Raw genomic sequence first — 243,793 nt, 5'->3', positions numbered from 1 at the left:
GTGCACATACCCTTACAAAGAATTATTGCCTGTCAGTGTAAAGCTGACAGGCAATCTATTAGGCCATGCCGCCTAACAGGCATTTTCTAAAGGCAGACCTGGGGGCCTTTGTTAGGCCCCCGGCTGCCATGGAAACCCAACGGCGCCCCGCAATTTCTTTCTGCCATCGAAACCCGACGGCGCTCCCTCTCTCTGCCAAACACATTAGATGTCGCTGTCGCTATTGACAGCGGCATTTAATGGGTTAAACTGCCGGAATCGGAGCGCGCTTAGATTCCGGCAGGAGCCAGGCTGTGTATAACAGCCATGCACCTGCCGCTGATCGCGTGGGTATACTGGCAGTACCCACGCGATCAGAGGATGGATATATCCGTCCTTTTGCGGGAACTAACTCCTGCTCAGGACGGATATATCCGTCCTTCGTCGTATAGGGGTTAAGGCCCCCTTCACATCGTGTTGTTGCCCTAAGTTTATCGTATTCGTCAGGAAATCTCCTAACGTACACTATAAACAACGTGGACGGTAATTCACAGGGCTCCATTATGTTCTTTTGGCCTACATCAGGCCGGTAGCCGTCGGTATACCTTATTTTTGAAGGATGGAATAGCGTGACGTCAGGGATTCTCCAAGGCCGGAATCCCCGGTCAGAGTGTTGCCGACGCTCCGGTCGTGTGCTCCGGCCGTGTACTCAGGCTTTGCAAAGCTTTGGATGTCACTTTACGTATATGGAAATCAGGAACAGCGCCATAGTCCCTGGGCAGAGCGCTAGTAGAAGGCTCCAGCCCTGTTCATGGACTGTGACTTCAGTAGTTTCCCCTGGGCCATTCCCCAGGCGACGTATTTCACTGTATGCCATACTGTCAGATACGTTTTGGATAAATAGTTCGAAATCTAGAGCATTAACCGGTCACTGCCGGCTCCATGGTTTTCTTTACTATAATTGACATCAGCACCAAAATCAGTTAATGTGTATAATGTACATACATGAGTGACACATTTTCTGTCGCCCACCGCCGGTAATGGAGGTTGGGGGGGGGAAGAAATTCATGATTCTCCATAGCAATAAGTGAAAAACTCAGAAACAGCAGTGTCTGTTTGCAGAACCCCCATCAATTTCTCTAGAAAGTTGCTGCTATCAGTACTATGTCATGCAATGGTTTTAAAATACTGACGCTACTTCAGGCGGCCACATTTGTGCATCTGTATTGCGGTCAGAATACCCGGATCTCCGCAGGTATGGAATTCCCACTCGCTAACTCATGACAGGAATGCCGACACCCCGTGCCCACTCACGAAAATTATAATTAGGAAGTGGAGTAATGATTGTGATCCCAAATACTTTCCTAAACATTCTATATGGTAGTGGCCTTCAACCTATGGCTCTGCCCCTGTTGCAAACCTACAATTACCAGCATGCTGTGACAACCACAGGTTAAACACCTGTTATATGGTATTTATAAGTATTATCCCTTTGCTATGGGCACATTTATGTCTGAAGGTTTTACATAGTGAACATATATTACATCATGCTTATAGAAAACGCACATAGCGCTACTTTTTAACGGAGAAAGATAAAAATTATAAGAGAAATACAACATCTGATATCCTTCCACATAAGGGACTATTTTAACTTCGTCCCTTGCGCGCATAGCACGCAAGATAGCAGGGCACGTAGACGCCACGAGGATCACGTGGGCGGACGGCGTGCGCTCATTGGTCATTTGGTGATGCGCTTGGAGATCGGTATAGAAGAAGCACGGTTGGCGGCAGCGTGGAGGCTGTACTGAGCGGTAATGCCATAGTTCCTTATCTTATAGTGTGTGCACGTCCAGTACTTATAGGACAAGTGCTGTATACATGATGGTAACCAGCATGGAACACTGTTAGAGGGGTTTTCCCATTTTCGACATTATGGCATATCCACAGGATGTGCGGTGAATGTGTAATAGCTGCGGGACCCGCATCGGTATCGAGAACGGGGTCTCCCGACGCTGCTGTAACTTCCTCCCTCCACTAGTCTGGCGAAACAGGGTCGGGAGACCATGTTCTAGATATAGGTGCTGGGACCCGCATCTATCAGACGTTTGTGGCGTATCCTATGGATGTGCCATTAAAGAGGCTGTCACCACATTATAAGTGCCCTATATTGTACATCATGTGATCGGCGCTGTAATGTAGATTACAGCAGTGTTTTTTTATTTAGAAAAACGATCATTTTTGAGTGTTTTACTATATGGCCAAGCGGGAATTGTGGAGAGGAGTTTATGACGCTGACCAATCAGTGACCAATCAGCGACATACACTTCTCTCCATTCATTTACACAGCACATAGCGATATAGCTATATCGCTATGTGCAGCCACAAACACACTAGAACGTTACTGCAGCGTCCTGACAATGAATATACAGTACAGTACCTCCAGCCAGGACGTGATGTGTATTCAGAATCCTGACACTTTTGTAGCGTCTGTGTGAGACTAGAGCACAGCGAGATCTCGCTGTAAATGACAGTTTACAGCGTAATCTCGCGAGACTACGTCTGCTATGCTGTAAATCACACAGACGCTACAGAAATGTCAGGATTCTGAATACACATCACGTCCTGGCTGGAGGTACTGTACTGTATATTCATTGTCAGGACGCTGCAGTAACGTTCTAGTGTGTTTGTGGCTGCACATAGCGATATAGCTATATCGCTATGTGCTGTGTAAATGAATGGAGAGAAGTGTATGATGTTGATTGGTCAGTGTCATACACTCCTCTGTACAACGCCCACTTGGTCATATAGTAAAACATGTCCAGTTGTCCATTGAGAAACTCATTAGCATAAAGCTAATATAGGTCATAACTGTCAAAAATGATAGTTTTTCTAAATAAAAAACACTGCTGTAATCTACATTACAGCGCCGATCACATCATGTACAAGATAGGCCACTTATAATGTGGTGACAGAGCTTCTTTAACGTCTATGGTGGGAAAACACACTAAATAAACTTCTTTTTGTCCTGCTTCACTTTTAGTATTGTTATAGCAGGATGGTCTGTATAGAACTGTATGATTATTATTTTTTGTGGAGCGCCGACCTATTCCATGGAGTTTATAATCTTTATAGGAAACCAATTAACCCAAGCATGAGTTTAGAAAGTAGGAGAAAAAGAGTGGTTGGATCCAGCGCTGAGATGATTAAAAAGAAACTTTTTCTAAGTTTTATTGGTTCTTCATTAAAAGATGATTTCAATGGCATATGAATATTAGCAATGCTGGGATAGTGGAATAGGGTGAATAGCCTACGCGTTTCGGACACTGTCTCCGTCCTTATTCATGGCTTAAGCGTAGGCTATTCACCCTATTCCACTATCCCAGCATTGCAGGACTAATATTCATATGCCATTGAAATCATCTTTTAATGAAGAACCAATAAAACTTGGAAAAAGTTTCTTTTTAATCATCTCAGCGCTGGATCCAACCACTCTTTTTCTACTACATAGCAAGTTTCCGTGTGCCGCCACGACGACCCGAGCGCCTGGACTATTATTCAAAAATACAAGTCCTTATCACAAGGTGAGCTGGAGAAATCCTCCCAATCTTTGCTTGTTTAGAAAGTAGGAGCTACACCATTAAAACGTCCTTGTATTAATTACCTAGTTGGACCCTGTGGCAAAAGCTGAAGCCACTGTTGAGGTAAGACGTCAGGACGGAGGAGATGGTTAGTGATTTCTGGGACAACCCTTTTCGTCATTTGCATGTTATGGGAAAGGCAGCGTTCGCTTGGTGCCTCCCTCTATTTGCCGAAGCGCAAAGTTGCTAAAAAAAAAAAAAATGTAGTTCCAGCTCTGGAAAACTTTCTGTGACCATCTTATATATCTTCGAAAGTTTGTTTGAAGCCCGATTTTTCATTGGTTTAAAATCTGGGAATAGCTATTTTTGATTGGATACGCGTTCCCCAGGTAACGGGTTGCACTGACAGGCTCCGCCCCTATTAATGAAGTGGCAGCCCATAATTGGCTGCAACGTATATCATTCGATGACTTCTGGGACCGTCAGTAAGGACTAATCCCTATCACTGTATAACATGTTCTTATATAAAACACAGCTGCCGCAGAACCTCTTATTCAGATGTACAGAGCTGTAGCTGTCCCATTCATATGTCGCAAAATCGCGGCAAAACGCCACGACTGCTAAATCTGAATAATCCCGTCAGAGATGAGTCGATACATAACTGGAATATAAAACCTATAAAACATCGATGCCAAATGGGCATGAATCAGAAGTCCCCGTCCCTCATCCACCACTTCGTAGTTTAGTCTAGGAGCACTGGCTTAGGACTTTTATTTCCTAAAGGGAATACATTTTTTGATCATGTGATCATAGTGTTAAGGATATTTAACACCTTCCCGACATTTGCCGTACATGTACGTCATGGAAAGCATTGACTTCCCGCAAAATGCCGTACATGTACGTCAAATGTTTGGCACCGGCTCAGAAGCTGAGTCTGTGCCATCATCACCGGATCTCAGCTGTATCTTACAGCTGACATCCGACTGTAACGGCGGGGACCGAAATTAGCTTCGATCCCCGCCATTAACCCCTTAAGTGCAGCGCTCAAACGCGATCGCTGCACTTAAGGTGTTTGCAGCTCATCGGAGCCCCAGCAATGAAATTGCCGGGGTTCCGGTGGCTGCAATGGCAACCGGAGGCCTAATACTGGCCTCCCGGTCTGCCTAGCACCGAAGCCGGTCAAGATCCGCCCAGCGGCGGAGCCTGATCGGCTTCCGTAGCTGCCGGCAAGATGGCGCCGGGTCAGGAGCTGATCCGGCGTCATCAGCGGTGGAAGTCAGCTGTATGTTAGAGCTGACATCCACCTGTAACGGCAGGAACCGGAGCTAGCTCCGATCCCTGCCATTAACCCCTTCGATGCAGCAATCGAAAGCGATTGCTGCATCGTAGTGGTTACTAGCAGATCGCCAGCCCTGACAGGCAATCAGGACTGGCGACTGCTGTTATGGCAACAGGAGACACAATGGTCTCCTGCTCTGCCATTACGGAAGCCGATTTAGGCCCCGTCGGGAGGCGAAGCCTAATCGGCTTGCTGTCAGTGAATGACTGACAGATCTAATACATTGCACTACATAGGTAGTGCAATGTATTAGAAAAAAAAAATCTGACCGTTGGACCTTCAAGTCCCCTAGTGGGACTTGAAGAAAAGTGAAAAAAATAAAAGTTTGAAAACAATAAAAGTTTCAAGTAATCAAATAAAACACAATCCCCCTTTTACACTTATCAAGTCCTTTATTATTGAAAAATAATAATAAACCATATGTATTTGGTATCGCCACGACTGTAACGACCTGAGGTATCAAAATATTGTATTATTTATTGCACGCGGTGAATAGCGTAAAAAAAACCGTAAAAAACGTTACCAGAGTTTCTGTTTTTTGGTCACTTTGCCCTACAAATATTAGAATAAAAAGTGCTCAAAAAGTCGCACGTATCCAAAAATGGTACCTATAAAAACTATAGCTCGTCCCGCAAAAAACAAGCCCTCATACACGTCCGTCGACAAAAAAATTAAAACGTTATGGTTCTCACAACTTGGCGACAGAAAAAAATACATTCTTTTTACAAAAGTAATTTTATTGTGAAAAAAGTTGTAAAACATAAAAAAGTGCTATAAATTAGGTATCGCCAGAATCGTACTGACCCACAGAATAAAGTTAACATGTAATTTATAACGCATGGTGAACGCTGTATAAAAAAAACGAAAAAAGCTGTGCCAGAATTGCGTTTTTTTGTTTACCTGGCATCCCAAAAAATAGGATAAAAGGTGATCAAAAAGTCACATGTACCCCAAAATGGTACCAATAATAACTACAGCTCGTCCCACAACAAACCAGCCCTCATACCGCTACGTCTATGAAAAATAAAATTAGTTGTGGCTCGAATAAGTCAGGAAATAAAAAAATATGCAGTTGTGCCCGAGGGGAACATTTCTTCAGTTTGAAGAGGTGATTTATCAAGGACCTAAAATTAGGGAACCAGGAAAGGGAGGGCCCAAACATATCCGCTGGAAGAGATGGTGCCCGTATTATACCAGGACAACACTTTCCCAGCAAAATTCCTCAAACTACAAAGGTGCGGAGTGTGGACCAAAAGGGGGATAAGAAATGACACCATTTATCAGTGCGACACTGGCCTGTGCGGAAAGGATTGCTTCACAGCGTAACACACATCTATGGATTATTTTTTTTTTTTCATACCACCTGACTATGCCCCTTATATATAGCCATGATTAAGAACGCAGCTAGCGTTTGAAACGCGTAGGCTTCCTCAATCCTCTCATTTCTCTCCCAGCACTCAAGGACATCACCCCGATTGACCTCTTTTAAACATCTTCATTAAACTTGGAACAAGTTCCTTTTTATTTGCAGCTACGCTGGATCCAAACCACCTGTTTCTCCTGTATGCCCCTTATATACTCCGCCCCGCTTACATGTACCCCCACATTATAAAACACCAGCAATACTCAAACAAATTTAGTACCAAGCAAAATCCGCTCTCCAAAAGCCAAATGGTGCTCCCTCGGCTCTGAACCCTACAGCGTGCCCAAACAGCAGTTTCCTTCAACATATATGGCATCGTCATACCCGGGAGAACCCTTTTAACAATTTTTGGGGTGTGTGTCTCCAGTGTCATAAGCTTGGCATGACATATTTGCCACTGAATGGCATATCTAGGGAAAAATATAAATTTTTAATTTGCACCATCCGCAGTGCATTCATTTATGGAAAAGACCTGTGGGGTGAAAATGCTCACTACACCCCTTAATAAATGCCTTGAGGTGTGCAGTTTCCATAATGGGGGTCACTTCTCAGGGGTTTCTTTTTATTATTTCACATCTGAGCCTCTGTAGTTGTGAACCAATACTTTGTAAATCGCCAAATTAGGCCTCCACTCCGCAGGGTACTCTTCACTCCTGAGCCCTGTCATATGTCCAGGCAAAAGATTAGAGCCCCATGTAGGGTGTTTCTAAAATCGGGAAACACAGCATAATAATTAGAGGGCTGTCTTGTTATGGTGGCACAAGCCGGGCACCACATATTGGCATATCTATGGAAGAAAATCCCATTTTCACTCTGCAACATCGAGTGAACACTAATTTCTACAAAACACCTGCAGGGTTAAAATGCTTACTACACCCCTTGGTAAATGCATTGAGGGGTGTCGTTTCCAAAATGGGGTCACTTCTGGGGGGTTTCCACTGTTTTGGGCCCACAGGCGCCCAGAAACCAATCCAGCAACATCTGCACTCCAAATGGCGGTCCTTTCCTTTTGAGCCCTGCCGTTTGCCCAAACAGCAGCTTATGACCATATATGGGGTATTGCCGTACTCGGGAGAAATTGCTTTACAAATTTTGAGTTCTTTTTTTCCTTTATTTGTTGAGAAAATGAAAAAATTTGCGCTAAAGCTTATTGAAGAAAAAGGACTGTTTTTATTTTCACTGCCTAATTCTAATAAATTCTATGAAACAACATCTGTGGGGTCAAAATGCTTACTACACCCCTAGATGAATTCCTCAAGAGGTGTAGTTTCCTAAATGGAGTCCCTTTTTGGGCGTTTTCATTGTTTTGTCCCCTCAGGGGCTTTGCAAATGTGACCTGGCCTCCGCAAACCATTCCTGCTAAATGTGATCTCAAAAAGCCAAATAGTGCTCTTTCCCTTCTAAGCCCTGCCGTGTGTCCAAACAGCCGTTTATTACCACATGTGGGGTATTGTTTTACTCGGGAGAAATTGCTTTACAAATGTTGCGGTGCTTTTTCTCCTTCAGTCCTTCTGGAAATGAGAAAAAATTAGCTAAACCTACATTTTCTTTGAAAAAATTTAGATTATCATTTTCACAGCCTACTTCCAATAATTTATGCAAAAAACCTGTGGGGTCAAAACGCTCACTATACCCCTAGATAATTTCCTCAATGGGTGTAGTTTCCGAAATGGGGTCACTTGTGGGGGGTTTCCACTGTTTTGTCCCCTCAGGGGCTTTGTAAATGTGACATGGCCTCTCAAACCATTCCTGCTAAATTTGAGCTTCAAAAGCCAAATGGCGCTCTTTCCCTACTAAGCCCTGCCGTGTGTCCAAATATCCATTTATTACCACATGTGGGGTAGTGTTTTACTCGGGAGAAATTGCTTTACAAATTTTGCGGTGCTTTTTCTCCTTTAGTCCTTGTGGAAATGAGAAAAAAAATCCATAAACCTACATTTTCTTTGAAGAAATGTTGATTTTAATTTTCACGGCCTACTTCCAATAATTTCTGTAAAAAACCTGTGCGGTCAAAATGCTCACTACACCCCTAGATAATTTCCTTGAGGTGTCTAGTTTCCCAGATGGGGTCACTTTTGGGGGATTTTCACTGTTTTGGCACCGCAAGAGCCCTTCAAACCTGACATGGTGCCTAAAATATATTCTAACAAAAATAAGGCCACAAAATCCACTAGGTGCTCCTTTGCTTCTGAGGCCGGTGCTTCAGTCCAGTAGCACGCTACGGCCACATGTGGGATATTTCCTAAAACTGCAGAAACTGGGCAACAAATATTGAGTTGCGTTTCTCTGGTAAAACCTTCTGTGTTATAAAAAAAATTGTATTAAAAATTTTATTTCTGCCAAAAAATATGAAATTTGTAAGTTTCACCTCTACTTTGCTTTAATTCCTGTGAAATCTGTAAAGGGTTAAGACATTTTCTAAATGCTGTTTTGAATACTTTGAGGGGTGAAGTTTTTAAAATGGGGTGACTTTTTGGTGGTTTCTAATATATAAGGCCCTCAAAACCACTTCACAACTGAACTGGCCCCTGTAAAAATAGCCTTTTGAAATTTTCTTGAAAATGTGAGAAATTGCTGCTAAAGTTCTAAGCCTTGTGAGGTCATAGAAAAATAAAAGGATGTTCAAAAAACGATACCAATCTAAAGTAGACATATGGGGGATGTTAATTAGCAACAATTTTGTGTGTTAGAACTTCCTGTCTTACAAGCGGATACATTTAAATTGAGAAAAATGCTAATTTTTGAAATTTTTCGCTAATTTTTGGTGTTTTTCACACTTAAATACTGAACATATCGAGCAAATTTTACCACTATCTTAAAGTCCAATGTGTCACGAGAAAACAATCTCAGAATCGCCCGGATAGGTGAAAGCATTTCGACGTTATTACCACATAAAGTGAAACATGTCAGATTTGAAAAATGAGGCTCTGTCAGGAAGGTCAAAAGTAGCTAAAGAGGGAAGGGGTTAATGGTGCTTCCAATAACATTGGGTCCGGTGTCACCAGTATTCTACCCGTACTTACGGACCCGTTTTCTCTGCACTAATCGGCAGCCACTTCTCTCTATCAGTGCTGGAAAGAGAGTAGGGGCAGCCCTTTCGGGCAGAGTTTCCGCAGCGATTTAAAGTAAAAGAAGTTCATACGTACCGTTGTCTTGGTGACGCGTCCCTCTTGATATCCAGTCCGACCTCCCTGGATGACGCGGCAGTCTGTGATTGGCTGCAGCGGTCACATGGAATGAAACGTCATCCCGGGAGGCCGGACTGGAGGAGGAATCAGGTAAGTTAACTTTTAATACTCTCTAATTATTATGCGGGTCGTGCTCCCATATAAAGTATGGGAGCACGGTCCGTAAAAAGCAAAAATAGGACATGTCCTATCTTTTGCGGAGCCTTTCTACGGCACGGATACCTTCCTGTAAATATACAGGAAGGTGTCCATGGGCAATAGAAGTGAATGGGTCCGTAATTACGTACAAATTCTATGGTTGTTTGCATGGGACCTTACAACACATAATTGGGTATTTAATCCGTTGCGTACCTGCTCCGCAATAGTACGGCACACGCCGCTCATTGAAGCGGACCTGCGCCGTACTATTGTGGAGCAGGAATAAACTGTCACTATGTGAAATCACATAGTGATAAAACAGCGACAGCAACTGTCATTGACAGCTAACTGTCTCTGTTACTGCCTGGGGACCAATCTGCAGGCCCCCATGCCGGATATTGAAGACTGACCAATCACAGCAGAGACTGACCAATCACAGCCATCTGTGACGTCGTCTACAGGAGAAAGCTCCTGTCACTTTCTCTGATCTCCTCATTTCTGTGAGATTCTGAGGAGATCAGAGAAAGACATGTAAAAAAAAACAACACAATTTTTATTAACCCCTTCCCGCAAATGGGCGTATAGTAACGCCCTGAGGATGAAGCGGGCACAGGAGCTGTGCGCGCTCCATCTTCATCGGATGGGTTGGCTGTAATATACAGCCGACATCTCACTACATCTCACTGTTATCTCCGATCACCGTCGTTTAACCCCTTAAATGCCGCTGTCGACAGCGGCATTTAAGTGATTGATACAGAGGGAGGGGGCTCCCTCTGCACCCCGTTGGCTCCCCCCGCAAAAAATGATTGTTGCAATGGCAACCAGGAAGCCTAGCAACGGCTTTCTGGTTGCCAGGTACGGGAGCCTATTAGGTCCTGCCCAAGGCAGGATGTAATAGGCTCAACTGTCAGTTGTAAAGTGACAGTTACAATACACTGCACTACACAAGTACATACATAAGTAGTGCAGTGTATTGTACAGGGGATCAGAAGATCAGATCTTCCAGTCTCCTAGTATGTGTTAAAAAAAAAAAAAAAGTGAAAAAAAAAAGGTTTTAGATAAATAAGTAAAAGTTTTACGTAATAAAAACAATAATCGCCCTGTTTCCCTGATCAAGCCCTTTATAATTAGAAAAAAAAACCCAAAAAACTAGACCTAATAGGTATTGCCGCGTTCGTATCGGCCTGACCTAAAAGAATATCCTATTATTTATCCCGCATGGTGAACACCGTAAAAAAAAATACAATAAAAAACAATGGCAGAATTTCCTTTTTTGGTCACCTTGTTTCCAAAAAAATGGAATAAAAAGTCGCACGTACCCAAACATGGTACCAATAAAAACTACAGTGTGTCACTCAAAAAACAAGCCCTCACACGGCTCCGTTGATAAAAAAATAAAAAAGTTATGGCTCTCAGGATATGGTGACACTAAGGCGGGATTCACACGACCGGGTCGCGTCCGAGCCCGAGTGCCGGCCGGTAAAATCGGCCATTCTGCCCGGCCGGTTTGCATAAAGGCATGCATCCGTGCCGGGCCGGGCAGATCCGGACAGTGACATCAGCGGCAACTCCTGAAGGGGAATCCCCATGTGTTCGGGGATTCCGCTTCAGGAGTTTCCCCTGATGTCACTGCCCAGATATGGACAGAGACATCAAGCTCTCTGTCCAGGAGCGGAATCCCCGAACACACGGGGATTCCGCTCCTTCAAGGAGCTAAAGTGCGGCTAGCACATAGCAGAGCGGGGAGATACCTCCCCGCTCTGCTATAGTGGCGTCGCTACAGTAGTAGCAGCCGCAGCAGCAGCTTCTGCAGCTGCTAGCGGCGCCATCAAAGGTATCGCCGGGCCAGGGCGCTTTTAAAACAAGCAGGAGAAGGGAGCCAGCGCAGCGCTCCCTTCCACCTGCTGTACACCCCGGCCCTGCCACACCGTGTACAGCGATGCCATTCGTCAGAATGGCATCAACTCCTCCTCCTCACATGCACTCTGCGCTGTGAGGAGGAGGAGATAGAGCGCAAGAGCCGGAAAACCCGGCCGTCACTCGGGACACATCCCGGTGATGGCCGGGTATTACCCGGCCCCATAGAATTCTATGGGAGCCGGGCGGCCGGGTACCCGGGCGAAAATAGAGCATGTCCTATTTTTTGACGGGCGGTTTTCCCGGCCGTCAAAAAATCGGTCGTGTGAATAGCCCCATTAGGGGTCTATTATTCCTAATGCAGCCGGGTGCCGGCCGATTTATGAACGGCCGGCACCCGGCCGGGAAACCCTGCCGTGTGAATGAGGCCTAAGGCCTCATGCACACGAACTTATTTATTCCTCCTGTAAATACTGGCGTAAATACGGGTCCTTGGTCACACGTATTCGACCCGTATTGCACCAGTATTTACGGACCAGTGCCCCGAAATACGGGTCCGGTGTCACCCGTATTCCACCCGTATTTAAGGGCACGTTTTTGCTGCAAAATTGCACTGCAGTAATCGGCAGCCTTTCTCCCTATCAGTGCAGGATAGAGAGAAGGGGCAGCCCTTTCCGTAGTAAAAGTAAAATAAATTCATACTTACCCGGCCGTTGTCTTGGTGACGCGTCCCTCTTTCGACATCCAGCCCGACCTCCCTGGATGACGCGGCAGTCCATGTGACTTTTTTTACAGATTGATCTATATTGTGATCGGTAGTTTCTGTCCAGGGTGCTGAAAGAGTTACTGCCGATCATTTAACTCTTTCAGCACCCTGGACAGTGACTATCCCCTGACGTCGCCTAGCAACGCTCCCGTAATTACGGGTGCACACACGTAGCCACCCGTAATTACGGGAGCCCCTTAGACTTCTATGGGCCTGCCCGTGCCGTAATTACGGCCAGAAATAGGACATGTTCTATATTTTTCAATGGCACGGGCACCTTCCCGTAAGCAAACGGGGAGGTACCCGTGTCCAATAGAAGTCTATGGGCCCATAATTATGGGCGTTTTTACGTTCGTTAGCATGGGGCCTAAGATGTAGCTTTAGCACTCAGGAAATTTGAGGTAGATTTTGAACTGCCTGCGCCTTTTTGTCTGCGGATTTCGGTGTGGTTTTTGCCTGCGGCCATTTAACCCCTTAGTGACCAGCCCATTTTAGGCCCTAATGACCAAGCTATTTTATTCGTTTTTCTGTAGTCGCATTCAAAGAGCTATAACTTTTTTATTTTTTCATCTACATAGCTTTATGAGGACTTGTTTTTGGCGGGATTAGTTGTACTTTTTAATAGCACCATTTTTGGGTACATATAAAAAATGTTTTATTAACTTAACTTTTTTTGGGGGGATTATAAAAAAAACTGAAATTCCGCCATTGTTCTATGCGTTTTTAAATTGACGCCGTTCATTATGCGAAGTAAATAGCATGTTACCATTATTCTATGGGTCGGTACGATTACGGCGATACCACATATGTAGAGGTTTTTTATGTTTTACGACTTTTGCACAATAAAAGCCTCCCTGTACCATTGCAGATAGTTTCCCAGTTTACATATTTAGGGATAAAGATCTCCTTTAGTATAGCAAGACATGGGGAACTGAATCTTGACCCTTTGGTGGTAGCCACTGAGAGACGGTTGAGCGCCTGGAGGAACCTTCTGCTGTCACTGTATGGACGGATTCATTTATTTAAGATGATATACTTACCTAGATATCTTTTTGTGCCTCTCCTGTTGTGTTGCGGAAGAAATTCTTTCAACAGCTTGATAGTATACTGCGAGCTTTTTATTGGCGGGGTGGTGCTCCACGGTTCAGCCTTAGGCCTGGTTTACACGAGCGTGTGCGTTTTGCGCACGCAAAAAACGCAGCGTTTTGCGTGCGCAAAATGCACTTAACAGCTCCGTGTGTCATCAGCATATGATGCGCGGCTGCGTGATTTTCGTGCAGCCACAATCATTATGACACTCCGTTTGGATGTTTGTAAACAGAAAAGAAGGTGGTGCTTTTCTGTTTACATTCAGCGTTTGACAGCTGTTGCGCGAATCACGCTGTTCGCACGGAAGTGCTTCCGTGTGACCGTGATTTTCACGCACCCATTGACTTCAATGGGTGCGTGATGTGCGAACAGCGCACAAATATAGGACATGTCGTGAGTTTTTTTTCAGCGGACTCACGCTGAGCAAAACTCACAGACTGTCTGCATGCCCCCATAGACTTACATAGGTCCGTACGACACGCGTGAAAAGCACGCGCGTCGCACGGACTTATATCACGCTCGTCTAAACGAGGCCTTAGTCTGTTGCAGGCCCCTAAACAACGGGGGGGGGGGGGGGGGGAATGGCGACATCAAATCTTAAATTCTACTGTTTAGCTTCTCAACTCGTGATTGCAGGTTGGTGGATAGATATAGATCTGAGTAATGCAGCCACTGAACTGGCAGGTGCACTTATGACTTGATTTTGGAGCACAAGTATGACTATGAGTGAATGTTAGTTTTGATTCAGTCAGGCGTTCGGGGATGGTAAATATGCACATTTTGTTACTGTCATAAAATGCATATGCTCCGAGTTGACATTTCTATATGGTGCTAATGCCTTTTTGAATGTCTTTAATTTTGTATTGTTTGTATATTGGTATGTGTTTTGTACAACAAAAGTTTTGAAAATTAAAGCCTTTAAAAAAAAAAAAAAAAATGAAGTCAAGTTAGCAAAGTTATCTACAGAAAAACAAATCACTAATGATGATAAAATCCCCAAAAATTTTATAAATATATTAATGCCAAAAAATGAACCTGCTCCAAACGATTCGGACACGGCTCTAGGTTACAGTCGACACTTCACAAAAACGAGCGGGATCGCGCTCGAGGTTGTTTAACCAGTTAAAATGCAGCGGTCAATAGCGACCGCTGCATTTTAAGTCGTTAGAAAGAAGGGGGGGACCCCCCTCTAGCAGTTAATCGCGCCCCCCGCAATTCATTCGCAGGGTGGCGATGGTTGCTATGGCTGCCTCGGGGTCCCCAGGTCCGCCATCTTTGTGCTCCTATTAAAGAGGCTCTGTCACCAGATTTTGCAACCCCTATCTCCTATTGCAGCAGATCGGCGCTTCAATGTAGATAAGAGTAACGTTTTTTTTTTTTTTTTTTAAAACGAGCATTTTTGGCCAAGTTATGACCATTTTTATATTTATGTAAATGAGGCTTTCTAAAGTACAACTGGGCGTGTTTACAGTAAAAGTACAACTGGGCGTGTATTGTGTTCATTACATCGGGGCGTTTTTACTTCTTTTACTAGCTGGGCGTTGTGTATAGAAGTATCATCCACTTCTCTTCACAACGCCCAGCTTCTGGCAGTGCAGACACAGCGTGTTCTCGAGAGATCACGCTGTGACGTCACTCACTTCCTGCCCCAGGTCCTGCATCGTGTCGGACCAGCGAGGACACATTGGCACCAGAGGCTACATTTGATTCTGCAGCAGCATCGGCGTTTGCAGGTAAGTCGATGTAGCTACTTACCTGCAAACGCTGATGCTGCTGCAGAATCAAATGTAGCCTCTGGTGCCGATGTGTCCTCGCTCGTCCGACACGATGCAGGACCTGGGGCAGGAAGTGAGTGACGTCTCAGCGTGATCTCTCGAGAACACGCTGTGTCTGCACTGCCAGAAGCTGGGCGTTGTTTAGAGAAGTGGATGATACTTCTATACACAACGCCCAGCTAGTAAAAGAAGTAAAAACGCCCCGATGTAACGAACACAATACACGCCCAGTTGTACTTTTACTTTAAACACGCCCAGTTGTACTTTAGAAAGCCTCATTTACATAAATATAAAAATGGTCATAACTTGCCCAAAAATTCTCGTTTAAAAAAAACGTTACTCTTCTCTCCATTGCAGCGCCGATCTGCTGCAATAGGAGATAGGGGTTGCAAAATCTGGTGACAGAGCCTCTTTAAGCCCTGCCTCCGGCAGGGCTTAACCCCTTCCCACTATGTGAAGTAATAGTCTGTCACAGGAGTTGTCCTGTTAACGCAAACTGACGGACTATTACGTCACAGCATTAACAGGGCACTGTGTCGGCAGACACGTCTGCAGACACCGTTTTAAAGCAGTGATAGCTTAACGCTATCACTGCTTCAAGGCCAGGACCGGAGCTAGCCTCCGATCCGGCCGATTTAACACCTTAGATGCAGCCCTCAAAACAGAGAGCTGCGTCTATGGTGTTTACAAGCCGATCGGAACCCTGCAATGAAATCGCGGGGTTCCGATGACTGCTCCGGCAGACAGGGCGCCTAACAATGGCCTCCCGTCTGCCTAGAACGGAAGCTTGCTAGGTCCCGCCCAGAGGCGGGGCCTAAAAGGCGCCCGGCCGCAGTTTCAAGAAGGAGCAGGCTCAGGAGCCGAGCCTGCGACATCAGCCGTTGATGTCCGCTGTATATGGTTGTGTTCAGACAGCACCAGTATCTTCGGGTGCTCGAAATAGGGTCCCAACCCAGATGTAGGTCAAGAAATGTATTCTGCACACCTTGATTGTGTTCAAAAAAATGTTTTTATTTATTTCTCCGGGTAAATGGCAGAGGCTATACGTGCTCCGTCAAAGTTTCGGTCGTAAGACCTTCGTCGGGCACTGAGCCGTACTGGGGACTCGATCAGCGTCAGTATCGCGTTTGTAGTAGCGCTGCTATAAATTGTGTCTGGCGGCTTACCGCTTTTTAGGTAAGCCGCCAGACACAATTTATAGCAGCGCTACTAAAAACGCGATACTGACGCTGATCGAGTCCCCAGTGCGGCTCAGTGCCCGACGAAGGTCTAACGACCGAAACGTTGACGTAGCACGTATAGCCTCTGGCATTTACCCTGAGAAATAAATAAAAATATATTTTTTGAACACAATCAAGGTGTGCAGAATACATTTCTTGATGTCAGCTGTGTGTTACAGCTTACACCGTGCTGTAACGGCAGGGAACGGAGCTAGCTCCGATCCCTGCCATTAACCCCTCAGATGCCACGATCGTGGCATCTTAGTCGTTTGTAGTGATCGGCTTCGACACAATGTTATCATGATGAATCCAATCGCTGCTATGGCAACCGGAGGCCTAATAATGGCCTCCTGGTCTGCCACGTACGATAGCCTATTAGGCCTCGCCCACAGACGGGACCTAATAGGCTTGCTATTAGTGAATGACTGACTGCCCTAATGCATTGCACTACGTGGCTAGTGCAATGCATTAGAGTAAAGATCAGAGGTGCAGGACCTCAAGTCCCCTAGTGGGGCAAAAAAAAAAGTTGAATAAAAGTGTAAAAATAAAAGTTTCAAGTTAATAAAAACAAACACTGCCTTTTTTCCTATAATAAGCCTTTTATTATTGGGAAAAAATGAAAATGTTAAAGTACACATATTTGGTATCGCCGCGTCCGTAACGACCCAAACTATAAAAGTATAATATTATTTTTCCTGCACGGTTAACACTGCAAAAAAAAACATAAAATAAACACCAGAATCACAGTTTTTTTTTTTTTTTTATCACCACCCCTCACAAAACATGGAATAAAGAGTGATCATAAAGTCGCATGTACCCCAAAATAGTACCAATAAAAACTACAACCCGTCCCGCAAAAAACAAGCTCTTACACAGCTTTTTTTGACTGAAAAATAAAAAAAGTTCTGGCTCTCAGAATATAGCCACACAGTATGTGCAGAGTGTCCAAAAGTGGATAACATCTGGCACCATTTATCAGTGAAATATTATTTATTTACCGCATTATTATACCCTCTTATAATGCCCATCATGATGTTCTTCGCACAGATTACATATGCCCCCGCATTATAAACGGAAATACCAGCAAAACCCCAAACAGAAAAACTAGCAAGCAAAATCTGTGCTCCAAAAGCCAAATGGCGCTCCCTCCCTTCTGAGCCCTACAGCAGTTTACGTCTACATATATGGCATCGCCATACCCGGGGGAACCAGCTTAACGGTTTACGAGGTGTGTATTTTCGGTGGCACAAACGGGGTGCAACATATTGCGCACTAAAATGGCATATCAGCAGAAAGTTGCTATTTTCACTTTGCACCATCCGTTGCGCATTAATTACTAATGGAAAAACACCTGTGGGGGCAAAATGCTCACTACACCCCTTAAAATTCCTTAAGGGGTGTCGTTTCCAAAATAGGGGTCACTACTTGTGGGTTTGTTTTGCTATTTGACCTCAGAGCCCTGCAATTGTGGGGCAATTCTGTGAAAATCACTAAAATGGACCTCAAATGCGCATGGTACTCTTCACTTCTGAGCCCTGTGATATGTCCAGGCAAATGATAATGCCTTATGGGGTGTAGTTTCCAAAATAGGGTCACTTCTTGGGGGCTTCCACTGTACTCTGGTACCTCAGGGTTTTGCAAATGCGACATGGCACCCAAAAACCAATCCAGCAAAATCTGCATGCCAAATAGCGCTCCTTCCTTTCTGAGCCCTGCCGTGTGTCCAAACAGCAGTTTACGACCACATGTGGGGTATTTCCGTACTCTGGAGAAATTGCTTTATAAATGTTGTGCGGCTTTTTCCTCTTTATCCCTTGTGAAAATGAAAAAATGCAACTTTTTAGTGGAAAAAATGCTGATATGCAATTTTTACGGCCTAATTCCAATAAATTTAGCAAAGGACCAGTGAGGTCTAAATGCTTACTATACCCCTAGATGGATTCCTTAAGGGGTGTCGTTTCCAAAATGGGGTCACTTTTGGGGAGTTCCTACTGATTTGTTCCCGCAGGCACTTTGCAAATGTGACATGGCACCCGAAAACCATTCCAGCTAAATTTGAGCTCCCAATGTTGACCCTTCCCTTTTGACCCCTGCCGTATGTCCAAGTAGTAGTTTTTGACCACTTATGGGGTATTCCCGTAATCGGGAGAAATTGCTTTTCAAATGTTGGGGTGCTTTTTCTCCTTTATGCCTTGTACAAATTTCAACATTTTATTCGGAAAAATGTCGATTTTCACGGCCTAATTCCACTAAAGTCCGCATAAAAACTGTGGGGTCAAAATGCTCACTATACCCCTCAATAAATTTCTTCCCTTCTGAGCCCTGCCGTGTGTCAAAACAGCAGTTTATCACCACATATGGGGTATTGCCGTAATCGGGAAAAATTGCTTTTCAAATCTCGGGGGGCTTTTTCTCATTTATGCCTTGTAAAAATAGAAAATTTCTTCGTTTTATTGAAAAAAATGTCGATTTTCATTTTCACGGCTTCATTCCACTAAATTCAGCATAAACAACCGTGGCGTCAAAATGGCCACTATACCCCTTGATAAATTCCTTGAGGGGTGTAGTTTGCCAAATGGTGTCTTTTTGGGGGTGTTTCCACTGTTTTGGAATCTGCAATAAATCTATGGGGTCAAAATGCTCACTACTCCCCTAGATAATTTCCTTGAGGTGTTTAGTTTCCCAAAAGGGGTCACTTTTCTGGGATTTCCACTGTTTTGGCACCACAAGAGCCCTTCAAACCTGACATGGTGTCTAAAATATATTCTAATAAAAAGGAGGCCCCAAAATCCTCTGAGTGCTCGTTTGCGTTGGAGGTCTGTGTTTCAGTGAATTGGCACACTAGGGCTACATGTGGGATATTTCTAAAAACTGCAGAATCCGGGCAATAAATATTGAGTTGTGTTTCTCCGGTAAAACCTTCTGTGTTACAGGAAAAAAAAAGGCTTAAAAATGAATTTCTGCCCAAAAAAATTAAATTTGTAAATTTCATCCCTAATTTGCTGTAATTCTTGTGAAATGCCTAAAGGGTTAATAAACTTTCTAAATGCTGTTTTGAATACTTTGAGGCGTTCAGTTTTTAAAATGGGGTGCTTTATGGGGGTTTGCATTGTATGGGCCCCTCAAAACCACTTCACAACTGAACTCGTCCCTGTAAAAATAACCTTTTGAAATTTTCTTAAAAATGTGAGAAATTTCTGAGCCTTGTAACGTGCTAGAAAAATAAAAGGATGTACAAAAAATGATGACAATCTAAAGTAGACATATGGGAAATGTTAATTAGCATTTATTTTGTGTGGTATTACGATCTGTCTTACAAGCAGGTACATTTAAATTTAGAAAAATGCTAATTTCTGCAGTTTTTCCTCAAAATTTTGTTGTTTTTCACAATAAAATACTGAATGCATCGACAATTTTATATCTAACTTAAAGGGGTTGTCCGAGATACCAACATTTTTTCAAAAACTCTGTCATACATTACCCCTTATACAGACAACCTAAATAAAGCATTATTTTTAAAAAAAAATCTACTTAGCACATTTCTTCTTTGAATTTAGCACAGTTTGTTTACATGCAGTTCAGCTCTGGTTTGTTGATCTTTCCTTGTTATGAAACTTTTTTCCCGTGCACGCTCATTGCAGGCTGCAATGAGCGTGCACGTACCTTCCAAGAGTTCATGTGAGCTGTCCTTGCTCCTCCCGCTGACCTCCTTCACTGGATTGTCTCCTTGCTGACATTCTTGAAGGATGGTGAGCAAATGTTCTCCCCCCATTATGTTTTATTTCTCTTTTCAGGTCTATAAACCTCTTCGTGTCTCCCCTCACCCTCGTCCACCCTCACCCTAACCCTCACCCTCACCCTAACCCTCGCCCACCCTCCTCTATCTCACGTCTCTCTCCACTAAGGCTATGTTCACACAGAGTTTTTTTGCCGGAGGAATATCTGCCTCAAAATTCCGTCTTGAAGTTTGCGGCAGATTTACCTCTCCCTGCACGTTGATTTTTGCGTCATTTTTCCCGGAGTTTTTTGTGCGCTGTTTGCGGTTTTGTTTGCCGCTTTGTTCGGGCCGTTTTTCGCTTCGTTTATCTTGGCATTTTTTGCTTGTTTGTTTGCGTCTTTTTTTGCTGTGTTTTCCGTTGCGTTTATCGTAGCCTTTTTCGTATCGTTTCTTTTTTTGCATCGTTGTTTGCGGCTATTTTTGCTGCGTTTTTCGTTGCGTCTTTCGTGGCGTTTTCCCAGTAGTTTTTCACGGCGTTCTTTGCCTCTTTGTTTGCGGCTTTTTCCGCGATGTTTTTCGCAACGTTTTCCGTGGCGTTTATCGTAGCCTTTTTTGCGTCGTTTTTCGCCTCTTTTTTTTGCGTCGCTGTTTGCGGTTTTTTTTCTGCGTTTCGTTGCGTCTTTCATGGCGTTTTTCCTGTCGTTTTTCGTGGCGTTTTTTGCCTCTTTTTTCGCGGCTTTATTTGCGATGTTTATCGCGGCGTTTATCGTAGCCTTTTTGGCGTTGTTTTTGCTGCGTTTTTCGCGTCGTTTTCCGTCATGTTTTTCGCCCACGGCAATTGAGCGCCGCGGGCATAAAACAACGGAAATACGCTTTCTCTGCCTCCCATTGAAGTCAATGGGAGGTCAGAGGTGTAAACGCCCGAAGATGGAGCATGTCGCTTCTTTTTCCCACGAGGCAGTTTTACTGCTCGCGGGAAAAAGACGCCGACGCCTCCCATTGAAATCAATGGTACGCATTTTCGGGCCGTTTTTTACAAGTTTTGCTACGCTGTTTCCGCTTAAAAAAAAAACAGGCGGAAACATCCCCGTAATTTCAGCCGTTATGGACGCCCTCGTGTGAACATACCCTAACAATGTAGGCTTAGATACAGGACCCCAGAAGATCTTATCCAGTTCAGGACCGGGCTATTTTGCGCCTTCAGGACCAGACACCGTTTAGCCATTTTTAGCACGTGTTAGTTAAATGGCTATAACTTTTTTATTTGTTGGGCTATCGACGTGATTTTTGCGACGTTTTTTCCGTAGACAATGCAGGTTTCTTTTTTTTATCATTTTTATACACACCTTTTTTGGCATTTTAGAATTTTCTTTCATAAAGTTTGAAAATATTAGTAAAAAAAAAGCTTTTTTACGTTTCAGCTATTTTTTTTGGTAATAACATAGTTTTACCCTAAAATAGACCTTTTATTTGTGATCGTCATTGTCTACCGTAAATTTTAATATATTACATGTCTATATTAGGGTAATTGGGTCAGCGCTAGCGTTACAACAATGATTGGCGGGGGGAACGGTATTTTATTGGGGTGGGTATTTTATGTGTATTTATTATTGTATTTTTTTTTGCACTTTACTTTATTATTTTTTTATTACTATGGTCTGTCCCCCAAAAGGTCAGAAAAGACCTTTGGGGAACGTTATATGTTTTTTTTCTTTCTTTTACACCATGTTTTTCCACTGTAACTGGGGCTGCACAGCAGCCCCAGTTACAGGGGAAATCAGCCCTCTCATAGTGACGATTGTCACTAATAGGGCTGTGCTGGGTCTAGTAAGACCCAGCAGCAGTCTGCCACTAACGGCACCCGGTGATCATGTGACCAGTCACATGATACCGGGAGGAATAGAGACAGCGCCGCGGGGCCGCTGTCTCTATTCCTATACACAGCGTTCATTGAGCGCTGTGTAAAAAGACATCGGAGAAGACAGAAGCAGCTAAAGCTGCTTCTATCTTCTCCTCAGGGTCCCCGGCAGTCACTGACAGCCGGAGACCCGACATACAGCTGCCCGATCGCGCGGGCAGCAAGTTAAAACCCGAGCCGTAGAAAGTCTATAGCTCGGGTTTTAAGGACCCGTCCCTGACCGCTGGCCGTAAAAATACAGCCAGCGGTCGGGAACCAGTTGTTAAACAGTGCACGGTGTCCCGCGGGCCGCAGATAACAGCCTCAAGGGCTGCATGCGACCCGTGTGCTGCATAGTGTTGTATAATTCCCTATCAAAGCCTACTATGTGTAGGCTTTGATAGGGGAAGAACTAAAAGTACAGAGGTCACTGTACCTTTCTAGTCCGCGGGTGCCGTCCCTCTTCACTTTTTTCACTGTGAACATGCATAGGCGCGTTCACAGTGAAAAGATGCATAGGCTGGGCGGGCGGGCACGCGCAGAAACGTCACGTCTCCAGTGACGTGTCGTGTCCCATCCGAGGTCTCGCTGGGGCGAGACCATGTGATCGGGACACGACACGACAGTGGAGGAGGAAGAAAACGTGACGTCAGAAGACATGTGATCGGCAGAAAAGAGCTGCCAGAACGGAGAACAGAAGCAAGATTGCACAGGTAAGTATATTAGGGAATACTTAATGTGTGCATTGTGTGTTTAACTTTAAAATAAAAATATATCTCGGACAACCCCTTTAAAGTATAATGTGTCACGAGAAAACATTCTCAGAATCGCTTGGATAGGTAAAAGCATTCCGAAGTTATTACCACATAAAGTGACACGTCAGATTTGAAAAATAGGGCTGCGTCCTGAACATGCCAACTAGTCCATGTCCTTACAGGGTTAATAGAAACCTGTCAGAAAGATGATATACTGCAATACATTAGTATTGCAGTCTATCGTGCAAGCGATCGCTGGTTGAAGTCCCCTTGGGGGACTAATAAAAAAAAGTAGAAATTTGTAAAATAACGTGTTTTTTTTTTTTTTTTTGTATTTTGTTTTTTTTTAATGTAAAAAAAATATAAAAAAATTAAAAGTTAAAAAAAACAAACATGCATGCGGCCCTTGGGGCTGTTATCTGCGGCCTGCGGGACACAGCCGCTAGTACAGGCTCTGCTCCGGGGCTCTAGAATCTTCTGACGTCGCTGTCCACATATGGACATCGATGTCTGATGCTTCCCCAGAGCCAGAGTTCCGTGCAGAGCACTAGTATAGGCTCTGCTCCGGGACTCTGTGGAATTCCCTGACGTCGCTGTCCATATATGGACAGTGTTGTCAGGGTCTTCCCCAGAGCTGAGTCCCGGGCAGAGCACTAGTATAGGCTCTTCTTCGGGACTCTGTGGAATTCCCTGACATCGCTGTCCATATATGCTCTGGGGAAGCCTCTCTGGGGCTGCCGAACTGGCAAGGGGATATGTCACTGCTACCGACCGTGTAGGAGCTGGGGAGCGCTTACACTGTCCGTAGCAGAGACACGCCCCCTTGCCATTTCGGCAGAAGACTAATCTTAAAATCTCTCTCCCTCTCCCCCTCTCCCCGTCTCCCCCCCTCTCCTGAAAATACGGAGCTGTTTTCAAGGGAAAACAGGGCCTGATTTTCGGATGTTTTTTAAACCACTCGCTATTTTCGTAGCGTTTTTTACGGCCGTTTTTGGAGCTGGTTTTCTATAGAGTAAATGAAAAACGTCCCAAGAAGTGACATGCACTTCTTTTTCGTGGGCATCATTTTACGTGTAGTTTTTGTAAAATGAGGCGTAAAAAAAACGCCCCGTCGGAACAGAACGCCGTATTTCCCAATGAAATCAATGGGCAGATGTTTGTAGGCATTCTGCTTTTGTTTTTTCAGCCTTTTTTCGAGGCGTAAATGCGCCGAAATACGCCTGAAAACACTCTGTGTGAACATACCCTTAGGCTACATGCACACGCTGCAGAATTTGATGCAGAAACATCCGCACCAAAACCACAGGTGTACGCATGTAATACCACAGCTGAAACCGCGCTAATGTTGCATTTTTTTATGCGTTTTAAGTGCTGTATTTACGTTTTGATTTGGAAATAGGTACAGTTTTATGCAGCGTATTTTGGTGTGTTTTTCTTTAGAACGAGTCCGATACAATTCACAAGCTGAAACGCCGGATAAATTGACATGCTGCAGATTTTAAAATACGCACCGCAGGTCAATTTCCGTGCAGAAAAAATCTGCACCATGTAGATGAGATTTCTTGAAATCCCATTTACTTTGCTGGTACTGTATTACTCTGCGGATTTGCTGCATAAAAGAAACGCACGGCAAATCTGCACGTAATACGCAACGTGTGCATTAAGCCTTTGGGCTTGTCCACACACAACGGAATTGCACAAAATTTCTGCAGCAATTCCGTTGCAAACAGCAGACATTCCGCTGCGGCAAAAACGCACCATTTCCTGCGATTAATTGGTTTTTTTTACGGCAGAAAATAGTGTGGATTTTGCTGCGTTTTTCACCATGCAAGAAGATGGTGACATCTCCTCTGAAAAACGCAACAAATCTGTTCACTTCCGTAGCAGGAATGGACATGCTGCGGTCTGAAAAATACGCACCGCAGGTCAATCTCTGCACGGAATTTTTGAAGAAAATGGGGATGAGATTTGTTAAATCTCATTCACTATGCTGCTACTATATTCTGCTGTGTTTTTTCCGTCCGCAATTTTGGACGGAAATAACGCAGCAATTCTGCAGCGTGTGGACGAGCCCTTTTGCTACATGCACACGTTGCTTAATTTTATGCGGAAAATCTGCAGCAAAACCGCAGGTAATTTCGCAGGTAAAATCCGCACCTAAAGGCTTGTTCACACACAACGGAATTGACTCCGAAAATTTCTGCAGCAAATCCTTTGAAAGTAGCAGACTTTCAGCTGCGGAAAAAACAAACTGTTTGCTGCGGTTTTTATTGCAGAAAATGGTGCGTATTTTGCTGCATTTTCCACAATGCAAGGAGATGGTGACATCTCTGAAAAACACAGCAATTCAGTCCACTTTCCGCAGCATGTAATTGACATGCTGCGGTCCGAAAATTTAAGCACCGCAGGTCATTTTCGGCTTGGAATTTTTTATGCAGCGTGTGGATGAGATTTGTTAAATCTCATCCACTATGCTGCTACTGTATGCTGTGTCTTTTCCGTCCGCAATTCCTAATGGGAAAAATGCATTAATTCCGCAAAGTGTGGGCGAGCCCTAATGGCGCGTTTTTCTATGCAGTTTTTACATTTTGATGCGGAAATAGGTGCGTTTTATGCTGCATATTTTGGTGCGTTTTTTTAATAACTAGTCCAATATGATTCTGCAAGCGGAAACGCAAGATAAATTGACATAGGTCAATTTACGCTCAGAAAAATTCTGCAACGCTTTAATGAAATATCTTGCATTTTCATTTACTTTGCTGGTACTGTATTACGCTGCAGATTTGCCACATAAAAATATGCGGAAATTATCTAGGGGTATAGTGAGCATTTTGACCCCACAGGTTTTTTGCAGAAATTATTGGAATTAGGCCATGAAAATGAAAATCGACATTTTCTTCAAAGAAAATGTAGGTTTAGCAAATTTTTTCTCACTTCCACAAAGACTAAAGGAGAAAAAGCACCGCAAAATTTGTAAAGCAATGTCTTCCGAGAAAAAACATACCCCACGTGTGGTCAAAAACGGCTGTTTGGACAAACGGCAGGGCTTAGAAGGGAAAGAGCGCTATTTGGCTTTTGGAGCTCAAATTTAGCAGGAATGGTTTGCGGAGACCATGTCACATTTACAAAGCCCCTGAGGTGATAAAACAGTGGAAACCCCCCACAAGTGACCCCATTTTGGAAACTGCACCCCTTGAGGAATTAATCTAGGAGTGTAGTGAGCATTATGACCCCACAGGCGTTTCATACATTTTATTAGAATTGGGCAGTGAAAATAAAAACAATCCTTTTTTTCTTCAATATGACGTACCTTTAGCTCAAAATTTTTCAATTTCTCAACAAATAAAGGAAACAAAGAACCCAACATTTGTAAAGCAACTTCTCCAGAGTATGGCAATACCCCATATGTGGTTATAAACTGCTGTTTGAGCGCACAGTAGGGCTCATAAGGGAAGGAGCGGCATTTGGCTTTTGGAGTACAGATTTTGCTGGATTGGTTTCTGGGCGCATGTGGGACCAAAACAGTGGAAACCCCCCAGAAGTGACCCCATTTTGGAAACTACACCCCTCAATGCATTCACCTAGGGGGTGTAGTGAGCATGTTAACCCCGCAGGTGTTCTGTAGAAATTAGTGTGCACTCGATGTTGCAGAGTGAAAATGGGATGTTTTCCATAGATATACCAATATGTGGTGCCCAGCTTGTGCCACCATAACAAGACAGCTCTCTAATTATTAAGCGGTGTTTCCCGGTTTTAGAAACACCCTACATGTAGTCCTAATCTTTTGCCTGGACGTTTGACAGGGCTCAGGAGTGAAAGAGTACCATGTAAAATTGAGGCAATTTACAAAGTATTGGTTCTCAATTGCAGGGCTCAGATATGAAATAATAAAAAGAAAGTGACCACATTTTGGAAACTACACCCCTCAAGGCATTTATTAAGGGGTGTAGTGCGCATTTACACCCCACAGGTCTTTTCTATAAATGATTGCGCTGCGGATGGTGCAAATTAAAAATGTTAATATTTTTCCATATATATGCCATTTCAGTGGCAAATATGTTGTGCCACCTGAGAGACACACCACAGAAATTGTTAAAAGGGTTCTCCCGGGTATGGCGATGCCATATATGTGGAAGTAATGCGACTTTTTGATCACTTTTTATGCTATTTTTTTGGGAGGACATGGTAACCAAAAAAAAACAACGCAATTTCTGGCATAGGTTTTTTTTTTTGTTTTTTTTTTTTTTAATTCAGCGTTCACCATGCGTTATAAATTACATGCTAACTTTATTCTGCGGGTCATTACGATTTCGGCGATACCTAATTTATAGCACTTTTTTATGTTTTACCATATCTTTTTAACTTTTTTGTTGACTGAGCTGTATTAGGGCATGTTTGTTTGCGAGACGAGCTATATTTTTAGAGGTACCATTTTTGGTTACGTGCGATTTTTTTTAATCACTTTTTATTCCAATATTTGTAGGGCAAATTGACCAAAAAACAAATTCTGGTATAGTTTTTTAAATTAGTTTTTTTTATGCTGTTCACCGCGTGCAATAAGTAATATAATATTTTTATAGCTCTGGCCGTAACGGTCGCGGCGATACCAAATTCGTATGGTTTTATTATTTTTTTTTATTTTTTCAATCCAAAATTTTTGTTTACACTTTTTTTGAAGGTTCAACTGTCAGATTTTTATGTTTTTTCTAATACATTGCACTACCTACGTAGTGCAATGGATTAGATCTGTCAGTTATTTACTGACCGCAAGCCGATTAGGCTTGGCCTCCCGGGGGGACCTAATTGGCTTCCGTACTGGCAGAGCAGGAGGCCATTGTGTCTCCTGTTGCCATAGCAGCATCGGTAGCCTTGATTGCATGGCAGGGCTGGCGATACCTAGCAACCGCGAAGATGCAGCGATCGCTTTCAATCACTGCATCAAAGGGGTTAATGGCAGGGATCGGAACTATCGCCAGTTCCTGCCCTTACAGGTGGATGTCAGCTGTAACATACAGATGACATCCACCGCTGATGACGCCGGCTCAGCTCCTGAGCCGGCGCCATCTTGCTGTCGGCTATGGAAGCCGCCGGGCGGGTCCCGAACGTCTTCTGTGCTAGGCAGACCGGGAGGCCAGTATTAGGCCTCCGATTGCCATTGCAGCCACCGGAATTTCATTGCCGGGGTTCCAATGAGCTGCAAACGCCTTAAATGCAGTGATCGCATTTGAGCGCTGCATTTAAGGGGTTATTGGTGGGGATTGAAGGTAATTTCGGTCCCCGCCATTACAGCCGGATGTCCGCTGTAAGATACCGCTCAGATCCAGCGATGATGGCACCGACTCCGCTTCTGAGCCAGTGCCACGCATTTGGCGTATGGATACGGCAAAATGCGGGAAGCACTAGCTTTCCATGGCGTACCCATACGTCCAATGTCGGGAAGGGGTTAAAAGCTATTGTCGCTGCAGAAATTTACATTGTCCGTTAACGTTGGACATTATCTGCATTTGTCTGAGTTCCAAATTAATGAATGTTCTTTCACTGATGGATCTGAGAGAGGCCGGCCGGCTGGAGAAAGACCGTGACACGCAGCGTCAGTGTTCAAACAGTCTCTGCCCTAGGGGGCGGATCCATCTTTATTTATAGGAAAATGAGAGTAGGTGGTACCCTCATACTTGCAAACATAAACATTCTAAATATGATAATATCCCAAAACTCCCAATCTCCTCTTTAGTACATACATCTTTAGCCATAAGAAATACAATGTCAGCACGTTTTCTCACGTTGCCTTTGTAACAGCTGAATGCAAAGCCATAAACCAAATGACTTAGAATAGAATATCCATCCCCCCTGTGGGCTGTTGTCAGCAGATCTTTGAGCTCCAGTGACAACTGTCCATCCATGTGACGCAATTTAGGTTTACACATATAAAGATATTAAAATATTTTTGACACTCTGTACACCTTTTTTAAAGGGATTTTTAAAAAAAAAATAATTCCATGTTTTAGGTGTTAACTCCATCCCTCCACAGCCGGTTTTTGGATTTTCACTTTAGTTTTTTCCTTCGCACCATGCAAAAGCCATAACTTTCTTTTTTTTCTTTCCGTCACTATAGCCGTATGAGGGTTTGTTTTTGTTTTTTGCAGGGTGCGTTGTAGATTTTCACGGCACCGTATATTGTACCATATAATGTAGTGGGAAATTGATTAAAAATACTTTGTGGGGTGGAATAAGAAAAAAAAACAAGATTCCTCAACTTCTTAGGGGGGGGGGGTTGTTAGTTTCTACGGCGTTCACCGTGTGTTAAAAACGGCATGTTAACTTTATTCCGCGGGTCACCACAATTACGTTGATACCAAATTTATATATATATATATATATATATATATATATATATATATATATATATATAATTAAAAAAAATATTATTTTGATTTTACTACTTTTATAATGAAAAAAATGGTTAAAAATAAATTGAGTTTTGTCGCCATATTCTGGGAGCCATAACTTTTTTTTTTCCATAGATTCTGATGTATTTATTTTTTACGCCATTCACTGTTGACAGTTTGTATGTTTATGGATACACGATACCAGTTATGTTAATTTTTTTATTTTTTATATTGCACTTGGGGAAAAATGGGAGAAGTTGTTTTTGTTTTTATTTTTACTTTTTTATTAAATATATTATGCTGGAAGCTTCAATCGCGTTGTGGGGGGGGGGGGGGCCGTTGCAACGTTACAGGTGTCAGCCCCTTGCTTCTAACTACTTAGGAGTCGTGGTCACTACTGACCGTGGCATCTAAGGGGTTTAATGAATGGGGTCCCGCTCGTTAGGGTATGTGCAAACGCAAACTCAAAAACGTCTGAAAATACGGAGCTGTTTTCAGAGAAAACAGCCTCTGATTTTCAGGCGTTTTTGAAGCTGAAAATTATGCTTTTTTTTTTAATTTGGAGCTTCTTTTGAGGCGTTTTTCATAGTGTTCAATGGAAAATTTGCTTCAAAAAGTGACACGCTACTACTTTTTACGGAGCGTCTTTATACGCTCCGTTTTTTAAAACAGGCAGAAAAAGACGCCCTGTATGAACTAAATGCTGTTTTTCCCATTGATATCAATGGGCAGATGTTTGTAGGCGTTCAGCTTCCGTTTTTTTCAGTCGTTTTTCGAGGCGTAAATTCCCCGAAATACGCCTTAAAACACTGTGTGAACATACCCTTACACTGAAGTGTCGGCTGTAAGAAACAGCTGACAAGCTCGTTCTGTGGAACGGGCTCAGCCCATGAGCCCGCTCGATAAAAGCCCCCACCCCAACACCTGATGTGCGCCGTATATACTAGTCCTTCTCAATGAATTAGAATATCATCAAAAAGTTAATTTATTTCCGTAATTCAATTAAAAAAGTAAAACTCCTATATTATATAGATTCATTACATGAACGTGATCTGTTTCCAGCATTTTTTTTCTTTTAATGTTGATGATTAAGGCTTAGGCCCCATGCACAAGAACGTGCTTTTGAGGCCGCAATTCTCCCGAAAATCCACTGGAGAATTGCGGCCCCATTCATTCCTATGGGGCCATGCACACGTCCGTGGTTTCCAGGGTTCGTGCATGGCCCCGAAACCCGGACCGCAGAAAGAACGGGCAAGCCTTATTACGGCCGTGTTCTGCGGTCCGGGCTCATTGAAAATAATGGCCACGTCCATGTGCACAGCCTGCGATTTGCGGGCGGCTCGCGGCTGACACTCCATGGCCGGTCGACCCGAAAATCACAGCCGTGCACATGGCTACTGTCGTGTGCATGAGGCCTAACCGTTAATGAAAACCCAAAATTTAGTGTCAGAAAATTAGAATATTATATAAGCCCAATTTCAAAAATGATTTTTAATACAGAAATGTTGGCTTAGTGAAAAGTATGTACAGTATATACACTGAATACTTCGTCGGGGCTCCTTTTGCATGAATTACAGCATCAATGCGGCGTGGCATGGAGGCGATCAGCCTGTGGCACTGCTGAGGTGTTATGGACGCCCAGGTTGCTTTGATAGCGGCCTTCAGCTCGTCTGCATTGTTGGGTCTGCTGTCTCATCTTCCTCTTGACAATACACCATAGATTCTCTATGGGGTTTACGTCAGGCGAGTTTGCTGGCCAATCAAGCACAGTGATACTGTGGTTATTAAACCAGGTATTGGTGTGGGCAGGTGCCAAGTCCTGCTGGAAAATGAAATCAGCATCTCCATAAAGCTTGTCAGCAGAGGGAAGCATGAAGTGCTCTAGAATTTCCTGGTAGACGTCTGCGCTGACTCTGGACTTGATGGAACACAGTGGACCAACGCTGTTGCTCAGTGGTCCAAAGTCCTGTTTTCAGATTAAAGTAAACTTTGCATTTAATTTGCAAATCCAGGTCCCAGAGTCTGGAGGAAGAGTGGGGAGGCATCAATCCAAGTTGCTTGCGGTCCAGTGTAAAGTTTCCACAGTCAGTGATGGTTTGGGGAGCCATGTCATCTGCTGGTGTTGGTCCACTGTGTTGAAATCCAGAGTCAGCCCAGCCGTCTACCAGGAAATTTCCAGCACTTCATGCTTCCCTCTGCTGACAAGCTTTATGGAGATGCTGATTTCGTTTTCCAGCAGGACTTGGCACCTGCCCACACTGCCAATAGTACCAATACCTGGTTTAATAACTACAGTATCACTGTGCTTGATTGGCCAGCAAACTCGCCTGACCTAAACCCCATAGAAAATCTATGGGGCATTATCAAGAAGAAGATGAGACACCAGACCCAACAATGCAGACGAGCTGAAGGCCGCTATCAAAGCAACCTGGGCTTCCATAAGGGTATGTTCACACGTAGTTAACAAAAACGTCTGAAAATCCAGAGCTGTTTTCAAGGGAAAACAGACCCTGCTTTTCAGACGTTTTTTGACCAACTCGCATTTTTCGCGCCGTTTTCGCGGCGTTTTTTACGTCCGTTTTTGGAGCTGTTTTCATTGGAGTCTATGAGAAAACAGCTCCAAAAACGTCCAAAGAAGTGTCCTGCACTTCTTTTGACGAGGCTGTATTTTTACGCGTCGTCGTTTGACAGCTGTCAAACGACGACGCGTAAATAACAGGTCGTCTGCACAGTACGTCGGCAAACCCATTCAAATGAATGGGCAGAGGTTTGCCGACGTATTGGAGCCGTATTTTCAGACGTAAAACGAGGCATAATACGCCTCGTATACGTCTGAAATTTGGCCGTGTGAACATACCCTAACACCTCAGCAGTGCCACAGGCTGATCACCTCCATGCCACGCCACATTAATAACACCTCAGCAGTGCCACAGGCTGATCGCCTCCATGCCACGCCGCATTGATGCTGTAATTCATGTAGAGTCGGAGCCCCGACTAAGTATTGAGTGCATATACTGTACATGCTTTTGAGTAGGCCAACATTTCGGTATTAAAAATATTTTTTGAAATTAGGCTTATAAAATATTCTAATTTTCTGAGACACAAAATTTTGGGTTTTCATTAATTGTTAGCCATAATCAACATTAGAAGAAAAAAATGCTGGAAATAGATCACTGTGTGTAAGGAATCTATAGAATGAGTTTCACTTTTTTTATTGAATTACTGAAATAAATGTTAATTTTTGATGATATTCTAATGCGTTGAGAAGGACTAGTATACGGTGGATGACGCTAAGGGAGTTAAACAACTTTCAAATTGACTTATATTAAAGATTTTCTTTACTTTTTACAATACAGCTTCTATTTATTTTGTTTACATAGAATCTTTATAGTTTTCGATCCGTCTGTTCCATCAGTTCAGCTGTACTGATAACCTGGCTGAATGCTGGTCCTGCGTGTCTTTGACACACAGGATCCAGCTAATATTAATCATTAGATGTGATCATCATTATCTGGATCCTGCCTGACAGACCTGTACGTCCAGCTTTCAGCCGAGCTGTCAATCCTGCTGACCTGACAGATCGGCCTTAGGGTATGTGCACACGTAGTGTTTACGGCCCGAAAAACGGCTGAAAAATCGGAAGCAGAACGCCTCCAAACCTCTGCCCATTGATTTCAATGAGAAAAACGGCATTCTGTTCCGACGTGGCGGTTTTTATGCGGCCGTTATTCAAAATGGCCACGTAAAAAAAAAAAACTGCCGCGAGAAAGAAGTATATGTCACTTCTTGAGCGGTTTTTGGAGCAGTTTTTCATTGACTCATAGAAAAACAGCTCCAAAACCGGCCGTAAACAACGCTGCGAAAAACGCGAGTGGTTTAAAAAAACTTCTCAAAATCAGGAGCTGTTTTCCCTTGATAACAACTCATGTATTTTCAGACGTTTTTGAGATTGTGTGTGCACATACCCTTAACGGCAAGATACGACTTCTGGATCGGCCTGCTCTCGAGTACTCTTCAAGAGGAATTAGTCAATCTATCTCAACTGAACTCCAAAACGTCCAAATGTATCTGCAAAGCTGCTCTTGACAAGGCCCACCTGGTGGTGAGGGTTTCTGCTTCCTCTGTTGCCATTCGCTTGACCACCTGGCTTAAGGCTTGGTCTGCTGTTTCAGCCTCCAAGCTCTCCCTGACTTCTTTACCCTTTTCTGGGCCTTGTCTCTTTGGGCCTAGGTTGGACGAGGTTATCTCGGAAGCCACGGGTGGTAAAAGCGCCCATCTTCCTCGGAATTGACTACCCCTGCCAAAAAGGCCGGTCAGCGTTTTTTCTCCTTTTGTGGTTTCTCACCACCACTTCCTTCAGGCCACAGACCAAGCCCTCCCGACGCCCCCGACCTCCACCTGCACAGATTGGAACGGGCAAGGCCACTTCAGCCTGACGGTGCGCCCCCACTCGACTTGCCTCGGGTGAGGTACAGATTTCTGCACTTTAAGGACTTCTGCTCTCTCACATTTCGGATACCTGGGTTCAGGAGGGGGTTTCTTCGGGATACAAAATTTAATTTGCCAGCCTCCCTCCAGAGTGCGCCTTTCAATCCGCTGCTCCACAGTACCCAACCAGGGCCGCAATTTGTTTTTTCGAGCAACCGACTCTGCTTTATCAGGGGGTCATCATTCCGGTCCCCTTAAACCAAAGGTTCTGGGGTTTTCATTCCAACTTTCTGGTCCTCCCCAAAAAGGACGGTTCGGCCCATACTGGATCTCAAGCGCCTCAATGTGCACGTTTGGGTTCGTCCTTTTCGGGTTGGAATCTCTCAGATATGTAATTTCGTCTATGGAACGGGGAATTTCTTTCTACTCTTAACATGGACGCAAATCTACACGTCCCTATCTGCACTTACCACCAACGCTTCCTGCGTTTCTTGGTACTGTCTTGTCATTACCAATTTGTGGTCTTTTATCTTTGCCCTGGCTACAGCCCAGCGAGTGTTCACAAAAGTTCTGTGTCGTGATGACACTCCTTAGCACCAGCGGGGTGTCGGTCACTCCGTACCTGAACGACATCCTTATAAAAATCTCCCTCCAAGGGGGAAAACGAGAGGGCCCTCCAGCTTACTCTGAGCAATCTCAGTCAGTTTGGTTGGATCATCAACCGGTCCAAGTCTTTCCTATCTCTTTCACAGCAGATCAGGATTTTTGGGGGTCGCCTTCGACACTCGCTCGGCGAAGGTTTCCCTTTGTCTGGAATGTATTGTTTCTTCTTCAGTGTGGGATTCATTCCCTACAGATGGCTGTGCCGACCTCACTCCGCTTCTGTGTGCTGTTGCTCAAGACCATGGTGGCCTCTTTTGAGACTATATTCCATTTGCGCATTTCCACACGTGTCCCCTACAGCGTGCGGACCTCTCCCGGTGGGACAGATCCTTGCAATCTCTGGATCTAACAACTTAACGAAAGGGGAAGGAGAGTGGGAAAAGGATGTGACTGTTGAGGATTAATAAAAGAATGAAAAAAATTAATTTTTATTAATAAATGGATTAAAAAAGTCCAATGTAGTATGACCTTAAAAGTGCAGATGTCCCCTATTTCTCACTAAGGATTACACATCCGAGTATAACATGAGCATGTGCCTATTGGCCACAATTTGAATGTACCCTTGTCCCAAAGTGGCTGTGCAATGATCTGAAGGCTGTCTAATAGAACTGTGATCTGTGAATTAGACTGCACTGATAATTCAGTAATGTATACACTGTGACTAGAAATCGCTATTCCATTGATAATAATATGTCTGTAATAAATGTACATTAAGTGCCTGACATGCAGCCACAGTCTCTTCACCGGGCTGTATCAAAGCCCAGCAGTGGAGAGGCCCCACCGGGTAGTGGTGGGATGCATACCACACAGCAGCGTCGTCCACACAGCTGATGCTCTGCTCGGGAACTCCAGCGATACCAAACCCCTGAATTGACCAAATATGGACGTCGGGAGCAGTGCTGGAGTCCCGAGCAAAGCGCTTGCTGATGCTCTGCTCGGGACTCAAACAATAGGCAATGTGATAGCCCCTTGCGGTCATTTTCACGAACAGCACATGAAGCAAGTGCTCAGTCACGTGAGGCCGTGTCGGAGCGTCATCACTTTTAGAAAGGCTCCAGCATTTCCTGAATCATTCATGAGGTTTGAATTGCACCATTTAGCACTGAATTTTTAATTAAAGTTACTTTGTTTCACATAAATCTAATATTGCATTGCATAATGGATAACCCCGTTTAAGACCAGAACGTCCTCTTTAGCACGCATCTATCATCGTACATGGAAGGCTTACCTTGGTTGGTGTTAGGATCGCAAGCTTCCCCTACATGTGTTTTGCGGTTTGGATCTCTGTTTAGCTCTCCGCTCCCTGAAGGGGCAGTTATCTGCCCTTTCCATTTTGTTTGGTCGCCCGTTGGCATCTAAAGCTGACCTTAAAACTTTTTTTGCAGGGGTTGGCTCATGCGGTCCCTCCTTATCGCCCTCCAATTTCCTTGAATCTTGATTTGGTCTTGGATGTCTTGCAATCAACTTCATTTGAAACTTTAGGAGAGGTCTCTCTTTGTTCTGAAAAGTGATTTTTCTGGTTGCGGTGACCTCCATCCGTAGGGTCTCGGAGTTGGTGGCGCTCTCTTGTCATTCTCTGTTTCTAACTCTTCTCCACGACAATGTGGTGCCTAAAGTGGTTTTGGCCTTCCGCATGTGACTCATGCAACACGTTGTATTCCTATTGACCTCCGCTATCACGCAAATAAAAGACTTGGTTGCTGGTTTTTCCGGAAACCGCCAAGCTTGTTTTGCTAGGCTGTTTCCAGAACTCCCATGGAAGTTACAGAAGTTGCGGTTACAGAGTTACAGTTTTTGGAGCTCTACGCAAACATTGTCGTTTGTTGTGCTACGTTGTTTCCGGAACTCCCATCCACTTCTTCTATGGGAGTTTCAGTGTGGTAAAACGCATTTAGCTGTTTCCGAAGAAACCCAGTCAGATAGTGGCCAAAGCCCAGCGGCAGAAGGAAGGATGGGGGTTAGTGGACCCCGTCTTAAAGATAGGTGCTGGACACAGAGGTGCCTAATTTATTAAGAGGCGCACAACTCTTAAATTAGGCGCCTCTCTGGCTTTCCCTGCTACAAGCTGAAGTAGATTTACGCTATAATTTAAATTATGGTATTCAGCAAAGCTCCACCCACTTTTTTGTATAGCGCTACGAGCGGCGCAAATGCCTAAAATGTCCCAAAAATTTTTGGAGGCAAATTTCGACTTTTGAGGCACTTGTGACTTTTCTACACCAGAGAACCAACGTTGAAACAATAATAAATTCCCCCTTAGCACCTATAAATGGTTAACCCACTTTACTGCCCTCTGAACTGTTCAGGGATGCTGTCTGCTGCTCCTGCAGTCCTTTTGAAAATGCTGTGGTACAGGAATCCTGTCAGTCACTAGGTCTCTTTCAATCCGTGTTGCCGCAATAACGTTCGACCATGTATTTATTTTGCAGTTTTACATAATTATATTGATCTTTTCATTTATAATTACCAGTCGATTTAAAGGAAATATAATAAATGTTGGCAGATAATATTTTTAGTTTTTCTTGTTGCAGATAAAATGGCGGGCGCTAATTACTGGAATCAAACATCTACGTTTCCCAGCTTTGCTCAGATGTTAAAGAAAAATTTGCAGATTCAGGCATCGACTTCTGTGAGCCAGTCTACAGCATCAGCACCTTCAACTTACTGTGAAACGCGTGATGGAGTTGCCAAAGTTACTCCAATCACAGGTTGCATTTCAGTCCCAAATTTTAGTGTGTCTGGTTTTTTTTTTTGTATTTTTTTATTGGGTTAAAGTAATATGTGGAAAGGAAGCTGGTATAAACTTAAAATACATCTTTCTACCCTTGGGTCAAATTCAGAATTAGATTTAAAGTCTATCTCTAATCTCGCAGCAATGTGGAGGACATTCTACAGCATTAATGAGCAGTGTAGCTGAGAATTCAGCACTGACTGGGGTGAGAAATAACACTTGCCAGGAATCTGTAGCATGTCTGTGAGTCTTTTTCATTCTGCTCCTACTCCCATCCACTCACCATAGACTTGTGTGGGAAGCATGTCTGTGTCTGACTCACTCTACTACCTCTTCTTTCTCCCCCTCTCCATAGACTTCATTCCCTGCCTGCTAGTAGAAGAGGCAAAACCCCACTTCCTGTAGTCTGTCTCCTCTGCTCTCTAAATAGGGAAGGAGTTTGTTTGACAACAAGCTAATTATAAGAAGGGAGACACCTAGTGGCAGTAACTTCACATAGAATTTTGCATGGACAAAACAACTAAATTTTAACAGTAATTTCCATAATTGACATATCCGGTATACTATTAGATTAGCATAACTTGTTTGAAAAGTTAGTATCCATTTAAAGGGGAGGGTGTTTCCCTTTTTGTAATTATTCATTATCATGTAGATCCCAATGTAAGAGGGAAAGTCATAAAAAACAAAGTGATCAATACTTTATATTGTTTTTTTTTTAATGCTAATCATTGTTTCTGGCCAGCACAAAATAAATTGTTGGTTGAAAGGCGTTGACCCACATCAACTTTTATTTTTTAATCTTTATTAACGACCTGTTCAAGCTATTTAAAGAGAACCTTTCACCTGCCCACACATGTGCAGCTGAGTGAACTGTCAAGGGGGCGTGTCTCTGCTACAGAAAGTGCAAGAATGGAAGAGGAGAGCGCGCATGCCCTCTTCTCTCGAGCTCTTACACTGTCAGTAGCAGAGACACGCCCCCTTGTCAGTTTGGCAGACAACTACAAGATTGTGTGATCTCTCTTTTTTTTCAAAAAAATTCATTATTTGCAAAGTTATGTGCATTTTTCTAAATATGCTAATTTGGCTATACTTACCAAATTGGAGGTAACTCTTTCTCTTCACTCTGGGCGGTGTAATGTTTTCTGTATGACGCTGTCCAATCCGCATTATACAGTTCTCCTTTTCCCAGCCCAGCAACACAGCGTGATCATATAGTATACAGCTTCCATTCACGACTGTGTTTTCAACTGGTGATACCTCTGGTTGTTTCACAGCTAGACTGGACTGCGATCCTGGTGCCATATGAAAGATTAGAATCTCATCTTTCATATGCCACCAGAACCACTATTCTAGGTGGTCCACAGATGGAGATATGGCTATTTGACGTGATCCCCCTTCCCTCCAGCCTCAGTCTCTCACACTGTGTGAAGCAGCTTTTCATACTAATAGGACAGCGTCAGAGGCTGTGAGGTAGCTCCACCTCAGGAGAATCGCTGGTGTTGACGCCCATTTGTGTAGTATATCCTCATTTGCATATTTAGAAAAAAAAGCTCATAAGTTTTAAAATACTAAACTTTTGGACACCAATTTCACTAGTATTATCAGTGTGACAGCGCCTATTAGATTAGCTAGGAGATTAAGCATTGCTACACTAGTGTCAGATCCTCTATAAAGCGTAGCTAAACTTTCGCAAAAAAAAAATAAAATGTAAACTGCTATTATGTGAATACATTACTCCTAGCAATTTTTTTCACTTCAAAGTACCTTTTTTGCAGCTTTTTTTTCTTGTGAAATAGTCCACATCTATTTTCTCACGCTTCCAGCTTCTGGCCAGTTGCTAGGGGCGTGTCTTACTGTTTGTGATGTTTGCCAGTACTGTATGCAATATTCAATCTGCCCATAGTTCCCATCATGCACCTCAACAGCCAGCCAATCAGGAAAACCAAAGGTCCTTTTGCAGCACAGTTGTCTTTGCATCTAACATCTTGGATTTACCATATCAGACACATCTTCTCTACCATACCAATGCTAAGTATCTAAAGTTGGTTTTATAAAGTATCTGATAGCACTCGGATAAATAACTCCTCGCATCTTCCTGCATTTTTTTTCCTGCCTGCTCTCACTTCAGCCATACACTATGAGGTACAATATGGTCTGTACACAGTATATATACTATAAAGACAGCTCTGTATACGCTATACAGTATATACTATAAGAACAGCCGTGTACAGCACTGTATAGAGTATACATACACTATAAAAATCGGCTGCCTAATACAGTAGCATTTTAGATAATGAGATTTTTAAAGTCTCATGTACACGTTGCTGTTTTGTCCACGCGTAAATTGACGACTATTTTTGGTGCGGATGTTCCCTGTGTATTTCACCTCTTTCAATGCGAAGGGTGAAATTCTATCAAACATAAACACAAAAAACGCATATCCACGCACTGAAATCCAAACTAAAATATGCAAGAGTCCGTGCAGATTTTTTGCACAGATTTCAGTGCGTATACCTGTGGATTTTGATGTGGATTCTCCACATCTAAATACACTATGTGTGTAGGTACCCTTAGCCCTAATGCACACAACCGTGTGTGCTGCATGAGTCCCGTCCATGATCCGTGGCAAAGATAGGACATGTTCACAACTTCAAAAAGGTCCAACGTTTCAATCCCACATTGGGATCTTTCTCAAGCAATGTGGGTGGGATTGAAACGTTGCACCTTTTTGAAGTTGTCTGAATAAACCAATTTTATACTTTGAACTTTCGAGTGCTGCAAGATTTTCTTCGTGTGTGTGTGTGTATATATATGTATGTATGTATGTATGTATGTGTATATATATATATATATATATATATATATATATATATATATATTCCCTAGGACCTGGATTACTTGCTTGGCACCCAGACTTTACAAGCCTTCTTTGTAAATGCTGACATTATATATATATATATATATATATATATATATATATATATATATATATATATATATATATATATATATGTGTGTGTGTGTGTACGCACACAAATATATATTTCTCATAACCTACTGTAGTATTTATGGGAGCTGTGGCTATTTGGAAGGAGTATAGCAGTACAATTCGAAATATAGTAACCTGCTATGTGTGCAGGTTCTTTACAGTGGGTGCACGAGCTGCAAAGGCGCGCACTGCTCTTTGAGAAGAAGCGCAGGTCTGGCGCCGCCTACCTGTCCCCTCTTCCCCCTGTTCACAGTACTATAATCGGCAGCAGCAGAGCGCAGGGAGGAGAATGACAGCTCTGCTGCTGTCCGGACTATTGTATTTTATGAGAGGCGCTTCCCTAGCAGAAGTGCTTCCCTAGCAGAAGTGCAGGCAGGGGCGTACCTAAAGGCTCATGGGCCCTGGTGCAAAAGTTCAGCTTGGGCCCCCCCTTCCCCGCAACTACTTTATGGCCGATGTCTGTGGCCCACCTATAACTTACGGGAAGATGAGAAAGGATGAACCTCCTATTTAATTCTGTAGTAAATTTATTTTTAAAAGATTCTAGTGACCGTTCCCATTCTGGTGTGCACCACCTATTGGATTCATAAATGTTGTGAGTATGGGAAGAGAGGGAAATAGAGCAGGACTGATCAAAGTCGCCTTCATTTATTTTATTATTGATACCGACTGTTGTAGGGAAAGGATTTAATTGTGCAAAGTCCCCTTTTCCTTGACTGCACAATAACTACTAATTAATAATGTATTTATTTTTTTATGGTATTTTTACATTTTATTGTTTTTTGTGCTTTTATTGCTTTATGTATAGCAAGTATTATTTATATTGTTCAGATCCCTTTAACAATTTTCGTCAATGGGAAAAAGGAGGGAGTGCTGGGCTTAGTATTATAACTGTGACTTAGTTCAAGATTCACACAACATAATACTGCAACCAGTATTAAGCAATCAGCTGGTATACCAGGAGAGAGTGAGTCTCCTGGTTTATGGACGTGTAAATAACGATCTTTAATAGCTTTTAACACTGCAGAAGCAGATTCAATATCAGTATACCAGGAGAGGGAGTTGTGTGCGTCCAAACTTTTTGTGTTTAAAATCCCAGCATCGTCGCTGCAGGACCTGTCAGTCGAGCAGCAAGACTGGGATTGTAGCTGTCACTGTGCTTAGGCAGGAACAGCTACCAGTTCGCAGGCACACCCCACCGAACGGAGGGGTCGAGAGCGCAGGCTGTATTGTGCCCGCAGTGTTCCGAGCATAAATCTCAAAGTGTCAGCCTCGTGTGCCGTGACATCATCGGCACTCGACCGCGCGGCTTAAGCAGACCGTATCGCCGCTCACTCTCTCGGTCCAGATTTGAGCCCAGCAGTAAGATATTTTAATATTATATATATTATATATATTTAACAGGTGCTATTTTACGATTTGTCTGTGTCTTTCATGGGCAGTGAACTCTGAGGTGATAACTACAATACTGTGAGCGTGCACTGAGCTATGCACAGCAGAACACATTTATATTTATATTTATATATATATATATATATATATATATATATATATATATATATATACACATACACATACAGTGAAGGAAATAAGTATTTGATCCCTTGCTGATTTTGTAAGTATGCCCACTGTCAAAGTCATGAACAGTCTAGAATTTTTAATTTTACCAGTGAGAGAGATTATATAAAAAAAAAAACAGAAAATCACATAGTCAAAATTATATATATTTATTTGCATTGTGCACAGAGAAATAAGTATTTGATCCCCTACCAACCATTAAGAGTTCAGCCTCCTCCAGACCAGTTGGTGGCCATTTGCATTAGAGTCGTGCACGAGCCGGGAGAAATAATGTTAGCACAAAAATCGTGCTAACCGGCTTATAACTAATTTGAATTTGAAACAATCCCTGATGATGTGTCACATCCATTAGTGACATTGAAACGCGTAGGGTTGGAATAATTTGTTCAGCAGGTGGTCTCAGAGTTTCCTAGTAGCGGTCTGTTAACAGGACTGTTTTCAGATCCTTTCTCTTTGACCACATGCTGTGAGCCTGGTGGGCTGGAACAATCATTTTTCAGCAAGTAGCTGTCAGGGTTGTATACTATAAGAGGAGATCTTGGTCTACACTTGGGAAGTTTAATAGACCATCTCCTACCCCTGACCACTTGTCTGAGCCTGAACATATGTCTAATTCGGCTACATGAGCCATATTTTAATACTTTATCATTAAAATCTATTTTAAATCGTTCTAATCAGGCAGTAAACAGACCAGTTACACGCTCCAAATCAACTTAGTGCCTGCATTAAAGACAGCTGTCTTAAATGGTCATCTGTATAAAAGATTCCTGTCCACAGACTCAATTAATCAGTCTGACTCTAACCTCTACAACATGGGCAAGACCAAAGAGCTTTCTAAGGATGTCAGGGACAAGATCATAGACCTGCACAAGGCTGGAATGGGCTACAAAACCATAAGTAAGACGCTGGGTGAGAAGGAGACAACTGTTGGTGCAATAGTAAGAAAATGGAAGACATACAAAATGACTGTCAATCGACATCGATCTGGGGCTCTCACCTCGTGGGGTATCCTTGATCCTGAGGAAGGTGAGAGAGAGCTCAGCCGAAAACTACACGGGGGGGGGGGGGGGGGGCCTGTTAATGATCTCAAGGCAGCTGGGACCACAGTCACCAAGAAAACCATTGGTAACACATTACGCCGTAATGGATTAAAATCCTGCAGTGCCCGCAAGGTCCCCCTGCTCAAGAAGGCACATGTACAGGCCCGCCTGAAGTTTGCAAATGAACATCTGGATGATTCTGCGAGTGATTGGGAGAAGGTGCTGTGGTCAGATGAGACTAAAATTGAGCTCTTTGGCATTAACTCAACTCGCCGTGTTTGGAGGAAGAGAAATGCTGCCTATGACCCAAAGAACACCGTCCCCACTGTCAAGCATGGAGGTAGAAACATTATGTTTTGGGGGTGTTTCTCTGCTAAGGGCACAGGACTACTTCACCGCATCAATGGGAGAATGGATGGAGCCATGTACAGTCAAATCCTGAGTGACAACCTCATTCCCTCCACCAGGACATTAAAAATGGCTCGTGGCTGAGTCTTCCAGCACGACAATGACCCGAAACATACAGCCAAGGCAACAAAGGAGTGGCTCAAAAAGAAGCACATTAAGGTCATGGAGTGGCCTAGCCAGTCTCCAGACCTTAATCCCATCGAAAACTTATGGAGGGAGCTGAAGATCCGAGTTGCCAAGCGACAGGCTCGAAATCTTAATGATTTACAGATGATCTGCAAAGAGGAGTGGGCCAAAATTCCATCTAACGTGTGCAAACCTCATCATCAACTACAAAAAACGTCTGACTGCTGTGCTTGCCAACAAGGGTTTTGCCACCAAGTATTAAGTCTTGTTTGCCAAAGAGATCAAATACTTATTTCTCTGTGCACAATGCAAATAAATTATATATAATTTTGACAATGTGATCTTTTTTTTTTTTTTTAATATAATCTATCTCTCACTGGTAAAATTAACCTAGCCTAAAAATTCTAGACTGTTCATGTCTTTGACAGTGGGCAAACGTACAAAATCAGCAAGGGATCAAATACTTATTTCCTTCACTGTGTGTGTGTGTGTGTATATATATATATATCTATTTATATCTATCTCTTTTCACTTTCCCTGGCAAGTGGAGGGAAGATAAGACAGGACGGCAGGGTGCTTGCGGGGGATGGAGCAGTCCTAGTCTTATCTGATGCTAATTAGCAGCCCAGATTACAGTGTCCTGAGAGTATTTGCCGGAGGGAAGGGGGAGAATCACTCAGTGACAGAGACCAGTGCGCGCAAGAAAATTCATCCTAATGACGGGGAAGTAAGCGAACACCAGTGCATACAAGTCCATCACTGCAGTCTGACACAGCGCGGAGTGCGGCAGTGTGATTATCCTGGCTCATCCTTAGTACAGCCCAGTCAGCGTGTCTCTTAGGGGCCCGGTCGCAAGTGCGACTGCTGCGACCCCTATAGCTACGCCTGAGCGCAGGTCTGGTGCCCCCTCCCTGTCCCCTCTTCCCCCTGTCCACAGTACTGTAACCGGGAGTAGAAGGCAGGGAGGAAAATGAAAGCTTTGCTACTGTCCGGTGTATGGTATGTGAGAGGGGCTTCCATAGCAGAAGTGCAGGTCTAGCGAGGGAGCCGCCGCTAGACCTGCGCTTCTGCTACTGAAGCGTTTCTCACACATACTATATTACGGACAGCAGCAGAGCTTTCATTCCGCTCCCTGCTCTCTGCTGCTGCTGGTTACTCTATAGAGAACTGTATAGTACATAGAGGCAGAGAGACCTTCCTGACGTCACGATGGGGGTGTGCACGTCTGACGTCAGGATGGGGCCGTCCACCCGTGCACACAGGCAGCAGAGTCCGTACACCGATACATTCAAACGGTGTATGGATTTCTGCTAGCAACAGCAGAAATACAAGAAATAAAATGTAGTAACAAAGTGTCAGTGGCCATTTAAAACACATATAGCACAAAAAGGAGCCCAAATTAATTAAGTCTATTACAAAATATATTTATATTACACATGCTGCTAGAAAATAAAAAGTTGATCGAACGTTTAGTTACGCTTTAAAGGCTATGTACACCTATTTATTTATTTTTTAAAACTGTTGATCAGTGTGTTTTTTCGAACTTTCTAAGTGCTTATATTCAAAATTTTTAGTTTTTTACTGATGAAGATAGAGCTGCTTTGTATCCTGTATACATAGCAGTTGTATCTAGCAACCAAATATGCAACTCAGCTCTCTACTCACTGATATCTCAACAAGGAGATGAACAACCGGAGCATGTAAAAAAGAGGTGAAATCCTCAACACCACAAAAAATTATAGTTTTTTTTACCGCTAAGACGGTTGTAGATGTAAAGTCTGAAGTGTCCATCAAGGGTTTGACCTTCCCCTCAGCTAGCATGCAGAAAGAACGATCCAAATTTCCACTGGTGTGTATATCTCACTGGTACTTGTGGTTCTACACAGAAATGAAACTGCAGAAATGCAACTGCTTGCTGTGTATATCCTCATACTTGATGTTCTAAATCTCCAACAAGGGAGAAAAAGGAGATAGTGCACTACCTTTTGGAAACGACAAATTCCACGAGTTTATTCCATACTTACAAAAATAGATATAGATAAAAGCATATGCCCCAGAGGAAGCCAGAAGGGCGAAACCCAGGGTCGGGTTGCATTATTTGGCGTATTACAAGAGCTTATCTTATGCTTTTATCTATATCTATTTTTGTAAGTATGGAATAAGCTCGTGGAATTTGTAGTTTCCAAAAGGTAGTGCACTATCCTTTTTCTCCCTTGTTGGAGATTTAGAACATCAAGTACGAGGATATACACAGCAAGCAGTTGCATTTCTGCAGTTTCATTTCTGTATGGAACCATAAGTACCAGCGAGATATACACACCAGTGGAAATTTGGATCGTTCTTTCTGCATGCTAGCTGGGGGAAGGTCAAACCCTTGATGGACACTTCAGGCTTTACATCTACAACCGTCTGAGCGGTAAAAAAACTATAGTTGTATCTAGCGCTGAAACCCGTATCCATCAGGTCAGCGGCACTGACTGGTTCCGTGTCAGACGGAGACACGCAGGATCCACCTGTTATTGATCACATCTAAGTTATGAAATTAGATGTGATCAGTAACACCTTGTTCCTGTGTGTGTCAAAGACTTGCAGGACCCACTGACACTGAACCCGTTAGGCTGGGTTCACACAACCTATTTTCAGACGTAAACGAGGCGTATTATGCCTCGTTTTACGTCTGAAAATAGGGCTACAATACGTCGGCAAACATCTGCCCATTCATTTGAATGGGTTTGCCGACATACTGTGCCGACGACCTGTCATTTATGCGTCGTCGTTTGACAGCTGTCAAACGACGACGCGTAAAATGACTACCTCGGCAAAGAAATGCAGGACACTTCTTTGCAACGTAATTTGAGCCGTTCTTCATTGAAGTCAATGAAGCACAGCTCAAGATTTACGAGCGTTAAAGACGCCTCGCATAATGCGAGGAGGAGCTTTTACGTCCGAAACGACGCAGCTGTTTTCTCCTGAAAACAGTCTGTCTTTTCAGACGTAAAAGACAGTTCACGTGTGCACATACCCTTAGTCTCGCTGACCTGACGGATACAGGTTTCAGCTCTAGAATACAGGAAAAGTTGCTCTGTATACAGGATGCAAAGCAGCTGTATCTTCAATGTAATTTTTTTTTAATAAAATGTATTTAGAAAGTTGCACAAAACACACTGATAGTCATTTTTATTAAAAAACAAAACCTGACTTCAAAGGTGTACAAAGCTTTTAAGAGGAATAGCTAGATGCTTGCTAATTGGTTTGCGTCCGACCGCTGGGACCTTTCACTTGTAGGTGCTCCTTTCTAAATTTTTTCAAATATTGCAGCCTTCCATCCAGTTTTAAACATTAACAGTATGAGCCTTGTGTTGTATTGTTTTCCAGATTAATATCTTTTGCCACTAAATGATTAGCGTATGCCGCAGTATATATATTTTTTTACAGTACCGTAATTCATTAGGCATAAACTCCAAGACATTTTTCACCACTTTCATGCTAGGAAGCTTCATATTCCAAAGACATCTTGGCACGTTTGCAATGGAAAAGATAATTTTAGATTTCTATATGTGTAACTTGAAAGATTCAAGCTATGCTGTTGTCTGATGTCTATATTGTATGTTTCTTCTCTGACAAGCCTGTTGTAGGGATGCAAGTTCAGAGCTCAGTAAAATGTGCCCTCTCCTATATCAAAACTAGCCTTTCTCTACTCCTGTGCCCTCTCACACTGTAAGAACTCTTTCTCTAGGTATCTTTCCGGAACCATTTTTGACTAAGAGAATTCTACCTCCATCAACATCGTCATTGGTACCTAAAAAAGTGCCAAAAGAGTTTATTATGAAGTATAAACGTGGCGATTTGAATCCAGTTTCTGCTTTACACCAGTTTGTTCAAATGCAGTGTATGGAACTTGAGATGAAAGAGACCGTAACTACAGGTAAGGATACATTGCAAGTGTATATAATCTTTTTTTCATTTGTTACATTGGGGAACACAGACCGGGGGTATATGCTTTTTCCACTAGGTGGCTTGACAGTTAGAATTCAAAAAGTATAGCCCTATCTACAATAGGGTTGTCACGATACCAGAATTTGGACTTCGATACCGATACTTTGTGTAGTATTGAGATTAGATACCAAAACGATACTTTGCAAACATTAATAATAAAAAAAAGTTCTTCCATATTTTGGTGTGAGGAAGTTTGAACCTCTATGTGCCACCCTTTAATAGTTATTAACCCCATCATGTTTCTCACAGTCATAATGGGCAACTTTGTGTTAATGTGTGAGGAACACGATGGGGTTAATTACTATTAATGTGAGACACATGGAGGTTAAAAATTCATAACACCTCGTGCCCCACATTATTAAGTGAAAAAAAATGAGTGCTTTATTTTTTCTTTATAGCGTTCACATCATAAATGATGCTATAAATCTGTTGTGCAGGTTATTACGGCCGCAAAGATATGTGTATATTTTATGTAGTGAGACTTTTTATTTTAATGTTTATTGTAAAAATTGTGTTGTTTTTTTTATGTGCATGTATATGTGATATATATATATATATTATACTAGTCCTTCTCCATGAATTAAAATATCAAAAAGTTAATTTACTTCAGTAATTCAATTCAAAAAGTGAAACTCATATATTATATAGATTCATTACACACAGAGTGATCTATTTCCAGCATTTTTTTTCTTTTAATGTTGATGATTATGGCTAACAGTTAATGAAAACCCAACATTTAGTGTCTCAGAAAATTAGAATATTATATAAGCCCAATTTCAAAAATGATTTTTAATACAGAAATGTTGGCCTACTGAATAGTATGTACAGTATATGCACTCAATACTTGGTCGGGGCTCCTTTTGCATGAATTACTGCATCAATGCGGCGTGGCATGGAGGCGATCAGCCTGTGGCACTGCTGAGGTGTTATCAATGCGGCGTGGCATGGAGGCGATCAGCCTGTGGCACTGCTGAGGTGTTATGGAAGCCCAGGTTGCTTTGATAGCGACATTCAGCTCGTCTGCATTGTTGGGTCTGGTGTCTCATCTTCCTCTTGACAATACACCATAGATTCTCTATGGGGTTTAGGTCAGGTGAGTTTGCCGGGCAATCAAGCGCAGTGATACTGTGGTTATTAAACCAGGTATTGGTACTTTTGGCAGTGAGGGCAGGTGCCAAGTCCTGCTGGAAAATGAAAAAAGCATGTCCATAAAGGAAGAGGGAAGCATGAAGTGCTCTAAAATTTCCTGGTAAACGGCTGCGTTGACTCAGGACTTAATATAACACAGTTTTGTTGGGCTAACTAGCTCTGTGGGTTGGGTTTCCCCCAGAGGGTCCAATCTTGGCAAGAGTTTAAATCGCAACTTTGTTTCTCTGTTGGGATTGGTTATCAGAAAGCACATAACTGCTGACATCCAAACACAGCATGTTGGGGGCATGGCTTAATACCCCCTTACTTTGTCCTCCACAGTCGGGCAGACACACCGTGGGACGCAGGACCTCCTGCTGACTCTTCCTAATGGGACAGCACGACACTACCTGAAATTGGGTAGGGCCAGACTTTAGCCCCCTCTTGGTCCTTCCCCTACTCTATCCTCTGAAGCAGACTTCTCTAAACTGGGGGCGATTAAATTCGCAGACCTTGGTAAATTAGCAGCCATTACCGGTTTTTGCTTTTTCTTAATGAGGCTCTGTCACCAGATTATAAGTGCCCTATCTCCCACTTAATCTGATCGGTGCTGTAATGTACATAACTGCAGTGGTTTTTATTTTGAAAAATGATAATTTATGAGCAATTTTAGATTTATGCTAATGACTTTCTTAATAGACAACTGGGCCTGGTTTTATTTTTTACTAACTGGGCATTGTACAGAGGAGTGTATTACGCTGACCAGTCAGTGACCAATCAGCGTCATACACTTCTCATTCTTCCAGCCCAGCTTCTTTCACTGCACAATCACTCTGTAAAAATGGGCTGGAACAATGAGAAGTGTATGGCGCTGATTGGTCACTGATTGGTCAGCCTCATACACTTCTCTTTACAACGCCCAGTTGGTAAAAAGTAAAAACACGCCCAGTTGTCTATTAAGAAACAAATTAGCATAAATCTAAAATTGCTCATAACTTGCTAAAAAATGATTGTTTTTCAAAATAAAAACCACTGCTGTTATCTACATTACAGCGCCAATCAGATTATTTAGGAGATAGGGCACTTATAATCTGTGACAGAGCCTCTTTAACCCCATAACGCTCCAGGACATACTATTATGTCATTGTAAGTGCATCGTTCGCGCTCCATGACATAATAGTATGTCATGGAGTAAACACGGCGCCGTTCGCGCGGGGCGCGTTTGATGAGCTGTGATAGCTGCTGTTTCCGACAGCAGGCTATCACAGCTCAATGTGCAGGGACCGATCGCGGTGGTCCCCGCAGATTAACCCCTCAGAAGCCGCGTTCAATAGCGATCGCGGCTTCTTAGGGGTTAATCCGCCATCGCCGACCTGCTACACGATAGCGGCCGGCGATGGTGACTATGGCAACCGGACACCAAACAATGGCGTCCGGCTATGCCATCGACGGAAGCCTAGTGGGTCCTGACAGAGTCAGGACCCACTATGCTTGCTGTCGGTGAGTAGCTGACAGTTCTAATACACTGCACTACGCATGTAGTGCAGTGTATTAGAATAGCGATTAGGGCCTCCTGCCCTCAAGTCCCCTAGTGGGACAAAGTAAAAAAGTTAAAAGTAAAAAAAAGTTGTGTAAAAATAAGAAAATAAAAGTTTTAAAAGTAAAAATCACCCCTTTTCCCTTATCAGTCTTTAATATTAAAATAAATAAACTATACATAATTGGTATCGCCACGTCCGTAACGGCCTGAACTACAAAATTATTTAGTTATTTATCCTGCGCGGTGAACGCCGTAAGAAAAAGAAATAATAAACAGTACCAGAATCACTATTTTTTGGTCACTTCACCGCCTAAAAAATGGAATAAAAAGAGATCAAAAAGTCGCATGTCCCTAAAAATGGTACTGATTGAAACTACAGTTCGTTACGCAAAAAATAAGTCCTCGCACGGCTTTCTTGAAGGAAAAATAAAAACGTTCTGGCGCTTAGAATAAGGTAACACAAAAAGTAAATGATTTATTACAAAAAGTATTTTATTGTGCAAACGCCATAAGACATAAAAAAAAACTATAAACATCTGGTATCGCCGTAATCGTATCGCCCCGCAGAATAAAGTGAATATGCCATTTATAGCGCACGGTGCACGCTGTAAAAAAAATAGAACAAAAAAACAAATTGTAGAATTGCTTTTTTTAGTCACCACGCCACATAAAAATAGAATAAAAACTGATCAAAAAGCCGCATGCACCCCAAGAAAACTACAATGGATTCCTCAAGGGGTCTAGTTTCCAAAATTTGGTCACTTTTGGGGGGTTTCCACTGTTTTGGCACCACAAGACCTCTTCAAACCGGACATGGTGCCTAATAAAAAGGAGGGCTCATAATCCACTAGGTGCTCCTTTGCTTCGGAGGCCGGTGCTTCAGTCCATTACCGCACTAGGGCCACATGTGGGATATTTCTCAAAACTGCAGAATCTGGGCAATACGTATTAAGTTGCATTTCTCTGGTAAAACCTTTTGTGTTATAAAAAAAATGGTATAAAGAGGATTTTCTGACAAAAAAAAAAGTAAATTTCACCTCTACTTTGCTCTAAATTTCTGTGAAACACCTAAAGGGTTCATAAACTTTCTAAATGCTGTTGTGAATACTTTGAGGGGTCTAGTTTCTAAAATGGGGTGTTTCATAGGGGTTTCTAATATATGGGCCCCTCAAAGCAACTTCAGAACTGAACTGTAACCTAAAAAAATAAATAAATTAGGCAATACTTAATTTCTTACATTATACTGATAATGAGCAGTGCCCACCCCGAGATGACCCCAGTTTTAACCGTTGGTATAAACTGAGACCCCTATTAGACCGTTTCGGTGCCCGGTTTTCCCAAGCATACACCACCGAGACGTGTATTTCTATTGATGAGTCCTTGGTACATTTTAAACGGAGACTTCAATTCTGCCAGTACCTGCCGAGTAAGAGGGCAAGGTATGGCGTGAAGATGTATAAGCTGTGCGAGAGTGCATCAGGCTATACCTACAAATTTAGGATATATGAAGGGAAGGACAGCAGTATTCAGCCCCCAGCACCACCTCTACCTGGATAATTTTTATATCAGCGTCCCGCTCTTCAACTGCCTCGCTTCCAGAAGTCCTGCGGCATGCGGCACGGCTAGAAGAAATCTGAGAGGCCTCCCTAAGACTCTGCAGGGCAAACACTCAGAAGGGGTGAAACCAGGGCACAATCTAGCAGCAACATATTGTGTGTCAAGTACAAGGACAAGAGAGATGTCACACCAGTACCCATGTACCAGTACAGAGACCCCCAAACCAGACTGCATCCTGGACTACAATAGGTACATGGGAGGGGTGGACTTGTCAGATCAAGTCCTGAAGCCCTACAGCGCCATGCGGTGTGGTATAAGAAGCTGGTCGTGCACATCATACCGAAAAGTTCCCCAAACTGGCAAGAAGGGAAAAAGTCAGAGGTGCAAAGTCTTCTATAGGAGGGGGATAAGGAAGGACACAATATATCAATGTGACACGTGTCCCGAAAAACTAAGGCTCTGTATGAAAGAGTGTTTTAAAATGTATCATACATCCCTTGAGTTTTAATCTACCCCAGTTTTACTTACCCTCATGCACTCTGCACATCTTATCCCCCTCATCTTTCCCTTCTGAGCCCTGCCGTGTGCCCAGGCAGCTGATAACAGCCACATTGAAGGTGTTGCCGTACCCGGGAGAACCCACATTACAGTTTATGGGGTGTATGTCTCCGGTCAAAATGTTCACTACACCTCTAGATGAATGCCTCAAGGGTGTAGTTTTTAAAATGGGGTCACTTCTTGGGGCTTTCAACTGTACTGGTACCTCAGGGGCTTCTACATACATGACTTCGCACCATGAAATCCCCAGTAGGCAAAATGGTGGTCCTTTCCAGCCCCCCCATGGGCCCAAACGGCAGTTTATCACCACAACTGGGATATTGCCGCACTCAGGACAAATTGGGCAACAAAATGGGGTATTTTATTCCTTGTGAAAATAAGACATTTTGATCCCAAACGACATCTCCTTGGAAAAAATTACATTTTTGTCAATTCACAGCCCATTTCAAATAAATTCTGTGAAACAACTATGGGGTCTAAATGGTCACAACACTCATAAATGAATTTCTTGAAGAGTGTAGTTTCCAAAATGGGGTCTTTTCTGGTGGGTTTCCATTGCGTTCATACCTCTGGGGCTCTGCAAATACCACATGGCACCCGAAAACCAATCCAGCAAATCTGGACTCCAAAGAACACACAGCGCTCCTTTCCTTCTGAGCTCTCCCATGGGCCCAAACGGCAGTTTCTCACCACAAATGGGGTATTACTGCACTCAGGAGAAATTGGGCAACAAAATGGAGTATTTTATTCCTTGTGAAAATAAGACATTTTGAGCCCAAACTACATCTTATTGGAAAAAATTACATTTTATTTAATTCACAGCCCAATTCAAATAAATTCTGTGTAGAAACTGTGGGGTCTAAATGGTCACAACACCCATAAATTAATTCCTTGAGGGGTGTAGTTTCCAAAATGGGGTCACTTCTGGTGGGTTTCCATTGCTTTGATACCTCTGGGGTTTTGCAAATGCGACATGGCACCGAAAACCAATCCAGCAGAATCTGCACTCCAAAGAACACACAGCGCTCCTTCCTTTCTGAGGCCTCCCATGGGCCCAAACGGCAGTTTATCGCCAGAAATGGGGTATTGCTGCATTCAGGAGAAATTGGGCAACAAAATGAGGTATTTTGTTCCCTGTGAAAATAAGAAATGTTGATGAAAAATTACATTTTATTGGAAAAAAATCATTTTTTTAATTTCACAGCCCAATTCAAATACGTGCTGAGTAAAAACCGTAGGGTCAAAATCGTAACAACAACCATAAATTAATTCCTTGAGGGGTGTAGTTTCCAAAATGGGGTCACGTTTGGGGGATTCCCACTGTTTTGGCACCTCAACACCTCTTCAAACCTGGCATGCTGCCTAAAATATATTCTAATAAAAAGAGGCCCCAAAATGCACTAGGTGCTTCTTTGGTTCTGGGGCTTGTGTTTTAGTCAAGGTGAACACTAGAGCCACATGTGGGACATTTCTAAAAACTGCAAAATCTGGGCAACACATATTTAGTAGCATTTCTCTGGTAAAACCTTCTGTGATACAGAAAGAAATTGAATAAAATTGAAATTCAGCAAGAAAAATGAAATTTGAAAATTTCACATCCACTTTGATTTAATTCCTGTGAAATGCATAAAGGGTTAAAAAAAACTTCTAAATGATGTTATGAATACTTTAAGGGGTCTAGTTTTTAAAATGGGGTGTTTTATGGGGGTTTCTAATATGTAGGCCCCTTAAAGCCACTTCAGAACTGAACCGGTACCTTAAAAAAAGGCTTTTGAAATTTTCTTAAAAATATGAGAAATTGCTGTTTATGTTCTAAGCCTTGTAACGTCCAAGAAAAATAAAAGAATGTTCAAAAAACGATGCCAATCTAAAGTAGACATATGGGAAATGTGAACTAGCAACTATTTTTGGTGGTATAACCATCTGTTTTACAAACAGATGCATTTAACCCCTTCCCGCTCCTTGACGTACTATTACGTCATGGCAGCTGTATCGTTCGCGCTCCATGCCGTAATAGTACGTCTCGGGAGTAACGGCCGTTTCGGCCGTCCTCCCGACACATACAGGAGCTGTGACGCTGCTGTCTTGTTCAGCAGCTGTCACAGCTCCTACAGCGGGGACCGATCGCTGTGTCCCCGCTGATTAACCCCTTAAAAGCCGCGTTCTATAGAGATCGCGGCTTTTTAGGGGTTAAGCTGCCATCGCCGGCCTGCTACGCGATAGCGGCCGGCGATGGTGACTATGGCAACCGGACACCAAACAATGGCGTCCGGCTATGCCATAGACGGAAGCCTAGTGGGTCCTGACAACGTCAGGACCCACTATGCTTGCTGTCAGTGAGTAGCTGACAGTTCTAATACACTGCACTACGCATGTAGTGCAGTGTATTAGAATAGCGATCAGGGCCTCCTGCCCTCATGTCCCCTAGTGGGACAAAGTAATAAAGTAAAAAAAAAGTTAAAAAAAGATGTGTAAAAATAAGAAAATAAAAGTTTTAAAAGTAATAAAAGTAAAAGTCCCACTTTTTCCCTTATCAGGCCTTTATTATTAATAAAAATATATAAACAAACAAATAAACTATACATAATTGGTATCGCCGCGTCCGTAACGGCCTGAACTACAAAATTATTTTGTTATTTATCCCGCACGGTGAACGCCGTAAAAAAAAATATTAATAAACCGTACCACAATCACAATTGTTTGGTCACTTCACCTCCCAAAAAATGGAATAAAAAGAGATCAAAAAGTCGCATGTACCTAAAAATGGTACTGATGGAAAATACAGTTCGTTACGCAAAAAATAAGTCCTCGCACGGCTTTATTGATTGAAAAATAAAAACGTTCTGGCTCTTAGAATAAGGTAACACAAAAAGTGAATGATTGTTTACAAAACGTATTTTATTGTGCAAACGCCATAAGACATAAAAAAAAACTATAAACATCTGGTATCGCCGTGATCGTATCGCCCCGCAGAATAAAGTTAATATATCATTTATAGCGCACGGTGAACGCTGTAAAAAAAAAAAGTATACAAAAACAATAGTAGAATTGCTGTTTATTAGTCACCACGCCACCTAAAAATGGAATAAAAACTGATCAAAAAGCCGCATGCACCCCATGAAAACTACAATGGATTCCTCAAGGGGTCTAGTTTCCAAATTGGGGTCACTTTTGGGGGGTTTCCAATGTTTTGGCACCACAAGACCTCTTCAAACCGGACATGGTGCCTAATAAAAAAGAGGGCTCAAAATCCGCTAGGTGCTCCTTTGCTTCGGTGGCCGGTGCTTCAGTCCATTACCGCACTAGGGCCACATGTGGGATATTTCTCAAAACTGCAGAATCTGGGCAATAAGTATTGAGTTGCGTTTCTCTGATAAATCCTTTTGTGTTATAAAAAAAAATGGTATAAAAAGAGTAAATGTCACCTCTACTTTGCTCTAAATTTCTGTGAAACACCTAAAGGGTTCATAAACTTTCTAAATGCTGTTGTGAATACTTTGAGGGGTCTAGTTTCTAAAATGGGGTGTTTGATAGGGGTTTCTAATATATGGGCCCCTCAAAGCAACTTCAGAAATTAACTGGAACCTAAAAAAATAAATAAATGAGGCAATACTTCGCTTCTTACATTATACTGATAATGAGCCGTGCCCACTCCGAGATGACCCCAGTTTTGACCGTTTGTATAAACGGAGACCCCTATTAGACCGTTCCAGTGCCCGGTTTTCCCAAGCATACACCCCCGAGAAGTGTTTTTCGATTGATGAGTCCCTGGTACATTTTAAAGGGAGGGTTCAATTCCGCCAGTACCTGCCAGGTAAGAGGGCAAGGTATGGCGTGAAGATGTATAAGCTGCGAGAGTGCATCAGGGTATACCTACAGATTTAGGATATATGAAGGAAAGGCCACCCCCAAACCAGACTGCATCCTGGACTACAATAGGTACATGGGAGGGATGGACTTGTCAAATCAAGTCCTGAAGCCCTACAGCGCCATGCGGTGAGGTATAAGAAGCTGGCCGGGCACATCATACAGATGGCTTTGTACAATGCGTATGTGCTACGTCGATGTGCAGGCCAGAGGGGAACTTTCCTGGAATTTCAAGATCTAATCTTTAGGGACCAGGAAGGGGGGGCGCATCGTACCAGGGCAACACTTTCCAGGAGAAGGTCCCCAAACCGGTGGAAAGGGAAAGAGTCAAAAGAGGTGCAGAGTCTGCTATAAGAGGGGGATAAGGAAGAACACAATATACCAATGTGACACGTGTCCCGAAAAACCAGGGCTCTGTATAAAAGATTGTTTTAAAATGTATCATACATCCCTTGATTTTCAATTTACCCTGATGCACTCCGCACAGCTTACCCCCCTCATCTTTCCCTTCTGAGCCCTGCCGTATGCCCAGGCAGCTGATAACAGCCACATGTAGGGTATTGTCGTACCCAGGAGAACCCACATTACAATTTAAGGGGTGTATATCTCCGGTGGCGCATGCTGGGCACACTATATTGGACACTGAAATGGCATATACATATATAAAATTGCAAATCTCACACTGCACCATCTGCTGCGCATTATCTTTTACACAGTACCTGTGGGGTCAAAATGCTCACTACACCTCTAGATGAATGTCTTAAGGGGTGTAGTTTTTAAAATGGGGTCACTTCTCGGGGGTTTCAACTGTACTGGTACCTCAGGGGCTTCTGCACACATGACTTAGCACCAGAAAAGCTCCAGTAGGCCAAATGGTGGTCCTTTCCTTCTGAGCCCTCCCATGGGCCCAAAGGGCAGTTTATCACCACAAATGGGGTATTGCCGCACTAAGGACAAATTGGGCAACAAAATGGGGTATGTTGTTCCTTGTGAAAATAAGAAATTTTGATCAAAAATGACATCTTATTGGAAAAAATATCATTTTTTTCATTTCACAGCCCAATTCAAATAGGTGCTGTGAAAAAACTGTGCGGTCAAAATGATAACAAAAACCATAAATGAATTCCTTGAGGGGTGTAGTTTCCAAAATGGGGTCACTTCTGGTGGGTTTCCATTGCTTTGATACCTCTGGGGCTCTGCAAATGCAACATGGCACCCGAAAACCAATCCAGCAAAATCTGGACTCCAACAAACACATAGCGCTCCTTTCCGTCTGAGCCCTCCCATGGGCCCAAACGGCAGTTTATCACCACAAATGGGGTATTGCCGCACTAAGGACAAATTGGGCAACAAAATGGGGTATGTTGTTCCCTGTGAAAATAAGAAATTTTGATCAAAAATGACATCTTATTGGAAAAAATATAATTTTTTTCATTTCACAGCCCAATTCAAATAGGTGCTGTGAAAAACCTGTGCGGTCAAAATGATAACAAAAACCATAAATGAATTCCTTGAGGGGTGTAGTTTCCAAAATGGGGTCACTTCTGGTGGGTTTCCATTGCTTTGATACCTCTGGGGCTCTGCAAATGCAACATGGCACCCGAAAACCAATCCAGCAAAATCTGGACTCCAACAAACACATAGCGCTCCTTTCCGTCTGAGCCCTCCCATGGGCCCAAACGGCAGTTTATCACCACAAATGGGGTATTGCCGCACTAAGGACAAATTGGGCAACAAAATGGGGTATGTTGTTCCCTGTGAAAATAAGAAATTTTGATCAAAAATGACATCTTATTGGAAAAAATATAATTTTTTTCATTTCACAGCCCAATTCAAATAGGTGCTGTGAAAAACCTGTGCGGTCAAAATGATAACAAAAACCATAAATGAATTCCTTGAGGGGTGTAGTTTCCAAAATGGGGTCACTTCTGGTGGGTTTCCATTGCTTTGATACCTCTGGGGCTCTGCAAATGCGACATGGCACCCGAAAACCAATCCAGCAAAATCTGGACTCCAACAAACACATAGCGCTCCTTTCCTTCTGAGCCCTCCCATGGGCCCAAACGGCAGTTTATCACCACAAATGGGGTATTGCCGCACTAAGGACAAATTGGGCAACAAAATGGGGTATGTTGTTCCCTGTGAAAATAAGAAAATTTGATCAAAAATGACATTTTATTGGAAAAAATATCATTTTTTTCATTTCACAGCCCAATTCAAATAGGTGCTGTGAAAAAACTGTGCGGTCAAAATGATAACAAAAACCATAAATGAATTCCTTGAGGGGTGTAATTTCCAAAATGGGGTCACTTCTGGTGGGTTTCCATTGTTTTGATACCTCAACGCCTCTTCAAACCTGGCATGCTGCCTAAAATATATTCTAATAAAAAAGAGGCCTCAAAATGCACTAGGTGCTTCTTTGCTTCTAGGGCTTGTGTTTTAGTCCACGAGCGCAGTAGGGCCACATGTGGGACATTTCTAAAAACTGCAGAATCTGGACAATACATATTTAGTAGTGTTTCTCTGGTAAAACCTTCTCTGTTACTAAAAAAAAATTGAATAAAATTGAAATTCAGCAGAAAAAATGAAATTTGCAAATTTAATTTCCACTTTGCTTTAATTCCTGTGAAATGCCTGAAGGGTTAAAAAACTTTCTATATGCTGTTTTGAATACTTTGAGGGGTCTAGTTTTTAAAATGGGGTGTTTTATGGGGGTTTCTAACACATAGTCCCCTCAAATCCACTTCAGAACTGAACTGGCACCTTCAAAAAAAGGCTTTTGAAATTTTCTTAAGAATATGAGAAATTGCTGTTTATGTTCTAAGCCTTGTAACGTCCAAGAAAAATAAAAGAATGTTCAAAAAACGATGCCAATCAAAAGTAGACATATGGGAAATGTGAACTAGTAACTATTTTGGGTGGTATAACCGTCTGTTTTTCAAGCAGATGCATTTAAATTCTGAAAAATGCTATTTTTTGTAAATTTTCTCTAAATTTTGCAATTTTTCACAAATAAAGACTGAATATATCGACCAAATTTTACCACGAACATGAAGCCCAAAGTGTCACGAGAAAACAATCTCAGAATCGCTTGGATAGGTTTAAGCATTCCGACGTTATTACCACATAAAGTGAAATATGTCAGATTTGAAAAATGGGCTCTGAGCCTTAAGGCCCAAACTAGGCTGCGTCCTTAAGGGGTTAAATTCAGAAAAATGCTATTTTTTCTAAATTTTCTCTAAATTTTGCAATTTTTCACAAATAAACAATGAATATATCAACCAAATTTTACCACTAACATGAAGCCCAATGTGTCACGAGAAAACAATCTCAGAATCACTTGGATAGGTTTAAGCATTCCGACGTTATTACCACATAAAGTGAAATATGTCAGATTTGAAAAATGAGCTCTGAGCCTTAAGGCCCAAACTAGGCTGCGTCCTTAAGGGGTTAACCTCTTCCCTCTGCAGCCACTTTTGACTGTCCTGAGAGCCATATTTTTCAAATCTGACGTGTCCCTTTACGTGGTAATAACTTTTGAAAATAAAGGCTTTTTTGTTTAAAAGTTTCGTTGTTCAAAACACGTACGAATATACAATTAATACAAAATAAAAGACATTCAGAAAGGCATTAGTATCATATAGAAAGGTCAATCTAGAGCAGATTCATTATATAACATATACAGGATATGTAAAATTATCGTCCCTGAGAGCCTAGCTGGATCATAACTAACATTCACACACATTCATCCTTGTGCTCTACCCCCCACCCACATCCTGACACTTTCAAGTGACAAACCGCAGTTTCTAGAGCCTCCAACCACCTTGACCAAATCTTCCAGTATTTATCCGGACATTTCCTGCTAAGGTATAGCTTTTTATACATCGGTACATATTTATTTACTAGTTGCTGCCAGTGTATTAAACTCGGACGTTTTGTGGTCTACCAAGCCATAATTATGATCTTCCGGGCACAAAAAAGAACAAAGCGAAAGAATATCTTATCATAGTGGTTTTGTATAACTTCATCCATAATGCCCAAGAGGCACATCTGAGGGGTAATGAGTCGCGGAAACTCAGAATGGGTATGAAGAAATTCCACTACCTCTGACCAAAAGGGGGCAACTCTGGGACATATCCACACACAATGTATAAAGGTTCCGACTTTTGACTGGCAGTGAAAACAACTATCCGAAGTCAGTTCTCCCATCCTCTGAAGCCTAATTGCCGTGTAATAGATGCTATGCAAAAACCGAGACTGTATTAGAAAATCCCTTGCACTCACCACTGAATCAAAAGAGGAGGATTCCACCTCTCGCCAGTCCTCCTCTGTACAGTTAGGGACATTATCCCTCCATCGCAGAAATACCTTATCAAAGGGTCTAGTACCCATGGTTGTAATGAAGGTGTACAATTGAGTGAGGACCCTTGAGAGGTCCGGAGCACCAATAAGGTCCTCCAATCCAGAGAAACCCACCTGAGGTGACGTAGACCCAAATTAGGCACACCAGGCATGCTATAGCTGGAGATTATGAAAAAAACATGTCCCTGAAATGTTACATCTATCCTGACGTTCAGAAAAAGATATCAAGCCAGAATCTGCATTACATACCTGACCCAGGAATTTGACCCCTGTCATCGACCACATCACCGCTCCCGGCAGTGATTCAAGATGAGACAACCAAGGATTACTCCATAGTGGAGTCCTAGGTGAGTATGAGGGGACCGTAGTGACCTTTAGCAGAGCGTGCGCTGTCCTCCAGGCTACAGCCACCGTCCGAAGTGGCAGTGGCGCGCAGCCCGTGGATTTAAATATGTCTAGCAAATTTGCCAGACTTTCATAAGAAGTCATAAGCGCACCAGCCAGCGCAGTGTCTGCATTACTCAGATCTAGATCTATCCACCAACGAGCAATCACCAGTTGAGAAGCTAAATAATAAATATGAAGATTTGGCGCCGCCATTCCCCCCCCTGTAGTTTAGGGACCTGCAACATATTCAGGCTGAACCTAGGAACTCCACCCTGCCAATAAAATTATCGCAGTATACTATCAAGCTGTTTTAAAGATTTTTTTTTTTTTTGTAATACAATAGGACAGGCACGAAATAGGTATAGAAACTTAGGTAAATATATCATCTTAAATAAATTAATCCTTCCATACAATGACAGAGGAAGGTTCCACCAGGTGTTCAACTCTCTCTCAGTGGCTACCACCAAAGGGTCAAGGTTCAGTTCCCTATATCTTGTTAGATTAAGGGAGATCTCAATCCCTAAATATGTAAATTGGGAGACTATCTGCAATGGTATAGGGAGGTCCTGGAGGGAGCAATAACCAGGAGTAAGTGGAAACATAACGGATTTGGCCCAATTTACCGATAGACCAGAAAAATCTGCATATAAAGATATTTTTTACGTTATGCGGCCTCTCGTGATACCATGTATATCAGAGGAATTGCGGATATCCACTGCCAGGGGTTCGATGGCAAGAGAAAATAACAGCAGGGAAAGTGGGCATCCACAATAAGTGCCTCCCACATAGATGCCGGCAAACCACCCAACTCAAGAGCACTATAATAAACATCTCAAAGTCTCGGCACCAAAACATCACTTGGCCCTATTCTACTCACCCCCCCCCCCCCCCCCCAATCCATCAAGTCCTGGAGTTTTACCCGAAGGCAAGGACTGAATTGCTGCCTCTATTTCTTCAACTATAATTGAGCTATCTAACTGAATGGCCTGAGCAGCTGTTAGACACCACAACGGAAGTGAGTGCAAAAAACACTCTACAGTGCTTACTGGACCATAACATTTGGAACTATATAGTGCAGAATAAAAAACACAAAAGATCTTATTTATCTCCTTCGGGGTAGTACATATCACTCCTAAGGAGAGAACAGATGGAATGGACACACAGGGACGCTCTGAGTGCGATAGATATGCCAGGAGTTAACCGTTCCTATCCCCCAAATTCAAATACAGATGCCTCAGCAGCTAGTACTCGTTTCTTAGTCTGCTCAGTGTGTGTATAAGGCCTCATGCCGACTTCAGTGTTTTTCTTCAGGGTGCTAGCCGTTTTTCTGACGGCTAGCACCCTGACCCATTCATTTCAATAGGGCCATGCACACTTCCGTTTTTTTGACGGCCCCGTTGCTCCGTTCCGATCCAAAGTAGAGCATGTCCTACTTTGGTCCGAGATTCTGTGACCGTGAGGCCCATGCAAGTCAATGGGGCCGTCAAAAAAACTGAAGTAAGTATGAACTTATTTTTTTTTTATTACATTAAAATTGTATTTTCCGAGCGTCGAGCATGGTACTGTCCAGGGTGCTGAAAGAGTTACCGCCAATCAGTTCAGCCCATTAACTCTTTCAGCACCCTGGACAGTACCATGCTCGGAAACGGAAACACTAAATGCACACGGCCGCTAAAACGGGCACACGGATCCGTCAAAAACGGCCGTGAAAACGCTGTCGGAAGTGTGCACGAGGCCTAAGAAGCAACTTTCTTTATGCTCCCGCCCACAAACTCTTGGTGTCAGGTTGGGGGTTCGCAATATAATCTTGTTCAGCCCTTTGGACCTCACATGTCAGGAACCTCTCTTTGGCCCCGAAGGTTTTCCTATATTTAGCCACCCCTGCTACAAATGCTCCTCTCACCGTAGCTTTGTATGCATCCCATATAACTAGCGGGTCTGGGTGGGAGGAATTGTTTTCCCAATAAACTACATGAGAGGCCGAGACCTCCGACACTACCTCAGTATTACCAAGCCTCCAGACCATTGATGCAATGGGAGGACCAGCTGAAAATGTTAAGAGAAGAGCTGAATGATCAGATATACCCCTAGGAGTAATAGTATTTGAATTAACTGCAGGTAAAAAATCTCCCGAGGCCATGGCAAGGTCCATTCTAGACAAAGATTTATGAGTAGATGAGTAATCCGTGTATAATCTATTGGACAGAAATTTCCAACGCCACACATCAGTGAGATGAAGCGCCGAGGACCATGAATTAAGATAAGCAGACGCCTGGTCCACCCCACCCGTACGATCCACCAAGGCATCCGGTACTGCATAGAAGTCACCCATGCACACAACCGGAAACTCTGATTTAATTTCTTAGCCACGAAATCTAGCAATTCAGGATCTATAGGCGGGGGGAGCATATAAGTTAATAATATTGAAAAATTAACCATTAATCGAATAGTGCATAATAATATATCGACCAAAATGATCACAGGCCACCTGCAGCACCTCCAGACGTAAACTTTTGGCTATTAGGAGCGATACTCCTCGCAAATAATTAGAGTAGGAGGGATGATATCCCTTCGCTTTCCAGGCACGCTTAAGAGCTAGTATCCGCTGGTTGGTTAAATGAGTCGCCTGTAAACATATGGGGAATGCTTCTTCACAAAATTAAAGACGAGCTTAGAGTTAAGCCCCCTAATGTTCCAACTTAGTATCTTAATTGAAGCCACAATGCATCTGGAATTGAACCATGCCCACCCACATAATATAGATCAAAGCAAAAAGGCATACAAGTCTTAGAACCGAGACTCAAAAACTTAGAACATCACACATAGACTCTTGTCCATGAGAGAATTATTTAATCAGGAGAAGCCCCTCCAGGAGCACGCGGTGCCGCCTCAGCCCACTCCAGAGCCTCAGTGGAGGACAGAAAGAATTTTGATGTCGGGCCGTCAATCACTCTGTTTGGCGGATCCAACATGGCATATTTTTAGCCCTTCTTCCGGACTTCCGTAAATTGAACACGTTGCCTTCTGATATTAACCGAAAAGTCTGGGTATATGGAAATCAGTTGAGAGTTGTATAGGATAGTTTCTTTTTTCTTTGCCGTCTGTAAGACAGCATCCCTGTCTCTGAAGTGTAATGTGTGCGAGCAAAGGACGCGGAGGCCTACCCGGAAGACCCATCCGTGTAGGGACTCTGTGTGCTCGCTCAATGGTAAAAAAGGCAGAGAAGTGCTCAACAGCCAGGGTATCATTTTAGCCATTGTTCCAAAAAGTACAGTAAAAAATTGTGTAGTACCGTGTTAGCCAGAGACAATATGAAATGTTAAATACTTTTGTGTCGAAAAAGACAAAAGTATAATCGGTATGATACCTTTTATTGGCTAACCATAAAAGTTATATATGCAAGCTTTCAGAGCGCAGAGGCTCCTTCAGGCAGTTTACAAATGAATGACTTAGAAAAAAGCACAACATTTAGATGTTACACAAGGACAATAAACTGAGGTTATAGGGGTGATGACTTAGGAGTTAAGGCATCTGGAGTCAGTCTGATAGGGGACTTGAGGTGTGTCCATGTAGTGGCTCATAAATCCTGGTGTTAGATTGAGGCCTTGTGTCAATGACTGGAATTTTATCATCATCTTGAATTCCCAAATTTTTCTTTCTCTGTTGTTTTTAAAATGACCCTTCAGAATGAGTACCTTTAAATCTGCCAATCTGTGATCAGGTCCAGAGAAATGTTTTCCCACGGGTGTATCCACCTCCTGTTATATTGTATGTCTGTGAAGATTCATCCTGGTTTGTAGTTTTTGTAGTTTTGACTGACTCCAGATGCCTTAACTCCTAAGTCATCACCCCTATAACCTCAGTTTTATTGCCCTGGCTTATCTTAATGATATATCACTTCATGTACTAATTGTCTTTGTGTAACATCTAAATGTTGTGCTTTTTTCTAAGTCATTCATTTGTAAACTGCCTGAAGAAGGAGCCTCTGCGCTCTGAAAGCTTGCATATAGAACTTTTATGGTTAGCCAATAAAGGTATCATACCTATTATACTTTTGTCTTTTTTGACACAAAAGTATTTAACATTTCATACAGCCATTGTTCCAGAAATTTAACCGCATCCGCCCCCTCCGACCTCTCTGGTAAGCCCACAATTGTTGTGTCGAAGACTATTTTCAAAATCATCTGCCCGGTCTCCCGAAGCCAGTACCTGTCTACTCAAATCCGCAATTTGAGCCGGAATAGAGCACAAAGTGTCCTCCACGTCAGGGATTCAGCGCTCATTTTCAGTAGTACGTTCACGGATTTTCTGCATATCATGCTTCAGTATAACAAAATCCTGACGCAGTTCATCAACTTTGGTGACAAGCTTAGACTGACATGCATTGATAGCTGCCAGCAATTCTGCAAATTTTACATCCATATGTGAGGAGGAGACAGCCTGGTCTTGTGGAGATAGTGGTCTCGGTGGACTTAAGGATCCATTAAACAGTGATAGAGAAGGATCAGGGGATGGAGGTAACCGCAAAGGTTGGGAAAACTTCTCAAGCTTCTTTGCCGCATGAGCTTTGATTTTCAATATATTGGCATCTGAGGGACAAGCATCTAGTTCATCCAGCGAGTGAAATGGAGGATCTTCCATAAGAGTCCTCATCAGAGGCAGATTTTCCTCCTGCAAAAAACTCTGTGTGAACCCAGCCTTACTCCTCTTCCCTTTCTTACCCCTATTACCTCCCATATTATGAGCACTATATTCCAAAGTGTGCACAGGCTGAAGAAGCGGCGGTTCCCGGTGCTATGCAGCCACAGACAGCAGCGTGGGATGGGGGAAAGAAGGCCTCGCCGTTCACCTACCTCCCAACCAGAAGCTAGCACCCTTTATCGGGTAATGTCTACAGTCCTCAAGATCCTCCAGCCAGCACACTCCACAAGTGCAATGTCCAGTGCAGACGACCACACCCTTTCAGCTGCCTGTGCTTCCAAATCTCCTCAGCTGACCATCACGTGCAAACCGGAAGTGCCGGGCCTCACACCACTACTTGCAGCAATTCCGTAGATTCGGTCCCACAGCACAAATCCTCTCACCGGCGGACACCGGAGGGTAAGTAGTCTCCTCTCCTCGTTATGAGCCGATTACTGATGCAGGATGGCTGTGATATATCCAGGAGAAGGAGTCTGGGTACTCTGGAGCTCCGCGAAGCACGTCTGCTCAGCCAGACATCCGGCCACGCCCCCCTATGTGGGATGCTTTCACCTATCCAAGCGATTCTGAGATTGTTTTCACACATTGGACTTTAAGTTAGTGGTAAAATTTGGTCGGTATTAGCATTTTTTTTACATTTAAATGTATCTGCTTGTAAGACAAGTGCTAGCACACAAAATAATTCACATTTCCCGTATGTCTACTTTAGATTGGCATAGTTTTCTGAACATCCATTTATTTTTCTAGGACATTACATGGCGTAGAACTTTAACCCTTTCCTGCATTTTCACGTACATGCACGTCAGAGAATGCGGCTGGTTAGCGCATTCCCACATGCATGTAACGTGATGCAGTTAAACTGTCACAGCGCCGCGGGACGAGATGACCACTGCAAACTGCTGTCCGAGACAGCTTGGCAACAGAGCTAGCCGATGGGACCAATCACAGTGGTCCCCTGTCGGTGATTGGTCTGTCAGTGCAGATAGACCAATCACAGCGGAGTGACGTAGGAAGGACTTGTTTTTCTATAGTCTAAGACTCTGATCTGCTCTGTTGGTTTTGAGAGGAGATCAGAGACTTTCTAAATTCCTTTTGTGAAAGAAATATACCTCCACAGCCTCATCAGTCACCCCCTCCCTGTGCCCCATCAGCACATCCCTGTGCCCCATCAGCACCACAGTGTGTCCCATCACCCCATCAGTATCATCTGTTGCCTAGTGACAGACGTCACTGAATCCGTTTAGTCAGCCAGGCTGTGTGTGAAACCCCTTTTGCTTGTGAAAAAAAAAAAACCTTATAAAAAAAAAAGTTTAATGAGCGACAGGGGTAGTATCGGACTAGCTTGTTAGAGTGTACGTGGTGTAAGGTTAGATTGGGTCAGGGCTAGTTAAAAATAATTTAGCATTCGGGCATTAGGTAGGGCTAATTAGGGTAAGAGGTTCAGAGTTAAAAACTGTTATTAGTTACAATGACAAAGCGAGTGCTCACTGCTGAAGAGGCGTATGCCTTATTCTGGGCAGAGTCAGAGTCTGACTGTGGAGATGAGCCCCGTAGACGTTCTAGGGCTACTGCGCAAGTACGACCAAAATACCTGAGCACATTAACCGGTTAACACCTTCCCGCATTTTTACGTACATGCACAGCGGGGAATGCGGCTGGTTAGCACATTCCCACGTGAATGTACGTGATGCAGTTAAACTGTCACAGCGCCGTGGGACGAGGTGACAGTTCACTGCAAACTGCTGTCCGAGACAGCTTAGCAACAGAGCTAGCCGACAGGGGACCAATGAAAGTGGTCCCCTGTCGGCGATCGCTGTGATAGGTCTGTCAGTGCAGACAGACCAATCACAGTTAGTGTGACGTAGGCAGTACTTGGTTTTTCTATAGTCTCCGTCTCTGATCTCCTCTGTTGGTTTTGAGAGGAGATCAGAGACGGATTCTAATTTTACTTGTGAACAATTTATACCCCCACAGCCTGATCAGTCACCCCCACAGCTAGTCAGTCACCTCTTGTGCCCCATCAGCAAATCCTTTTGCCTCATCAGCACCCCAGTGTGCCACATCACCCAATCAGTATCGTCTGTTGCCTAGTGACAGGCAGTTTGCGGCTTGGAGAGAGTATTCTGCCCAAAAAGAGGAGGAAATTGGAGAAAACTCTTGCTCAATAGAGAAGCATTATGGATTTTAAAATTAGATACTCGTTTCCCAATAGGCATGAATTATAGGAACGATTTGATGTATATTTACTGATCAAATCTCGAGCATTACATTTAAAAAAATCCTCAAATAATTGATGAAATTAAAATTAATATTAATATAATTTTATTATTCAGGCGAAAATCATGCTTAAGTTAAATTAAATTCAACTAACAAATGTCTATTAAAAAACCTATTTGGGGAAAATCCATTTTTTCATTTTCTCACTTCTGGACATTGCTTTTGCAGTATCGTTAAAGCGGAGCTGTCCATTCAGCACCACGGAAATAACAAATAACATACATTAGGAATTCAAACACATATGTAGCACACTAGTCAGCTTTACTAAAGATAATAATTTTGTGATTTCCAATATTACAGGGTAACTACGACATAAATTTTGTTACATACAACATAGTTAAATTCTCAAGTCCAGCCCAAAATAGTCACCTGATTGAATGTTTTTGACTATATATATATATATATGTGAATCTTATTTTTATATAGTAAGCTATGATTAAGGACCCCAGCGGTCTGAAACGCGTAAGCGTGGTCCCGGGATTTTTGTTTTATCCTTGGTTTTAAAAATGACTAAATAAAATTGGAATATTCGAGTGCTGGATCTGCCTTTTCTACACACCATTTTTTGCTAGTGACAGGCATCACTAAATCTGTTCAGTCAGCTGGACTGCGTGTGTTTTTTTGTTCTTGTAAAAATACTAAAAAAAAAACTATTACATAAAGTTTGTTAGTGAGCGACAGGGATAGTAAATTAGTTAGGCCTCATGCACACGACCGTAGCCATGTGCACGGCCGTGATTTTCGGGTCGGCCGGCTGCCAGCCGCAAGCCGCCCGCAAATCGCGGGCCATGCAAATGGCCGCGGCCATTATTTTCAATTAGCCCGGACTGCAGAACACGGCCGTCATAAGGCAGGTCCGTTCTTTCTGCGGTGCGGGCTCCCGGGCCATGCACGGACCGTAAAAACTACGGTCGTGTGCATGGCCCTGTAGAAATGAATGGGGCCGCAATTCTCCCGTGGATTTTCGGGGGAATTGCGTCCGCAAAAGCACGTTCTTGTGCATGGGGCCTTAGGGATAGTATCAGACTAGCTTGTTAGAGTGTACGTGGTGTAAGGTTAGGTACTGTCAGGGCTAGTTAAAAATAATTTAGCATTAGGGTATTAGGTAGGGTTAGAGGTTCAGGGAGATAAAAACTACAAGGTATTATAAGTGGGGAAGAGGGGGGGAGGAGGACCTCCAGCTCACCATTCGTTGTGTCTGGGAACAGACATCACCCAGATTCCCGCACCGCCAGCGGCAAACAGGCGAAAAAAGTGAACCACAATCCAGCGCTGGGTGAAAGTAAAAAGGAACACCTGTTCCAATTTTATTGATATAACAGTAAAAAGAACTAAATAGAATAGTTCTGCGATGTGAAGAGTACAGGGATCAGTGATGGGTAAAGGATCAAAGTTTTCCTTGTTGAAATGTGCACATGTTGTTAGTTACAATGACAAAGCGGGTGTTCACTGCTGAAGAGGCGTCCGCCTTATTCTGTGCAGAGTCTGACAGTGGAGATGAGGTGACATTTTTGATGTCGTCATCCTCAAGTGACACATCTAGTGATGAAACCCCCCCCCCCCCCGTAGACGTTCTAGGGCTAGTACGCAAGCACAACCAAATTAAGATGCCCCTGCGTGGATTGCCCCTGATAATTATATGCCCCAGGTGCCTGAATTTACTGCCACCCCAGGCACCAACGTGGACACTACTGGATTCAGAGAGAGAGATTTTTTTTTTCATTATTTTTCTCTGATGATTTAATTTGTCTTATGGTACAGCAGACAAATATTTATGCGGCACAATTTATTGCCTGCAATCCCAACAGTTACTATGCCAGGCCCAAAAATGGACCCCTACCAATGCAAATGAAATACAGAAATTTTGGGGCCTACTACTTAACATGGGCATTACAAAAAAGCCCTCTATTCGCTCCTATTGAAGCACTGATATACTACACCATTGCCCACTTTACCGCCTCACAATGCCTAGGGCTCGTTTCGAGATCTTGCTACGTTTCCTGCATTACAACAATAATGAGGCATGCCCAACCCACAAATGACCCCAGTTTTGACAGACTGTTCAAAATTAGACCTGTAGTGAACCACTACAATTCAAAATTTAAAGAGATTTACACCCCATAAAAATGCATTGCAGTGGACGAATCCTTGTTGCATTTCAAGGGCAGGCTACACTTCCGCCAGTACCTGCCCAACAAAAGGTCTAGGTATGGCGTGAAGCTGTATAAAGTGTGTGAAAGAGTGTCCGGATACACTTTTAAATTCAGAATCTATGAGGGAAAAGATTCTGCAATAGAGCCCCCAGACTGTCCCCCTGTCCTAGGAATAATTGGGAAGATAGTCTGGGATTTGCTGCACCCCTTACTGGACCAGGGATACCATCTATTTATTGATAACTTTTATAATAGTGTCCCCCTTTTGAAGTGCCTTGCTTCTAGAGGAAACGCAGCATGCGGCACAATCAGGAGAAACCAAAAGGGTCTCCCCAAGGACTTTGTAGATCATACAGTGTGCCGAGGGGAAAACAGGCCTGTTTGCTGTGACAATTTGCTGCTGGTCAAATACAAGGACAAACGTGATGTCCTTGTATTGACCACTCTCCATGCAGACTGATCCAGCCCTGTCACAGTGCGAGGAACCGCATCGCAGACCATCAAGCCTGTGTGTATCCAGGACTACAACCAGTTCATGGGAGGGGTGGATTTTTAGGACCAGGTTCTGCAACCCTACAATGCCCTCAGAAAATAAAGAACCTGGTATAAAAAGTTGGCCGTATACCTGATACAAGTGGCACTATATAATTCCTTTGTTCTGTATAAAAGTGCAGGCCATATGGGGACTTTTCTTGATTTTCAAGAAAAAATGATTAAAACTTTGATTTTTGGAGACCAGGAATGGGAGAGCGGCAGTGGAAGCAGCAGTGCTTCTGGAATAGTGGGCTCAAGAATTGTTCATGGGCAGCATTTCCCTGGCCACTGAAAAGAAAAGGAGGCCCCAAAGAAGGTGTCGAGTATGCTTGATGAGAGACATTAGGAAAGACACCACTCACTACTGTGAGACCTGCCCCTCTAAACCGGGCCTCTGCATTGGAGAATGCTTTCGAATATACCACACCTCTGTTGATTTTAAGATTAATTAAGTCCCTTTACTACCTGCCTTCTATCGCCTGGGTATTTACTTTCTAAAATTTATTTTATTTCCCATTTTGTCCCAATTGACACTTAAAAAAACTACCAAATAAAACGAAAAATTCCCATTATACCCCTAGATGAATACCTTGAAAGTTTTAAATTTTATTCAAGGAGGCATTTTATGAATTTTCTAAACGTTCTGGCACCCATGTTGCATAAAAATCTTACAAGTAAAAAGTGGGGCCCAAAAACCTCCTGGCACTCCTTCAATTCTGAGTTCTGATGTGCAATCCTGACATTCCAGTAAAACCACTAAATAGAACAAAAAATTTCCATTATACCCCTAGATGAATATCTTGAAGCACAGGAGAAAAGGCACACTAAATATTACGGCCTCAATATTTGCAGGGTCTAAATACTCACTACAAACCTAGATAAAAAGCATAAGGGGTATAGCTTTCAAAATGTGACCCTATGTTGTCACTGAAATGGCACATCTTTTTTTTTTTCAAAATGTAAGATGCTCTGTAATGACTATGTCCTGCCGCACAAAGCTCAATTTGTTTTTACTGTATCGTGAAATGGGCATATTTTTTTTTATTTGGAGAATCTCTAATAATCGAGCTGTTCCATATCAATACACCATGGGCTTTACTACAGTTTTATTCAGGTTTTTACTGGATCTCTTACACCCGATAATACTTCTGCCAATACTGACATTATTTTGGGGACTAGTGATCCTTTACTGTTCCTATAGATAGTTTTGGACACTGTCCCTTTATATATTCTGTAGGTTATTGGTTGTTTAGTGCGCATAGCGGTTCCTACTTTGCCGGGCAGGGGTCTGTTATGGTGTACTGCGTCGCTTGGTACGTCCCTTATATAGGGATTGATGAAGCTAAAGAGACATTGTATGACCAGTCACTATAAAAAATAAGATGTCATGTTTTTATCTCGTGAACAAACTGTAGTTGGATACGTTTTCCTCCATTTTTTTTTATAAATCTATTGCCTTTCACTCCAGAACAGTTGATTTTTCCCACTATAATTTATTATATATCAGACTAGAATGCTGTTCACAACGGCATCAGAATGACAGAAATGTGGGACAATTGCTTTGTTGTTAGCAAGACATAGTCAAACAGGCAAATGCATTTTTCAGGACATGCCTCCCTTATGAGAACATAGTGGTCAGCATGCTCACTACACTCCTGAATAGCTTAACGTGTGTTGTTTTAAGAATGGGTCATTTCTTGGGGGTTTCTATCATTCTGTCAGTTCAATGCCTCTCCAAATGTGAATTGGGGCGTAAAACATTTTCAAACAAAATTGGGGCCTTGAAAGCTACCAGGTGCTCTGTTCCTTTTTGGGCCCTGCCGTGTGTCCAAGCAGCGCATTAGGGCCACAATGTGGGTATTTTTGAATACAGGAGAAACAGGTTGATAGATTTTGTGGTGTGATTCTTCATTTTCATGTTCGCTTTACAAAGAAATCGGTCTTCAAACTGAAAATGTGAAATTTTATTTATTTTCACCTGCTATGCATTAAATTTATCAAAAATCGGTGGGGTCAAAATGATTACTATACCCCTAGATTAATACCTTATGGGGTCTAGTTTTCTAAATGGGGTCATTTGTGGGGGTTTCCATCACTCTGAGACATATGAGCCTCTGAAAACCTGGCTTGGTGCAGGAAAACAAAATGTACTTCAAAATTCATAAAATTATTATTCAATTTGTAAGTCTTCTAAATTGCTGAAAATTTATTTTATTTTTTCAAAAGTGCTGCCAAAATAGAGTAAAGAGATGGAAATATATATTTAATTAAAAAAATTGTACAGTGTACATATGTGACATATTGCAGTTAAAATTAGGGAAAAATTTTAATTTTTACAAAATTTCTTCAATTTTTCTTAATTAATTTCCACAAATCGTATCAGTCTACTTTTTACCACTAAAATAAAGTACAACATGTGACGAAAAAACAATGTCAGAATTACTTGGATATTCAAAACTTTCGCAGAGTTAGGGTATGCTCACACACACACTAATTACGGACGTAATTCGGGCGTTTTTGCCCCGAATTACGTCCGAAAAATGCGTATGTCAAATGACGGCGCGTAAATAGACGCCCGCGTCAAAGAAGTGACCTGTCACTTCTTGGGGCGTAATTGGAGCCGTTATTCATTGACTCCAATGAAAAGCAGCGCCAATTACGTCCGTAATGGACGCGGCGTTCAAGCGCCTGCACATGCCGTTACGGCTGAAATTACGGGGATGTTTTCTCCTGAAAACATCCCCGTAATTTCAGCCGTTACGGACGCTGTCGTGTGAACATACCCTTATTCTCAAATCTGGCTTGGTCATTAACCCCTTCAGGACCAAGCTAATTTTGGCCTTCAGGACCAGACCCATTTTTTCAAATCTGACATATTTCACTTTATGTGGTAATAACTCCGGAATGCTTTTACCTATCAAAGCGATTCTGAGATTGTTTTCTCGTGACACATTGGACTTTATGATAGTGGAAAAATTTGGTCGATAAATTTAATATTTATCAGTGAAAAACACCAAAATTTTGTGAAAAATGTCAAAAATTAGCATTTTTCTAAATGTAAATGTATCTGCTTGTAAGACAGGCAGTTATTCCACACAAAATTGTTGCTAATTAACATCCCCCACATGTCTACTTTAGATTGGCATCGTTTTTTGAACGTCCTTTTATTTTTCTATGACGTCACAAGGCTTAGAACTTTAGCAGCAATTTCTCACATTTTCAAGAAAATTTCAAAAGGCTACTTTTTACAGGGCCCAGTTCAGTTCTGAAGCGGCTTTTAGGGCCTTATATATTAGAATCCGCCAAAAAGTCACCCCATTTTAAAATCTTCAACCCTAAAAGTATTCAAAACAGCATTTAGAAAGTTTCTTAACCCTTTAAACGTTTCACAGGAATTAAATCAACGTAGAGGTGAAATTTTCAAATTTCATTTTTTTTTGCAGAAATTCATTTTCAATCTATTTTTTCTGTAACACAAAAGTTTTTACCAGAGAAACGCAACTCAATATTTATTGTAGAGATTCTGCAGTTTTTAGAAATATCCCACATGTGGCCCTAGTTCGGTAATGGACTGAAGCACAGGCCTCAGAAGCAAAGGAGCACAGAGTGGATTTTGGGCCTCCTTTTTATTAGAAAATATTTTAGACACCATGTCAGGTTTGAAGGGCTCTTTCGGTGCCAAAACAGTGGAAATCCACCAAAAGTGACCCCATTTTGGAAACTACACCCCTTGAGGAAATTATCTAGGGGTATAGTGAGCATTTTGACCCCGCAGGTTTTTTGCAGAAATTATTGGAAGTAGGCCGTGAAAATTAAAATCTACATTCTTTCAAAGAAAATGTAGGTTTAGCTAATTTGTTCTAATTTCCAAAAGGACTAAAGGAGAAAAAGCACCACAACATTTGTAAAGCAATTTCTCCCGAGTAAAACAATACCCCACATGTGGTAATAAATGGCTGTTTGGACACACGGCAGGGCTTAGAAGGGAAAGAGCGCCATTTGGCTTTTGGAGCTCAAATTTAGCAGGAATGGTTTGCGGAGGCCATGTCGCATTTACAAAGCTCCTGAGGGACCAAACAGTGAAAACGCCAAAAAAGTAACTCCATTGAGAAAACTACACCCCTTGAAGAATCCATCTAGTAGTGTAGTGAGCATTTTGACCCCACATGTGTTTCATAGATTTTATTAGAATTGGGCAGTGAAAATAAAAAAAAATCCTTTTTCTTCAATAAGGCGTAGCTTTATCTCCAATTTTTTAATTTTCTCAACAAATAAAGGAAAAAAAGAACCCCAACATTTGTAAAGCAACTTCTCTGGAGTACGGCAATACCCCACACGTGGTCATAAACATCTGTTTGGGCACACGGCAGGGCTCAGAAGGGAAGGAGCGCCATTTGCTTTTGGTGTACAGATTTAGCTGCATTTGGTTTCTGGTCGCTATGTTGCATTTGCAAAGTCCCTGTGGGACCAAAACAGTGGATCCCCCCAGAAGTGACTCCATTTTGGAAACAACACCCTCAAGGTATTCACCTAGGGGTGTAGTGAGCATGTTAACCTCACAGGTGTTTTGCAGAAATTCGTGTGCACACGATGTGGGAGAGTGAAAATGGGAATTTTTCCTTAGATACGCCAATATGTGGTGCCCAGCTTGTGCCACCATAACAAGACAGCTCTCAATTATTATGCAGTGTTTCCCGGTTTTAAAAACACCCTACGTGTGGCCCTAATCTTTTGCCTGGACATTCGACAGGGCTCAGGAGTGAAAGAGTACCATGTAAAATTGAGGCCTAATTTGGCGACATATAAAGTATTGGTTCACAATTGCAGAGGCTTTGATGTGAAATAATAAAAGAAACCTCTGAGAAGTGACCCCATTTTGGAAACTGCACTCCTCCAGGCATTTATTAAGGGGTGTAGTGAGCATTTTCACCCCACGTGTCTTTTCCATAAATGATTGCGCTGCCGAAGGTACAAATTAAAATTTTTCCCTAGATATGCCAATTCATTGTCAAATATGTCGTGCCCAGCTTGTGGTACTGGGGACACACACCCAAAAATTGTTAAAAGGGTTCTCCCGGGTATGGCGATGCCATATATGTGGAAGTAAACAGCTGTTTGGGCATGCTGTAGGGCTCAGATGGGTGGGAGCGCCATTTGGCTTTTGGAGCGTGGAATTTGCTTGGTAATAGTTTTGTTTGGAGTATCACTGTTGTTTCCGTTTATAATGTGGGGCATATGTGAGCTCGGCAGAGTACATCAGGGGCATAGTTTAGGTGGTATAATAATAAGGTAAAAAAAATAATAAAATGATCCATAGATGTGTGTTACGCTGACACAATCCTTTCTGCAGAGGCCGGTGTCGCACTGATAAATGTCCTTCATTATCCCCCTTTTGGTCCACACTCCGCACCTTTGCAGTTTGGGGAATTTTGCCGGGAAAGTGTTGTCCTTGTATAATACGGGCACCCTCGCTTCCAGCAGATATGTTTGGGCACTCCGCTTCATGGTTCCCTAATTTTAGTGCCTTGATACATCGCCTTTTGAAACAGAAGAAATGTTCCCCTCGGGACGGCACAACTGGATATTTTTCTTTCCTGACTTATTGGAGCCTTAACTTATTTTATTTTTTTATAGACGTAGTGGTATGAGTGCTCTTTTTTTACGGGACGAGCTGTAGCTTTTATTGGTACTATATTGGGGTACATGCGACTTTTTGATCACTTGTTATCCTTTTTTTGGGAAGCAAGGTGACAAAAAAACAGCAATTCTGCCAAAGTTTTTTAGTTGTTTTTTTTTAATATACAGCGTTCACCATGCGTTATAAACTACATGTTACCTTTATTCTGCGGGTCAGTACGATTCGGCGATACCTAATTTATAGAACTTTTTTATAACTTTTTGCACAATAAAATTACTTTTGGAAAGAGAATGTATTTTTTCTGTCGCCATGTTGTGAGAGCCATAACTTTGAAATTTTTTCGTCGATGGAGCTGTGTGAGGGTTTGTTTTTTGCGAGACGAGGTATAGATTTTATAGGTACCATTTTTGGATGCATGCGACTTTTTGATGAGTTTTTATTTAAATTTTTGGAAGACCGTGACCAAAAAAACAGTCATTATGGCAGTGTTTTTGAGGGTTTTTTTTTACGGTCTTCACTGCGCTGGATAAATAACATAATACTTTTATAGTTTAGGTCGTTACGGTCGCAGCGATACCAAATATGTATGGCTTATTATTTTTTTCAATAATAAATGACTTGATAAGGGAAAAAGGGCGATTGTGTTTTATTTTATTACTTGAAACTGTTATTGTATGTTTTACCACTTTTATTTTTACGCTTTTTTTTTACACATTTAGTCCCACTAGGGGATTCGAATGTCCAACTGTTTGTTTGAGGTTCTAATACATTGCACTACCTATGTAGTGCAATGTATTGGAACTGTCAGTTGTTCACTGACAGCAAGCCGATCAGGCTCCGCCTCTGGGCGGGGCCTAATCAGCCTACGTAATGGCAGACAGGAGTCCATTGTTAGGGCTCCTGTTGCCATAGTAGCAGTCGCCAGCCTTGCCATCGCATGGCAAGGCTGCCGATTTGCTACAAACCTCTAGGATGCAGCGATCACAATGGATCGCTGCATCGAAGGGGTTAATGCCAGGAATCGGAGCTGGCTCCGGTTCCTGGCGATAGATCGGGGTGTCCGCTATAACATACAGCGGACACCCACTGCTGATGACCCCGGCTCAGCTTCTGAGCCGGAAGCTGAGTCGGCGCCATCTTGCCAATGGTACCGGAAGCCTCCTGGGCCCCGCCGACGGCGGGGCATAGGAGGATTCCGTTACTGGCGGACCGGGAGGTAAGTATTAGCCCTCCGATCGCCTTTGCAGCCACCGGCAACCCAGTGATCACGTTGCTGGGGTGCCGGTGGCTATAAACTCCTCACATGCTGCGATCTCTATTGAACGCAGCATCTGAGGGGTTAATCGGCCGGATCGGATGCTAGCTCCAGTCCTGGCCGATACCTCAGGGTGACAGCTGTAACATACAGCTGTCACCCGGCGGTGATGTCGCTGGCTCAGCTCCTGAGCCAGCTTCATCTCCATCACGTACAGTTGAGTGAAAAGGCGTTAATCCACCAGTTTCAATCACGTAACTGTACGTGATTGGGCGGGAAGGGGTTAAGGTCCAAACTAGCTTGGTCATTAAGGGGTTAAGGACTAGGCTGTTTTACAGCTAATTGACGAGAGCAAATTTCACAATTTTGCTATGCGCTTCTTTAGATGAATTTTATTCACCTGCACAGTTATAGACATCTTTGAATTTTACACTCTTTTTAAAGGACAGATAGGGCTTTGTTTTAGTGGCATTTGTCAGTATATATCATTTTTTTTTCTTTCTCTAAAGTGGGCAAAATTGGAAAAAAATGCAAGAATTTAGCAATTGCGTCAGTTTATGCTAGCATTTTTCACACACCGTATAGACCACGGACAAAATTCATCTCCTTTCACATTCTTCCACTTCTCCCGTGCATGGGGATATCAAATATGTGTGCCTTATTCACTGTGCGGGCATGTGCAAGGCTTGGCATAAAAGGAGGCTTTTTGGCCTATTCGATCCAGGAATTCTGCACTTGATTTTATAGCAGCATACTGTTTTCTGGGGGGCCTAATGCTGCTGAAACATTAGAAACACACCATAAATGCCTTCATTCACACAAGTAGACCCCACAAGGTTTCCTTCAAGGGGTTTATCATATTTTTAGAAAGTCCATTTTTCTTCTGAAAGTTTCTTGAATAAGATGGAAGAAAATAAAATTAGCATTTTTTAGCAAATGCGTCAGTTTATGCCAGCATTTATCACACATAGAATGGACCACGGACAAAATTCATCTGCTTTCACATTCTGCCACTCCTGTGCATGGGGATACCAAATATGTGTGAGATGAAGGAGGGCGGACGATAGAAGAAGCTTATTTCACAAATCGCCTTTTTTCTAAGCTGGTTTTACAAAACTCAACAGAGTTTCTATAACACTTCCAAAATGTCTGCTCTTGAAGCAGAGATCTCAAAATATTTATCTACGTGTATAATGGGAATTTTTTTTGGGGGTTTTCTAAAATAAGAAATTGCAGGTTTATGCAAATGGAGCTCTCCAGCTGATAAACTTTAGAAAATATGCAAACATGAAATCCACCCCCCACCCATTCCCTTCCTCACCCTTGTTGAAAAATCGGGAAAAGTGTAATGTAGGGCAAATATATTTTCAACTAATTAACTAAAATCTAATCCTTCAGAACAGTGTGGTATTTTTTAAAACATGGGTCAATGCACAGGCCTGGTTATGAGGGACAGAAATATCGGGCATCTTTGCAGTGCCCGTCTTTTCTGCAGACGCGGCACTTTTTCTGGGGGTTGCTTCTAGTTGGTGTTGGGGGAATCCGAGTGATGAAATGTCTTTCAGTCAGTCGCGTGACATCCTCAGACTGGGGGTATTCTCTGGTGTCCTGAATATCAAAAATGAGGCCTTCAATAATTTTCTCCTGGAAATCCAGATATGTGTCTCTGCCTATGTTTTTTTTTATAGAGTACAAATGAGTTGTGGATTGCCACTTGTAACAGATAAATGGCCACTTTTTTGTACCAGATTTTTGTTTTGCGTTTTACTAAATAGGGCTGTAAAACCTGGTCACTTAAATCCACCCCCCCCCCCATGTACTTGTTATAGTCGGACACGCTCACTGGTTTGTGCTTGTCCGATGTTGCCCCTCTTTCCCTCACTGCCACTGTTACTGTGCTATGTATTGTGCTTAGTACATAAACATCTTTGCAATCCCTGTACTTGACCGCTAGCAAATTCTCAGATGCCTAAGCACAGGAGTTCCCCTTTACCATGCGCTTCTCCACTAATTGCTGTGGAAAACCAATTCGGTTTTTGCGCATCGTACCACATGCCCCAGTCATTGCAGCATGCAAATGCCTAAACGGGCACACTGGAATAAAAATTATCGCAGTACAGGTGGTACCCCTTGTGAAGCAGAGGCTGCATTACACCGCGTTCCAAATTATTATGCAAATGTTATTTTTCGCTGATTTTCCTAAATAGTCGCTGCAAATAACAGTCAGTATAATCTTCAAGCCTTTGGAGTATAATGCAAATTTTATTGAACAAATCTCCTAATGATAACAGATATTTTTTTTAGAAGTAAAAACTCAAAATGCACTGTTTCACATTATTATGCACAACAGAGCTCAAAACATTTTAAAGGTTGTAAAGAGAACTAAAATGGTAATTTGTTGAATTTGCAGCATCAGGAGGTCATATTTACAGAAATCAAAAGCTCTTTCAATCAAAATTAATCGTAACCGGCCAAGTTACATGTTAACATAGGACCCCTTCTTTGATGTCACCTTCACAATTCTTGCATACATTGAATTTGTGAGTATTTGGACAGTTTCTGCTTGAATATCTTTGCAGGATGTCAGAATAGCCTCCCAGAACTTCTGTTTTTATGTGAACTGCCTCCCACCCTCATAGATATTTTGCTTGAGGATGCTCCAAAGGTTCTCAATAGGGTTGAGGTCAGGGGAACATGGGCGCCACACCATGAGTTTCTCTCCTTTTTATGCCCATAGCAGCCAATGACACAGAGGTAATCTTTGCAGCATGAGATGGTGCATTGTCATGCATGAAGATAATTTTGCTACGGAAGGGACGGTTCTTTTTGTACCACGGAAGAAAGTGGTTGGTCATAAACTCTACGTACTTTGCAGAGGTCATTTTCACGCTGTCGGGGACCCTAAAGGGGGCCTACCAGCTCCCCATGATTCCAGCCCAAAACATGACTCAGTCACCTCCTTGCTGACGTTGCAGCCTTGTTGGGACATGGTGGCCATTCACCAACCATCCACTACTCCATCCATCGGGACCATCCAGGGTTGCACGGCACTCATCAGTAAACACGGTTTGAAAATTAGTCTTCATGTATTTCTGAGCCCACTGCAACCTTTTCTGCTTGTGAGCATTGTTTAGGGGTGGCCGAATAATAGCTTTATGCACACTTGCAAACCTCTGGAGGATCCTACACCTTGAGGTTCGCGGGACTCCAGAGGCACCAGCGGATTCAAATACCTGTTTGCTGCTTTGCAATAGCATTTTAGCAGCTGCTCTCCTAATCCTATTAATTTGTCTGGCAGAAACCTTCCTCATTATGCCTTTATCTGAACGAACCCGTCTGTGCTCTGAATCAGCCACAAATCTTTTCACAGTACGACTATCACGCCTAAGTTTTCTTGAAATATCCAATGTTTTCATACCTTGTCCAAGGTATTGCACTATTTCATGCTTTTCGACAGCAGAGAGATCCTTTTTCTTTCCCATATTGCTCGAAACCTGTGGCCTGTTTAATAATGTGGAACGTCCTTCTTAAGTAGTTTTCCTTTGATTGGGCACACCTGGCAAACTAATTATCACAGGTGTCTGAGATTGATCCAAAGAGCCCTAAGACACAATACCATCCATGAGTTTAATTGAAAAACTAATAATTAAATGTTTATGACACTTAAATCCAATGTGCATAATAATTTGGAACACGGTGTATCTCTCACACGATCTTACTGCTGGTGGAAAGATTAGGGGGGCATCCAGAAACATTTATTGTGCGGTCCCGCCCTTAATAAATCCTGAAGGCAGTGGTATATCCTGACCCGCTTTCACACAATTTGTAAAGCTGTAGATCTTCGCTTAAGCTAAGTCTTCCATGGTGGTTGAGTAGGGATTCGTCGACGCTTACATTCTTCTCAGGGGTGCAGTGTTGCAGGAATAAATTATTGAGGGAATTTATTAGCGCTTACTTTGAACAACCGATCACGGTTTGCATCGGTACTTGGGAGGGCCTGTGCGTTGTCATTGAAGTGGAGGAACCTCATTATTGTCTCGTAACGAGACCTGGGGTGGCTTGGGCGGGTCTTGTTGGCCTGTACGATCTTATGGAGGGCTTTTTGACAATACCCATATTTAGGGTGAGCCCCAATTTTTTTTTTAATTCCTGCAAATTGGTGGGCGTCCAATCTCTGGCATGGGTAGATGAAGGTTTCTGCCTTATATACTGAGCGGCATATAAATTAGATTCGTAGACAATCATTTAGGTCATCTGTAATAAATAAATGGAAGTAATTGCCAAATTTGTATTGTCCACAGTTATGCCAGGAGTGGCAGTATATCCGTGGATGAAGCAGGTGCCCATACAAGAGCCTGAACTGGAGGGACCAGGCTGTCCCGTGCTACAGCGCTATTTGGCCCTGCGCTTTCATATTCTGCAGTTTCAACTGCATCAGGGATAACGTCCCCTGAAGATGAACCTGAAGTGACGCTATCTTCGTCACTGCCTACAACAGGTTCTATTTCCGACGCCATCTCTGATGCGGTCTCAGACTCAGACCACAGCATGGCGTATGCCTCCTCAGCGCTAAATAACTTCCTCGCCATAACGTCACTAACACTAAACAAACTTGTTTTTTTTTATAAACACACAAACTAACTGGTGTGTATGTATGATATATATATATATATATATATATATATATCTACACTACCGCTAACAAAAAAATAAACTGCTATTTCTATATATAATATATAATTCGATATTCCCTACATGCCTATTCTAATATAATAAAAGATAGAAAGGTAGATAGAAAAAAAGATAGATGGATAGATTGTATCGATAGATAGAAATCTACCTATACAAAGAGTGAATTGAAGTGTAACACTGTATTTTTTTTCACAGTATTATTCTGGCAGCAATTCTCTCAAGTCTCTTCTCACACTGAAACAATGTGTGAGGAGAAGAAAAAAGGCAGGAGATTTGCTGCTAGAAATTCCAAAATAAAAACAAATGTGAACGCTGTGAAGGTTTTCACAGCGATCACATGTTCAGGGACCATCAGATTGGTCCCTGATACTCTGCCCAGTGCCCAGAGCTGTTGGTAACAGCATGGGCACAGGGCTGTGTGGACGCGATTGCTTGCACACTGTATTTTCAATAGACATGCATGTGATCGCTGTGATAGGTTTTCACAGCGATCACATGTTCAGGGACAATCAGATTGGCCCCTGACACTCTGCCCAGTGCCCATGGCTGTTAGCAACAGCCAGGGCACAGGGCTGTGTGCACGCGATCGCGCGTGCACAGTCTCTGAAGTGCCGCCGTAATTAGTCTAAACGGCAGACTTCAGAGACCCTGACCGCTGGCCGTAAAAACATAGCCAGCGGTCGGGAACCTGTTCATGCAGGTAGAATTCAATATCAATATCAATAACCAAAAAGCAAAATTAGTTACAGTGAAGGAAATAAGTATTTGATCCCTTGCTGATTTTGTAAGTTTGCCCACTGTCAAAGACATGAACAGTCTAGAATTTTTAGGCTAGGTTAATTTTACCAGTGAGAGATAGTTTATATAAAAAATAAATAAAAAAAATCACATTGTCAAAATTATATATATTTATTTGCATTGTGCACAGAGAAATAAGTATTTGATCCCTTTGGCAAACAAGACTTAATACTTGGTGGCAAAACCCTTGTTGGCAAGCACATCAGTCAGACGTTTTTTGTAGTTGATGATGAGGTTTGCACACATGTTAGATGGAATTTTGGCCCACTCCTCTTTGCAGATCCTCTGTAAATCATTAAGATTTCGAGGCTGTCTCTTGGCAACTCGGATCTTCAGCTCCCTCCATAAGTTTTCGATGGGATTAAGGTCTGGAGACTGGCTAGGCCACTCCATGACCTTAATGTGCTTCTATTTGAGCCACTCCTTTGTTGCCTTGGCTGTATGTTTCGGGTCGTTGTTGTGCTGGAAGACCCAGCCACGAGCCATTTTTAATGTCCTGGTGGAGGGTAGGAGGTTGTCACTCAGGATTTTTACGGTACATGGCTCCATCCATTCTCCCATTGATGCAGTAAAGTAGTCCTGTGCCCTTAGCAGAGAAACACCCCCCAAACATAATGTTTCCACCTCCATGCTTGACAGTGGGGACGGTTTTCTTTGGGTCATAGGCAGCATTTCTCTTCCTCCAAACACGGCGAGTTGAGTTAATGCCAAAGAGCTCAATTTTAGTCTCATCTGACCACAGCACCTTCTCCCAATCACTCTCCGAATCATCCAGATGTTCATTTGCAAACTTCAGACGGGCCTGTACATGTGCCTTCTTGAGCAGGGGGACCTTGCGGGCACTGCAGGATTTTAATCCATTACGGCGTAATGTGTTACCAATGGTTTTCTTGGTGACTGTGGTCCCAGCTGCCTTGAGATCATTAACAAGTTCCCCCGTGTAGTTTTCGGCTGAGCTCTCACCAGGATCAAGGATACCCCACGAGGTGAGATTTTGCATAGAGCCCCAGATCTATGTCGATTGACAGTCATTTTGTATGTCTTCCATTTTCTTACTATTGCACCAACAGTTGTCTCCTTCTCAGCCAGCGTCTTACTTATGGTTTTGTAGCCCATTCCAGCCTTGTGCAGGTCTATGATCTTGTCCCTGACATCCTTAGAAAGCTCTTTGGTCTTGCCCATGTTGTAGAGGTTAGAGTCAGACTGATTAATTGAGTCTGTGGACAGGAGTCTTTTATACAGGTGACCATTTAAGACAGCTGTCTTTAATGCAGGCACCAAGTTGATTTGGAGCGTGTAACTGGTCTGGAGGAGGCTGAACTCTTAATGGTTGGTAGGGGATCAAATACTTATTTCTCTGTGCACAATGCAAATAAATATATATAATTTTGACTATGTGATTTTCTTTTTTTTTTTTTATATATATATATATATATAATCTATCTCTCACTGGTAAAATTAACCTAGCCTAAAAATTCTAGACTGCTCATGTCGTTGACAGTGGGCAAACTTTCAAAATCAGCAAGGGATCAAATACTTATTTCCTTCACTGTATAGTAGATGACAATTAGAATCATACATATAGTCCGTATACTAAGCACATACACAACATCTAAGGCACAAGTTAGCAAAAGGTAGCAAAAGGCACTACGTGGAGATAATCTTTTGAAAAAGGGTCCACGGTAACCAAAGAGCTGCATTGGAATGACCTCCAGGGAATCTGGTACAGTACAACTGCTCCATTTTACAAGAGTGAGTCACTGCATTAATCACCTCCTTTTGAGGAAGTAATAGGCAATTTCCAATGCTGGGCAGTAATCAATCTCGTGGCAGGAATTATATGACTAATGACCACCACAAGATCTCGTGGGAGAGGTTTCCCTCACAAGAAGCACAATGCCAAGGTTGGCTCCGGAGGTACTAAGTGAGTAGTGACCGTATGAATCCATGTAAGGATCGCTTCCGATAATGGTTGAATTCCCGGACAGGACCACCACATATGAATGTAGGTGCCCCTGAGCCGACATTGTCTCCAACAAGTCTCAGGATAGTTGGTATCCATGTGAGCAAATTTAACTGGAGTAAAATACCAACGAAGGAATAGTTTCTGTGTCATCTCCAAATGATTAATACCGTGTGACACCCTCTTCACCCAAGAAAGAGCATGTTTCCAATCAAGCAAAGAGAATTGAGCGTCAAAGTCCCTCTCCCAGATAAGCATATGTGAACATTTACCTAGGGAGGCAGGTTTAAATAGTTATAGATGGTGGATATTCCCCTTAGCACACCTAGGTGATAGCGAGAAAAAAACAAAGGCAACCTTAGGAAAAGTAAGAGAAGCGATATTTATAGGCCGCAAATCATGTCTGATTCTAAGAAACAACATCAACACGGAAAACTCAGGTTATGTCAAATGTAACACAAGAAATATTCAAAATCGATACTCACATGAGTTGTGAAACCGACTATGTAATATACATGATTGAATGTGAGTGTGGGTTGCAATATGTTGGAAGAACAACCCAGACATTAAGAAAAAGATTGAATGGTCACCGTTTTAATGCCAAAAACGGTTTCCTAAAACATAGTTTATCAAGGCATTTGCTGTATAACCATACATCTGATTTTTCAAAAATAAAAATCTCTCCAATTGAGCAAATAAATTCCAAAATACACAACAGAATGTCTACCTTGAATAAACGGGAGTCATTTTGGATATTTACATTTGGTACTTTGAGACTCAATGAAAAAATAGATCAAGTCTAAATTGGAATAGGAGTATTCATTTCTTTCTCAAAAAATTAAATTTTGTATGTCCAAATAAAATGGAAAATTAACAGAGTTTATATGAATTAATATGTAGCATTTTTAAATAATATCACTCCTAAAAAATAAGAAGTTTTGAACAAACAAATGGAAATAAAACTAATTTCGTTTTTGATAAGAAAATCCTTCACTGCAACTTATGAAGAACATAGGTACTCTGGGCTCCCGACAATTAAAGGACTAGCGAATGTGATTGAATAACAATAGAGCTAGAGGAATTATCCATCATAATGCAATTATATTTGAATCTAAAACAATAGGACAGAACTGAATTTAATATAACTACAAAGAGCAAATACAATGGGAACATTCTATTTTACATCAGCAATATTTGAAAAAAACAGGAGCGGCCGGCTCCCGACAATTGAAAAACGAAAGTATTTAACCGGTTAAGGACTAGGCTGTTTTACAGCTAAATGACCAGAGCAAATGTCACAATTTTCATATGCGCTGCTTTAGATGACTATAACTCTGCAGGTGAATAAAGTTCATCTTTGAATTTTACACTCTTTGTAAAGTACAGATAGGGCTTTGTTTTAGTGGCATTTGTCAGTATACATCATTTTTATTTTTTTTCTCTAAAGTGGGCAAAATTGGAAAAAAATGCAAGAATTTAGCAATTGCGTCAGTTTTTGCTAGCATTTTTCACACACGGTATGGACCACGGACAAAATTAATCTCCTTTCACATTCTTCCACTTCTCCCGTGCATGGGGATACCAAATATGTGTGCCTTATTCACTGTGCGGGCATGTGCCAGGGCTTGGCATAAAAGGAGGCTTTTTGGTCCAGGAATTCTGCATTTGATTTTATAGCCGCATACTGTTTTCTGGGGGGCCTAATGCTTCTGAAAGATTAGAATCACCCCATAAATTACTTCATTCACGCAAGTAGACCCCACAAGGTTTCCTTCAAGGGGTTTATCATATTTTTAGACAGTCCAGTTTTCTTCTGAAAGTTTCTTGAATAAGATGGATCAAAATAAAATTAGCAATTTTTTAGCAAATGCGTCAGTTTATACCAGCATTTTTCACACACAGTATAGACCACGGACAAAATTCATCTCCTTTCACATTCTGCCACTTCTCCTGTGCATGGGGATACCAAATATGTGGGCCTTATTATCACATAGAGATGTAGGACGGCTTACGATAGAAGAAGCTTATTTCACAAATCGCTTTTTTTCAAAGCTGGTTTTACAAAACTCAACAGAGTTTCTATAAGACTTCCAAAATATCTGCTCTTGAAGCAGAAATCCCAAAATATTCATATAGGGGTATAATGGGAATTTATTTTTTGGGGTTTTCTAAAATAAGAAATTGCAGGTTTATGCAAATGGAGCTCTCCAGCAGATGAACTTTGGAAAACATCAAACATGACATCCACCCCCCACCCATTCCCTTGACCGCCAGCAATTCCTCAGATGCCTAAGCACAAGAGTCCCCCTTTACCATGCGCTTCCCCACTAATTGCTGTGGAAAACCAATTCGTTTTTTTTCGCATGGTACCACATGCCCCAGTCCTTGCAGCATGCAAATGCCTAAACAGGGGCACACTGGAATAAAAATTATCGCAGTACAGGTGGTACCCCTTGTGAAGCAGAGGCTGCATTATCTCCCACACGATCTTACTGCTGGTGGAAAGATCAGGGGGGCATCCGGGAACATTTATTGTGCGGTCCCGCCCTTCATAAATCCTGAAGGCGGTGGTATATCCTGACCCGCTTTCACACAATTTGTAGAGCTTAACGCCATATCTTGCCCTTTTTGAAGGTAGATATTGGCGAAAGCTAAGTCTGCCATGAAAGTTGAGGAGGGATTCGTCCACGCTTACATTCTGCTCAGGGGTGTAGAGTTGCAGAAATAAATTATTCAGGGAATTTATCAGTGGTCTTATTTTGAACAACCGATCTTGGTTTGCATCGGTACTTGGGGGGGCCTGTGCGTTGTCATTGAAGTGGAGGAACCTCATTATTGTCTTCTAACGAGACCTGGGCATTACTGCAGAATATACTGAGGTGGCTTGGGCGGGTCTTGTTGACCAGTAAGACCTAATGGAGGGCTTTTTGACAATACCCATATTTAGGGTGAGCCCCAATTTTTTTTTTAATTCCTGCAAATTGGTGGGCGGCCAATCTCTGGCATGGGTGGATGAAGGTTTCTGCCTTATATATTGCGTGGCATATAAATTATTTTCGTGGACAAACTGATTTAGGATGTCGTCCGTTATAAATAAATGGAAGTAATCCATTTGGACAAAATTTGTATTGTCCACGGTTATGCCAGGAGTGGCAGTAAATCCGTGGATTCTAGGCCAAAAAGATGGGGCAGGTGCCCATACAAGAGCCTGGACTGGAGGGACCAGGCTGTCCCGTGCTACAGCGCTACTTGGCCCTGCGCTTTCATGTTCTGCAGTTTCAACTGCATCAGGGACAACGTCCCCTGAAGATGAACCTGAAGTGACGCTGTCATCGTCACTACCTAAAACAGGTTCCATCTCTGACGCCATCTCTGATGCGGTCTCCGACTCAGACCACAGCATGGCGTATGCCTCCTCGGCGCTAAACAACTTCCTCGCCATAACGTAACTAACACGAACACTAACTAAACACTTTTTTTTTAATCTTTTTTTTTATATAAAACGCACAAACTGGTATATATATCTACACTACCGCTAACAAAAAAATAAACCGCTATTGCTATATATATTATATATATGTGGATATATATATATAATTATATACTCCCTACCTGCCTATTCTAATAGAATAAAAGAAAGGTAGATAGATAGAAAAAAAGATAGATGGATAGATTGTATAGATAGATAGAAATCTATCTATACAGAGAATGTTTTATAGTGTAACTGTTTTTTTTTTCACTGTAATCTTCTGGCAGCAATTCTCTCGAGTCTCTTCTTCTCCTCAAACTGAAACAATGTTTGAGGAGAAGAAAAGAGGCAGGAGATTTCCTGCCAGAAAAGTCAAAATAAAACAAATGTGGTCGCTGTGATAGGTTTTCACAGCGACCACATGTTCAGGGACCATCAGATTGGTCCCTGATACTCTGCCCAGTGCCCAGAGCTGTTGGTAACAGCGTGGGCACAGGGCTGTGTGCACTCGATCGCGTGCACACTGTTTTATATGCAGAAATGCATGTGATCGCTGTGATTGGTTGTCACAGCGATCACATGTTCAGGGGCCAAAAGATTGGCCCCTGACAGTCTGCCCAGTGCCCATGGCTGTTATCAACAGCCAGGGCATAGAGCTGTGTGCACGCGATCGCGCGTGCACAGTCTCTGAAGTGCCGCCGTAAATAGTCTATACGGCGGACTTCAGAGACCCTGACCGCTGGCCGTATAAATACGGCCAGTGGTCGGGAACCTGTTAAACGAATAACAATAAAATCAGAAGTATCTTTTATAGTAATAAAAATATCCTTTTCAAAATAATAGGACCGCATCAAGCTCGAAATGACTATAAAGAACAAATATGAACCATTGAATGAATAAAGATAACTCATATTATCTGCACACGGCGAGTACGCATGAACGGCAACTCCTGAAGTATACAGTTCTATGTACATAAACATATATAAAAAATAATTTCTTCTCTCACAACAAACTCTAAAAAAATCTATTTTTTGGCAGAAAATAGATGGATTAAAATAGAAAGCAATAGAAATAAAAGAAAATCAGAGAAAAATATACACGCACCTGTGTTGAAACGCCCATAATGAACCTTCACTGTTTAACCTGGATGTGAATTACATGATGAGAATATATAAAATGATGTATTCTAGTAAAATTTATATGCCTGATGAAGACCACAGTGCGTGGTTGAAACGCGTTGCAGCACTTTATTATTTTATATTGAATAAAATCGTTGTTTTAAATTTTTTACGATTTTGTGAAAATATCAGTTTTATTTCACACCTGAGCGCCCGTCTAATGGCGCATCTTTTTCTTTCAAGTTAGCATTAAGAAACCTATAGAAATCGCAGCTGGAAGTTTGAATTTATTCTGGAGCACCGAAAAAGTAGCCAATATCTCATCCTCCTGCAAATCCCCAATTTTCCTAACTCCCAAAGTTTCCCACACAGAGAGATCTAACTGTGGAATAAGTGTGTATAGGAACGGTAAAGGAAGGCCCGAGACACCTCCCCCTGAGAATCTGATGACCAAATAGAATTGAGGTATGACCACGAGCGAACTGACGCTTTTATGCCAGCTACCTGAGGCAACGGATATATAGGAGAAGCCGTTTGGGGATGTAAAAAGGAAATTAAAGGAGCCTTTAGAAGCGCTGATTCGTTAGAAATCCACAGCTTCTGCGTGGATGATGGCCACCGAAATTTAAGTTGGTCCAGCACAGCGGCATAATGTTTTTTAACATCAGGAGAACCCATGCCCCCAAGGTCAGTTGGTTTAGATAATGTAGAAAAGTTTATTCTAGCATGCAAACCATTCCAGATATAATTATTTAATATAGATTGCATCTTATTAAGAAATAGCACCGGAACTGGGATTGATAAAGTACTAAACAATTATAAAATGCGTGGAAGGATCATCATTTTAAGCACTTCTATACGTCCAGCCCATGAAATAAAGGGTTTACGCAAACCAGATAACATTTTTGGGATGGAAGATAATAGAGGAGTATAGTTACGTGCAAACGAAGCGGAGCTAGGACTAGACAGGGATATTCCCAAATATGGGATACTTGAGTCACTCCATTGGAAAGGGAAGGAAGCTGCTATAGAGGATTTGGTAATGGGATCTAAGCCAATATTAAGTAGTAGGGACTTTGACCTGTTAACTTTAAAATAGGAGACCCGACCAAAAACATGTAGGAGATCTAATACACATGGTAAAGTGGTTACCGGGTTTGTTACTGCCAAGATCACATCATCGGCATAAAGGCCAATCCTGTGTTCCTGTTGACCTACCGTAATTCCTTTAATCCCAGATGAAGTTCGAACTAATTCCGCCAGAGGTTCCATCATAAGAGCGAAGATGAGAGGAGACAGTGTCACCCCTGCCTCGTCCCATTTGTAATACGAAAGGGTCCCAAAATACACCCAGATGTAAACACCCTAGCGGAAGGAGACTAATATAAGGCTAATATGGCAGATTTAATGGGCCCTGTAAAGCCAAATTTAATCAATGTAGCTTCCGGAAAACCCCAATGAATACGGTCAAACGCCTTCTCCGCATCCAAGGTGTCACGGTTTGTTGACCCACTAGGCCGTACCGCCGTATCGGGGAGGCAGCTGGCCAAACAGGGATCCCAAGCAATACAAAGTCCCGCACAAGGCTACCTGAATAGTCCAGATAGTGGCCGCAGCTCTGGCACTGATGGGTGCAGCAGGTAACGCCAGACGTGGCGGATGACAGCAGGTGCCGCAGGTTGCGCCAGATGTGTCGAATCCCTCGACGTGGAAGAGGACACAGGACGTGGCGGATGACACAGATGCAGTAGACACGACTCCCACTAGTAGGCACAGGAACAAGAACACAGCACGGGATACAGGAACAGGTAACCGGGCACGGCAGACTAGGAATTACTAACAACGCTCAGGCATGGATCAGAATTGCTGGGACCCTCTGATAGACCAGGAAGTCATGTGGTTGATGATGATTGTTTTACAGGTGCGTGCTGGCCCTTTGAGAGCGGGCACGAGCGTGCGCGCGCACCCTACGGGATACAGCAGACCGGAGCGGAAGTGAGCGCTAGTAAGGAGATGGGGACCAGCGCTCACGGATTCATGGCTGCGGGTGTCGGGAGGTGAGTAAACCCGACGAAAGGCCAGAAGCAGAGAAGGAGTTTGAGCCAGTTCCGCGGCTCTAATAAGGTTTAGAAATCTTCTCGTACCATTAGGAGCCTGTCTAAGAAACAAAACCCACCTTATCAGGATGAATCACGTCAGGCAAAATCGCAAACAGACGGGCAGACAAAATCTTAGCATATAACTTGACGTCTGTATTCAGCAGGGAGATCAGACGAAAATTTGCAGGGGTAATTGGCTCCTTGCTAAGTTTAGGCAGAGTAATTATGAGAGCACTTCAACATTTCAGAAGTGAAAGAGCCCTTATCCATCGCCAAGTTGAACACAGACTCCAAATGAGGAGCCAGGGTCGAGGCATATTTTTTATAATACCCATTGGAGAACTCATCTGTGCCATGTGATTTTAAAGGCCTTTAGGGATACTTTGGCACGAGTTACCTCCTCCACAGAAATGAGAACCGATAGTGAGGCCACCTGTGTGTTTGACAATTAGGGGAGAGAGACCGTCTAAAAAAAGCAGAGATGTCAGCTGCTGTCGGCATATATGTGCCCTGATCTTGCTGGAGATTATAATAATAATAATATTTATTTATATAGCGCCAACATATTACGCAGCACTTTACAATTTAGAGGGAACATGAAACAAACTATCAGACATTACATTGTGACAAAGTTAATTTACAATTCAAACCTGAGAAGTGAGGACCCTGCTTGCAAGAGCTTACAATCTCTGAGGAAACAGTGTAGCAGTGTTTGTTCTGTACAATAGTCCAGCCATTTTTATACACATGCGGTGGTACACATAAAGCTGCATAAGCCGGTCACCAGCCAGTATCCGTGTATGACTGACATGAAGAGAAGGAGTGTGAGGGAATCTAATTCTGATGACTAATCTAGAAGGAGGGCCATGGAAAGGAGTCCGATTAGGGAATGTTATAGGCCTGTCTAAATAGATGTGTTTTCAGGGCACGTTTAAAACTGTGGATATTGGGAATTAATCTGATTGTCTGGGGTAGCGCATTCCAGATGACTGGTGCAGCACGAGAAAAATCTTGGAGACGGGAGTGGGAGGTTCGGATTATGGAGGATTTTAATCGAAGGTTGTTGGCAGAACGTAGAGCCCGAGTAGGGTGGTAGACAAAGATGAGGGAGGAGATGTAAGGAGGTGCAGCACTGTGGAGAGCTTTGTGGGTGAGAGTAATTAGTTTGAATTTTATTCTGAAGGGGATGGGCAACCAGTGCAGTGACTGGCACAGATTAGAGGCATTGGTGTAGCGGTTGGTCATAAATATCAGCCTGGCTGCTGCATTGAGGATAGATTGGAGAGGTGAGAGTTTGGTGAGGGGAAGATCGATTAGTAATGAGTTACAGAAGTTCAAGACGAGAGTGAATCAGAGCAACAATGAGAGTGTTGGCGGTTTCCTCCGTAAGAAAAGAGTGGGTTCTGGAGATGTTTTTGAGGTGAAAATGACAGGAGCGTGAAAGTGATTGAATGTGAGGAGTAAAGGAAAGATCCGAGTCAAAAATAACCCCGAGACAGCTTATATAGACAGATTATAAAGGGAGTCATAAAAGGATGCAAACTGATCCACTATTTTTTGAGGATGGGAAGTTTTATGGCCTTGGGAATCTAATAAAAAGCTAATTTTTTGCTTAGACCTAGCAGTTTTTAATTGTTTAGCCAATAGAGCTCCTGAGCGGTTATCATGGGCATAAAAGTTAATTTGGCTTTCTTTAAATGCATAATCAAATTTTGACAACAAAAGGGTACGTAAATCGGAGCGAAGCTTACGCAGTTCAGAAATTAACCGAGCAGCGGGGGACATTTTATTTGGCGTTTCTAGAAGCCGAATTTTAGAAATTAGGGAGTTAAATTCTTTATCTCTTTTCCGTTTAACTAAAGCACACGATTTAAGGAACATACCTCTCACTGCTTGGTGCGCATTCCAGATCATGAAAATGTCAGAGACAGAGTGTGAATTGGTGTCAAAATATTGTACCAATTCAGTCTCCAGTTGATGTTCTGGATGCGACAAAATATTAGTTAAGCCTCCACACAAGTAGGGGAATACGAAACTTTCGTTAAGAATAAGCGTAATCGGGCCGTGGTCTGACCAGGTTATCGTGCCGATCTTGGTCCCTGCAACATCTCGCAAACCCTGATGCTCCAAGAAGAACATGTCTATCCTGGAATATGAGGAATGCACACGTGAAAAATATTTTAACGTCTACCTCGGATCCGTGATGACCCCTCCAGACATCGTACAATGACCTCTCACTCAACAGAGAAGCTATCAAACCAAATGCCTTTGCGTTTTTTTCAAGCGAATACAAATTGCAGTCCGGTACAATGCAGTAAAGGAAAATAACATTACAATAGGGAACAAAAAAGGGTTATCACCAGGCAAATACGCACTACTGGTGTGAAGTGGGGGGATAGAACAATATCCAGAGCTCAGAACAGGCTACAATGTACAAACAAATTGACCAGGACCACATCCAGGTGAGTCAGGGATCAGGAATGGCGACCATTTCTACTCACGACAGGCCCATCATCTTGGATTCGAACTGGGGATCTGGAATGCTGAGAAGAGGAAGTCGAAGCAACCGAAATGTTCAATTTCTTCTGGAGAGTTATACCCTCATCCACAGACAGAACCGTATGAGAGGCCCCATTCTTGTTGATGAAGAGCTTCGTAGGAAAACCCATTTTGTACTTAATATTGGCAGTACAATGAGAAGATGTAACCGGGTAGAATCCACGTTGCTTCTGTGCAGGGTGGCAGCCGAAAGATCCGTGACCATGGATACCTCCGAATACGGAGCTGGGGGAGCGCCCCTCTGCCTACATTCCGCCATCAGCCTCTCCTTAACCTGGTAAAAGTGTATGCGAGCTAGAATATCTCTGGGTGCAGGCTCCGGAGCAGACTTGGCCTTAGGGATTCTATGCACCCCTATCTATGGAAAAGTCCAAAGCAGAACAGGACCGTAGTAATAGCTGGATAAGTTGCGTAAGATGATGAGCCAGATCAGGCGGTAAGACATCTTCTGGGATACCACGAAACATAATATTGTTCCGCCTTGATCTATCTTCAAGGTCTATGACCTTATCCCGCAGCCGACTCACCTCCTTAAGCGCAGAATGAGCGTCCACGAGCTTATGTGCAATAGAGAAGTGTCCCATTTTCTGTTCAATATGCTCCGTATGAGAGCCAAGGCCATCAATATTGTCTTGCAATTGGTGAACGACAGTATTTGTAATGACTGGGTAGGGAGACAGACAGGTGATCCCTAATCTACCCGCCACTCAGTCCCTGCCTACTTGCACGACCCGTCCTAGGCGACGGCGTACAACTGGGCGACGGTCCCTACGCTCAATATGTGTAAGACAGACAGACAAGGGTACACAGAAGCTAAGGGAAATGGGGCAGTTGCCCACGGCAACACCGTGAGCAACAGGAGTAGTGAACGAGCCGAGTCAAACCAGGAGTGTACGAGGTACCAAACGCAGAGCAGGAGCGTAGTCAGTAAAGCCAGGGTCAAAATGAAGCAAGGTCAATAATAGCAGGTGCAGCAGAGCCAGGAAACAGGAAAGAATCACAGGCACAGACAAGCAGGAAATGAGGGTATAAATAGACCGAGGGCGGGAGCTAGAACAGTCTGGCCAGGCTGTGATAGGTTCTCCCATCTTGCACCGGCCCTGAGTTTGGACCGAAAAACTCGGTCCGCTTCCGAGGAGCCGCCGGTTTGAGCTTTTTCCTCGTCATCCTAGTAAGGTAAGTAGTATAACTCACGTATGAGTCCGAAATTGCTGGTCCAATGAAGCGATATGAGCCGCTAAAGCCCTAATACGAGCAGGGGCTCCCCAAGATGCGGCCATTCAGTACAGCGGCCAAGCTCCGCCCCCTAATTGTTTTTTTTTTTTTTTATAAAAACGTGTGGTGCATTTTTCGAATTACTTTTTATTGAAAATAATTTTTTTCTTTTTCAGCTACAGCTGCTTTGTATACTGTATACAGAGCAGCTGTATCTAGCGCTGAAACCTGTATTCATCAGTGTGTACACCATATTAAAAAAGTTGCGGTAATTTGTGATTGATTTATCAAGAGGCGCATGCGTCTTAATAAATGAAGCGCATCTCTGGCCCTTGCGCCAAAATGTGAAACCACATCAGTCATGAGCTGGTATAGATTTAGTCACAATTTACGTCACTTTCTGGAGTAAATTATGATACATTTGTCTGGTTGCGTGTGCCCTCGCCTGCTGCAATGCTCCACCCACTTTTGAATACATGTGCAAGTTTCAACCACCATGAGGCACTCTTTAACCGTTTGGTGTCGTGTTATAACTAAGCCCCAGCCGCCAAGGGGGAGTATAGAACGGGCTGAGACGTTCCGTACTTAGCGGCTGTCGGCTGTATACTGCATCGGCTTGGATGGTAGATCACTCTAATCCTGGCCGTTTAACCACTTTGATGGCTGACAGAGGGGGAAACCCACTCTTTCTATGCCCCCCCCCCAATGCGTTTGTAGGGTGCCAATGTTTGTCCACTATCTTTCTGTTCCTAATAAAAACATGTTAAAAGTACCATACACTGCAACACATAAGTATTGCAGTGTTATGGTACCAGCAATCAAACAAGCACATGTTCTAGTCCCCTAGGTTACATGGAGTATCTGGCTTTTCAGGAAAATTTTGACTTGTCATAGTGACATGTCAGAAGTTTTGATCGGTCTTGAGGCTTACAAAGCCCGTCTTCAGACTTATGAGCATTGTCAATGGCAGCCAAAGAGGCTAAGCGCTCGGTTGAGCATTTCTGCCTGTTTGGTTCAGTGATTGGTGAGGCTCTCTGCATCGGGACCGCCACAGAGCAAAACTGCTGGCATGTCACTGACATTTGAAAAATGTAGAAACCGTTACTTTAAAAAAAAAAAAGTTACGTTTATTTTTATGTACAAAGAAATAAATGTAAAAGTTAGAAAAGCTAAAGCAAATTCCTAAAGCAATGTGTAAAAAACAAACAAAACTATTCATGTTATTTAACCCGCACAGTGAACCCGTAAAAAAAATTGAAGACTTAAGAATTTTTTGGTCATCTTTGCTTCATACAAATAAAAAGTGATCAAAAAGTAGTATGTGCCCCAAAATGGTACCAATAAAAATTTCCTGCAAAAAAAGCCCTTGCACTACTCAGTCGACAGAAAAAAAAGTTATGGCTCTCAGAATATGGCGAATATATATATATATATATATATATATATAATATGTCCAAATGCAGAAAAAGTGAAGCAGCACTCAGAAAACAATGGATTTATTTATCCAACATCCACTACAACGTTTCTCTCTGAAGGCATTTTCAAGCTTTCATAGAGAAGGTGAGACGTTGTAGTGGATGTTGGATAAATAAATAAAAAATTTTCTGAGTGCTGCTTCACTTTCTCTTCATTTGGACATTCAGTATACAATGAGAGGTCACTCCTTTTGTTTTTTAAGCCAAACACCGGCCTAGTTAGGCTCATAATCACAGTGCTGCTCCAATCCTCTGTTTTTTGATGTATATATAATTTTTTTTTTAAACCGTGTTTTCTTTATACAATTTGGTAAAGCATGAAAAAATATATATATAAATTTGGTATCGCCGCAATCATGTCAATGTCCAAATCAAAGTTAGCATGTTGTTTTTACTACATAGTGAATGCTGCAAGACCCAAAAAACAATGGAGAATTACATAGAGCTACAACACATACCACATAAATCAGGTCCTCTTATGACTATGACAACAGTAAAATAAGTTAAAGCTTTTATGCATGAGGAAAAAAAAAAATAAGAAAAAAAAAAAAAATTGCCTGTGGCACCAAAACGTTAAAATGGAAGGAGTGGGCAATTTTTTTTTCTGTTTTTGCCATTAATTTCTAGGATTTGTGTTATCTCTGTACATGACTCATCTATAGAGTCTGCTGTATGGGCACGCAGGCTCGGCTCCAGGTTTATGTGGGTCCTTGGGCTACACAGACGTAGTGAGCCTCTTTTGCTGGGGAAATCACGGCGGCAGTAAAACTGCAGTCTGTGCCACCATATAGAAGTTAGGCCCCCAGTTTGTGCCCCCATTTATACAGTGCCCTGTAGATAACTTCACACACAGCCCATGTAGATAATGCCATAGTGTAATAATATATTGTGACATCGAGAGCTTCCCCAGGAGCAGCATCCCAAGCCAGAGCGTCGGCAACGCTGTGGCGATAGATTCCGCTCCAGGAGCCCCTGACTTCACTGTCCATATATGGACAGTGTCATCTCAGGGGCTTCCTCTAGGAGTGAAATCCCCGACCAGAGCGTCGGCAACGATCCGGGGGATTTAGCTCCTAGATAGGGGCTCCCTCTAGGAGTAGAATACCTGGCAAGAGCATCGGCAACGCTCTGGCTGGGGATTCTTCTTCTGGAGGAGCCATGACGGCAACGTAAAACACCTGATGCGGACGCCGGCCCTGTGGGCACGCATTGGTACCAATTTGTAAATATAATGCATTACAAAGTTAGTGCTTAGATCATTTCTATTTGATTCCATGGGAATGTTTTTTAGTTTTATAATCTGTAGACTTTATAATTTGATTTACTTTACTGCAGTGAGTCCTGTCGCCTCCATTTGTAACTACATGTAATGTTTTCTTCTTTTTTGTGTTTTAAGGAAATGTTTTTGGTGCTTATTTCGCATTCTGTGCCGTTGTTGATGGAATTCAGTACAAAACGGGAATAGGACAGAGCAAAAAAGAAGCAAAAGCAAATGCTGCAAAATTGGCTTTGGATGAACTACTTCATTATGAAGAATCTGAATCGTATGGTAATTCTGTCCAGAAATAATATTTTGGGCATAATACTGTTCAGTAACACACTTTTTTTTTTTTTTCTTCATATATTTTTTTTATGATCATGTTTAATATATTTAGGGGTATGTTTCTTCATATATTTTTTATAAGGCCCTGTTCACATCTGCATTGGAGGCTCCGTTAGGGGCCTCCGTCGCAGATCCGGCATGCATTACCGAATACGAAAGTGCTGCGTGTTGTGGTATTGTTTCCGGTAAATCCACGGACACGCTGACTAAACCCATTACATTTAACCCGTTAGTGACCGCCCATGGTGTTTTTTACGGCGGTCACTAACGGGCTTTATTCTTTATTCTGATGCAGTAGCCTTTTTACTGTGCTGCATCAGAATGAATAAACCGCGCCGGCAGCAGTTAAATCTCCCTGCTCTCGGCAACCACATGTAGCTGAGCGCTGGTAGCAGCCCTGCTCGAACGGGCGAGATCGATATCCGTATAGATCTCACTGATTTAACCCCTCAGATGCGGCGCTCAATAGTAAGATGGCAGGGTGTCGGTTGTTTCTATGGCAGCCGTGGGGCCTAATAAAGGCCCCCAGGTATGCCACTAGTTATGCCTGCTAGGCCATGCCAGAGGCATGGCCTAGCAGATGCCTGTCCGTTTTACACGGACAGGCAGTAATACACTGCAATACAATAGTATATCAGTGTATTATGGAAGCGATCGGATGATCACATAGTGAAGTCCCCTAGTGGGACTAGTAAAAAAGTGGAAAAAGTTAATAAAAAAAAAAATAAATAAAAAAAAAAGTGGAAAAAAACACTTTTCTCCTTACAAAATGCTTTATTAAAAAGAACAAAAAAAGTTACACATATTTGCTATCGCCGCGTCCGTAACGACCCCAACTATAAAGTTATTCCATTATTTAACAGTCTGTGAACGACGTAAAAAATAAAATGTGAATGTAAAATGTATTTGTAATTGCAGTTCAACTTTCAGAAAGTAAAAACACAAGTCTTACTGGAGGCCCTCCTTTGTTACCTATGGAACCAAACTTATTTACAGAGGCTTCAAATACTTCAAGAAAGCAAGTTGGTAAGAATACATATTTTCGCATTTGCATTCCTGTTGCTCATTTTTAATAAGTAAATGTAACATGTGCAAAACTAACACCAAACAGGGAGACGTTCAAATACATTTATTTATTTTTTTAGAGTTTCCTTTCTTGGCCGTCCCAAAACAGTTTTCAATAAGAAGCTGGTGACAGAGCAAGCTACTAGATTGGAAAGGAGACACACCCTCCGCCCCCACTTTTACAGTTTTCAGTGTTCCTTGACCTGTACAACAACCCCAATAGAGAAAAGCACACATGCATATAAAGGCTGCACCTCCATTACTCCCCCCTCCCCCCAAAAAAAAATCACTCTATTGTAGTCCTAAAATCTAATTTACATATGTTATATTTAGCCAGCCCCCCCCCCCCCCCCTCCGCTCTGTTCCTGAGTTATTGTTCTTTCTGGCACTTTATATGTATATTCACTGTAGTTAGCCAACGGGGCTTGAAATACAGTGAATCACCCCAGGTGGAGCCATCTTCACTGCCTCTCACGCTGAGCTCTTGATGTGAAGTCTTCTCCCAGAGTGGTCTCGCGAGATCATACTGATTCTGGGGGAATAATTTACTGTTTTGCTTGCACAGTCTTCATGAATTTATACATTGAAGGCTGCTCTGTCCCGATCCAAGTCAAATCAGTCAGTTCAGCTCGATCTTCAGGCTGTCTGATCTCCTGAGCGCTTATTTTAGCTGAATTCTGATCATGTTCAGAATTCAGCTAAAATTAGCATTTATGAGCGCTCAAAAGAGGAGACCGACTGGCTGACGATCGAGCAGTCAGTGCACTACACTGACTGATTTGAGTGGGAACGGAACAGAGCAGCCTACAACGTACAGTGGCTTGCGAAAGTCTTCGTCCTTTCGGTGTTTTTTCTTGTTTTGATGCATTACAAGCTTGAATTAAAAGGGATTTTTAGAGTTTGTACCATTTGATTTCACAACATGATGGACATATGTCTTTTTTTCAACCCTATTAACTATGTAACATGCCTAACACGTTGAAAGTGCAATGTAGTTTTCTTTTTTTTTTTTACTGTGACACAAACAATTAAGACCGAAAAATAGAACTATCCACCCCCTGAAAGTCAATACTTTGTGAAACCATCTTTTTCTGCAATTACAGATGCAAGTTTCTTAGGATATGTTTCTATTTGCTTAGCATATCTAGACACTGGGATTTTTGCCCATTCCAGACAAAACCGCTCCAACTCCTTCAAGTTAGATGGGTTGCATTGGTGTACAGCAGGGGTCTCAAACTCGCCGGGTAAGTGGGCCACACATAGAAAAAAATAGAAGTTGACAGGCCGCGTTTCAACAATCTAGTTATCCAGTTTAAGTGTCGCTAAATGCAGTCCGGCGGCTCAGTTAGCAGCGTTTGGCAGACACACAAATGTCAAGATTGGGCAGCCCCCTTTAAGGTAGTGCCACAGTGCCCTCTGTTGATACTGCCACAGTGCCCTCTGTAGATACTGCCACGGTGCCCTCTGTAGATACTGCCACGGTGCCCTCTGTAGATACTGCCACGGTGCCCTCTGTAGATGCTGCCACGGTGCCCTCTGTAGATGCTGCCACGGTGCCCTCTGTAGATGCTGCCACGGTGCCCTCTGTAGATGCTGCCACGGTGCCCTCTGTAGATGCTGCCACGGTGCCCTCTGTAGATACTGCTTGGGTGCCCTCTGTGGATAATAGAGGATAAATGAGCAGGAAAAGAGCGGTGAGGTATCGGGTAACGGCGCCAGGCTCAGGAGGACAAGGAACGAGTTCCCAGGTATGTTTGATCAAGGTAATCTTTTATTTGAATGACGATGCGTTTCTGTACCGGACTGGTCCCTTCCTCGGGTAACAGACCTGACGAAGGGACCAGTCCGGTCCAGAAACGCGTAGTCGTTCAAATAAAAGATTACCTTGATCAAACATACCTGGGAACTCGTTCCTTGTCCTCCTGACCCTGGCGCCGTTACCCGATACTACACTGCTTTTTTTCCTGCTCATTTATCCTCTATATGCTCTGTCCCCGGTACAAAGGAATCTACTACCGAGGGTCCGCAGTGGGTGGCAGCCGGCAACCAACACCACTTCACTGCACGCATAGACTCGGAGGAGCGCCGTTGATCCCTCACATTTTTCATCCCATTGTGCATCTCTGTAGATGCTGCCACAGTGCCCTCTGTAGATGGTGCCACATTGCCCTCTGTAGATGCTGCCACAGTGCCATATTTGGACAGTGATGTCAGGGGCTTGCCCAGAGCTGGAGTCCCGGAGTAGAGCCGCTTCTAGCACTCTGCCTGGGACTCCAGCTGTACTCCTGACATCACTATTCATCTCTGGGGAAGCCCTAGACAACACTGTCCATATATGGATCGTGATGTCCGGGAATTCCACGGAGTCCCGGAGCAGAGCCGATACTAGTGGCTCTGTGTCCCGCAGGCCGCAGATGACCGCCTCAGGGGCCGCATTTAAATCCCTAATTAACCCCTCATTTTTGGATTTTTCATTTTCGTTTTTTCACTTCCCCCATTTCAAGAACAATAACTTTTTGTTATTTTTCCATCAATAGAGTGGTGTGAGGGCTTATTTTTGTGGGAGGAGGTGTAGTTTTTATTGGTACCATTTTATAGTTCTATATAATCCACTGGGAAACTGTAAAAAAAAATTCTTTGCGGGCTGAAGTTGGAAAAAAACTGCAATACCTTTTTTGTTTTTTGGGTTACATTTTTACGGCTTTCACCGTGCGGTAAAAACGACAACTTCTCTTCTGTGGCTCAATACGATTTACGGTGATACCAAATTTATATATATTTTTTTTTATATTTTACTACTTTAATTGATCAACTTTTTGTAAAAAAAAAATGTTTTGTGTCGCCACATTCTGAGAGCCATAACTTTTTTATTTTTCCACCGATTGAGCAGTGTGAGGGCTTATATTTTCGCGGGACAAGCTGTAGTTTTTATTGGTACCATTTTTTCGTATGTAGAACTTTTTGATCACTTTTTAATTACATTTTTTTTAGAGCTAAGTTGACCAAAAAACAGCGACTTTGGCGGTTTACATTTTTTACGGTGTTCACCGTGCGCATTAAATAATGGTATATTGTAATATTTTTTTTCCCATTACTTTAGGGTGAAAATGGGAAAACTGTCTTTTTTACTTTTTTTTTCCACTTTATTAGCTCCCCTGGTGGTCTTGAACCAGCGAACGAATGTATTGCAGTATATTGTCATTTTTACAGGCATCTGTTAAGCGTGGCAGGGCTCGACAGAGGCAGAATGAAGGCAGTCCTGGGGGCCTTCATTAGGCCCCTGGGCTGCCATGACAACCGTAGTCACCCTCCAATCCCACTGCGGTGGCGCCAATGAGCTGTCGGAGGGGGAAAGTACCTCCGGAAGTGTCTGTAGGCGCAGGCACGCTGCTAACGTCTTCCAAGGCACTTGGTGTCGATTTAACTTTGGCACAAAGCTTGGACGACAGCTGGTCCGTCTTCCAAGCATACTCTTATGGGTAAGCATACTCTTCCCTTTCCTGGCTCCCGCATCTTTTGGTTTTGGTTTGGACAAAATTATTTCTCAGGTGACAGGAGGCAAGAGTTCTCATTTGCACTATAATAGACCTCGGTCGCTCATGTGCTCCCCAGAAATCCAACCCTCTATTTCAGTCCTTTTGGCACTTCTCCAGCTCCTGTTCAGCAGGAAACTGACTAAACAGAAATTCAGGAGAAAACCAGGATTTAAGCCATGAACTACTTGTTCATGACCTATACCTTTTATGAAGTAATCGTCCCATTTCTAAGAAGGAAAGGTTCCAGGGCTTTTACTCCAATCACCTTGTGGTCCCCAAGAACGATGGGTCTGTCCATCCAACCCTGGACTTAAAATGCCTCAAACAATTAGTCCAAGTACTCCAGTCCGGGATAGTCATTAACCCCTTAGTGACCACCAATACGCCTTTTTACGTTGGTCACTAAGGGGCCTTAGGCTAGGCTGACGCCTTTTCACGTTCGCCTAGTCTAAGTCCTGCACGGGTCTCCCGTGCAGGCTGGAGCCGGGGCTCAGCTGTTTGATGACAGCTGAGCTCCTGCTCCAACGCCCGTGATCGAAGTTTACTTCGATCGCGGCCGTTTAACCCGTTAAATGCCGCCGTCAATAGCGACCGCGGCATTTAACTTTGTTTACAGAGGGAGTGCGCTCCCTCTGTCACCCATCGGCTGCCCGCGAATGCAATCGCGGGTCTCCGATGGGGTGTCATGGCAGCCGGGGGCTTGATTAAAGCCCCCAGGTCTGCCCTGGACATATGCCTGTTAGGACGCGCCGGAGGGGGAGTAGGAGCACAGTCAGTCAACAGTGAGGTTAGGCTGAGCTGTTCTCCTTCCTCATAGTTGGGAAGCGGGGAGATCAAGTATTCTACCCTGTATTCCCAAAAGAAAAAATAACAGTATGTGGACCAGCCAACAGAAGCTAAGCTAAAACGGGTTATCTCAGTGTCTGCAGCAGGGGTACATCTTTGTCCCCCAATGAATGTGACTAGAAAGGGATTTTATGGTGTGTAAAAAAATAAATAAAAAAAATGGTGTTATCAAAAACAAGAGACTTAATTATTAACCCCTTAATGACCGGGCATGAAAAGGTATTAATAACCAGGTAAATTTTTCAGCTTTTACCTCTCTGCATTTCAGCAACCATAACTTTTTTTTAAATTGTATTCATTGATGTGGCCGTATGAGGCCTTGTTTTATGCGGGAGAAATTGTATTATTTTTTTCTCAGTTTGGAGGTAGGGGAAAAAATTATTTTTATGGCGTGAATATAGGAAAAGCGATTCTCAGCATCGTTTTTCTTATTTTTTATCCCATTCACGTTTCACGCTAAATAACCAGTTAGATTAATTCTTCAGGTTATTACGGTCATTTAGCCCCTTAATGACCAAGCTTGTTTGGACCTTAACCCTTTCAAGACAGCTCATTTTGACCTTCATGACCAGCCCCATTTTCTCAAATCTGACATGTGTCAATTTATGTGTTAATAACTCTGGAATGCTATTGCCTATCCAAGCGATTCTGACATTGTTTTTTCGTGACATATTGTACTTTATGTTAGTGGAAAAATTTGGTCAATAAATTCATTGCTTATTTGTGAAAAACACCAAAATTTTGAGAAAATTTGCAAAAATTATGATTTTTCTCATATTAAATGTATCTGCTTGTAAAACAGATAGTAATACCACACAAAATAGTTACTATTTTATATATTCCATATGTCTACTTTATATTTGCATAGTTTTTTGAACATTATTTTATTTTTCTAGGACGTTACAACGTTAAGAACTTTAGCAGCAATTTCTCACATTTTCAAGAAAATTTCAAAAGGCTATTTTTACAGGAACCAGTTCAGTTCTGAAGTGGCTTTGAGGGCCTTATGTACTAGATAGACCCCATATTAAAAACTGCACCCCTCAAAGTATTCAAAATAGCATTCAGAAAGTTTCTTAACCCATTAGGCGCTTCACAGGAATTAAAGCAAAGTAGAGGTGAAATTTACAAATTTTATTTTTTTTGCTGAAATTCATTTGTAATACATTTTTTTCTGTAACACAGAAGGATTTACCCGAGAAATGCAACTCAATATTTATTGCCCAGATTCTGCCGTTTTTAGAAATATCCCACACGTGGCTCTAGTGTGATAATGGACTGAAACACAGGCCTCAGAAGCAAAGTAGCACCTAGTGGATTTTGGGGCCTCCTTTTTTTAGAATATATTTTAGGCACCATGTCAGGTTTGAAGAGGTCTTGTGGTACCTAAACAGTGGAAATCCCCCAAAAGTGACACGGTTTTGGAAACTGCACACCTCAAGGAATTTATCTAGGGGTACAGTTAGCATCTTGACCCCACAGGTCTTCTGCTATATTTATTGGAGTTTGTCTGTGAAAGTGAAAATCTACTTTTTTTCTGAAAAAATATTAAAAAAAAATTATATTTGCAAGGAATAAAGATTAAAAAGTACCCCAGAACTTGTAAAGCTACTTCTCCCGATTACACCAATACCCCATATGTGGTACTAAACTGCTGTTTGGACCCACGGCAGAGCTCAGAAGGGAAGGAGCGCCATTTGGATTTTGAAGCGCAGATTTTGCTGGATTGGTTTTCAGTGCCATGTCGCGTTTGCAACGCCCTGGAGTAAGCAAAACAGTGGAATCCTCCCAAAACTGACCCCATTTTGAAGACTACATCCCTCAAGGAATTGTTCTAGGGGTATAGTTAGCATTTTGACCCCACAGTTTTTTTGCTGAATTTAGTGGAATTAGGCCGTGAAAATGAAAATTGACTTTTTTCTGAAAAAACACAGAAATCTTTAATTTTTACAATGAATAAAGGAGAAAAATTACCCCAAAATTTGTAAAGCAATTTTTCCTGATTACAGCAATACGCCATATGTGGTAATAAACTGCTGTTTGGACCCACGGCAGGACTCAGGAGGGAAGGAACAATATTTGGCTTTTGGAGCTCAAATTTAGCTGGACTGGTTTTCAGGTGTCATGTCGCATATACAAAGCCCCTGAGGTACCAAAACAGTGGAAACCTCACAAAAGTCAGTTTAGGGGACTGGAACGAGCGATCATTAGGTCGCTGGTACAATACACTGCAGTACTAATGTATTGCAGTTTAATGTCATTTTACAGGCTCCTGTAACAGCGCGATCGCTGTTCCTGTCCGTTAGTCCCGGGTGTCAGCTGTAATACACAGCTGACAGCTGCAGAATATGGTGCGGGCGCAGCGCGTGAGCCCGCTCCATATATAACCCCTCGCACCACGACATGCTATTAAGTCGTGGTGCGCCAAGGCGTTAATGCGCAGCGGATGGTCCAAAGTGAAAATTTAAATTTTCCACTGATATGCCATTTTAATGCACAATATATTGTGCCCAGTTTGTGCCACTGAAGACAAATACCTCATACAATGTTGAGCGGGTTCTCCCGGATATAAAATGTCATATATGTGGACGTAAGCTGGTGTCTGGGCACGCTGTGGGGCTCAGAAGAGAGGGAACACCATTTGGCTTTTGGAGCGCAGATTTTGCTTGGTAACTGTTCTGTTTGGGGTTTTGCTGGTATTTCAGTTTATAATGTGGGGGTATGTGTAAATTGGGCAGAGTACATCAGGGCATAATAAGAGGGTATAATAATGGGGTACATAAATAATAATCCGTAGATATGTGGCCGGTGTCGCACTGATAAATGGCGCCCGATCCTATCCGCTTTTGGAACACTGCACATTTTGCAGCGCCATATTCTGAGAGCCAGAACTTATTTATTTTTTCTCCAACGGAGCTGTGTGAGGGCTTATTTGTTGCGGGACAATCTGTACTTTTCATTAGTACCATTTTAGGGTACATGTGATTTTTTTTTTTTATCACTTTTTATTAGATTTTTTTGGAAGCAAAGTGACAAACATAAATTCTGACAATGTTTTTTGTATTTTTCTTTTTTACAGTATTCACCGTGCGGTATAAATGACATTTTACTTTATTCTGCGGGTCGGTACGATTACGGCGATACAATATTTATATAGGTTTTTTATGTTTTGTGGCATTTGCGCAATAAAATCACTTTGATAAAATTATTTATTTTTTGTGTCGCCATATTCTGAGAGCCATAATTTTATATTTTTCCGTCAAAAAAGCGGTGTAAGGGCTTGTTTTTTTGCGGGACGGGTTGTAGTTTTTATTGGTACTATTTTGGGGTACATGCGACTTTTTGATCACTTTTTATTCTATATTTTGGGAGGGTTGATGACCAAAAAAAAGTGATTCTGACATTGTTTTTTAATTATTTTTTTTGCGCTGTTCACCGTGCGGGTAAAATAATATTATAGTTTTATAGTTTGGGTCGTTACGAACGCGGTGATACCAAATATGTGTACTTTTTTTTAACATTTTCATTTTTTTCCTATAATAAAAGACTTATTATAGGAAAAAAAGCATTATTTCTTTTTGGAACTTTTATAAAACTTTTTTATTACTTTTATTTTTTACTTGTTTTACTTGAAGCCTGGCAGCACTGATCGCTGCTATAATACATTACACTACCTAGGTAGTGTAACGTATTATATACTGTCAGTGTGACGCTGAGAGTCACACTGACAGGAAGCTTATGAGAACCAGCATCCGGCTGGTTCTCATAGGCTGTCGTGCATGGCAGACCCGGGGGCTGATATATGGCCCCCGGTTCTGCCTTATAACCGACTGCAGCACCTGCAATTGGTCCCCGGGAAAGTTTGTTGTAGCAACAAACTTTCCAGTTTGTTATAGCAACAAACTTTCCAGTTCGTTGCTACAACACACTTTCCCTGCGATCACATGACCGGGACCTGAACTAATCAGGTCCCGATCATATCTCCGGGAACAGAGGTAGGTGATAACAGCGCGATCCGGGTGTCAGCGCTACTCTGAGACACCCGGATCGCGCTTTTAACACCCACCGTGAATTCACGTCGGCACTGCACAGAGCCCAGCAAGTGCCGACGTGAATATACAGTGGGCGGTCGGGAAGCGGTTAATGACCAAGCCAGATTTGTCAAATCTGGCATGTCTGACTTTATCAGTAATTATCAGTAATTCAGTAATTCTGACATGGTTTTTTCGTCACATGTTGTACTTTATTTTAGTGGTAAAAGTAGACTGATACAATTTGCGTAAATTAATTAAAAAATAGAAAAATTGGAGAGTTTTTTTCCTTATTTTTAACTGCAATATGTCACATATGTTCATACATACAGTACAATTTTTTTTATTAAATATATATTTCCATCTCTTTACTCTGTTTTGGCAGCACTTTTGAAAAAAAAAAAAATTTAAAATTTGAGCAATTTAGAAGACTTAGAAATTGAATAATAATTTTATACATTTTGAAGTACATTTTGTTTTCCTGCACCAAGCCAGGTTTTCAGAGGCTCATAGGTGTCAGAATGATGGAAACCCCCACAAGTGACCCCATTTTCACAACTACACCCCTTAAGGTATTTATTAAGGGGTGTTGTAAGTATTTTGAACCCATAGTTTTTTTTTGGTAAGAATTCATGCAAAGCAGGCATGAAAAAATATAATTTCAATTTTTTCACAAATGTGTCATTTTAAAGACCGATTTCTTTATAAAGCGAACTTGAGAATGAAGAAACACACCCCAAAATCTATCACCCTGTTTCTCCTGGACCTAATAGGAAGGGAGCAACCGGAGGCTTTCAGGACTCATATTTTGCTTGAAAATGTTTTAGGCTTCGGAGAGGTTTTGAGCTGCCAGAACGATAGAAACTCCCCATAAACGACCCCATTTAGAAAACTCGACGCCTTAAGGTATGTATCTTGGGGTGTAGTGAATATTTTGACCCCACAGTTTTTTGCTAAATTTAATGCATAGCAGGTGAAAAAAAGTCACTTTTTTCATAAAAGTATCACTTTTGAAGACCGATTTCTTTGTAAAGTGAACATGAAAATGAAGAAACACACCACAAAATCTATCACCCTGTTTCTCCTGTGTTCAAAAATACCCCCATTGTGGCCCTAATGCGCTGCCTGGAAACACGGCAGGGCCCAAAAGGAACAGAGCACCTGGTAGCTTTCAGGGCACCAATTTTGCTTGAAAATGTTTTGGGCCCCAATGCACATTTGGAGAGGCATTGAACTGACAGAATGATAGAAACCCCCAAGAAATGACCCATTCTTAAAACAACACACGTTAAGCTATTCAAGAGTGTAGTGAGCATGCTGACCACTATGTTCTCATAAGGGAGGCATGTCCTGAAAAATGCATTTGCCTGTTAGACTATATCTTGTTAACAAAACAATTGTCCCACATTTGTGTCATTCTGATGCCGTTGTGAACAGCATTCTAGTCTGATATATAATAAATTATAGTGGGAAAAATCAACTGTTCTGGAGTGAAAGGCAATATTATAAAAAAAATAAAAATGGAGGAAAACGTATCCAACTATGTGGCAAACTCGAGTTTGTTCACGAGATAAAAAACACCTGTAGGGCTATGACATCTTATTTTTTATAGTGACTGGTCATGGAACGTCTCTTTAGTCTCATCAATTCCTATATAAGGGACAAACTTGCCAAGCGACGCGGTACACCATAACAGACCCCTGCCCGGCAAGGTAGGACCGCTATGTGTACAACAACCAATCACCTACAGAATATATATAGGGACAGTGTCCAAAACCATATATAGGAACAGTAAAGGATCACTAGTCCCCAAAATAATGTCAGTATTGGCAGAAGTATTATCGGGTGTAAGAGATCCAGTAAAAACCCGAATAAAACTGTAGTAAAGCCCATGGTGTATTGATATGGAACAGCACGATTATTAGAGATCCTCCAAATAAAAATAAAAAATGTCCATTTCACGATACAGTAAAACAAATTTAGGTTTGTGCGGCAGGACATAGTCATTACAGGTCATCTTACATTTAAAAAAAATAAAAGATATTGTAAAGGATCTGCCAGACACAGCTTCTGTGTCGACGCCCGTGGGTAATCAGTCTGCACCTGCTCCTAAGTCTGAGAGTGTGACATGATCTTCTACCAGTCAGGCTGGGAGGCTGAGGAGTGGGAGAGCCTATCACAGCCTGGCCAGACGGAGCTAGCTCCCGCCCTCTGTCTATTTATACCTGCATTTCCTGCTCCTTTGCCTGTGATTCTTTTCTGTTTCCTGGCTCTGCTGCTCCCGCTATGATTATTGACCTTGCTTCATTTTTGACCCTGGCTTTACTGACTACGCTCCTGCTCTGCGATTTGTACCTCTTGCACTCCTGGTTTGACTCGGCTCGTTCACTACTCTTGTTGCTCACTGTGTTGCCGTGGGCAACTGCCCCATTTCCCTTAGCTTCTGTGTACCCTTGTCTGTTTGTCGTGCACTTATTGAGCGTAGGGACCGTCGCCCAGTTGTACGCCGTCGCCTAGGACGGGCCGTTGCAAGTAGGCAGGGACTGAGTGGCGGGTAGATTAGGGCTCACCTGTCTGTCTCCCTACCCCGTCATTACAGATATGCCATTTCAGTGACAACATAGGGTCACATTTTGAAAGCTATACCCCTTATGCTTTTTATCTAGGTGTGTAGTGAGTATTTAGACCCTACAAATATTGGGGCCTTAATATTTAGCGTGCCTTTTCTCCTGTGCTTCAAGATATTCATCTAGGGGTATAATGGAAATTTTAGTTCTATTTAGTGGTTTTACTGGAATGTCAGGATTGCACATCAGAACTCAGAATTGAAGGAGTTCGAGGAGGTTTTTAGGGCCCACTTTTTACTTGTAAGATTTTTATGCAACATGGGTGCCAGAACATTTAGAAAATTCATAAAATGCCTCCTTGAATAAAATTGAAACTTTCAAGGTATTCATCTAGGGGTATAATGGTAATTTTTCGTTTTATTTGGTAGTTTGTTTGTTTTTTTTAAATGTCAATTGGGACAAAATAGGAAATAAAATAAATTTTAAAAAGTAAATACCCAGGCGATAGAAGGCAGGAAGAAAAGGGACTTAATTAAAATCAACAGAGGTGTGGTATATTCGAAAGCACTCTCCAATGCAGAGGACCGGTCTCACAGTAGTGAGTGGTGTCTTTACTAATGCCCCTCATCGAGCACACTCGTCACCTTCTTTGGGGCCTCCTTTTCTTTTCAGTGGGGGGGAAGTACGCCAGGGAAATGCTGCCCATGAACAATTCTTGAGCCCACTATTCCAGAAGCACTGCTGCTTCCACTGCCGCTCTCCCATTCCTGGTCTCCAAAAATCAAAGTTTTAATAATTTTTTCTTGAAAATCAAGAAAAGTCCCCATATGGCCTGCACTTTTATACAGAACAAAGGAATTATATAGTGCCACTTGTGTCAGGTATACGGCCAACTTTTTATACCAGGTTCTTGATTTTCTGAGGGCATTGTAGGGTTGCAGAACCTGGTCCTAAAAATCCACCCCTCCCATGAACTGGTTGTAGTCCTGGATACACACAGGCTTGATGGTCTGCGATGCGGTTCCTCGCACTGGGACAGGGCTGGATCAGTCTGCATGGAGAGGGGTCAATACAAGGACATCACGCTTGTCCTTGTATTTGACCAGCAGCAAATTGTCACTGCAAACAGGCCTGCTTTCCCCTCGGCACACTGTATGATCTACAAAGTCCTTGGGGAGACCCTTTTGATTTCTCCTAATTGTGCCGCATGCTGTGGTTCCTCTAGCAGCAAGGCACTTCAAAAGGGGGACACTATTATAAAAGTTATCAATAAATAGATGGTATCCCTGGTCCAGTAAGGGGTGCAGCAAATCCCAGACTATCTTCCCACTTATTCCTAGGACAGGGGGACAGTCTGGGGGCTCTATTGCAGAATCTTTTCCCTCATAGATTCTGAATTTAAAAGTGTATCCGGACACCCTTTCACATACTTTATACAGCGTCACGCCATACCTAGACTTTTTGTTGGGCAGGTACTGGCGGAAGTGTAGCCTGCCCTTGAAATGCACCACTGCAATGCATTTTTATGGGATGTAAATCTCTTTACATTTTTAATTGTAGTGGTTCATTACAGGTCTAATTTTGAACAGTCTGTCAAAACTGGGGTCATTTGTGGGTGGGCATTCCTCGTTGTTGTTGTAATGCAGGAAACGTAGCAAGATCTCGAAACGAGCCCTAGGCATGGTGAGGCACTAAAGTGGGCAATGGTGTAGTATATCAGTGCTCCAATAGGAGCAAATAGTGGGCTTTTTTGTAATGCCCATGTTAAGTAGTAGGCCCCAAAATGTCTGTATTTCATTTGAGTTGGTAGGGGTCCATTTTGTGGCCTGGCATAATAACTGTTGGGATTGCGGGCAATAAATTGTGCCGCATAAATATTTGCTGCTGTACCATAAGACAAATTAATTCATCAGAGAAAAATAATTTTAAAAAATCTATCTCTCTAAATCCAGTAGTGTCCACGTTGGTGCCTGGGGTTGCAGTAAATTCAGGCACCTGGGGCATATAATTATCAGGGCAATATACGCAGGGGCATCTGAATTTGGTTGTGCTTGCGCACTAGCCCTAGAACGTCTACAGGGGGGTTCATCACTAGATGTGTCACTTGAAGATGACTACATAAAAAATGTCACCTCCTCTCCACTAGAAGAAATAGGGTTGAATCCAGCACGGACAGTTGTTTAAAATGGAAAACTATTTCCAAGTTTAATGGGCCAATGTTTGGCGGATTAAAAATCAGGAATGGAGAACACGGTGTGACGTCCTGATATAGTGGGGAAAAGTTTGTGGTAGTGGTAGATAAAGAGCCTACGCGTTTCAGACGCTCCAAGCGTCCTTAGTCATGGCTGAAGGACGCTTGGAGTTTTCCATTTTAAACAACTGTCCGTGCTGGATTCAACCCTATTTCTTCTAGTCTCGTCTAATGTGTGCCGACACAAGGATCCGTGCATGAACTTCCCTAGAACGACATCTGCATATCAAGGTGAGCTGGAGGTGCTTCTCTTATCTACCTCCTCTCCACTGTCAGACTCGGACTCTGCACAGAATAAGGGGTACACCTCTTCAGCAGTGAACACCCGCTGTGTCGTAACTAATAACGTAGTTTTTAACTCCCTGAACCTCTAACCCTAATTAGCCCTACCTAATGCCCTAATGCTAAATTATTTTTAACTAACCCTGACAGTACCTAACCGTACACCACGTACACTCTTAACAAGCTAGTCTGATACTATCCCTAACTAATTTACTATCCGTGTTGCTCACTAACAAACTTTTTTTATAGGTTTTTTTATTTTATTAGTATTTTTACAAGAACAAAAAAACACAGAAAAAGGGTTTTCACACGCAGTCTGGCTGACTGAACTGATTCAGTGATGTCTGTCACTAGGCAACAGAGGATACTGATGGAGTGATGGGTCACACTGGGGTGCTGATGGGGCACACTGGGGTGCTGATGAGGAAAAAGGATTTGCTGATGGGGCACAGGGATGTGCTGATGGAGGACAGGGGGTGACTGATCAGGCTGTGGGGGTGACTGGTCAGCACAGCTGGTGACTCATCAGGCTGTGGGGGGTGACTGGTCAGCACTGGGGGTGACTGATCAGGCTGTGGGGGTATATTTAGTTCACAAATAAATTTAGAATCCGTCTCTGATCTCCTCTCAAAACCAACAGAGGAGATCAGGGACGGAGACTATAGATAAAAAAGTTCTGCCTACGTCACACTTAACTGTGATTGGTCTGTCTGCACTGACAGACCTATCACAGCGATCGCCGACAGGGTACCACTGTCATTTGTCCGCTGTCGGCTAGCTCTGTTGCTAAGCTGTCTCGGACAGCAGTTTGCAGTGAACTGTCACCTCGTCCCACGGCTCTGTGACAGTTTAACTTCATCACGTACATGCACGTGGGAATGCGCTAACCAGTCGCATTCCCCGACATGCATGTACGTGAAAATTCGGGAAGGGGTTAGATACAGAATATGTGTAGGTTTTTTAGTTTTTATCTAGTGTAGGGGCAATAAAATATATTTTATGCAAAACAATGACTTTTTCTGTTTTTGTTTTTTTTTATTATTTAAAAAAAAAATCTTGTTACTCCATCCTTAAAGGGAATGTGTCGCTAGAAAATTATATATATATTTTTTTTAGTTAAACTGTTAGTGTATAAGTGATTAAACATTGTTCTAATTTTTTTAATTTTTTCACGAGTCAGGAAATATTATAAATTAGATTCTAATTTATAACATTTCCCAGTTCTGGTCACTAGATGGAGCAATTCCCAAAATTACAGCATTGGCATGTGGTAAAGCAACCACATTGCTTTATGCTGCAAAATTTGAGAAAACCCACTCGCTCTAGTGCGCTCACAGAATCCCCCCTTCTTTCTCCTGGCTAGTGCCAGGAGAAAGGAGGGGATTGAACGGTTAAACCTCCTACACTGTGTGTCGCCATTTTTTGAGCTAACACACAGTGTAGTAGGTTTACATACAGTAGTAAACACACAGTAAAACACGTACATACACAGACCTAACTTACCTGCCGCCGTCGCTCCCTCCGGTCTGTCCGCTCCGTCTACTCCCTCCGCTCCAAGTGCACAAGTCCGGAAGCCGTGACCGGAAGTAGTAATCTTACTGTCTGGCCGCGGCTTCCGGTCCACAAGAAAATGGCGCCGGACGTTGCTCGGCCGAATACCTTCAATTTGGACTGTGTGGGAGCGGCACATGCGCCGTTCCCACAAAGACGGCGTACAGCATAGTGGATGAAACGGGCCCCGTTCGCATTCACTAGGTGGCTGTATGTGCCGTATTCCATGTCTGTATGTGTCGTTAATCGACACATACAGAGATGGAAAAAAAAATGCCAGCCCCTATAGACAAGAAAAAGTGAAAAAATAAAAAAAAGTAAAACACAAACACACAAATAAATAAAAAATGTTTTAATAAAACACTAAAAGCAAATTGATATAAAAATTTTTTTTTCGCGAAACTCGTCCTTAAAGAGAGTATGTCTTTGTAATCGTGAACGCGCATATCCGCTCATGCGCATTAGATACCGACCCGGCCACCGCTTGTCCGGATATATCAGTGGTCGGCTCCAGGTATAGTATAAAACTATCTAAGGACTAGGGTAGGTGGGAGGGGGGGGTTCGTCTCAACCACGCTTACCATGCTTGGTTGAGACTATCGTTCTCCCGATGCTGCTAAAACGACATTATCTAGCAACGTCGGGAGTGCGCACTGTGCAGAGCGGCTTGATTTGACATAGAGCGGCTCACGCCCACTTTTATAAAAGATAACTAGCTGAGTTATCAAGTTAGAAAAAAAGGTAGTTGGGGAAGGAATTTTTAAAAAAAAATCTTCAACGATAATAGATTTATAATACGAGTTCTGATAAGAATTCATTATATAAAAAAAATATGACTCCACTTGGGAATAGGGATGTCACGATACCAGAATTTGGACTTCTATACTGATACGTCGTGTAGTATTGCTATACTCGATACCAAAACGATACTTTTGCAATAATTATCATAATAAAAATAAAAGTTCTTCCATTTTCTGATGTGAGGCGGGAGGTATGATGAATTTTGAACCTCTATGTGCCTCACATTAATCAGAATTAACCCTATCGTTCCTCAGTCATAATGGACAACATTGGGTTAATGTGTGAGGTACATGATGGGGTTAATTACTATTAATGTGAGGCATGTGGAGGTTCAAAATTCATCACACCACGCGCCTCACATCAAAAAATGTAAGAACTATTTTTTTTATTGTTGCAAAAGTATCATTAATAAGTGAAAGAAAGCAGTTTTTTATTTTATAACAGCGTAAACATGAATGACTCTATAAATGTGTTATTACGGTCGCGACGATACCGAATGTGTATATTTTATGTATCAAGACCAATTTTAATGTTTATTGTAGTGTGTGTGTGTGCGTGTGTGTGTGTGTGTTTTTTTAATTTAACATTAGTACACAGGCAGTTGTTAGGACATACCTAAGTATGCCCTAACAGGAAATATGGTCAGACGGACGGCCCTGGGGTCCTTCAATGGACCCTGGGCTGTCTGCCCATATATGGTATGGCCCTTGATCTCGTCCCAGGAGTTCCCTGTGACGCGATCCAAAGAGCATCTCCCCTTCTCATTTTCCCCTGAATGCTACCGTCAGGGGAATAGCGGCGGAGATGAGAGGTTTGTCTGATCGCCGCCGCGGGGCTGCGGCTGTGTACTACAGCCAATACGCCGCTTCTGACAATAAGTGCATGCGCGGTCAGCATGAGGTGGTGCGGCCGGTGCTGCACTAATGAGTGCAGGCACTGAAGACAACATTTGGGTGTTTTGCAGTGCGCCCGCCATGTTCGGTCTTCAGTGCCGCCGCTCATTCGTGTGACGTTGGCCGCATCACATCATTCTGACCGCGCATGCACTTCTCAGGAGCGGGGCAATGGCTGTATTACACTGCCGCAGCCCCGCTCTCATACATTCATGTATTACTTTACTAAGCTGTGCTGCCATGCAGCTTACTATCAGAATACATGACATAACGGTATTGAACCGTTTGAGGGTGCACGGTATCGAAACCGTATCGAAGCTTCGATGCATCGTGCATCCCTACTTGAGAATAATCCTTTAATTCCTCTGAAACGCCTATAGGGGAAAATTTTCTGAATGCTGTTTTCAATATTTTGAGGGGTGCAGTTTTCAAAATGGGGTAATTTATGGGGACTTTCTAATATATAAGGCACTCAAAGCCACTTCACAACTGAACTAGTCCCTGAAAAAATAGCCTCTTGAAATTTTCTTGAAAATATGAGAAATTGCTGCTATAGTGCTAAGCCTTGAAATGTCCTAGAAAAATAAAAGGACGTGAAAAAAACTATGCCAATCTAAAGTAGACATATTGGAAATGTTAATACCTCACAAAATAGTTACTAGTTATCTGTTTTACAAGTAGATACATTTAAATTTAGAAAAATGCTTTTTATTTTTCACAAATATTGAATTTATCGACCAAATTCTTTCACTAACATAAAGTACTATATGTCACGAGAATACAGTCTCAGAATCGCTTGGATAGGTTAAAGCTGTCATGGTCTGTGGGTATGTGGACCCACTAGGCCGCACTGCCGTAGCAGGGAGGCAGCTGGCCAAAAAACAGAGCACCACAGCAATACAAAGTCCCGCACTAGGGTACCTGAATAGTCCAGACAGTAGCCGAGGCTTTGGCACGGATGGAGGTGGGTGCAGCAGGTTATGCTAGACGTGGCGGATGACAACAGGGGCCGCAGGTAGCGCCAGACGTGGCTGATCACGCTGGACGTGGCATATGACCACGGATGCAGTGAAAACACGGCTCCAACACTACAGGTTCAGGAACAAGAACACCGCACGGGATACAGCAAACGGCTCAGGTAACCACAGGAAGGGGATCACACTATGGGATCATTTGCAAGACTGACATGGGATAAACTAAAAACGCTCAGGCAAGGATCAGAAGGGCAGGGCCCTTATAGTCCAGGAAATCATGTGTAGTTGATGATGATGATTTCCAAATGTGTGCGCGCTGGCCCTTTAAGACCGGGCACGAGCGTGCACGCGCACTCTATGGGACACAGCGGACCGGAGCGGAAGTGAGCGCTGGCGTCTCCGAGGAGGGAGATGCGAGCCAGCACTCACAGATCCATGGCTGTGAGCCGTCGGGGGGTGAGTAAACCCGATGGCCCGCGGCCATAGACGCTACAAAAGCATTCCAAAGTCATTGCCACATAAAACAGATATCAGATTTGAAAAAAATCATCTGTGTCCACAAGGCCAAAACAGGCTGCGTTCTAAAGGGGTTAATTGTCAGGTGGGAAGAAGGGTCCTGTAATTTAAGGGCAGAGGCCCATAAGTGTCACGTGAGCTATAATGTCAACAATACTTTTTCTATAGTCGCCTAATGTTTTGGACGCATAGGGTTCATCCATTGTCTAATTTGTTTTTTAATTAAACCGTGGTAATATGCCACAATATGGGGAAATCCTAACCCGCCTTTTGCTATAGGAAGATATAAGATGTGAGCAGCTACCCTAGCCCTGTGCTTTTTCCTGACATATTTGACTAGTGTGTTTTGAAGTCTATGCTAATGAAAGGCAGGAATCAGAATAGGAAGATTCCTAAAATATGGGTAAAATTAATGTTTTAATGGCTGCATTACGGCCTATCTAAGAGGCTTCAAATTTGAGGTAGTTATCAAGTTCTCGTTACCATTGATTAAGTAGTGGGAGATAGTTAAGAGCGTATTAATGTGATATGGGATACACCAACTTAATTCCCAAATCGGGTAGACCCTGAGAGGTCAACGTGAAGGGATGTTTACCATGCAGATTTTGTGCAGTTTCAGTTGATAAACCCATATTCATAATCTGAGATTTGCTAACATCCACTTTATAAAAGGACACAGAGCTGAAATGATCGAATACTTTTATAACTTGAGGAAGGGAATAATTTGGTTCAGATAATGCTATAAGTACGTCATTGGCAAGTAGCCCTATCTCACGTTTATTGTTACCAATATTCCTCGTATTCAAGGTGAAGATCGAATGGTCTCCGCCAAGGGTTCCACTATAATAGTGAAAATGAATGGGGAGATAGGGTATCCTGGATTGATCCCCTGAAGCCAACACAGTAGCTTTGTGTTTAGTATATAACACTGTAATGCTGTCTCGTGCCAAATTTAGCGAGTACAGCATCCACATAACCCCAATGTATGCAGTCGAATGCCTTCTCCGCATCTAGAGGTAGTAGCAGAGAGGGCATTCTACGGCGCTTCACCCAATCAATAATGTCCATAAATAATTGTGTCCCGTGAACTAAGAACCTATTTTTTATAAATCCAACCTTGTCTTGATTAATCAGAGGTGGTAGTATAGACGTTAATCGCGAAGCTAATGTTTTAGAGTATAATTTCAAATCTGTATTAAGCAGACTAAAGGGTTTAAAATTATTGGGTCTATCTGCTGGTTTTCCCGGTTTGGGTAAAGTGACAACTGTGGCCTAGAGCATTTCTAGGGGAATCTGTCTTGTAGAATGCATATGGTTAAAGAGGCTCTGTCACCAGATTCTCAAATCCTCTCCATTCATTTACACAGCAGCATCACGTTATTACTAGAACGATGTGCGGCCACATACACAAGTGTCCTGATAATGAATACACATGACCTCCAGCCTGGACGTCATGTGTATTCAGAATCCTGACACTTCTGAATCTTTTCTGTGAGATTTCCAGCAAGGGAAACGAAATCTCGTTTACCCCGTAAAAAGCCGAACAGACACGAAGCAGCTGAGCGCTCACACGAACGCTTCAGCTGCTTCGTTCTAGCGATTGGTGGGGGTCTCAGTGCTCGGTCCCCCACCAATCCAAACTTCTGACATGTCACTATGACATGTCAAAAGTTTGCCGAACGTTTAGCTACACTTTAAGCAACTTAATCCTGTTGGCCATACAATTAGTTTGTTAGAATCTGATCCGGTTCTATCTGAAGTAGATGGACGCAGATCCGTTCTTGTGTTCCGTAGATGCAAGAATCTGAGACCATTTGGTAAGTGGCAAGTTTCATGAGGCAAAACAAACCTGGCTGCGGGATTCATTGCCTTGCAGTGCCCTTTGATGTCTAAGAATAAATATCTGAGATTGGGTCCCATTACTCATTATGCCCACGAAGTTAGATTAAGTTTATATGTGCTTTCATGTCCATGCGGGTTTTTATGTAGTGAAACAATCCGACCGCTCTTTCAAAGCATACGTGAACGTTTCTGATCCTTGGTGACAGATGGGGGCTGCCCAAGGGACTGCAAAACCAATACGTTAGGTCAAGAGGAAGCATAGAACATAACAGTTGTTGCCTTTTATGATTGTCCACCATGCTGTTATTTTATCATGATGAAATAAAGCCTTGATTTCTTAAATACCTCGGTGAGTGCAGCAGCTTCCTTTTATTATAATGGCTAATTATTAAAACATGGATTGGGAGTACTAAGTTAAGCAGGGGCTGCAGAGTTGGGCAACATGTAGACTAAGATATTGTACTAACTGTATTTATATAACATGCACCATCTTTTATGTGATTTGGTGTTTGCCTTTTTTCCTGTTTTAGCGATTTTTAATTTTGTGTGGTTTGTTTTTCCAGATAAGCGTTCATTTGTTCATGAACAGGTAACGCTAGTGATAAAGGAGAAGTTTACTGAACTCGTATCTAAGTATCCAGATTGTGAAAGCTGTGGAAATTCTTTAGCTGCATTTGTTATGGAAAAGGGTAAGAATATCTAGGTACACATAGATGTTAACCCTATTTGAAAATAATTTAAAAGCTTTCAGAATATTCCTCCGGGTATCGAGCACATTTATATTTGTCTTTTGTGGTGTGGAAAGGTTCCAAGTTAAATATCTTATGCTAGGCCCTTGCCACTAGGAGGCTAGAAAAAAAGTGTTGGCTCTGCCCAAGCAGGCCTTACCCTTCCCGCAGACACTGATCTAATCCGTTTTAGCCTAGTGTCCCTATCTTGTAGACACAAACTGCTTCTTAGGTCTGCTGGACTGTATTTTAGTCTGTTTCTTTCCTTCTAGATTTAGGGTGGATTGTGAGCCTTGGTTGACAGCCTTGTCAACCTTCTGAGGGTGCGAGGAAAATGGCCAAGTTCTCAGCACTACACTTCCTCTACTGTCTGTAACTTCTTTTCTGCTTTTGAAGCTGGTACCCCCACTATATATGCAAGGTTACCGAAAACACCAAAAAAGTGCCTCAATAGAATAATTTGGTCAAACACCAAAGTCATAGTTTAAACAAATATGCCGAAAATCAGTGTTAAGTGACCCAAACATTTTCAAAATAAAATAGTTTTTATTGAGACATGATAAAAATACAAAATACAGATAATAGTATCAAAAATGGATTAAAATATAAGTCCTCACAGTAAAGAAAGTACTGAGTGGGCCACTGGCCATAACATCTATACAATACAGAAGTACATTGTAAATAAACAGCCATGGTGAGTCACATAACAAAAATAAACAACTGAAATAGACCATGAGAATTGATAGACAGAACTGGCAAGGTAGACAAAAAATGAATAGAAGAGGTGGACAGACCATGCAGATATACAATGAGGTAAAGAGTAGCGATGTGCCAGGAGCACACTTACACTCAACGCGTTTACCACTTCCATCAGACGGGTTTTGGAACTGGTAGAGTTATCCTGTGTATCTTTCTTTCTGGTGATTGACTGGGACAAGATAGTGTTCCGACTCATCCACCCAGTGTTCCACCCTGGGAGAAAAAGTATATGCTAAACGCGTTCATCGGTCCCCATTAGCCCAACAGAGTCCAAAAGAGAGTCCTTTTAGCCTCTCTTGGGCTGGCATACGTCAGTGTCCTTTTTTGTTTTTTAAAAAGAACGAACCGCAATGTAGAGTACGCTATTTATTAAAAAAAATGTATACCGAGTGGGATACGTTTCTAAAAAATAAAATATGGGATCCTGTGGGTGACTTTTATGCCAATTTATGGCATAAGTCACAGGTATACGTTTCACATTTACATCATGGGCTTTTCATGACTTATACGTTAAATGAATATACCATTATAGTCGATGGGTGACGGATGCGTTAAGCAGGTCATGAGAGTTAATGACTTTTAACATATTCTATTATAGTCTATGGCAGAGTTTTCCAACTTTTTCAGGCTCGAGGCACCCCAGGAAAAAAAAAAAATTCTCAGGGCACCCCTACCAAAAATTGTTTACAAAACGACAAAAAATGCCTAAAAACAAGCAGTACACTCTTAGGGTATGTTCGCACAGCGTTTTTTTGTAAGGCAGAAACTTAAAATCTGCCTCAAAATTCCTTTAGGTATTTTGAGGCAGATCTTGAATTGACAGCGTTGTTTGACTTTTTTTTTTTTTGCTGTGTTTTTTGCCCATATTTTTTTTTTAAGCCGTTGAAGCGAATGCAAAAACCGCAGACAAAAAAGCACCAAACGAGCGCCGCAGGTTTTTTCTGCCTCCTATTAATTTCAATGGGAGGTCAGCGGCGGAAATCACTTGAAGATCATCAGCCCCCCACTCACCGAAAAATGACCATCCACCCCCCCCCACTCACAGTAATGACCATCAGCCCCACACTCACCGTAAAATGACAATCAGCCCCCCCACTCACAGTAAAATGACCATCAGTCCCCCACTCACAGTAAAATGACCATCAGCCCCCAACTCACAGTAATAACCATCAGCCCCCCACTAACAGTAAAATGACCATCAGCCCCCCACTCACAGTAATGACCATCAGCCCCCCACTCACATAATGACCCCTCAGTAAAGAGACCATAAGCCCCCTCCAGTAAAGTGACCATCAGCCTCCGCCCCTCCCCCCAGTAAAGTGGCCATCAGCCTCAGCCCCCCCAGTAAAGTGGCCATCAGCCTCAGTCCCCCCCAGTAAAATGACCATCAGCCCCCTCCAGTAAAGCCACCATTAGCCTCAGCCCCCCCCCTCAGTAAAATTACCATCTGCCCCTCTAGTAAAGTGACCATCACAGAGAGAAAGTGTGCTTACTCCTGGGGAAGGAATAAATAAGGAGGTATAAGAACAACAACTCCCAGCATGTCCAGGCTGTTAAGGGATATAAGAGGACATTACAGGGAGAGGGTATAAGAGGAGAGAACTACAACTCCCAGCATGTCCAGGATGTTATGTGATATCAGAGAAAGTTTACAGGAGGAGGAGGTAGAAGAGAACTACAACTCCCAGCATGTCTAGGATGTTATTAAGGGATATAAGAGGACATTACAGGGAGGGGGTATAAGAGGAGAGAACTACAACTCCCAGCTTGTCCAGACTGTTATGTGATGTCAGAGGACATTACAGGGAGGAGGTATAAGAGGAGAGGACTACAACTTCCGGCATTCCCCTGGCTCCATTTCTCACACAATTGGTAACAAACTAAAGAAAAAAAAGACTTAGGCCTCATGCACACGAACTTAAAAACGCCCGTAATTACGGGCCCATAGACTTCTATTGGCCACGGGTACCTTCCCGTATGCTTAGGGGAAGGTGCCCGTGCCGTTGAAAAGAACATAGAACATGTCCTATTTCAGGCCATAATAATGGCACGGGCAGGCCCATAGAAGTCTATGCGGCTCCCGTAATTACGAGTGGCTACGTGTTTGCACCCGTAATTACGGGAGCGTGGCTAGGCGACGTCAGGGGATAGTCACTGTCCAGGGTGCTGAAAGAGTTAACTGATCGACAGTAACTCTCAGCACCCGGTACAGTGACTACCGCTGGAGTTAATAGTATTAAAAGTTAACTTACCCAGAATTATTATTCTTCTTCTTCCTCCAGTCCGACCTCCCGGGATGACGTTTCATCCCATGTGACCACTGCAGCCAATCACTGGCTTCAGCGGTCACATGGACTGCCGCGTCATCCAGGGAGGTCGACTGGATGTCAAGAGAGGGACGTGTCACCAAGACAACAGCCGGGTAAGTATGAATTTCTTTTACTGCGGAAAGGGCTGTCCCTTCTCTCTATCCTGCACTGATGGAGAGAAGGGCTGCCGATTAGTGCAGTGCAATTTTGCAGCGAAAACGTGCCCGTAAATACGGGTGGAATACTGGTGACACCGAACTCGTATTTACGGGCACGGGTCCGTAAATACTGGTGCAATACGGGTCGAATACGTGTGACCAAGAACCTGTATTTACGCCAGTATTTAGGGGAGGACAAAAATAAGTTTGTGTGCATGAGGCCTTACCCTGCACAGCATGGCTCCTCGCCCTCCGTCAGACTTCTAGTGGGAAGCGGTGGGCGGTACTCGTAACACGTGCACGCGTCACGCCTGCTACAATGTCGGGGGGCGGAGCTTGTAGCAAAAAAACAGAAAACCGGTTGGGAACCACTGGTCTATGGTGACGGATGGCACTATTGACAATCTGTCAGAGCATGCATTTAATGTATAATTCGTGAGCTTTTTCCAACGTATACGTCAAACGTAGGCCATTGAACGTGATGTGAACTAGGCTTTATTTGAATCCACTTATGGTCTTGACTTGCATTAAACTGCATTAAAAACCTGATCAAAATCTGCACATGTACAGACAGCTTTAGAAATAGCAGCAGAAAAGGGAAGCATTGCACACTGTAGATCAGAGCGTGGAGGGGGAGAAAGCATCCAAGTTAGGGAGGGCAGATCACTCAGGCTGTTCGTATCAGTCTGGTGTTCATAGCGTTTAAGGCTCCAAAATAAACCATGTCCTTAATGGGTTAAAGAGCAACTCTTGTTTCACTCCCCCCCCCTTATAAATAAAGAGTACAAGCCTAGATAGGAAATTTTTTTAATTTTATCTTTTTAAAGGAAATTTCTCCACTTATTATATGCCTTTTTCCTCCTTTATCTGCCTCTTGCACTGTCTATAACTGTCTGAAATATGTCTTCAGTGAGGCAGTGATGAAACGGGTTCTAAAGCCTCATGCACACGACTGTATTTTTGCGGATAAGTTGCGGACCCGTTTTTTTTTTTTATGGCCCCATGCGCACGACAGTGATTTACACGGATCGTTGCGGGAGCTGCAGACTCGGAACAAGTCATTTTATGGTCTGGATTTGCGGATTCACCAATACTGGTGAATTGTTGTGGATCTGTTAGTCCGGATGACACACAGATGCACAACAACGGTTTTTGCGGTCCACCGGACTGCTACGGACAGGTTGTTTTGCGGACCGCAAAACCAATACGGTCGTGTGCATGACGCCTAAGCCTTCCCGAGAGATCATGTTACCGCGGTTGCCAATAGATGTCTCTGCAGTGGGACAAAGGCTGTGTGCGTATGTACGTACACTTCTACATTATGAGGCTTCTAAGATCCATTACTAAGGAAGGGTATGTTCACATGCTTAGCAAAAAGCTTCTGAAAATACGGAGCTGTTTTCAAGGGAAAACCGCTCCTGATTTTCAGCCGTTTTTTAATTCGCGTTTTTCACAGCCGTTTTTGGAGATGTTTTTCTATAGAGTCAATGAAAAACCGATGCCAAAAATGGCTCAAGAAGTAACATGCACTTCTTTTTCACGGGCGTTTTTTAACGTGGCCGTTTTTCAAAACTGTCGCGTAGAAAAAGGCCCCATCCAAACAGAACGCCGTTTTTCCCATTTGAAATCAATGGGCAGATGTTTGGAGGTGTTCTGCTTCCGATTTTTCGGCCGTTTACGGCCCGAAAAAAAGGCTGAAAATAAGCCATGTAAACATACCCTTTCAGTGGACCAATTTGGCCATACACCTAATGGCTGAACCGTTTTAGATTGAGTACCTGCTTTTTAAAGGTGGTAGTCTCAGCAACACTAATAATTTTAGATGTCTTTCAAGAAATTAATCTGGTCCATTAAATTTCCCTAGTTATTTTTTATGCTTTTCAGATGGACAACAGTGGGAAGTGGTTGCATTGGGCACTGGAGATTTCAATTTTGGACAGAACTCTCCGAATGATGGGAGAATTCTTCATGACTCACATGCTATAGTTTCAGCTAGACGTTCCTTGCTAAGGTATTTATTTATGCGTCTCTACTTAATTAGGGATTTGCAAGTAGGGACAAGCTCTGTTTGTGCTCAAGGCAGAGGTTTTTGAATGATGCTCCATTGTATATTCCTGCAATTATTTACAAGAAAAAACACCACTTTCTCGTTTGTATCATTGGGAGAGACCGAAACCATGGTGTATTGCCCTGCCACTAGGAGGCTGATGCTAAGAAATGTAAGCATAATGACACTAAGTTAAAACAGATTGGCTCAGTGCTAGTAGGAGAGGCTATGTTTTGTTTTTTTAAGCTCTAGCATGTCAGAGCCCAAAGACAAAGGGTGTCTTAAACAGGGTCGTCCTCCTCAGTCACCTATTTTGCCTGCTGTGTATGCAGATGCAAAATTCCTAGCGGTCAGTCCACTTGCATCTCATGACCAATGCCCCACTCGCAGACTGCCTAAGAATCTACCCTTAACCCAACAGTGTCCCACCTCCGGAATAAATCTTGACTCTCCATGAAGAAGGTTGCAACAAGGCAGGTCAACAAAGCGTTCTGGGTCACCTATTGACTGGTCCACCTGAACCCCCTTACCGACATTTGACGCAACTGTACATCGTAGTCGGTAGGGGGAGGGTAAAAAATGTAAATATTAAAAGTTTAAAAAAAAAAACCTTTTCTCATTTTTCCCCTTAACCCCTTCCCGCCGCAACCCTTTTTCAGATTTTCATTTTTGTTTTTCCCTCCGCACCTTCCAAAGCCATAACGTCTTTATTTTTTCGTCTATATAGTACTATGAGGGTGTAATGTCGGGGTAGGGAGACAGACAGGTAAGCCGTAATCTACCCGCCACTCAGTCCCTGCCTACTTGCACGGCCCGTCCTAGGCGACGGCATACAATTGGGCGTACAACTGGGCTCAATAAGTGCAAGACAGACAAACAGACAAGGGTACACAGAAGCTAAGGGAAATGGGGCAGTTGCCCACGGCAACACCGTGAGCAACAAGAGTAGTGAACGAGCCGAGTCAAACCAGGAGTGTACGAGGTACCAAACGCAGAGCAGGAGCGTAGTCTGTAAAGCCAGAGTCCATTTGAAGCAGAGGTCAATAGTACCAGCAGGAACAGCAGAGCCAGGAAACAAGACAGAATCACAGGCAAACGAAGAGCAGGAAATTAAGTTATAAATAGACTGAGGGCGGGAGCTAGGTCCGTCTGGCCAGGCTGTGATAGGTTCTCCCACTCCTCAGCCTACCAGCCTGAGTGGTAGCAGATCGAGTCACTTTATCAGACCTAGGAGCAGATGCAGACTGATTAACCACGGGCGTCGACACAGAAGCTGTGTCTGGCAGATCCTTTACAGAGGGCTTGATCTTTGCGGGACGAGTTGTAGTTTTTCGTGGCACCATTTATTTTGCCATATAATGTACTAGGAAACAGGGAAAAAAAGTATTTGTCGGGTAGAAAATTAAGAAAACAGCGATTCCTCCATGTTTTTTGCGCGCCGTTTTTACGGAATTCACTATGCAATTAAAACAACATGTTAACTTTATTCTGTGGGTCAATACTATTACGGCGATACCAAATATATATAGTTTTTTTTCTATATTTTACTACTTTTACAATTCGAAAAAAGCTACAAAAAAACTTTTTGCGGGATAAGCTATAGTTTTTAATAATACAATTTTGGTGTACATGTGACGGTTTGATCACTTTTTATTTAATTTTTTGTGGGAGATTAGGTGACCAAAAAATAGAGTCTGGCGTTTACAAATTATTATTTTTTTTTTACGGCGTTCACCGTGCGGGTTAAATAATGAAATGTTGGAATAGTTCAGACTTTTACGGACGCGGCAATACCAATTATGTTTATTTTTTTACTATGCTCTAGGGGGAAAATGGGAAAGGGGTGTTTTTTGAACTTTTAATTAGGGCTTAATAGGTGCACAAAGATGCGTAGTAATTCAGAGTGCACAAGACCAGGGTAGGTGCACGAATAGGGTCTCAACCCAATTTTATCGCAAGAAGTATTCGGCACACAAGTAAGTGGTTTTTGAAATCTTGAATTTTATTTCATCAAAAGTTGATGCAAAAGATTTAGTGCGACGTTTCGGTTGTGATTAAGACCATCAGGCACTATATGGATCTTCCTGGTGTCAGGTGCATCCAGTCGTTACGTCTTTCAAAAGCGGCTGACCGCTGTATTGGCACCGAAACGTCGCACTAAATCTTTTGCATCAATTTTTGATTAAATAAAATTCAAGATTTCAAAAACCACTTACTCTTGTGCCGAATACTTCATGAGGTGCACAAAAATGGCAGCCCCGGGGGCCTTCATTAGGCCCCCAGGCAGCCATCACCCCCCCGCGATTGCGTTGCGGAGGGCGCGATGAGCTGTTAGAGGGGGTCGCTATTGACCGCAGGATTTAACGAGTTACACTAGCGGGATCGCGCTCCAGCGCAATGCTGCTCGTTGCTCTGAAGTGTCGGCTGTAACAAACAGCCAACACCCGCATCATATGGAGCGGGTTCACTCTGTGAGCATGCTCCATACTTCCCCCTACCCGGCTATGATGTAACTATGTCGGGAAGGGGTTAAGTAATGTAAAGCAAAATAAATAAAATGACCATATTTGCCATTGCCGTTAAAAGTCCAAACTATTACAATAAAACATTATTAAACCCACAGCACGAAATGTATCCAAATCTTATGTACCCAAAAATGGTACTAATAAAAACTACAACACGCCCCACAAAAAACAAGCCCTCACACTTCTCTTTCAACAGAGAAATAAAAGAATATGGCAATGCAAAGTTAATTTTTTTAACAAATTATTTTTTCTTCGTAAGAGTTGTAAATCCTATAAATTTTGTATTGCCGTAATTGTATCAACCGTCAGCATAAAGTTATTAACATGTCGTTTTTACTGCATGGTGAACAGAAAAAAAATGGAAAAACCACTGTTTTTTTACTATTCCACCGCACAATTATTGTTGTTTTCTGTTTTCCAATACAGTATATGTATGGTACATTAAATAGTGGCATTACAAATTGCAACTCATCCTGCAAAAAACAAGCCTTGATACGGCAGTCAATGGAAAAAACTAAAAGATATGACTTTTGAAAGCTGGAAAGAATGTAAATTAAAAAAAATGAAAAATTGTTGTGGCGGCTTGGGGTTAAATACCAGAGCTTTTTTTCTTGAATATTGCCTCGTCCCCAGGAGAGGTTTTTAACTCTGTGAGAATTCGTTCCTTGTTTGAGTCTGATTTAGAGCATTTCTCAAAAATGAAATGTCCAGTATGCGCTGCAAGTCAAAGACTCACCTCTGCATCTCTAGACAAGGGTCCTTTTAAATGGAAGGTGTCACAATTTTTTTTTTTTTTATATATATATAATGCTTTTAGTTTGATATTAAAATTAATTTTATTTATTTGTGTTCTTGTGTTGTACTTTTTACTTTTTACTTCTTACTTTTACTGCTCTATGGGGGCTGCCATTTTTTTTTTCATCTCTGTATGTGTCGATTAACGACAGATACAGAGATGGGATACGGTACATACATCCCCATAGAGAATGCGAACGAGAGCCGTTCCATTCACTATAGCGTACGCCGTCTGTGTGGGAGCGGAGCATGCGCCGCTCCCACACACCAAAAGGAAGGTCTTCGGCAGAGCGAAATCCGGCGCCATTTTCATGTGGACCGGAAGCCGCGGCCGGACAGTAAGATGACTACTTCCGGTCGCGGCTTCCTGCCATATGTTCAAGGCAGCGAAGACTCAAGGAATAGGAGCGGAGGCGACAGCGGCGGCAGGAGCAGGTAAGTTATGTTTGTGTATGTGATGTGTGTTTTACGTTCGTGTATGTTTGTGTTATACTGTCTGATTACCACTGTATCTAATCCTCCTGTGCATTCGCTCAGAAAATGGCGGCACACAGTGTAGGAGGTTTGAAGATTCAACCCCCTCCTTCTCCTGACACTAGCCAGGATAAGGGAGGGGCGGATGTTGCGAGTGTGTCTACCCCAAATTTGCAGCATAAAGCAATGAGGTTGCTTTACCACATTGCCAATGCTGGAATTTTGTGAATTGCTCCCTCTAGTGACCAGCACATGGAAATGTTATAAATTAGACTCTAATTTATAATATTTCATGACTTGTGAAAAGATTAAAAAAATTAAAACAATGTGTAATCACGTATATACTAACTGTTTAACTGAAAAAAAAAAATAATAATTTCTAGCGACACATTCACTTTAAGCATTGATCTAAACGCTTCCGCAACCATTCTGAATTTTAGGAGGTGCAGCCTAGGGAATGGATGAACTCTGACATTTTCAAAATCCAAAATGTTTAGACACCCTAAACTCTCCCCTTGATGACATAGTATCCAAATGGGCTTCTGCTACTATAGATCAACCTGTGTCTCGACATTCCAAGTCTACCACTCTCCTCGCAGATTCAGCAGCCTTCAAGGAACCCACGGACAGACTCATAGATGCTCTCACCAAGATACGAGCAAAAATAGAAAGAATTTCTCCAGCTCACCTTATAGTAGATGTGTGAATTTGTGGATGGTAATCTTGGCGCTCGGATCCTCGTGGTGGCACACGGAAAGACTTGCTATTTTGTAAAAAAGATTTGGTTGGATCCAGCGCTGGGAGTAGTTAAAAGGAAGCTTTTTCCAAGTTTTAATAATTCTTAGTTAAAAGAAGGTTTTCTTTGGCATATATTGGTTATGATCCTGCAAGGATAGATTGGATGAGGAAAGTAGGAAGCCTACGCGTTTCGGACGGTATCTCCGTCCTTATTCATGGCTTTTTCTAAGAATTATTAAAACTTGGAAAAAGCTTCCTTTTAACTACTCCCAGCGCTGGATCCAACCAAATCTTTTTTACAAAATAGCAAATGCTCTCACCAAGTCTGGTTTTGAAGCGAGAGTATTGGCCCTCCACTAGCCTTTAAAGAGGCTCTGTCACCAGATTATAAGTGCCCTATCTCCTACATAATCTGATTGGCGCCGGAATGTAGATAACAGCAGTGGTTTTTATTTTGAAAAACTATCATTTTTGAGCAAGTTATGAGCAATTTTAGATTTAGTTTCTTAATGCCCAACTGGGCGTGTTTTTACTTTTGACCAAGTGGGTGTTGTAAAAAAGTGTATGAGGCTGACCAATCAGTGACCAATCAGTGACATACACTTCTTATTTTTCCAGCCCATCATGATCCACAGCACAGTGAGAGAGTGCAGTGAAAGAAGCTGGGCTGGAACAATGAGAAGTGTATGTCACTGATTGGTCAGCCTCATACACTTCTTTACAACACCCACTTGGTCAAAAGTAAAAACACGCCCAGTTGGGCATTAAGAAACGAAATCTAAAATTGCTCATAACTTGCTCAAAAATGATAGTTTTTCAAAATAAAAACAACTGCTGTTATCTACATTCCAGCGCCGATCAGATTATGTAGGAGATAGGGTACTTATAATCTGGTGACAGAGTCTCTTTAACATCTACTTGGGTCTCCAAGGCTTTATAAGCATGGTCTAAACAGCTCAGGCAGGGAAACCTCTCTTGTACTGTGGATAGCAAAGTCTGCTAGCTGCTCTGCCAGTTCTCACGTAAGCAATTATCTCTCTTCCCCCTTCACTAGAATCGCCTAGGTGTTCTTCTCAAGCTGCTGGCAATATCGTAACTATCCACAAATTTCTCTGAAGACCTGGAGCACGGATGCAGCTTCCAATAAGACCCTTGCCAGTCTCCCCTTTACCGGTATGCACCTATTTGGCATTAGGCTGAATAAAATTATGTCTGAGACTATGGGTGCAAGAGTTCTCTTCCGTAGTCCTAGTCCAGACGCCTGAGACTAGGACGTAAGCCATTGCCCTTTTGTCCATTTTAGACCACCTGTACGAAGAGAACATCGTCTTCCAAAACTTAAGAGACTACTTTTTAAGTCTCGAACCTCTTGGCAGCCTTGTTGCAACTTAACCATAGCTGGGGCACACAAGCCCATTATTGCCTAAAGAGGCATCCTGCCCCCGGATCACATTTGGGTGGGGGGGCTACCTACTTTTGTTTCACGATGTGTGGCTCTTCCAGGTGGAGCACGTCTAGGCCAGGGATGTTGTATCTACAGGGCACAAGATAGTTTTTTTTCCTCTCGCTTCAAGTTTTGCCCTATCCTTGCGCACCCTGGTGGCTCGAAGCATTATTACTCTCGCTCCCTCGCGCGCACTCTCGTCTCATGATCACGTACGAGTCACCGACACGCTTCGATTGGGATAATCATTCCAAATCTTGCCTTTCTCCTTCACAGTGCATTTACTTATATTTGACACAAAAAGGATGCATGTTTTTCTCCCAGGTGACAAATGAATAGCCGGGACAAGTCCCCCGTCCCCCCCATAGTATCTTGATTTGTCCCTAATGGCTCCACTTTGCCTTGATTGTCCAAGATTGCGTTGTGGCTTGTCCTTACCACGGATGCCAATCTCCTGAGCTGAGTTGATGGGGCACAGAGGAGAATTGTTTTCCATTAACATAATCTAGCTCAGAGCAATATTTTTCTAACTCAACATCTTTTGGTGGGGCACCCAATCTGAGTACAGATGGGCAATGCCACAGGCGTGGCTTACATCAGTCACCAGGGCGGCACACACAGCAAGCCAGCCATAAAAGGAGCTTTTAGGATCCTCTCATGGGCAGAACTTAAGCTCCCTGCAATCTCGGGGGCCAACTGGGTAGCCGACTATCTGAATCGAGAATAGAGACCCTCGGCGTTTAGAACCGGGATCCAGCTCTGAACCAGTCATCCAGACACTGTTGAAAGCCAGGAAGCCTCAATCAGACAAGGTGTACCTCCGTACGTGGAAGGCTTATTAATGCTGATGTGACCGGGGTAGTTTCCATCCTATGCAATGTTCTACAACTAGGACCGTGTTCTTCTGCAACAAGGACTTGTGCTAAGACAAACCCTTTAAGGGAAAATAGGCTGAGTCTTGTTTATAAACCGTTAGCTAATTGAATATAAAGCTATGGTATATCTATTTACCATGTTTTGTTTTTTTTAAATGTTTTTTTTTGGACTTTTTTGCTGCCATATGGGTCGCTCTGTGTCCTACTCAATTGTTTGGCTCAAACAGAGAGAGAAAACCATTAACTAAGTAAAGGAGGGTCATGTTTCAATTCTGCACGGTGAAAGCTTACAGCTCTGGCCACAAGCTGTGCTGCTGCTAAGCACTGTGATATAAGACCTTGTGAATGTAGCCGTTTAGGCCCAAGAGTGTCCTGAGCAGAGGCTTTGCTATCAACAGGACAGAGTTGATTGAACTGAACATGTTCTGGTTATTCACTTACAGAGAGTAGAGGGGAGATCTTTAGTGCACATGCACATCCTTTATTACTGGGCACTTCTGGTAAGCAGCTCCAGTAGCAATCCAAACAAACATAGAGGATGACATAGAGGGTTAGTGGAATGATTTCCTTTCAGGGAGGCATTTTCAAAAATACAATGCATTTTAAAAATAATGATATGGGCATAAGGAGACATATATGCAATGCAATTATGGTGATGAGACTACTCTTCACCTCCCCATACATGTGCAGCATGTAATGGGGAGGGCTGAACAAACCCTTGGGAACTTTACATTTTTTTTTCTACCTCGCTCCGTTATTTAGATATCGGTGCCGTTATATTTGGCGCCCGATATTTAAATAAACCCCTGAACAGTCAAGGGGGTGTGTTACTATGGCTGTGACACTGTCCAATCCGATATGAAGTGTTACAGCAAGAGTGAGGAAAGAGAGTGAGAGTGTGTGTGCGCGGGGGCGTGTCACTGCTACGGACAATGCAAGAGCTGTGGAGAGGAGAGCGCGCTCTCATCTCTTCAGCTCTTGCGAGAGATCAGTCTTTTATTGTCTGCCGAACAGGCAAGGGGGCATATCTCTGCTACGGACAGTGTAAGCGCTCCTCAACGTACACTGTCCGTAGTAGTGACACGCCTCCTTGCCAGTACGGCAGAAGACTAATCTTGAAAGCTGAAGCGTGAGAGCGTGTGCACACTCATTCCTCTCTCTTGCTGTAACACTGTCCATATCTGATTGGACAGTGTCACAGCCATAGTAACACGCCCCCTTGCCAGTACACGGCCCGTTGACTGTTCTGGGGGTTATTTAAATATTGGGCGCCAAATAAAACGGCACCTATATCTATGTATGCGGAGGTGAAAGGTTCTCTTTAATGGTTAGTTCTCTGCTCTGTCCATCTTTTTTAGAAAAGTTTGGCCTTTCATTCTCAGGTGAAGACTTTTTTTTTTGCAAGGGGTGGCTGATGTGGTCCCGCCCTTTTAGACATCTTACTAAACGTTGGGATCTTAATTTGGTCCTGGGGGTTTTTCAGGTTTCTCCCTTTGAAGACTTAAAAGGGTTTTTCCATGAGAGACATTTGACATGTCCAAAAGATATCCACCTCTGGGACCCGCACCTATCTCCAGAATGGGGCCGCCTAAACCCCATTCAGTCGCTCTGTGTTGCGGCTGAATGAGTTAAATTCCGACCATGAAAAAGGTTATATGGTCGTGAGTTACGTAAACCGCGTAGCCCGCTGAGCTGCGCTGTTTCTGTAACTCCCATGGTAATGAATGGCAGTTACGGAAACAGCGTAATTCAGCGAGCTAAAGCTGTTAACGTAACTCACGACCATATAACCTTTTTCATGGTCGGAATTCACCTTATTCAGCCGCAACACAGAGTGGCTGAACGGGGTTTAGGGGGCCCCGTTCTGGAGAGGTGGGACCCGCATCTATCTGACATTTATGACATAACCTGTGGATATGTCATAAATGTCTCATGGGAAAACCCCTTTAAAGGACCTTTCGCTTCGTCTTCTTTCCTGCAAGGTTGCTTTCCTGGTGGCCATCACCTGTATCAGTTTCGGAACTGGCTACCCTGTGCTACAAATCCCTTTTTTTTGGTTATCCATAGGGATAAAGCGGTGTTCCGACCTGTTCCGTACTTTCTCCCAACGATGGTCTCTGCCTTCCCTATCAACGAAGAGATGGTCCCCCTTACCCCTCCCCATGTCATCCGAGGGAAGCAGACTTTGCACTGTCTTGACGTGGTTTGAGCAGACCACGTCTATCTAGCTGCATTGGGGTTTTTTTAACGCTCAGATTCTGGTTTTGTCCTTCCTGAAAGGTCACTCAAGGTATTGGCAGCATCCAAGTCCACCACTGCGTTGGATTTGGTCTGTAATTGCCAGGATCTTATCAGTCCAAGTGTAGCTGTTGTGGCCTCCTGGGCGGTCAGGCATCAAGCTTCAATGGCTCAGGTCTGCAAGGCTGCTACCTGGGCTTCGGTGCACACCTTCTCCAAATTTTACCAGATTTATTCTTTGGCATCCTCTGATGACCGTTTGGGTTGCAAGGTACTGCAGCCAGCTGTGTATTAGGCAGGTTTCATCGCTGTACTTTTTCATTTAATTTTCTTCCTACCCTCTGGGACTGCTTTACGACATTCCACGTTGCGGTGTCCCCCCAATGATACGAGAAAATAGGATTTTTGTACTCACCGTAAAATATTTTTCTTTTTGAATTAATTGGGAAACACAAATCCTGCCTTGTTTTTTTGGTTTGTTCCAGGCCCATTACCTGTTTTATTCTTGCTGTTTTGGTTTCTTTTTCTCCCAGGATTGTGGACATTGTTAGTTTTTATTTCCTATTCTGTACAAATGAATTTAGCCAGTGACTGAGGGAAGGGTATGGCTTGTCTGGGCTTAGCCAAGACTTTTTCTACCTAGTATCAGCCTCCTGGGGGCAAGGGCCTAGACACAGGGTGCTGTATACCCCAATGAATTAATTGAGAAAAATTTTTTGTTTAACTTTTTTTATGTTTTTTTTTAAATATTATTTGGTATTTTTTATTTTTTTCCCCATGTTCTCTTTATTCCCCCCAAAAATAATCCTAAAATATTTCAGTTTTCACACTGGCCACTTAGGGTATTTTAACATGGCCCGACGTGGGCCAGGTAAACGAGCATCGATCAAAGAAACATCTCGTTTGCTCTTTTCACAGGGAGCTAGTATGGGGACGAGCACTCGTAACTACGATCGCTCGTCCCCATACATTTCTGTCATTTCGGCAGCACGTCTCCCTGTTTACACAGGGAGATGTGCTGCCGAGAAAGATAATATTTAACAGGGAAATGCATCCCCCCTGAGGAAGCAACTGTAGCGAAACGCGCATTGGGGTTCATGTGGAGGAGCGAGCACTGACCATTACTTTCTTCTTGCTGCTATGGGTAAGGCTGTTGATATAAATGGTATTTTGATGCACTGACACTTTATCCCATTCCCCTTTCCTTTTATCTACTTAATATGTTTAAAGGGTTTATTGATTAAGAATGGGGGAATCCCTCTTTGGGTATACATATACCAATAAAACGCTTTAATACAGCCTTTATATCCATACACAATACTCGCTCCGTTTTTCATACTCGGGTCTTGTCCTTATATATTTTAAGCATTGTTTGTTATATGTGTTAAATAATTTCTAGTTTTTAGAAAAATTGTCTATAAGCTCTGGTCTTTCTTCTGTGTATGGTTCATAACATGGAGCTGCCTGTACGGTAAATCATGGGGGGACGTTTTTGTTGTAAACAGTGCCCAGCCCTCATTATAACTGCTTTTGGAGTTTACATATTAACACTAAGAACTGAAACAGCAATTCTAGACACCTAGAAGAAGCTGACTGACGTCAGCGAAACGCGCTTCGGGACGGTTCCGGTTTTAGATTCGGGACAACAACAATGAGGGAAAGCTTATAATTACCCGTGTTTATTTGGTTGGAACAATCGCCAGGCAGGAAAGCAGCCTACAGCGGTGTTGTCCAAAGCCGCTCCTATCGAAGTATCGAGCGGTGTAAAAATCACAGCTGAATATCGGCATAGCTATTCACAGCGCTTGAACGGCGCATGACCAGCAGATAGAACAGTGGAATTGCTGTTTCAGTTCTTAATGTGTACGCACTCGGTGGGAGCGACTGCCAGGTAGGAAAGCAGCCTTCAGTGGCGTTGCTGGGTGCCGCTCTTACCGAAGATTTGATGTACACACAAGCAGTGTAAAATTTACAGGTGAATGTCAGCATAGCTACTCACTGCGCCGGAATAGCGCGTGATGAGTAGATAGAATAGTCGATCTGCTGTTTCAGTCTCTTGGTTCACAGCCTGACATTGGGCAGCACACTCTCTGTAATTACTTGAAGGAAGAGTGGTGATCCCCAAGCTGTTTTCACAGCCTGGTGTCTCATGTTGCCATATTTTCTACCATAAATACTAGTAACAAATTAAAAATAAAGTGCACTTAAAAGTATTCTTGATTGGTAGCTGAGTGACAGACTGGAAGTGAGAGTGGCTTTCTGCAAACTGCTTATGCTACCCAGTGTTTTGTGTTGCCAGAGCCCCACAATAAATAAGGCTAGTGGCAACTAAATACAGTATCTTTCACTGGTAATTGAGTAACAGACACGTTGCTCATACATAAGAGCAACTATACCACACTGCGTAAATGTAGCTATTTGCCCTAGGCATGGTAGGGCAACTTACATAATATATAACCCAGTGAAGGTCTAAATAACACAATTTCACTAGTGCACCTTTCACTCTCCACTCCCATTTAAATATCAATATTGTAACACGTTAAATGGGATTTGCTAATATAATAGGGTGTTCTCAATGAGGGACCGTTCACCCTATCGGTGTTGGGTAAACCATACCTTCCTAAGTCGGTCCATTCACCTTATTCATAGATCCTTTGAAACCAACGCTTCTTGCCCTTCTTTCCTCATATTCTCCGCTCCCCCATTTTTTTGTATGAAAATTTTTATATTGGTGGTGTACATCAGGGCATTATTTGAAGCTAAAAAAAAAAAACCCTCAAAGAGGTACTTCTATCATTATCATCCTATAAGAGTTTGTCACCAAAATTTATGTTTTTATGTCTTTGCAGCAATCATTATATAAGCATGACAAATGTATTCTGCATAGTTTGACACTGATTCTCTTTCAGTTTCTAAGGCTAGGTTCACCTCACATTTGGCTATCCTTTTGAAATGTCAGTTTTTTTTTCTAAAACATGGATCCGTTTACTGAGTCATTGGTTTAAAATGGGGCTTCTTTCGTGCCAAAAAGTGTCAGTTTTGACTTTTGTGACAGGACAGACAAACGGAGACTCTAATTTTCTGTCCTGTTGAACAGCTGGATTCTGCCGGATCTGTACAATGAAAGTCTTTGGCAACAGGATGCTTTAGACATCCTATTCGACCTTACTTTTATTTTTCATGATGAAAAAACAGGACGTTTTAGGCTCTGTTCACATCTATGTTCGAGTTTTCCGTTTTGCTACATCATAGGATAAATATTGGAGCCGCCAATTTCCCTTACATTAAAGACTGTAGACGCTGGATCTGTCACATGACAGAAACCAACTTCACCCGACTAAACCCATTGACTTTAATAGGTTCGGTCGGCTTTCAGTCATGGTGTCCGGCAAAAACGATGTAATCTGACAAAGATGTGAACAGAGCATTATATTCATTAGGGGTTCTGCACTTGTCAAGCCCTCTTACAACTCCGGTTTTAGAAGCTGATTGGTCATTATCATCTGATCTCAAATTCTCTGCTAATTTTATTCTGATTGGTCAGAGCCCTCGAGGTAAGAACACAAGGAGCATGTGTTCTTACCCTTAACCCCTTCAGGACTGAGCCTGTTTTGGCCTTCAGTAAAGTTAGCATTTTGACCCCACAGTAATTTTGCTGAATTCATTGGAATTAGTCTGTAAAGGTGAAAATTGACTTTTTGTTCTGAAAAAACTTAGACATTTTAAATTTTTACAAAGAATAAAGGAGAAAAACACCCCAACATTTGTAAAACAATTTCTCCCGATTACGAAAATACGCCATATGTGGTAATAAACTGCTGTTTGGACCCACAGCAGGGCTTAGGAGGGAAGGAGCGCTATTTGGCTTTTGGAGCTCAAATTTAGCTGAAATGGTTTTCGGTGCCATGTTGAATTTGCAAAGCCCCTGAGAGGCCAAAACATTGGATACCCCCCAAAAGTGACCCCATTTTGGAAACTACACCACTTAAGGGATCTATTTAGGGGTATAGTGAGCATTTAGACTCCACAGATCTTTTGCCGAATTTATTAGAATTAGGCCGTGAAAGCTAATATCAACATTATTTCCAATAAAATAATTTTTCCTCCTTTATGAATTTTTTCATAAAGGAGGAGAAAGCACCCCAACATTTGTAAAGCAATTTCTGCCGAGTACGGCTATACCCCACATATGGTCATAAATGTTTTTTTCATTAGAAATTAATTAACCCTTTCCGGATTGATCAATTTTTTTATTTTTCGTTTTTCCTGCCCTGCTTTCTAAGAGCCATACGTATTTTTATTTTGCGTTTGCGCAATAAAATCACTTTTTTTTTATAAAAATTATTTATTTTGTGTCACCATATTCTGAGAGCCATAACTTTTTATTTTTCAGTCAAAGCTGTGTAGGGGCTTGTTTTTGCGGGACGAGTTGGAGTTTTTATTGGTACTATAGGCTTCTGCCTCCGGCTGGTCCTCATTGGCTTCTGTACCTGGCTGCCCGGAAGCCATTGTCTGGCTTCCGATTGCCATGGCATCCATCGCCAGCCCCCCGTGATTTCATGTGGGGGGCTGACGATCTGCTCTAAACGCCTTAATGGGTTAACTGCCGAAATCAGCGGCGATGGGCCGCTGATCGGCAACAGGGAATGCAGGGCTGACACCCTGCACAGTTAACCGCCGCTGCGGTGTAGCGTCGCGCAGTGGTTAACTGTCAAAGTGCAGACGTAACTGCACACCTTTACGTGCAATAACGGCAAGGTGCGAGAAGGGGTTAATGCTGCTTCAAACTTTATATAATTAGCATTTTAAGGCCTCATTTACACGAGCGTGTGCGTTTTGCGCGCGCAAAAAAACGCTGCGTTTTGCGTGCGCAAAAGGCAATTGACAGCTCCGTGTGTCATCCGTGTATGATGCGCGGCTGCGTGATTTTCGCGCAGCCGCCATCATAGAGATGAGGTAGTCGACGCCCGTCACTGTCCAAGGTGCTGAAAGAGCTAACTGATCGGCAGTAACTCTTTCAGCACCTTCGACAGTGAATGCCGATCACAATATACACCAACCTGTGAATAAAAAAAGACGTTCACACTTACCATGAACTGCCTGCTTCCTCCAGTCCGGTCTCCCGGCCGTTGCCTTGGTGACGCGTCCCTCTCTTGTCATCCGGCTCCACCTCCCAGGATGACGCGGCAGGCCATGAGACCGCTGCAGCCTGTGATTGGCTGCAGCCTGTGCTTGGCCTGTGATTGGCTGCAGCTGTCACTTGGCCTGAATTGTCATCCCGGGAGGTCGGACTGGAGGAAGGAGCCGGGACTTATCGGTAAGTCCGAACTTCTGTTTTTTTTTACACGTATATGTATATTGTGATCGAAAGTCACTGTCCATGGTGCTGAAACAGTTTAAGTCTTTGAGCACCGTGGGCAGTGACTGTCTCCTGACGTCGCGTACCCGAACATTTTTTGCCGGGTTCGGTTAAAACGAGTTCGGCCGAACCCGGTGAAGTTCGGTGCGCTCATCTCTAATTTGACACTCCGTTTGGATGTTTGTAACCAGAAAAGCACGTGGTGCTTTTCTGTTTACATTCATCCTTTTGACAGCTCTTGCGTGATTTTCGCGCATGCAACGCAGGACCGTCAGTGTGGCATGCGTTGTTTTCACGCACCCATTGAAGTCAATGGGTGCGTGTTGCGTGAAAAACGCAAGAATATAGAACATGTCGTGAGTTTTACGCAACGCACTCACGCAGCGCAAAATTCACGCATCGTCTAAACAGCCCCATAGACTATTATAGGTGCGTACGACACGCGTGAAAAGCACGCGCGTCGCACGCGCGTATAATACGCTCGTGTAAATGAGGCCTAAAGGGAATGTCTCGTATATTTGTTTTATCAGTTAAATGTAAGTATACAGAATATTTAACACCTTCCCGACCGCCCACTGTCTTTTGACGTCAGGTGGTGCGGGTGCTTAATCTACAGAGACGTCTTTTGGCGTCGCTGCAGATCAGGCTGATGAGCGCTCGTGTGAGCACTCATCCTCTAAGCAGGAGCTGTTACTAACAGCTCCTGATCTTAGAGCAGCCTCCTGAACACAGCTGGGGTCGACAAACATTCGGACCCCAGCTGTTTAACCCTTTGATTACCGCGGTCCGTGACCGCGGCATGATCAAAGGGAATTCCCCTCTTTGATCGCATCACCGGGTTTCAAGTGATGCGATCAAACACTGGGGAATCCCTCTGCAGTCAGCCCTGGGGACCTACAAAGGACCCCAGGGCTGTCTGTTCCGTGTGCCTGCTGTTCGGGCACACTATGTGCTGCCCGATCAGCAGCCTGTGTCATAATGACACAGTGTAATGTATTAGCATACAGAAGTCTGCTAATACATTGCAAGTAAAAAATAAAGTTACAAATAAAGTTATCCCTTGATGGGATTAAAAAAAAAAAAAGTAATAAATAAATAAAAAAAGTCCCAAAAGGAGTATTTATTTTGCATTAAATACATTTTATTGCCCCTACACTAAATAAAAACAAAAAACCTACACATATTAGGTATCTACACGACCGTAATAACCTGAAGAATTAATCTAATGGGTTATTTAGCTTGAAACGTGAACGGGATAAAAAAGAAACAAAAAAAACTATTCCGAGAATCGCTTTTTCCTATATTCACGCCGCAAAAAAATTTTTTTTTACCCCCAAACTGTGGGGAAAAACAAATACTATTTCTCTCGCATAAAACAAGGCCTCATACAGCCACGTCAATGAAAAAATAAAAAAGTTATGGCTGCTGAAACGCAGAGAGGCAAAAACAGAAAAATTGAGCTGGTCATTAAGGTCTTTTCAGGCCCGGTCATTAAGGGGTTAATAATGTTTGACCTTTTTAAAATTGTTGTAGATATACACTTTTTTATTTATAAAACCGTACCTAAAAGTTATTATGAAAGATACACATCCTTTCCATATTTATATATATATATATATATATATATATATATATATATATACACACACAGTACAGCAGTTTGTGTATGCTTAACCCCTTCGCGCTCAGGTCAGTAATAGTACGTCCTGCTAAGTAGAACGTTCGCGCTCAGGTCAGTACTATTACTGACCTGAGTAAACACGGCGCCATCTTTCCCCGGCGCGTGTCTGAGCTGTGATACCTGCTGTTTCCGACAGCAGGCTATCACAGCTTAGTGTGCAGGGACCGATCGCGGTGGTCCCCGCCGATTAACCCCTTAGAAGCCGCGTTCAATAGCGATCGCGGCTTCTTAGGGGTTAAGCTGCCATCGCCGGCCTGCTACACGATAGCGGGCCGTGATGGCTACTATGGCAAACAGAATCCTAACAATGGACTCTGGCTACGCCATCGACGGAAGCCTAGTGGGTCCCGACAAAATCAGGACCCACTATGCTTGCTGTCAGCGAACAGCTGACAGCTCTAATACACTGCACTACGCATGTAGTGCAGTGTATTAGAATAGCGATCAGAGCCTCCTGCTCTCATGTCACCTAGTGGGACAAAGTAAAAAAAGTGTGAAAAAGTAAAAAAAAGTTGTGTAAAAATAAGAAAATAAAAGATTTAAAAGTAATAAAAGTAAAAGTCCCCCTTTTTCCCTTATCAGTTCTTTATTATTAATAAAAATATATAAATAAACAAATAAACTATACATAATTGGTATTGCCGCGTCCGTAACGTCCTGAACTACAAAACGATGTCGTTATTTATCCCGCGCGGTGAACGCCGTAAGAGAAAATAATAATAAACCGTACCACAATCACAATTGTTTGGTCACTTCACCTCCCAAAAAATGGAATAAAAAGAGATCAAAAAGTCGCATGTACCTAAAAATGGTACTGATCGAAACTACAGTTCGTTACGCAAAAAATAAGTCCTCGCACGGCTTTCCTGATGGAAAAATAAAACAGTTATGGCTCTTAGAATAAGGTAACACAAAAAATAAATTATATTTTACAAAATGTATTTTATTGTGCAAACGCCATAAGACATAAAAAAAAACTATAAACATCTGGTATCGCCGTAATCGTATCGCCCCGCAGAATAAAGTGAATATGTCATTTATAGCGCACGGTGAACGCTGTAAAAAAAATTGAATAAAAAACAATAGTAAAATTGCTGTTTTTTTAGTCACCACGCCACCTAAAAATAGAATAAAAACTGATCAAAAAGCCGCATGCACCCCAAGAAAACTACAATGGATTCCTCAAGGGGTCTAGTTTCCAAAAAGGGGTCACTTTTGGGGGGTTTCCACTGTTTTAGCACCACAAGACCTCTTCAAACCGGACATGGTGCCTAATAAATTAAATTAAATTAATTAAATGTCACCTCTACTTTGCTCTAAATTCCTGTGAACCGCCTAAAGGGTTAATAAACTTTTTAAATGCTGTTGTGAATACTTTGAGGGGTCTAGTTTCTGAAATGGGGTGTTTGATAAGGGTGTCTAATATATGGGCCCCTCAAAGCAACTTCAGAACTGAGCTGGAAACTAAAAAATAAAATAAAAATGAGGCAATACTTCGCTTCTTACATTATACTGATAATGAGCCGTGCCCACCCCGAGATGACCCCAGTTTTGACCGTTTGTATAAACGGAGACCCCTATTAGACCGTTTGAGTGCCCGGTTTGCCCAAGCATACACCCCCGAGAAGTGTATTTCTAATGATGAGTCCTTGGTACATTTTAAAGGGAGGCTTCAATTCCGCCAGTACCTGCCGGGTAAGAGGGCAAGGTATGGCGTGAAGATGTATAAGCTGTGCGAGAGTGCATCAGGGTATACCTACAAATTTAGGATATATGAAGGGAAGGACACCAGTTCTCAGCCCCCATTATGTCCCCCCTTACTGGGAGTTAATACAAAAATTGTGTGGGATTTGGTGCACCCACTGCTGGACCAGGGTTACCACCTCTACCTGGATAATTTTTATACCAGCGTCCCACTCTTCAACTGCCTCGCTTCCAGAAGTCCTGCGGCATGCGGCACTGCTAGAAGAAACCTGAGAGGCCTCCCTACGACTCTGCTTGGGCAAACACTCAGAAGGGGTGAGAGCAGGGCACAATCTAGCAGCAACATATTGTGTGTCAAGTACAAGACCAGGGAGATGCCACACCAGTACCCATGTACCTGTACGAGGTACCAGTACAGGGACCCCCAAACTAGACTGCATCCTGGACTACAATAGGTACATGGGAGGGGTGGACTTGTCAGATCAAGTCCTGAAGCCTTACAGTACTTCTGGAAGCGGGGCCACAGGCATCATACCAGGGCAACACTTTTTAGGAGAAGTTCCCCAAACTGGCAAGAAGGGAAAAAGTCAAAAGAGGTGCAGAGTCTGCTATAAGAGGGGGATAAGGAAGGACACAATATATCAATGTGACGCGTGTCCCGAAAAACCAGAGCTCTGTATGAAAGAGTGTTTTCAAATTTATCATCCATCCCTTTATTTTTAATTTACCCCAGTTTTACTCGCTCTGATCCACTTCGCACAGCTTACCCCTCCTCATCTTTCCCCTCTGAGCCCTGCTGTGTGCCCAGGCAGCTGATAACAGCCACATGTAGGGTATTGCCGTACCCGGGAGAGCCAACATTACAGTTTATGGGGTGTAGGTCTCCGGTGGCACATGCTGGGCACAATATATCGGACACTGACATGGCATATATATAGAAAATTGCAAATCTCACTCTGCACCATCTGCTGCGCATTATCTTTTACACAATACCTGTGGGGTCAAAATGCTCACTACACCTCTAGATGAATTCCTTAAGGGGTGTCGTTTTTAAAACGGGGTCACTTCTCGGGGGTTTCAACTGTACTGATACCTCAGGGGCTTCTGCACACACGACTTAGCACCAGAAAATTCCCAGTAGGCCACATGGTGGTCCTTTCCTTCTGAGCCCTCCCATGGGCCCAAACGGCAGTTTATCACCACAAATAGGGTATTGCCACACTCAGGACAAATTGGGCAACAAAATGCGGTATTTTATTCCTTGTGAAAATAAGAAATTTTGAGCCAAAACTACCTCTTATTGGAAAAAATAATTTTTTTTTTAATTCACAGCCCAATTCAAATAAATTCTGTGAAAAAACTGTGGGGTCTAAATGGTCACAACACCCATAAATAAATTCTTTGAGGGGTGTAGTTTCCAAAATGGGGTGACTTCTGGTGGGTTTCCATTGCTTTGATACCTTTGGGGCTCTGCAAATGCGACATGGCACCCGAAAACCAATCCAGCAAAATCTGGGCTCCAAAGAACACATAGCGCTCCTTTCCTTCTGAGGCCTCCCATGGGCCCAAACGGCAGTTTATCACCACAAATGGGGTATTGCCGCACTCAGGACAAATTGGGCAACAAATTGGGGTATTTTATTCCTTGTGAAAATAAGAAATTTTGACCCAAAACTACCTCTTATTGGAAAAAAATTCATTTTTTTGAATTCACAGCCCAATTCAAATAAATTCTGTGAAAAAACTGTGGAGTCTAAATGGTCACAACACCCATAAATGAATTCCTTGAGGGGTGTAGTTTCCAAAATGGGGTCACTTCTGGTGGGTTTCCATTGCTTTGATACCTTTGGGGCTCTGCAAATGCGACATGGCACCCGAAAACCAATCCAGCAAAATCTCTGCTCCAAAGAACACATAGCGCTCCTTTCCTTCTAATACCTCCCATGGGCCCAAACGGCAGTTTATGGCCACAAATAGGGTATTGCCGCACTCAGGACAAATTTGGCAACAAAATGGGGTATTTTATTCGTTGTGAAAATAAGACATTTTGAGCCAAAACTACATCTTATTGGAAAAAAGTTTTTCTTTTTAAATTCACAGCCCAATTCAAATAAGTTCTGTGAAAAAACTGTGGGGTCTAAATGGTCACAACACCCATAAATAAATTCCTTGAGGGGTTTTGTTTCCAAAATGGGGTCACTTTTGGTGGGTTTCCATTGCTTTGATACCTCTGAGGCTCTGCAAATGCGACATGGCACCCGAAAACCAATACAGCAAAATCTGGACTCCAACAAACACATAGCGCTCCTTTCCTTCTGAGGCCTCCCATGGGCCCAAACGGCAGTTTATCACCACAAATGGGGTATTGCCGCACTCAGGACAAATTGGGCAACAAATTGGGGTATTTTATTCCTTGTGAAAATAAGAAATTTTGAGCCAAAACTACCTCTTATTGGAAAAAACTTCATTTTTTTGAATTCACAGCCCAATTCAAATAAATTCTGTGAAAAAACTGTGGAGTCTAAATGGTCACAACATCCATAAATGAATTCCTTGAGGGGTGTAGTTTCCAAAATGGGGTCACTTCTGGTGGGTTTCCATTGCTTTGATACCTTTGGGGCTCTGCAAATGCGACATGGCACCCGAAAACCAATCCAGCAAAATCTCTGCTCCAAAGAACACATAGCGCTCCTTTCCTTCTAATACCTCCCATGGGCCCAAACGGCAGTTTATGGCCACAAATAGGGTATTGCCGCACTCAGGACAAATTTGGCAACAAAATGGGGTATTTTATTCGTTGTGAAAATAAGACATTTTGAGCCAAAACTACATCTTATTGGAAAAAAGTTTTTCTTTTTAAATTCACAGCCCAATTCAAATAAGTTCTGTGAAAAAACTGTGGGGTCTAAATGGTCACAACACCCATAAATAAATTCCTTGAGGGGTTTTGTTTCCAAAATGGGGTCACTTTTGGTGGGTTTCCATTGCTTTGATACCTCTGAGGCTCTGCAAATGCGACATGGCACCCGAAAACCAATACAGCAAAATCTGGACTCCAACAAACACATAGCGCTCCTTTCATTCTGAGGCCTCCCATGGGCCCAAACGGCAGTTTATCACCACAAATGGGGTATTGCCGCACTCAGGACAAATTGGGCAACAAAATGGGGCATTTTGTTCCCTGTGAAAATAAGAAATTCTGATCAAAAATGACATCTTATTGGAAAAATTGTCATTCTTTTAATTTCACAGCCCAATTCAAATACGCGCTGTGAAAAAACTACGGGGTCAAAATGGTAACAATAACCATAAATTAATTCCTTGAGGGGTGCAGTTTCCAAAATGGGGTCAGTTTTGGGGGATTCCTACTGTTTTGGCACCTCAACACCTCTCCAAACCTGGCATGCTGCCTAAAATATATGGTAATAAAAAAGCACCACCAAAATGCACTAGGTGCTTCTTTGCTTCTGGGGCTTGTGTTTTATTCCACGAGCGCACTAGAGCCACATGTGGGACATTTCTAAAAACTGAAGAATCTGGACAATACATATTTAGTTGTGTTTCTCTGGTAAAACCTTCTTTGTTACAGAAAAAAAATAGAATAAAATTGAAATTCAGAAATAAAAACGAAATTTGCAAATTTCACCTCCACTTTGCTTTAATTCCTGTGAAATGCCTGAAGGGTTAAAAAACTTTCTAAATGCTGTTTTGAATACTTTGAGGGGTCTAGTTTTTAAAATGGGGTGCTTTATGGGGGTTTCTAATACATAGGCCCCTCAAAGCCACTTCAGAACTGAACAGGTACCTTAAAAAAAAGGCTTTTGAAATTTTCTTAAAAATATGAGAAATTGCTGTTTATGTTCTAAGCCTTGTAACGTCCAAGAAAAATAAAATAATGTTCTAAAAACGATGCTAATCTAAAGTAGACATATGTGAAATGTGAACTAGTAACTATTTTGGGTGGTATAACCGTCTGTTTTTCAAGCAGATGCATTTAAATTCTGAAAAATGCTATTTTTTCTAAATTTTCTCTAAATTTTGCAATTTTTCTCAAATAAAGACTGAATATATCGACCAAATTTTACCACGAACATGAAGCCCAAAGTGTCACGAGAAAACAATCTCGGAATCGCTTGCATAGGTTTAAGCATTCCGACGTTATTACCACATAAAGTGAAATATGTCAGATTTGAAAAATGGGCTCTGAGCCTTAAGGCCCAAACTAGGCTGCGTCCTTAAGGGGTTAATGGCAGCTGAACTAAATAGGAGTCCGCTTACAGAGACATGTAATGGATCGTTAGTCTCCAGAAAGTGATGGAGACAAGTGAGAGACAGTGTTGTTACCTTACTTTTTCTAGGCTTTCAGTAATACAATAGAGCTTCCTTTGACTTGCCCACCCTCTAATAATATAAAAATGAGATCAGATCTGCAAATTCTGTGTTAAAGGGAAAGTGTCGCGAATTAAACCTTTTGTTTTCCTATGTTGGCCACCAGAGAGCACTTCCCGGAATTACAGCAAGGTGAATAAGGCAAAGCAACCTGACTCTCAGTTGCTGTAAATGTGGGAGGGAATCTCACCCCCCCCCCCCTCCTACAAGCCAGGAAAAAGTGTCTTCAAATTGCTAAGAAGTGTCCGGCTGCCATTTTGGGAGTGATTGTACAAATGGCAGCTGGCAGAAGCTATAGGACTCGCCAAAAGGCTAAGGGTATGTTCACACACTTACTAAACAAAGCTCCAGATTTTCAGCCATTTGTGAATCAAACTCGCGTTTTTTGGCTGCGTTTTTTATGGCCGTTTTTGGAGCTGTTTTTCTATAGTCAATGAAAAACTGCTCCAAAAACACCCCAAGAAGTGACATGTACTTCTTTTTGGCGGACGTCTTTTTACGTGCCATTTTTGGAAAACGGTTGTGTAAAAAACGCCCCGTCGGAACAGAACGCCGTATTTCCCATTGAAACCAGTGGGCAGATGTTTGTAGGCGCTCTGCTTCAGATTTTTCAGCCATTTTTCGGGACGTTTACTGCCCAAAAAACGGCTGAAAACACTGCGTGTGAACATACCCTTAGAATGATGAAAGTGAAGTGAATGACTTTTCAGTTGATAGGCTCACATGACGTGTATTTGACACTTTTTTTTGCGTATTTTACGTGCCAAAAACCGCATTAAAAAAAAGCTTGATTATGATTTTTATTTACATAATTTACATAATTGGTAAAGTGCGCTGTTAGTTTTAAAAAACGCGTTGTGTAAATAAAGAAATGTTGAGTCAATTCCTTTCCACACACTCTCAGCTCTACTACACACACAAAGCACTTCTACACAGACACTCAGATCCTGGTACACACACACACACACACACACATCACTACTACTCAAGACACACTCAGCTCTACTACACAAACACACACAGCTCTGCTACACACACAGCTCTGCTACACAGACACTCAGCTCTGCTACACAGACTCAGCACTGCTACACACACACACTCAGCACTGCTACACACAGACATACTCAGCTCTACTACACAGACACTCTCGGCTCTGCTACACACAGACACATGTTCATCTCTTCTACATAGACACACACACACTCAGCACAGCTACACAGACACACTCAGCTCTGCTACACAGACACACTCAGCTCTGCTACACACAGACACTCAGCTCTGCTACACACAGACACTCAGCTCTGCTACACACAGACACTCAGCTCTGCTACACACAGACACTCAGCTCTGCTACACACAGACACTCAGCTCTGCTACACACAGACACTCAGCTCTGCTACACACAGACACTCAGCTCTGCTACACACAGACACTCAGCTCTGCTACACACAGACACTCAGCTCTGCTACACACAGACACTCAGCTCTGCTACACACAGACACTCAGCTCTGCTACACTCAGCTCTGATACACTCAGCTCTGCTACACACAGACACTCAGCTCTGCTACACACAGGCACGCTCGGCACAGCTGCACACAGGCACCCACGCGGCACAGCTGCACACAGGCACCCACGCGGCACAGCTGCACACAGGCACCCACGCGGCACAGCTGCACACAGGCACCCACGCGGCACAGCTGCACACTGGCACCCACGCGGCACAGCTGCACACTGGCACCCACGCCGCACACTGGCACCCACGCGGCACACTGGCACCCACGCGGCACAGCTGCACACTGGCACCCACGCGGCACAGCTGCACACTGGCACCCACGCGGCACAGCTGCACACTGGCACCCACGCGGCACAGCTGCACACTGGCACCCACGCGGCACAGCTGCACACTGGCACCCACGCGGCACAGCTGCACACTGGCACCCACGCGGCACAGCTGCACACTGGCACCCACGCGGCACAGCTGCACACTGGCACCCACGCGGCACAGCTGCACACAGGCACACACACACTCACACACTCGGCACAGCTGCACACACAGACACACACACAGCTTTGCTACACACAGACACACATACAGGCACACACTCGGCACAGCTGCACACACACACACACACACACACTCGGCACAGCTGCACACACAGACACACACACAGGCACACACTCGGCACAGCTGCACACACGGCACAGCTGCACACAGGCACACACTCGGCACAGCTGCACACAGGAACACACGGCACAGCTGCACACAGGCACACACACGGCACAGCTACACACAGACACGGCACACCTACACACAGGCACACACTCGGCACAGCTACACACAGACACACACAGCTTTGCTACACACAGACACACAGCTTTGCTACACAGACACACACAGCTTTGCTACACAGACACTCGGCACAGCTACACACACACACACACACACACACACAGGCACACACTCGGCACAGCTACACACAGACACACACACACGGCACAGCTACACACAGACACACACAGGCACACACTCGGCACAGCTACACACAGACACACACACACACAGCTTTGCTACACAGTCATAATCGGCACAGCTACACACAGACACTCGGCACATCTACACACACACACACACACACACACACACACAGGCACACACTCGGCACAGCTACACACAGGCGCACACACACGGCACAGCTGCACACAGACACACACTCGGCACAGCTGCACACAGGCACACACTCGGCACAGCTGCACACAGGCACACACACGGCACAGCTGCACACACACACACGGCACAGCTACACACAGGCACACACTCGGCACAGCTACACACAGACACACACACACACACAGCTTTGCTACACACAGACACACACAGCTTTCCTACACAGACACACTCGGCACAGCTACACACACACGCACACACTCGGCACATCTACACACACACACACGGCACAGCTACACACAGGCACACACTCGGCACAGCTACACACAGACACACACACACACACACAGCTTTGCTACACACAGACACACACAGCTTTGCTACACAGACACACTCGGCACAGCTACACACAGGCGCGCACACACACACAGGCACACACTCGGCACAGCTACACACAGGCACACACGGCACAGCTACACAAAGGCGCACACACACACGGCACAGCTACACACAGACACATACACACGGCACAGCTACACACAGACACACACACACGGCACAGACACACTCCGCTCTTCTACGCACAGACACACACACTCAGCTCTGCTACACACACACACTAAGCTGTGCTACACACGGACACACACACACAGCATTGCTACACACACACACACACAGCATTGCTACACACAGACACACACAGCATTGCTACACACAGACACACACAGCTTTGCTACACAGACACACAGCTTTGCTACACAGACACACTCGGCTCTGCTACACACACACTCAGCTCTGCTACACAGACAAACACTCAGCTCTGCACAAAGCAATGTGCCAATAAACAAAACAAACATATTTAGAACGGGGGGGGGGGGCATTGCGAGGGGGGGCTCTAAGAGAGAGCGAGGGACAGACAGAGGCACACACACACCTTACCTGCAGTGCAGCCAGTCTTCATAATGGCACCTGCTATCTCGCTACAAACCAGCTTCACTGCTGTGTGGCTCTGAACTGCGCCTGTGCAGTATAGAACCAGATGGCAGACGCAGTGAACAGCTCCCGTTCATTGTGTCCTATGCACTGTGCTGCCGTATCCCATCTGTGTATGTGTAGTTAAGAGACACATACACAGATGAAATAAAACATGGCAGCCCCCAGTAAAGTAAGAAAGTGTTAATAAAAAAAACTGTGTGAAAAATGAAAAAGTCAATATAATATTTTATTAAATAAAAACACATAAATTAATTTAAAAAACAAAACATGACACTGTCCCTTGCATACTGATGACCAACAGATGTAACCGTCTTTACCTTGACTTTTAATGCAATAAATAAACAATGGCTAGATCTCTTATCTTGACTTCTCAATGGCTTTTGTTGCGTGAGATCATGCTGCAGCAAGTTATCAGAATCAAGTTAGAGATGGCTACATCTGTACTCAGAGTAGGTCATCAGTATATGATCAGTGGGGGTCCACACCCGGACCCCGCACCGATCAGCTGCCACCGTGCACTGAATGTCCGTGCTGGTAGCAGATGGCTCTGGTCACAGTATAGCGGTCGTACTGCATCTCTGCTTCTATTCAAGTAAAGAGGAGAGCAGTGTTACAGTTCTGCAGCACGGCCTCTATGCAGTGTACAGAGCCATCTTTTTCCGGCATTCCGAGCACTGAATACTGCATAACCTCTGGTGTCCGGAGGCAGCCGGAACAGCTGCTCGGTGCGTTGTCCAGGTGTCAGACCCCACCAATCATATACTAATGACCTATCCTGTGGATAGGTCATCAGTATGCAAAACCGTCTCGTGCCCGGGCAACCCCTTTAAGTTACTAGGTGTCTTGCTTCCTATAATCTAATCTGCTATTCACCCTGTTGTCAAGCAAAATCCGTCCCTAGCTATAGAGCAGAAGAGACTGACTACATGAAGTGGGGGTGTTTCTCATCACCTCCTGTTCATAATGCTGCAAGTCTGTGAAGAGGGGAGGAAGGCAGCAGGAGGACACACACACACTGCCCATACAAGTCTGCCTCTGGGCACCGGATGTCCGTGGTGATAACAGATGCTCCGGCCACAGTATAGCGGCCGTACTGCAGCTCTGCTTCTATTCAAGTGAAGAGGAGCAGAGTTATAGTTCTGCCGCACGGCCATTATGCAGTGCCATCTGCTTCCGGCACTCTGGGCACTGAACTGTGCATAACATTCTTTGCCCGGAGGCAGCCGGGGCAGCTGATCGGTGCGTTGTCCAGGTGTCGGAACCCACCAATCATATACTAATGACCTATCCTGTGGATAGGTCATCAGTATGCAAAACCGTCTCGTGCCCGGGCAACCCCTTTAAGTTACTGCCACTAGGTGTCTTGCTTCCTATAATCTGCTATTCACTCCCTGTTGTCAAGCAAAATCCGTCCCTAGCTATAGAGCAGAAGAGACTGACTGCATGAAGTGGGGGTGTTTATCTTCATTACCTGTGCATAGTGCTGCAAGTCTGTGGAGAGGGGAGGAATGGATCAAAAGGACAGACACACTGCCCATACAAGTCTATGGGGAGGGGGGAGCAGAGTAAAAGACAGACCAACGTGCAGCAGCTTCTGGTAAGATTTATATGTCACTCTAGTGCTGGATTCTCAGCTACACTGCTCATTACTGCTGTAAAGTGTCCTCCATGCTGCTGCAGCAGCTTTTATGTATGTGATAGAGATAGGAGCGCAGGATTTTCCACTCTGCACCCACTAGCACTGAGAATTAGAGAGAGAGCCTGCAGAGGGGGAACTGCTTAAAAAAAATAAAAAATGCAGAATACAAGTCATATAATGGCCAGCAATACAGTCTCGTCTAAAATGTCACTTGAAAAGTTTGGTACGCTTTGACCTGTTCCCGACCGCTGGCTTTATATTTTCGGCCAGCGGTCAGGGTTCTTAAAACCCATGCCATAGGCTATTTACGGCGCGGGTTTTGGCTTGCTGCCCAAGAGATCAGTCAGCGGAATGTCGGGTCTTCCGGCAGTCAGTGACTGCCGGGTACCCTGAGGAGAAGATAGAAGCAGCTGTCGCTGCTTCTATCTTCTCTGATCTCTTCTACACAGCTCTCAATGAGCGCTGTGCATATGAATAGAGGCAGCACCGCTGTCTCTATTGGTCCCGGTGATTATGTGACTAACTAAACCTAGCACTGCCCTTTTAGTGACAATAGTCCCTATAAGAGGGCTGATTTCTCCTGTAACTGGGTCTGCTGTGCAGCCCCAGCTACAGTGGATAAATATGGTGTAAGATGATTACTCAGACCTGGGACTCTGCATATTATCTAGAACACATTACATGTCTCCTGGGTTTATATATTTCATACACTATGCACAACTTCATGGTTGCAGTTACTCCAAGCCCTAGTCATGATACTTCCAAAACACATATGTTTATTTATTATCCAACTATAGACAACTGTCTGGCCTCATCTGCTTCACACTGTGGTAATAATCTTTCATTTTAATGTGTGTGTTTTTTTATATTTTGTACCAATACAATTATATATTTTATCAGTATAAGCATGGTTTTGACACTCTTTTTAGGTTTTTATGGTGTAAGAGAAGAAAAAAAAATAAAGCCCCTCAAAGGTCTTTTTTGACCTTTTGAGCGACAGACAGTAGTACTAAAAAAATCAAAGTAAAGTTCCAAAAAAATTAATACACATAAAATACCCACCCCAAAAAAACGTTACACCCGCGAATCATTGTCGTAACGCTAGCCCTGAGCCAATTACCCTAAAATAGACATGTAATATATTAAAATTTACGGTAGACAATCACTATCACAAATAAAAGGTCTATTTTAGGGTAAAACTATGTTACCAGAAAAAAAAGCTAAAAAGTAAAAAAGCTTATTTTTTTAACTTTAATATTCAAACTTTAAGCCTAAAAATTCTAAAATACCAAAAATGTGTATAAAAATGATTTTAAAAAAAAGAAACCTGCATTGTCTACGGAAAAAACAACGCAAAAATCATGTCGCTAGCCTAACAAATAAAAAAGTTAGGCTGGGTTCACACTACCTATTTTCAGGCGTAAACGAGGCGTATTATGCCTCGATTTACGCCTGAAAATACGGCTACAATACGTCGGCAAACATCTGCCCATTCATTTGAATGGGTTTGCCGACGTACTGTGCCGACGACCAGTAATTAACGCGTCGTCGTTTGACGCGTAATGTGACTGGACACTTATTTGAAACGTAATTTGAGCCGTTCTTCATTGAATTCAATGAAGAACAGCTCAAATGTTCGGCCGTCAAAGACGCCTCGCAAAATGCGAGGAGGAGCTTTTACGTCTGAAACGACGCAGCTGTTTTCTCCTGAAAACAGTCTGTCTTTTCAGACGTAAAACACAGTTCTCGTGTGCACATACCCTAATAGCCGTTTAACTAACCGGTGCTAAACGGTGTCTGGTCCTGAAGGCTCAAATAGCCCGGTTAAGATATAAGAATATGGGACAAGTTATTTTTAAATCAACAAAACTCCTGGTCATATCACATGAGGAAGGTACTTCCCACATTTGGACATGTATATACTGTGACAACTTGGGGATCACTTAGCTCAAAGGATCGCCATCTCCCGGGTGAGATAGTTGGCACACACAGAAAGTTCACTCCTACTCATGGAATAAAAGTTTAAACCAGCCGCAGCTAGCTTTATTGTCTTCACCACAGCAAGCAGTGTTAAACATAAACATGCAAAATAAACCCTAGGCCGTCCAGACTCTAACTAACACATTCAGTGTCCCTAACTACGAGACACTGAGCCTTGTGCCCAGCACCTCAAAACCTGCACAGCTTTACCTTACATGTTGGTGAGAGCCCTGTGTGAACATCACACACCTCAATTAAAGAGCCGCCTCAGGTGAAGCCTAAGTAGGCTCATCAGACAGCCCAAGACACGGACTGTCTGTATGGAGTGGAATCCCGCCCTTCTCCTTCACACTCCAGCAAACCAGGCCCTATCAGGGGCTTTACACCCAAGCAACAGCAGAGAAAACCCTCTCTTCTGTACATGTTCCCTGGTTGCTTAAAATCTGACAGTTTCTGCACTGTCTAGTAGTTGCACTGCTACAATACATACAAGCAAATGCTGCCTAAAAAAATGTTGGGTTTTTTTTTGTACTTTTTTTCTATATTCCCCAAAATGTTGCCTAAACCCCCGCAGAATGCGAATGATTAAAATATTAAGATACCAAAGCTGACAAAACAGCTAAAACAATTGAAAAAATAAAATCGTATTAATTGAATTTAAAATGGTCACACAGGCCATCAATATCTGATCGGTGGAGGTCCGACTCTTAGCACCCACACCGATCAGCTGTTTTGAAGGCGCCAGCCACTTCTTTTTCTTCATTCCTGTCATTATTCGCACTGTGAATCGCCAACACGCTTGTAGTGGCGGTTCACCGTATTATATCCTCCCATTCAAGTAAATAGAATACTGAAAACGTTTTGAACTGCCGCTACAAGTTCAAAGTTTTCTTGCGCTCAGTCTACTCCTTTTTGTGATGCATGCCATCCACCAATCCAACCCTCTGTGGCCCTGCTGCCCCCAGAGTTGCCTGCGCGCGCTTAGTGCCGAAGGGAGAGCGCCCACTAGGTTTTGGTCCTTATGTCAGGCCGTCGGAACCTCACTAATGTCACCCTGTACACGGTAGGCGTCCTGACTTGTCTCTAACCAGGCCCCTCTAGATACTCCGACAACATCTTCCTCATGTGGCAGAACCCATTGCTGCACTAGATCTGCCATTTCTGATCCGCTTCTCATACTTCATCTGTGGAAACATCGTAACAAAATTTTTTCTCATACAATTTGATTGGATTTTATGTACCTCATCCGGAGAAAGTCTCTTCTAAGTGGGTAAAAGTTGCCATCGGTGGACTCCACTGCCTGACCCTTATGTGTGTATTTTGCTGTTCCCGGACATCTCAGCCGCTACTTTACAAGCCCGCCGCTCATTTTCGCCTGTGACGAAGGCCTTAAGCGGTGGCTATTGTATATAAGTGGGGATTTCTTACAAAACTGATTATAAACCGGAGAGGCACGTTACATACGGTGAACAGGGTGGAGGACGGTTTACTATTGTTGCATAAATGGAATACTGCTCTATCAGGCTCCTCTCCTACTACTACTCCTGCTGCTCTTCGGAAAGTTCAGGATGAATGGAAGACTGCTAGTAAAAGAGGACATCATGCATGACTTAAAGAGGCTCTGTCACCAGATTTTGCAACCCCTATCTGCTATTGCAGCAGATAGGCGCTGCAATGTAGATTACAGTAACGTTTTTATTTTTAAAAAACGAGCATTTTTGGCCAAGTTATGACCATTTTTGTATGTATGCAAATGAGGCTTGCATAAGTACGACTGGGCGTGTTTACAGTAAAAGTACAACTGGGCGTGTATTATGTGTGTACATCGGGGCGTTTTTACTTCTTTTACTAGCTGGGCGTTAGGAATGGGAGTGTATGATGCTGACGAATCAGCATCATCCACTTCTGTTCGTTAACACCCAGCTTCTGGCAGTGCAGACACACAGCGTGTTCTCGAGAGATCACGCTGTGACGTCACTCACTTCCTGCCCCAGGTCCTGCATCGTGTCGGCCACGTCGGCATCAGAGGCTACCGTTGATTCTGCAGCAGCATCAGCGTTTGCAGGTAAGTAGCTACATCGACTTACCTGCAAACGCCGATGCTGCTGCAGAATCAACTGTAGCCTCTGGTGCCGATGTGTCCTCGCTCGTCCGACACGATGCAGGACCTGGGGCAGGAAGTGAGTGACGTCACAGCGTGATCTCTCGAGAACACGCTGTGTGTCTGCACTGCCAGAAGCTGGGCGTTCTGAAGAGAAGTGGATGATACTTCTCGTCAGAACGCCCAGCTAGTAAAAGAAGTAAACACGCCCAGATGTAACACACATAATACACGCCCAGTTGGACTTTTACTTTAAACACGCCCAGTTGGACTTTAGCAAGCCTCATTTGCATAAATAAAAAAATGGTCATAACTTGGCCAAAAATGCTCGTTTTTTTAAAATAAAAACGTTACTGTAATCTACATTGCAGCGCCGATCTGCTGCAATAGCAGATAGGGGTTGCAAAATCTGGTGACAGAGCCTCTTTAAAGAAAATAATCGACGATTGGGGGTTGTGGATGCTACATTTAAAAGCTGAGCAAATTGTTCACTGAGCCTGATATTCGCCCTGACAAGAGTAACACCGGGTGCACTGGATGCTCCCGACGACTCTAGTTGTTTTATTTTTTATTTATTTTTTTCCCTGTTGTATATCTTTTTTTTTTCCTGCGTTTTTCTTCTTTTTTTTGTGTTTGTCTTTGCTCGTACGCTCTGATTTATGCTCTGACTCATGTATGTTCCAATATTACTGTCAATACAATTTACTTCATTATCTTTCACTCTATAATGCATTATGGTAATAAGTCACTTCCCTTAATGTTAAAGAGGCTCTGTCACCACATTATAAGTGCCCTATCTCCTACATAAGGAGATCGGCGCTGTAATGTAGGTGACAGTAATGCTTTTTATTTAAAAAAAACTATCTTTTTTTCACAAAGTTAGGAGCGATTTAAGTTTATGCTAATGAGCTTTCTTAATGCCCAAGTGGGCGTACTTTTACTTTCGACCAAGTGGGCGTTGTACAGAGGAGTGCATGACGCTGACCAATCAGCATCATGCACTCCTCTCCATTCATTTACACTGCACTAGCGATATAGATATATCGCTATGTGCAGCCTCATACACAAACCCTAACATTACTACAGTGTCCTGATAATGAATACACATGAAATCCAGCCTGGACGTCATGTGTACTCCGAATCCTGACACTTCTGAATCTTTTTTTTGTGAGATTCCGGCAAGTGAAACCAGATCTCGTTTAGCTCCGAGATCTCGCGAGATTTCGTATCCGTTGCTGGAATCTCACAAAAAAAGAGTCAGAAGTGTCAGGATTCTGAGTACACATGACGTCCAGGCTTGGTCATGTGTATTCATTATCAGGACATTGTAGTAATGTTAGGGTTTGTGTATGAGGTTGCACATAGCGCTATATCTATATCGCTAGTGCAGTGTAAATGAATGGAGAGGAGTGCATGATGCTGAATGGTCAGCGTCATGCACTCCTCTGTACAACGCCCACTTGGTCGAAAGTAAAAGTACGCCCACTTGGGCATTAAGAAAGCTCATTAACATAAACTTAAATCGCTCCTAACTTTGTGAAAATAGATTGTTTTTTAACCCCTTCCCTCTTTAGCCACTTTTGACCTTCCTGACAGAGCCTCATTTTTCAAATCTGACATGTGTCACTTTATGTGGTAATAACTCCGGAATGCTTTCACCTATCCAAGCGATTCTGAGATTGTTTTCTCGTGACACATTGGACTTTATGTTACTGGCAAAATTTGCTCGATATGTTCAGTATTTAATTGTGAAAAACACCAAAATTTAGCGAAAAATTGCAAAAATTAGCATTTTTCTCAATTTAAATGTATCTGCTTGTAAGACAGGCAGTTATAATACACAAAATTGTTGCTAATTAACATCCCCCATATGTCTACTTTAGATTGGCATCGTTTTTTGAACATCCTTTTATTTTTCTATGACCTCACAAGGCTTAGAACTTTAGCAGCAATTTCTCACATTTTCAAGAAAATTTCAAAAGGCTATTTTTACAGGGGCCAGTTCAGTTGTGAAGTGGTTTTGAGGGCCTTATATATTAGAAACCCCAAAAAAGTCACCCCATTTTAAAAACTTCACCCCTCAAAGTATTCAAAACAGCATTTAGAAAATGTCTTAACCCTTTAAACATTTCACAGGAATTAAAGCAAAGTAGAGGTGAAATTTACAAATTTCATATTTTTCTGCAGAAATACATTTTTAATACAATTTTTTTTATAACACAGAAGGTTTTACCAGAGAAATGCAACTCAATATTTGTTGCCCAGTTTTTGCAGTTTTAGGAAATATCCCACATGTGGCCGTAGCGTGCTACTGGACTGAAACACCGGCCTCAGAAGCAAAGGAGCACCTAGTGGATTTTGGGGCCTTATTTTTGTTAGAATATATTTTAGGCACCATGTCAGGTTTGAAGGGCTCTTGCGGTGCCAAAACAGTCAAAATCCCCCAAAAGTGACCCCATCTGGGAAACTAGACACCTCAAGGAAATTATCTAGGGGTGTAGTGAGCATTTTCACCGCACAGGTTTTTTACAGAAATTATTGGAAGTAGGCCGTGAAAATTAAAATCAACATTTCTTCAAAGAAAATGTAGGTTTAGCGATTTTTTTTCTCATTTCCACAAGGACTAAAGGAGAAAAAGCACCGCAAAATTTGTAAAGCAATTTCTCCCGAGTAAAACAATACCTCACATGTGGTAATAAACGGTTGTTTGGAGACACGGCGTGGCTGAGAAGGGAAAGAGCGCCATTTGGCTTTTGGAGTTCACATTTAGCAGGAATGGTTTGCGGAGGCCATGTCACATTTACAAAGCCCCTGAGGGGACAAAACAGTGAAAACCCCAAACAAGTGACCCCATTTTGGAAACTATACCCCTTGAGGAAATTATCTAGGGGTATAGTGAGCATTTTGACCCCACAGGTTTTTTGCAGAAATTTTTGCAAGTAGGCTGTGAAAATGAAAATCTACATTTTTTCAAATAAAATGTAGGTTTAGCTAATTTTTTTTCATTTCCACAAGGACTAAAGGAGAAAAATCACCATAAAATTTGTAAAGAAATTTCTCCCGAGTAAAACAGTACCCCACATGTGGTAATAAACGGCTGTTTGGACACACGGCGAGGCTGAGAAGGGAAAGAGCGCCATTTGGCTTTTGGAACTCAAATTTAGCAGGAATGGTTTGCGGAGGCCATGTTACATTTACAAAGCCCCTGAGGGGACAAAACAGTGGAAACCCCCCACAAGTGACCCCATTTTGGAAACAACACCCATTGAGGAAATTATCTAGGGGTATAGTGAGCGATTTGACACCACAGTTTTTTTGCAGAAATTATTGGAAGTAGGCCCTGAAAATAATAATCTACATTTTTTCAAAGAAAATGTAGGTTTAGCTAATTTTTTCTCATTTCCAGAAGGACTAAAGGAGAAAAAGCACCACAAAATTTGTAAAGCAATTTCTCCCGAGTAAAACAATACCCCACATGTGGTAATAAACGGCTGTTTGGACACACGGCAGGGCTTAGAAGGGAAAGAGCACTATTTGACTTTTTGAGATCATAGCAGGAATGATTTGCGGAGGCCAGGTCACATTTGCAAAGCCCCTGAGGGGACAAAACAATGAAAACGCCCAAAAAGGGACTCCATTTAGGAAACTACACCTCTTGAAGAATGCATCTAGGGGTGTAGTGAGCATTTTGACCCCACAGATGTTTCATAGAATTTATTAGAATTAGGCAGTGAAAATAAAAACAGTCCTTTTTCTTCAATAAGACGTAGCTTTAGCGCAAATTTTTTCATTTTCTCAACAAATAAAGGAAAAAAAGAACCCAACATTTGTAAAGCTATTTCTCCCGAGTACGGCAATACCCCATATGTGGTCATAAACTGCTGTTTGGGCAAACGGCAGGGCTCAGAAGGGAAGGACCGCCATTTGGAGTGCAGATGTTGCTGGATTGGTTTCTGGGCACCTGTGGGCCCAAAACAGTGGAAACCCCCCAGAAGTGACCCCATTTTGTAAACTACACCCCTCAATGCATTTACCAAGGGGTGTAGTAAGCATTTTAACCCTGCAGGTGTTTTGTAGAAATTAGTGCGCGCTCAATGTTGCAGAGTGAAAATGGGATTTTTTTCCATAGATATGCCAATATGTGGTGCCCGGCTTGTGCCACCATAACAAGACAGCTCTCTAATTATTATGCGGTGTTTCCCGGTTTTAGAAACACCCTACATGTGGCCCTAATCTTTTGTCTGGACATATGACAGGGCTCAGAAGTGAAGAGTACCATGCGGAGTGGAGGCCTAATTTGGCGATTTACAAAGTATTGGTTCACAACTGCAGAGGCTCAGATGTGAAATAATAAAAAGAAACCCCTGATAAGTGACCCCATTATGGAACAGCACCCCTCAAGGCATTTATTAAGGGGTGTAGTGAGCATTTTCACCCCACAGGTCTTTTCCATAAATGAATGCGCTGCGGATGGTGCAAATTAAAAATTTATATTTTTCCCTAGATATGCCATTCAGTGGCAAATATGTCATGCCCAGCTTATGACGCTGGAGACACACACCACAAAAATTGTTAAAAGGGTTCTCACGGGTATGACGGTGCCATATATGTTGAAGGAAACTGCTGTTTGGGCACGCTGTAGGGTTCAGGGCCGAGGGAGCACCATTTGGCTTTTGGAGAGCGGATTTTGCTTGGTACTATATTTGTTTGAGTATTGCTGGTGTTTTATAATGTGGGGGTACATGTAAGTGGGGCGGAGTATATAAGGGGCATAGTCAGGTGGTATAAAAAAATAAAAATAATCCATAGATGTGTGTTACGCTGTGAAGCAATCCTTTCTGCACAGGCCGGTGTCGCACTGATAAATGGTGTCATTTCTTATCCCCCTTTTGGTCCACACTCCGCGCCTTTGTAGTTTGGGGAATTTTGCTGGGAAAGTATTATCCTGGTATAATACGGGCACCGTCGCTTCCATCGGATATGATTGGGCCCTCCCTTCCTGGTTCCCTAATTTTAGGTCCTTGATAAATCGCCTCTTGAAACAGAAGAAATGTTCTCCTCGGGCACAACTGCATATATTTTTATTTCCTGACTTATTGGAGCCATAACTAATTTTATTTTTCATAGACGTAGCGGTATGAGGGCTGGTTTGTTGCGGGACGAGCTGTAGTTATTATTGGTACCATTTTGGGGTACATGTGACTTTTTGATCACCTTTTATCCTATTTTTTGGGATGCCAGGTAAACCAAAAAACGCAATTCTGGCACAGCTTTTTTTGGTTTTTTTTTATACAGAGTTCACCACGCATTATAAACTACATGTTACCTTTATTCTGCGGGTCAGTACGATTCCGGCGATACCTCATTTATAGAACTTTTTTATGTTTTACAACTTTTTCCACAATAAAATTACTTTTGTAAAAAGAATGTATTTTTTCTGTCGCCAAGTTGTGAGAACCATAACGTTTTAATTTTTTTGTCGACGGAGTTGTATGAGGGCTTGTTTTTTGCGGGACGAGCTATAGTTTTTATAGGTACCATTTTTGGATACGTGCGACTTTTTGATCACTTTTTATTGTAATATTTGTAGGGCAAAGTGACTAAAAAACAGAAACTCTGGTAACGTTTTTTACGGGTTTTTTTTACGCTGTTCACCGCGTGCAATAAATAATATAATATTTTGATACCTCCGGTCGTTACGGTCGTGGCGATACCAAATACATATGGTTTATTATTATTTTTCAATAATAAAGGACTTGATAAGAGTAAAAGGGGGATTGTGTGTTATTTGATTACTTGAAACTTTTATTGTTTTCAAACTTTTATTTTTTGCACTTTTTTTTACACTTTTTTATACTTTTTTTACACTTTTTCTCAAGTCCCACTAGGGGACTTGAAGGTCCAACGGTCAGATTTTTTTTTTTCTAATACATTGCACTACCTATGTAGTGCAATGTATTAGATCTGTCAGTCATTCACTGACAGCAAGCCGTTTAGGCTTCGCCTCCCGGCGGGGCCTAAATCGGCTTCCGTAATGGCAGAGCAGGAGACCATTGTGTCTCCTGTTGCCATAACAGCAGTCGCCAGTCCCGATTGCCTGTCAGGGCTGGCGATCTGCTTGTAACCGCTACGATGCAGCAATCGCTTTCGATTGCTGCATCGAAGGGGTTAATGGCAGGGATCGGAGCTAGCTCCGGTTCCTGCCGTTACAGGTGGATGTCAGCTGTACAGTACAGCTGACTTCCACCGCTGATGACGCCGGATCAGCTCCTGACCCGGCGCCATCTTGCCGGCAGCTACGGAAGCCGATCAGGCTCCGCCGCCGGGCGGATCTTGACCGGCTTCGGTGCTAGGCAGACCGGGAGGCCAGTATTAGGCCTCCGGTTGCCATTGCAGCCACCGGAACCCCGGCAATTTCATTACTGGGGTTCCGATGAGCTGCAAACACCTTAAGTGCAGCGATCGCGTTTGAGCGCTGCACTTAAGGGGTTAATGGCGGGGATCGAAGCTAATTTCGGTCCCCGCCGTTACAGTCGGATGTCAGCTGTAAGATACAGCTGAGATCCGGTGATGATGGGACCGGCTCAACTTCTGAGCCGGTGCCAAACGTTTGACGTACATGTACGGCAAGATGCGGGAAGTCAGTACTTTCCATGACGTACATGTACGTCAAATGTCGGGAAGGGGTTAAAATAAAAAGCATTACTGTCACCTACATTACAGCGCCCATCTCCTTATGTAGGAGATAGGGCACTTATAATGTGGTGACAGAGTCTCTTTAAGGGGCTTAATAGCCCCTTCAAGGGTAGTATGCTATGGAAGGAAGCTAAACTTCTGAACTGTGAAGTTTTGTTTGCTCAGGAGACACATTTTCATAAACACAAAGCCCCAGCATGTACTCATAAAATGTTCCCTCATATATACATGGCGTCTTGTGCAGCTAAACGTAGTGGAGTATTAATTGCAATCTGCACATCCATAGCTTTTACGTTACATGATATATTATCGGATGTACAGGGATATTATTTGGGTTTAGTTTGTGACATAAATAATGTCACTTACACTTTTGTCAATGTGTATTTTCCTCATACGAAGCATCGTAGATTTTGGTCCTCATGGCAAAAATTTCTGATATTAGTAGGGGCCTCGTGATTATCGGCGGTGACTTTAACCTTCAGGACTGAGCCTGTTTTGGCCTTCAGGACGAAGCTGATTTTTCAAATCTGACGTGTCACTTTATGTGGTAATAACTCTGGAATGCTTTTATCTATCCAAGTGATTCTGAGGTTGTTTTCTCGTGACAAATTGTACTTTATGTTAGGGGAAAAATTTGGTCGATAAATTCAATATTTATTTCTAAAAAACACTAAGGCCTCATTCACACGGCAGGGTTTCCCGGCCAGGTGCCGGCCGTTCATAAATCGGCCGGCACCCGGCTGCATTAGGAATAATAGACCCCTAATGGGGCTATTCACACGACCGATTTTTTGACGGCCGGGAAAACCGGCCGTCAAAAAATAGGACATGCTCTATCTTCGCCCGTGTACCCGGCCGCCCAGCTCCCATAGAAGTCTATGGGGCCGGGTATTACACGGCCATCACCGGAATGTGTTCCGAGTGATGGCCGGGTTTTCCGGAGCTTGCGCTCTATCTCCTCCTCCTCACAGCGCAGAGTGCACGTGAGGAGGAGGAGTTGATGCCATTCGGACGAATGGCATCGCTGTACACTGTGTGGCAGGGCCGGGGTGTACAGCAGGTGGAAGGGAGCGCTGCGCTGGCTCCCTTCCCCTGCTTGTTTTAAAAGCACCCTGGCCCGGCGACACCTTCGATGGCGCCGCTAGCAGCTGCTGCTGCGGCTGCTACTACTGTAGCGACGCCACTATAGCAGAGCGGGGAGGTATCTCCCCGCTCTGCTATGTGCTAGCCGCACTTTAGCTCCTTGAAGGAGCGGAATCCCCGTGTTTTCGGGGATTCCGCTCCTGGACAGAGCGCTTGATTTCTCTGTCCATATCTGGGCAGTGACATCAGGGGAAACTCCTGAAGCGGAATCCCCGAACACATGGGGATTCCCCTTCAGGAGTTGCCACTGATGTCACTGTCCGGATCTGCCCGGCCCGGCACGGATGCAAAACTTAATGCAAACCGGCCGGGCAAAATGGCCGATTTTACCGGCCGACACTCGGGCTCGGGAACGACCCGGTCGTGTGAATCCCGCCTAAGCAAAAATTTGCCTTTTTCTAAATTTAAATGTATTTACTTGTAAAACAGATCGTAATACCACACAAAATAGTTACTATTTTACATTTCCCATATGTCTACTTTGTTTGCATCGTTTTTTGAACATTCTTTTATTTTTTAGGCTATTTTTTCAGGGACCAGTTCAGTTCTGAAGTGGCTTTAAGGGCCTTATATATTAGAAAGTCCCCATAAATCACCCCATTTTGAAAACTCTACCCCTCAAAGTATTTAAAACAGCATTCAGAAAGTGTTTTAACCCTTTAGGCGTTTCACAGTAATTAAAGCGAAGTAGAGGTGGGCAAAATTAATTTGCAATACATTTTCTTCTGTACCACGGAAGGTTTTACCCGAGAAATGCAACTCCATATTTATTGCCCAGATTCTGCAATTTTTGGAAATATCCCACATGTGGTCCTAGTGCGGTAATGGACTGAAACACCGGCCTCAGAAGCAAAGGAGCATCTAGAGGATTTTGGAGCCTCTTCTTTTTTTAGAATATATTTTAGGCAGTATGTCAGGTTTGAATAGGTCTTGTGGTACCAAAACAGTAAAGACCCCCCAAAGTGACCCTATTTTGGAAACTACACCCCTCAAGGAATCTAGGGGTATAGTTAGCATTTTGAACCCACAGTTTTTTTGCTAAATTTATTTGAATTAGTATGTGAAGATGAAAATTTACTTTTTGTGAAAAAACGTAAACATTTTTTATTTTTACAAGGAATAAAGTAGAAAAAAACACCCCAACATATGTAAAGCAATTTCTTCCGATTATAGCAATACCCCATATGTGGTAATAAACTGCTGTTTGGACACACAGCAAAGCTCAGAAGAGAAGGAGCACCATTTGGATTTCTGATTTTGCTGGAATAGTTTTCAGTGCCGTGTCGCGTTTGCAATGCATTGGAGGGATGAAAACAGTGGAAACCCCCCAAAAGTTACCCCATTTTGGAAGCTACACCCCTCAAGGAATTTTTCTAGGGGTAAAGTTAGCATTTTGACCCCACAGTTGTTTTTCAGAATTCATTGGAATTAGTCTGTAAAGGTAAATATCTACTTTTTTTTCTGTAAAAACGTAGACCTTTTTAATTTTTACAAGGAATAAAGGAGAAAAAACACCCCTACATTTGTCAAACAATTTCTCCCGATTATGTAAATATGCCATATGTGGTAATAAAGTGCTGTTTGCACCCACACCGGGGCTTAGAAGGGAAGGAGCGCTATTTGGCTTTTGGAGTTCAAATTTAACTGGAATCGTTTTTGGGTGTCATGTCGAATTTGCAAAGCCGCCGAGGGACCAAAACTGGAAGCCCCCCAAAAGTAACCCCATTTGGGAAACTACACCACTTAAGGAATCTATCTAGGGGTATAGTGAGCATTTAGACCCAACAGGTCTTTTGCAGAATTTATTAGAATTAGGCCGTGAAAATTAATATCAACATTATTTCTACTAAAAAGTTGCATTTTTTTCAATTTCACAAAGGAGGAAAAAGCACCCCAACGTTTGTAAAGCAATTTCTCCCGAGTACGGCTATACCCCACATGTGGTCATAAATATTTTTTTCATTAGAAAGTAATTAACCCTTTCCGAACTGATTCACGTTTTGCTTTTTCTTTTTCGTTTTTCCTCCCCGCTTTCCGAGAGCCAAAACTTTTTTATTTTTCCGTCAATAGAGTGGTGTGAGGGCTTATTTTTTGTGGGACGAGCTGTAGTTTGTATTGGTACCATTCTTATTACATTTTTTTGGTAGAGCCAAGGTGACCAAAAAACAGCGATTTTGCCGTTTAAAATTCTTTATTTTTCACGGCGTTCACCGTGTGAGTTCAATAGTGGTATATTGTAATAGTTTGGACTTTTTTTTATTTTTTTACATTACTTTAGAGAAAAAATGTGAAAAGGGTTTATTTTTGGACTTTAAATATTTATAAAAATTTTTCTGCTAATAACTATTTACTTTTGTTTTTACACATTTTATTAGTCCCCATAGGAGACTTGTACCAGCGATCGTTAGATCAGTGGTAGAATACACCGCAATACTAATGTATTAATAAGGCTGCGGTGGAGGGTTGCTTTCCGCATGAGATGTTGGAGGCTACTATAATCGCCATTCCCAAACCTGGGAAAGAACCCACGACTCCTGCTAACTTTCGGCCGATATCGCTGCTCCACACAGATCTAAAGCTTTATGCTAAGATTTTATCGCTAAGGTTGGTGCATATTTTACCGAAATTAATTAATCCCGACCAAGTTTGGGTTGTGGCAGGAAGACAATCCTCAGACGGCACTCGCCGGTTTATGGACCTTGTTCAGCTGGGGGAATCCTCTCGAACGCCTTCTCTGCTTTGGATGCGGAGAAGGCGTTTGACAGGGTTTTCTGGGGATATTTGTCGGCTATGTTGGACAAGTTTGGATTTCAGGGTATGATAAATTCCGCTATTCTTGCGTTGTATTCACGCCCAGCTGCTAAACTATTCTCCACAGTGTTTCTGTCCGACATATTTGATATCACTAATGGCACTAGACAGGGTTGCCCGTTGTCCCCTATTATCTTTGCCCTAGTAATGGAACCTTTTGCAGAACATATCAGGACCAATTGTAACGTTCACGTTATATCGGTAGGCACCTCCTCACATACCATAGGCTTATATGCAGATGATGTTATACTTTCTATAACAGACCCTAATGTTTCCATTCCAGCTGTCCAACAAATAATTACTAATTTTGGGAATGCATCATACTATAAAATTAACCCTTCTAAGTCTCAAATCCTGAATGTAGGCATAGCTCCTTTAACTAATTCCTCGTTGGAGGCGAGTTTTCCTTACCATTGGCAAGATAAGTGTATTACTTATTTGGGTATTTCTCTAAGCTCCTGTTTCCATTTTGTATGTATTTCGGACTGTGATTGTGCCGGTGACCAACGCTTATTTTGCAAAATTGCAGAAAATATTGTCAGACTTCATATGTGCAGGGCGGAAACCTAGAATTAGATTTAGCATCATGACTAGACACTGGACCAAAGGCGGTGTGGGAGTACCTGAGTTGAAAAACAAAATTTTGGTGGAACAATTCACACAAAAAATGGTGGGTGGACATTGAAAAGGCACATTTGGGGATCCCATTAAATGCATTATTTTGCATGTCATCATCACCCCTTTACAAGGTTTCTAATAAATTGTCCATTATTTCAGCTTCCATTTCTGCATGGAAATCGCTTTGTACATGTACCTCCGCATTAGATATGACTATTCTTGGAGATTTACCCATACAATTCTTAAATACACGTATTCTTGAGCTGGACCTCAGTAATTGGAAGGTAGCAGGAGTAAAGACAATTGGACTTTTATACTCTGGAGATTCTCTACACACGTTTGAACATATTTCTCGTACTTATTCTCTTCCTGCAAGAGATTTTTAGAAGTTCCTCCAAATCCGTCATGCACTACACAAAACTTTAATTCACTCACCAACATTGCCAACGGTTATATATCAGTTCTTTTCATCTCTTAGGCCTGCTCTTCGAGGGATTTCATTGTTTTATAAATTGTTAGTGCAACCACAGTTTATAAATGACCCCTCTTATATTCCTAAATGGGAACAAGATCTAAATGTAACTATAAATTCGGAAGAATGGTATACTGCAATCAAGGTTCTTAAGGGAATATCCAAGAGCGCAAATTTCTAAACTGAACTCTACGTATCCACATTATTGCTGGAGAGGCTGCGGCTTGATAGGCACATACGGACACGTCTGGTGGGATTGCCCCCTAGTTTACCCTTTTTGGCTGGCAACGGTGGGTCTTATAAAGTCTGTTACTGGACTCTGCGTTCACATACAACCTACATTAGCATTGTGTTTTATTGGCATGTCAGAATTTGATGTGGAGGTACGAACAGTGATAGGTCATATTATACTTGTGGCCAGATCTATGATTGCGAGAACTTGGAAGTCCAATTCTCCTTTAACAGCCACAGAATTATGTCAACATGTACAATTTGCACATAACATGGAAAGACTATTGGTTAAATCGTCCCATTCTATTTCTCAGTTTGATAATAGATGGGATACATGGGTTTCATATTACACGTCCCAGGGCCCTCATAAGCAATTCTACTCCATAAAAAATTTGCAGGTGTCAGATTGGGGCTTTTGATTATCCTTTGGTCTGGGGTCTATAGGGTCCTATTAGAGGTCTCTTTTTTTAGGATCACAGTCATTAATATGCAAAGGTATTGATATTTGTAGTGATGCATTGTATTGTATCTTCAGAGTGTATATGTGAGCAATGTTTCAAATGTTGTATGTGTTTTTCTCTATTTTATTTGTTTTCCTTATTTTATTTTCTGTTATGTACGCACTGTTGTATACAAGTGATACATTGAGATTTATTATTTTGAGTTCCTGTGAGTACCCCTCATCTTTGTGGAATTGTATCATTTTCTGAAAGTTGCTATTTTATATGACTTTGGAAACTAATAAAAAATTTAAATTATAAACAAAAAAAAATATCTATCCAATACGGTGAATGCCGTAACTGGGAAAAAAAGATTAAAATGGCCGAATCACTGGTTATTGTTTTTTGTTTTTTTTTGCCACTTTAACCCCTCCAAAAAATTTTTAAAAAAAGTGATCGAAATACCAGACATTCCCCAAAATGATATCCATAAAAACAACATATTTTACCTCACAAAAATACGCCTTACACCGCTCTATACACTGGAATCTAAAAAGTTACGCGGGTCACAATATGGCAATGCAAAAACGTTTTTGTTTCTTTAATACTTTAACATTTATTTTAACCTCTTCACGCGCTGCGCCGCAACTGTACGTCCTGCAGAGGGCTTTCTTCCCGCATCAGGACGTACAGTTGCGGAATACTTCCCGGAGCACACTGTCTTAACGGACAGTGTCCGGGAAACGGGAGGTCAGTTGTCCCCGACAGCTCACACTCCAGTCTTGCCGGTCAGTGGACCATCGCCGCTGATTTCGGCAATTAACCCCATAAATACGGCGACAGATTGCGATCGCCGCATTTAAGGGGTTTGAAGCACATCGGCAGCCCCCACGAAGTGATTATGGGGGCTGTCGATGCTTGTCGTGGCAATCGGAGGCCAGACAATGACCTCCGGGTTGCCATATACGGAAGCCTCGGAGAAGCAGCCTCCGGCCGGTAATCCGAGGCTTCCTGTCAGTGTGACTGTCACGTCACAATGACAGTTGGAATGCATTACACTACGTAGGTAGTGTAATTTACTCTAGCAGCGATCAAAGCTGCAAGTCTAAATGTCCCCTAGTGGGACAAGTAAAAAAAAAAGTAATAAAAATGTTTTAAAAAAGTATAAAAATGTTTTAAAAAAGTATAAAAATGATATGCTAATGAAAAAAAGCATTATTTTGTTTATATAGGAAAACAATGAACACATTAAAAAAGTACACATATTTGGTATCGCTGCATTCGTAACGACCCCAACTATAAAACTATAATGTTATTTTTCCCGCACGATGAACACCACAGAAAAAATCAATAAAAAACCTACCCCAGAATCTCTATTTTTTGGTCACCACCCCTCCCAAAATAGAGAATAAAAAGTCACGTGTACCCGAAAATAGTACCGATAAAAACTACAACCCGTCCCGCAAAAAACAAGCCCTTACACAGCTTTTTTTTTTAAATAAAAAAGTTACGGCTTTCAGAATATGGTGACACAGAAAATGAATTATTTTATAAAAAAGTGATTTTATTGCGCAAACGCTGCAAAACATAAAAAAAACTATATACATATGGTATCGCCGTAATTGTACCGACCCGCAAAATAAAGTAAAACTGTAATTTATACCACAGGGTGAACGCTTCAAAAAATAAACGAAAAAAACATTGTCAGAATTGCTTGTTTTTGGTCACCCGGCTTGCAAAATAATTTAATAAAAAGTGATAAAAATAATTGCACGTACCCCAAAATGGTACCAATGAAAACTACATATTGTCCTGCAACAAATAAGCCTCATACAGCTCCGGTGGTGGAAAGCATAAAAAAGTTCTGGCTCTCAGAATATGGCGATGCAAAATGTGTAGAGCGTTCTAAAAGCGGATAAGATCCGACACCATTTCTCAGTGCGACATCGGCCACACATCTATGAATTATTTATTTAGCGCATTTTTATACCCTCTTATTATGCCCCTGATGTACTCCGCACAGATTACATATGCCCCCATATTATAAACAGAAATACCAGCAAAACCCCAAACAGAACAACTACCAAGCAAAATCTGCACTCCAAAAGAAAAATGGTGTCCCTCGCTTCTGAGCCCTGCAGCGTGCCCAAACAGCAGTTTGTGCCCACATATATGGCATCGCCATACCCGTGAGAACCCTCTTAACGTTTTATGAGGTATTTGTGTTCAGTGGTACAAACTGGGCACTAAATATTATGCACTAAAATGGCTGTGCATTAACCCCTTTGCGCACTATGACTTAATAGCACGTCATGGTGCGGGGGTTGATGTATGGAGCAGGCTCACATGCTGAGACGCTCCATACGCTGTGGGTGTCAGCGGTGTATTACAGCTGACAACCAGGGCTAATGGACAGGAACAGCAATCGTGCGCTTACAGAAGCCTGTAAAAATAACAATATACTGCAATACATTAGTATTGCAGTATATTGTACCAGCGATCCAATGATCGCTGGTTCAAGTCCCCTAATGGGACTAATAAAATGTGTAGAAGAATTAAAGTTATTAGTAGTGAGAAAGAAAAAAGTTTCAAGTTAAAAAAAAAACCTTTTCCCATTTTTCTTCTAAAGTAATGTAAAAAAATTAACAAAATTGGTAAAGCTACGTCCGTAAAAGGCTGAACTATTACAATATACCATTATTTAATTCGCACGGTGAACACTGTAAAAAACTTACATCATTTAAACCGCCAAAATCGCTGTGTTTTTTGTCACTTTAGTTATCTCAAAAAAAAATTTAAAATACTTTTGGATCACTTTTTATATACTAAAAAATGGTACCAATAAAAACTACAGCTCGTCCCTCAAAAAACAAGACCTCCCTCCCACCGCTCAATCAACCAAAAAATAAAAAACTTACGGCTCTCAGAATGTGGTGAAACAAAACAAATTTTTTTTTACCAATTAGATTTTTCTTTGTAAAAGTAGTATTATATTAAAAAAAAAAACTATATAAATTTGCTATCACCGTAATTGTATTGAGCTGCAGAATAAAGTAAAGTTTTCATTTTTACCGCACGGCGAAAGCTGTAAAAACTAAAACCCCAAAAAGTGGAATCAGATTTTTTTTCCTAGATCAGCCCGCAAATAATTATTTTTCAGCTTCCCAGTACATTTTATGGCACTGTAAATGGTGTCAATAGAAACTACCGCTCCTCCCGCAGGAAATAAGCCCTCACACCACTCTATTTACGGAAAAAGAAAAAAGTTATGGCCCTAAGAACGTGGGGAGTGAAAAACGAAAATAAAAAACAAAAAATCGATCAGTCCTGAAAGGGTTAATTAATTCTAATATAAAAAAATTTATGACCCCTTGTAGGGTATTTCCGTACCAAGGAGAAATTGATTTACAAAAATTGATTTTTTTTTTTATTATCCTTTATCCCTTGTGAAAATGAGGAAATGCAACCTTTTAGTGGAAAAAAATTGTGATTTTCATTTTCCTGGCCTAATTCTAATAAATTCTGAAAACACTCGTGGGGTCTAAATGCTCACTATACTCCTAGAAGGGGTGTTTCCAAAATGGGGTAACTTTGGGGGTTTCCACTGTTTTTGTCCCTCCAGGGCATTGCAAACGCGACATGGCACCGAAAACCATTCCAGCAAAATCTGTGCTCCAAAATCCAAATGGCGCTCCTTCCCTCAGCAGTTTATTACCAGATATGGGGTATTGCCGTAATCGGGAGACATTGCTTTACAAATGTTGGGGTGCATTTTCTTCGTTATTCCTTGTAAATATTAAAAATGTCTGTTTTTTCAGAAAAACAGTAGATTTTCATTTTTACAGACTCATTTCAATATATTTAGCGAAAAACCTGTGTGGTCAAAATGCGAATTATACCCCTAGATAAATTCCTTGAGAGGTGTAGTTTCCAAAATGGCATCACTTTTGGGGTGTTTCCACTGTTTTGGCACCACAAGACCTCTTCAAACCTGATAAGGTGCCTAAAATATATTCTAAAAAGAGAGGCCCCAAAATCCACTGGGTGCTCCTTTGATTCTGAGGCCTGTGTTTCAGTCCATTGGCGCACTAGGGCCACATGTGGGAAATTTCTAAAAAAAACTGCAGAATCTGGGCAATAAAATATTGAGTTGCATTTCTCGGGTAAAACCTTCTGTGTTACAAAAAATATTTATTAGAAATGAATTTCGGCAGAAAAAAAATAAATTACATTTTACCTCTACTTTGCTTTAATTTTTGTGAAACGCCTAAAGGGTTAAAACACCTTGTGCATGCTGATTCGAATACCTTGAGGGGTGCAGTTTTCAAAATTGGGTGACTTCTGGGGATTTTCTAATATATCGGAAATGAACTGGTCCCTAAAAATGTGGTCTTTTGAAATTTTCTTGAAAATGTGAGAAATTGCTGCTAAAGTTCTAAGCCTTGTAAAGTCCTAGAAAAATAAAAGAACGTTCAAAAAACGATGCAAACATAAAGTAAACATATGGGAAATGTTAACTAGTAACTATTTTGTGTGGTATTACTATCTGTTTTACAAGCAGATACGTTTACATTTAGAAAAATTAAAAAAAATTCTACATTTTGGTGTTTTTCAGAAATAAATACCAAAATTATCGACCAAATTTTTTCACTAACCTAAAGTACAATATGTCACGAGAAAACAATCTCAGAATTGCTTGGATGGGTAAAAGCATTCCGATGTTATTACCACATAAAGTAACACATGTCCGATTTTGAAAAATCGGCTGTGTCCTGAAGGCCAAAAAAGGCTGCGTCCTGAAGGTCTTAAGGTACTAAAAATACCAAATTTATATTGTTTTTGTTATCACCATGATCGTACTGACCCACAGAATAAATGTAACGTGTAATTTTCGCCGAAAATGAACACCGCAAAAACTAAACCCATAAGAAAATGCCAGAACTATTGTGTTTTTTTCCCATTTTACCCCTTTCTGAATTTTTTTTCCCAGCTTCCCAGTACATCACATATAATATTAAATAGTGTTATTAGAAAGCACAATTTGTCCTGTAAATATTAAGCCCTCATATGGCTGTGTCAACGAATAAATAAATGTTATGACTTTTTGAGTGCGGGGAGGAAAGCATAAAAACGGATGGTAGTCTGGTTAATATATATTTTCAATAGCAATATCAACTATTCTACAATTCCAAATACAATGGAAATTAAAATCTTACTTTTCTATGTGGTGCAAATATCAGTGACTTAAAGGTAAACTGTAATATAAACGGAATAAAAACAGGCCAGGAAGCATCTGATGTTTTAAAATCTGCACTATTTGTTAAAAAAAAGAACAAAAATAAGCAAGGTATTCAAATGGGTTGCCTACTTAGTAAATTATTAAGCAAGTGTTACCTAATTGCCCTTCCTCTTGGATGCCACAAAGAACACAATGTACAAAAATTAAAAAATTATCCCAGCAATTCCTTTTGTCCTTTTGATAATTTGTCTCATATTGCAATTCAAATGGGGAAATATATAAAGAATTCTTCTATATGTGCTCTAGGCGATTAACAATTTTTCCCCTCCCCACAATCCTATGTCTGACTGTAAGACCACAGGCTGCAGAATAAGCTTTCCACCACTGCTCTGTTTGCAGTAAAAGATCAAGAATAATAACCCACACCCCTTTATTTAGCCCTGCCCCCTCAGCCATAAAAAAAAATGAGGAAACAAACAACCGTGTTATCTGTAAGATTTCTACTCTTCCTCAAGAACGTGCAGAAAATGCTGCAGACTGACAAAAGTAAGCAAGAAATAAACTTGCCTACATTGTTTAACATTCAATTCTAGGATTAGCATCGTGAATTTTTCTCTTTTATTTGTAATTCAGATTTGGCATAATTTTTTATTTACTTGGAAAAAAAGATGTTATCCCGCTCATGTCCTTAGAAGACACTGACACCTTGGGTAATGGCTGCTGCCACTAAGAGGCTGACATTAAAGGGAATGTGTCGCTAGAAATTTTTTTTATGTTAAACAGTATATAAATGATTACACATTGTTCTCATTTTTTTAATTTTTTCACAATTCTAATTTATAACATTTCCATGTGCTTGTCACTAGAGGGAGCAATTCCCAAAATTGCAGCATTGGCATGTGGTAAAGCAACCTCATTGCTTTATGCTGCAAAATTGGAGAAGACACACTCGCTCTAGTGTCCTCACACAATCCCCCCTGCTTTACCCTGGCTAGTGCCAGGAGAAAGGAGGGGGTTGAATGTTCAAACCTCCTACACAATGTGCCGCCATTTTTTGAGCGAATGCACAGTGTAGGAGGATTAGATACAGTGGTAATCACACAGTATAACATGAACATATACACAAACATAACTTACCTGCTCCTGCCGCCACCGCCACTGCTTCCGCTCCTAGTCCTTGCGTCTGAACATATGGCCGGAAGCCGTGACCGGAAGTAGTCGTCTTACTGTCCGGCCGCGGCTTCCGGTCCACATGAAAATGGCGCCGGATGTCGCTCTGCCGAAGACCTTCCTTTTGGCCTGTGTGGGAGCGGCGCATGCGCCGTTCCCACACAGACGGCGTACGCTATTGTGAATGGAACGGCTCCCGTTCGCATTCTCTATGGGGATGTATGTGCCGTATTCCATCTCTGTATGTGTCGTTAATCGACACATACAGAGATGAAAAAAAAAATGGCAGCCCCCATAGAGAAGTAAAAGAAAGAAAAAAGTACAACACAAAAACACAAATAAAATTTATTTTAATGACGTACTAAAGGCAATAACATATATAAAAAAAATAATTTGTGACACCTTCCCTTTAAGCACAAGTGTTCTCTCCTCTTATCATTCTATATCCATCCTACAGGCACTGAGCTATACCAGTTTTAGCTTAGTTTCTGTAGGAGATAGATACTCCTGCTTTTCCGCAGAATTTAGCTTTTTATTTTAGTTTATATTTTCTTCCCTCGCTAGGAAACAGCGATACGCTGTCTCCCTGTTATCATTCCCTGAGTGGAGCGAACACTATTGAGTCCCCTTTTCAATGAAGAATCACCAGAGGTCACCCAAGTTACGGCCTGCTCCCCACCAGTGTTCCCTCCCACCAGAGGGATGTACACTGAAGGGGTGACCTTGCTGGTTTCTGCTAGCAAATAATGGATCCGTTGAGGCGAGTATAACTTTCTGTTAGTCCGCATTCCAGCCCTCCTTTAACCAAGTCACTGGCTCCACCTGCCACCATTTTTTACCTCTGGTGTCCTTTACATGGATAGCCATATGCAGGTGTTCCAGCATCCCCCCTGTTCCTTGGATCACCCGCACCACCGGGTGATACTTCTCATCAGAACGCCCAGCTAGTAAAAGTATTAAAAACGCCCCGATGTACGCACATAATACACACCCACTTGGACTTTTACTTTTAAACACGCCCACTTGGACTTTTGCAAGCCTCATTTGCATAACTACAAAAATGGTCATAACTTGGCCAAAAATGCTCGTTTTTTAAAAATAAAAACGTTACTGTAATCTACATTGCAGCGCCTATCTGCTGCAATAGCAGGGGTTGCAAAATCTGGTGACAGAGCCTCTAAGCTTGGTCACGTTTGTTTTGATGGTTCGTATGTCTCTGAACTCTCACTTTTTTGTTTTTTCCTCCATAATGCTGTTATTTTTTTCTGTCGTGGCCTCTCCTACATATTGAGTATATACTGGTTTAGCTCAATGTCTGCAGGAGGGGTATAACATGGTGGTAGGAGGTAGAACTTTTTTGCTCAGTGTCAGCTGCCTAGTAGCAGTGACCTAAACAAAAAGTGCCTGTGTGCCGTCGCCCCCCCCCCCCCCCATAAACTAGACGAGAAAAGGTTTTTTTACAATTGTCGCTGCAAAATTAATTTATTAACTTTTTACATTCTCTGCATTTGTCTGAGTTCCAAATTAATTGATATTCTCTCTCTTTGGAGGTTTAGAGAGTGGCCAGCCAGAGAGACAATGACACACAGGGTTGGTGTTCAAACAATCTCTGCCCCTAGGGGGCGGATCCATCTTTATTTATAAGCAAATGAGAGTAGGCGTTAGCCTTTAACTTGCAGGCGTAAACATTCTACATTTGGTAATATAGTAGAGAGGCGATGGGGAGACTGTATATCTTTAGCCATAAGAAATACAATGTCATCATGTTTTCTCACGTTGCCTTTGTAACAGCTGAAATGCAAAGCCATAAACCAAACGACTTAGAATAGAATAGCCATCCCCCTGTGGGCTGTTGTCAGCAGATCTTTGGGCTGAAGTGACAACTGTTCATAGCAGTACATATTAAGCACTTTTAGGTTCATACATATAAAGATATTAAAATATTTTTGACACAATGTTTACTCAAAAATCCTCTTATCGGTGTTAATAATACTGATAATTTTATATAGCGCCAACGTATTCCGCAGCACTTTACAATTCAGAGGGTACATGTGCAGACAATCTCAGACATTACACAGTGACAAAACTAATTAACAATTCAAACAAGAGGAGTGAAAACCTGCTCACAAGAGCTTTCAATCTATGAGAAAATAGGTGAGACAAAATGTAAAGTGCTTGTTTCAGTACAATTGTCCAGCCATTTTTTTTATAAACCTGAGTACACATAAAGCTGCATGAGCCGGTCACCAGCCAGTATCTGTGTATGACCGATACAAAGTGCATTAGGGTGCAAGGGATGTGAGGAATGCTGCTGAATTAAGGGATCAGGTTCTGATGATCAGTTGGGCCAAGGAAAGGAGTTCGATTAGGGAATGTGATAGGCCTGTCTAAATAGATGTGTTTTCAGGGCTCGCCTAAATGTGTGAATGTTGGGAAATAATCTGATTGTCTGGGGTAGCGCATTCCAGAGGACTGGTGCAGCACGAGAAAAATCTTTGAGACGGGAATGGGAGGTTCAGATTATGAAGGATTTCATTCTAAGGTCATTGGCAGAATGTAGAGCACGGGATAGGGTGGTAGATAGAGAGGAGGGAGGAGATGTAAGGAGCTACAGCACTGTGGAGAGCTTTGTGGGTGAAAGTAAAAAGTTTACATGTTATTTTGAAGGGAATGTGCTGTATGTTACTGGCAACTAAAGACCCTTTTGCACGGGCCATTTATCAAGCAAACGATCGTTCATAGAACGCTAAATGCTGATAACTGCCCTGTAAACAGAGCAGCAATCCGCTGATGAACGAGCAAATGCTTGTTCATCTGCTGATCATATCGTTTTAAAAAAAGTATAATATTATTGTTGTTGGCAACACATCTCCCTGTGTAAACAGGGAGACACGCTACCGACATGATGATAATGTATGGGGACGAGCGATCGGAGAAATGAGTACTTGTCCCCATACTAGCTCCTTGTGAAAGGAGCAAACGAACTCTGATTAATGAGCGGTCTCGTTGATCGGCGCTCGTTTGCACGGCCTAGGACTGGCCGTGTAAGAGGACCTTTAGTTACTGTAAGGATACAAAAATAGATTTGAGATAAGGAAAATAATTAGTAAATGGGTACAATTCAAAATGTAATTAGATATTGATATTGTTTATAGGTATTTTTACAGACATCTTCTCCTCTACTACAGTGGAAATAGTGGCATGATGAAAAAGTCTATTTTCTGCCGAGAGGCAGAAACTGATCTTCTTGCTCTTAATCAGAATTTGAATCTCTACCTGTATATGAATCAGCTTCCAAAAGGGGCCGCCCAAACCAACTCGCAGCTGTAAGTATCATTTAATGCATTGCAAAGTTCTAAACTTCATTTGAAATTACTTGTCTGATTTAAAAGGTCATGCCACATACAGTGTCCATTTCGAATAACGACAATAGTTTTTAAATTTTCCAGCTACCCAAAGCTAGCATTATTTATTGATTTATTTAGGCTTCGTTCACATCTGCTTTGGAGTCCCGTTCTGATGTTCCGTCGGAGGTTTCCATCAGAACGGGACCCTGAGCAGACACAAACTGACACCGACGGAAACCAGACGTTTCAGTTTCCATCACCATTGATTTCACAGGTCCCTTGCACAACAGACAAGCAGATCTAGCAGGATCCCTATGCGCTGAGTAAATGAATGGAGAGGAGTGAATGACGCTGATTGGTCAGCATCATACACTCCCCTGTACAACGCCCACTTGGTCTAAAGTAAAAATACGCCCACTTGGGCATTAAGCAACTCATTAGCATAAATCTAAAATCGCTAATAAAGTGGTGAAAATAGATCGGTTTTTTTAAAATAAAAAGCACTGCTGTCACCTACATTATAGCGCCGACCTCCTTATGTAGGAGATAGGGCACTTATAATGTGGTAAAAGAGCCTCTTTAACCCCTCAGATGCGGCGCTCAATAGCGAGTGCCACATCTGAGTTGTTTTGGGGAGAGGGTGGGATGAGAGGGAGCTCCCTCCGACACCCGTCGATAAGATCGCCGAGGTTCTGTGTATCCGATGGCAGCCAGGGGCCTAATAAAGGCCTCCCAGGTCTGCCTGTAGTGAATGCCTGCTAGGTCATGCCAGAGGCATGGATTAGCAGATGCCTGTCCGTTTTAAACGGACAGGCAGTAATACACTGCAATACAAAAGTATTGCAGTTTATTCTAAAAGCGATCGGAGGATATTAAAGTCCCCTAGTGGGACTAGTAAAAAAAAAAAGTTTAATAAAGTTAATAAAAAAAATTAAAAACCGACTTTTTCCCCTTACAAAATGCTTTACTATTAAAAAAAACAACAAAATAAAGTAAAAAAGTTATACATATTTGGTATCGCCGCTTCCATAACGACCCCGACTATAGAGCTATTACATTATTTAACCCGCACAGTGAACGCCGTAAAAGATAATATAAAAAACAATGGAAAAATTGCTGTTTTTTGTGAATCCTGCCTTAAAAATTTTTGGGATAAAAAGTGATCAAAAAGTCGTATCTACTCCAAAATGGTACCAATAAAAACTACAAGTCATCCCGCAAAAAAAAGCCCTCAAACAACTTCATCGGCGGCAAAATAAATAAGTTATTGCTCTTCAAATATGGAGACACAAAAACAAATAATTTTGAAAAAAAAAAAATGTTTTTACTGTGTAAAAGTAGTAAAACATACAAAAAAAATATAAAAATTTGGTATCGTTGCAATCGTAACAACCCGCTGAATAAAGTTATTGTGTCATTATACCACACGGGAAACGGCGTAGATTTAGGATGCAAAAAAGAGTGGCAAAATTTCTGGGTTTTTTTTCTCTCTCTCTCCCCCCCCCTCCCCCCCCCAAAAAAAGTTAAGCAATAAATTCTATGTACCCCAAAATAGTGCTATTAAAAAATACAACTTGTCCCGCAAAAAGCAAGAGCTTATACAGCTATGTCTACGTAAAAATAAAAAAGGTATAGCTCTTGGAATGCGACGATGGAAAAACGTAAAAAATTACTTGGTCATTAAAGTTTAAAATGGACTGGTCATTAAGGCGTTAATGGATCCCCTGTGCTCATTAGATCTACAGCATAGACAATAGCCACATTCTGTAATTTCTCCATAGTGTCCATTGATCCAAATGTGATTGAATTTAACTTTTATTCCCTCAGGAACTTCCAGCCGGCCTACAGATATATCTGTGTGTGTATATATATATATATATATAACTAATAAAGCCCCTGCCATGGGTTATAATTTAATTGTTTTCAATTCTGTGAGCTTTCATTGTTTTCTATTAATAGAAATAAAAAAATACCAAGGTGACATGTACTCATGTACTTTGTAACCTGCTGTAGAGGATTGGAGAAGCACAGTGGACATACTGATGTCATCTATAGTTTAGCTCAGTTCCCACAATGTTTTATATACATTTGTTAAAGTGGAGTTACATGATTTGTAAGAAAGATGTATAAGAAATAATTTTCTTTTTATTCCAGATGTCTTAGTCCCAATTCTCTATTTGCACATGAAACCAATGACCGATTAGGCCTTCACATTTCAGTGGAGGGCAAGAATTTCCCTGTACCTTACTTTCCTTGTGACATTACTACTCACGTAATCAGTATGTCTCCCACTGACAAGCTAACCAAATGGCAGGTTCTGGGAGTACAAGGAGCACTATTAAGCATCTTCTTACAGCCGGTGTACATCAGCAATATTATTGTTGGTAGGTGTATCTTTTAAAGGTATTTGTTTAGTTAAGCCCTGATCAGCCCGTTTACTTGAATGGACAGAGCTGCAGTACAAGTCACAACCACGTGCGCATAGACGTTGCTGTGTCAGGTGCTGCAGTAAAGCCGCTACTTCATTCAGGTGATTGGTGGGCGTCTAACAATAGACTGTCAGTGTAAGTTCCTGGAAAAACCCTTTAATGACATAAGCCCATACCATAACTCTATCCCTATTCTGTTTGCACCTGAGTTTAACTGGTGACGATTGTTTGTTTGTTTTTTCTTAAACTATTTTAGTTTAAAGGGAGTCTGTCACCAGAAAGCAGCAGCACAGTAATATAGTGTACCTTACCTGAATATAACGCGGTTTTAATTTTTCAGATGCGTGGCTCCGTTGCAGCGATAATAGCTTTATTCCTTATATGCAAAATAGCTTTTTGGAGCAACAAGGGCATCACGGTTGCTCCAAATTGCTTTACCTCCTATCCTTGTAAAAGTTAAAAAATGTTACGTTTTTTGCGGAAAAAGTGTAGATGTTCATTTTCACAGACTAATTCCAATAAATTCAGCAAAAACCTGTGGGGTCAAAATGCTAACTGTACCCCTAGATAAATTCTTTGAGGGGTGCAGTTTCCAAAATAGGGTCACTTCTATTGGCGAAAATTCAGCCTGCTCTTGAAGTGCACCAGGGATTCATCTATGGATATTTCTTTGTCGGGGGTGTAAATTGCTGCAAAATTTTGGGAAAAAATATTGAGGGGCCTAATTTTAAAAAATCTGTCGAAATTGGGGTCATCCTGTGGGGTATCCAGCAACGGATACGAAATCTCGCGAGATCACGGAGCTAAACGAGATTTGTTTTCACTTGCCGGAATCTCACAAAAAAGAGTCAGAAGTGTCAGGATTCTGAGTACACATGACGTCCAGGCTGGATTTCATGTGTATTCATTATCAGGACACTGTAGTAATGTTAGGGCTTGTGTATGAGGCTGCACATAGCGATATATCTATATCGCTAGTGCAGTGTAAATGAATGGAGAGGAGTGCATGATGCTGATTGGTCAGCGTCATGCACTCCTCTGTACAACGCCCACATAGTGACAGAACAGCGGCGGCAGCTGTCATTGACAGCTAACCGTCTCTGCTACCGGCCTGGGGACCAATTAACAGTCCCCAATGCCGGCGATTGCTGTGATTGGTCAGTCTCTGAAGACTGACCAATCACAGCCGTCTGTGACGTCGTCTGCAGGAGAAAGCTCCTGTCACTTTCTCTGATCTCCTCACTTCTGTGAGATACGTGAGGAGATCAGAGAAAGCGGTGTAAAAAAACAAAACACTTTTTATTAACCCCTTCCCGAAAATGGGCGTATAGTAACACCCTGAGGATGAAGCGGGCACAGGAGCTGTGCTCGCTCCATCTTCATCGGATGTCGGCTGTAATATACAGCCGACATCCCACTGCAACTACAGCGATCACTGTCCTCTCCGATCGCTGTAGTTTAACCCCTTAAATGCCGCTGTCAATAGCGACAGCGGCATTTAAGTGATTGATACAGAGGGAGGGGGCTCCCTCTGCACCCCATTCCCCCCCCCCCCCCCCCCCCGAAAAATCGCAGGGTTCTGATGGTTGCAATGGCAACCAGGAAGCCTAGCAACGGCTTACTGGTTGCCAGGTACGGGAGCCTATTAGGTCCTGCCCAAGGCAGGACGTAATAGGCTCAACTGTCAGTTGTAAAGTGACAGTTACAATACACTGCACTACATCAGTACATACAGAAGTAGTGCAGTGTATTGTGCAGGGGATCAGAAGATCAGATCTTCCAGTCCCCTAGTATGTGTAAAATAAAAAGTGAAAAAAAAAGTTTTAGATAAATAAATAAATAAATACAAGTTTTACGTAATAAAAACAATAATCGCCTTGTTTCCCTGATCAAGCCCTTTATAATTAGAAAAAAAAAGACAAAAACTAGACATAATAGGTATCGCCGCGTTCGTATCGGCCTGACCTAAAAAAAATATCATATTATTTATCCTGCACGGTGAACACCGTAAAAAAAATACCATAAAAAACAATGGCAGAATTTCGTTTTTTGGTCACGTTGTTTCCAAAAAAATGGAATAAAAAGTGATCAAAAAGTCGCACGTAGCCAAACATGGTACCAATAAAAACGACAGTGTGTCACGCAAAAAATGTATGTACTCCGCCCAGTTTACATATGCCCCCACATTATAAACTGAAACACCAGTAAAACACTAAACAAAACTACTACCAAGCAAAATCTGCGCTCCAAAAGCCAAATGGCGCTCCTGGGCCTGGCAGTGTGCCCAAACAGCGGTTTATGACCACATATGGGGTATTACCGTACTCTGGAGAACCGCTTAACAATTTATGGGGCGTATGTCTCCAGTGGTACAAGCTGGGCCCAACGCATTGGGCACTGAAATAGCATATATGTGGAAAATGTCAATTTTCAATCTGCAACATCCACTGTGCACTAATTTCTGCAAAACCTTTGGGGGTCAAAATGCTCACTACACTTCTAGATGAATTCCTTGAGGGGTGTAGTTTCCTAAATGGGGTCACTTCTCGGGAGTTTTCACTGTACTCGTACCTCAGCGCAATGCAACATTGCGTCAAATACAAATTTTGTAAAATCTCCACTCCAAAAACAAAATTGCACTTTTTCCGTTTAGACCCTTGCCGTATGTCCAAATAGCCGTTTACAACCACATATTGGGTATTTCCATAATCAGGAGAAATTGTGTAACACATTTTGGGGTGTCTTTTCTCCTGTATTCCTTGTGGAAATGAAAAATTCTGAGCTAAAGCTACAGGTTATTGGAAAAAATAAATGTTTTCATTTTCACGGATCAATTCTAATAAAATCTATAAACACCTGAGGGCTCAAAATGCTCACTACACCTCTAATTTAATTCTTTCAGGGGTATAGTCTCCAAATTGGGATCACATCTGGGGAATTTCTACTGTACTGGTACTTCAGGGACTCTGCAAATGCGACATGGCCCCCAGAAACCAATTCAGCAAAATCTGAGCTGCAAAATCCAAATGGTGCTCCGTCCCTTCTGAGCCCTGCCATGGGTCCAAACAGCAGTTTATTACCACATAATGGGGTATTTCCGTAATCAGGAGAAATTGCTTTACAAATTTTGAGGTGCTTTTTCTCCTTTATTCCTTATAAAATTTAGAAAATTCTGTGTTTTTTCCCAAAGAAAGTCTCTTTTCATCTTCACAGACTAATTCCAATAAATTCAGCAAAAAACCTGTGGGGTCAAAATGATAACTATACCACTAGAAAAATTCCTTGAGGGGTATAGTTTCCAAAATGGGGTCACTTTTGGGGGGATTCCACTGTTTAGGTCCCTCCAGGGCGTTGCAAACGTGACACGGCACTGAAAACCATTCCAGTAAAATCAGAGCTCCAAAATCCAAATGGGGGTCCTTCCCTTCTGAGCCCTGCTGTGGGTCCAAACAGCAGTTTATTACCACATATGGGGTATTTCCGTAATCGCGAGAAATTGCTTTACAAATGTTGGGGTGCTTTCTCTCCTTTATTTCTTGCAAAAATTAGAAATTTTTACGTTTTTCCAGAAAAAAAGTAGATTTTCATTTTCACAGACTAAGGCCTCATGCACACGACCGTGTTTTTGCGTCCGCAATTCCCCCGCAAATCCACGGGAGAATTGCGGACCCATTCTTTTCTATGGGGCCGTGCACACGACCGTAGTTTTTGCGGTCCGTGCACGGCCCGGGAACCCGGACCGCAGAAAGTACGGACATGTCCTATTATGGTCCGGAGTTGCGGTCCGGGCTCATTGAAAACAATGGCCCGGCCATGTGCATGTGCGGGCGGCTTGCGGCTGACAGTCCGCTGACAGTCCGCAGCCGGCCGACACGAAAATCACGGGCGTGCACACGGCTACGGTCGGGCTACGGTCGTGTGCATGAGGCCTAACTCCAGAAAATATAGCAAAATACCTGTGGGGTCAAAATGCTAACTATACCCCTAGATAAATTCCCTGAGGGGTGTAGTTTAAAAAATGGGGGTCACTTTTGGGGGTTTCCACTGTTTTGGCACCACAAGACCTCTTCAAACCTGACATGGTGCCTAAAATATATTCTGAAAAAAGGAGGCCCCAAAATCCAAGAGGTGCTCCTTTGCTTCTGAGGCCTGTGTTTCAGTCCATTAGCGCACTAGGGCCACGTGTGGGATATTTCTAAAAACTGCAGAATCTGGGCAATAAATATTGAGTTGCATTTCTCAGGTAAAACCTTCTGTGGTACAGAAGAAAATGTATTACATATGAATTTTGTAAAAAAAAAAATGAAATTTGAAAATTTCAGCTCTACTTTCCTTCAATTCCTGTAAAACGCCTAAAGGGTTGAAACACTTTCTGAATGCTGTTTTGGATACTTTGAGGGGTGCAGTTTTCAAAATGGGGTGTTTTATGGGGGTTTCTAATATATAGAGCACTCAAAACCACTTCAGAACTGAACTCGTCCCTGAAAAAATCGCTTTTTGAAATTTTCTTAAAAATATGAAAAATTGCTGCTAAAGTTCTAAGCCTTGTGAGGTCATAGAAAAATAAAAGGATGTTCAAAAAACGATGCAAACATAAAGTAGACATATGGGAGATGTTAATTGGTAACTATTTTGTGTGGTATTACCATCTGTTTTACAAGCAGATGCATTTAAAATTGGAAAAATCATAATTTCTTCATATTTTCGCTAAATGTTGGTGTTTTTCACAAATAAGCAATGAATTTATCGACCAAATTTTTGCACTAAAGTACAATATGTCACGAGAAAACAATCTCAGAATCAATTGGATAGGTAAAAGCATTCCGGAGTTATTACCACATAAAGTGATACATGTCAGATTTGAAAAAAATGGGTCTGGTCCTCAAGGCCAAAATGAGCTGGGTACTCAAGGGGTTAAAAGTCAAGGTAAAGACGGCTACATCTGTACGTCCTCGTGCGGGAAGTAACTTCCCGTGAGGTGAGGACTTACAGTTGCGTCCTCGTGCGGGTAGGGGTTAAGTGGGTGTTTTTTACTTTTTTGAACTTGGGTGTTCCCTAGTACTTGACATTTTATTACTATAGGAGATTCCAGGAAAGTTTAATTTCAAGAAAATAGGTCTACGTTTTTATACGTTTTTTTTTTAAATTTGGTTGAGTATTATGTCCATAATGGGTTAAATTAGTGATACCTAGAGCTCTCATACCGCTTTCCAGAAAACCCAAAAACTATACTTTTCACTCATTGCTTCTGTGTGTATAGTTACCCATTTTCTTTCACTAAGAATATCTGGCTGTTTTTGTTTTTGCATTTTGTTTTATGAAAAACGAGAGGAAGAGTATAAGCACGATCACATGGTATAACATGTAATTTTTTTTTATTTAACCCCTTAACGATATCCAACGGATGGGTACGTTGTTGTCGTTCGGTACTTAAAGCAATCCAATGTATGGGTACGTTGGAGCGCTAAGTGGTCACTGTGTCTAAAGACACGGTAACAGAGTAAAGATGTCTGTTGTCCCTTACGTGGTTCAGAACGGCCAATCGCGGCTTTTTGCGGCTATAACCTATCACTGTGCCGCAGTTAGTTTAATTTTAGTTGGTGTCAGGTAGTCATTCTTTACAGTCTTATATTGCTGTAATTTTTTGTTACTGAAGTTTGTTCAGTAAATTTTTTTATACTTCATTTTTTGTCTAAACTTTTTATTTTCTCCTCTGTTCTCTTCTTTTTTCTTTTTTTTTTTTTTCAGCAATTTTGAAATACATGTGTAAAAGCACAACACACACAGCCCCCTGTGTAAAAATAAAGTCTGTGTTACACGTGTTCAAACACTACACACCCCCCTAATAAAAATGTCCCAATCATCCCAAAGGGTCTATTCAGCAGAGACATACGCTATCCTGGCCTCTGACACTGATTCCGCCAGCTAGGGAGAAGAGGAATTCGCCCCAGTCATCTTTTCCTCCTCCTTCTCATCATCCGGTGATGAGGAACACCCGCAAAGGTGACCCAGGACATCATCTGAGGCAACCCCCAGAGAAGTGATCCCGTGTGGAACCCACCCCCCGAGAATTATGAGCCTCAGATCCCTGAATTTATAGGTAGCTCAGGAACTGATTTTGAGACTGAAGGCCTCACAGAAATAGATTTTTTTTAAAGGTTTTTTTCAGTGAGGATTTAGTGAATTTAATTGTGGCCCAGACCAATTTATATGCCCAGCAATTTATTACCCAGAAACCCACGTCATCATATGCTAGACCATTCAAGTGGACCTCTGTAGATGCAGTGGAGATGCTCAAATTCTGAGGCCTTGTGCTGCATATGGGGCTAGTAAAGAAGCCACAGACCAGGCAATACTGGAGTACAGATGTTTTGTACAACACCCCAATTTACCGCGTGGCACTGCCCCGGACACGCTTTGAAGCTATTCTTAAAATTTGGCATTATAATGATAATGCACAGTGCCCGCCCCATGATGACCCCACATATGACCGCCTATTCAAAATCAGGCCAGTCATTAATTATTTCTGCACCAAATTTAAAAAAGCGTATACCCCCAAAAGTACATTGTAATAGATGACTCCCCTGTACATTTTAAGGGTAGGCTAAAATTCAGACAAAAACTGCCCAGTAAGAGGGCAAGGTATGTGATAAAAATGTACAAACTGGGTGAGAGTAGCTCAGAGTGCACCTACAGGTTTATGAGGCAAGGACTCCCGGATTGAACCCCCAGAATGCCCCCCCCCAGTCCTGGGATTTAGTGGGAAAATAGTGTGGGATTTCATGTACCCACTACTAGACCAGGGTTACCACCTTTTACGTGGATAACTCCTACACCAGCAGCCCCCTATTTAAATGCCTCCACCAGAAATACTGCAGCATGCGGCAAGGTGCGCAAAAACTAGAGGCCTCCCTAGAACACTGCTTGGCCAACGTGTCATAAGGGGTGAGAGCAGGGCATTATGCAGTGAGAACGTGTTCGTGGGATGTCCTTCTCGACCACAATGCATGGGAACGGCAGCACCCCGTTCCCTGTACGAGATACCACCACAGTGACCCACCACAAGCCAGATTGCATCGTGGGCTATAACAAGTACATGGGAGGGGTTGATCTCTCAGATCAAGTGCTGAAGCCCTATAGTGCCATGAGAAAAACAAGGGTGTGGTATAAAAAGGTGGCCGTGGACATGGTACAGATAGCAATGTATAACGCTTACATGCTATCCTAATGTGCAGGCTGGACAGGGTCATTCCTTAATTTTCAAGAGATTATCAAGGTGCTTGTTTTTAAAAATGAGGCAGGGGAGGGCCCAAGCACATCTGCTGAAAGCAAGGGCGCCTGTATTGGACCAGGTCAACACTTAGCCGGCATCGTTCCCCAAACTGCACCTTTTTGGGATATTGCCTTTGCAGAGTGTGTAGCAAAAGGGACATAAGAAAGGACACCACTTATCAGTGTGACACCTGCCCCGAAAAACCTGGTCTGTGCATTGCTTTTCACAACTTACACATTCCCCACATTATAAATTTAATTACCAGTAAAAATTGCCTAATTCAAATAAATTCAGATAAAAAGCCTGTGGGGTCAAAATGCTAATTATACCCTTAGATAAGTTCCTTGAGGGGTGTAGTTTTCTAAACGGGGTAATTTTTGCGGTGTTTCCACTGCTTTGGTCCCTCAGGGGCTTTGCAAATACGACATGGCACCGCAAACCAATCCAGCAAAATCTGAATGCCAAAATAGCACTCCTTCCTTTCTAAGCCCTGCCGTGAGTCCAAATATCAGTTTATAACCACATATGGGGTATTACTGTGCTCAGGAGAATTTTCTTTTCTAAATGTTGGAGTGCCCTTTCTCCTTTTAGTCCTTGATGGAAATGAAAAAAAATTAGCTAAACCTACATTTTATTGAAAAAAATGTAGATTTTCATTTTCACGGCCTATTTCCAATAATTTCTGCAAAAAACCTGTAGGTCAAAATGCTCACTATACCACAAGATAAATTCCCTGAGGAATGTCGTTTCCAAAATGGGGTCACTTTTGGGGTATTTCCATTGTTTTGTATTTAAATTGAGAAATGTGCTAATTTTTACACATTTTCTCTAAAAGTTTTTTCAAATAAACACTGAATGTATCGACCAAATTTTACCACTAACTTAAAGTCCAATGTGTCACGAGAAAACAATCTCAGAATCGCTTGGATAGGTGAAAGCATTCCAAAGTTATTACCACATAAAGTGACACGTCAGTTTTGGAAAAAATTTCCTGGTCCATAAGGCGAAAACGGGTTAATATATGTGGATATATCAATATTTAATCTTCATTCAAACAAAGATAAAGGTGATGTAATTATTAAAAAAAACAAAAAACTTTTTCTTGTTTGTGTCAGTGGGGAACACTCGAACCATAAGTAAAGGCCCTGCAACTAGGAAGCTGACAGTAAGAAACAAAAAAGTTGGCTCCTCCTATGCAAGTTATACCCAGCCTACAGGCACTGAGCTAATCCTTTTTTAGCTTAATGTCTTTAGGTTCAGACACAGATCAGGGTTCTCCAGGTCTGCGTCTGCCTAATATTTTCTCTCTTCTTTTTTGTAGGTTGAGGTAAAAGAGAGGGTTGTGCCTCCCTGTCCCTCCCAATGTGAAATGAGGGATCATTCTGGAGGAAGAGACACGGTCTCCTCTCGCTTGCCCAACGGCTAGACTACTGATGGGAAAAAGCCAGTTCCGGCTTTCCTGTTTACCCTCAGCTGTGGTGGCATTCTGTGTTAGTCGCCCCTGCCCGCCATCCTACAAGAAGAGCATGGTGCATTGAAGCAAGGCTACACACGGTCTCTACACGGACAGCACCACGTAGGTGGGTGAGTATGGACCCCTCTCTCGCGGTATTTGACTCCTTTAGTCCCCCAGAAGAGTATCCCTCCTTCTGACCCTTGAGGTCTTTCTTTTCCTGCATGCTGCGTCTTAAGCGGGCACATGGGTTTGTCCCGTGGCCCACTGCCCCAGCGGTCCCCAACTGCCCGCCTTCATGGGCACTCCCCAGGCCTCCTTCCTACTACGTTCCAATTACTTTTTCCTGGGCTGCACTTAGTGCGGTGTACTCCGCCCTGATAGTGTCCACTAATCTAGGCCCAGGCTGTTGATGCCCAGTTCAGGTGGCCCAACTGCCTTGCGTAAGGGACGCTCCCCAGGCCTCTTCTCTTTACAACCTTCCCCGTTTGCTTCCTCGGTCTGGCGGCGACAGAACCCTTTGTAAGGGCAATGCCCACCTATTTAGGCCCAGGCTTTTGTGACCTAGGTCTGGAGGCTTAAGAAGCTCTTCTACCTCCTCATGTTAGCCTATGGGCTTGTAGCGTGGGCTCCGAGGCTTCTCCCAAAGACTGACTGACTTTCCCCCTCCAAGTACAGAATTATCCTGACAGATTCTGGGAGAGGTGTTCTTCTCTGCTCCTTTCTTCCTCTACTCCACTGACAGTCCTTCTCTTCTTACTGTTAAGCTGTCTTTTCATGGGGCTGGGAACTAGTGTTCCAATCCTGAGCTAGTACTTTTTTTTTTTTTTTTTGTTTTTGCTTTGTTTTTTCTTTTAAAAAAAGCTAAAACTCACAGGGGGTTGCACTCTCTAGATGTGTCTCTGACCAAGATTTGGTGTGTCAGAACCCAGAGTTGAGGGCTCCGGACAAACCGGGTCATCCTCCTCATTTACCCTTTTTGTGTTCTATATTTGCAGACGTAAATTTCCCATGGATCAGGTAGAGTCCACTTACTCTACCTGCTCCCTGACTATTGATTCCCCTTCTCCCCCCCCCAGTATTGCAGTGTCCTGCGCCTTGATTGGGTCCTGTCCCATTCTGTTGCGGAGCTTACCAGGGTTTCTCAAGTTATGATGATGGGTATCGCGCGCCTTCCTGTTTACTCGGTCAACTCTGGTCCTATTTCCACCTCCCAGGATAAGTCCAAGCAGCCAGGGGGAGAACTCGCAGTAACTCAGGTCCTGCAAACGGTCCTGCCGGCCTTCTCTTGCTTCCCTTCCTCCCTCCCTTCCTGATCCTTCACCACCTTCAAAGGAGGTTTCTGCTTCAATGAAGAGACTGTGTTGCCATCTTTCTGTCCCTCCCATCCCAGGGAGCGGTCCCTCCTCAAGTTGTTGTTGCGTGCTAGGCACCTGTATCTTTCTGTCACTACTTACTTTAGCTGATTGGGCTCACGTCCATCCAGAACGATAAAGTAAGGGGCAGCTGGACTTCCAGGCAACCGTAGCTCGTCGGATTCGCTCGGCTATGTTGGAGATCTAGTTTGTGAAAGGACGGAATCCCCCTTCTGTATTGTGCTGTGCTCTACTCAGGCGACGGGTACTATAGGTGTGCAAGACCTCTACGTGGTAGTCCATTTATACCTTCTCTAAATTTTACAAAGTTCGCATCACCGGATGGGAGAGTCTTGGTCGCAAAGTGTTTCAGGCAGCGTTGGTTCAGCCATCCTCCTTATCAATTCGCTTATTCTTTTTTTGTACCCCAGCGACTACTTTAGTCCTTGATTTCTGTATCCCCTAATAATATAAACCAGAAAAGAGGATTTTTGTACTCGCCGTAAAAATCTGTCTGTTACACTTCATTGGGGGACACAGCTGCTTCCCATTGTTCTGAGGTTTTTTTTTTCACATTTTTATCGGACATCTGCTTATTTTTGCTTCTCCTACAAACTGATTAGTTATATGCATATAGTATAGCCTGCATAGGAGGAGCCAAACCTTTTTGTTTCCTAGTTGTGTGGCCTATCTATACACATGGTTCCTGTGTCCCTCAGGTTTTACAGTAAATACAATAATCCAGATTTATTTATTTTTTTCCCTCTATGCAGAATTTTTTTTCTTCTCTGGGATGTTTGAGGTTTTTGTTGCATGTAAAACCAAACCACCCACAGCATGTCGATAAAATGTAGATATCTTTGACATGGCCATTCTGCTTTTTCTCTTTAACCCAAATCTGACGTGTCATTTTATGTGGTAATAACTCTGGAATGCTTTTGCCTATCCAAGCGATTCAGAGATTGCTTTCTCGTGACATATTGTACTTAGTGGAAAAATTTGGTCAATAAATTCATAGCTTATTTGTGGAAAACACCAACATTTTAAGAAAATTTGCAGAGGGGAAATTGACAAATTTTATTTTTTTTGCTGCAATTCATTTGTAATACATTTTTTTTTCTGTAACACAGAACGTTTTACCAGAGAAACGCAACTCATTATTTATTGCCCACATGTGGCTCTAGTGTGATAATGGACTGAAGCACCGGCCTCAGAAGCAAAGGAGCACCTAGAGGATTTTGGGGTCTCCTTTTTTTAGAATATATTTTAGGCACAATGTCAGGTTTGAAGAGGTCTTGTGGTGCCAAAACAGTGGAATCTCCCCAAATGTGGTTTTGGAAACTACACACCTTAAAGAGGCTCTGTCACCAGATTTTCAAACCCCTATCTCGTATTGCAGCAGATCGGCGCTGCAATGTAGATTACAGTAACGTTTTGTTTTTTTTCAAAAACAAGCATTTTTGGCCACGTTATGACCATTTTTAGATTTATGCAAATGAGCCTTTCTTAAGTACAACTGGGCGGATTTAAAGTTATGTACAAGTGGGCGTGTATTGTGTGTGTAACATCTGGGCGTTTTTACTTGTTTTACTAGCTGGGCGTTGTGAATAGAAGTGTTTGATGCTGACGAATCAGCATCATCCACTTCTCTTCGTTAACACCCAGCTTCTGGCAGTGCACAGACACACAGCGTGTTCTCGAGAGATCACGCTGTGACGTCACTTCCTGCCCCAGGTCCTGCATCGTGTCGGACGAGCGAGGACACATCGGCACCAGGCGACAGAGGCTACATCGACTTACCTGCAAACGCCTATGCTGCTGCAGAATCAACTGTAGCCTCTGTCGCCTGGTGCCGATGTGTCCTCGCTCGTCCGACACGATGCAGGACCTGGGGCAGGAAGTGACGTCACAGCGTGATCTCTCGAGAACATGCTGTGTGTCTGTGCACTGCCAGAAGCTGGGTATTAACGAAGAGAAGGGGATGATGCTGATTCGTCAGCATCATACACTTCTATTCACAACGCCCAGCTAGTAAAACAAGTAAAAACGCCCAGATGTTACACACACAATACACGCCCAGTTGTACATAACTTTAAACACGCCCAGTTGTACTTAAGAAAGGCTCATTTGCATAAATATAAAAATGCTCATAACTTGGTGAAAAATGCTCGTTTTTAAAAAAAAAAAAAAAACTTTACTGTAATCTACATTGCAGCGCCGATCTGCTGCAATACGAGATAGGGGTTTGAAAATCTGGTGACCGAGCCTCTTTAAGGAATTTATCTAGGGGTATAGTTAGCATCTTGACCCGACAGGTATTTTGCTATATTTTCTGGAGTTAGTCTGTGAAAATGAAAATCTACTTTTGTTTCTGAAAAAATATCAAAAAAATGTACCCCAAAACTTGTAAAGCTATTTCTCACGATTACGACAATACCCCATATGTGGTAATAAACTGCTGTTTGGACCCACGGCAGAGCTCAGAACGGAGGGAGCGCCATTTGGCTTTTGGAGCGCAGATTTTGCTTGATAATAGTTCTGTTTGGGGTTTTGCTGGTATTTCAGTTTATAATGTGGTGGCATATGTAAGCTGGGCAGAGTACATCTGGGCATAATAAGAGGGTATAATTCATAGATGTTTGGCCAGTGTCGCACTGATAAATGGTGCCCAATCTTATCCGCTTTTGGGGACACTGCACAATTTCTGTTGCTATATTCTGAGCGCCAGAACTTTTTTTTTTTTTTTTCTCCACAGGAGTCGTGCGAGGGCTTATTTGTTACGTTACAATCTGTAGTTTTCATTGGTACCATTTTAGGGTACATGTGATTTTTTTGATCACTTTTTATTCGATTTTTTTTGGCAAGCAAAGTGACAAAAAAAAAACATACATGTTGACAATGTTTTTTGTCCTTTTTTTTTTTTACAGTAATCACTGTGCGCTTTAAATGACATTTTACTTTATTCTGCAGGTTGGTACGATTACGGCGATACCATATGTATATAGTTTTTTTTTATGTTTTGTGGCGTTTGCGCAATAAAATCACTTTTCTATAAAATTAGTTATTTTTTTTGTCACCATATTCTGAGAGCCATAATTTTTTTATCTTTCAGTCAAAAAAGTTGTGTACGGGCTTGTTTTTTGCGGGACGGTTGTAGTTTTTATTGGTATTATTTTGGGGTACATGCGAATTTTTGATCACTTTTTATTCTATATTTTGGGAGGAGCGATGACCAAAAAAATAGTGATGCTAGTATTGTTTTTGAATTATTTTTTGCGGTGTTCACCGTGCGGGAAAAATATTATAGTTTTATAGTTGGGGTCGTTACGAATCCGGTGATACCAAATATGTGTACTTTTTTAACGTTTTTTTTTTTTTTCCTATAATAAGAGTTATAGGGAAAAAAAGCATTTTTTGTTTTTGTAACTTATAACTTGTTTTTACACTTTTATAAAACATTTTTATAACTTTTTTTTTTTTTACTTGTTTCACTTGAAGACCTGCAGCACTGACGGCTGCTATAATACATTACACTACCTAGGTAGTGTAACGTGTTATAATCTGTCAGTGTGACGTTGACAGTCACACTGATAGGAAGCCTATGAGGACCAGCTGGTCCTCATAGGCTTCTGTGAATGGCAGACCGGAGGCCATTGTATGGCCTCCGGTTTTGCCATGCAACCGACGGCAGCACCCACAATTGGTCCTCTGGATAGTTTGTTGTAGCAACAAACTTTCCCTGCGCTCACATGATCGGGACCTGAACCAATCAGGCCCCGGTCATGTCTCCGGGACCAGAGGCTGGGGTTAACAGCGCGATCCGTGTTACAGCACTACTCTGAGACACCCGGATCGCGCTTTTAACACCCACTGTGAATTCACGTCGGCGCTGCACAGAGCGCAGCAAGCTCCGACGTGAATTTACTGAGGGCGGTCGGGAAGCGGTTAATAACGGTGATCATATTCTCTGTAGCCGAACCAGTCGGTTCGGCTATCAGAGAACAGGTTGCTGGGGAGCCGCGGACACTGACACAGCCGGCGTCCGAGCGCTTTTTACAGCGATATGCCGGCTGGAACAGAGATCTGTATATTCACGCCTTGGCAGCACGGGGTATGTGCGAAAAGGACGTGTAGCTACAGATTGTCGGCATAAAAGGGTTAAATAAATTATTTGACTGAAAAAAAATACTGGGAAATTTGTTTAATTATTGCAAAGTCGTTCACATACTGTTTAAATGGCAATCAAATACTGTACCCCTTTGTTAAAAAAAAAATATTAAGAAAGCTTTACGTGAGGTGTCCTCACTTTTTCACATGATGATCTATGTTCAAGTGCAAGGACTATGGGATCATCAGGGTAGCGGATTTATCCATATGTATTGCAAAGGATTAAATCTGTGTCAAATCTATTACAAATTTGCAACAGAACTGACATGCTGAGGATTTTAAAATCCACATCATGCCCTAAATTTTTAAAAACCCCATCATCATACATTGTACCGTAAACGGTCACAGATTCCGCCCCAAAAATTTGCAAAGTGTGCTTTTCTTCTTCTTCTTTTTTTTTTTTCTATACATTTTTCACAAAATCCACAAATGATGTGTTCATTCTTTTGTTGTATTTATTTTTAGGTAATGCAAATTGCACAGACACGAGAGGATTAGAGATTGCTGTAAAGCGTCGAATTGATGATGCTCTAACTTCTAGATTACCTATGTTTTACCTAGTAAGCAGACCATACATCAGCATTGCGACTGCTGTCCACCAAACTCAGGCTGTTGCTGGAAATCATAGACTCAGTTTGAATTGGTCACAAGGAGACCGTTCATTAGAAATTGTGGATGCGTTGCAAGGGAAAGTCATTGAAAGGTATGTGTTTAAAGCATTTGATGTCGTATAAGAATTTTAAAAATGCATATTAAATCCTCTGAAGCTGTAGAAATGGAATTTTTTGTTGTTGTTTATAGTTCACCATTTAAAAGTGGTCTCTCAATGGCAAGTCGCCTTTGCAAAGCTGCAATGTTAAGTCGCTTCAACTTGCTTGTGAAAGAAGCAAAAAAGGAAGATGTATTTCGTAGTCTATGTTATCATGAAGCAAAGGTATGTAGATTTGGGTATTATACTCTTTGCCGAGCATGCAATTTCACTAGTACATCGTCAGACTCCATTTTGCATTCAGAATGGCCCCAATATATTGTAACCTGTAAGGTAGGAGTGATGCCTAACCATGCTGACACAATGGAATTGGGCAAATAATGTAAATAAGATGCTAACACAGCTATGCTGCACACATTGAACTTTCCGCCAAAGATGATGGGGTTGAGAACTAGGGCTGGTCACTGAATTTAACACTCTTCCATACATTGTATTAACCCCTTCCCGACATCCGCCGTATATATTTACGGCGCACGACGGGTTGGGGAATATGGAGCGGTCTCAGCGGCTTAGCCCGCTCCATAAAACGAGCGTGTCGGCTGTGTGTTCCAGCCGACACTTCAGGGTAATGAGCAGGATTCCGCTCGTTTAACCGGTTAGATGTAGCGGTCAATATCGACCGCGGCACTTAAATGAATAGAAACAGGGACGGCCTCCTGTAATGTTCCAACGGCCGCAACGCAATCGTGGGGTGCCATTGGTTGGCATGACAGCCTGGGGCCTGATGAAGGCCCCCATGTCTGCCAGCTTTGTATTTCTACGGCAGGGCTTCATGGGAGAGTGTCAGTATCATAATATACTGCAGTACATTAGTATTGCAGTATATCATGCTGGTTCAAGTCCCCTGCGGGAACGAGTACAAAACTGTTAAAGGGTTTTTTCATATAAAAAAAATAATATGTAAAGTAAAAAAAAAACCTCTTTTGCCCTTTTTCCCTCAAGCACAATGTAAAAAAATTAACTTAATTGGTATCAACGCGTCAGTAAAATTCTGAACTATTAAAATATATAATTATTTAGTCTGCACGGTGAACCCTGTAAAAAACTAAAAATGCCAGAATCGCTGGTTTTTGGTCACTTCATCTCCCACAAAAAAAATGAATAAAAAGTCTCATGTACCCCAGAATGTTACCAATAGAAACTACATCTTGCCCTCATACTGCTCAATCGACAAAAAATTATGGCTCTCCGAATATGGCAACAAAACTCAAATAAAATTTTTAACAATCAGTTTTTTCCTTGTAAAAGTAGTAAAGCATAAAAATACCTATATAAATTTTATATCAGCGTAATCATATAGACCCGCAGAACAAAGTTAGCATGCCATTTCTACTCATGGCGAAAGCCGTTAAAACAACCCCCAAAAGATTGAGGAATCGCGTTTTTTTTCCCATTCAGTTTATGACCCTACCATGTGATGCTAAAAGAATAGCTTTTTTTCAGACCATTCAACGGTCTGCAAAGCAATCGCAAGTTAAAGGGGTTTTCCCATAATCAATACTTATCACCTATCCACAGGATTGGTGATAAATATCTGTTCGGTGGGGCTCCGATCACTGAGACTCCCAACGATCACGAGAATGGGCTTACTTTGCCGTTCCTGGGAGCCCCAAAGGAATGGAGCAGTAGTGCGCATGCTCGGCCATCGCTCCATTAATTTCTATGGGGCTGCTGAAGGTAGCGCTTGGCAGACCTATAGAATTGAATGGAGCGGGGTCGGGCATGTGCACAACTGCTCCACTCCTATTGGGATCTTAGGAATGGCAAAGTAAGCCTGTTCTCATGATCGGTGGAGGTCCCAGTGATCAGACCCCTACGATCAGATATTTATTACTTATCCTGCCTCTCTAGTGCACCTGTTGTAACCTTCATTTGCATCCAAGAATGTGAAATTGAATCACAATCGCTTATGCCTCCTAACAGGACAGATTGGTATTCCTTAAAGAGACTCTGTCACCACATTATAAGTGCCCTATCTCCTACATAAGGAGATGGGCGCTGTAATGTAGGTGACAGCAGTGCTTTTTATTTAATAAAACTATCTATTTTTACCACTTTATTAGCGGTTTTAGATTTATGCTAATGAGTTGCTTAATGCCCAAGTGGGCGTATTTTTACTTTAGACCAAGTGGCCGTTGTACAGGGGAGTGTATGATGCTGACCAATCAGCGTCATTCACTCCTCTCCATTCATTTACTCAGCGCATAGGGATCCTGCTAGATCCTTATGTGCTGTCTTATACTAACACATTAACGATACTGAAGTGTTTAGACAGTGAATAGACATTCCACGGGATGTCTATTCACAATCTCTGCACTTCGTTACTGTGTCTGTGGTAGTTACAGCAGAGGACGCATAATCTCGCGAGATTACGCGGTAAATGACAGGTTACAACGAGATCACGCTTCCTCTGCTGTAACTAACATAGAAACAGTAACGAAGTGCAGAGATTGTGAATAGACATCCCGTGGAATGTCTATTCACTGTCTAAACACTTCAGTATCGTTAATGTGTTAGTATAAGACTGCACATAAGGACCTAGCAGGATCCCTATGCGCTGAGTAAATGAATGGAGAGGAGCGAATTATGCTGATTCGTCAGCGCCATACACTCCCCTGTACAACGCCCACTTGGTCTAAAGTAAATATACGCCCACTTGGGCGTTAAGCAACTCATTAGCACAAATCTAAAAACGCTAATAAAGTGGTAAAAATAGATCGTTTTTCTAAATAAAAAGCACTGCTGTCATCTACATTATAGCGCTCATCTCCTTATGTAGGAGACAGGGCACTTATAATGTGGTGACAGCCTCTTTAAGTGTAATTGACTTGGAGTTATACTGTGATGACGAAGTGTACCCTTACATTTTTTGAGCACTGTATTTTTTGTTTTAAGAAACGCATGCAGTTTTAAATGCGTTTCACTGCTTTTTTAGGCTGAGTTCCCAAGTAGCGTAAACTCTACCGAATTCTGTGCAGAAATTCTGCAGCATTTACAGTAGCAGCAAAGTGAATGAGCTCTAGTAGATCTCATGCCCACGCTGAGGAAAAAAAATCGCACATTAGTCGTGTGGAAAGTGTTCTGCGGTGCGTTTTTAAATTCCGTAGCATGTCAATTTATGCTGCGTGTTTGGCCCATAGACAGATTCATGCTGTTGCGGTTTTTACAGCGTTTTCGCAGCGGAAACACAGTAAAAACCTATGGAAATACGCAGATGCCCATATACTTGGCAATAACGAATGTTTGACACTAAATATGCAGGTAAAACTGCTGCGGAAAAAACGCTGCGTCTCCACAGCAATATGAGCAAGTAGAACGCACTATTAGGCCTCATGCACACGACCGTATTTTTTCCCACCCGTAAATACTGGCGTAAATACGGGTCCGGTGTCACACGTATTCCACCCGTTTTGCACCAGTATTTACGAACCCGTGCTCGTAAATATGGGTCCGGTGTCACACGTATTCCACCCGTATTTACGAGCACGTTTTTGGCAGCAAAATAGCACTGCACTAATCGGCAGCCCCTTCTCTCTATCAGTGCAGGATAGAGAGAAGGGACAGCCTTTTCTGTAATAAAAGTTAAAGAAATTCATACTTACCCGGCCGTTGTCTTGGTGACGCGTCCCTCTCTTCACATCCAGCCCGACATCCCTGGATGACGCGGCAGTCCATGTGACCGCTGCAGCCTGTGATTGACCTGTGATTGGCTGCAGCGGTCACATGGCCTGAAACGTCATCCAGGACGTCGGCCCGGATGTCGAGAGGGACGCGTCACCAAGGCAACGGGCGGGAGACCGGACTGGAGGAAGCAGGAAGTTGTCGGTAAGTATGAACGTCTTTTATTTTTATTTTTTACAGGATAGGGGATACATGTCTTGTTTATGGCAGAGCGGGGAGATACCTCCCCGCTCTGCCATAGTTTTCATTGTAGTCCCGGCGGTAGTTACGCCACTGGGCTGTGGCCTGCAGACCGGGTAGTCCCCTGACCTCGCCTCACCTCGCAACGCTCCCGTAATCACGGGTGAACACACGCAGCCACCCATGATTACGGGAGCCCCATAGACTTCTATGGGATGCCCGTGCCGTTATTACGGCATGAAATAGGGCATGTTCTATCTTTTTTAACGGCACGGGTACCTTCCCGTGAGCAAACGGGAAGGTACCCGTGGCTAACAGAAGCCTATGAGCCCGTTATTGCGGGTCGTAATAACGACCCGCAATAACGGGTGTTTTTACGGTCGTGTGCATGAGGCCTTAGGTGCAGATTTCTGTGACAGATTTACCAGTGTTTTTCTAGAGATTCTGCTTCAGATTTTCTGTTGAAGAAAATCTGCAGCGTATCCTGTGTGTGGGAACATGCCCTTAAAGGCGATGTGTGAACATACTTATACAGTGACTAAGCTAAAACCAGAGAAATCCTTTAACCCTTTAAAGGGAACCTGTCACCAGCATTATTAAACCAGCTATGTCTGGTGGTAGTGGGTGAAAAATATTTTTTATGTAATCTATAATTATCTTCTAAGTACGCTCTGTACCCTTTAGTATTCAGTTTTTTTGTGTTCCTGTTCCATATGCTAATGAGCATATCAGATCTTCGTTCGAAAAGAGTTATATCTTCATTCCTCAATCCTTTCCAAGTTAACTTTGCCTCCTTACTTTTGATTGACAGCTCCTCGCCTCCCCCCAGCATACACAAAATTGGACGCTTGCGCATCATTGTCTTGTTCTGGTGCGTGCGCACAACAGGATGCGCAGTAACTAGATTTTAGACCCGAAGCATGGAAGGGTGTCAGACCATACATGATGGGCGCATTCGCGCTATCTCAGGCAAGATTTTGTCATTCAGGACGGGCCAGTTTTCAGTGGTGGGCGGGCATAAGAAGAGGAATTAACGAGACTGCCGGATTATTACCATAAAAGGCACAAAATGTTTGCAGGAGGAGGAGGAGTTTAGGGGAGGGGATAATGGCAATGAGCGTTTAAAAGTAGCGGACAGCGAGGGTTGAATAGAGTTCAAGAGGTGAAATACTGGTGACAGGTTCTCGTTAGTGATTCAACCTAGACGTATGAGGACTCGTTTTTCGCGGGACAAGTTGTAGTTTTTTATGGCACCATATAATGTACTGGGAAACTGAAAAAAAAAATTGTGGGGAGAAATGGGCAAAAAACAGCGATTGTGTTTTTGTTTTTGTTTTTACGGTGTTCATTGTGCCGTATAAACGACATATTCACTTTATTCTACTGGTTGATTAGATCACGGCAATACCAAATATGTAATTTTTTTGTTTGACCACTTTTATATATGGAAGACAATATTTGTCAAAATATGTCTCCATATTCTAAAAGCTGTAACTTTTTTAAAAAAAAATTCTGTCGATTTAGCGGTGTGATGGTTTATTTTTTGCGGGGAAGAGCTGTAGTTTTATTCGTACCATTTTGGGGTACATGCGACTTTTTGATCACTTTTTATTCTATATTTTTGGAGAACTAAAATGACAAAAAAAACAGCAATTTTGGCGGTTTTCGTTTTTTTGCATTCACCGTGCGGGTTAAATAACATATATTCATATACTAATAGTTTGGACTTTACGATACTAGACTCGACGATACCAGTTATGTTAACTTTTATTTTTCTTAACATTACCTTAGGGAAAAAATATTTTTATTTTTTTTTTGTTTTATTTCGGAGGTAGCTGGGGGCGTCCCTGCTCGAAAGTGTGAGATCGATATTAGTATCGATCTCACCTCTTTAACCCCTCAGATGCAGTGCTCAATAGTATGCACCGCATCTGAGAGGTTTTGGAGAGCTGGCGGGAGCTCCCTCTCATCCCACTGACACCCGGCGATAAGATCGCCGAGTGTCTGTGTCTCTGATGGCAGCCGGGGCCCTAATAAAGGCCCCCAGGTCTCCCCGTAGTAAATGCCTGCTAGTTGTTATTGCTGGCCGGAGGCATGGATTAGCAGATGCCTGTCCGTTTTAAACGGACAGGCAGTAATACACTGCAATACAAAAGTATTGCAGTGTATTATAAAAGCGATTTGATGATCGCATATTAAAGTCCCCTAGTGGGACTAGTAAAAAAGTTGAATAAAGTTAATTAAAAAGAATTTGAAAAAATGAAAAACCCAATTTTTCCCATTACAAAATGCTTTACTATTTAAAAAAAACACAATAAAGCAAAAAAGTTACACATATTTGGTATCACCGTGACCGTAACGACCCCGACTATAAAGCTGTTACATTATTTAACCCGCACGGTGAACGGCGTAAAAAACAATGGAAAAATTGCTGTTTTCTGTTGATCCTGACTTAAAAAAAATTGATAAAAAGTGATCAAAAAATTGCATCAACTCCAAAAAAATTAGAAAAAATAGTTTTTACTGTGTAAGTAGTAAAACATACAAAATCTATACAAATTCGGTATCTTTGCAATCGTAACAATCCGTTGAATAAAGTTATTGTGTTATTTATACCACACGGTAAATTACGTAGATTTAGTACGCAAAAAAAGAGTGGCGAAATTTCAGGTTTTCTTCTATCCCCCCCCAAAAACGTTACTAAAAGTTAATGAATAATTGTATGTACCCCAAAATGGTGCTATTAAAAAGTACAACTTGTCCCGCAAAAAACAAGACCTTAAACAGACAGCTATGTCGATGCAAAAATAAAAAAGTTATAGCTCTTTGAATGTGACGATGGAGAAACGTAAAAAAATGGCTTGGTCATTAGGGCCCAGAATACAAGCAGGGGGAAGGGGTTAAATGGGTCTATTACTGCAACCACATAAGGTATAATGTCATGGTCAAGCCAAGTCATTTCTGTACTAGTCTGACAAGGACACTGTACAGTTATGTGGTTGCGAAAATGTGCCTAAATAGAGTGGATTTACGCTAATGGGTTATGTATCCCGTTAAGGCTTTGTTCACATCTGCGCCAGGGCTCTATTTCGACGCAGTCCGTCAATACAAAGCCCTGACTGACACAAACGAAACCAGAGGTTTCCGTTTCCATCACCATTGATTTCAATGGTGACGGATCCGGTGCTCATGGTTTCCGTATGTCTCTGTTGTGCACCGGATCCGTCGTTTTGACGGAATCATGACAGAATCAATAGCGCAGTCGACTACGCTATTGATTCCCACTTCCTGCAGGGTGGGGGCGTGATAGAAGTCTGCCGCCACGGCGAGACAGAAAGACATAAAATCCTCTTTCCTTTCCGTTGGCATCTGGAGGCAGGAAGATGCCAACGTGTGACAAAAAAAGTCAAACCTGTCATCGCCGTCCACCCTCCGGATAAATGACAAGACCTCAGTTTCCCCCTTAAATTGCCTGTCCGTTACCCGGGGGGGTCCTTGTACACCCCCCGCGTGGAAGAGGTGCAGTTAGGGGGGGGGCGGGAACACTGACCTGGGTGGCCACAGGGGGGGCATCGTCATCTTGGACTGACACTGGTGAGGAGACAGGTGTCTCCTCCCCCGGTGACATTTCTGTGGCCACCAAGCGTCCCGCCAGTACTTCTTGCCCCTCCGCTTCATGATTGGTGGAAGTAGAAGCAATGGGTTTCCTCGACCTATGCTGCTGTCCATCTTTGGTGGCAGGGGCCTCAGGGTCTTGATAATTGCCTTCAGTTCCGTGGAAAAAAAAACATTAAGTACATAGTAAAACTCATTTTGAAAATTCAAACATAGGCATCAATACTTACGGCCGTTGTCCCCTGCTAGGTAAGATGAACAGCAGCTCATCATGGTGAGGGACCTATCTTCTTTTAGATGGAGAGCCCCCACTCCTCTCGGCCTTCCGCACCGCCTTCATGAAGCGGTCCCGCACGCTCTTCCACCTTTTTTTCACATCTTCCTCTGCAAATACAAAACTTATTCACACAGGACGCCTTCACACAGGACGCCTACGCTGCGGATAAGGTGACGGTAACCTAGTTAAAAATGGTTTCCGTTTGTCACCGTTGTGGAACGAACCCTGTCACAACGGTGACAGATGGAAAGCTAGGTTTCCCTCGCCATTGAGTTCAGTGGTGAGGAAAACTGAAGCGGAGGTTGCCTTTCCATTGAGTAGTTAACCCGACAGAAAACTACGTTGGAAGGGCAACGGTAGTGTGAACACAGTGTATCCATCCTGTCTGCTACAGAGAATTCCGACGAAAAACCACACCAAATAGTGGTGCAGTTTTTCAAACACAATGTCCCCTGGTAAGAACCTCTGACATCCTTCAGCCAGGTCTTCTTGTATGACATTACTGCTGAAATTTCTCTGTGGATGCCTTGGCAGATACGCTGTGTACATTATACTAGGTGTATCCGCCCTGTGTGAACATGGCCTAACCAAAATCATTTTTAAAAAAAAGCATACATTAGGATTAGTTCACATCTCAGTCAGGGCTCCATTCATGAGCAAAGCACCCATGAACGGAGTCCAAACCCAAACCATTGTTTTCCGTTTGCATCAACATTGATTTCGATGGAGACGGATCAGTTTGCTGATGGGATTACGTCTATTACAGTATTGCTTCCGTCAAAACTACGGAACCCTTGCACAAAGGAAACAAACGGAAACCATTAGCAACGGATTTGTCACCATTGAAATCAATGGTGATGCAAACGAAACTTACTTTACGTTTTTCTTTACGTTGAGGGGTTCCCCTGACTGAAAGCTCGGACGGAACCCTTCAGTGGAAACCACGCTGATGTGAACAGGCCCACATAAAAATATCGATACGCCTCTTCTGATGACACTTCTGTTCCTAAAATGTAAAAAAAATAATAATGACATACATAAACTACAGAAACCCCCCCCCCCCCCCCCAAAAAAAAAACATTTGCACATCTACCTACATGTATGGCAGATATGAGCAATTGCACTTACTTTTTTTAAATTTGGATGGAGGACTTCTGGGCTTAGCAAGAGGAAAAATCACGTCAAAACGCGTAAAAAAAAACGCCTCGCTAGCTCGAGGTGTTTTTTTTCCCATCTCACATTGATTTCAATGGGGTTTTGAAGGCGGAAACCGCCTCAAGAAAGCTCATGTCGCTTCTTTTACCTGCAAGGCGGTTTTTCCGCTCGCAGGAAAAAAACTCTGACTCCCATTGAAATCAATGGGAGACATTTTCGGATGTTTTTTGGCGAGTTTTCCGATGCGGTTTCTGTGTAAAAAAACAAAACTCCGTGTGAACAGGGCCTTAGTCTTTAACCCCTTAATGACCGGGCATGTTTGTACCTTAACCGCTTCCCGACCGCCCACTGTATATTCACGTCGGCACTTGCTGGGCTTTGTGCAGTGCCGACGTGAATTCACGGCGGGTGTTAAAAGCGCGATCCGGGTGTCTCAGAGTAGCGCTGACACCCGGATCGCGCTGTTATCACCTGCCTCTGGTCCTGGAGATATGATCGGGACCTGATTAGTTCAGGTCCCGGTCATGTGATCGCAGGGAAAGTGTGTTGTAGCAACGAACTGGAAAGTTTGTTGCTATAACAAACTGGAAAGTTTGTTGCTACAACAAACTTTCCCGGGGACCGATTGCTGGTGCTGCAGTCGGTTATAAGGCAGAACCGGGGGCCATATAACAGCCCCCGGGTCTGCCATGCACAGCAGCCTATGAGAACCAGCCGGAGGCTGGTTCTCATAAGCTTCCTGTCAGTGTGACTCTCAGCGTCACACTGACAGTTTATAATACGTTACACTACCTAGGTAGTATAATGTATTATAGCAGCGATCAGTGCTGCCAGGCTTCAAGTAAAACAAGTAAAAAGTAAAAAATAAAGTAATAAAAAAGTTTTATAAAAGTGTAAAAACAAGTTAGAAAAGTTACAAAAAAAAAAGAATGCTTTTTTTCCTATAATAAGTCTTTTATTATAGGAAAAAAATGAAAATGTTAAAAAAAAGTACACATATTTGGTATCACCGCGTTCGTAACGACCCAAACTATAAAACTATAATATTATTTTTCCCGCACGGTGAACACCGCAAAAAAAATAATTAAAAAACAATGTCAGAATCACTTTTTTTTGGTCATCAACCCTCGCAAAATATAGAATAAAAAGTGATCAAAAAGTCGCATGTACCCCAAAATAGTACCAATAAAAACTACAACCCGTCCCGCAAAAAACAAGCCCTTACACCGCTTTTTTGACGGAAAAATATAAAATTATGACTCAGAATATGGGGACACAGAAAAGAAATAATTTTATCAAAGTGATTTTATTGCGCAATCGCCACAAAACATAAAAAACCTATATACATATGGTATCGCCGTAATCGTACCGACCCGCAGAATAAAGTAAAATGTCATTTATACCGCACGGTGAACACTGTAAAAAAAAAAAATACAAAAAACATTGTCAGAATTTATGTTTCTTTGTCACTTTGCTTCCAAAAAACAGTACAGATTGTCCCGCAACAAATAAGCCCTCACACGGCTCCGTTGGAGAAAAAATAAATAAGTTCTGGCTCTCAGAATATGGCGATGCAAAATGTGCAGTGTTCCAAAAGCGGATAAGATCGGGCGCCATTTATCAGTGCGACACCGGCCACATATCTGCGAATTATTATTTATGTACCCCATTATTATACCCTCTTATTATGCCCTGATGTACTCCGCACAGGTTACATATGCCCCCACATCATAAACTGAAATACCAGCAAAACCCCAAACAGAACAGTTACCAAGCAAAATCTGCGCTCCAAAAGCCAAATGGTGTTCCCTCCCTTCTGAGCCCCACAGCGTGCCCAAACACCAGCTTACGTCCACATATATGACATTTTATATCTGGGAGAACCCGCTCAACATTGTTTGAGGTATTTGTCTTCAGTGGCACAAACTGGGCACAATATATTGTGCATTAAAATGGCATATCAGTGGAAAATTTAAATTTTCACTTTGCACCATCCGCTGCGCATTAACGCCTTGGCGCACCACGACTTAATAGCATGTTGTGGTGCGAGGGGTTATTTATGGAGCGGGCTCATGCGCTGTGCACGCTCCATATTCTGCAGGTGTCCGCTGTGTATTACAGCTGACACCCGGGACTAACGGACAGGAACAGCGATCGCGCTGTTACAGGAGCCTGTAAAATGACATTATACTGCAATACATTAGTATTGCAGTGTATTGTACCAGCGACCTAATGATCGCTCGTTCCAGTCCCCTAAAGGGACTTTTGGGAGGTTTCCACTGTTTTGGTACCTCAGTGGCTTTGCATATGCGACATGACACCCGAAAACCATTCCAGCTAAATTTGAGCTCCAAAAGCCAAATATTGTTCCTTCCCTCCTGAGTCCTGCCGTGGGTCCAAACAGCAGTTTATTACCACATATGGCGTATTGCTGTAATCAGGACAAATTGCTTTACAAATTTTGGGGTAATTTTTCTCCTTTATTCATTGTAAAAATTTAACATTTCTATGTTTTTTCAGAAAAAAAGTAGATTTTCATTTTCACGGCCTAATTCCACTAAATTCAGCAAAAAAACTGTGGGGTCAAAATGCTAACTATACCCCTAGAACAATTCCTTGAGGGGTGTAGTCTTCAAAATGGGGTCAGTTTTGGGGGGATTCCACTGTTTTGCTTACTCCAGGGCGTTGCAAACGCGACATGGAACTGAAAACCAATCCAGCAAAATCTGCGCTTCAAAATCCAAATGGCGCTCCTTCCCTTCTGAGCTCTGCCGTGGGTCCAAACAGCAGTTTAGTACCACATATGGGGTATTGGCGTAATCGGGAGAAGTAGCTTTACAAGTTCTGGGGTGCTTTTAATCTTTATTCCTTGCAAATATTATTTTTTTTTATATTTTTTCAGAAAAAAAGTAGATTTTCACTTTCACAGACAAACTCCAATAAATATAGCAAAATACCTGTGGGGTCAAGATGCTAACTATACCCCTAGATAAATTCCTTGAGGGGTGCAGTTTCCAAAACCGTCTCACTTTTGGGGGATTTCCACTGTTTTGGCACCACAAGACCTCTTCAAACCTGACATGGTGCCTAAAATATATTCTAAAAAAAGGAGGCCCCAAAATCCACTAGGTGCTACTTTGCTTCTGAGGCCGGTATTTCAGTCCATTAGCGCACTAGAGCCACATGTGGGATATTTCTAAAAACTGCAGAATCTGGGCACTAAATATTGAGTTGCATTTCTCGGGTAAAACCTTCTGTGTTACAGAAAAAAATGTATTACAAATGAATTTCAGCAAAAAAAATAAAATTTGTAAATTTCACCTCTACTTTGCTTTAATTCCTGTGAAGCGCCTAATGGGTTAAGAAACTTTCTGAATGCTATTTTGAATACTTTGAGGGGTGCAGTTTTTAATATGGGGTGATTTATGGGGTCTATCTAGTACATAAGGCCCTCAAAGCCACTTCAGAACTGAACTGGTCCCTGTAAAAATAGCCTTTTGAAATTTTCTTGAAAATGTGAGAAATTGCTGCTAAAGTTCTAAACGTTGTAACGTCCTAGAAAAATAAAATAATGTTCAAAAAACTATGCAAATATAAAGTAGACATATGGAATATATAAAATATTAACTATTTTGTGTGGTATTACTATCTGTTTTACAAGCAGATACATTTAAAATGAGAAAAATCATAATTTTTGCAAATTTTCTCTAAATTTTGGTGTTTTTCACAAATAAGCAATGAATTTATTGACCAAATTTTTCCACTAACATAAAGTACAATATGTCACGAGAAAACAATCTCAGAATCGCTTAGATAGGCAAAAGCATTCCGGAGTTATTACCACATAAAGAGACACATGTCAGATTTGAGAAAATGGGGCTGGTCATGAAGGTCAAAATGAGCTCGGTCTTGAAAGGGTTAATGACCAAGCCAGATTTGTCAAATCTGGTATGTCTGACTTTATCAGAGAATAACTCTGTGAAAGTTTTGAATATCCAAGTAATTCTGAGATTGTTTTTTTGTCACATGTTGTACTTTATTTTAGTGGTAAAAGTAGACTGATACGATTTGCGGAAATTAATTAAAAAATAGAAAAATGGAAGAAATTTTGTAAAAATTACCATTTTCCCCTATTTTTAACTGCAATATGTCACATATGTACATACATACAGTACAATTTTTTAAATTAAATATATATTTCGATCTCTTTACTCTTTTATTTTGGCAGCACTTTTGAAAAAATAAAAAAAAAATTCAGCAATTTAGAGGACTTACAAATGTAATAATAATTTTATAAATTTTGAAGTACATTTTTTTTTCCTGCACCGAGCCAGGTTTTCAGAGGCTCATAGGTCTCAGAGTGATGGAAACCTCCACAAATGACCCCATTTAGAAAACTAGACCCCTTAAGGGTATAGTAAGTATTTTGACCCCACAGTTTTTTGCTAAATTTAATACATAGCAGGTGAAAAAAAAAATATTTTTTTTCATAAAAGTATCAGTTTGAAGACCAATTTCTTTGTAAAGCGACCATGAGAATGAAGAAACACACCACAAAATCTATCACCCTGTTTCTCCTGTTTTCAAAAATACCCACATTAGCGCTGCCTGGACACACGGCAGGACCTAAAAGGAAGGGAGCACCCGGAGGCTTTCAGGACTCATATTTTGCTTGAAAATGTTTTAGGCCCCACTGTACATTTGGAGAGGCTTTGAGCTGCCAGAACGATAGAAACTCCCCATAAACGACCCCATTTCGAAAACTAGACCCCATAACGTAATTATTTAGGTGTATACTAAGTATTTTGACCCCACAGTTCTTTGCTAAATTTAATGCATATCAGGTGAAAAAAAAAATTATTTCACTTTTTTCATATAAGTATTTGTTTGAAGACCGATTTCTTTGTAAAGCGAACATGAAAATGAAGAAACACACCCCAAAATCTATCACCCTCTTTCTCCTGTTTTCAAAAATACCCACATTGTGGCCCTAATGCGTTGTTTGGACACACGGCAGGGCCCCAAAGGAAGGGAGCACCCGGAGGCTTTCAGGACTCATATTTTGCTTGAAAATGTTTTTAGGCCCCACTGTACATTTGGAGAAGCTTTGAGCTGCCAGAACGATAGAAACTCCCCATAAACGACCCCATTTCGAAAACTAGACCCCTTAAGGTATTTATCTAGGGGTATAGTTAGCATTTTGACCACACAGGTTTTTCGCTAAATATATTGGAATTAGTCTGTAAAAATTAAAATGTACTTTTGTTCTGAAACAACATAGAAATTTTTATTATTTGCAAGCAATAACGAAGAAAATGCACCCCAAAATTTGTAAAGCAATGTCTCCCGATTACGACAATACCCCATATGTGGTAATAAACTGCTCTTTGGACCCACAGCAGGGCTCAGAAGGGAAGGAGCGCCATTTGGATTTATGATTTTGCTGGAATGGTTTTCGGTGCCATGTCGCATTTGCAATGCACTGGAGGGACCAAAACAGTGGAAACCCCCCAAAAGTGACCCCATTTTGGAAAAACCTTCAAGGAATTTTTCTAGGGGTATAGTGAGCATTTACACCCCACGGGTCTTTTACAGAGTTTATTGGAATTAGGGCGCGAAAATTAATATCAAATTTATTCTTACAGGCTTCTGTAACAGAGCGATCGCTGTACCTGTCCGTTAGTCCCGGGTGTCAGCTGTAATACACAGCCGACACCCGCAGCGTATGGAGTGGGCTCAGCACGTGAGACAGCTCCATACATCAACCGCCGCACCATGACGGGCAATTAAAGGGAATGTGTTGCCAGCAAAACATGTTTTGTTTTTTTTAATTAAACATTTAGTGTGTAGGTGTTTAAACATTGTTCAAATTTTTTAATTTTTTTTCACGAGTCAGGAAATATTATAAATTAGATGCTAATTTATAATATTTCCCATTGCTGGTCATTAGATGGAGCTATTCCCAAAATTGCAGCATTGCATGTGGTAAAGCAACCACATTGCTTTTTGCTGCAAAATTGGGAAAAAAGCACTCGCTCTAGTGAGCTCTGAGAATCCCCCCCTCCTTTATCCTGGCTAGTGCCGGGATAAACGAGGGGATTGAACGGTCTAACCTCCTACACTGTGTGTCGCCATTTTTTGAGCTAACACACAGTGTAGTAGGTTTACATACAGTAGTAAACAAACACGAACATACATAGAAATCTCTTACCTGCCGCCGCGGCTCCCTCCGGCCCGTCCGCTCCGTCTGCTGCCGCTGGTCCAAGTGCACAAGTCCGGAAGCCGCGGCCGGAAGTAGTAATCTTACTGTCCGGCCGCGACTTCCGGTCCACAGGAAAATGGCGCCGGACGGCGCGCATTTCAAATTGGACTGTGTGGGAGCGGCGCATGCGCAGTTCCCACACAGACGGCGTACACAGAAGTGGATGGGACGGGACCCGTTCGCAGTCCCTATGGGACTGGCTGCCGTATTCCATGTCTGTATGTGTCGTTAATCGACACATACAGAATTGAAAAAAAAATGGCAGCCCCCATAGGGAAGAAAAAGTGAAAAAATAGAAAAAAGTAACACACAAACACACAAATAAATAAAAACGTTTTTAATAAAACACTAACATTAAACTGACATGAAATTTTTTTTGGTGGTGACACTGTTCCTTTAAGTCATAGTGCTCAAAGGGGTTAATGCACAGCGGATGGTTCAAAGTGAAAATTGCAATTTTCCACTGATACACCATTTTAGTGCATAATATGTTGTGCCCAGTTTGTGCCACAGAAGACAAATACCTCATAAAACGTTAAGCGGGTTCTCTCGGGTATGGCGACGTCATATCTGTGGGCGCAAACTGCTGCTTGGGCACGCTGCAGGGCTCAGAAGGGAGGGAACGCCATTTTGCTTTTGGAGCGCAGATTTTGCTTGGTAGGTTTCTGTTTTGGGTTTCGCTGGTATTTCAGTTTATAATGTGGGGGTATGTGTAATCTGTGCGGAGAACATCAGGGTATGTGTAATCTGTCCGGAGTATATCAGGGCATAATAAGAGGGTATGATAATGGGGTAAATAAATAATATTTCCTAGATATGTGGCCGGTGTCGCACTGATAAATGGCGCCCGATCTTATCCGCTTTTGGACATTCTGCACATTTTGCATCGCCATATTCTGAGAGAGAACTTTTTTATTTTTTCACCACCGGAGCCGTGTGAGGGCTTATTTGTTGCGGGACAATCTGTCGTTTTCATTGGTACCATTTTGGGGTACATGCGATTTTTTTTGATCACTTTTTATTCCATTTTTTTGCAATCCTGAGCAAAAAACAGGAATTCTGACACAGTTTTTTAGGTTTTCTTTTTGCGGCGCTCACCGTACGCTATAGGTGACATTTTTACTTTATTCTGTGGGTCGGTACGATTACGGCGATACCATATGTATATAGGTTTGGTCCTTTTTTTTAGCGTTTGCACAATAAAATGACTTATTTATAAAAAAAAAAAATTCATATTCTGAGAGCCATAATTTTTACATTTTTTAGTCAAAAAAGCTGTGTAAGGGCTTGTTTTTTGCGGGACGGATAGAAGTTTTTATTGGTACTATTTTCGGGTACATGCGACTTTTTGATCACTTTTTATTCTTTATTTAGGGAGCGGTGGTGACTAAAAAAATTTGCGATTCTGTCGTCGTTTTTCATTTCTATTTTTTTTGCCGTGTTCACCGTGCGGGAAAAATAACATTATAGTTTGGGTCGTTACGAACGCGGTGATACCAAATATGTGTACTTTTTTAACGTGTTCATTTTTTTTCTATAATAAAAGTCTTATTATAGGAAAGAAAAGCATTTAGTGTTTATAGAACTTATAACTTTTATTTTTACACTTTTTTTAAAACATTTTTATTACTTTTTTTTACTTTTTTACTTGTCCCACTAGGGGACATTTAGACTTGCAGCTTTGATCGCTGCTAGAGTACATTACACTACACACGTAGTATAATGTACTCTAACTGTCATTGTGACGTGACTGTCACACCGACAGGAAGCAGAGGAGGAACGGCCGGAGGCTATTCCTCCGAGGCTTCCGTACATGGCAACCCGGAGGTCATTATCTGACCTCCGATTGCCGTGGCAAGCATCGGTAGCCCCCACGATCACTTCGTGGGGGCTGCCGATGTGCTTCAAACCACTTAAATGCGGCGATGGCAATCCGTCGCCGCACTTAAGGGGTTAACTGCCGAAAGCAGCGGCGATGGTCCACTGTCCGGCGAGACTGATGTCTCAGCTGTCTAGGACAGCTGTCAGCGCGCGTCTGTCACTCTGTGTTTACACAGAGTGACAGTTTGAAATGCGGACGAAAATGCACGTCCTGGTGCGGGAACTAGCAGCCGACCAGGACGTGCATTTTCATCCTTGGTCGTGAAAGGGTTAAATGGTCCAACAGTCCGGTTCAGTAGGCTACGCAATCATGGGGAAGACTGCTGACTTGACCGTTCTCCAGAAGACCGTCATTGACACCCTCCACAAGGAGGGTAAGCCACAAAGGGACATTGCTAATGAAGCTGGCTATTTACAGAGTGCTGTATCCAAGCATATTAATGGAAAGTTGAGAGGAAGAAAAAGTGTGGTAGGAACAAGTGCACAAGCAACAGGGAAAACTGCAGCCTTGAAAGGATTGTCAAGAAAAGGCCATTCAAGAATCTGGGGGAGATTCACAACTGGACTGCAGCTGGAGTCCGAGCTTCAAGAGCCACCACACACAGACGTATCCAGGACATGGACTACACCTGGTGTGTTGCTCAGTGGTCCAAAGTCCTGTTTCCAGTTGAAAGTAAATTTTGCATTTCATTTGGAAATCAAGGTCCCAGAGTATGGGGGAAGAGTGGAGAGGCACTCAATTTTAGTTGCTTGCGGTCCAGTGTAAAGTTTCCACAGTCAGTGATGGTTTGGGGAGCCATGTCATCTGCTTGTGTTGGTCCACTGTGTTATATCAAGTCCAGAGTCAATGCAGCCGTCTACCAAGATCCTTTAGAGCACTTCATGCTTCCCTTCTGGCTTTATGGAGATGCTGATTTCATTTTCCAGCAGGACTTGGCACCTGCCCACACTGCCAATAGTACCAATACCTGGTTTAATAACCACAGTATCGCTGTGCTTGATTGGCCAGCAAACTCGCCTGACCTAAACCCCATCGAGAATCTGGTGTATTGTCAAGAGGAAGATGAGACATCAGACCCAACAATGCAGACGAGCTGAATGTCGCTATCAAAGCAACCTGGGCTTCCATAACACCTCAGCAGTGCCACAGTCTGATCGCCTCCATGCCACGCCGCATTGATGCTGTAACTCATACAAAAGGAGCCCCGACCAAGTATTGAGTGCATATACTGTACATGCTTTTCAGTAGGCTGACATTTCATTATTATAAAAAATCATTTTTGAAATTGGCCTTATATAATCTATTTTTCTATAATACTACATTTTGGGTTTTCATTAACTTTTAGCCATAATTATCAAGCTTAAAAGAAAAAATGCTGGAAATAGATTACTGTGTGTGTAATGAATCTATATAATATGAGTTTCACTTTTTTAATTGAATTACTGAAATAAATTAACTGTTTGATCTAATTCATTGAGAAGAACATGTAGGCATTTCAACAAAAATCATACCAGTCACTGCCTTGAGAATATGAGACTAACATAGCATTACATATTGCACTTTGCCTCAAGCCTAATACAAGAGTGCCCTAACAGCAGGCTTATAGAACAGACAGCCCTGGGTCCCTTTCTAGGTCCCCATGGCTGACTGTAGAGTGTTCCTCCAGTCTCTGATCGTGTCACCAGGTTAAACGGGCCACATTGATCAAATGGTTAAAATGCTGGGTTCAGAGTTTTTTTCCGATCCCAGCTGTATTCAGAAGGCTGCTCTAAGTTCAGGAGTTGTTAGGCTGGATTCACACGAGCATGTTCGGTCCGTAAAGGACGGAACGTAGTTCGGCCGCAAGTCCCGGACCGAACACATTGCAGGGAGCCGGGCTCCTATCGTCATAGTTATGTACAACGCTAGGAGTCCCTGCCTCTCCGTGGAACTATTGTCCGGTTTAGAGAATGAGTGCTCACTTGAGCGCTCAAATGCCTTTTCTTCTGCGTCGCCAAAATATATTGTAGACTAAGGACCTGCACCGTCCGCCGTCAAAAGGCAGCGCTGGTCATTAAAAGTTTAACCACAAGCATAAACTATATTAAATACAAGCACACGGCTTCAGAATATCTGACCGTTATTATATACATGTTTTATTGTGAATTAACTTTTTTAATGATTGTATGGTTTTGTTGTAATATATACAGTGAAGGAAATAAGTATTTGATCCCTTGCTGATTTTGTAAGTTTGCCCACTGTCAAAGACATGAACAGTCGAGAATTTTTAGGCTAGGTTAATTTTACCAGTGAGAGATAGATTATATTTAAAAAAAAAACACAGAAAATCACATTGTCAAAATTATATATATTTATTTGCATTGTGCGCAGAGAAATAAGTATTTGATCCCTTTGGCAAACAAGACTTAATACTTGGTGGCAAAACCCTTGTTGGCAAACACAGCAGTCAGACATTTTTTATAGTTGATGATGAGGTTTGCACACATGTTAGATGGAATTTTGGCCCACTCCTCTTTGCAGATCATCTGTAAATCATTAAGATTTTGAGGCTGTCGCTTGGCAACTCGACTCTTCAGCTCCCTCCATAAGTTTTCGATTGGATTATTGTCTGGAGACTGGCTAGGCCACTCCATGACCTTAATGTGCTTCTTTCTGAGCCACCCCTTTGTTGCCTTGGCTGTATGTTTCGGGTCATTGTCGTGCTGGAAGACCCAGCCACGAGCCATTTTTAATGTCCTGGTGGAGGGAAGGAGGTTGTCACTCAGGATTTGACGGTACATGGCTCCATCCATTCTCCCATTGATGCGGTGAAGTAGTCCTGTGCCCTTAGCAGAGAAACACCCCCAAGACATAATGTTTCCACCTCCATGCTTGACAGTGGTGACGGTGTTCTTTGGGTCATAGGAGCCCCAGATCGATGTCGATTGACAGTCATTTTGTATGTCTTCCATTTTCTTACTATTGCACCAACAGTTGTCTCCTTCTCACCCAGCGTCTTACTTATGGTTTTGTAGCCCATTCCAGCCTTGTGCAGGTCTATGATCTTGTCCCTGACATCCTTAGAAAGCTCTTTTGTCTTGCCCATGTTGTAGAGGTTAGAGTCAGACTGATTAATTGAGTCTGTGGACAGGAGTCTTTTATACAGGTGATGATTTAAGACAGCTGTCTTTAATGCAGGCACCAAGTTGATTTGGAGCGTGTAACTGGTCTGGAGGAGGCTGAACTCTTAATGGTTGGTAGGGGATCAAATACTTATTTCTCTGTGCACAATGCAAATAAATATATATAATTTTGACTATGTGATTTTCTGTGTTTTTTTTTTAATATAGTCTATCTCTCACTGGTAAAATAAACCTAGCCTAAAAATTCTAGACTGTTCATGACTTTGACAGTGGGCAAACTTACAAAATCAGCAAGGGATCAAATACTTATTTCCTTCACTGTATATATTTTCCAGTATGTTTTATGCTTTTGTTTGCTTTTTTTTGTAAAATCTATACTTCTAATATTCAAACACGAATTGTAAAATGTTCGCTTTTCTCACCTTGAAACTGTTCCTTAACCCCTTCCCGCGATTGGGCGTGACTGTACGTCCAAATTCCAAGTGAGTTCCCGCACTCGGGCGTACAGTCACGCCTTGGAGATAAAGCGAGCACAGGAGCTGTGCGCGCTTTATCTTCAGCGGCTGTCAGCTGTTATACACAGCTGACAGCCGCTGTGATGGCTGTTAACCATCAGCCATTTAACCCCTTCAATGCGGCTGTCAATGACGTCCGCCGCATTGAAGTGGTTTACAGAGGGAGGGAGTGCCCTATGTACCCCCGGGCCTCCCCGCGATGGATCGCGGGTGGCAATTGTTGCTATGGCAACCAGGAAGCCGTTACTAGGCAGGACCTAATCGGCTAACTGTCAAATGAAAAATGACAGTTACGATGCACTGCACTACATAAGTAGTGCAGTGCATCGTAGCGGGGATCAGAAGACCAGATCTTCAAGTCCCCAGGTCAGTATAAAAGAAAAAGTGAAAAATGTAAAAAAAAAATGTGAAAGAAAAATAAATAAATAATAAAAACAATAATCGCCCTGTGTGCCTGATCAACTCCTTTAATATTAGAAAAAAAACAATACATAATAGGTATCGCCGCGTTCAGGACGGCCTGATCTATAAAAATATCACATTATTTTTACCGCACGGTGAACACCGTAAAAATTTTTAATAAAAGACAATGACGGTATTGAATTTTTTGGTCATCTTGTCTCAAATTTTTTTTTATAAAAAGTTGCAAGTAACGCAAAATGGTACCAATAGAAACTACAGTTCGTCACGCATAAAACAAGCCGCTCCGCAGCGATATCCACTAAAAAATAAAAAAGTTATGGCTCTCAGAAAATGGCGACACTAAAACATGATTTTTTTTTAGAAAAGAGTATTTTTTTTGTCTCAACGTAGTGAAACGTAAAAAAACAATATAAATTTGGTGTCACTGTAATCGTATCGCCCCGCAGAATAAAGTTAACATGTTGTTTATACTGCACGGTGAACACTGTAAAAAAATAAATAAAAAAAACGTGCTAGCATTGCTGTTTTTTGGTTTCCTCATCTCCCAAAAAATTGAATAAATAGTGATAAAAAAATCGCATGTCCCCCAAAATGGAACCAATAAAAATTACAGCTCGTTCCACAAAAAACGCACCCTCACACAGCTCCGTCACCGGAAAAATAACACATTATGACTCTCAAAACGCAATGATGCAAAATGATTCTAAATGACGGGCCAGACTCCTTTTTAGGTCCAGTAGAATTAGACTAAACACCCCACATCGTCATTTGCTGGACCCCATGGACGCAGCGGTGATGAGGAAACTTTAGGGCCTTGTGCGGCTTATAGGGCTGGTGAAGAAGTCAAAGATTAGGCAATACTGGGGTGCAGATATTTTGTATAATACCCAATAAACCCGGCCTCTGTATAAAGGATTGGTTCAAAGCGTACCACACCAATCCATGGATTATTCATTCTCCCCATTATTACATCATCCTATTATGACCTGATGTACTCTGCTCAGTTTACATATACCCTGATGTACTCCGCCCATCTTACATATACCCTGATGTACTCCGCCCAGCTTACATATACCCTGATGTACTCCGCCCAGCTTACATATACCCTGATGTACTCTGCTCAGTTTACATATACCCTGATGTACTCCGCCCAGCTTACATATACCCTGATGTACTCCGCCCAGCTTACATATACCCTGATGTACTCCGCACAGCTTACATATTGCCTGATGTATGCCGCCCAGCTTACATATACCCCGATGTACTCCACCCAGCTTACATATACCCTGATGTACTCCGCACAGCTTACATATACCCTGATGTACTCCGCCCAGCTTACATATACCCTGATGTACACCGCCCAGTTTACATATGCTCTGATGTACTCCGCCCAGCTTACATATGCCCTGATGCACTCCGCCCAGTTTACATATGCCCTGATGTACTCCGCCCAGCTTACATATGCCCTGATGTACTCCGCCCAGTTTACATATGCCCTGATGTACTCCTCAGAGCTTACATATACCCTGATGTACTCCTCATAGATTACATATACCCTGATGTACTCTGCCCAGTTTTCATATATCCTGATGTACTCCTCACATATTACATATACCCTGATGTACTCCTCACATATTACATATACCCTGATGTTCTCCGCACAGATTACACATATCCTGATGTACTCCACCCAGTTTACATATACCCTGATGTAGTCCGCCCAGCTTACATATGCCCTGGTGTACTCCGCCCAGCTTACATATACCCTGATGTACTCCGCCCAGATTACATATGCCCCCACATTATAAGATAAAATACCACTAAAACACCAAGCAAAATCTGCGCTTCAAAAGCCAAATGGTGGTCCAACTGAGCCTGGCAGTGTTCCCAAACGGCAATTTATGACCACATATGGGGTATTACTGTATTCTGGAGAACCCGCTTAACAATTTATGGAATGTGTGTCTACGGTGGTACAAGCTGGGCACAACACATTGGGCACTGAAATGGCATATCTGTGGAAAATCAGCAATTTTCAATCTGCAACATCTATGGTTTACTCATTTTTGCAAAACACTTGTGCGGTCAAAATGCTCACTACACCCCTAGATCAATTCTTTGAAGGATCTAGTTTCCAAAACGGGGTAATTTATCGGGGGTTCCACTGTACTGGTACTATAGCTCAATGCAACATGGGTCAAAAATCGAATCTTGTAAAATCTCCACTCCAAATACTAAATGGCGCTCCTTCCCTTTAGAGCCTTGCTGTGTGTCCAAATAGCAGTTTATGACCACATGTGGGGTATTTCCGTACTCTGAAGAAGTTGCTTTACAAATGTTACGGTGCTTTTTCTCCTTTATTTGATGAGAAAATGAAAAATTTTGAACTAATGATGCGTCTTATTGGAAAATAATGTAATTTTTCATTTTCACTGCCCATTTCTAATAAAATATATGAGACACCTGTGGGGTCAAAATGCTCACTACCCCCCTAGATGAATTCCTCAAGGGGTGTAGTTTGCCAAATGGAGTCACTTTTGGGTAGTTTCCACTGTACTGCTACCTAAGGGGCTTTGCAAAAGCGACATGGTGCAGAAAAACCAATCCAGCAAAATCTGCTCTCCAAAAGCCAAATGGCGCGCCTTCCATTCTGAGCCCTGATGTGTATTCATACAGTACTTTATTACCACATATGGGGTATTTCCGTACTCTGGAGATGTTGCTTTACAAATGTTATGGTGATTTTTCTCCTTTATTTGATGAGAAAATGAAACATTTTTACCTAAAGCTACGTCTTAGTGGAAAAAAATGAAATTTTTCATGTTTACTGCCCATTTCTAATGAAATCTATGAAACACCTGGGGGGTCAAAATGCTCACTACACCCCTAGTTGAATTCCTTTAGGGGTGTAGTTTGCCAAATGGAGACACTTTTTTTGCACTGTACCTGGTACCTTAGGAGCTTTACAAATGCGACATGGTGCCGAGAAATCAAACCAGCAAAATCTGTACTCCAAAAGCTAAATGGCGTGCCTTCCCTTCCGAGTCCTGCCGCTTCCCAAAACAGCAGTTTATGACCATATGTTTGGTATATCTGTACTCTGGAGAAGTTGCTTTACAAATGTTGGGGTGCTTTTCCTCATTTATTTGTTGAAAAAATGAAAAATTTTGCATTAAAGCTACATCTTATTGGAAAATAATGTAATTTTTCATTTTCACTGCCCAATTCTAATGAAATCTATGAAACACCTGTGGGGTCAAAATGCTCACTACACCCCTTTATGAATTCCTCAAGCGGTGTAGTTTCCAAAATGGGGTCTTTTTTGGGGTGTTTCCTTTATTTTTGCACCACAAGACCTCTTCTAACCTGACATGGTGCCTGAAATATAATTTAAGAAAAGGAAGGCCCAAAAATCCTCTAGGTGCTCCTTTGCTTCTGGGGCTTTTGTTTCAGTCCATTAGCACACTAGGGCCACATGTGGGATATTTCTAAAAACTTCAGAATCAGGGCAATAAATATTTAGTTGTATTTCTCTGGTAAAAACCTTCAGTATTACAGGAAAAATGGATTAAAATGGAATTTCTGCAAAAAAAAAATGAAATTTGCAAATTTCCCTTCCACTTTGCTTTAATTCCTGTGAAACGCATAAAGGGTTAAGAAACTTTCTAAATGCTGTTTTGAATACTTTAAGGGGTGCAGTTTTTAAAATGGGGTGATTTGTGGGGTTCCTAATATATAAGGCCCTCAAAGCCACTTCAGAACTGAACTGGTCCCTAAAAAAATAGGCTTTTGAAATTTTCTTGAAAATTTGAGAAATTGCTGCTAAACTTATAAGCCTTGTAACGTCCTAGAAAAATAAAAGGATGTTCAAAGAATGATGCCAATCTAAAGTAGACATATGGGAAATGTTAGCTAGTAACTATTTTGTGTGGTATAACTATCTGTCTTACAAGCAGATACATTTGAATTTAGAAAATGCTAATTTTTTCCAAATTTTCTCTAAATTTTGGTATTTTTCACACAAAAATATTGAATATATCGACCAATTTTTTTCACTAACTGAAAGTACAATATGTCACGAGAAAACAATCTCAGAATCGCTTGGATAGGTAAAAGCATTCCCAAGTTATTACCAGATATAGTAACACACGTCAGATTTAAAAAATGAGGCTGTGTCATTTGGTCCAAAAATGGCTGGGTCCTGAAGGGGTTAAAAAAAACTATTTCAGAAATTTTTTGCTACTCAAACTAGCATGCCTACAACCCACCGACATGTCCTGTACACGCCTAGATCCTATGTGTATATATAAATGTGTGTGTGTGTGTGTCTGTATAGATAGCACAGCACAGTTTATTCTGGTTTACAAAAAAAAATAATTATATGCCACAATTTTATTTAAAAAAAAGTTGCTGATTAATATTTACATTAGTTTGCATGGTTGTATCATATGAATTTATATGACATTTTGTTTTTAACCTACAGAACCTTTCGGGGGCCTATCAAGAAGCAAAGTGCTTGCTGAGGTCCTATTTTGAACAACAGTGTTTTGGATCTTGGATTGTGAAGTCAAAAAAGATTGAAAACTTTGCAATGTAATTGCATAATTCTACAAGAACTGTAATATTCATTTATATAGGATTGTCCCATTTTTATTATTATTAGCCTATTGTTAACTGTATGTTAATGTTCAAAAAGAAAATGTTCATGGCATTCAATGCTCCTTTTTTGTCTTTTTATGGGTTATTTTTATGCTGTAAACAAGCTACCTATGTTACGTATTCATAAAAAAAATCTTTATTTTGTATGTAATTTAGGAGTCTTAACATATATATAATTTTTTTTGTCCCTTTTTCTTCAACAAAATACAAAAGTAAGCTTTGTGTTGGTGTGTTTTTTGTCATTTTTGCATTTAACTTATATAATAAGGATATTTAGGGCTTGCACATGCTAGGTTTTGTTTTCCTGCTTAAAGTGTACCTCCCGATTGTGATCCCACCTAACCTGACATGGCAACAATACGACGCCTAGCGAGTATTGTGCATGGGTCCTATTGTAATTAATAAGACTTGTGCACAATACTCGAGTGTCATTTGCCATGAGAACTGTACAACCCAGCATGCACTAGTGTCTTTTTCATTACCAATGTTAGGTGGAGTAATAGATGGTAACTGAAGGTACGCTTTAAGGCCTCGTGCACATGCCGATATTACGACTCTGAATTGTATGCAGCCACAATATGGCAGATATATGGTATCACACTGTACTACTATATGCCTCCAATTTCATAGTAAGCCATACAGACTTTTCTCTGTTGGAAACTATCAAAAGTAGTAATGGCATGTTCCATTGGCTGCCGTAAAATGCAGGTATTCTCCCCTATATACAAGCATTGTTTCTAACTTTCGTAATAAGGTGCCACACGGAGGTATTATATAAAGCTGGGAGGACACACTGCTGCCGTACAGGCTCTATGCAGATGGCTCTGCCGTGTGCATGTGCCTTTACACTTATTTGGCCATGAATTATTTCCTTTTCCCCCTTTTCAGAAATTACTATTTTTTTTTTTACAAGCCGTAATAAAGACAAAACACAAAGTAACAATTTGAACAACACAAGGCCCTTGTATAGTAGTAAATAAACAAGAAATCTAGTGTGTTAGTCTGTTAAGACATGAGGGGTGATACCTGCATGACAGGTGCTGTGTGCATGACAAATAGCTAGTATGATCGGTAGGATGACTGCTGGTAAAGAAATTGACTAAAGCCACAAAATGACATTAAAAGGCAAATAAACACAGAAATATACAATGACAAATAAAATTATTATGTCAAAAGGAAAAGAAAAGAAGACTGCTTCATTCTCATATCATCCACCTTCTGGGCCAGGATGCATGATCTGACAGTGTTGACAATGTGTATTAGTTCTGGTAGGTTTTAATGGGGTGATCAGAGAGGTGCAGGAGAAACAGAGCTGGGGATTGGCTCAGGTAGATATTGAGAATTCCCTCCTAGATATCAGATTGGCAGGTGCAGTAAAGAGCCCTCAGAGGGCACACACCACTAGCACTGGGAAACCGGGGTGCCTGAACGTTTTATAGTTTCTATTCGGGACCTCTACACCCGTTAAAACAGAAAGTGAAGAAAACTGAGTGGTTTCAGATTGATAAAGGAGTTAGACAAGGCGGCATAATATCCTATTTGACAGATTCCTTCTAGAATCGATAGTAAGTTATAAGCCTGCTTATGGGTTGTAAACTTATGGACCTGTAAAACCTTTTTTTTTTTTTTTTACTAAAAACAAGTAGGAATAATGACTAAAGCTCTTTTCTGTAAAAGGAAGCAGAGTGATCGCTTGCATTTGTCTGAGTTTTAGTAATCCAAGCTCCTTTTTTAAAGTAAGAGATTGAAGATTTGTGACCCCAAATCTTGACGGGGGATAGGAATCGAATTCTATCTTGTAGTTTGTTGTAATTTTTTCCCATTCCTTGTAAAATCTGGAAGTCTTTCCTCCGACCTCGGTGTCATGGTTTGTCTTGATTTAGATGATTGGCATTGAGTAAGGGGTTTTTCTTGCCACTTTTTGTAAAACGCTATCTTCTCGTTATGCCTTTACCCCTGTATTCTTGTGGTTGAAAACGGGAAGTACGAATTAAGTTTTCTTTCTAAGTTGTCTTGATTCATCTATGGAAATATTTTTGTTTGCAACTTTTTCATGTACCTCGTCCAATGCAGGTCTGAATACAAATTTGCCTTCAAATGGGATCGTACCAAATTTAAACTTCTATATTGTATCCCTGACCACATCTTAAGCCACAGTGCTCTCCTAGTGGTGTTTGAAAGAGTTGCAGCATGGGCAGCGACACAGATGGATTCCGCCCAGGCATCCGCCATAAAGCCTGTATCTTGCTGTAGAAAAGGAATATAGGAAATAATTTCTTCTCTAGTTGCTCTTTCCTTTAAATGAATTTCTAACTTGTCTAGCCACCAAAACATAGCTCTTGCCACACATTAGTAAACCACATTCGGTTTTAACAGTGCAGACTATGTTTCCCTGGATTTTTGTATGCAAGTTTTCTGCTTTCATATGCATAGAATCCCTCAATTGTGAAGAATTTTCAAATTTAAGAGTTGTTTTTTTGGCCTCTTTGGCCATCTAAAACATCTATTTTTGGGATTTTTTTCCCCAGAATTGTATCTTTATCATCAAAGGAAAATTGCTGCTTCAGTTCCCCTGGAAATTCCAGGTTTTCCTCTGGATTTTCTCATTCATACTTAATTTTTGTATATTATGGGTGTTAAATTTCCTTGTTCCCAATCCAGCGAACATTTCGTTCTGCACAGAATTTTTCTCTGCTGTACTGTGAGCTGTCGTTTTATGGCGTACAAACTTATATGGCAGGGGTTAAACAGAATTTGCAAATTATCTCTGTACTGAGCTGTATTCGTGCTGGTGCTGTATTTATGTATTGAGCTTAGTTATGATGCTATATATATGTACTGAGTTTGGTTCTGGTGCTGTATATATGTACTGAGTTTTGTTCTGGTGCTGTATTTATGTACTGAGCTTGGTTCTGGTGCTGTATTTATCTACTGAGCTTGGTTCTGGAGCTGTATTTATGTACTGAGATTGGTTTTGGTGCTGTATATATGTGCTGAGCTTTGTTCTGGGTCTGGATATATTCACTGAGCTTGGTGCTCGGGCTGTAGATTTGTACTGAGCTTGATTCTCAGGCTGTATATATTTACCTTATCTTAAGGTAAAAGTAGATGTTAAATCTACTTTTACCTTAAGAGAAGGTAAATATATACAGGCCATTCTCAATTAATTAGAATATCATCAAAAAGTTAATTTATTCAATTCAAAAAGTGATACTCATATATAGATTCATTACACACAGAGTGATCTATTTCCAGAATTTTTTTCTATTAATGTTGAAGATTATGGCTAACAGTTAATGAAAACCCAAAATTTAATCTCAGAAATTTTGAATATATTGTAAAAGTTGAAGATTGTAGACTCATGGTGTCACACTCTAATCGGCTAATCAACACAAAACAATTTGTTTGTGTAATGTCTTGTCTTAGTTTTTTTTTGGCCTTGTTTTGTTTTTTCTACCGCACCAATAGCTGTGCACGGACCAGTGACCACCATCACTGATCTGCATTTGTACTCATTTTTTGGCGCAGATTTTTGGCCTGTTTTTACATCACCATCTTTTTGTGTGTGCCCTTCGGCCACTGAGTGCTAAGTCTATAATCCGCCTCAGTGGTAATTTATTGACGCAGGTTTTTTTTTGGCCTTTTATAAAACAAAAAAAAAGTGAACAGTAAAAAAAATAATAGCTTGGTGTATCTAGTACCTGCTTAGGTAGGGAATTAGTATACATTTACTGTAGTTTATTTTTTATACTACAGTTTTTTTTTTTGTAAGCATCAGTGATACTGTAGCGTTACAGGGTCATCATCAGTTAGTGACGGACATTCCGTTTGGTTTTTACTGAAGTTCGTTCACTAAATTTTCAATAGCGTAGCTTTATAGTTTTAGTCTAAATTTACTGTTGTAATTTTCTTTTACTATAGTTTTTTAGTACTAATAAATAGCGTTACAGGATTAGCGTCAGTTAGGGCCTGTTCACATCAGCGTTCGCTTTCCGTTCCGTCGGAGGTTTGCGTCGGGTGAACCCTGCAACGGAAAGTGAAACTGAAACCACAGCTTCCGTTTCCGTCACCATTGATATCAATAGTGATGGAAACATTGCTAATGGTTTCTGTTCGTCACCATTCCGGCAGGTTTCCATTTTAACGACGGAATCAATAACTGAGTCGACTGCGCTATTGATTCCGTCGGAAAAACGGAAACCTGCCGGAATGGTGACAAACGGAAACCATTAGCAAAGTTTTCGTCACCATTGATATCAATGGTGTCTGAAACGGAAGTTGTGGTTTCAGTTTGACTTTCCGTTCCGGGGTTCACCCGACGGAAACCTCCGACGGAACCCCGGAACGGAAAGCCAACGCTGATGTGAACCGGCCCTTAGTGACGGACGTTCAGTTGGGTTTTTACTGAAGTTCGTTCACTACATTTTACATAGGTGTAGCTTTATAGTTTTAGTCTAAATTTACTGCAGTATAACTACATACTACAGTATTTTTAGCACTACAGATTTAGCATCCGTTAAAGGGAATGTGTTGCTAGCAAAAAATGTATATTTTTTTTTAGTTAAACAATTAGTGTGTAGGTGATTAAACATTGTTCTAATTTTTTTTATTTTTTTCACGAGTCAGGAAATATTATAAATTAGATTCTAATTTATAATATTTCCCAGTGCTGGTCACTAGATGGAGCAATTCCCAAAATTGCAGCATTGCATGTGGTAAAGCAACCACATTGCTTTATGCTGCAAAATTGGAAAAAACTCACTCACTCTAGTGAGCTCTCAGAATCCCCCCCCCTCCTTTATCCTGGCTAGTGCCGGGAGAAACGAGGGGATTGAACAGTCAAACCTCCTACACTGTGTGTCGCCATTTTTTGAGCTAACACACAGTGTAGTAGGTTTACATACAGTAGTAGATAAAAAATGGGGAAGCAAAAGGGAGGATCCTATAGGGCGCTGCTGCGTGGTTATTAGAAGATAGTCAATGATGGTAAATACAAGAGTAAATACGTGAATATTTATTTAGGCTACGCGTTTCGACACTGTACCAGCGTCTTCCTCAGGCCATAAAATATACATACAACAAGTTTATTTATATACTAACAAGAACCAAAAAAAAACCGGAAGGGAATAAGGGTCATACAGGGGAAAGGTCAAAAGGTGAAGGTGACGTCATAAGTGTTACAGGTATCGTAGGATTATTTTAAATATTGTTAGCAAACAAATTAATAATGATTGTACCTAAAGGATACCATAGTCGGCACCCTGAACAATTTCAGAAAATCAACATTTATAATTTCACATGCATATAATTGCAATTACAAATAATTACAGTCCATGTAGTACGTCCTGAGAAAATTTTCATTCACAAATTCATTAAAAGAATACGTAAAATGTGGGGGCGGGAACATTAATGGATAGTGAAGAGATATATAATTAAAATAAATAGACACAGATAAATATATATAAAAGTGTCAAATATTAATATAATAATTAGTAAACACCAAAGTAACCTAACGGGCAAGAGTTTTACTTTGTTCATATGTTGCTCGAAATAAGGAATAAAACCACATAGGTACAGAAAAACGGGTGAACATACACACAAGGTGTGGTTAGTAGCTTAATCCACTTGATGTGCGTTTTAATTACAAAAAAAGCGAACAAATTAAAAAGAGACCGAGCAGATTATACCTCCAATCCCCTTGGAGATTGGAGGTCAGAGATACGTCCCACCTTGGGTAAAGGTATTAATACCCCGCACAAGTCTAACATTCATCTCAACCCTAGAAAATTGGGCTGACCTGACTCTAATTTATCACCGCACAAACCAACTACATATAGTAGATCATTTAGAAACAGCTCCAAACATAGACCTGCTCCTATTATCACTAATAGAGAAGTGACAACTAATACCTTTCATGACACTGCTACGGAAAGGGTTCTGACCACCACACAGTGGATCAAACCCACTTCTGATCATAGGAGTTCCAATCTCCCCCCCCCCAAGTTCCAATACTGAATCAATAACTGTATCGCTCAGACCTCCTTTGAATCGCATCATACCAATGAATGCTTTCAAATCGTCTGAGTTAGAAAATCACCTCCTTCGTTTACAACTATCGTCAGATGTAACGGAAGTGACTCCTACAATAGATAGACTCACTTCACCATTTAGGGACTCAATTGAAGAAAACTCAATGTCTTTATTACAGCTGTCTACGCATGACATTTCCTCTCTTTCAGTTACACCTCCGTCCCAATCTTTACCAGTGAAAGATTCACTATTTCATAATTCCTTCAATAGCCAAAACTTCTCTCATTATGAAGAACAAGGTTGTACAACTACATACCCTAAATTGGACTATCCGACCTCCTCTTCGGATATTACCCATTCTACGGTTTCTTTTTTAGGGCTCCCTTCCCATTTGAATATGTCACCCTTAACCCCTATAGTGACCAGCCAGGAACTTCTGATTCCTTACCTTATAAGCCCCAAAGCACAATCAATCACTCACTTTTTTCCGAAAATACAACGAATCTCAACCAAAAGGAAACTCGATACAGATACAGATATAGAGGACGAAGAGGGGGTAAGAAACGACACAAACCCATCTGCACCACGAGAAACTGCACCAAACTATAAAAATATTCAATTTGTCATCATACAATCTGAATATACATGAGGAAAGTCTTTTGAATAAAGGCCTCTCATTTTGCCCTACAGCATCAGCAGACCCTTTTGAACTATTCATGGATTTGAATAGATTCACTAGGAAACTAACACTAATGAGACTTTTTCAATTTTAAAGTCCCGTCCAGCACTGTCCCTTACTATTGATCCTAATATAACTGACAATACTCCTGCTTTTGTTCCGGTAGATGTTCGCCCTAAATCTGAATATTACCCACTACATCACCAAGGTTCCTTTATAGACACCTTTTCCACTCTGGTAGGTAACGATTTTAGAACACTTGACAAACCATATATTCCCTCAGATAACCTTACACGATATGAGAGAATGGCTATAAAATCATTAAGCAACAATGGAGATATCATAATCCGCCCCGCTGACAAAGGGGGCGGTATTGTGATTCAGGATAAGGATAAATACTTAAGCGAAACTTCACTCATTCTTACTGATAACTCCTTTTATCATAAACTATCTATTAACCCACTACCATTATATATACAAGAATATAAAAGTCTGATAGACAAAGCCGATTGAGATGGGTTACTTACAAAAAGAGAGAAACGATTTTTACACGTTCCCTTTCCCAACATGCCGTTTATATACCATCTCCCAAAAATTCATAAATCTCCCACTAACCCCCCTGGACGCCCCATCATTTCTGGAATCGGCTCATTAACGAGTAATCTCTCTCACTTCGTAGACTTACACTTACAACCCTACGTACTCAATCTACCTTCATATTTGAAAGACTCGGATCAACTGATAAGAGAATTATTTAATTTGAAAATCGATCACTGTACATCTCCAATACACTTCTTATCAGCCGATGTGAATTCTTTGTATAGTAATATCCCACACGATAAAGGTTTAGAAGTAATCAATTCTGTTTTATCAACTAGTGTTTTTATTCCAACAATGCAGGCTTCTTTTTTAAGTAATTGTATCAATTTTATCCTTACACATAATCTTTTTACTTTTGGGAACAGTTTTTATAATCAAATTAAGGGTTGTGCCATGGGTACTCGGTTTGCACCGTCTTATGCAAATTTATACATGGGAGCTTTCGAAGAATTATATATTTATGGTGATCATCCTTTTAAAGAAAACATTTTATTGTACAAACGTTATATCGATGATCTCCTTTTTATTTGGAAAGGAGAAGAAAGAGAGGCTCTTAAATTCATGGAGATCTTAAACGACAATAATTTTGGATTATCGTTCACGCACACTTTTTCCGTAGCATCAATTGACTTTTTAGATTTGACAATCAATTATGATTTAACTAAGAAACTTTTTAATACTAGAACACATTTTAAGTCAGTTGACGTTAATAGTTATTTAGATTTTAGAAGTGCACATTATCCTCCTTGGATTAAAAATGTGCCCTTCGGACAATTCCGAAGGGTAAGGAAAAACTGTACGAAGGACATTGATTTTAATAAAGAATGTAATATCTTAGAAAAACGATTCAGAGAAAAAAACTTTCCTGTTAATTTAATCAAAGGAGCACGGTGCAAGGCCGCCAAGCTGTCCCAAGAACTTTGTATTAATCACTCCCATAAAAAAACAGAGTCCCCTTACAGTAACACCAATTTTATTACGACTTTTAACAGAGAGAATAAGGTCATCAGAAATATTTTATTGAAACATTGGAAGATTTTAAAAAATGATCCTCACTTAGCTAAAGACCTATCAGATATGCCAAGGATCACATTTAGACGAGCACAAACCTTAAAAAACATCCTTGCGCCCAGCAGAGTGCGGAAATCCAAATCATCAATCCCCAAAATGTTCCCTACTCTTTTCGGGTCATTTAAATGTAGCCATCCGCGATGTCTGTGTTGCAATACCATGTCTCATAGACAAACTACCTACATTTCTACAGTCACAAAAGAAACTTTTACAATTAAATCTTTTCTTAATTGCGGCAGTTCATATGTAGTGTACCTAATACAGTGTCCATGCCATCTGCAATATGTGGGCAGAACAACACAATGCTTACGTACAAGAATGAATAAGCATAGATCTAATATCAATACAGGTTTTCTTAAACACAGCCTCTCCCGACATTGCAACTCCTTTCACAATGGACGTTTTGAAACACTAAACATTACCCCCATTGAGCATATCTCAATTGATGTCCCCAATAGATTTCAAAAACTAAAACAAAGAGAAAATTATTGGATTTTTAAATTACAGACATTGAACCCACGAGGTTTAAATGATATTTCTGAATCCTCTTTAAATTGATGCCCCACTATGCACCAATCCGTACAGAAATTCATTTTAGAACAAAACTTGTTTATATGTACCGTATTAGTTTACCCATAATAAATCTCAGATTCTCACTAGATGGCCATCTTTGGTGTTTACACATAAAAACATTTATAAGGTTGTTCCGTTCCACATCCCTTCCCCCCCCCCTCCTTTTTTTCGAATGATGTAAGTACTAGGACATAAGTTAATATTAACACCTACAATTTTTTCAATCACTTTGTCTATTGAAATGTCACCACACATCACCGAACAATTTGGTCTGTGAGTGTAATTTCTTATGCATGCATGTATATGCATGTATATGCATGTATATGTATGTGTACATTTGTGCATACATCGAATTTTTTTCATCCATAGGTTATACCAACTTTTCCCTAGGAGATCATCCCTCAAACACACTATATATTCTTCCAAGTAACCGTGCTCCCTATTAATATAATACCGGGACCCTACCTTACGGGGGTTGTCTGGACAGCAGAGACGCTCAAAAGCGCTGTCCAAAGATAGAACGGTCAGAGATATGTAATCATTTTTTCTCCCTATATACATGTACAATTTTTGTTTAATAATATATTGTTTAATAATATATTATTTTTTTATCTGCTATTTATGACATATATACACTACCGTTAATGATAATAATGTGAACCCGATCTATATCGCATTTCTCTGATCCCGAAACTACTAGTGGAAGCTGTGAAGCTCCTTTCATACTTTGTTCCCTTTTTCTAAATAGTTTTAAATCATATACATATCTATATATCTCTATATAACAACCCTCTTTTGAAGTAACTATAGATATCTATACACCAATCCTGTGTCTTTGTTTTAATCATGAAAACGCACATCAAGTGGATTAAGCTACTAACCACACCTTGTGTGTATGTTCACCCGTTTTTCTGTACCTATGTGGTTTTATTCCTTATTTCGAGCAACATATGAACAAAGTAAAACTCTTGCCCGTTAGGTTACTTTGGTGTTTACTAATTATTATATTAATATTTGACACTTTTATATATATTTATCTGTGTCTATTTATTTTAATTATATATCTCTTCACTATCCATTAATGTTCCCGCCCCCACATTTTACGTATTCTTTTAATGAATTTGTGAATGAAAATTTTCTCAGGACGTACTACATGGACTGTAATTATTTGTAATTGCAATTATATGCATGTGAAATTATAAATGTTGATTTTCTGAAATTGTTCAGGGTGCCGACTATGGTATCCTTTAGGTACAATCATTATTAATTTGTTTGCTAACAATATTTAAAATAATCCTACGATACCTGTAACACTTATGACGTCACCTTCACCTTTTGACCTTTCCCCTGTATGACCCTTATTCCCTTCCGGTTTTTTTTTGGTTCTTGTTAGTATATAAATAAACTTGTTGTATGTATATTTTATGGCCTGAGGAAGACGCTGGTACAGTGTCGAAACGCGTAGCCTAAATAAATATTCACGTATTTACTCTTGTATTTACCATCATTGACTATCTTCTAATAACCACGCAGCAGCGCCCTATAGGATCCTCCCTTTTGCTTCCCCATTTTTTATCTCGACTAGCGGTAACCGTTCTGGTTTACCGGCTTTGGATCCTGGCAGCAGCACGAAGTGGACCCATTATTCTTTGCCTTTATTACGTATTTTCGAGGTGAGCAGAACCGATTACGTTTATGGCTCTCCCGTTATCCCATTGACCTGCACCATGTGGCGCCGTGCTTTTTGCTTCTGTATTCATTACATACAGTAGTAAACACACTGAAACACGAACATACATAGAAATCACTTACCTGCTCCAGTCGCCGCCGGTCCGTCCGCTCCGTCTGCTGCCGCTGCTCCAAGTGCACAAGTCCGGAAGCCGCGACCGGAAGTAGTAATCTTACTGTCCGGCCGCGACTTCCGGTCCACAGGAAAATGGCGCCGGACGGCGCACAGTTCAACTTTGACTGTGTGGGAGCGGCGCATGCGCCGTTCCCACACAGACGGCGTACACCATAGTGGATGGAACGGGCCCCATTCGCATTCACTATGGGACTGTAGCTGCCGTACTCCATGTCTGTATGTGTCGTTAATCGACACATACAGAAATGGAGTAAAAAAATGACAGCCCCCATAGGGAAGAAAAAGTGTAAAAATAAAAAAAAGTAACACAAATAAATATAAAAGTTTTTAATAAAAGACAAATCAAACTGATGTTAAATTTTTTTTTTTCGTGACACTGTTCCTGTAATGACGGACATTCAGTTTTTTTTTTACTGTAGTTCGTTTACTAAATTTGACATAGATGTAGCTTTATAGTCAAATTTTACTGTAGTAATTTTTTTACTACAGTTTTTTTAGTGCTAATAAATAGCGTTACAGGATTAGCGTCCGTTAGTGACGGACGTTCAGTTTGGTTCTTACTGAAGTTTGTTCACTAAATTTTACATAGGTGTAGCTTTATAGTCTAATTTTACTGTAGTAATTTTTTATACTACAGTTAGAAATCATTTGTTAGTGTCAGGAAGTCTGACTTTTTTTGCAGTTTTATATTGCCATATTTTGTTTTTGTACTGAAGTTTATTCAGTACTTTTTATTCTTCAATTTTTTTAAATTTCCTACATCTATACACGTGTAAAATGACAACATACACAACCAGCTGTGCAAAAATAAATGGAGTATTACACGTGTTGAAGCACTATACCCCCCCCCCCCCTAATAAAAATGTCCCAATCATCCTAAGGGTCTATTCAGCAGAGGAGTCATATGCCATCCTGGCCTCTGACAATGATTCGGCCAGCAAGGGAGAAGAAGAATTTGCCCCATACATCTTGTCCTCCTCCTTTTCCTCATCATCCGATGATGAGGAACCCCCGGAAAGGCGCCCCAGAACATCAGCTGAGGAAACCCCACAAATTACTGAGCTCATGTGGAAGCCAGCCCCCGAAAATTATGAGCCTCAGATCCCTGATTTCATGGGCAACTCAGGAATTAATTTTGAGAATGAAGGACTCACAGAGATAGAAAACATACACGCAGTGTGAAATACACTTCCCAATGATGCAATATAATAGTAACAAGAAATACTCTGTCATATATAGAAGTTGTATGAAAAATTAACCCCTTAATGACCAGGCCATTTTGTGCATCAATGACCAAGGATTATTTTTGTTTTTTTCATGCATTCCAACAGTTGTAATGCATTCTAACAAGTTGTATTTTTCAATTGCACCATTTTTGGATGCATATAATATATCGATTAACTTTTATTAACTTTACTTTAGTAGAAAATTTAAAATAAGCAGCTTTTCCAGCATTGATTTTCATGTTATAAATTTACGCCGTAAATAACATGTTGACTTTATTCTATGGGTCGGCACGATTACGGGGATTCCAATTATATAAAGGTTTTATATGTTTTCCTACGTTTGCACAATAAAAACCCTCTTAGAAAAAAAATTACTTATTTTTGCATCTCCACATTCCAAGAGACGTAACTTTTTAATTTTTCCGTCAATGTGGCCGCATGTGGGCTGGATTTTTGCAGGGCAATGTGTAGTTTTCATTAGTACTATTTTGGGGTACATGGGACTTGATGATTAACTTTTATTTATTTTTTTTATGGGGGAAATTGGAGGAAAAAAAATGTTGCTATTGTTTTTTTCGCTTCTTTTGGACGCCATTCATCCGGCAGTTCAAATAATGTGTCATACTTTATATGTGTATGTGTTATTTGTTTTGACACTTTTACTATATAAAACCACTTTTTGGGGGAAAAAAGTGGTTTTAGTTTATTTTTACTGTAATCTTTATTTAACTATTTTACTTCTTTCTTTTTTGTCCCACTAGGGGACTTCACTTTGCCAGCTTTTGATCGCAGTTATAATGCTTTTGGTATAATTCGTATACCAAAGCTGTAATGTCGGGGTAGGGAAACAGACAAGTGAGCCCTAATCTACCCGCCACTCAGTCCCTGCCTACTTGCAACGACCCGCCCTAGGCGACGGGGTACAACTGGGCGGTCCCTACACTCAATAGGTGCACGACAGACAAACAGACAAGGGTACAAAGAAGCCAGGGAAATGGGGAAGTTGCCCACGGGAACACCGTGAGCAACAAGCGAGGTGAACGAGCCGAGTCAAACCAGGAGATGAGCGAGGTACAAAAACGCAGAGCAGAAGAATGGTCAGTAAAGCCAAGGTCAATCACAAGCAGAGGATCAGTAGTTCAAGAAGCTGCAGCAGGGCCAGGAAACCAACAGAGAAGAATCACAAGCAAAGGAGGAACAGGAAAGGCAGGTATAAATAGACAGAGGGCGGGAGCTAGCTCCGTCTGGCCAGGCTGTGATAGGCTCTCCCACTCCTAAGCCTGCCATCCTGGGTGGTGGAAGATGGAGTCAGTCTCACAGACATAGAAGCAGGTGCAGACTGATTACCTATGGGCGTCGACACAGAAGTTGTGTCTGGCAGATCCTTTACAGTACCCCCCCTTTTATGAGGGGCCACCGGACCCTTTCTAGGTGGACCTGGTTTATTGGGGAAACGAAGGTGGAACCTCCTGAGCAATATCCCAGCGTGAACATCCCGGGCGGGTACTTCTCAGGCCCGTATCCCCTCCAATGGACCAGGTACTGGAGGGAGCCTTGGACCATCCTGCTGTCCACAATCTTGGCCACCTTGAATTCTACCCCCTCAGGGGTGAGAACAGGGACCGGAGGGAGCCAAGGACGGGGAGCAGTGTTTCAGGAGGGAGGCATGAAACACGTCGTGTACTCGAAAAGACGGTGGCAACTCCAGTCGGAAGGAGACCGGGTTAAGGACTTCAATGACCTTGTATGGCCCTATAAACCGGGGAGCAAACTTCTTGGACGGGACTTTAAGGCGCAAATTCTTTGCCGATAGCCACACCAGATCCCCGACCACAAACAAGGGGTTAGCAGAACGTCTTCTATTTGCCTGAGTCTTTTGTATGCTCTGGGTCGACTCTAGGTTCTTCTGAACCTGGGCCCAGACTGTGCACAGTTCCCGATGAACGACATCTACCTCGGGATTGTTGGAACTACCAGGTGAAACGGAGGAGAACCGAGGATTAAACCCAAAATTACAGAAAAAGGGGGAGACCCCTGACGAGTTACTGACCTGGTTATTAAGGGAAAATTCGGCGAGGGGAATGAATGAAACCCAATCGTATTGACAGTCAGAGATAAAACACCTTAAATATTGTTATAGAGACTGATTAGTCCTCTCAGTTTGGCCATTCGTTTCAGGATGGAAGGCAGAGGAGAAGGACAGATCAATCTCCAACTTTTTAAAGAAGGCTCTCCAAAACAATGAAACAAATTGTACCCCTCTGTCAGAAACAATATTGACAGGAACCCCATGGAGATGTGTTTGACAAACAAGGTAGCTAACGTCTTAGCATTGGGTAGTTTCTTGAGGGGCACAAAGTGGCACATCTTACTGAAGCGGTCTACTACAACCCACACCACCGACTTGCCTTGAGATGGAGGCAAATCGGTGATGAAATCCATGGAGATATGGGTCCAAGGTCTCTGGGGAACGGGCAAAGAACATAGTAAGCCCGCTGGTCGGGACCTGGGAGTCTTGGACCTAGCACATACTTCACAAGCGGCGACGTAGGCCTTAACGTATTTGAGCAACCCAGGCCACCAATAGTTTCTGGTAATGAGGTGCTTGGTACCCAGGATGCCTGGATGGCCAGATAGTGCAGAGTCATGATTTTCCCTAAGTACCCTTAGCCGGAATTGCAGGGGAACAAACAGCTTGTTCTCAGGAAGGTTCCCGGGAGCTGAACCTTGATCAGCCGCAATTTCAGAGACTAAATCAGAATCAATAGAGGAAATGATTATACCTGGAGGCAAAACACAAGCAGGATCTTCCTCCGAAGGAGGGCTGGCCATGAAGCTACGCGACAGTGCATCAGCCTTAATATTTTTAGACCCAGCCCTATAGGTGACCAAAAAGTTGAATCTGGTAAAAAATAACGCCCATCGAGCTTGTCTCGGATTTAGCCTCTGGGCAGATTCTAGGAAAACCAGATTCTTGTGGTCGGTAAGGACCGTTACCTGGTGCCTAGCCCCCTCCAGGAAGTGGCGCCACTCTTCAAATGCCCATTTAATGGCTAAGAGTTCGCAGTTGCCAATATCATAGTTACTCTCAGTGGGCGAAAACTTCCTGGAGAAGTAGGCACAGGGGCGGAGATGGGTGAGGGACCTGGTACCCTGGGACAAGACAGCCCCCACTCCCACCTCGGATGCGTCAACCTCCACGATAAATGGCTCCATTTGGTTGGGCTGAACCAGCACTGGGGCCGAGATAAAGCACTTCTTACGGACCTCAAAAGCCTGGACAGCCTCAGGAGGCCAGTGGAGGAGATCAGCACCTTTGCGAGTGAGATCCGTAAGAGGCTTAGCGATGACCGAGAAGTTAGCAATAAATCTCCTGTAATAATTAGCAAACCCCAGGAAGCACTGTAACGCCTTCAGGGAGGCAGGTTGGACCCATTCCGCCACAGCCTGGACCTTGGCGGGGTCCATGCGGAATTCATGAGGAGTGAGGATTTGACCCAAAAACGGTATCTCCTGCACCCCAAACACACATTTTTCGGTCTTAGCAAACAGTTTGTTTTCCCGAAGGGCCCTGAGCACCTTCCTGACATGCTCAATGTGGGAGGACCAGTCCTTGGAAAACACAAGTATGTCATCAAGGTACACTACAAGAAATACCCACAGGTAGTCTCTTAAAACCTCATTTATGAAATTCTGGAAGACCGCGGGAGCATTACACAACCCAAAGGGCATGACGAGGTATTCAAAATGACCTTTGGGCGTGTTAAACGCAGTCTTCCACTCATCCCCCTCTTTGATGCGGATATGGTTATAAGCCCCCCGTAGATCAAACTTAGAGAACCATTGGGCCCCCTGAACCTGATTGAAGAGATCAGGAATCAAAGAAAGGGGATACTGGTTCCTTACAGTGACCTTATTCAAGTTTCGGTAGTCAATGCATGGCCTAAGACCACCATCCTTCTTCCCTACGAAGAAGAAGCCAGCACCTACCGGAGAAGTAGAGGGGCGAATGTAACCCTTGGCCAGGCATTCCTGGATATACTCTCTCATGGCTTCACGTTCGGGACAAGAGAGATTAAATATCCTACCCTTAGGGAGCTTAGCTCCTGGTACCAAATCAATTGCACAATCGTATTCTCTATGAGGTGGTATCACTTCGGAGGCCTCTTTAGAGAAAACATCAGCGAAGTCCTGAACAAACTCAGGTAGAGTGTTCACCTCAGGGAGAGAAATAGAATTAACAGGAAAACATGACGTCATGCATTCATTACCCCATTTGGTAAGATCCCCAGTATTCCAGTCAAAAGTGGGATTATGCAACTGCAACCAGGGAAGGCCTAAAACCAAATCGGACGATAATCCCTGCATCACCAGTACAGAGCACTGCTCCAAATGCATGGAGCCCACAAGGAGTTCAAAAACGGGTATGCTGTGTAAAATAACCATTAGCAAGAGGAGTGGAGTCGATACCCACTACCGGGACAGGTTTAGGCAAATCAATCAATGGCATAGCTAGAGACATAGCAAATTCCACATACATAATATTAGCAGAAGACCCTGAATCCACGAAGGCACTGCCGGTAGCAGACCTACCACCAAAAGAGACCTGAAAGGGAAGCAAGATTTTATTACGTTTCATATTTACGGGAAATACCTGTGCGCCCAAGTGACCTCCCCGATGGTCACTTAGGTGCGGAAGTTCTTCCGGCTGCTTATTCTTACGCCTAGGACAGTTGTTCACTTGATGCTTGTCATCCCAACAGTAGAAGCAGAGACCATTCTTCCTGCGGAACTCTCTACGTTGTTGGGGGGACACGGAGGCCCCGAGTTGCATAGGTACCTCGAGTCTTCCGTGGAAGAGCGAAGCAACGGAACCTCGGGAGGCATCATGGGGGAGTCAGAGGAGAAAACACAAACACGTTCAAGTCGTCGTTCCCTGATACGTCGGTCAAGTCGTACCGCTAAAGACATAACCTGATCTAGGGAGTCAGAATAGGGATAGCTAACTAGCAGGTCTTTCAGGGCGTTCGACAGACCCAATCTAAACTGGCACCTTAAGGCAGGGTCATTCCACCAAGAAGCTACGCACCACTTCCTAAAGTCAGAACAATACTCCTCAACAGGTCTCTTACCCTGACGTAAGGTCACCAGCTGACTCTCAGCAAAGGCAGTCTTGTCAGTCTCGTCATAAATGAGCCCGAGAGCAGAAAAGAAAAGATCAACGGAGGAAAGTTCAGGGGCGTCAGGAGCCAAGGAGAAGGCCCATTCTTGGGGCCCGTCCTGGAGCCGGGACATAATTATACCCACCCGCTGGCTCTCAGAACCAGAGGAGTGGGGCTTTAAGCGAAAATAGAGCCTTCAACTCTCCCGAAAGGAGAAAAAAGTCTTCCGGTCCCCTGAGAACCGGTCAGGCAACTTGAGGTGGGGTTCAAGAGGTGAGGGGCACTACCAGGGTAGCATCAGGCTGGTTGTCCCTCTGAGCCAGGGCCTGGACCTGTAGGGAGAGGCCCTGCATTTGCTGAGCCAGGGTCTCAAGGGGGTCCATAGTAGTGTCAGGGACCAGGGTAGACTAGGTGTATGGGCTTGTGATTATGTAATGTCGGGGTAGGGAAACAGACAAGTGAGCCCTAATCTACCCGCCACTCAGTCCCTGCCTACTTGCAACGACCCGTACTAGGCGACGGGGTACAACTGGGCGACGGTCCCTACACTCAATAGGTACACGACAGACAAGGGTACAAAGAAGCCAGGGAAATGGGGAACACCGTGAGCAACAAGCGAGGTGAACGAGCCGAGTCAAACCAGGAGATGAGCGAGGTACAAAAACGCAGAGCAGAAGAATGGTCAGTAAAGCCAAGGTCAATCACAATCAGAGGATCAGTAGTTCAAGAAGCTGCAGCAGGGCCAGGAAACCAACAGAGAAGAATCACAAGCAAAGGAGGAACAGGAAAGGCAGGTATAAATAGACAGAGGGCGGGAGCTAGCTCCGTCTGGCCAGGCTGTGATAGGCTCTCCCACTCCTAAGCCTGCCATCCTGGGTGGTGGAAGATGGAGTCAGTCTCACAGACATAGAAGCAGGTGCAGACTGATTACCTATGGGCGTCGACACAGAAGTTGTGTCTGGCAGATCCTTTACAAAAGCATTCTTGCCTGTCAGTGTAAAACTGACAGGCAATCTATTAGCCAATGCCTCTGACATGGCCTAATAGGCAGTTGCTGAAGGCAGACCTGGGGGCCTATGTTAGGCCTCCGGCTTCCATGGAAACCCAACGGCACCCCACGATTTCTTTGTGGGGGCGCCAATGGGAGCTCCCTCCCTCTGTCAAACACATTAGATGCCGCTGTTGCTATTGACTGCGGCATCTAATGGGTTAATCTGCCGGAATCGGAGCAGGAGCCTGGCTGTGTATAACAGCCGTGCTCCTGCCGCTGATCGCATGGGTACATAAACTTGCAGTACCCAAGCGATCAGAGGACGGATATATCCGTCCTTATGCGGGAACTAGCTCCTGCATAGGACGGATATATCCGTCCTTCGTAAAGGGGTTAAATAAAGGTAATAACAGGAACAGTAATATCCCTCCCTCCCCCCCCCCCTACCATGTGCATCAAGGGTATTTAACATACTTATAATTAAGCAAAAGGAATAATCCCCAATAACGACTCGGCTAGTGACAGAAACAGTTGTTTGGCCTTGAAGAATTTCCTCAAGAAACCAGTTGGTTTGTTCAAACTGGGACCGCAATCTCTCTCTCTCATATTGAGCGGGAGAGTACCAATAAACGGAGACCATGCCTGGAGACATCCTAGATTGAATGTAAGGGCTAATGTATGTTCTATGAAATATCATTAAGGCCATGTCTTGATAACTTCTAACTGGGATGGCCTTTTGTAATTTCAATGTGACATTTAAAACATCTTCTATGTTAAGATTGGGAATGTCAGTAGGCCACTTAGCAGTACCCATGGCGAGCTTGTCCCACTCTATAGTAGGTCTAACAAACCTATAAATGGAACTGATAGAACTGAGCTTAGTCTTTGCTTTTTTTTTAAAAAAAAGATTAATACAGGAAACCAAAGATTCAGTCTTAATTTCAGTTAAAGTTTGCATGACATAGCTGCAGGCCTGTAAATAAACAAATTGAGAACCTTCTAACGCTGGAAATTTGTCGCAAGCCTCTCTGAAAGGCAATATGGAGTATGAATGATCTAGTAAGTCTACAAGTATATTGCATCCCTGAGTAGATAACACCTTGTAAGTCTCTGGAGGCCCCCCTCCAAAAAACCTAGATTACCAAAAAAAGACAGGACTACTGAATGTCTACTATCTACCCTACATAAGTGCAGTGCCGGCCTTAGGGGTGTGCGACCTGTGCCATTGCACAAGGCGCATCACTCTAGCAGGTGGATGGGAGCGCTGCGCTGGCTCCCTTCCCCTGCTTGTGTTTCAGAAGCGCCCAGGCCTGGCGACTCAGCAGCTGCCTTTCTGCTCGGGTGCTTCTCTCAGTGGTGTAGCTACCGTTGTAGCAGCCACATTGGGCATGAGGTCACCCGGGACGGCCCCCCCATGGCCGACGGCACTGCTAGCAGCCACATTCGATACTGCTACAGCGGTATCGATGCCACATTCAATAGTATCTGCATCCTAAAGACGCAGATACTATTGAACACTATAGCAGAGCAGGGATTCCTCCCTGCTCTGCTATCTACTAGGCCAGTGGTTTCCAATTGGGGTTCCGCGGCACACTGGGACCCTCCAGGGGTGCTGCGACACTTCTCTGAACCACGTCCGTTATTTCTCTCCTCACAGTGCGAAATGCATGTGAGGAGGAGTAGATTTTTTGCAGCCTCCGTGATTTTCAGCGATTTAGAGGACTTACAAATGTAATAATAATTTTATAAATTTTGAAGTACATTTTGTTTTCCTGCACCAAGCCAGGTTTTCAGAGGCTCATAGGTCTCAGAATGATAGAAACTCCCCATAAACGACCCCATTTAGAAAACTAGACCCCTTAAGGTATTTATCTAGGTGAAAAGTAAGTATTTTGACCCCACAGTTTTTTGCTAAATTTAATACATAGCAGGTGAGAAAAAATAAAATGTATTTTTTTTCATAAAATTATCACTTTGAAGACCGATTTCTTTGTAAAGCGAACATGAAAATGAAGAATCACACCACAAAATCTATCACCCTGTTTCTCCTGTTTTCAAAAATACTCCCATTGTTGCCCCAATCTGCTTATTAGACGTGTGGCTGGGCCAAAAAGAGAGGGAGCACCCTTTGGCTTTCAGGGCAATATTGAATAAATTCTAGGCCCCATATCATGCATTTAGAGGCATTGAGCTGCCTGAAAAAAACAAAAAAAACCACGCAGAAATGACCCCATTTTAAAAACGAAACCCCTAAAGGTATTCATAGAGTGGTGTAGTGGGCATGCGGACCCAAAAAATGTTAAAGGAGGAAATAATGGGTATTATTTCAGACACTATGGGTATATAATGTTTTCTTCATATTCTTATTACGTTTCCAGATAAAATAGAGGAGATGTGGTAGAAGGTTATTTTGTTAGAAATATGCCACATTAATAAATTTGTGCGGCATACAGAAGAGAAGTGAAGCCGTGTATTCATAACGGATACATGTTGGTATAGACGTATTTGCCTGTACTTATGACTATGTCTTGCTGAAGAAGCAGTTGTCCCGCATCTGTGCCATTATGATGTCATTGTGGACATAATTCTGTCCTAATATAAAATCAGTCAGAGAGGAAAAAATAAACTACTGGAGTGGCGGGCAATATCTTCAAACAAATGGAGGAAAATGTATCCAACTATGTGGCAAACTCGAGCCTGTTCACTAGATAGAAGAACACCTGCAGGGCTGCCATGACAAGGTTTTTTTTTTTTTTCAGTGACTGGTTGTACAACGTCTCTTTAGCTCCATCAATCCCTGTATGAGGAACGAACGTGCCAAGTGACGCGGTACACCATAACAGGCCCCTGCCCGGCAATGTAGGAACCGCTATGTGCACAAAACAACCAAACGATTAATGTATATATAAAGGGGCAGTGTCCAAAACCATCTATAGGAACAGTAAAGGATCACTAATCCCCAAAATGATGTCAGTATTTCCAGAAGTATTGTTGGGTGTACTACGTCCAGTAAGAACCGGAACAAAACTGTAACAAAGCCCATGGTGTATTGATAAGGAACAGCTCGATTATTAGAGATCCTTCAAAAAAAATATATCATGCCCATATCACGGTACAGAATTAGGAATGTAACAGCTGTAGGTGGCAGGACATAGTCATAAGAAAAAGGAAATACATCCTCAATTTATTCTTGTAATCATTGCTAAAATGCGCGACTTCCACTAATTCAGGGGTGGCTTAGGCCGCAGGTGTTGGATTTATCTTCTAATAAATGCAATGCCCACATTTATTTTTTATTTCAAGAACACTTGTGGGGTTCCATGTTCTGAATAGACATATGTGGGCTCCTGCACAATAAACAGTATTCATTTGTGATTGATCATGTCCAGGATTTAATTGTCCAAGAAATGTATAAAAAAAATCAAAAAGGGGAAAATTA

At 42.3% G+C, this 243,793-nt stretch overlaps 1 protein-coding gene across 4 annotated transcripts; it reads left to right on the top strand.

The window, feature by feature from the left end:
• The first annotated feature begins 1,688 nt into the window (after window positions 1–1,688).
• On the top strand, window positions 1,689–222,337 carry ADAD1 (adenosine deaminase domain containing 1). Of its 4 annotated transcripts, none has more exons than XM_075849715.1 (12): window positions 1,689–1,790; window positions 36,731–36,907; window positions 46,808–46,996; window positions 97,809–97,961; window positions 98,934–99,041; window positions 119,734–119,859; window positions 125,009–125,135; window positions 178,783–178,920; window positions 181,096–181,325; window positions 196,084–196,321; window positions 196,420–196,552; window positions 221,983–222,337. In XM_075849715.1, exons 2-12 carry the CDS (start codon window positions 36,736–36,738, stop codon window positions 222,094–222,096), a joined length of 1,728 nt encoding a protein of 575 aa, XP_075705830.1. In that variant the 5' UTR covers window positions 1,689–1,790; window positions 36,731–36,735; the 3' UTR covers window positions 222,097–222,337. The 4 variants fall into 4 exon arrangements, with proteins under 4 accessions (XP_075705830.1, XP_075705829.1, XP_075705831.1 ...); XM_075849714.1 differs by having other exon boundaries at window positions 178,750–178,920; window positions 221,983–222,335; XM_075849716.1 differs by lacking the exon at window positions 46,808–46,996 and having other exon boundaries at window positions 178,750–178,920; window positions 221,983–222,336.
• Window positions 222,338–243,793: the final 21,456 nt, after the last annotated feature.

Source organism: Rhinoderma darwinii, chromosome 1 (assembly GCF_050947455.1).
Source record: "Rhinoderma darwinii isolate aRhiDar2 chromosome 1, aRhiDar2.hap1, whole genome shotgun sequence".
Lineage (NCBI taxonomy): Eukaryota > Metazoa > Chordata > Amphibia > Anura > Rhinodermatidae > Rhinoderma > Rhinoderma darwinii.
Note: the sequence above shows the minus strand (reverse complement) of the source record. Positions and strands in the feature narration are given on the sequence as shown.

Coding starts and splice junctions, on each gene's coding strand:
- ADAD1 (XM_075849714.1), top strand. CDS start 36,736: ATGGCGGGCGCTAATTACTGGAATCAAACATCTACGTTTCCCAGCTTT. Junction 46,997..97,808: donor GAAAGAGACCGTAACTACAG/GTAAGGATACAT, acceptor TTGTGTTTTAAG/GAAATGTTTTTGGTGCTTAT. Junction 99,042..119,733: donor TACTTCAAGAAAGCAAGTTG/GTAAGAATACAT, acceptor TTGTTTTTCCAG/ATAAGCGTTCATTTGTTCAT.